Source organism: Protopterus annectens, chromosome 3.part1 (genome assembly GCF_019279795.1).
Source record: "Protopterus annectens isolate FY-2018-M chromosome 3.part1, PAN1.0, whole genome shotgun sequence".
NCBI classification, from domain to species: domain Eukaryota; kingdom Metazoa; phylum Chordata; order Ceratodontiformes; family Protopteridae; genus Protopterus; species Protopterus annectens.
In genome coordinates this window covers 399,733,358-400,021,715 of record NC_056732.1, presented here as the reverse complement: position 1 = coordinate 400,021,715, position 288,358 = coordinate 399,733,358, and the positions used below count along the sequence as shown (strand labels likewise).

Here is a 288,358-nt window from a genome sequence, read left to right as displayed (position 1 = left end):
TCTTAAGTGAAATCAAAATAAAACATTTATTCAGTATGACAAAAAAAAATCTTCAGTACTATAAATTCACAGAATGTAATACAACAAATACACCCACTTTAATTGTTAATAGAGGTGCTGTAACCAGAACTAATCAATTAGGACATAAATCTGCATTAAAGGAAAATTCCCTCATTACCATAGCTAATCTGTCAGCCGCAATATGCAGTCCCCTGTTTAGTGTTCACCCCAGGCCAGTTGAGGGCCACCAAAAGGAGGAAAAACATTCTCAAACCAATCTCACCTCTCACTCTCTCTCTACAAAAAAAAAAAAAAAAAAAAAAAATCATAAGCTGTTGCAAGTTCTTCCTTGCCTCCTTACTACACTCACTTCTACTGAATTTGTAGTAAGGCGCTAGGGATCTCCATGCTATATTTTATAAAACACATTGAATGTCTTTGTCGTTAATCAGTTGAATTCATGATTGATGATTTTGGCTGCTTACATACTTTTACCCTACAGGTAGTACTGCTGCAGGGACAGACCGGAAGCCAACTGGCACTTGCACTAAAATATTTATTCTGCCTCTAACTGCTTGCTCTCGGGCAGCTGCTTTGTTCACCGTGCCCTTGATACAGCTCGGCATTCCCTTCTGTTACATTACAATATTCTCATGCACAGATCTTTTAATAAGTAGCCCATAGCTGTAATCATGAATTATGAACCAACATAATAAAACAAGGCACTTTGTGTATTAAAAAGGGTTTCATAACCCAAACAATGTAAACAGAGTATACTCGTGCCATCTGAATTAAAAATAAAATAAAATTCCGTCTTCAAACAGCAATGCAGTGTTTTCAGGCATAATTCTTAACAGTCCATATCTGCAATAATACAGTGCAGGACAGTAGATGAGTGTCTACAAAATCCGCTTCCTGCATTTGTCATAGATATTAATACAAACTAATAAATGTATCTTTTATTTTTTGATATTCACATTTCTAGTGTTAGGCCCATTCTTTTTTCTCACATATTGCAAAATAGCATGACATGCTTTTTACTAATTCAGTCTCATGGTACAGATGGTAATACAGTTATGTAAATGTAGCCATGTTAAGTACATCTACCACAGTCTTTTATGCTGCAGTGTTCCATAGTATTTAACCATATCTACTTCTTGAATTGTCCACATGTATTCTGGTGGAAATACTCATCCCTTAGAACCATTGTACACATGTCTCTGTACATATAAACATTCTCCCTTTTCCATTTTATTCATACTGTTCCTCCAATTCTTCTTCTATTTCTACTGAACTATCTCATCGGGCCCATGACACAAGTGCATAGATCATTCTCTTAACCATTGTCTCATCTGCAGTTGTAAATATTAACATTACATCAGTCAAAAACACCTCCCATACAGCAGAAAAAGTCAGTCTATATTTCAATCTTCACTTTTTATAGTCCTTAATAGTCTCAGAAAAAAATGCTAGTGTTGTTGAAATATGGCCCCTGAGTAACCATGGTCTACATACACAAGTCATCCAGCTATAGTAATACATTCTTCCAATTGCCATAACTATTGAAAGACTTGTTCATTTTCTTATCACACCAAAATGAACCAGCAAAACTCTTATGTTTCTCATATTTCCTTTCTTTTGTTGTCAATGGTAAATTAACTACTTTCTCAAGACCCAGCAAAGTCTTCATAAAACCTGTTCACTGCACCCTCTTAGCTTTAACAGAGTCCTGTAAATCAGTCCCTTTATATTCTTCCAGTACTCTACTCAGTCTTAATTGTTTTTACAGTTACACAAAGGCAATCTGTCCAACAGTCTCCACTATCTTATCTTGAATTTCTCCAGGCTCATTCCCTCCAGTACAGCACTTAGGGGTTTGTACCTTTGACTCCCAGTCGTTGTGGCTTGAGCCTTTAAAAAATGAAGTTATCACCTTACAGATTTAAAACAATACTCATTCACAGAGGTCAAATATCAATACAATTGTGTTTTTCATCACACATGCTTAGATAAAATATTCTGATACCTTTGTATGTAGCATGGTTTTGGAATTATTAATGCAAGTATGAACAAGCAATATTTGACGCCTATAGGCGCAGTAGGAAGTAACTGTACAAAATGTCTGGAGGTGCACTTGGTTGTAATGAGTTAATTGGTGCCATGATGACTTGTTGATCATGCAAATATTCTATATCTTCAATTTCTGTTGAGATGTATATATGACTGCAGTGGCATTCAGCAAATCATTGTTACGTCAATGTGCTTAATGTCAATCCAATAATTCCCAAAAGTCACTGTGGAGGCAACAATCGACAAAGAAAGCACACTGGTACCACAGTAAATTCCACGATCCACGCTTGATTTAAATAAAAGCACAAGCTCTTTATTTAACAAGCCAAAAACAGTTGTTGAGCGCTTTCGTGTATAAAATACACTTCATCAGAACACCTAGTAAGCCCTAAGGCTCTCTATAAATACCTAAAAAACCGCCAAAAGTTAATTGTTTAAGAGCTACGCCCTCACCATTTCTTAAAACTACAGTACTTACTTTCTCACTGATAATACATATAAAACCTAAAATACAACACTAAATGAAATTGTGTATAAATTTATACACTTAAAACCAACTCTTTGCCAAAGGCAACAACATTGTACTGTATGGTACATATTTAAAAATGGCACAAAGATGCAGTGTCAAACATTGTCACTTATTAGAAATCAGTCTTGACATTTGTCCTAACAAGACAGGATTTGGTAGGTACAAAATTCAACTATTACTAAAACACTACTAATACATGCCATAATATAATGTTGATGTAAAGACAATAAAATTCAGTATCCAGATTTTTGCAAGTTGTATACTTCTGTTAAATTTTTAAATACAATTCTGAAAGTAAAAAGTAATAAAATGAGATGTTATGTGTTCCTAACCAAGGGTTTTGTGGGGATCATGTCATTGAGACCTGGAAGACACGCTGCATTTAATTTCAACTGCCATTTTATTTCTTTCTCTCCCACTGTTCTCTTAATGTCCCCACCCCTCGGATTCTCCCTAACTACTTCCAAAATTGCAAATTTAAACTTGTCACATGTTTTACTTTTAGAAATGTGCCTAAATAAGGCATTGTTCTCGTCCCTCTTCCCTATACAATAAATGTGATCGTAAATTCTGTTTTTAAATAACCTGTCGGTTTTCCCGACATAGTAACATGGACAAGAACAGCACATAGCTAAATAAATCAAATGCTTGGTGTTGCAATTACCATTGGCAAATCTAATTTTATTGTTGTTGATGTTTTCTAAAGTACAACATGCATCCTCACATACAAAGGCACATTGTGAACATCTACCACATTTCCTGGTCCCCCATCTCTGTGTGTTATTACTCCCCCCTTGTCTACTGGCCTTCCATTCAATAAGATTTTTAATATTTGGGCCTGTTTTGTATACAAAGGTGGGCCTGTCACTAACAAAATCTTTGATAGACTCATCACTGGTAATGATGTTCCAATTGGAAGTAATAATTTTTTTGACATCATCTGCGTGTTTCCCATACTTGACTATATAGGATTTCGAATATTGATTTGTATCTTTATTATCATGACATTTCTTACTAGTATCAGGGAGGATTGTTCCCTTCCCCAACAGTGGTGTGTACTTTTTCCCCCATTCCTGTAACACAAAGCTAGTCACATCCTTGATCAAGTAGGGCGGGTACCCTTTGTCCCTAAACATACTCCCTATATGGTTGACAAGTTGTATGAGAAACAATTTACATATGCTGAGAGTAATGGTAGGAAAAGTTTTGATAGGAAATGTAAGAAGTTTTCCAGGGATTTAAAACAATTTGAGAATGGTACTATGTACAAATGGAATAGAAATTTTACTGCTCCCAATGGTACAGTTTACAATGGCCCCAGTAATACTGCCAACTGTGTAGACACTCTAAACGCTGCAGGTGTAGAGGATTTTTTATACCAGGAGACTGGGAGGGGATGGAAATGGCAGGAAGTAGGGAAGAAACAGAGATTGAACAAGTGGGGGCATCAGTACAGGGAACAATAAACTCCAGTGGTATTGGTAATCAGGAAACAGTGGTGAACAGTACTGATAACATTATAAACATTGAAGGGGACATTAAGGTGTATAATTATACTTCCTTTCAAGTCGAAAAGGAACACTTTCGAGTTTTTACCAAGGGAATGAAATATACACCTAGTCAGCCGTTCAACGTGGTCGACACCCTGGTTGAATTCAAATTGTTTTTAAGGAAATTAAACCTAGGAATATTCTTTCGTGACAAACAGGGTGTTAGTGTATCTAAGAACACACTTAGGAAGAAAAGTTCCTTTACACCTCCCACACACAAAACTTTAACATCTTTTGAGAATGTAGTTACCAAAGAAATCTATTCCTTGTGTAAGCAATCGAACAACACATTTTCCCACAGCAGGCATGACCAAGATCTGGGGGACATATTGGACACTCTCAGTGAAAACAACATTAGGGTCATGTCTGCTGATAAAGGGGGTGGTATAGTGTTGTATGATCAGGATGCATACACAGCAAAGATCTTTGATATTCTTCGAAATATCAAACAATATGAGGTAGCTAGTTTAAATCAGGTTAACATTGCTCACAATAGGATCAATTTGTTCTTAGAAGAGTTTTTGTTGGATGAGAGAATTGACGAAGAGCTCTACAAATTCCTTAAGGTTGATTTCCCACAACTAGCTACTATATTCGGAATTCCGAAGGTGCACAAGGATGTGCTGAACCCCCCTTTTAGACCCATCATTGCAGGCACCTACAGCAAAACCTTTCCTTTTGGTAGAATGGTTGACTTTTGGTCAAAACACACTCTTGGAGGGTGTCAGCACATCATCAGAGATTCGTGGGAATTTCTGGGGATCTTCACCAAAGAGTTATGGAGTCCAGGTATGATCTTTGTCACGGTTGACATCAAGGATCTTTTCTCCTGCATTCCTAAGGATGAGGGGTTGGAAAGATTTACAGCCAGTTTGAGGAAACACAGTGGGCTAAGTTGGGAGAAGATTAGGCTCATTTCTGAGTTTACAGAAATTGTACTTGACAATAACTTCATTTTCTTTGAAGGTGAATATTTTCGACAAATCTCTGGTGTGGCCATGGGGGCAGCTTGCGCCCCTATTTACGCCAATCTTGTGCTCTTGGATTGGGAGGAAGAGTTTGTACTACACAGTGAGTGGATGGAACACATATCCTGCTATGTCCGGTATTTGGATGACTTGTTTCTGTTATGGAAGGGGGACACTACTTCATTGTCCAAATTCATTGAATATATTAATCAGACCACCACTTATTTAGAGTTTGTACACCAATACAACATGAGTGGAATCAACTATCTTGATGTGTACATATTCAATGACGGAGGGTCCTTTCAATCCAAGATCTACAGGAAGGACACATTTAGTAATGGTTATTTGGATTTCAGTAGTAGTCACCCCTACTCACAGAAACGTAGTATTATCAAAGGTCAGTGCATACGGGCTGCGAGGATGACAACGCTCCGAGCGGACATGGAGTCGGAAATCAACCATATAGGGAGTATGTTTAGGGACAAAGGGTACCCGCCCTACTTGATCAAGGATGTGACTAGCTTTGTGTTACAGGAATGGGGGAAAAAGTACACACCACTGTTGGGGAAGGGAACAATCCTCCCTGATACTAGTAAGAAATGTCATGATAATAAAGATACAAATCAATATTCGAAATCCTATATAGTCAAGTATGGGAAACACGCAGATGATGTCAAAAAAATTATTACTTCCAATTGGAACATCATTACCAGTGATGAGTCTATCAAAGATTTTGTTAGTGACAGGCCCACCTTTGTATACAAAACAGGCCCAAATATTAAAAATCTTATTGAATGGAAGGCCAATAGACAAGGGGAGTAATAACACACAGAGATGGGGGACCAGGAAATGTGGTAGATGTTCACAATGTGCCTTTGTATGTGAGGATGCATGTTGTACTTTAGAAAACATCAACAACAATAAAATTAGATTTGCCAATGGTAATTGCAACACCAAGCATTTGATTTATTTAGCTATGTGCTGTTCTTGTCCATGTTACTATGTCGGGAAAACCGACAGGTTATTTAAAAACAGAATTTACGATCACATTTATTGTATAGGGAAGAGGGACGAGAACAATGCCTTATTTAGGCACATTTCTAAAAGTAAAACATGTGACAAGTTTAAATTTGCAATTTTGGAAGTAGTTAGGGAGAATCCGAGGGGTGGGGACATTAAGAGAACAGTGGGAGAGAAAGAAATAAAATGGCAGTTGAAATTAAATGCAGCGTGTCTTCCAGGTCTCAATGACATGATCCCCACAAAACCCTTGGTTAGGAACACATAACATCTCATTTTATTACCTTTTACTTTCAGAATTGTATTTAAAAATTTAACAGAAGTATACAACTTGCAAAAATCTGGATACTGAATTTTATTGTCTTTACATCAACATTATATTATGGCATGTATTAGTAGTGTTTTAGTAATAGTTGAATTTTGTACCTACCAAATCCTGTCTTGTTAGGACAAATGTCAAGACTGATTTCTAATAAGTGACAATGTTTGACACTGCATCTTTGTGCCATTTTTAAATATGTACCATACAGTACAATGTTGTTGCCTTTGGCAAAGAGTTGGTTTTTAAGTGTATAAATTTATACACAATTTCATTTAGTGTTGTATTTTAGGTTTTATATGTATTATCAGTGAGAAAGTAAGTACTGTAGTTTTAAGAAATGGTGAGGGCGTAGCTCTTAAACAATTAACTTTTGGCGGTTTTTTAGGTATTTATAGAGAGCCTTAGGGCTTACTAGGTGTTCTGATGAAGTGTATTTTATACATGAAAGCGCTCAACAACTGTTTTTGGCTTGTTAAATAAAGAGCTTGTGCTTTTATTTAAATCAAGCGTGGATCGTGGAATTTACTGTGGTACCAGTGTGCTTTCTTTGTCAATCCAATAATGTCAACATGTGAATGCAGACGTCCATCTGCACATGTGTCGAGTTACTTCTTGGCACATGCAAAACTGTAACAAAAAAAAAAAAAAAAAACTTTTTTGCAGAAGGGCTTACCCCAGCACTCCCTCCTAATTATATACACTAATTCTGTGATTGCACAGTCCCCAGGGAAGGGGTCTATTATCACAAGTATTGATTATCTGCATTACAATACAGAGGTCGGTTTTAGCTCCAATCAACCACTCTCATATAAACCGTATAAGAGAGTAGATATACATATAAACAAACAAGCACTCTGCTGTGATAAAAACAAACTTTTATTCCCTTCTACAGTTGGAAAAGAGAGAGAAACTGGTTTTATTTATACAAGCTTTGTTAGTAGCTAAACAAAGGAAACAAGTACTTCCTTTTATATTACACCACAGATCATGTGATAAATAAACACAAATAGCATGCAAACCATTTAAAAACACACACATAAGCAGTATGCCATAAAAAGTATTGCCAGGTGGTTTTCCATCCAAATGCTAACCAAGCTTGTCTCTGTTTAGCTACCAAATTGAGAAAGGTCAGGCTCAGTCAGTGTAATATGATCATTCATGCTTTCTATTCTTTATACACATTACATATGATCATTCAGACCAGTATCTAAACATGTGGAGTAACCATTTCTTTTTATATGATACCAGAACTCATGCAATAAATAAACACCATGCCGATGGAAACCCATATTGATGGGTTGCCAACTGGCTTACTGACAGAACCCACTCTGTAGAAGTAGCCAACTCCATACCCAGCTCCAGACAAGTGGCAAGTGTAGTACCTCAGGGTTCAGTCCTGAGACTGCTCTTGTTTGGCATCTACTTCTCTGAAGTACAGGCCAACACTAAGAGACTCTGGCTAACAAAGTTCGCAGATGACTGCAAACTGGGAAACATTATTGAATCCCCAAATGATGTGGATATTCTACAGAAGGGCCTTACAGAAACAGAAGCTTGGTGCCAGAGCCATGGGCTCAAGCTCAATGCCAAGAAATGTATAGTTATCTCCTTTGGGGAAAAAACATGTACCCGTGAATTACCACATAGGTGGCAGTACACTAAACACCAAAAGTGTGATAAGAGACTTAGGGACACAGGTGGACAGTTGTCTCACCTTCGATAACCACATCACCACAACAGTCAGGAAATCCTTCTATGTGGCACACCTCATCACTAAGGGCTTTTCATCCAGAAAAAAGGAGGTCATTGTCCCACTGTACTCATCCCTCATTAGACCCATTATAGAATGTAACGCCCCATTTGGTATATACCTCTCAAGACACCTGCAACAACTGGAAAGGCCACAGAAATACCTCACTAAAAGAATCACAGGCCTAAAGCTGATGCCCTATGCTGACCATCTAAAAAAACTCCACCTATACTCTGTCACATATTGTCTACTCAGAGGCGATCTCTGCTTAACATACAAGGCCATGTCAAATCCAGAGCTGTTGGACATGCTATACTTAAAGAAATCCCAATCCCTCAGAGATACATGCTCCAGGGATCTAAACCTTGTCATCACAATGAAAAAAACATGCTGGAGGGATAGGTTCCTGACCCAGAGACTCCCCAGACTCTGGAATAGACTGCCCATACATGTCAAACAGAGCGCCTCTTTGGCCCTCTTCAGAAGGAACCTTGATGATTGGATGGGAGATAGGAAATTCACCCCGGGGAATCATGTCAGTCACCCTGCTAGACAGGGGTCCAGGGAAGTAAATACTGTGGGAAGTAATAGCCAGGGAATTGTTAAGGATAGGCTTGTATAGGCCTAGTATGAACCAGAAACTTGCAAATAATTAAAAAAAAAATACCTAAGCAGGATATCATAAAAAGAAGTATTACCAGGCAGCTTCCCATCTAAATGCTAACCAAGCCCAGCTCTGCTGAGCTTCCACGAACAGGCTAATTCAGGTTAATTAAGGATAATAAGACCATACACTTTTTGTCTCTTTATATAAATTATAGATGTTCCTTGAGACCAGGTGGATAAAGTGCACAGGTGTTAAGTATCCAAAACCTTTCTTTAGAATACAAAAATTGTCTTTTCAGTATTCCTACCTGCACCATCATCTTTTATTTGATCTGTTCCTATGAATACAACCTTAGCTGTAGAGTGAACCTTCTTATGCTTATAGAGTGCATTCCTGTCCCCGGAACAATCAATGTCACTTAAATGGGTGCTCACATATTCTTTAAACATTATTTTGGTTTGTCCACATAAAAAGCACCAGATGTACATTGTATAAGATAAACAATAGATTTACTTTCACATGTTATATGTTGTCTGATATCAAATGTCTTTTTCGAATTATGTGTAGCATGTAATATGTACGTTTCTATTTTCCATATAAAAAGCCATGTAAAGTACAACAAAGGCTTTAATCTAGCAGCACTTAAACAGATCACAGTCAATGGCAGTGACTGGAACAGTGGTGCATATATAGCTTGCATATTTATTGTGATTTATACCCTTAAGGCTGAAAAACTACATTTCTTTGGTATTAGGCTAAATTGTCTCTCTCATTCTTTCTCTCTCACTTGCTCTCCCTCTCTCTCTTACTCTCTCTCTCTCTATGTATGTATGTATATATGTGTGTGTTTATATATATATATATATATATATATATATATATATATATAGAGAGAGAGAGAGACATCCAGCCACCAGTCCAGTTAAATGCCACAGTTCATACCCAATTTATTCTAATAGTCTCAATTTAAGTCAAGGTAAGGTTTTGTACCTCTACCAATTCCTTTAGATTGACTCTGTGCATCTTGCTCCATTGCACTAACCATTTCCTCCTCTAAACTGCTGTTATCAGCATTATCATTCATCTGTTCTGCCATCATTCCTTAGTCGATACTTTCTCAATTCATTTCTTACAAATTCAGCATGAGTTGCCTAGTGTAACCTACAAAAAATTACTTTGTAACTGTGATATATGAAGATATAATATGTTATATGTGATATAAGAGTCCAAGAGAGACAACCAACTTCATGAAGCACTTTGAGGCTTCTATGTGTAACCACCTGCTTGATGTATTAACATGTAATATGGTTACACTGGCACACTAGGTAAATGTTTTAATGCAGGTGGTGAACCACAGTAAATGAATCCCCACCTTACTTAGTTTTTTTTTTCCAGACTTAGGAGTAATTTTTTTTTATCCTTTTTCAAAAATAATGATTTTATCATGGGTGTTTTCTAACCCTGTAAGCTTAATCAAATAGGTCTTCAAAGATATAATTGAGATTGACTATCATGTGGAGGAACATTATGAACATATAAAGCTACATGTGACCTCATTGGGACAGCATGAAGAAGGTGTTGCAAAACAAGAATCAGCAGTGTCTTAGCTGACATAATAAAAGCAAGCATCTGTCACTAGCATCACAGACTAGGAGAATCAAAACCGAAGGAAACATCTATTGATTATGGGGATCCTTGAATTAGTTTAAGAGGCAGATGCTCCTGCTTTCTTGGATCAACACTTTTATCAGTTTACAGGCAGGGCTGCTGGCTGCAACATGGAATATGCACACAGGGTAACTCCATGAATCCCTTTGAAATGGAGGCAGGTGAGATATGTAATATGTGGACTGCTCAAGTCTTAGGATATAATTAACTTTAGTAGAAGCTTGTACTAAAGGTGGATAAACAATGCTTGGGAAACATGTTCATATTGAGCAGCATTATTCCAATCTGTTTTTAAATAAGAGGATAAATATGGTTCAAACTGAAAGGGAGCTCAGGAAAAAAGGCTTTCAAACATAGTTAAGATTTTCATTAGTTCTTGGTGGTATCTAAAAGAGAGGATGCTGTCTATACTTGCCAAGTACAGAAACTTTACATTTTGTTTTCCTGGGAGAGGATTTTTTTTTTTTTTTTTAGGGTTGAGCATGAGTTGTGATTTATAAAACCATGTTTCAGTTGCTGCTAAAGCTTCATGAGTAATTTTTTGGAAGTGTGCACATTGTCAGATGTACAAATGAGTATGGAGTCATCTGCATACTGTACTAGGGAGGTCTGTTGTGTAGATGTGTGGAGGTTGCTGGTGAGAATGTTAAAGAGACTGGGAGGAAAGGAGAGAGGGTGGAGTGCCATTTGACTAATTAATACATATTGGACAGGTAGCTTTTGAACCATAGAAAGGTGCACTGAGAGAAACTTAATACGAACATTTGAAGTAGAAGTTTGCTTTGACAAACTGTGTTGAAAGCTTTAGACAAATCTATAAATAAGGAGAAGACTAGTTTATTGTTGTCCCTAGTTTTATTGATGGTAACTATATAGGTTAGAAGTACAGTGTTAGTACTATGGGAAGGACAGAAGCCATGTTGTGTGGGGGATAGATTGTAGTTCTTCCTGCAGGAGATAATTTAGCAATTGTTTTTGAATACATTTTTCAAGTATTTTGGAGAGGGGGAATAAGGCTGCTATAGGTTTAAAGTTAGTATTGTCTGTTGAATTTCCTCCTTTGTGCAAAGGGATAATGTGTGGCTTTTTCCAAAGAAAGGGAACATGGGATTCCTGGATTGACCTGTTTATAATGATTGACAGATTGAGACAGGGTAGGCAATGCTATCAGCTGCTATTTTAAGGTACTCACTTGGAAGGTTATCAGCTGAAGTAGAGTATGTTTTGAGTTTGTTTAAGAGAAGTTTTATATAGGATGTGGGCACAGATTTGAAGGTGAAAGTGGATGTGATGATACGTGACTGCTGGGCAGGGTTAGGATTAGATGATGTTGGGGAAACCTTGGTTAGAGATGCTATGTTATCTTTCAAGTAAGAGTTTAATTGTATTGCAGTTTCTTGTGCTGAATTATTGGAGAGGGTTTAGGCTTGAATTTATGGCTGGGATGCAAGATTTCCTTCATAGCTGTCCAGAACTTTTTCGGGTTGTGTTTACTATTATTCTGAAAGTTATTATAGTATAGTTTTTGTTTTCACTAATTTGCTTTCAGTACAATTGTGAAGCATTCTGATGTTTTCAAGATATTGTGGTGTTTTATATTTTTTGCCATTCTTTTTCCATGCTTTTTCTCTATCATGCATTAGCATTCTACTCTCTTTGGATATCTAAATTGTTTGGTTTGTTTTTAGTCTCTTCCTTCTATGAGGTGCAAGGCTGTTAGGATATTCAGGATAGTTGTATTCAATTAATTTACAGCATCATCTAAGGGGAGAATTTTTAGGATGTTCCAGTTAGTGGATGATAGGTTAGTAATGAACATTTCTGGCATGAACTTAGAAAGTTTTCATGTTGTTTTATAAACATGCTATTTAAGTGGATGTGTGAGATGTCTGGTTATGTAGATTGGGATATGATCACCGAGACAGTCAGACATTGAAATTGAGATGGTGTATTTGCTAGAATCTGATACTAGGATCCAGTCTAATAGGAATTTTGATGTCTTGCTATAATGTGTGGGGTTATTAATTAGTTGTGTGAAACCAAATGAGCTCACATTAGATGTAGCGGAATTAGAGTTTATTAATAAACTCTCAGTTAGCTTTTATCTGGCTTTTTATTTTATTTCTATAGTTAGTTTGGTTTATACTGATTTTTGTTGAATAAGAGTTTATGTCCAACCAACTGACATTCACATCACATAGTAGTATTATTTATTTTGGAATTGTTATGGATATCTGATGTAGGATATCTTCCAGTACAACTGTATTGTCGCCAAGAGGGATATATAGAACTGTAATAATATAATATAACATGCATATATATATATATATATATATATATATATATATATATGTTTATAAGTGTTTAATTTCAGGAAAGTTATAAAGAAGCACTGCTGAACTGAATTTTGGTATTGGTTTGTTATAAGGAGAAATGTTGTGGTCGGAAAATTTTAAAGTAATACCATCACTTTCCTCTTTATTTGGTCATTATGTATGATATTATAGCCAGGAGGTATAATTTTGGAGTTGTTTATGCTGGGTTTAAGCCAAGTTTCAGTTACAGAGAGAATGCCAAGCTTATGTTGGGTAAACCAAGCATGTAGTTCAGAAATTTTATTTCTTATGCTTCTAACATTTATGGCAGCAAAAGTTTGATTACCGGAGTTGGAGGTTGACTGTTGTAGGGTTAGAGTAGTATGTGGAAGAGAATTGTCTTAATGTTCATTGTGATAGGTGGGGCCAAGATTAGGGTGAATGTCTCCTCCTAGAAAGATTGTAGTATATTGGGGAATTAATGATATTTGTTGTTTGAGAGTATTTTCCGACTAATTTTGTTTTGGATTGAGTTGAAATTAAATTACTCAGTATATTTTGAGTAAAGGTTTGGTGTGATTTGTGGAGAATGTAGAGAAAAAATATGAATAGGTGGTTGGGACAGAGTTGGAGATATTTTGAGACCTATCATAGGGTCATGGTAGAATGAAAGAGGAAAAAAATGAATCCATAAACATTTCCATTTGTACTTTTTCTTGATTTCCACATTTCTCTGCTTTATACAGATTTTCATAAAATTTCCAAAATATTTCTAATACCTGTATAGGATCTGTGGTTATTTTACTTGTTATAGGCTCCCTAAGCTTGTCAACAACCCTTTCTGCTTTCTGTTGCATGAGCATTGTACTGAAAGCTTTTCTGGTCTGGAGTTATTATCAAGAAACAGTTGCTTAACAGCAATCTTTCTAAACTCATACATATAATCCAGGTAGTCTCTTATTTTCTCTTTAGCACTCTGCAATTGCACCTCTTCCTGCCCTGTAAGTTTCCCCCCTATTCTGCAATACTTTAACCTTTGTCAGTTCCTCTGTATAATTCTTGTTACTTCTTAATCATATCTATTTTTCATTTATTTCTACCCTATTTTTATACTCCACTTTCATTTTATCCCACTCCCTAGCTATATTTTCTGAAGAAATTGCTATCTTCCCTAATAACTCCAGAATAATTTCCACTACCCAGTCTTTAAATTCCTCTCTGTTTAACACATAGGTGGGGAAGCACTAGTGTCTCATTTTTATTTTATTACCCTGCTTTTTTATTTTAGTTATTATTGGCATGTGATCTGAAATAGTTATTGGATACATATTAAAACTTTTAAATAAATGCACATGTTCCTGTGAAATATAATTTCTGTCTATCCTAGCAGAGTTTTTATACCTTGGGGGATAATATATAAATTCTGAGCTCCTACTACTGAATTCACATCTTCAGTACCAAACATTTTCATACATTTCTTCAAAATGTACCCTCTTTTGTTGTACTTTCTCTTCTAGCCCACCCAGATACTTCCTCACTGCTGAAAATTAAATTCCAGTCTCCGCCTATAAGTAATATTCTCCATTGAAAGCTGGCTATTTCTCCAAGCATTTTCTTAAGCTCCACTGTAGCAGTTTTAGGTAGACTATAAATACATGCCAGTGTAATCCTCGTCTCTTGCCAGTAGCCTCTTACGACTGCAAATCTACCATTATTAGATTTTGTCCCTCTTCTATCACTACTGGAGATCCTCTAGTAATTAATATAAGTACTCCAGTTTTCCTTTGTCCCGGATATTCTGCTATATAACCATTCTGAATTTTTTTCTTTATCAAATTCACATGTTCATTTCTGTCCAAATGTCTCTCCTGTAGCATAGCTATTTGCACTTTGCATGTCTTAATATAGTTCACTACTCTTTTCTTTTTATATCTACCTGAGAAACCATTCATGTTCAAAGATAATATGGAAAGTGTTGCCATTAAGATAAGACATTATTGTTCCTATCTGTTATGTATAACAGCTTTTTTAAAATGTTTAGTTTCAGCTTTTGTGTTACATGCATACACGTTTGCCAGATTGATCTTTTATACAGTTGTTTCCTGTCATATCCATATGACCCTAACAGGTAACAAGACTTTTTGTTTTAATGAAAACCCTCAAAACACACATACACATCCATAATCTATTAACATAATATAAGCACACAAAACTATTTACATCTTCAAATAAAGTCTAAACCTCCTAAAAGGAACATTTGTCCCAGATTGACAGCTACATTCACAGGCTTTAATTGACCTATAATGAAGGTTATACATGCTAAGATGCATGATACAGCCTGTGCTTCTACTTACACTAAGTGCCATCTGTTTTTTTGTCTTATCTTTATTACTCTCCCAGATGAAGAAAACAGTTTGAATTCTTTCAAAAACCATTTTCTTTTAGCCAGTGAAAGAAAAATGTATTATGTTTTGATTGCTGTCTTGTCAGATTGTCTCCATAGAAACACAAGAACCATATACATAGTTGCCTTCAGCTACAAGCCTCTCATGTTGCACTGTGAACATTTATTTGCTAAAGGAAAACTTTTCATTGCATTCAATGTTCTTTTATTCCTTCTACTTAAAAGTTGTTGTTATATCAGGCCAAGGGCATTAATCCAGTCATTCTCCAATGTTAAAGTAAAAAAAAATCACACCAATTTTACTTGTATCATGCTGTGTATACTTTTACAACCCATCTCTTACCTCAACTACCTAAGATTACAGCCTATTATTGTAAACATGCTGTGCCCAGGCTTTCTTCTCTTTTTATATTGCAGTACATGCATTTCTTAAAACTAAACAAGAAGAAATAAAGAAGAATGAAAAAGGGCACATGTTTACTTTAGTATCCCTATGACACACAAATATAATTGAAAATGCCTTACTGTGTAACATGTAGTATATTTCATGTTTTATAAAAATACTGTTAAGAACAAAAATTGTTTTACTTAGTTACCTATTTCCTCCCTCTTCAACTCTTCTTAATGATTTGGAGTGTACTACAAGTTTAACTCGTCCAACAAGTTTTCTTTTTCTGTCATATTTCACAAATGTGATTAATGCATTATAATACCACATTTAGTCATTCATTTCCAAATTGTTGGTTTTCTTCATGTTGATCTCCATCTCCTAAGTTCATTCTATGGTTCATTTCTATCATACTCCTGGTTCTTCTAGTCAATTGCTGTGTTTTTCTCTCCCTCTCAAGCATTTCCTCTAGAACTTTGGAAATTGTTTCACTGGCCTAGTTTCTCTCTGAGCTTTATTATCAGATGAATAAGAAGCAGAATTCCCTTCTGTTTAATAGCTCACATTTTGTTAGATAAAATTGTGTATTTCCTGCTTAACATGTTCTGCATCAAGAAATGACTTTGATCGTCCAGGATAAAATATTCTGAAGATAGCGGAATACATTTACTCCTCTTCTACCTGGTGCATACTTAGTAATCATTTTCCACAAACACTTTATTGTCACCAAATTTTAGCATTTTCTCCTTCTTCCACATTTTTTTAAACAAGAAACGTTTTTATTAAATTATCACTTATGACATAGGCAATCATCCATTTATATAAATGAAAACAAACCACATTACATTATTTTAGTTGCAAACATTATACATCACGTACAATCTATACAGTCACTGTCAGTCAAACATTACATAGCTCATTCAGATCCTACCTTCTTTTAAACCTCATTCCTCCTCTACATGTATTGTTCCCACAATTCCCATTTTTTCTATATAATTTGCTGTTACCCTTTTCTAAAGATCCTATTTTCAGTTGTTTTATCTCTGTTACTGTATTCACTATTTCTAGTACAGTTTGTTTAGTCTCTGATTTCCATTTTCAAGTAACTTTTTTTGACATCCACCATAATTAGACACAAGGCCTTACTATGTGTAGACAATTCCTATTCTGTATCATAGCTCAAAAAATATTTCCTTAGTTATACCAATTTGCTCACCTAGTATTTCTGATAGAGTAGTCTACAGGGCATTTTTAAAGTGTGCCAACTCATTGCACTCCCAGAAAATATGTTCCCAATTACCTCTTTCTTCCCCATCACACCTCCAGCATTTGCTATCTACCTGTGGAAATAAATCTTTGGAATCTACTTGGGGTATAAAAATAAATCTTCTAGACTTTGTTGCATATTTGAGAGACATATATATAGCCCCCATCGTGTGTCAGTTTCTTATCCAATCTCTCTTCCCAATCGTTTCTATCCTCCGATTGATTCTTATAGTTATTATGCAATATTTTATGTGCTCTAATAATTATTCCTTTTTTAACAGCAGCTTCTGCTCTATATTGTACTAAAAACTCTACCAGTGCTGGTCTTTTGCTCAGGATCCCCCTATTTCTTGTTATTTGCCTATACTCTGATATCAGTCCTTGCTAGGGAAGGTAATCTCTATCCTGCAGTCCAAATAGATTTTTGGCCTCTTCCCATTCTATTACCTTTCCCCTCTTTATTTATTTGCAACAATACCATCCTCCTCTTGCCTATTTTCTGTATCCCTAATTGCAGTCATCCGTATTGTCAGAATCTCCTTTCTCCATTCCCATGCTGGCTTAGTTCTTAGAATACTTTCTGCTACTTTATGAATATAATATTATTTATGGTTATTGTCATTCTCCAATAAATTCCAGTCCCTTCTTGCCTATTGTCTGTACCCCTAATTGCAGTCATCCCTATCATCAGAATTTCCATTCTCCATTCCCGTGTTGGCTTAGTTCTTAGAATACTTTGTTACTTTATGAATATAGTATTATGTATGGTTATTGTCATTCTCTTTAACGATTTGTATCCAAACTTCTAGTCTCTCCTTATTTCTTGAGCCCTCACCCCCGTTTTGTCATCATCCCTTTCCACTTTGAATTATAGGCTTCTGCTTGTGCTATGTATAGAAGCCTTAACTGTGTAGCTCTGAAATACCCCTTCAAATCAAGTAATCCCAAACTACCTTGTTCTATTGGAAGAATCAGCTTATCCCACTTGACTCTTGCCATCTTCCCCTCCCAGATAAAATCCTTCAGCTCTTTATTAATTGCAATCCACAACTTCTCCTCTGGTTGATAAAAAATATACCTAACCTGTGTATAAAACTAAAGGGCTAAAAACATTTTAACTGCTTGTATCTTGCTATCCACATCCATAATAGAACTTCCAATTTCTCAGTTTTTTATTATCTTTTGTTTAGTCTCTTCACATATATCCTTAGCTGCCACACCAGAACCCTTTTTAATCCGTACTCTTAAGTAATTCATTTTATCATGTCCCCATAAATATTGATATTGCTGAACCAATTCACATGTGGGTACATAATTTACAGCCTTTGTTTTTGCTTTATTAATTTTGTATCCCAAAAATATATGAAACTGTCACAAAATGTTCCACAACACTGAAATGTCAATGTATGGCTTTATCAGGTATAAAATAATATCATCTGCAAATAGAGCCAGCTATTCCTGACTACCATACCTATTATATCTATATTATATTGATTTTTGAATCTCTCTTCTGTACAAGTGAAGACCTGTGGCATCCCCTGGTAGTGCACATGCTGTCCCATATTAACCTACTCACTATTCACCTCAGGCAGACTGATCCACATAAGCAATTCATTCTCCTGCTTGAAAAACTGCATCTCCCAGCTACAACACTCCTAGGACCCCCTACACAGAACAGAGCTAAATCCACTATTCACCTCAGGCAGACCAAGGTGCATATGCAATTCCCTCTCCTGCTCAAAAGACTGTATCTCCCAGTTACAACACTCCCAGGACCCCTAAATGGAACAGAGCTAAACCCTCTATTCACTTCAGGCAGACCAAACTGTATAAGCAGTTCCCTCTCCTACTTGAAAGACTGCATCTCCCAGCTACAACACTTCTAGGACCCCCTATGTGTATCAGAGCTAAAGTATGCTTTTCTAAACTTCACACCATACTTGATATATTGTGTTTGAAATGATATCTCAACTGCTCCTCACTCACTAATTAACAAACCTACTTCCTGCCCAGCCATCTCAACCCTCATCACTTACTGTAATCCCAGTTGCTCTCTCCAGAGCTCTGACCAACTTCCTTTAGAAATCTATAAGCCTGAAAGATCCATAGGCCATAGCAGTTATATAGTAGCCCTGGCCTGGAACAAAATTCCTGTAACCATCCGAGTGGTGCCTAATTGTCTGTCTCAAATTTAAAAAAGCAGTAAGAGAAAGAATCCTTAACTCTTGGCTCTGCTCCTGTCTTAATCCTTCCTAACCTTCCACTAATCTTTTCCCATCTCTTCTAAGCCTGCCTAACCAACCACTAAACTTTTCTTCTCTTCCCTCTCCACAACACTGTTCTGACCTCTTTCACTTTCATCCCTCAGCTATATATTCACCCATTACTTTTTCTACACCTTCTATTCTGCCATCCTTCACTAATCTTATACCACATATGTGTCTTATACTACCATCCTTTTTCTTTCCTGAACAGCTTTATCTGTTCTAAATCTGCCTTATTCTTTCACCTAATTATCTATAAATAGGCAATAGCAAGTTCAACTGCAACAGTAATTTTGCTTTTAAGTTCTATGTCCTCAGTGTGTATTGCTTTTGTTTTACAGTTATTTTTTGTATTTTACCCAGCTAACGTATGTTTAAAATGTACTTTGTGCGTTAACTTTATATTCTTGTTAAACTTCTGATTTACATTTTTCTTTCTGTATGGAACTTTTCTCCCTGGACCTCTACTGGAAAAGGGTCCATAACCAATCTAACTTATCCTGGTTAACAAATGTCAAAATAAAACAAAAGAAAAAAAAAATCCTTGAGTTTCTAAGTCCCTTATTTTATTTGCCAGTGGTTCTAAATATAATGCAATTAACCAAGTTGAAAGAGAACACTCCTGCCTGTTTCCCCTGCTCAAACAGAAATTATCAGAGAGGAACCCACCGAATTTAATTTTAGTCTTTGATCCCTCATATAGCCTCCTAATTAATCTTTATAGTTTTATTAGTGAACTCAAATGCTTCCATTGCCCTGCTCATAAACTCCCAGCTTATTCTGTCAAATGCTTTCTCTGCATCAAGACCCACCAACAACTGTGGCATTTTTTTATATTCTGCTTCACTCTGGGTCATCAGTGTTCTGTTAATGTCAAATGTTTGCCTGCCCTCCACAAAATCATATTGATCCATATCTATTAATTTTGGCATCACCTTTGCCAGTCTTTTAGTCATTATAGACATAAACACTTTATAATCATGGTTTAGGATTGCAATGGGCCTGTATGAAGCCGGATCTGATGGGTCATTACCCTCTTTATGTATTTCAGCCACCACTGCTTTCTTCCAGGATGTTGGTGCTTCTCCTCCTCTTAAAATACTATTTAACATAATCTTTCAAATCTTTATTCGTTTTACCCTCCTAGCTTCCAAACTACCACAGGAATGCCATCTATTCCTGGGCACTTTCCTGTGGATTGGTTATTACACCACCATTTCTATTTCATATCCTCTTATCCTAACTGTTAGGAATTAAGCCTCATCTACCTCTACCCTTGGCAGATTTAATTCTTACATAAACATTTTCCATGTGCACCTTTTCCTGATTTCCATATTTCTCTGGTTTAAACAGACCTTCACAAAATTTTCAAAGTATTTCTAGTACCTCTACAGGATCTCTTACTATCTTCCTTGTTATAGGCTTCCTAAGCTTGGTGACAGCCCTTTCTTCTTTCTGTTGCCTGATTCCTTGTGCTAAACATTTTTGTGCTCTGGCGTTATCTTCAAAAACAGCTTCTTAATAGCAATCTTTCTAAACGTATGCATATTATCAAGGTAATCCCTTATTTTCTGCTTAGCATTCTGCAGTTGCACCTCTTCTTGTTCAGTGAGAGTCCCCCTAATCTGCAATACTTTAACCTTTGTAAGCTCCTCTAAATAATTGTTGATACTTCTTAACCATATCTCTTTCTTTTATTTCTATCTTATTTTTAAACTCCATTTTAATTTGATCCCATTCTCTAGCTATATTTTCAGAAGAAATTTCTATCTTCTCTAATAACTCCCGAATAAATTCCAGTATCCATTTCTTAAATTCCTCTCTTTTCAAGGGATAGGTGAGAAAGCGCTGGTGTCTCACATTTATTTCATTACCATGCATTTTTATTTTAGTTATTATTGGTGCATGATCTGAAATACTTATTGGATGCATATCAAAACTTTCAATTAAATGCACAGGTTCCTGTAAAATATAAATTCTGTCTAGCCTAGCCCAGTTTTTGTATCTTGTGGAATAAGTTGTAAATTCACTCCAAACTCCTACTACTGAATTCACATCTTCCATGCCAAATATTTTCATAAATGTCTTCAAAATCTACTCTCCTTTGTTATATATTCCCTTCTGGGCCCCCATATACATCTTCACTGCTGCAAATCAAACTCTAGTTCCCACCCATAAGTAACATTCCCTGCTGAAAGCTAATTAGTTCTCCCAGAATTTTCTTAAGCTCCATTATAGTAGTTTTAGGTAGAATAGAAATGCATGCCAGTGTAATCCTCCTCCCTTGCCAGTAGCCCCTTAGTACTACAAATCTACCATTATTATCTTTTATATCCTCTTCTATCACCATTGGAACTCCTCTTACAATAAACATAAGTACTTCTCTTTTCCTTTGTCCCAGGTATTTTGCATGAATAACTGTCCTGAAAATCTTTCTTTAGCTTTCCTTAATGTGTCTCCTGTAGCATAGCTATTTCTACTCTACATTTTTAATGTAGTTCATTACTCCTTTTTGTATACATATGTGAGACCATTTACATTTAAAGATAATATAGAAAGCATCATTATGTTAAAAAGTTATTATTCCCACCTTTATGTGTAACAACATTTTTGTTATGTGTCAAGTTCCAACTTTAGTGTTACATGCAAACACTGTTCAGCTGGTTAATTTTTATATAGTTGTTTCATGTCATGCCCATATGAGGCTATGTCACATCTTACAAAACTCTTTGTTTTATTGAAAGCACTAAAAAACACACCCAATATACCCCTAAAACCTATTAACTTAATACTAATGTATACAACTATGTACATCTTCAATTATTGAAGTTTTACTCTCCTAACAGGAACAATTGTCCCAGACTGACAGCCACATTCACATATGTGAATTAACCTATATGGAAGGTTATCCATGCTAAGATGCATGGTACAGCCTGTGCTTCTACTAAGTGCTGTCTGGTTTTGTCTTATCTTTATTACCCTCTCAGACTGGGAAAACACTTGAATGCTTTCAGAAAACATTATCTCCTAGCCATTAAATGAAAGAAGTATCCTGTTTTTATTGCCCTTTATCAGTTTGTCCCCATGGAGACATAGAAATCAGGTACAGAATTATCTCTACAAGCACTCATTTATTTGCTTGAGGAAAACATTTCAATCTGATGTTGTCAGTCTTCACCCAATCTTTGACAGTGGGTTTGGTTCCAAACCTTGGAACCAACTCGGCCATATCTTCCAGCTCGCGCTCTCCAAACTGTCGAGCTGGGCACCACACATAATGCTCCCTTGTAAAGTTACCTCAGATCTCATCTGCCACTTTGCAAACCAGATGTGTTAGTTTCTTTCTCTCGAGCATTGGCTATAACAGTGAGTTATTTTTTCAAATTTTTCCAATTTTCTAATTCTTTTGAAATAGTTCTTTATCCCTTTTAAGAAATTCTTGTCAGGTTCCTCTTTCACTATCTGCCCAATCCTCTTTTCTTTAACATAGCTGTTTATTCTGCCTCTTTCCCCCTTCTACCATTGGTAGAACTTAAGTACCATTGCTGGTACTTTCTTTCTATTTATTCGTTACTTATTACCTGTTTAGGTATTTTACCTTTAGTCTTTAATAAAAAAAATCTTTTGCTTCCTTCTCCCTTTCTCTCTTTTTGTGTGACTATTTGACAGTTGCTTACATTATAATGGCTGACCAAGAAAATCAACAACCTTCCCCTGCTAAATCTGTTAAAGGCATCTCAGGCTTTAAAAGGTGCCAGAAATGTGATGGCAAGATACCTCATTCCTTCGTTCACACCTTATGCGTTTATTGCCTGGGAAAGATTAACTTGCAGGAGGACTGTTCAATTTGTCACAGGTTCTCTACGTGAACCCTGACTGAAAGGAAAACCAAATTAATATTGAAGTGACTCCTTAAAACAGGATTTAAAGAGGCCTTATCTGAGTCTAGAGTTGAAGCTAGCACTTATCTTCTTCTTCTGTTTTGAAGAAAAGGCCTTCTTCAGTTCCAAGGTCCTCGGAACCATCTAAGAAAATGCCTAAGTCATCCTCGGTACCAAAGAGTTCCTCGGCACCAGAGGATTTATCTGGTTCCAGACCCAAGCTCCTTTCGGAACCGAAAACATCTTCTTCTGCACCGACAGATTCCTTGGTGCTATAGCTATTACAACTGCCAAGGACTAAATACTCTCCTTCAATTGACTCCTTTAAAGATATGTCACCCAGCCCCTTTGCAGAAGTGAGACTCCCAAAATCTCCCTCCTCATCTTCTATTCATTCTACTAAAAGTCTTTCTGAGGCTGATATATTGAGACTGGTGGATCAGCTTCTGATGGCCAGGGGGTTATCCTCAGTTCCTAGCCATGCTGGCCTTGGAACTAGCTTAGCTATAACTCCTCCATACCCTCTTCCAACTCCTGTTGAGACCTTGGAGCCCTTGGTTCCAACTCCTCCGGGATCAGCTGTCTCAGTTCTGGTAGCATCCTCTTCTCCAGTTCTGAGAGTTGTCTTGAGTTCCTGCAAACCTTCGGCACCAGAGGTCTCCCTGGGTCATGATTCTCTGGTCGGGTCTGAGGGGCTTGGATTGATTTTGCTTCCTTCAGAACCATGCATGTCCCTTGGTACCTCAGCCTTTGTAGTATTGACCCAGGCTTCTGTTGCAGAGGCTGCCTCCTCAGTGTGGGGTGTGACCCCAGTTCCAAAGGAGTCTATTTCGGTTCTGGGCTCCCATCCCTCAACGGGGGGCAGCCTTTAGGATAATGGAGAAGGCATTGTCCATTGGGGACTCTCAGTCTTTGCCATCCCTGTCGAGACAGATTTCTACTTCCTCTTGGCCTGAGTTACCATCAGTTTCATCCCCGAGACAGAGAGCACAAAAATCCCAGGTGACTCCCACTTTCATAGTCTCCTCTTCGGACACTTCCCCAGATCATCCCCCTGAAGAATTCCCTGCAAAGAAGAAGTGCAAAAGGAAGCACCTGGACTCCTCAGAAGAGTCCTTCACTGAAGATACTGATTTTGATTATAGGGAAGGTTCCACCAGATCACCCCCAGATGATGTTTCCTTTGGGGACATCTTAAAAATTCTGAAACAGCGGGGATGGCTAGTCCTTTATTCAACCTTCCTCGGAGGAATCAGTATACCTGAAGGCTTTTCATGCCCAGCCCTCTACTTCTTGGATCTCTCCTCCCACTGACAATCTTATTAAATTGATCACTCAGCAGGCGTAGAAGATACCCGACATTATAGAGCCAATCCCCAAGAGACCTGGCCATATATTACCGGCCCCTAAGGATGAGCCACATTGGTTTAAAGGGATTCCTGTTGATGGCATGGTGATAGCGGCTGCCACCAAAAAGGAACTCGCTGAAGAGAGTCCGACTATCAGTCTTCCTGACAAGGAGTCCTGGATGTTGGTTAGATTTGGGAACCATGTTTATGCTTCAAAGACCTTCACTCTAAGGTTCTTGAATTATATGGCACACTTTACCAAATTACAGAGAGATTTGATTAAAGAGCTTTCAAATACGCTCTCAGGAGTAGTGGCTGAAGGGGGTTCTGACAAAGTTTCCTCTCAGCTTGCATCCCTTGATGCTATCTCTAATTCATTCATGAGGCTCACTGCCCACACAGCTGAAGGGATGACTAGAGCAGTGGGTTCAGGTATAGCCATTAGAAGGCATTCCTGGATGTGCTTGTGTGACTTTGCAGAACCATTTACAGTGTCATTTGTCAATGCTCCTTTTGACGGATCTTCCCTTTTTTGGCCCCAAGGTAAAAGACACCCTAGCCAGATATGAGAAAGATGGCAAGACCCTATCTGCCATAGGCATACATTTCTCCACTCCTCAGAGACCTTATTCTACGATTCAAAGACATGGGAAACTATTGTTTAAAAAATCCAAAGGGCCTTTCCAAGACTCACTGGGTAAAGATTTCCCCCAAGCAGAGGGGGAAACAAAGGAAGATGCCACCCCTTGCAGGTGTAAATATGTGTTGCTGTTCTTTTTTCTCCTTCTTTCTCCCCTCTCTCTTTCTTTTTGTTCAGTTTTAAGAAATGTGGGCACTGCAATGTAAAAAAAAAAAAAACAGAGCTTGACAAAAGAAAAATTAATGTGCATTTTCTCATTCTTGCATGGGGGAATGACTGGATTAAGGACCTTAACTTGATTTAGTAACAAGTTTTAAGAGAAAGCAAGTAAGTGAAAAAAGAATATTGAATATTATGAGCCTTCTTTCTAGCAAATGAATGCATGCTTAGTAGCAATTCTGTATCTGTCCCTCATGTCTCCATGGCAACAATCTGGTAAAGAGAAAATGACTGTCTGGTTCTCATGTCTCCATGGAGACAATCTGATAAAGAGAAACTGGTTACAGTCTGGTGGAGAGTCATTGGCTGGGGGGAAAGAAACTGGCTAGGAGATAATGTTTTCTGAAAGCATTCAGGGAGTTTCCCAGCTGGGAGAGCTATAAAGATAAGACAAACCCAGTTAGCACTTAGTAGAATCACAGGTTGTACCATTCATCTTCACTTGAATAACCTTTCTTTTAGGTTAACTCAAATCTATGAGTGTGGCTGTCAGTTTTGGACATTTGTTCCTATTAGGGGTGGGGGTACAACTTCAGTATTTGAAAATGTACATAATTTTGTGTGCTACTATTAAATTAATATGTTTTGGGGTCTATATTTTTTGAGGGATTTCAATAAAACAAAATGATGTGACATAGGCTCAAATGGATATTATAAGAAACAACTATATAAAAGTTCAACCTGCCAAACAGTGTATGCATGTAACAGAAAAGCTGGAACTAGACATTTAACAAAAAGGTGTTGTATATAAAAGGTGGGAATAATAACTTTTTAATACTATGATGTTTTCTGTAATGTCTTTAAATGTCAGTGGTCTCACAGTTAAATATAAAAAAGAAAGAATAGTGAGCTATATTAAAAAAAGTAGAGTGCAACTAGCTATGTTATAGGAGACACACTTTGAAAGAACTGAACATGTGAATTTGATAAAGAAAGGTTTTCAGGATGGTTATTCAGTGGAATACCTGGACAAAGGAAAACAGAAGTACTTATATTAATTGCAAGAGGAGTTCCAATAATGATAGAAGAGGATAAAAAAGATAATAATGGCAGATTTTTAGTGCTAAGGGGCTACTGGAAAGGTAGGAGGATTACACTGGCATGTGTTTATATTCCACCTAAAACTGCTATAATGGAGTTTAAGAAGTCTGGGAGAAATAATCAGTTTTCAGCAAAGAATACTACTTATAGGTAGGGAGTGGAATTTGATTTGCAATAGTGAAACTGTGTCCGGGGGGCCTGGAAGGGAAAGTATAACAAAGGAAGGCAGATTTTTGAAGGCATTTATGAAAATATTTAGTGGGTGATGTGAATTCAGTAATAGGAGTTTGGAGTGAATTTACATATTATTCCCCAAAATATAAACATTGGGCTAAGTTTGACAGAATTTACATTTCACAGGAACATGTGCATTTAATTGAAGGTCTTGATACGCACCCAATCACTATTTCAGATCACTTGCCAATAATACCTAAAATAAAAACACAGGGTAATGAAATAAAAATGAGACACTGGCACTTTCCCACATATCTGTTGAAAAGAGAGGAATTTAAGGAATGGATAGTGGAGATTATTCAGGAGCTATTAAAGAGGATAGAAATTACTTCTGAAGATAGAGCTAGGGAGTGTGATAAAATTAAGGAGTAATTTAAAAATAGGGTGGAAATAAAAGAAATGAGCTATGGTTAAGAAGTAACAAGAATTATTTAGAGGGACTGACAAATGTTAAAGTGTTGTATAATAGGGGGAATCTCACAAAACAAGAAGAGGATCAACTGCAGAATGCTAAGCAGAAAATAAGACATTACCTCGATAATATACATGATTTAGAAAGACTGCTCTTAAGCAGCTGTTTTTGATAATAACACTAGAGTACAAAAACTTTTAGCACAATGACTCAGGCAACAGAAAGTAGAAAGGGCTGTCCCCAAGCTTAGGGAGCCTATAACAAGGAAGGTAACAAGAGAGCCTATAGAGGTATTACAAATGTTTTGGAAGTTCTATAAAAGTCTGTATAAAGCAGTGAAATATGGAACTCAAGAAAAGATACAAATGGAAATGTGTATGAAGAATTAAATATGACAAGGTTAGAGGTAGACGAGGCTCAATTACTAATGGTTAGGATAGGAGGAGATGAGATAAAAACTGTGATGTATAAGCAATCTACAGGAAAGTCCCCAGGAATTGATGGCATTCCCGTAGAGGTTTGGGAGCTAGGAGGGAAAAAAATACTGATAAAGATCTGGAACATTTTGTTTAGCAGTATTTTAAGAGGAGGAAAAGTACCAACATCCTGGAAGAAAGCAGTGGAAGCTGTAATACCTAATGAGGGTAAAGATCCATCAGATCCAGCTTCATACTGGCCCATTTCAATATGAAACCATGTTTGTGTCTATAGTCGCTAAAAGAATGGCACAAAAGTAATGCTAAAATTGATATATATGGATCAGTATGGATTTGTGGAGGCGCAGCAGATATTTGACAACATTAACAGACCACTGATGATCCAGAGGGAAGTAGAATGTAAGAAAATACCATTGTTGTTGGTGGGTCTTAATGCAGAGAAAGCATTTGACAGAGTAAGCTGGGACTTTATGAGCAGGGCAATAGAAGCATTTGCATTTCCTGAAAAACTTATAATGTTGATTAGGAGGATATATGAGGGATTGGATGCAAACATTAAAGTGGGTGGGCTCCTCTCTGATAAATTCTGCTTGACCAGAGGAACCAGGCAGGGTTGTCCTGTTTCCCCCTTTGTATTTGCATTATATTTAGAACCACTGGCAAAGAAAATAAGGGTCTCAGAAATTCAAGGATATAGTTGGTATGGTAGTCAAGAAAAGCTGGCCCTATTTGCAGATGATATTATTTTATACCCAACAAAACCAGAAAGAGACATTACAGTGTTATGGAACATTTTGAGTCAGTTTCATATCTTTTCAGGATACAAAATTAATGAAGCTAAAACAAAGGCAATAGCTGTACCCAGATATGAGTTGGTTCAGCAATATCCATATTTATGGGGACATGATAAAATGAAATATTTAGGAGTATGGATTAAAATGATTTTGGTGTGGCAGCTAATATGTGGGAAGAGGCTAAGCAAAAGATAATACAAAAACTGAGAAAATGGAAGCTTTGTTATATGGATATGGACAGTAATATACAAGCAGTTAAAATGTGTTTAGCCCCATTAGTCTTGTACACAGGTCAGGCATACTTTTATCAGCCATAGGAGAATTAGTGGATAGGACTTTATCTGGGAGGGGAAGACAGCAAGAGTCAAGTGGGATATGCTGATTCTTCCAGTGGAACAGGGCAGATTGGGATTACCCATATTGAAAGGGTATTTCAGAACTACCAGTTAAGGCTCCTTCCTATACATAGCACACGCAGAAAACTGTAATTCAAAGTCGAAAGGGATGATTATGAAACAGGGGGAAGCTCAAGAAACAAGGAGAGCGTGGGATTTTGGATGCAGGCCTTTAAGGACAAGAACAATAATCATATGGAATATATCTATAAAGTAGCAGACAGTATCCTAAGAAATAAGCCAACAAGGGAGTGGAGAAAGGAGAGAAAGAGGTGTGTATGACTGGAAAGGAGTAGGTTAAGATGAAGAAGATGGAGGGAATGTTGGGATATTGTAGAGTCAGCTTACTGCTGAGCATGAGCATGACAACAATTTAATCAGATGTAGTTTGAGCAGGCTTTTACAGTGTAGTAGTTTGTCGATTAGTTTAATGGGTTCTGAGATGTTGTTCCATATTTTTGAGAAGTGTGAGTTTCCTGCTGGGTTGTAACACTTTGTTGTTTTAATAAGAACTTATCAGCAAAGTGGAGGTCTTTTGACGGGGAGTAAGGCAGTAAGACATTTTTCAATGTGGGCCATTTATCTGGGTAGTAAATATGTTTATATGCAGATACTAATTTTGAATGTTTTAGGATGTTGCTTAGTTTGAGCCAGGTAAGTTGTCTCAACACTTGACAATGGTGGGTTCTATGTGCTGAGTTAGTGGCAAATTTAGCAATTTTATTGCAGCAAGAGCTGAAGCTAGTCTGGATTCAAAACTGATATTTAGGTTAGTTAGGACAGGTGATGCATAAAGGAGAGCTGGGAGTAAGTAGGTTGAGGCTAATTCTTGCCATACTGTGTCTGTAAGATATGTTTGGCTCTACAGATGGAGCCCAGTTTTTGACTGGTCTTTTTTATGGTTTGTAAGATATGGTGGTCAAATTTTGGATTTTCATTAATGACAAGTCATAGGAGTTTACTCTGTGTGACTATTTCTATATTAGTGTTGTTTGCTGATGTAATTAGGAAAGATTACTTTTGGCTGTTTATATTGTTTTAGGGCGAAGAACATTAATTTCATTTTGTTAGGGTTAAGGAGCAGGTATGACTTTTATAGACAGAGTTCTATAGAGGTTAAAAAAGTTTGGGTAAATGTCTGGAGTTTGGACAGAGTTGGGACTGTACATATTAATGTTGAATCGTTGGCGTATTGGACAATGCTTGCACGTTGTGTGGCAGTATGAAGTTTATTTATAAACATGTTAAAAGATGAGTGGTCAGCACTCTAATAAATTTGAATTTGAACTTTGTATTACCCATCTATTCAATACTTTGCAGTTTCCCTCTCCCCATCAGGATAAGTGGAAATCCAGTGAATGGTGGGATGAATGAAACCAGAAGCATCAAGCAGAAACATCAAGGTATAGGGCAAGTCAAATTTTTTTTGTTATATAAATCCTTTTGCTAATGCAGACCAGCTTTTAAAATTATTTTGTATTTTGTTTTATTTGTTTACCAACATGTTACTCACAAAATAAGTCACCAACTAGTTTTAGTGACTGTTTCCAGGCTATGGACAATTTAACTGTTCAGACTACGGCTTTCATTAAATGTTGATTTCTTTCAAACAAATCAACAGCAACTTGCCATAATCATGGAATCTTGTAATTACTGCTAAAAAATATCTAGAGCTGCTATATACCAAGACAGCTGATGCACATAATATTAACAATGATACCATCTAGCACCCCTGTTTGGCAGTCATAGACTTGAGCTATGTGCAGTTAAATTGATTTTTGATATTAAGATGCCACTAACTTCCTCATAAAGAAGAGCTGTCAAACTAATTGCAGTCAGTACACAGTCATAATTGACTGCATTGAGAAGTGTGTCCTGTTGATATTGTACAGAGTTCAGATAAAATTCATTGACAATAAAGGACTATCACAGTAACTAGACAATGATTATATGTTTTATGTAAAAATGGGCATACATTTATGAATTTCTAGCAATGCTAGAGTTATAAATTGCAGTGCTGAATCAGTGGTGTATTAATAATGAAGGAGGTGGTTCAAAAAGCTAACATGGCCTCTAGTATTTCATATTGATTTATGACAATGTGCATAGCTAAGAGTTCTACTCACAGATGTAAACTAGCAATTAAAGTGTTAGTTTGAAAATGAGCTTACACTGCAATCTTTTCCAAATAATGTCAGGGTTTACATGTGGAAGCAGATAATGCAATTCAACAGGCTTAGCAAGTTTAGGGCTTCATTCACTGCACAGTGGTGGGCAAATGTGTGTACACACAACCAATCTAGTTATTGTTTACAAATATATATATGAAACACTGAAATTCTAACAACTTCTCTGCAAAAAAAAAGGGGACAAAAAAGAGTATGGTGCAGAGAGGTCTTGATTATTTGCAGCATACCTTCAAGATTGTGTATAAAAGAGGTTTCTTGCATGTATTCTGCACTACCAAACAGTTAAAATGCACAAAGTAATCAATGCCATGGTCAAGATAAAGCTCAACATATTCAAATGAGAAGGAAATCTCAACATTCTTCTGGATACATGAAAACAGCAATGAGAGATACTGTCTCTTCCCATCATTTGCCACTACATAGGACAGCTGTAATTCCTTTTATCCCACCCATTTTTCTAACTTAGTCCAGAATGACATTCATGTCAGCTGTAGAGATTTTGCAGAATATCCAGATTTTTGTCTCTTATTTTTAGTCTATTCTTCATGAAATTTTTATTTTATTGTCATAATAGTTAATGTACTATTTATTTATTTATTTGCATTTGTTTACCAGGGTAGTCCACTGGGCTGTAAGGAGCCCACTTTCAATGGAGGCCCAGGGAGAAAAGCTCAATGAATAGAAAATACACATGATATATACATAGAGTAAATGCAATGCAACGGGTACAATTCAAGAGTATATACAGAAAAGGTAACATATTTAACAATTAGATATATTACAGATATAATAATAAATTGGCAAAAATAGACATTTCATAGCTGTTTCTGACTGTAGGAACAGTAAGGCTTACACTTGATATTAATACATAGTAAATGTTAAACATCAGTGTTAGTAATCAACAGTGGATGTTAGGTTTTGAGAGGAGGAGACAAGGTGCAGGTACAATTCCAGTTAGAAGATACGTAGTCTCTTAGAGAGGTTTTGAAAGTGGCAGGATTTTGAGTAGTCCTGATACTTAGTGGTAGGATATTCCATATTTTGGCTACTGAGCAGGAGCATAGAAGCCAGCCAGCTGGGAGATTAGTTATTAGGTTTTCATTTCTTTTTAATTTAATTTAATTTCAATTTAATGTCTACCTCAAAGATAGAAGATACAAGCTTTGATTCTGACCTCTGGTTATTGGCTAGGCCTGTAATAGTCTTCAGACTAATATCCTGTAATTTACTTATGAACCTATGAATAACATTCTTTTTTTAAACAAGAAACATCATTATTAAATTATCACTTATGACATACAAGTAGGCAATCATACATTTATATAAATGAAAACAAACCATATTGATATATTTTAGTTGCAAATATTATAAATCACTTATAATCTATTCAGTCATTGTCAGAGAAACATTACATAGCTCATTCAAATCCTGACTTCTTTTAAACCTCATTCCTCCTTCAAAACATTATTCTGCATGCATCATTCCCACAATTCGCATTTTTCAATGCAATTTGTTCCTTCCATTTTGTAAAGATCTCCATTCTAGTTGTTTTATCTCTGTTACTACTTTTAGTACAGTTGGTTTAGACTTTAATTTCCATTTTCTAGGAAAATGTTTTTTTTTGGCAGCCACCATAATTAGACTAAGCAAGGCCTTACCATGTCTAGGCAATTCTGATTCTGTATCATAGCTCAAAAAATAATTTCCTTAGTTATACCAATTTGCTCACCCAATACGTCTGTTAGAGTAATCTGCAGGGAATTTTTAAAGTTTGCCAACTCATTACACTCCCAGAAAATATGTTCCCAGTTACCTGTTTCTTCCCCATCATACCTGCAACATTTGCTGTTTACTTGAGGAAAAATTATTTGGAGTCTACTTTGGGTATAAAATACCTATGTGTAGAACAGAGTGTGAAGCATTTCCAGATATAAGCACATGCATATAAATAGTGAGCACGTGCAGGTAGCAGTGCCATTTTGAGAGAACAGACAGAGTGTTAACATGTATGAGTGTGGCAGTCAGTCTGTTTATGAGATTATTTAAGTTTAAGTTACAAAGCCTCATTTCTGATGTGTTTGTGTACAATAAAGTTGCTTGAACCGAACCCACATCCGTTTGTCTGTTTTATCCTGATCAGATGAGCGATATGTTGTCAGAACCGGGATTGAGAGTGCTACTTCTTCAAGCCATGAGGTGCAGAGTTGAAGGTGAAGATATATTGAGCGGGCTGGTTGATACAGTGCTCAGATGATTAAAACAGGGCCAGAAACAAACTACAGGTAACCAAAACTTGCACGAACGATTTATTTTGCAAAAAAAATGAAATGGAGCATTTGTAAGGCAAAGAAGACATTATTTATCCAACTAGTAGCACAAAATGTATTATTAATCAAATGAAAGGCGCAAAACGCATTATTAATCAAACAAAGTGTTTGAAACCATGATATTTGATAAAACTAGCAGAAGTATTCATATGGGGCTCAAAATTACCTTTGGTTTGCATAATGAGCATGTTTAAAGTAAAATGGGTACAAGAAAATTACAAAGCACATGATAAGAGGTTCAAGGGAATAACAAGTACAATAAAAGGGCAAAATAAGCTTAAAGAGCAAGATGACTGCATGTTTTTTAGTAGAGGACTATGTTTTGAACATAAACTACTATTTCGCATTGGCCGAAGCCATTCAAAGCATAACTAGAGTTGTTCGAAATATTTCATGTTTGCAGAGTGTGTGCTTTATCACAGTGCAATTATTTCAAAGAGTTTGCTGTGTGCAAAGTACAGTTATATTGTAAAGTGCAGTCAAAGTACAGCCATTTTGAAAAAGTTTCTTGTGCTGTGTACATTTATTCGCAGAGTGTCGCCATTTCAAAGTGTTTCTTACACTGTACAGAGTTAGTTCGCAAAGTACACCCATTTTGAAAAGTTTCTTGTGCTGTGTACATTTTATTTGCAAAGTGCATTCATTTTGAAGTGTTTCTTACTCTGAGCTTCTTCTGCTGTGTATAGTTTGTTCGCAAAGTACAGTTATTTCAAAGTATTTCTAAAACTGATAAGGAGTGGTTTTACAAAGTACAGTGATTTTAAAGTATTCTTGTGCTATGGATACTTATTTGGCAAAGGCAGTTGTTTTAAAGAGTCTCATGCTATTGGGCATAATTACAAGTTCTGGCATAAAATTCTGGCATATATTATGTGTGTATGTTCATACGTAACTCCAAGCACCTTCACTACTGTGTGATGATATAGCAGAGGCATTTTGCAGACCTAGTCCACTTGTGTTTGATCATGATCTTCCAGAGAATTGGAGAGTATTTGAGCAGAAATATGATATTTTCATATAAGCAGCTTTTTCTGACAAAGATGCGTGTATGAGGGCATTCATTTTGCTTAACTTAGCTGGGTCAGAGGCCATTGAGAGACACCATTCATTTGTGTATGCACCAGCAGTATATACAGGAGAAGGGGGAAACTGCCATATTGTTGTACCAGCTGAATCAGGGGAAGACCATGAGTGCTTGAAATGCAAATTTAGAGAAATGTGCAATCCCCAGACAAATGTTACATTAGAGAGGCACTTGTTTTATACAAGAGAGGAAAAGCCAGGTGAAACTTTTGCAGATTATATCACTGACTTGCGAAATAAGGCTAAAATGTGCAGATTTGGTGATTTGAAAGATGAGTTAATAAAGGACAGGCTTGTGTGTGGTGTTAATAGTGCTGCAGTGAGAAAGATTTTGCTTCGTGACAGTGATTTAATGTTGAGCAAAGCCACAGAGATTTGTCAAATCCATGAGCTCACAGAAAGGCACACGAGTATGCTTGCAAGTGATAAGAGCTTAGTTTCAGCAGCCTCTAGAGCAAGCATAGACAGCATGCAGGACATGGCAAACAAAAGCAGTCCTAATAATGGGTAACTTCAACTACCCCACCATTAACTGGGAAAACTACTCGTGTACCAACTCCTTAGCTCAACGCTTTCTGGAATTCATAAACTCCAATGCCCTGGATCAACTTATTCACACCCCCACCAAGGGCAACAATATCCTAGACCTAGTCATTACCATAATGAGTGACCAGTGTTCCACACCCGAAGTCAACTCCTCGTTGGTCCGATCCGACCATAAGCTAATCACCCTTGATATCCACATCCCTCCCCCACCCCCATTAAGGAAACCACGGTAAAAAAGTTCTCCAAAGCCAACTTCATGCTTCTTAAGACAGAAGTGGTGAACTTCATGACACCCATGCAGATGGACAATACAGTTACAACTGCTGAATCCTACACAAATGCACTCTATAAGCACTTACACAAGTGCATGGCTCGTGCTATCCCAAACAGAACCAAGATGGTCTCCACCAAAAAAAGGAAGCCGATCTGGTGGTCCCCTGCCATAAACAAACTGTACAACAGAAGATGACACTGTTGCAAAAGAGAGTAAAATCCCATGAGTGGAGGAGCTCCCTGGTCAGCCTCAGTAAGAAGCTGAGATGCCTTATAAGATCCTCCAAAGCTAGTTACGAAAACAAAATCACCACTAATTCTAAGGACAACTACAAAGCATTCTATAGCTATGTCAAGGATCTCGATGGCAACACCCAGATCTGCTCTGAGTTACAGAACAAAAGCATGAAAATTACAGAACCAACTGATATTGCCAACATCCTGGCAGATAGGTTCAGTGCTAACTTTACCCCCCCTCACTCCCTAAAGGGCCCATATCTATACAGGAAGAATGCAGAGTCCCTGTAATCACAACTACGCAGGTAAAAGCTGCACTCTCTAAAGCCAAAAACACAGCATCCATGGGACTGGACAACATCCCAGGCTGCGTTTTACACAAACTTCAAAACAAACTGGCTCCCCACTTAAGCACCATGTTCAATAATAGCCTCGAATCAGGCTTTGTGCCCACTGAATGGTGCACAGCAACAGTTATCCCACTCCACAAAGGGGGAGCCACCACTGATCTCGGGAACTATCGACCTATTAGCCTGATGAGCCTGGTCTGCAAGGCCATGGAACATATCATCATGGAACTCATAAACAAAGGCATTGGTAACCTCCAAACTCTGGATCCCACCCAGTTCAGGTTTGTGAAAGGCAGATCATGCCTCCTGAACCTGATCGACTTCTTTGAGGCAGTCACCAAAGCCGTAGATGAGGGTAAGATGGTTCACACAACCTATCTTGACCTCGCCAAGGCTTTCAACGCCATCCCCCATTTTGGAATTATAAGTAAACTCACTAAACTAGGTATACATCCCTACATCACAAGATGGGTTGCCAACTGGCTCACTGACAGAACCCACACTGTAAAAGTTGCAGACTCCAAATCTGACCTCAACGCAGTGACAAGTGGAGTACCACAGGGTTCCGTCCTGGGACCTCTCCTGTTTGGTATCTACTTCTCTGAAGTACAAGCTAACACAGAAGGCTTCTGGCTAATGAAGTTCGCAGATGACTACAAACTAGGAGCCATAGTCAAGTCCCCAAATGATGTGGACATCCTACAGAAGGGCCTCGCTGAGACAGATGCCTGGTGTCAGAGCCATGGCCTCAAGCTCACTGCCAAAAAGTGCAGTGTCATCCCCTTTGGTAAAAACTCTGTACCCATGAACTACCACATAGGCAGCAATCATCTTAACACCGAATGTGTGATAAGAGACCTTGGGATCGGATCCAGGTGGACAGTAGTCTCTCCTTTGATAGTCACATCGCCACAGTAGTCAGGAAGTCCTTCTACGTGGCACACCTCATCATAAAAGGGTTCTCATCCAGGAAAAAAGAGATCATTGTTCCCTCTACTCAATACTCATTAGACCCATTATAGAGTACAACACCCCTTTTGGAATGTACCTCACAAGACATCTGCAGCAGCTGGAAAGGCCACAGAAGTACCTCACAAAGAGGATTACTGGCCTCAAACAAATGGCCTACTCTGATCACCTCAAAAAACTCCAGCTTTACATCATAGCATATCGCCTACTCCGAGGTGATCTCTGCCTAACATATAAAGCTATGTCAAACCCAGAGCTGTTGGACATGCTACACCTAAAGAAATCCCAATCCCTCCGAGCTACATGCTCTAGGGACCTAAATCTTGTCACCACAATAAACAGGACATGCTGGAGGGATAGATTCCTGTCCCAGAGACTTCCCATACTCTGGAACAGGCTACTCATCTATGTCAAGCAAAGTTCTTCATTAGCACTCTTCAAGAAAAATCTTAATGAGTGGATGGGAAATAGGAAATACACCCCGGGATCACTTCTGTGTCTCTGCTCGACAGTGGCACAGGAAAATAACTTTCTTGGGTGGTGTAAGCCAGGGAACCTTGTTGGCTAGGCTTATGTAGGCCCTTGGGCTGATAGCCTAGTACCTACCTATGAACCTATGAACCTAAGCACATGGCAGCTGCAACCCCTACGGGTTCTCCTGAGAGATGACATAACTTTCTAGCAAGTTCCAAGACTAGCTCAGCAAAACGAACATGCTCAGTGCAGTATAAGGGTGAGTCAGCAAAACCCAAGTCAAGTTTTATTAACTGTCGCAATTGTGGGGCCAGTCATGAGTCTAAAAGAGAGAAGTGCTTAGCATTTGGTCAGCAATGCCACAAGTATAAAAAAATGGATCCACTTTCAAAAGTTTTGTAAATCAAGCAAGCCTCATTCATTTATTAAGAAAGGTCACTCAAAAAAGCAAGTTGATTATATAGAAAGCTACAATGCTACTTTCTATGTAGATGGTGTATCAGGGGTTGGTGAAAAGGTTAATGCAGTAGATTTACTGGCAAAGAATGAAGTATTTTGTACTGTCCTGATCAATGGTAAGCCCAAGGAGCTCAAAGTAGACACTGGTTCAAAGTGTAATATAATGTCAGCAGAAACATTTGCTAGAGTGAGAGCTGATGAGCAACTTAATTTGCCTAGTTGTGCAAAGCTTGTTGCTTATGGAGGTGAAGAGATTCAAACCAAAGGCTCTGTAGTGCTTTTGTGCTATTTGGCAGGGAACAGTTACAGCTTGCAATTTTATGTGGTTAGAAGACCCGTGCAGTCATTATTAGGTCTCAGAGACAGTTTGAGAATTAAACTGCTTTCTTTTACCAAAGAAATACATTATGTAAGCACATGTCCCAGTTCCAGCTTTACTGATGCTATTTTCTCAGAGTATGGTGATGTTTTTGACAACAAGTTAGGCAAACTTCCAGTTGTGTACTTCATGAAGGTAGACCCAGAAGTCAGTCCAGTGGTCAGACCAGCAAGGAGAGTTCCAATAGCTATGCAGGAGAAAGTCAAAGTCCAGTTAGACAAAATGGTGCAGCAAGTTGTGATTTATCCAATCACAGAACCAACTGAGTAGGTGTCTTCATGATAGCTGCTCATAAGAAAGGTTCAGATAAAATCAGAATATGCATTGACCCAAGAGACTTGAGCAAGGCATTAAAGAGACCTCATCATCCTATGCGTACAGTTGAAGAAGTAGCCGTCCTCATGCCAAATGCCACAGTTTTTTCTGTTTTAGATGCAAAGAGTTCATTTTGGCAAGTGATGCTTGATCACAAATCTTCACTACTAACTACATTCCGTACCCCATTTGGTAGATACAGATTCCTCAGAATGCCTTTTGGAATAAATTCTGCCAGTGAAGTCTTTCAGTGTGCAACTGAGCAAATTTTTTTTTGCATTATCCGTGTGCTATAATAGTTGATGATTTACTGGTTGGAGGTAATGGTGAAGCAGAGCCTGGCAGAAACCTCAGGAAAGTTCTGGGCAGAGCACGTGAAGTAAACTTAAAGCTCAGTCCTCTGATATATAAATTCAGACTACCAGAAGTTACTTATGTAGGTAATTTATTTACCTGTACAGGCTTATGAACAGACCCTACTCAACAAGCAGCCATTCTTGAGATGCCAGCCCCAGACAATGTCCAAGCCTTAGTGTTTTCTTGGTATGGTTAACTATTTGGGCAAATGTATCCCTGATTTTAGTGAGTTATCACGCCTTTAAGAGAGCTGACATGCAAAAATGTTGCCTGGTCATGGTTAGAACAACACCAGAGAGCATTTGATAACTTCAAACAGCAAATTGCTAACTCACATACATTGAGATACTATGATGTCCACAAACCAGTAGTTCTTTCCTGGGATGCTTCAAAGTTCAGTCTTGGTGCAGTTATTCTTCCAGAAGGCAGACCTGTTGCCTATGCATCTAGAACCCTTAACTAAACTGAGATGCAGTATGCTGAAATTGAGAAGGAACTTTTGGCAATTGTGTTCGCATGTTCGAAGTTCCATGATTATATCTATGGTCGAACTATCCAAACAGCCAATAGTCACGATTTTAAAGAAGCCTATGTATACCAGTCCAGCAAGACTACAAAGAATGATGCTTACATTATAAAAGTATAATTATAGAATGGTCTGTACAAAAGGCAAACTTCTTTATCTGGCTGATACCATATCCAGATCACCCAGAAATACCACAGAACAGCTTGATGCAGAGAGTTTTGACTTTGCTGGCATGGAAGTGTGTAATAGTTCTGTCACGAGACTTGATGAGCTAAGAGATCATACAAAGAGTGATCCAATTTTGCAAAAGCTCAAGCACTTCATCAATGTTCGATAGCCGTCAAAGCAATCTTGTGTACTGCCTGAAATACAGCCTTATTTTCTATACAGAGATGAGATGCTGATGTAAGATGGTATCATTTTCAAAGGTTACAAAGTTATTGTTCCTACTTCCTTACAACGTGAATACATCCAGATCGTGGCCACCCAGGTTCTGATTCTACCAAAAGAAGGGCCTAGGACTAGTATTTTGGCCTTCTCTATCAAAGGACATTGATAAAGTGCTTTCTTCTTGTTCAGTATGCAACAGTACTAAACCACATTTGCAAAAAGAGCCACTTCAGCTAAGCCACATTCCTGAACTACCTTGGTCAACAGTAGCCACTGACATATTTGAGTGGAACAACCAGCATTACTTAGTGTTGGTAGATTCTTATTTGAACTGGTTTGAGATCAATTTGCTACCTAACCTAACATCCAGTGCTTTTATTACTAAGATGAAATGTCATTTCTCAGTCCATCATAGTCCACACAAAGTTGTTTCAGACAACGGTACCCATTTTACCAGTCAATTGTTTCAGAGATTTGCAAATGAGTGGGACTTTATCCATGTTACTAGTAGTCCGGAATACCCAGAGTCAAGCGGCCTTCCTGAACATGCAGTACAGAGTATAAAGCAAATACTATACCAGTCAAAGCATGACAATACTGATATCTTCTTGAATTTGCTTAATCTCAAAAATATACATAGTCACACCCTTCTTGGCTCGCCTACTCAGAGACTTCTGTCTAGGCAAACCAGAACAGCCTTGCCTATCACTTCTAGTTTGTTGGTGCCTAATGCTAAAAACAACAAAGCAATCAAAGCCCAACTTTTTAAGAAGCATTCCTTTCAAAGTTCAGCTATGATAAAATGAGCAGATTTCTTCATCCATTGAAAGAAGGAGAGACAGTGAGGAGGCAAACGGCGGAAGACTTTGATCAAATTGGTCAAGTGAGAGGTATATGTGCCAAGCCAAGATCCTACTTAATGGAATCTTAGGGTATAGAATACAAGAGAAACCTTAGGCATCTTCTTCCTGTGTCAGAAACGATATTGCAGCATCGTACCTGTGATATAGACTCTAGATCTCAGAGCAACCCTGACAATGTTCATACTGAAGAACATGTCTCAGTATCCATTCCCATTCCTGATGATGTCCCAGTTGTCCCCAGAGTTGAACATTCCTTGAAGACGGTCCCTGTTGCTAAGTCCAGTTTTGACTTTTATGTTACACGATCAGGTCATATTTCTAGACCTAGTGTAAAATACACAGCAACTTGGACATGATTGTTTTATATGTATGTAATTTTGTATGATTGCATGTCAAAAAATTAGTTCTGTATAATTGCATGTCAAAAGATCATTTCTTTAAATTGCATGTCATTGAATATTGTTATTTAGTATATGATCTATTTCTCAAAGAGGGAGGATGTAGAACAGAGCATATGTATGTAACTTTAAGTAGCATTTCCAGATGTGAGCATGTGCAGGCAGCAGTGCCATTTTGAGAAAAGCCAGAGTGTTAACATGTAAGAGTGTGGTAGTCAGTCTGTTTATAAGTTTGTTTAAGTTACAAAGCCTCATTTCTGATGTGTTTGTGTACAATAAAGCTGCTTGAACTGAACCCACATCTGCTTAACTCTTAGTGTCACTTGTCTGATCAGGATAAAACAATGTAAACACTTCCAACCAAAGATCCTAAATCTTCTAGACTTTGTTGCATATTTAGGATACATACATATATCCTCCATTGTTTCTTTGTGAATTGCTTATCCAATCTCTCTTCCCAATCCTTTCTAACCTTCTTTAATTGTTATAGTTATCATGCTATATTTTATATGCTCTACTAATCCCTTTTTTGACAGCAATTTCTATTCTAAGTTGTACTAAAAACTCTACCAGTGGTGGTCTTTTGCTTAGGACCCCCCTGTTTCTTTCCCATTGCCTATACTCTGATATCGGTCCTTGATAAGAAAGACAATCTCTAGCCTGCAGTCCAAAAAAATCTTGGCCTCTTCCCATTCTATTACATTTGTCTCACTAATTATTTTCTCCCAATACATTGGTTCCTTTGCCAGTTTTCTCCAATAAATTCCAGTCCCCACTTGCCAATTGTCTGTATCCCTAATTGCAGTCATCCCTATGGGCCGAATTTCCTTTCTCCATTCCCGTGTTGGCTTAGTTCTTAGAATAATTTCTGTTACTTTATGAATATAATATTCTCTATGTTTACTGTTATTCCCTTCAAGGATCTGCATCCAAAATCCCAGTCTCTTCTTGTTTGTTGAGCTTCTCCCTGTTTCATCATTATCCCTTTCTACACTGAACTAAAGCTTTCTGCTTGTGCTAAGTATAGGAGCCTTAATCGTGAAGCTGTGAAATATCCCTTCAAATCAGGTAATCCCAAACCATCTTGTTCTACTGAAAGAATCAGCTTATCCCACTTGACTATTGCCGTTTTCCCCTCCCAGATAAAATCCTTCAGCTTTTTATTAATTGCTATCCACAACTTCTCCCCTGGTTCATAAAAAATATGCCTGGCCTGTGTATAAAACTAAATGGACTAAAAACATTTTAACTGCTTGTATCTTGCTATCCATATCCAAAACTCCTTTTTAATCCATACTCTTAAGTAATTAATTTTATCATGTCTTGATAAATATGGATATTATTGAACTAATTAAATATTCCACAACACTGAGATGTCCAGCTTACACTGTTAAATGCTTGCTCTGCATCAAGACCCACAAGAACAGTGGTATTTTCTTATATTCTGCTTCCCTCTGGATCATCTGTTACAAAAACCACACTGATCCATATCTATCAATTTTGGCATCATCTTTGTAATTTTCTTTAGCTGTTATAGACATAAACACTTTATAATCATGGTTTAGAATTGAAATGGGCCTATGTGAAGCTGGATCTGATGGGTCTTTAGCCTATTTGGGTATTATAGCAACCACCACTTTCTTCCAGGATGTTGGTCCTTCTCTTCATCTTAAAATACCATTAAATAAAATCTTCCACATCTTATTCAGTTTTTCCCTCCTAGCTTCCAAACTTCCACAAGAATACCATCTATTCCTGAGGAATTTCCTGTAGAAGGGTTGTACTTTACCATTTTTATCTCCTATCTCTCCTATCTCTTTTTAGTAATTACCTCCTCTCTATCTCTTTTCTTCTTTAAATTATTTATTTTTCAAACTGTATCTAGGACTACAAATCTTCCATTATTATTCTTTTTATCCACTTCTAGCACTATTAAAGCTCATTTTGCAACTATTACTCCCCTTTTCCTATGTCCTAGATATTTCGCTGAATAACCATCCTAAAAACCTTTCTTAATCAAATTCACTTGCTCAATTCTTCCCAAATGTGTGTCCTGACTATAGAAATCTATAACATTCTGCCATACAGAATGAGTCTATGTCTACAGAACCAACTGATATTGCCAACATCCTGGCAGATAGGTTCAGTGCTAACTTTAACCCCCCCTCACCCCCTAAAGGGCCCATATCTATACAGGAAGAATGCAGAGTCCCTGTAATCACAACTACGCAGGTAAAAGCTGCACTGTCTAAATCCCAAAACACAACATCCATGGGACCGGACAACATCCCAGGCTGCATTTTACATGAACTTAAGAACGAACTGGCTCCCCACTTAAGCACCGTGTTCAATAATAGCCTCGCATCAGGCTTTGTGCCCACTGAATGGCGCACAGCAACAGTTATCCCTCTCCACAAAGGGGGAGCCACCACTGATCCCGGGAACTATCGACCTGTTAGCCTGATGAGCCTGGTCTGCAAGGCCATGGAACGTATCATCATGGAAATCATAAACAAAGGCATTGGTAACCTCTAAACTCTGGATCCCACACAGTTCGGGTTTGTGAAAGGCAGATCATGCCTCCTGAACCTGATTGACTTCTTTGAGGCAGTCGCCAAAGCCGTAGATGAGGGTAAGGTGGATCACACAGCCTATCGTGACCTCGCCAAGGCTTTTGACACCATCCCCCATTCTGGAATTATAGCTAAACTCACTAAACTAGATATAAATCCCTACGTCACAATATGGGTTGCCAACTGGCTCAGTGATAGAACCCACACTGTGAAAGTTGCAGACTCCAAATCTGACCTCATAGCAGTGACAAGTGGAGTACCACAGGGTTCCGTCCTTGGACCTCTCCTGTTTGGTATCTACGTCTCTGAAGTACAGGCTAACACAGAAGGACTCTGGCTAATGAAGTTCACAGATGACTGCAAACTAGGAGCCATAGTTAAGTCCCCAAATGATGTGGATATCCTACAAATGATGTGGGCCTTGTTGAGACAGATACCTGGTGTCAGAGTCATGGCTTCAAACTCAATGCCAAAAAGTGCAGTGTCATCCCCTTTGGTAAAAACTCTGTACCCATGAATTACCACATAGGCAGCAATCTACTTAACACCGAATGTGTGATAAGAGACCTTGGGACCCAGGTGGGCAGTAGTCTCTCCATTGATAGTCACATCGGCACAGTAGTCAGGAAGTCCTTCTATGTGGCACACCTCATCATAAAAGGGTTCTCATCCAGGAAAAAGAGGTCATTGTTCCCCTCTACTCGACACTCATTAGACCCATTATAGAGTACAACGCCCCTTTTGGAATGTACCTCACAAGACATCTGCAGCAGCTGGAAAGGCCACAGAAGTACCTCACAAAGAGGATTACTGGCCTCAAACAAATGCCCTACACTGACCGCCTCAAAAAACTCTAGCTTTACTCTGTAGCATATTGCCTACTCCGAGGTGATCTCTGCCTAACATATAAAGCTATGTCAAACTCAGAGCTGTTGGTCATGCTACACCTAAAGAAATCCCAATCCCTCCGAGTTACACGGTCTAGGGACCTAAACCTTGTCACCACAATAAACAGGACATGCTGGAGGGATAGATTCCTGTCCCAGAGACTTCCCGTACTCTGTAACAAGCTACCAATCTATGTCAAGCAAAGTTCTTCATTAGCACTCTGCAAAAAAAATCTTAATGAGTGGATGGGAAATAAGAAATACACCCTGGGGAATCATGTCTGTGTCTCTGCTCAACAGTGGCACAGGAAAATAACTTTCTTGGGTGGCGTAAGCCAGGGAACCTTGTTGGCTAGGCTTACGTAAGCCCTTGGGACGATAGCCTAGTACCTACCTATGAACCAATGAGTGCTGTAAACTACTGCTCACAAAAAATAGCCCATTATGTATAAACCCTATTTGAATGCGGCGAGTGAAGCAGCTTTTGTGTGTTAAAATCTGAAACTTTTCCATTTTGTGTAGTAGTAGCAATCCTTACAGACAGAATTGGATTTTGTTAAGCTCGAAGTCAGCACAAAACATTTTACTTATCGATGCATTAACACTATGGAAGACCGAACGGCCAGACCACATCTAAACACTAAAAGGTGGGATTAAAAAGTAAGTGCAAGTGGACAGAGTATGGCACATTGGTACTTGATCAACGTTGAGCCTGTAGAGCCAAACACAACTAAATCAACTAGTCATGCTCTAAATATTTGCAGCTTGCATAATATCGCAAAAAAATATCTATATGTATATGTTTAAATGTCATTGGTTGGTGTGAAAAAATCCTCCTCCTTTTGTGTAGGATGTGTGACACCTAAAGGAGGGTATGTGTGATTGTACGCCAATTATAAGGTTATTTGTTGCAACTTTACGGGTTGGGCGCACCTAGGGGGGGCGGGGATGCCCGTGCTAAATTCCAGTTTTTCTTGTTTATACAGCTTGATTATTTAGTTTTTTTTTTTTTTAAAGAGCGTCAAACGGAGACGCGGGGTTAGACGAGAGAATTTAGGAATACATCTCAGCGATTTAGTCCGCAAAATAGCACTCTTCAGCAAGTGATTGCCAAAGAACTGCACTTCTCTGGGATTCATCTGTTACTGCAAGTAATCACTAACTCGGCATCACCCACCACCCGCTCGATTTAAGGGTTGTTGCCAAGGCCACACGAAGAGGCGCAGCGCGGTGCTCCAATTCCCTTCCTGTTTCGGGGGCGAAACAGATGGCGATTTGATTGGCTACAGTATAATCTCAAAGTGCTAGTGTGACGTAAGGATGAGGTGTTTGGATGTCAATTACCTGCAGTTTCTCGTGCGAAGTTTTTGTTTGGTGAAGGTGTGTAAAGTATAGCCATTTTACCGAACAAATGCATCGACAATAAGTAAATCCACTTGGCTTTAAACGTTAAGATTAAACATGATGAATACCTGTTTTAACGGATTTAGCGAAGATTAATATTTTTACCCACTTAGTGACATTGTTTTGTTTACAATTTTAGGAGTATAAAGAACCGTGTCCTGTACCCGCAATAAACATGGGAAAAGGATGCAGAGTTATTGTTTGTGGATTGTCCTCTGTTGGTAAAACAGCAATTTTGGAGCAACTTCTTTATGGCAACCATATGATTGGTAAGCATGCTTTTAATACCAGCCACGTAGCAGCCTGTAAAAAAAAGTTATTTATTTGTTGGGGGAGGGGGCATGATGTATTGCGTGTAATAATAATACTGAAATAGGCGCAGTATATTCTCTGCACAGAAAAGCACCTCCGCAAATGTTTGCTTTATTTTAGTACCCAGACTGTAAATTATCTGTATAAAGTGTGATATGTTGTAGAGGTTCGGTCCACTCATGCCCTACAGAAATGTCTTGCTTTCGGTGTATTAAATCTCAAGAGTTATGGAATTATACTTTTATCTAAAGTATCATAGTTTTCTTTAGCGTAAATTTAAGAAAATAAACTGCATTAAAACATCAAAACGGTTATCATCTTTCATGCAGAATATTTTTCCTACAATAGAAATGCGGAAATCAGAGAAACTCTGGCAAGGTGGTAGGCTTGTGAGCCACTGTGTGTTGTAGCATAATAAGACACTGTTGCTCGACTTCCAGTGCTTTGCAGAGCTAATCAGAATCCTACTGCTTTACCTCACTTCCTTTGTATTCTCATCTTCCTTTCTGCAGGCAAACTACTGGGTCTGTGTTAATGGTCCACTTACATCCGATAGGCTTTCGAGATCTGTTTATGTTGTTTCCTCGGGAACATTTCCTTAAAGTACAGATCTCAAGCTGTAGTGCACACAGGGAGTTATAGTTTTGGAAAAAGCAAAAAAGAGGATTGAAAAGAATACTGCCTTTTGATGAGCAAGTGGGCGCACCTTACCACTACTGTTTGCAATGGCAGAAAATGTCAATATCATTGTTTGGTGATTGGGAGGTCCAGCTGCTCCGAGCCTATTTTCAGTGGGCACACTAGAAGAAAAACTCCAAATAGAAAGAATACATCACCATAAATCAACAAACATGACGTTAAAATATAATGGCAAAAATAATGCAATACTAAAAGGATGCCAATGTGTATGAAATTAGCTTTTAGTTACAGAATATACAAAAAGCTCTTAAATTGTAAATTTTCTGAAATGATGCAACAATTAAGCAAATATATTAATGAATAGTACAAGGCAAAAGTTTTTAAAGGTCTTTCATTATTAAAAGTTAACCACTTTAATAGCTGACATTACTGATAGATACATGGCTGAAAAAGTAATGGATGGCATTTTTCCTGCCTAAACATAGCATTCTTAAATCCAACTAATTCAAGCAATGCACCTTGAAAACTGTATTGTTATAAAAAAAATGCTGACAAAAAAGAGAAACACAAATGCTTTTGTGCTAAAACAAAGTCTTTAGTGCTTAATGACGACCTCAGAGATTGTGTGTGTGTGTGTGTGTGTGTGTGTGTGGGGGGGGCAGAATAGGGAAGAATGGAAAACTTGCCACTGCATAAAATAGTGAACAAATGTCCATTCACATACTCTGGGTGAAATCTTCAATAATTTTGGATGATATAACATAGTATTTCAATTTTCATCAGAACCGTGCCAGTTTGTAAAAATGTTTGTTTAAGCAGACTTGTGTTAAAAATGGATGCAAGCCCATTCTAGCAACTATGTTTAAACTTATTTTATCATAGTGGGCTGCATCCCTTGCTTTCATAAAGGGAATTGCACTCTCTACAACCAAGCACTTATAATCAATACCTAGGATTGGTATACCTAAACTAAACTGTTGGAAGAAATATTTGTCGCATAAGGATATCAGATTTAAGCAGTTATTTTTCTGCTTTTGGAATTGTGTTTTCTTGATAGGTAGCCATACCTGTCACCCTCTTAACACAAGAAATCTGGACAAAGCCTTTAATAATAGGGAGGTAGAGGCTCAAAAATAGGGACACGTTTTAAGTATTCTCTTTTATAAGCATACAAAGTTGCTAGAATAGCAGGAATTATGTTGGCATGCATGTTCTGAAGGATCTGAAGTATGAAATTCAAATGTATGTCATTATTTAGAAACTTCAATTGTCAGTGATTTCCCAGAATAAAACACAAATTTTATGAGGAACAGACAAAAAAATATGAGGCAAAAATCTGGACAGTTGAGAGGTGTGTTGGTAGCATATAGGGCAAGTTGATTGCGATAGGCTAGGTGACATGGTTATGAAAATCACATTTATTGTTTTTATTTTATTTTGTGATTGGTTGGGTACATGTTTTGGAGTGTATGGGTCATGAACTTGTAATTTTTAAGTTGATTTTTCTACAGTAAATGATGTTTGTCTGATGGGTTCAATTAAGTGATTTCATTTCTCTATTCGTGGAGTGATTTTTAAGTTATGGGAAGTTTTTTTTTTAATGTTGGAAAGCTGGTAGCAGTAGATTTAGCTTGTGTGTAGGATTAATGTTTGAGGGATTGTTGATTGGCTTATGTAGCAGTCTTTGTTAGTTTTTTCATCTGGGTTTTGCTAGACATTTGTGGTTGTTTTTTTGGCTAATTAGTTGGCCAGACAGCTTCAAGAAAGATGATTTCTGGAAGAAATTGTAGGTCATCTTTGATGCAAGCTGTGCTGCTCCTAATAGGTTAATGTTCTTTTTTATACTTTGTGGAATATTGTATTGAATTTCTGAAGTTATCAGCAGGTAAAGATATATAAATGTAGTAGCACTGAATTGCACTGTATTCTAGCCACTGCCTTAACCCATTGTTTCACTAGTAATTCGGTGCTTGATGGTATAGACTAATGTGCAGGTTAACTACTGGCTTGTTTTCAGTGTCATTGTCTTAAAAAACATAGGATGATGACCTTAGAAATCTTGTACACAAAGGAGTATTGGTCTGTATCATGACAGCTTAACAGTTATCCATTTCATTAAGTGCCTTTCTGTAAAACTTTTTAACTACGGACTGTAGTTCAAACAAATTTCATGTACCTCTTTTTCTAGGACTTCTAAAATTATAGTGTAGTGAGAAAAGTATGAGTTAAAAAGTTTTCTTAATGTTACAGCCACAGAGATCATATGTGAAAAAAATGTATGGAAATAAAGCAGTGATAGCAAATGTTGTGGGTGCAGGACCAGCAGGACATACACTTGCTGCTCACTTTCACGCAACCAGTTACTTTCTTCCCAGCCTACATTGCCGTCTTTTCTTTCCCATCAAGAAGAATGTTATTTTGTCAAGAATTATTGTAGTTTTAATCGGTAATAGAATTCTAATTTACATCATATCCTACTCTCTTCCTTCTGTGTGGTATTTTAATGAGTTTAAAAGTCTTTATTGTTTTCCTCAGACTGATGAGGTTCATCAGGAGTGTTTCATCTTTTGGAACTTTCACAGTTTTTTGCAAATGTTTTAGAAAAGTGCCCCTGTAGAAAATAAATATCTTAAATTGTTGATTTGCATCTTGCATATATTGTTTGTCTCAGCCTTTCCCTTGACACCTGCTGGTGCCAAAGGGATTCAGTGAGATGATTATGTGTAGGTGCAATAAGGCAATAGAAAATGCCATTATGGCAAGAGTAGGTAGCTTATAGCACTTCATATTTCAGTTGTTTACGGGCCAAGTCTCTTTACCCCAGGTACTCTTATGACCTGATCATTGTGCACGTAGGAGTGATCAACTTGACGTGGATTTCCTTGAATCATGTCCAGAGGGACAAGTTGGAGCTTTCAGAGTATGCATCTGAACTGGGTGTGAAATTGGTACTGAGCAGTATCCTACCATTGCCAAGAATGATGCCTTAATATAAACAAAATGTGTTTGACTTCAATTATTGGCATAGCCACTGGTGTCGTCATTTTAAGGGAGCATATCAGCCTGGGAGGAGATGATTGAAAACCCCAGCTTGCATCTTTTTCTTCATGGCTTCTTCTCAGTGTTGCCAAAACTTACTGACTTTTTAGGCAAGATCAATCAAAATCAAAACAATGTTAAGGTGACCTTGTTCAATGATGGATGCCTTAACAAAAAGTTGCAATCCTTACAGGTATCCCAGTCCATGGAAAATATAGATGAAACATGATTTTCAGAACAGTGATAGCACCTCTGGAGTACAGGAATTCAATGCCTAACACTCTCTCTCTCTTTTTTATATGCAATGGCAAATTGGAAAGTGTAGCTTCAGGTGGAGTACCTGTGTTCCTAAGAAACCATTTGACCTTCAGACTTGTAACACAAGACAATGACCTTGAACTCCTCCACATTCATGTCATGGTAAGCAAAACCAAGTACCACACTGTTGCCAGCTACAGTACCCCTTCCATGACCCTGGCAAACCATGTGGCCTATCTAAACAAACTGACATTACTTAATATAGAGAGCTCAACACTATCCTTCATAAATTGAATGGGCGTACCTTCGTTGAAGGTTGTGCGTCAGAGCTGGCAACTCGACACGTAAAAAAAAAAAATCTACTGCCAATCATTAGCGGACTGGAGTTCCGCTGTGGCGACCCCTAACCGAGAAAAGCCGAAAGACACAACAACTACAACTAATTGGTATGCACAAAGGTCTGTGGACCTCATTAATGCCAACTCCTTAGACCAACTAGTTCAAACCCCAATGAGTGGCTCAAAAATATTGGATCAGATTTTCACCAACCTAGGCTGCCTCTGCTTGGCACCTGTGTTTACCAAATCAGTGGTCAGATCTGGCCTTTATGCAATGACACTTACCTTAAGTGCAAGATCCAAGTTGCCCTACAATGCCTCCATCTTCAGATACTTCTCCAAGGCAAATCTTTTCCAACTAACTAACCTCCTGATGAAATTCAAATCCTCTCTTCACCCTGATGATCCCAGAGTATACATGGCTGTATGCACAGATAAGTTCTATGCCCACATCCAGGCTTTCATTGAGGCCTTGCTTCCAGTGCCCACTTCCAGGCTTGCACTGGGGTTCCCATACATTTTAATTTCATTGCTAACTTTAACAGTAAACCCATTTGGTGGAACCCCAGTATTAACAAACTCTATAATAAGAGGAAGACCATAAAAGCAAAATTATACCCCATTAGCTAGAGAAGAATTCAGAACGATTAACAAAGAACTTAGAATTAAAATCAAATCCTCCAAAAACAAGTATGAACTGAGAATTGCCTCCTATGCTAAGGATAGCCACGAAGCCTTCTTTAACTATGCTAGGAATCTCAGAAGTAATATCCAACTAAGTTCTAAATTGATACAGAGTAACACTGCATACTTATCTCCCGAGGATATGCCCAACATATTCAGCTCGGACTTTACTTCCCTTTTTATAAACAAGAAACTTATTTATTAAATTATTACATATGATATGGGAAATCTTACATTTCTATAAATGAAAACAAACCATACTGACACAATTTCATTTGGAAACTTTATACATTACAAACCATGTTGACACATGTAATTGCAAAACATTATACATCACTTATAATCTATCCAGTCAAACATTGCATAGCTCATTCAAATCCTGACTTCTTTTAAACCTTGTTCCGCCTCTGCATGCATTGTTCCCACAATTCCCATTTTTCCTATATAATTTGCTTCTACTCTTCTTCTTCTTTTTGGTTAGGGGTCACCACAGCAGATCACCTATCCGCTCATGATTGGCAGTGGAGGTTTACTGTGTTGAGTTGCCAGCCCGGCGCCCAACCTTCCGCAGAAGGTATGCACATGCACGCACTCATGCCTAGGGCCAATTTAGTGTCCAATCCACCCACAGCATATCTTTGGGATGTGGGAGGAAACCGGAGCACCCGGAGGAAACCCACGCGACCACAGGGAGGACATGCAGACTCCGGAGGAAACCCACGTGACCACAGGAAGGACATGCAGACTCTGCACAGAAGGCACCCCAGCCAAGGATCGAACTGGAAAACCTCTTGCTGTGAGGCGGCAACGCTAACCGCTGCACCACTGCGGCCACCCTTCTTTTTTTTTTTTTCTTTTTTCTTTTTTCTAAAGATACCAATTCCAGTTGTTTGATCTCTTGTTACTATATTCTCTGCTTCTAGTAAAGCTGGTTTAGAATTTTGATTTCCAGTTTCTAGTAATTTTTTTGGTAGCCACCGTAATTAGACTCAGCAAGGCCTTACCATGTCTAGACAATTCATAGCTCAAAAAAATCATTTTTTTTATTTACACAAATTTGTTCACCCAGTATCTCTGACAGAGCAGTCTGCATAGAAACTTTAAAGTCTGCGAACTCATTAAACTCCTGGAAAATATGTTCCTAGTTACCTGTTTCTTCCCCAACACACCTCCACCATTTGCTGTCTACCTGAATAAGATTTCTTTGGAGTCTTCTTGGGGGAGTAAAAACATCTGTGCAAATACTTCCAAGCAAAAATCCTAAATCTTCCAGACTTTGTTGCATATTTGGAAGGTATACATACACCCCCCGCATTGTTTCTTTCTGAATTGCTTATCCAATCCTTTTTAACTTCCTCTGATTCTTGTAGTTATCTTGCAGTATTTTATGTGCTCTACTAATTATCCTTTTCTTAATGGCAGCTTGTGTTCTAGATACTACTAAAAACTCTACCAGTGCTGGTCTTTCGTTTAGTACCCCCCTATTTCTTTCTCATTGCCTATACTCTTATCTGCAGCTCATTAGTGTGCCTTTGCCAACCCCTGCTCATTTCTGAGCAAGTCCTAAGTGGTCACTCCAAGATTAAAACGGTACTAGTTCCATGGGCCAGGATAATGTGACTGACTGTCTTCTTGCCAGCACCAAACATTGTCTGGCTGATTTGTTATCGTCTATTCAGTCTTAGTCTGTACATTGCAGTCATACCAGAGGTATGGAGAACTGCTGTAGTCTTCCCACTTCACAAAGGGGCCAGCTACTGATCTGGGAAACTATAGATCCATAAGCCTCACGGCCTTATTATGGGACTCGTTAACAAAGGCATAGCCAATGTGGGTTTATTAAAGGCAGGACTTTTTTGAACAAGTCACTGAGACACTGGATTTGGGTAAATCACTTCATACTGCATACCTGGACTTGGCCAAAGCCTTTTGGTACCGTTCCACAGTCTGGTATCACTGATAGGAATGTTACCTACTGGATAGCAAACGGTGTCACTGACAGAACTGGTCTATTAGTGTTGTAGGCCCACTCTCAGCAAAAAGAGTTGTTACTAGCAGTGTACCCCAGGGATCTGTAATGGGACCACTCCTTTTTGGTGTTTATTTCTCAGATGTCAAGGCCGACACCAAGGGCCTGTGGCTGAAGTTTTTATGATTGCAAACTGGGAACTGTCATAAACACCCTAATTGACCACTGGACTCTCCAGGAGGGCCTAATGCGCACTTAACAAGTAGTGCTTAGACCGTGGCCTCAGCCTCAATGCCAAGAAATCCATCATTGTGTCCTTTGGCAAACCCAGGTACCCATGCTTCTAACACATAGGCAATACCCCCCTCAAAAACAGACTCTGTCATTAGAGACTTGGGCCCTTTCATTGACAGTGAAATATCTTTTGACCACCACATTACCATTGTTTGGAAGTACTATTTATATTGATAGGCTGTTCATTGGGGGTATATCTTCTACATCCATAGAAGTCATTATCTCCCTCTATGTTAGGAATTAATTTTTGTATAGATAGACTGATCATCGGGGTACATCTTCTAGATCCAAGGAAGTCATGATCTCCCTCTACTCCTCTAACAACATTGTTAAATCTCAGCCTACATACAGGTTTTCTGCCAAGTGAATAGCAAACAGCTACAGTCATTCCCCTGCATAAATGAGGACCTTCCACGGACCTAGTAATTACAGACCCGTAAGTCTTAGCCTAGTACCTACCTATGAACCTATCTGCCCTAGGGCATTTATAAGCCTAGCCAGAATGTGTTGGCTTTCGCCTCCCTTTTAGATTAGATTCCTGAGCTTCTATTCAGCAGGGCCATAGAGGTGATCCCAGGTGTAAATTTACGATTTCCCATCCACTCATCAAGATTTCTTTTGAAGAGGGTCAGTGAGGGGCTCTGCCTAACATTGATTGGGATTCTATTCCAGAGCGAGGGAAGGCTGTTGTGTTGAGGTTTAAATGCCTGGAGGTGGAGCATGTCCATTAATTCCGGGTTAGACATGGCCTTGTACGTCAGGCAGAGATCGCCTCTGAGTAGGTGGTAAGCAACTGAGTAGAGCTGGAATTTCTTTAGTCGAGCTGCATAGGGCATCTGTTTGAGGCCCACAATCCTCTTGGTGAGGTACTTTTGGGGTCTCTCTCTAGCTGTTGCAGGTGTCGGTAAGGTACATCCCAAATGGGGCATTGTACTCAATTATGGGCCTGATGAGTAGAGGGGTACAATGACCTCTGTTGATCTAGATGTGAACCCTTTCATGATTAGGTGGGCTATATAGAAGGTTTTTCTAACCACTTTGGCAATGTGATTATCAAAATAGAGGTTACTATCTACTTGGGTCCCTAGATCCCTAATTACATCTTCCGTAGTTAGCGGATTACCACCTATGTGGTAGTTTGTGGGCACATTGTTTTTCCCAAAGGGGGTGACTATGCACTTTTTGGCATTTAGCTTGGCCATGGTTCTGACACCGGGTATCAGTCTCCGTAAGACCCTTCTGGAGGATGCTTGTGTCAGCTGGAGAGTTGATTATGGCTCCCAGTTTGCAATCATCTGCGAACTTGGTCAGCCACAGTCCTCCTGTGCTTGCCTGTACCTCAAAGAAGTATATACCGAACAGGAGAGGTCCCATGACTGAGCCCTGTGGGACACCACTTGTAACTGGTTTGGAGTCGGACTCTTGCCAGGCTCCTCTGCACAGCCAATGAAAGAACTTGTCATGGAGCCAATCAGTTAGGGTATAGGGAACCTCCAAAGACTTGACCTGTTTTCAGTTTGGATTTGTCATGGGTTGGTCATTCTTACTCGACCTGGTGGACATTTTTGAAAAGGTCACCAAAACAATAGATGAAGGCAAAATGGTATACACCACATACCTTGACCTAGCCAAGTCTTTTGACATGGTTCCCCACTCAGGCATAGAAGAAAAGCTAAACAAACTAGGAATAAACCCCAGTGTCACCCGCTGGATTGCCATCTGGCTAACGGAAAGAATGCAGGAAATCAAAATGGGGAGGTTACCTCAACAAACAGGCCAGCCACTAGTGGAGTACCTGAGTGTTCTATGCTCAGACCTCTTCTGTTTGGCATCTACTTTTCTGAAATTAAAGGCAATACCAAAGGGCTCTGGCTGACCAATTTTGCAGATGACTACATGGTGGGAGCAGTCCTTGAATTCCCAGGTGACTTAGCCATCCTTCAGGAAGGCTTGTGCCTAATAAAGAACTAGTGCCAAAATCATGGGCTGAAAATAAATGCCAAAAATGCATTATTGTATTCTCAGGGAAGTCCTCTACCCCAGGAAACTACCACATTGACAACACACCTGTAAGAGTTGACCCAGTTGTTTGGGATTTGTGAACTTATGTAGACAGTGGCCTAACTTTTGACCAGCATGTGTCCATTGTAAGAAAGTTATTCTGTACTGCACAGCTTATAAACAGAGATTGTGTCTAGATCTAGGGATGTCATTCTCCCCCTTTACTCAGCCATCATTAGGCCAGTCACTGAGTATAATGCCCCCTTTGGCATGTATCTGTTCAGAACACGGAACAACTGGAATGACCACAGAGATACCGTACCAAAAGGATACAAAGCCCAAACAACATATCCTACATGGACCAACTCAAAGTCCTGTCACTGTTTGTTTGTGTCTTTCGGCTTTTCCCGGTTAGGGGTCGCCACAGCGAAACTCCGGTCCGCTAATGATTGGCAGTAGATTTTTACATACTGGCTTGCTGGGCCTAACACACAACACTGTATTCCGTATAATACAGACTCTTAAGAGCTTACCTATGTCTGGCATACAAGGCATCATCTGACCAAATACTGATGGATTTACTACACATTAGAAAGTCAGATGTCATCAGAAATACTCACCCTAGGGATATAAACCTCTTCTTCCAAACCATTGTGCTGATGTTGCAGGACAGGTATATCTTGCAGAGGATACCTCTGCTCTGGGACAGACTGCCCATCCACGTAGAACAAAACTCATTCCTGCCGATATTCAAACTCACCTAAGATCTGTGGATGAAAAACAGTTTACCCCAGGACTGCCCCCTGCACTACTCATGGTCCAAGGCAGCTCCTAAATACTTTATCCCTTGCATAGGTTCCCTCAAATTATCTATGGTATGAGCCTTTTTACTATCATTAGGTGTAAAATGTAATTATCAACTATGAGATGAGCAAGGCTCATCTCTTAACAAAATGGGATAGGTTAATTTGAGCATAAAAAAGGAAATAGGCTGGGCTTAAAATGGCCCACAAGGGCAGCTGGCCTAGTACTTGCCTATGAAGGTATGCAGTCACAGCAGATATGATTAATATGTTAGGTATGTTAGGAAAAGTGGCTGTTGAGCATAGTCATCATGGTAAGGAGCGAGAGGCATATCACAGATGACTGGGAATAAGCATTCTAGTACCATTATACAAGAATAAGGAGGATAGTCACAACAGCAGGCAGTACAGAGATGGCACACCCATGTCATATTGCATGGAAATGCCAGTCAGGTTGATTGATACATACGTAGACTAGTAGAAAGTAAGATGGGAGATGAGCAGTTTGGATTCAGATCAGGGTGTAGTACAACAGACCCAGTGTTTGCAGTGAGACATATAATAGCGAAGAAGCTGGAGATGAGAAAAGAGTTAAACTGGGCATTCCTATGCTTGGGCAAAGCATATAACATGCCAAGAAAGTTGAGTTGGGCAGTTGATGGGTTGAAGTTTTCTAAACACTGTTAGAATTACCACAGGTAACATAAAAGGGCTCTGTGGCACAAGTATGAAAACTCTTTGGAGTCTGAGAGGAGAGGTTACCAGTAAGAGTGGGGTGCATTAGGGTTTAGTTGTGAGCCCACTTAATACTGTTGGTGGACTACTTCAGTAAGTAGGTTGGTGGGGACAGATCATCAAAGCTTCTCGGTGCGTACAGTGTGGCAGTACAAGCAGACTCTGAACAGGAACTTCAGCAAATGGTAGTGGACTGGAATAAAAAAACTGAAGGTACATAGGATGAAACTGAGTACAAACAAGGCAGTGATCATGGCAGCAAATGTGGGAAATCAGAAGAATTTGAAAAATAAGCTGGAAGGGAAATAGAACAAGTTAACAGCTTTGTTTATTACTGGGAGGCATGGTTGAGGAGAAGCAAAGTCTAAATGAAGAGGTCAGAGCTAAAATCAGAGATGCTGCAGCCAAGTGGCACAAGGTTTCGGGGCGGGGGGGTAGTGTGCGATAGTATAATGTGCCAAAGAAGCTGAAAATTAGTCTGTGCATAACACAGAAACCTGGGCAGTGAAGGCATGGCAGCTGTGGGAGTTTGAGGTGATGGCAATGAAGTGCATTAGATGGGTAGTAGGATGCAAACTGTGAGACAGATGAAGAATCGAAGACATCAGAACAAAGTTTTTTCCACTTATTGGACTGGGTGTGGGGGTTAATATCCTAGAAAGTGAAAATTAATGTACAGTATAATCAAGCATTTACACACACATTTTCGGCTAGTGGAAGAAATTATTAAAAAATACTGGCCTTTACTTAAAGTCAATAATGAGACAGGGAAATATATTCCTGACCAATCTTCCTTTATTAGGAGAAGAGGAATGAATTTAAAGGACATATTTGATAGGAATGACTTTCAACAGTGTGACAACGTTAGTTCCAAAAGGGATACCTTTAAATGTGGTGTGTGTCGTCAGTGTGAATTTATTTTACAACAGCAGGATAATCAGATCCCTTCTAGAGGTATTAGGTTTACAGCATTGAAATGTTATAATTGTGGTACAAGAGGAATTGTATATATTGGTATATGTTTAAGCTGTAATAGTTTTTAAATAGGGAAAACCACACGTATCCTTAGAAAAATAATTTACGAACATTTTTATGAAATTAGTAAAGAAAAAGAATTCAATGCCTTTTATAAACACTCATTAGTTTGTAATAATATGAAAATAAAATTTGCCGTGTTAGAACAAGTAGGTAGTGACCCCTGGGGAGGTAGTTGGGAGTCTAGGGTCGAGTTTCGAGAATTATTTTGGCAATTAAAAACTGATGCCAGTAGACCCCCTGGCTTGAATGATAATATTAGTATAAGCAGTGTATTAAAGTTACAACAGGCTAAGTTATGATATGCCAACATTGGATTTACTTGAGGTGTTTATAGGCATTTATATATATTTTTTTTCTCTTGGGTGATCCAGCATGTTTATTCAAGTTTTTATGTTCTAGATGTATCCTGTGTATGTTTTTGTTATATTCAGGCTGTCTTTTATATTTATTTTGGTTATGAGGAGTGCATTAGTTTAGTTAAGTTACTCAACAGCATTTCATTCATTCATGTTTATTATTCCATTTACTAGTGTTTCAACTGTTTTAATTGGGTATTTACCTGTATTAATATTTATTATTATGTTTCAATAGATTATATTTTTTTATTTATTTATAATGTCTATTTTTACTATAAGTTCAGAACAACATGTGTAGTTTTTAACATTTATTACACTAATGGATGTGTGTATTGTTGCGCTGACTGTTGACTGTTTTTAATATTTCATAGCATGGCTATATATATGTATATATATATATATATATATATATATATATATATATATATATATATATATATATATATATATATATATATATATATGTGTGTTATAAGGACTGTCATTTTAAGAAACTTCAATCTTCTAAGAAAATTAAATAATTATTCAATTATACTACAACATAGTATATTTAAGCACCTTAGTTTTACAAGATTATTGTTCTGATGAAGCTTTGTATTTGGCAAAGTGAAAGCGCGCTTAACGTTATTGGAGTGGATTTTGTCTGCTTTTATTTGTTTGACTATTTCTGGGATTAAACAAAGGTTTTCAGTATCCAGTTGCCTGATTCTGTTCATCACCGCCTTGTTTGTGTTTTTTATTGGCTTGTGGTTCGTTTTTTGGGTTTCCTGACATCAGAACAATAGCCAGAGTAGACCTGATTGCAGAGAAGATCGGAGAGAACAGATTGCAGTGTTTCATGAAAGCAGATGATGATTTGATAAAGCAGATTTGTAGGAAAAAGGCAAGATGGGGCAAGGATATCCAGCCAGCAGATAGAGGGATTGCATGAGAGAAGACCTGCAACAGTTTGGCATGACTGTCAAAGAAGGTAGGAGAGAGGCTGTGAACCCAGAGAGCAATACCCAGATCATTGAAGAAATCGACTGATGATTATTACGATTATCCATTTCATTTTTAGTTGTTTTCACTGAAAGGGATTTGTTCATAATGAAATGGTTGTCTTTTTGTCTGCTATGGTTTAACCAAAAAGACTGGGCTGGCATGTATTTTGGTGCAAACATTCGGTTTTAAGTATGTCACAATTTGTCTGTACATATGGCTATGAATTAAATGCACTTCCAAGGGAAGGTTTGACTTTAGATGATCATATGTAGCATACACTGGAGCCATTAATTTTGCTGCTTAGACAAAGCTCTGTTTTCTTTGTGAATCCGTTTCCTGATCAAGGTCTGTAGCTAATCCATTTGCCATTTTAATTAATGAGAATGTGCAGGGAGAGGGACACTGAACATGTTTTCTTAATTCAGTTGTACAACTTTTTTAAACTTGGTCCAGTTCCACCCCTTTTGTTTGAGTAATTTGGAATTTGTGCATTTAGTTGCCATGGCTCTTATTTGTGCAATTTATGTGATGGTTGAGGGAGTTCTCAACTCTTTATGGATTTAATGCACTCTAAATACCCATGTACTCCACCTATGACTTGCCACTCACTAATTTATTACCTCCAGCTTGTTTACTGTCTGAAATGTATCCATTTTACTTTTTAGTTGCAAATTCACTTGTTTGTTTTTATTTCATTTTTATTACACAGTTTATTGGTATGGCTTTTATATTCATTGTTTTTGCTTACTTGTTATACCATACTTGTATACAAGCACTTTAGTATAAACCTGAAATTGGATTCTTTTCACTGTGATACTGCTTATATTTTTGTGTGAACTATCTGGTGAATCATGTACATTTAACCCTGAATGGTACAGTAAAGGACATGTTTGTTGGCTGAATTAAACATTGAAGTTGGACTTTTAATTTCCCAAACCAAACATGTCTCTTCAGGCACATCCACTCCTAATTTATAGAACTGTGCTCATGTTCACTCTTTTATAATACATTTTATTCATCCACCCCTCCCATTACTTACTTGAACTAATCAAACTACTTGGCACCACCTTGCACTTGAAAAGGTCCCATCCAAAATAGTAAAACAAATAGCGTGCAAGTTCCCACTTAAACCGATTCAAATAATCCATACCAATTTATCCTGCAACTTACCAACACCCTGGCTAAAACACTCAATTTACAAAGCCCTTCACTTCATCATTAAAATAAATACTCTTACTTTAAATACTTCTCCTACACAGCTACATAGAATTTTGGTCCGTACATATTCAGTAATACAAGCTGAACATAATATTGCCGAATGCTTATAACATGCTTAAACTAAAGCCACCTACATTCTCTAATCTCAACCAAAAACTTGGACATCTTGGCTAAAACATGGAACACCCTGCATAAAACACCATTTCCTCATTATCCTCAATGCCAGACCAGGTACTAGAAATGGTGATGGCACAGTCTTCCTAATTAAAGACAATTTTCAAATACTCAAACAAAATAAAACTATTTACTAATGATCCTGATCACAACCATATCTTTACAGCTATTCGGCCATTCTCCTTTCATCCTAGCTGTAGCATACCTACAACACCTTCCACCAATCTACAAAAATTCAAAACCTTAATGAACAATATCCTGGATCAGATTAGTCCCTTCAAAAAAAACATCTTGCGTGTCTTCAACATCAAGCTCCTCCACCCTAAAATCATTGACATATATGACTTCTTTTGCAGTCATGGACTAACTGAGACAATTTAAAGACTATGCCAGACCAAACGTCAACAAAGGGAAACACTCCCTATTCGACTTTGTGATCACAAATAAACCCTCCCTTAGTAGTAAACATTCCATCCTTTGCCCTGCATCAATGACCAATGCCCTAGAACATTCACCATGCAGCCACCAATAACTGACAGCCAGCCCACCTTACTACCTTCTGACCCAAAACCCAAATTCAAATAAACTGAAACAACACATCTCAAACACTCCATGGCAAGAACATCTGACCAATAACTCCTCTTAAATTGCCACTTATCGCCAGTCGGGTGGCATAAAGGTAGGTGATGAAGGTTTGATTTATAGGTTCATAGCCTGTACTAGGCTAACAAAACACGGGAGCCATTTTAAGCCTAGCCATGCATCTGTAACATATCTGGCAAGTTTAGTACCCAAAGATTTTTCTAAGGGGTATATGTAGGTGGGGGCTTGGTGGTCAAACATTTACAGGCTACCTCTGTCCATTAGCACAACCGTAACCTCTCTCCCACTATTTAAAACTAACCTAAAACTTTTCTTCTCCAACCACTGGTTATGTTCTTGTACTAACCCTGCCTAGCTACCTCTGTCCATTACCACAACCATAACCTCTCTCCCACTATTTAAAACTAACCTAAAACTTTTCTTCTCCAACCATTGGTTATGTTCTTGTACTAACCCTGCCTAGCTGTTATTCTCTAATCTATCTGCTACCCACATAACCTAATTTTTTCTACCTTAAATCTTTATGTACCCAATCTATACTCGAATCTTCACTCTTAATTCCTATCTCAGTCACTACTTAGTACTACTTACCATGCTCAAAACCTACCAGATACTGTACTTACATTTCTTTTTGTATACTATGTTAAACTGAAGATGACTTACTCTATATTAATGCCATCTCCTAATCATTACCGTCAGATGTTTATATATTTTTAAGTATATTTTTGTTTTTATATGTATTTTGTGTGTTACTTTTAGTATATTTTTTAGTATGTTTTTGTTTTGGAGCTTTTCTCCCAGGGCCTCCACTGAAAATGGACACGTATCCAATTGGACTAGCCGGTCAACAAATGTAAAATAAAATAAAATAAAAGTTAGGGACATAGGTGCCAGACCAAGGGTGAATTTCCATTTTTCCCCATCCACTTGTCCAAATTTCACTTGACTACAGTTAGGGAAGCACTCCGCTTTACATGGATGGGAAGCCTGTTCCAGAAAAGTGGTGTACTCGAAGACAAATACCTGTCCCTCCATCCTAGCTGTTTATGTTGCAAGCAAGGTTTAAATCCTTAGATCAGGTAACTCTGATGGTGTTTGTTTTGACTTTATGCAGAAAGTCCATCAGAGCAGGATCCAGGGATGCCAGGCATAGATCATCCCTCAGTCTGTAGGACAGTGAGTGATGTGATAGGGCATTTTAGGTAATTTACTTGGGGCATGTTTTTATGCCCTGTATCCTTTTTGTAAGGAACTCTGTGCAGCTGTTACAGTTGTTGCATGTGCCTCGTCGGGTACAATACCACAGAGGGAATTGTACTTCACAATCCGTCTAATGAGGGCTATTTACAGTGGAATGATGACTCCCTTGGATGTAGATAGTATACAAGTTGCACAGTGTAGAATGATTAGTGCTTCAAGCAATTGACAGAGTGGCAGGGAGGGATGGGCTTCACCATCACTTGATGGGTTAGTGGTCCTTTGGGTTTCTCCTGAGACCATCCCTGGTGGTGTCTGGGGATGGTGCTTTTGGGAGGTGTGGCTCAAAGCAGGGGATGGGGATAGTGTGGGGACATGGCTAAGTAGCTGCAGAGGTGGGGGTGAAACTGTGCATGCTTTCATTCCATGCTCAGCCCTTGGACATGACCACTGGAGCCAGGAATGAGGGGAGAATAACATGTTAGGTCTAATGCAGAAATCCCCAAGTGGATGCTGATTGCCAGACCCCCAGGATGCCCTTAAGATCTGTACCGGCCCCAGCCCTATCGGAGTACGTCTGCAGAGTTCCTAAGTGACTGGTAGACCTAGCACTCAATGTGGAGCACTGGGTAGGCACCATAGGATGAAGCAGAGAAGAGAAAAAGCACCCCACCCCTTTACTAACTAACCTGCTTTTTTTCTCTGTCCAGGATTCCTTCTTCTCCAAAGTCTCAGTTATTTAAACAAAATTGCTTTTAGTTGTTTGGTTAGTTATCTATAAGCTCAGGGATGATGCATGAAAGGTATGGAAAAAGAATCCCACCCTGACCAACTGGAAGCACTTTATCCTCTTAAGCAACCTAAAAAACACACTAGATGTTCTAAAACAAACTCCTTAAACCCCAGCACAGAACACAGTAATCTACAACCAAAGGAAATTCTGGAAGCTAGTAAGTCTCAACATCAGTGTCAAATACCGTTCCTTGACTGCTCCCACGGGATCCACCATTAAAAAAAAAATTCAGCGGCTGAGTAGCCTGAAATTTATCTTAAAATGTTGATCACACACTAATACAACAAATCTGCCTCATTTTCAACTTTGAAAGCTTCTCCATCTTTCACTCCAGATTCTCCTCCCTTCTACTTTAAGGATACCTACCAAAGACGTTGCTACACTCCTAGAAAAAATCCCAACAGACTCCCGTCCTGGTTCTGACAGTATCAGTTTGCAAAGATCACCTGCCACTCCAACTAAAGATCACCTGCATCTCCAAAAGCATAATGTGCACATATGGAAAATAGCCAGAGTCAGACCGATTTATGAAATGACTTTAGACCCATCTCAGTCCTTCACACCCTGGGAAAAATACTGAAAGCCTCATCTACACCAGTCTAACTTCTGACCTAAAAACACACAGATAATTAGACCATAACATCACAGGTTCTGGAGTGATCATAGCACTGTGACTGCCTTGTATACTCTCTTACTGATGACATTCTTGTGAGCAGGGAAAGACTTTCTAAAAGATACAGTTTTTAAAGATCTCTCCAGAGTCTTTGGCACAGTCAACCACACTCTACTCCCGAAATCTCTTCACTCAGCCATAACTCCTGAACTCTTTTCATGCAGCCAGCATAAGCCCTGATTGTAGATCCTCCAAGGTGCAGATTGGCTTTATTGGTTGGATTTATCATATGGCCTGATGTCATGTGCTATTTAATGGTGTTAATTATCATTATCACTGATGAAGTCTTTATTCAAGATGAAGGTACTTGACTGTTTTACTTTAGATTTTGGAATAAAGTGGTCCTTGTGTGCTGTTGGCCTGCCTTCCTTCCTTTGGTTCTGGCTTGTCCCCTTCTCCCACTGCAACTGTTTCCCAAATTGTGCCACAAGGATCCATCCTATCCCCATTTTCTTTGCCCTCTTTGTAAATGCAGTGTCTCTTGATATCCTCCGATTTCAAATAATTCATAGGTTAGGTTAGTACTAAGCTAACTGTCCTTGTGAGCCATTTTAAGCTTAGCCAATTTTCCCCTAGTGAGACTCAAACCCTGCACCTTGTGTTTGTAAGGCAAACACTGTAACCATTAGGCCACTCTACCAATAATGGTATACATATACATAATATGTTGTTTTAGAGGCCTACCCTCTCTCCACTCGCCATCAAACTTCAACTAGATGAAAGACCTGAATGCTCTAAAGAATGGTCTAGGCTCTCGCATCCTAGCCCCTCAGTTGTCTTAGAACAAAGGCAGTGCACTTTGGCATACCTCAGAGACTCTCCAGATTTACCGGAGTATGGGTTATCTGTCTCTACCAGAACACCACCCTCAGGACATTGCCCCACTACAGACACTTAGGCATCTGGGTAGCCCTAACCTTTAACTTCCAGCATCACGTTCTGCTAATCAAGACAAAAGTGAACAAACTGCTATTCTGGGCATGGAAAATATCCTGTTTTTTCAGCCCAGCTGCCAACAATTTGGAAAGGAATTCTTCTTCCACTACTGGAATACAGACTCTTTCCAACTCTGCTTCACTGTTACAAACTCTCTTTGCCAGCCTAAAAAGCATAAAACACACATCTTTGCTGCCTACTCCAAAAAATATGGGAGTCAGTTCTAGAAAACCAGGTCTATCTCTTCACTCATCAATTAAAAAAAAAAAAAAAAAAAAAAGAGTTCAGACTTTATAAACCAAACTCACTGCAAATGCTTCCACACTAGTCCCTTCACCTAATTCTACACATCACCAGGTCCAGAACTTTCTGTAATCTCTCCCATCACTGTTTCTCTTTCACAATATCTCCCTGCTGCACTTTTTTCCTGTCCTTCAACTCAACACACAAGGTGTGAACAAGCTCAACACCCAAGACCTCTTCCTATGTTGATAATCTACAATCCAGTTACTTGTTTGAAAATTATTGTAATTGCTTGTGTAAATGCTGTACAGATGCTTGTAATAATAAATGTGTTTTTATATTTTGGTTGTGTACACTGGACTGTCTGAAAGTGGTCCAATGAATGAGTGAATGAGTTAAACTGAGAGGGTTAACTTTGGCCTAAGTTCTGCAGTTGATGTATTACAAGTGATTTATTGGTAAATTTAGGATAAGCTGTTACAGAATGTGTTTACCTAACTCATTTACAAACTGCTGTACATTAAAGGTCGTGTTTAAAGGTGCAAAATTACCTTTGTTTTTTGCATAAAAAAGTGCATGAATCTTTCTTTTTTTATGCAAAAAAACAAGGTTGTTTTGCATAATTTTATAAATAAAATAATTAAAATTGCTTCTGAATGCAGAAAACTAAACCTACAAAGCCATATTTACAGCATTAATATTAATGGACAGGAGGCACTTTAATCACTTTGGGTTCCAGCTCTAATTATGCTAAAGTAGCATGGGTAAAAGTCCTTGTGTATTAGTTATGCAATTGCCAAACTGTAAAATTAACAGTTTGACAAAAAAAAAAAATGGTTAGTTTTTGGCCAAAGTGTTAATTTAACAGTTTGACAATTACTATAATACTCCATTTCTTACCCATTCTAATCCAACGTAATTAGAGCTGAAACTCAGTGATTTAAGTGCCTCCTCCCTGCCATTTAATATTAATGCAGTATACATTGCTTTGTATGTTTAGTCTTCAACATTTGGAAGCAAACTTTAAATATATGTATATTTTTTTAAATGATGCAAAATGAATGTTTGTTTTCACACAAAAATGTGTTCACATGCATAAAGATGCATGCAAGCACTTTTATGTGTAAAAAGTTTATTTTGCGCAAATAAACATGTTCTTGATATGATCATGATTTACACTTCTTGTTTACAAAAGGTTGACAAACTCTAGGTTTCTTTAATTACTGGTACAGTTTTGCATATGTGCATTTATTTAATTTAGCAGCATTAAAAGAACCTGTGGGTAATGACAGCAGTATTATACTTGAAGGGCCCCTTACTGTTGATTTGCCTGTGAGCTGACTCAGAATTAGACTCCTACTCCATTAGTAAGCACTACCAAATATTAAATTGTAGGTGTGTACTAGATTGCCTACAACAGGGAAGGGGTGGATTATTTGCATTCACTACAGTCTTGTAATTCAGTGAAGTCACAGGCTGTAAGAAATTACTAGCTCTGGTCATGCTGGATCATATGGCCTCTTCCAGTGTTATGGAAAACAGCTGACAGATTTGCAGTGTGCCAATTCCTGGCCAGTGTCCTAAGGACAACTTGTTGATAAGCTTGCAGCTGCACATTAAAAGGAACATACTGAGGCCTGTGGTTTGTAGACTGCCAGTAATGTGGCTTTGAGAAGGTCGTGTAACTACAACAACACTGTGCTCACCACAGGTAATGTATACAGATGAGAGAATGAAGGCAAGCTGACCGATACAGTCGTTTACCTTAATAGATTTTTGAGTAGCCATTGCACAGAGTTGATCCTACATTAGTTAGGAAGGTCTAGGGTACAAAACTTCCTTTATTCATGACTGGTGTCATATTTCTGTAAGACTTGGGAACACTAACATTTCTGTATATGCAGATGGCATGATCATTTGAACTTGACAAATGTCTCCATCTGTGATGAACTCTGCTCGTAACATTTGGCAGCATGGTAACCTTTATATTGAGAGTATTTGTTTGTATTAAAGGTCACATCCATAAGTTTCATCTTTGATGTAATCCAAATAATATTAATAATTGAAAATTCATTTTCTTAAGCTACTAATGGTTACATAGTTTGCCTGGCGATAAAAATTGTTCTAAAACGTAATCTGTAACATTTGGAGGTTTCAGCAAAGTAGATTTCAAACAAATCATTTTATTACCACTTATAAGTTTAAGGTTGTCAGTTGAAAAAATTCTCTCTTAACAACTAAGACCAATATATAGTTTATTTCAAAACGTCATCTGTAGAAATTAGGTTTATTACTTTTGTGGCAAACTGGACCACAGGGCCGGTGTTAGCATTTTGGAGCCCCCAGCAAATGAGAAGGTGGGGGGGGGCCTTAGTATATTCCAGTCTAAGTATCATGTTGTCACTGCCAGCCCTGCTAAACAGCCTTTTAGTTCATGGTGCAAATTTTTAGGAGTAGTACACACAGACTGAACTGTAGCTACAACGATCTTACAGCAGGCCTGTGTATCTCACTGTGTTGGCCCATCTCACAAAGTGGCATTCACAGCTACTGGCATTTAGTTGCAACAATGTTACATTGCAACAACACTATGTACAGGTCTGTACTTAAATGAAATGGCACCCTAGGCAATGCCTGCTGTTTCAGCCCCCCCCCCCCCACACACACACACACACACACACCCTCCAGTCTTCCACTCATATGGGCCTCACCATACCATGCACATTACTTTTGTCTTCCTTTTCTTACATGTTGCCTTACTCTTCAGCTTATTATAGAGACCATAACTTTCTGTATGCTCTGAGGAGCATTTTACACTTTTTTTTTTTTTCCTTTTACACAACCAAAGATGGTTTGAACAGAAATTGTAATTAAGGAAAGAAATTCAGTGCTGTTGTTCAGCTTTAGTTTTCCTTGCATTCTTTCAATACACCTTTTCTGATGAAAATAACACAGTAGTAGCCATTTAGAAAATAACTTAATTAAGCTGCTGCTACCTGGAAGCCATAGGGGATATAACTCGGGGATACATTTTGGAGCATTTCCCAATCTTTTGATCCAGTGGTGGCCTACCCAAAAATTATGGGTATGAAAAGAATTTCTTTTTTTTTTTTCTTCCAAGCCTTGATGTTCAAAACTGGCAAGATATTAGTGCACAATAAACTAACAAGCCAATTGCTGTAAGGATACACTGGTCTTATCTGGTAATACTGCCTACCTTCCTAATCCTCAATAAAAGACCACCACTGCCTATGCATCCCTCTGGTGTTAGATTGGGATGAAAGGAGAGGTTCAAATGACCACAGTTTTGCATTTCAAGTGACTGTTGACATACACATACATAGCATTACTCCTCACCCCTAACCCTCAAAGGCAGCTACCTGTGTACATGCCTGATGTGCGATTTGTGAGGAAAGTGAAAAAAAGGCATGATTACAGTAATCTACTTTGCTCTTCCCAGACAGTACAAGCTATAGTAACCTTCTATGTACACCTCTGAGGTTTGTGAGAAAAGTAAAATAAACTGTGACCACACTGTCCTCAGAACAAACACAAGCTATAATGACCTCCTGCTCACACCACTAAGGTTTGACTGTGATGAAAATTAAAGTAATAACCACACAATCCCCTGCACCCCCCCCCACGTAACCTACAACAGCTTTCTGTACACACACAATCTATGCAGGGCTGGTTTTAGAATGGATGCAGCTGAAAGCAGAGGCCATTATCAGCTTTATCCTAATAGGGCCATGTCACAGCCTTGCTCTAGTTAAACAGCATAATCAGAAAATGAATGCATTTTTTCACTTCATTATTCCCCAACCAGCTAAAGCTTTTGTGAGGCCCCCACACTGTCATGGATGATTAAAGGAGCCCCCCATATCTATTTATACAGTCTGGGGACTGGGAACCACCAGACTCATAGAAGATCTAAGTATCTGAATGTCCTGTGATATATTTTGTGCATTACATTTGAATTACAATTAATTGTTAGCTGCACTTTTTACTGAAACCCAGAAGAATACTAGTCTTGTACTTATTTCAGCAAATTGCAATACGTTGTGCAACACTGGATCTGCCATACCATATCAATGACTGCTGTTTGGCAGTCGTCAAGCAGCAGCAGGGGTAAGTTCACTGAGGAGTAATGCACACCTGTCACTGTCCTTGATTTCACAGACCTTCCCTGATTTTGCTCATAGTTTTGCTCTATCCTTTGTAAAGTTTGGTTTTATGGTAAATCACTCAGGACTACAGACAGTCAAGAAATCCAGACATCCGTTTTATACTTCTTATTGCCCAAAAACATGCATGTTGATGCAAATGTGTTGTTCAATTAACTTTTTAAGTGAATTAGAGTAATATTTAAAACATGTTCCTTATTGTGAGCCTTTATTCTGCTATTATATTTGGCACTGTGCTGAATTCTTCACCAAAGAAGTTGAGATTTATATTGTCTGGTGTTCTGCCAGTATTTATAAAACTCACTGAAACAGAAAACCATCCCTGATGATTCAAAATGTTGTACCTTCTTAAAATCCAAGGTTTACACCAAGATCATTCACTCTGGACTGAGCTCTCTAATCCTTACCTTGCTCATGTTCATTACCAGCTTTATCATAAAAGGGTCATACCACAGGCCCATTCACGTTAAAGAACATAGTAAGGAAATTAGTACATGTTTCTCCTCATTTTTCCCCAACCAGCAGCAGCTTTTGTGGGGGGCCCTCTTAAAGGTCTACCTTGCAGTCACGAATAGTGCAGATATCTGAAGATGGCTCTGTTGTTAGTTTTAGTGGACAGAATGTCCACCAGCAGGGTTTAACTAAGTCAGAGGCACTACGTCAATGGTAAAACTCTCTCAGAATAGCTCAACTCAGTATCCGTAGCATTAACAACAAACTGAGCCAATTGCATGCCCTTTTGCAAGTGCATGCATTTGAAATACTTTGCCTTACAGAAACTTGGTTAAAACCCCCTACTCATGACCTAGAAGATACAACATCCTTAGATGTGACCGCACTTCCAAAAAGGGTGGTGGGGTAGCCATCTTGTATAAATCTGAACTTCAAGTTTCATCCTATAATGTGCTACTACCCTCTAATACCAATGCAGAAACCCTTACCATCAAACTCCAACTTAACAAATCTAAATCTATTTATATAATTTGTACCTACATTCCTCCCGGAAATAATATTAACACTCTTGAAAACATTCTTAGTAGCCTTTCCACCCTGCTACCTCAAGAAACAATTGTACTAGGTGATTTCAACATTGACTGGACTACCTGTAGCTCCCCCAATCCCAACACTCACATTAATCTTTATGGTTTCACCCAAATAATAAACACCCCCACAAGAATCCACAAACCTAGTAATAAAGAAGCCACCCTCGACTGGATTCTTGTAAATAGTCATCCTGAAACCTATATACCAGGAACGCTTCCAGATGACATTAGCGACCATGTTCTAACCTATATAACAAAGCAAAAGACTCATAGTCCTACCAATAACACTTTTATAACCTTTTGTTCAAAAAAACACTTTCAAGCAGAAAACTTTCAAAATGAACTAAAGGCCTGTAACTGGTCACCTCTGAAGCAACTCAATCTGGATGAAGCAGTTTCCTACTTTAATACTAAATCCTAGATCTCCATGCCCCCCCTTTGCTCCTCCCGACCTAGGACCAAAACAGCTCCATGGCTCACACAACAAACCAAGTAAAAAATGTTCCAACGAAACAAAATATGGGCCAAATGGAGAGCCTCTAAGAGCTCTGCAGACCAGCTATTGTTTAAACAGTTAAGAAATGCAACCAAAAAGGACATTATCTTAGACAAAAAAAACTATTATTTCAACCTTCAACAATCTCATGCTAATAACCCTCAAAGGTTCTGCTCAGGCATTAACAAACTTCTCCAACCAGGTCATACCAAAACTCCTGCCCCATCTTCAATTCCTCATAATACTCCCTTGCAAATAGCTGATGCCTTCAACAATTACTTCACTGAAACTATTCAAGCCCTTGCAAAGACAATACCTCCCATCTCCCTTACAAAACACATGCAGTCCTGTGCCCTCCTTCCACATACAACCTGTACCAACAACTTATATCTGCAAACTCCTTCAAAAACTCAAACCATGTACCCCTTCTGCTGACCGCCTGCCAGCAGAATACCTTCAAATAGCTTCCAAAGTCGTAGCTTATCCCATATCCATCCTTATAAACCGAACAATCATAGAAGGTAACATCCCATCCATATGGAAAGTCTCCCACATTATCCCCTTACATAAAGGAGACAAATCCACTGATGTGTCCAATTTCTGACCAATTGCTTTACTCCCCCACTAGCTAAAATAATGGAAAAATGTATTCACCATCAACTACTTCAACACCTGCTCCACAATAACTTACTAGCCAACTGCCAACACAGCTTTAAGCCCTTTCATAGTACAACTACCGCCCTGCTAACTTTTACTGACTGCATAAACAGGAATCGAAATAACAACTCTCTATCTTCCGCATTATTCATTGACTTATCAAAAGCCTTTGACATGGTTAACCACAATTTACTGACCAGTGCACTAAAAGCACAATCTCTTGACCCACAAGCAATACTTTGGTTTACATCCTATCTAGAAAACGGACAACAAGCAGTGCTCTGGGACAACAACCTCTCCACACCCCTCCCCGTAAACACTGGAGTCTCTCAAGGCTCTATCCTAGGCCTCTTTTATTTTCCATTTTTATTAATGATCTCAATACTATTTTTCCTCAGGCCACCTGCATACAATATGCCAATGACGCTACTTTAATCTGTACTTCTCCTCCTAAACCCCCAAAAAACAAAATTGTTGCTTTTTGCTCCCACCCAAAAGTCTCCAGTGATCCACTTCACAATCACCTTTAACAAACAACTCTCTGGTAACTCTCAAACAGCGTGTCAGACTTGTTTTGTATAATCAATATTGCATTGCATATAGATACATGTGGTAGCCTTTACATTTCTAACAACTACATTTGAACGAGCCTATTGCTTATGAGTTCCTAACACTGCTCATATGTAGCTGGGGTATACATGCACTACGCTTTGTGCACGTGGAACACATCTAGGGACATAAGAATCACATATGCCTAGTACTACTAATTACACACTCTCTACAGATGAAACTGTTTCTACCACTGTTTATTCTTTATCTCTGCATTTTGCATAACTGTTGAGTCACAAATGTACCTGTTTTTGTAATGTACTTACTAAGTTATTTGAACAGTGTTGATTTTTACTGATGTATTGTTGCATATGCAACTAATTTGTGCCTGAAAAACCTTCTCTGCTTTATTATCCCTGTTTTAATGTTTGGCTCACTACCTCCTCTCTTTTCCTACTTTCTTTAGTCTAGTGAACTAGTACATCCCTGTACTGAATAACCTGCATATTCCCTCCTGGAAGCATTGGAAACTTGACTGAACTTGGATTCCACCTACCAGTCTCAGTGAAAACAACCCTTCTAAGACTGATAAAGTACGTGTATATCCAGCTACCTGTACTTTATACCACCATTTAAGATTTAATGGTTCTGTCTCGCTAGGCCAGCTTCCCACCCAGAATAGCCAGCAGCCAACTTGCCCCTATTTTTCCCTTCTTGTTCTCTTTAGCTAACCCTTTATCCAGCCTATTCTCTCTCTGTGATACTTCCTTACTCACTATCTCCTCAGACTGTTACCCTGTATGAGAACACTTAGCTGTAGCTAAGCGACCATCCTCTAGGTGGTGCTCTATCTTCACCTTACTGCCCCAACCCTGCTTCTGTCACCTCTCCCACCCAATTCCCAGGGTATCTTTACCACACTCTAACTCTTTACTTCCCTACTTTTCTCTCTCTAGCCTCATTACATACTTCCACATACTTACCCTCTGACATACTTGCTTACATTTCCTGCTCTACACATTGTCTTCCTCGAAAGCTCTCTCTCTTGTCTCTACCCGCTCCATTCGCCCTGCGGCCTCACTCTGCTCCCCTACCCTGCCCCTAATTCCCACCCGCCCCCAGTGGTCCTACCTTTATACTACTAGTAGACACACCCTATCCTTTCCATACCAATCAGACACCTAATATCACAAACCAACTCAAATCTCTCCTTGAACACCACACCCACTAATTATCTAAACCTCCTCCCCTATCTACTCTCCTTTACAACTACCTCTCAACATACCTCAAACTATATCTTAACTCTTTCGTAACCTCTATTCACACAAAAATGGGTATATCAATCACCCCTCCACAGCTTAAACAGCTCTTCTGCTTATCACTTATATCTTCTCTTATAATTACTTACATCCTAACCTCTTATGAATACCCATTGAACTCTTCTTATTCATTCCCCTCTAAGTACACCAGTACATATACATCACCTCTCTCTCCTTCCCTCTCCAACCTTACCACACAACCCAACTATCTACATGCCAAATACCATAGACTAGCTCACTTCAAGTTAAGTAAACCTAAACCCAGGAAAATATCTGACATCTTTTACTTATTCCATCAATCAAAATACCTTAAACTCCTCCACCTTTTGTTAGATGGAGACATTCATCCTAATCCAGGCCCACAACATAATAAAACAAAAACACACAAAGTACTAGATAAAACTACATCTCTCTCACTTTCCATACCCAACAATTCTCTCTCTATTTCTCATCTCAATATACAAAGTATTTGTAACAAAATCAGAGACTATCCATGTGCAACTAACAGTGGGTAAAACTGCCTTCCAGTTTATAGCCTGCTACAGACCACCCTCCCAAACCCAGGAACCCCACTCGGCCTTTCTGAGACACTGGAAAATATGAAGGTCTCTCCAAACACCATTATATTGGGCGACTTCAACTACCCAAACATAGACTGGGAGCATTACTCTAGCTCCAACACCCTAGCCCAGAGGTTCCTAGAATTTATAAACTCAAATGCTATGGAACAACTTGTTACCACTCCCACAAGAGGGGAATACATACTGGACCTGATCATCACCAACATGGGGACTCTATGCTCCAGACCAGAAGTGTATCCCTCACTGGTAAGATCAGACCATAAACTAATCTCACTGGATATTCACATCCCGACCCCACCCCCTGCCCAGAAAACCACAGTGAAAAACTTCTCTAAAGCAAATTTCACACTCCTCAAAACCGAGGTGGAATCCTTCAAAGCCCCCGGGCCTGTGGAAAATATGACCCAGACCGCAGAATCCTTTATAAACGCATTCTATGAACACCTTCAGGAATGCATGGATCATGCGATCCCAAATAAAACCAAGACCCAATCCTCCAAAGGCAGACGTCCTGTCTGGTGGACCCCAGCCATAAACAAAGTATACAATAGAAGGAGGAAGCTACTAAATGATAGAGCAAAATCCCAAAAAGGGAAGGCATCACTGATCAGTATTAGCAAAAAACTATGGGCACTCATAAAATTGTCTAAGGCCAGCTTCGAGAGAAAAATTGCACAGGACACTAAGGATAATCACAAGGCTTTCTTTAGTTATGTTAGGAACCTGGGTGGTAATTCCCAGATATGCTCAGAATTAGTCCAAAATGACAAAAATACACTGAACCCACAGACATTGCCAACATCCTAGCTGACAGGTTCAGCGCAAACTTCCCACCAAAAGGGCAAATATCTATCCCAGAGTGCTGCCCCCCTGACATCTCAGATGCTCAGGTAAGAGCCGCCCTCTCCAAAGCAAAAAACACAGCATCAATGGGACCAGACGGTGTCCCAGGCTGCGTCCTACATGAACTCCAAGAAGAGCTAAACCCAAACATAAAACTACTGTTCAATCTCAGCCTTTACTACAGGATATGTGCCCAAAGAGTGGCGTACAGCAACAGTGGTCCCTCTCCATAAAGGTGGTGCTTCAACGGATCCTGGAAACTATCGCCCCATAAGCCAGACTAGCTTGGTCTGCAAAGCTATGGAAAGGATCATCATGGACCTCATAAATAAAGATATTGGGGACCTACAGACACTGGATCCTACCCAGTTCGGCTTTAAGGACAGATCCAGCCTCTTAAACCTGGTTGATTTGTTTGAAACAGTCACCAAGGCCATTGACGAGGGGAAGGTGGTCCACACAGCCTATCTGGACCTCGCAAAAGCCTTCGATACAATACCCCACTCGGGCATTATAGATAAGCTCACCAGCTTAAATATAAACCCCTATGTCACTAGATGGATTGCAAACTGGCTCAAGGACAGAACCCACATGGTTAGAATTGCTGGAGCCATGTCAGACTCCAAACCAGTTACAAGTGGTGTCCCACAAGGCTCAGTCCTGGGACCTCTCTTGTTCGGTATATATTTCTCGGAGGTACAGGCCAACACGGAAGGACTGTGGCTGACCAAGTTCGCAGATGACTGCAAACTGGGCCATAACCGACTCTCCAGCCGACACAAGCATCCTCCAAAAGGGCCTCATAGAAACAGACAACTGGTGCCAGAGCCATGGCCTCAAGCTAAATGCCAAAAGTGTATAGTCATCCCCTTTGGCAAAAACAAAGTGCCCACAAATTACCACATAGGTGGTAATCCATTAAGTACAGAAGAAGTAATTAGGGACCTGGGGACCTAAGTTGATAGCAATCTCTCATTTGACAACCATGTGGCCAAAGTGGTTAGAAAAACATTTTATATAGCCCACCTAATCATGAAGGGATTCACATCTAGATCAGGGCGTCATCGCCTCTTTACTCATCCCTCATCAGGCCCATAATTGAGTACAATGCCCCTTTTGGGATGTACCTTACCAGACACCTGCAGCAACTGGAAAGACCCCAAAAGTACCTCACCAAGAGGATCAAAGGGCTCAAACAGATGCCATATGCTGCCCGGTTAAAGAAACTCCAGCTCTACTCAGTGGCATACCGCCTGTTCAGAGGCGATCTGTGCCTGACGTATAAAGCCATGTCCAACCCGGAATTAATGGACATGCTGCACCTCAGAAAATCCAAATCCCATCGAGCTACGCCGAGAGACTTGAACCTCAGCACTGAAATAAATAGGACATGCTGGAGGGACAGATTCATAACCCAGAGGCTCCCTTCACTCTGGAATAAAATCCCAGTCCAGGTTAGGCAGAGTCCCTCATTGACTCTCTTCAAGAGGAATCTTGATGAGTGGATGGGAGATCGTAGGTTTATCCCGGGTATCACTTCTGTGTCACTGTTAGACAGAGGCACAGTATACTAACCTCGAAAAAGGGCATAGCAAAATAAATTTAAAATGGGTGGCAAAAGCCAAACACATTCTGGCTAGGCTTATAAATGCCCTAGGGCAGATAGCCTAGTATGAACCTATGAACCTATAAATCCGTGCCCTCCTTGAAACCCATCAATTTGATATGTTATGCTTAACTGAAACATGGCTAAAGCCATCAATCAAAGACAATGAAATCACCCCACCTGGTTATAATAATCATTAGACATGATCTCACTACCAAAAAAGGGGGAGGAGTAGCAATTCTCTACAAAACACAACTCCAAATTAGTACTTTAAATCTGACTTTTAACCTTGACAATAATGCTGAAATAATTAGCTCCAAACTCCAAGTCAGTACTACTAAAGCCATAAATATCATATGTGCATATCTTCCTCCTGGAAACAATATCGACACTCTCGAACATATCCTCAATTTTCTCTCTACCAACCTCCCTCAAGAAACACTAGTCTTAGGCGATTTTAACATCAGTTGGTACTCCTGTAACAGTACTAACCCCACCTCCCATATAAACCTATATGGCTTTAAACAACTCATTAGTAGTCCTACAAGAACTAATTAAACCAACAATAAGGAAACCATCTTAGACTGGATTCTTACTAATATTCCTCAACAAACCTATCAATTAGGCACCCTTCCAGATGATCTAAGTGACCACTCACTAACTTATATCATTAGACACAAATCAAACCTAGCCTTACCTACCACCTACAAAACACTACGATCAAAAAAACAATTCAACTCTGATCAGTTTCTTGCTGAACTAAGACAAAGTAATTGGTCCCGACTAAAATACCTTCCACTTAATGATGCTGTTGAATACTTTAATTCTACATTCCTATCCATACTAGATCACCATGTCCCAAGTCGCACTATTAGAACCAAAGCTAAAACAGCACCCTGGCTAACCAACAATACTAAGCAAAAAATCTTTCTCGGAAATAAATCTTGGGATAAATGGCATTCCACTAAGAACCTAGCTGACCACCACAACTTCAGAGAGCTTAGAAATAGTACAAAAAAAGCCATCCTGGCAGATAAAAAGAACTATTACTTTCAACTACAACAAACCACCAAAAAAGAACCCAAAGAATTTTGGGCTAGTATTAATAATCTTCTATCCCCAGGCCAGTCATTCACACCAACCCCCCAGGACTCTAATCCAAACAATCCTACACAAATAGCTAATGACTTCAACTCTTTCTTCACCAATACTATCCAAACTCTAGCAAATCACCTACCTCCTGACACCTCTAAATTACCCACACCTACTTTACATACTTCTCTTCTCCTTTACCTTCAACCTGCATCTACCTCATTTATCTCATCCCTACTCCATAAACTTAAACCCACCACCCCCTCTGCAGACAAACTTCCTGCAGAATTTCTGCAGATAGGAGCTAAAGCCATTTCCTATCCCATCTCAATCCTGATAAATAGATCTATAAAGGAAGGAATTTTCCCTTCCATTTGGAAGAGATCTCACATCATCCCACTACACAAAGGGGGCAATTCTAATGACTTCTCTAATTTTCGTCCCATAGCATTGCTATCACCTATAGCCAAAATCATGAAAAAATGTATCCATAAACAACTCCTTAACCACCTTCTCCATAACAACCTACTTGCTAACAGTCAACATGGATTTAGACCTTCTCACAGTACCACTACTGCATTACCCTCCTTTACTAACGCTATCAACCATAACCGTAACAACACTAATCTATCATCTTCTATCTTCATAGATATTTCAAAAGCTGTCGACATGGTTAATCATAAACTTCTTCTGCACATACTAAAATCTCTTTCAATTCATCCTTCGTCCTTATCCTGGTTTACATCTTACCTAGAAAGCCGTCAGCAGGCAGTACTTTGGGAAAACTCATTATCTAAACTCATTATCTAATCTCCTTCCTATCGCTTTAGGTGTACCTCAAGGGTCTATCCTTGGCCCACTCCTATTTTCTATCTTTATTAACGACCTCCAGTCAGCTATTCCAAACACTGCTTGCATACAATATGCAGATGATTCCACTATAATCTGCACTGCTTCCTCTCAGACTGAACTCATGTCACTTACCCAAGAAGCTTTTTCCACTGTTGAACACTGGTTCTCTGACCGTTGCCTACTCCTCAACCCTAAGAAAACAAAGTTGCTATTGTTCTCACCTACCCACAAATCAACCTTTCTTAACTTCTCTATTACTTCCTCTGATAACACTCTGATTTCTCCTGATTCTACTACAAAACTACTAGGAATAACTATTGACAACAGTCTCAATTTTGATTCTCATATAAACAACACAATAAGAGTAATAAACAAAAAGATTGGTTCCCTTTATAGAATCAAACCATTCCTTACACCTGAAGCTTGGACCACCTTAGCTAGTTCTCACCTTATCTCTACCCTTCTATATGCTTCCCCTATTTATACCAATCTCTCTAAAAATAACCTCAAGAAACTTGCTACATCTTACCATAATATTGCTTGATTTGCCACAGGATTCCTCTTCAGAACTCATCACTGTCTTAACCTAAAACAACTAGGCTGGCTTGAACTTTCTAACAGGCTCATTTATCAACATCTCTTAACTGCTCACAAAATTCTATATCACCCTTCTAAAACACCAATTCTCTCTAACCTCATTACGCCTTATAATAACTTGAAACACCTACGCTCTTCAAACAAACTACTGGTTAATATTACCAAACCCAATAACTCTGCAGGTGATAGCCTTTTTTCTAACTCTGTCGGAAAAATGTGGAACAAACTGCCATCTGATATCTCATCTTTGTCTAGTCTTCCACTCTTTAAAAGACAGCTGAAAACACATCTCAATAAACACTGGCTTTGGTCCTGTAACAACCCAGATTAACCTTCCTTTTTCCTTTCCTCCTTAATTCCTCCTCACACAACATCCTATAGACATATGTAAAAAAAAATATATATATTTTTTAAATATTTTTATTATTTTCTTTTTCACCTTTTTCCATATTATATACTTATATTTTTAGAATTGGTATAACAAATATCTACTAAACTTTGTTTATGTAATTTCCTGCTATGACTATGCCTGTCTGCATGTGTTTCTCATGTTCTGACTCAAATGTGTTTATAATTTGTACCTTGTATTGCCTGTTTCTGTGAATTACTTGTAATACCGTTGGAGCTTTTCTCCCCGGGCCTCCACTGAAAATGGACATATATCCAGCTTTACTAGCCCGGTCAACAAATGTAAAATAAAATAAATAAATAAATAAAACAATGGAACTACTATTTCCCCTGATACTACCACACGTCTCCTGGGCATCACTATAGATAATAACCTCAGCTATGATGATCATATCAACAATATAATACAAACTGTCACTAAAAAAACTAGGCTCCCTGTATAGAATCAAACCTACCTCACACCTCTAGCCAGAACCACCATGGCCCAGACTCACCTCACTTCTACCCTATTCTATGCTTCCGCTATATGCACCAATCTATCAAAACACAATCTAGGCAAGCTTGAAACTAGTTATAACAATATAGCAAGATTTGCCACTGGTACCCCTTTTAGAACCCACCAATGTCACAACCTTAAACAACTCTGATGGTCTGAACTACATAACCATCTGCTGTATAATAAACTGGTGATCTTACAAAAAATTCTTTATCACCCAAACAATACCCCAATTCTCTCCAGCCTGATCTCCCCATATAAAAATCTTGCAAGACTTCAGTCCGCAAATAAGTTACTAATTTCCAATATCAAATCTAATAATAAAGCTGGGGACTCACTTTTTACTAACGTTGTAGGCAAAATCTGGAGCAAGCTTCCTACGACGCTCACATCTCTCTCATATCTCTCTCATCTACATCTCTCAAGAAACACCTCAAAGAACATCTAAAAACTCATTGGCTTTGTCCCTGTTCTAAACCTGACTGAACCATACTTTTCCCCTTATTTTCTCTTCCTGTTGTACTCCTTTTTTCTTGACAATGTCCCCTCTACAGCATTAATCTAGAACTAACTTTTTTTTTCTAGCCCTTGTGCATTTCTTTTACTACCTTTTTCACTTTTCTCCCTCTCTGACTTTCTAATGACAACATTTGAACCTTAAGTGTACCTGCCACTTTGTAACTTAAACCTATGCAAATACTCTATGCTACCATTCTTCCTCTTAGACACTATTTTTATCTTGTTTTACAAACATTATTATTTCCTTTATGCAGTTGAACTTTAGTTCATTTTAAGTGTTGTATCTTGTAATTTTACTGTGTTGGAGCCTATCTCCCTGTGAACTTAGTCATGTTTTAAACATTGTATTTTGTAATTTTTACTATGTTTGGAGCTTAACTCCCTGGGCCTCTACTGAAAATGGACATGTATCCAGCTAGACTAGCCCAGTCAACAAATGTAAAATAAAATAAAATAAATAAATTGAATTGTGAAGCCTGTTACTTGATAAAACAATGATACTATAATCACAGATATCTTTGAATTTTAAAGGAGATAAATAACCGTTATTATCCACCTAGTTCATTACGTATATAAGATTGGTGTACTAGATTTGTTGGTTTGGCAGACATGTTGCAAAATATGAAGATAAGATAACTTGCTGTGGTTGGGGGCCCCCAAGAACAGGGGGGCCCCCAGCAACCACAGGGTTTGTTGGTGCCTAAAGCCGGCTATACTGGACCATGATTTATGATGAAAGAGTACAATTAAGTCAGTTGAAGCTGCAATCTCTATCCTTTAAAAAATACAGCACTGCATTTGTGATTTACTTGTATGCTTACTCAGTTTCAGCTTAAACAGCTTCATTTTATCATAATTTTGTAACTTTTCACTCTGTTTGTTGAAATACAGATGCTGATTTCCTTCACATTTTTGACATTTCCCACCAGTCTTAAGATTTATGGAATTTCATTATAATGCAGGAGTCAAAACATTTAATTTGAATAACAGCAATTTGACTTTGCAGAAAAATATCCTGGGCTTTTGTAGATTTGAGGGTGGTACAGTTGTGGAACAGCTAGTGCCGTCTGTTCACAGCAAAAGGTTCTCCAGTTTGATTCTCTGATGGGTACATTCTCTGCATGTCCTCCCTGTGTTTGCGTGGGTTTCCTCCAGGTGCTTTAGTCCCCCCACACATTCCAAAGACATGCACTAGGTTAATTGGACTTGGGTGGAGTGTGCATGTGTACATGTGGTAGGGAAGAATAACAGTAACATGACTAGGCACCTGGCAGTGTGAACATTGCTCTGATTGTCATTGTGAAAGTGACTCCCTGTTTAAAAATTAGAAAAAAGGATCTGTGGATGTATGTATGAATGGACAGAAGTAATCAAATATTCTATTTTAGTTTTTTTTTTTTTTTTTTTTTTTATATCAACCCACCTGTTAAAATATTCTTTTTAGCTTTCTTAAAGTATTTGACAGCCTATAAATGTACTTTAAAATTTAGAGAGCATCTTGCAGATTTGTAGGGAAGTACTAGGCTGGCTGCCCTTGCTGGTCATTTTTAAGTCTATCCAATTTCCCTTTTAGTGCTTGAAATAAACCTATCCCATTTGATTATAGATTCGCTTTACCCATCTCATGGTTGATAATTATACCTCACCCCTAATGAGAGTAACTGGGATCGTGCCGTAGATAATTTGAGGGAAGCCATGCATGAGGTAAAGCATTTAATTGCTGCCTCTGTCCATTAGTAGTGCAGGGGCCAGTCCTGGGGTAAATTTTCTGTTTCCCATCGAAAGATCTATGTTGCACTTTAAAATGGGCAGGGGTGAACTTTGTTTTATGTGGATGTGGAGTCTGTTCCATAGCATTGGTATCCTGTGTGACATATACCTGTCCCTCTAAATCATTCTGTTGATGTTGCAGAAGAGGTTTGTAGCCATAGACTGGGTATTTCATATGCCATTTGACTTGCAGATGTGCACTAAATCCATCAGTAATGGGTCGGAGGATGCTTTTATGCCAGACACAGATTTGGTCCATGTAGGACATGTTTAGGCCTTGTATCCTTTTAGTAAGATATCTCTGTGGACATTCCAGTTGTTGCATGTGTCTGGACACTAAGTACATGCCAAAGAGGGCATTATATTCAATGCGCTACCTAATGAGGGCGGCTTTATTTATTAGAAGCTTCCTGGAAGTTGTTACATCAGATTTTAATGGTCTAATTTTATATTATTGTAGATTTAATCTCTGGTTATCATTTTTTTTGTCTTGCTGTAAATACATTTTGTTTCTGAAAGAGTTGTACCTCCATCCACTTTGTGTCTGTTTTGTTTTGGTTTTGTAACTTTTTTAATTTTGTTCTTTATTACCATTGCTTATCGTTTTGTGCCTTTTGTATTTTTGTCATCTTATAAATTCTGCAGTAGTTTCTGTATGTTAATAAAAAAAAGTCCCCCCCCCCCACATTAAAAAAGGCTATCCTGCTGGGTCTTTTGGGCTTCTAGTTAAAGTGGGTAAAATCACATAAATGTTTCTAGGAAGCAAACAGCAGTAAAGTGTTTACAAACAAAAGCAGATTATCCCTATTCCCGTTGGAAAGCTTTTGGTAAATATGGAATCCTGCAGGAAGCCATCTGTGCCATTTTTTGATGACATGCACAGGGCTGTTAGCGAAGTATCGAACCTTCTCTCCCTTTGCCACAGAATTAATAGCTCTAGAAGATGCATTGTCTGCTATTTCATTTGCCTCTGCCTGTAATCTACAAAGACCACAGAATATACAAAACAAAATCTAAAGGTTTGTAACTGTCGCTGTCGGAGGCAACAGTATTGTCATACAATTAGTCACTCCCCTAATCAGTGCTGTACATTATATGCTTTTAAATATGGACTTTTTGCAGGTCCTTGCATCTTAGTCTCACTATGAAGCACATCTAAAATGCTGACCAATAGAATGTACTGCCAGTGACTTTTATTGCTGGATCAAAGGCTTGTGATTCCCATCCAACTAAAATTAGACTGTTACCTGCACTTTGTAGCCCACATATTTAAAAAAAAATAATTTGGCAGGAAGATAAATTTTACTGTAATGACATATTTTGAACTAGTCTAATGTTCACAGACCTGTACTTTTTTAAATTCAAGATTGTATCTTTAGTTACTTTATATTTAGTAATATTTTAGGTATGAAAATAGTGAGTTTAAATTGAGCTAATACTTTTACTATACGTCTGCTTACTTAGGGTCTGACTCTTTCCATCAAGGTTGTTACTGAAAAAAGGGCCAAAGTGGTTCAGTTTACTTGTGTAAATAATAATAAACTCGTCTGCTTACTTAGGGTCTGACTCTTTCCATCAAGGTTGTTACTGAAAAAAGGGCCAAAGTGGTTCAGTTTACTTGTGTAAATAATAATAAACTATGAGATGTTTGTTTTTTCATGTTTAAGTGGGGAATATAGGCTGTTTGTTTATTTGTAGCATTTATTGACATGCCTATTTGAGAAATCCCATTTTCAATAGAATCCCAGGAAGAAATTCTCCAGACATAACATGCAGTGATAATACAAATTTACAATGTGAACAATAAGTGAGAACTTCATATGGGAACAGGACATATGGGAACAAGACATATGATTAGACACTTGATGAAGGCGAACATTTTGCTGGGCCTAACCTATCAAATGGCCCTCTGCTTGAGCGATGCTGTTACAAGTCCAAGAGGAGCTCTTACCTGAACATTTGATTGTCGATTTTGAGATTGTACAAGTACAGATTAGAGAAAGTAGTTAATACTTATTAACTACCAGTATCCTTTTATCGAGTTTGTGCAATATCATAAGTAGTACACGTGTATAGCAGGGGGTATGGTTGCTTATTTCTTTTTTGTATTAGATTTTGGGAATATGTGTGGCCATGTAGTGAGCAGTTGTTTCAGTGTGTATAACCTTGTGTGTGTGCGAATCTGTTTGTGTGTATGTGGGTCTGTTTTTGTGTCTATGTGCCTGAGCCTGAGGTCTTTCAGTATTCTGGCTGTGATATTTGGCCCCTGACGGCTTGTCCTGTGGTGAGATGTCTGGATCCCATAATATACAGTTTGTTCTTCTTTCGGCTTTTCCCAGTTAGGGGTTGCCACAGCGGAACTCCAGTCCGCTAATGATTGGCAGTAGATTTTTACGGTGCCGGCTCGATGCCCAACCTTCAACGAAGGCACGCCCATTTCACGCATGTCTTTCGAACGCCACTCGACCATGGGGAGGACATGCAGACTCCACACAGATGGCATTCCAGCCGACGCTCCAGCCGAGAATCGAACGGGTGAACCTCTTGCAGTGAGGCGACAACGCTACCCACTCACCACCAGCAAAATACAGACCGTAATAATAAGACCGCATAATATACAGTTTCAAATCTAATTATAATGGAGGCAAAAGCGAGAAGACTGTAAGCTGTACAGTTACAATCAGCCCAAATAAATAGCACTTAACCATCCAGTTCTTTTCAGTTGCACTGAATTTAGTCCAAAAGGAATTTAAATAAACTTTAGAGTAAATGCTCTTTTTTTCATTGTAACAGTTGCTTACTGTTTATACCTCATTGTGACATAGAAAAGTATTATAGTATCTGTTAAAATGGAAAGCCAGTTACACTTTACTTTATATATTTCTTTTAACGTGTGTATTTTGATCCTTTCCCTACAAACTTTTGCCAGAATGCCAAGGTAATATATGTCTAGCTCTGAAGTCTGTTATTTCACCACTTTTAGACTTTGCCATTAGATGTGGAGATATGCGTGAAGCCATCAGATACCCTTAAGACCTAAGTAAGGCATGTAGGAGAACATGGGACTTGGCATAAGACTGAGAAGTAGACAGTGGCATGACTAAAAGTTGACAGGATTAGAGGAATCAGAGAGGAGGTTTCTAACAGTGGTGATTAGCACAAATGTACAGGGTTAGATAATGGGCTCATTAGATTTTTGTGGTTCTGGTGACCCGATTTGGAGAGCAGACTTGGGTCAATGAAATATTTTGTCAGGAAGAAGACACTAGTTTCTACAACAGCTCCTCTTCCATGAGAGCATGGCTGAAGTACAAAACAAACACTAGTCCTTTTATAGACACACTGCAGTGAAGACTTTATTTTTTTGAGCACTTTTGTCATGAGATTGAATTCATCAGAACTAAAATATGTTTCTCAGCACACTATTAAAAGTCGCATGTTGTTATAAGGTCAAATGACATGTACCATAAGCTACACAACAATTATTTACACTTTACAATTGAGCTAGCTTTAAAGAAAATGTGATATTATCTCACTTAAGCTGGTCATCTTATCTTGTAAAAGTAGCCACCACTTAGCTCGTTTCATTTCAAGCTTATTTAAAAAGCAATCTTTTTTTCATATAATTGGGTTTATGATCTAATAGAATCTAAGAAATGTTATTTTTTTCCTAAGTACAATCAGTAGTGCGCTTATAAAATTCTTTGCTGCTATTTCTGGTTTTACTGGAAGAAATGCTTTCTGCATTTCTTTGTGACAGCATTCTGGATGCCATACCTACGTAGAATGAGTCACAAGCTGAAACGTAACTGTAGAAATTGCCCCTTGGGAATTTCAAGTATAATGTGCTCTGGATGTCACATTTAGAAGCTTAGAACAAGGATGCATGGTCAGATAGAGAAGGTAGGAGAAATAAAGCATAGAAAATCTAAATAAAACAGTATGCATAAAACTATGATTGTGAAGTTTAGTATGCCTGTGCCAAGCAATCAAATAAGATAGCACTGTTTTTACAGGTGGCTGATATAAAAAAAAAAAAAAAATAAATTAAAATAAATTTGTAGTGCATGTCTTTGATTCCCCATGCAGTAAAACGTGAAACTGTATGTAATGTGGAGCTATGAGTGCACCAAGGAGCTCAATGAAAGAGTATTGTGTACCTTTCTTGCTTTATCGCTTAAATACTGACAATATTTACAAGCATTAGATTTCTTTAACTTAGAAATAATTGAAAAGTAGCCAAAAACGATAAAATGAAGAACCCCTTTCTTAGTCTTGTTCGTGTATTATCAGTTGAGGGTTTGACTTTTTTTTTTTTTTTTTTTTGCAAAATTCTAGGTTCAGAGGCTAACGAAACATTAGAAGATGTGTATATAGCTTCTGTAGAAACTGATCGTGGTGTGAAGGAACAGCTACGCTTTTATGACACCAGGGGCCTGCGAGAAGGCATGGAGTTACCCAAACACTATTACTCATTTGCCGATGGATTTGTGCTTGTGTACAGTGTGGATAGTCTCGAATCCTTCAGACGCATAGAAATATTGAAAAGAGAGATTGACAAGGCCAGAGATAAAAAGGAGGTATCAAAGGCCTGCATACTTATTTATTTAGTACTCCCTGAATTGCTGTCATAACCTCTGAAGTAAATGGCTAATTGAAGTGTCCTGGAGAATGATGGAGAACTCAAATAGATCTAGCTTTGAAGCTTCAGTAATCCAGTTGCCTAATATATAAATAATGGTCTGATTTCATTTAATTCAGGGTTGTCCAACTGTTTTTTGCTCAGGGGCCACTTATTGTACTTGGCAGGGTTTGGGGACCACGTTAACATGGCCAACATCATGTATCTATCAATTCGAAACAGTTGTTTTGCAGGACATACAGAGAGCCAGATAAAATCCTTTGAGGGGCTGGATTGTGGCCCTAGGGCCATCTGTTGCACACCCCTGCATTAATCCTTTATTAGAATGTGACATCATTTGCCATTTGATTGAACTATATATGCTTATAGTTCTTACAGTTTCCTTCTTCCAAGATTTAGAAATAGAAGCTGGTTTCATACTCATTATTGACCTCAGAATTGTATATTTCAAGAGAAAAGTACAGTTTCCTCATCTTTCTGTATAATCTGTTTCTACAGTCTTCACATGTTTTTAGGTAACTGATTTACCAGTCAATTTTGGCTGCCTTGGAAGGAATTCATTCTTAGTAAACTGACACTCTGTTGATTATAATGCAACAGCTAAATGGTGCTAAAAATGAGTGCATGTAATCTTGTAGCCTTTTTACTGTCGGAGCCTCTGATCAGTGCATGTCTCAGTCAGTAAGCAGAGGTTAATAGCATTTAGTTGTAAAGTGCTTTTCTTGCTGCAGAGTTTCAAGCAGTTCTTTTTCTGAGGATTGTACTCCCAGTAGACTCGTATATGCACATCATTACAACTCCCATCATGTTTCTTTTATGAAAAAATAGGGAGGGCCCCTTCTCAGCATTTCTGGCAAATATTAAAAGTCCCTCCCACAAGAAAAGTTAATCTTGGCATGCTGTTTTGATGTTTAAGACTGAAAAGGGAAACCCTTTTTTGTTTTTTCCTTGTAATTTTAGCTTCTGATTATTGGCATTAATATTAACATTAACACTGTTTTCCTGTAACTGACATTGCAGAAGTAGAATCAGTCTATCATATCAGTGTTCTTTTTGAACCATATGATCACAATGATTGCACTTCTCTAGATCTTACCCAATTCTAAGCATGACTTTCAGAAGTATTAATGCAATTGAGACTGTTGCCAGATTCATTTCTGTATCTCCAAAAACAGGTTCTCCTAGGGGATTATCCGAGTACAGTTGTATCATGATTCTAATGGCAGAGTTCCATTAATTTCGGAGAACTGGTACACCATGTATGTATGTATATATGTACGTATGTGTGTGTGTATGTGTATCTATCTGTATATATATTTAAGGGATTGCGGTATTCTTCTCCACTATTTACCATCATCAGAGTAAGAAAATCCCTCCTACAATGAATTGACTTATCATTACATGCTATTTTCTGCCCTAACCAAATATGTTTTCTTTAAGTTCTCCTTAAATAATTTTTCATTTTTGACCATAAAAGTATTTTGTTATCAAAAGTTGATTACCGTTGTTGCCTGTGCAGAAAAAAAATTCTCACATGCATTAATTTTGTACTTGCTACTTATACCAAGATCACAGGAGCTCCAGTCCAGACTTCAAAGACCTTCTACAGTTGGAAACGTTTGGGCTTCCTCTTGTGATATCAGAAAACTGGAAAAATTGAGAATTTTTTCTAGCTCTGCCAATCAGGGAATCAGTGTCCTCCAGCCACTGCATGTTTTGTTTCATGCACTTGATTGAGGGTGCCTCCAGTCTCTTGCATTCTATAGTCCTTTTTCAAGTACTCACACTATTCAGATATCTTTCCTAGACTCCCATGTCTGGCGCCTAAACTAAGACCTTCACACTGTTCTTGTAGCTGTCCTATCACTAAGGGAACCTGCACTAGCACTGCCTGTATTGCATGGGAAAAGAGCATGAATTAAAGAATTCCTCAACTGCTAGCCTTTCATCCTGTACACTCACATGAAATGCAGAGAGAGGCTTGAGACTAACATCAGATCTGAAGTAGTTTATTTCATTTGGTCTTCAGCCTGTGAGGATATGGATCCGTATCGGATCCGAGCCGGCAACTTTACTAGCATCTGCACCAAGCTCCTCCCCTTACCCATAATACACCTCCATTACCTTCCAACCCCAGATCTCATTTGCCGCGAATAGTTTATGCATCGTGATCTCTTGAGCTCCAGGTTTTCAAGTGGGTACAAAACTTTAAAAATATCTCTTTTCTTTAAAAATCTTTAGATAGTAATAGAACAGGTCCTCTTTCTCCTCCCCTCGTGTGGTGCGTCGAGTTATAGTTTTTTAGGGTAGTTAGGTTAATTTGAATAGTTGTGTGGATTTTTTGCTTCCCCTCCCCCCCTCAGTGTATGTGTGTGTGAGTGTGGTGAGTAGGTGTTCTCAGAAATAAAGAAAATAACATTTTCTCTTAAAAATGCTTTCTTTTGACAGTATGGCTGACAAGCATATTTTCAAAAGATGCACTGAGTGTGGCCATAAATTATCCCCTGCGGATGGCCTGTGTGTTATGTGCTTGGGCATGGCCTATCTGAGTTTAGACTGCGCTATATGTGCGTGGTTCAACCCTCGCGCCATTAAAAATAGGAAGGCCAAGTTGGCCCCTTGAGAGACTGTTGCCTCATCTCTGGCTTCTGTCACAGCAGCTGGTGTGGCTGCCTCTCCTTCTTCTCTTCCCCTGGCTTCTCCTCCCTCCAAGGCTGGGACACAACCTCCTGTAAAAAAGCCTGTGGAAGCGGAGTGGAAAAGGGGCGGAGAGAAGGAGAGAGAGTCGAAGGTGAGGGAAAAGCAAAAGAGGTCTCTGGACCTCCCTTCATCTGTAAAAACATTACGGATCTGTGACTCCCCTCGGCTACGATCTCTGAGGTTCTCCCCGGAGCTGGAGGTGACACTCTCAGCTTCTAGGGCCTCAGTGGCCTGACCCGCAAGGTCCGAGTCCGTGACCTCGTCGAGGTCCACCCGGTCTTTATCTGAGGTCGATATGGATAAAATGATGAGGAGGTTCATCTGTACTCCGATCCAGATGGGGATCTTGCCAGCCCCCTCTCCCTCAGGAGGGGGGAGCTTGCTTCCTTTTCTCCAGCCGATATCTCCTTCTCTGATCCGTCCATTGGGTTCTGAGTATTCGGATCTGAGGATGGCTTTAGTCAGGGGGTCGGCGCCGATGGTACCTGCTTCCTCAACACTAACAGCTGCCTAGAGTGTGTCGGATCTGAGCCTCTCTCGGAGCCAGAGCTTGGGTGTTGGATCCGAGGGAGTGGAACTTTTTTCATCGACTCGCCTTTGTCAGGCCAAGTTCCCTCCCTTGGAGCTCTGTCCACTTCGGCCCTGCTCAGATTCTCTCGTTGGACCTGGGGAGACTGGCCTCTTTGTTGGTTTCTCAGGATGTTCGCTCTCCTTTTGCATTCAACGAGGTAGAAAGGGTTCTGTCCACTGGATCGAGACCCCTGACTGCCCCCTTGGACTCCACCCAGACCCCCTTGGCTCTTGCTACGGTCCCCATCATTTTACCAGAGGGACAGCCCGTGCTAGAGGAGCCCCAGACTGTTCCCCCCTGGAGAGGTGCCTCGCAAACATACGTGCAAGAGGAGGCACTTGGACTCTCCCGAGTCCCTCACTGAGGATACGGACTTGGATGATGGAGAAGGTTCCCCTAGGTCACCTCCTGAGGATGTCTCCTTTGGAGACATCATGGAAATCCTGCACCAGCGGGGAGTTTGGTCTGCCCCCAAACCTTCTGACAAGTCCATATTCCTGGAGGCTTTCGGTACAGGCCCATCTACTTTCTGGGTATCTACTTTCTGGGTGTCTCCTCCCACGGATCCTTTGGTGGATCTGGTCACCTCACGAGCATGGAAGGAGCCGGACACCATGGAACCAATTTCAAAAAGACCCGGCAAAATCTTAAGTCCCTCCATAGATGCTATGGTGGTGGTAGCAGCAGCCACAAATAAGAAACTTGCACAGGAGAGTTCCTCGGTTCATCCTCCTGACCGAGAGTCTCGGATGATGGACTGCCTAGGGAAGCAGGTTTACACTTAAGCTACCTTTTTAATTAGGGCACTGAACTACCTGGCCCATGTCACCAGACTCCAACGCGACCTGGTAAAAGAGCTGGAGGAGTCGTCCCCCCCCCCCCCCCAAGTCCATGTTGCAGGAGGACAGGGCTTCATTCTCTGTGAGGATGGCCACTTTAAAAGCAGTCTCCAACATGTCCATGCGACTCCTTTCACATGCTATGGAAGGAGCGGCTAGGTCCGGAGTGTCCATGAGGTGCAACGCGTGGCTCAGATTGTCAATTTTCAGAACCCTTCAAGGCGTCCTTTGCCAATGCCCCTTATGACGGCTCTACTCTCTTTGGTAAGACCGTCAAAGAGACATTAGTCCAGAGTGAGAAGGACGGGAAGACGCTGTCTGCCGTCGGGATCTGCTTCTCGAACCCTCAAAGGTCCTTTTCCCGGAACCAGAGAGGGCAAAAGAAGATGTGGTTCCAGAAGTCACAGTATTCCTGGGACACGCTAGGCTCTTCTTCCCCCAGAGGCAGAGGGGGACAGAATGGATGCTGGCCCAGAGGCAGAGAGGGGTTCTGTGGAATTTTGGGTCTTGAGAACCTTTCTCGAACAGACCCGGGCAGCAACTCTGAGGGGTGGCCCGACTGCTCTACTCCTGGAGGCAGTCCGGGTACGATTGTTCTTGCACCTAGCGGTATGGGAGTCCATAACATCAGACTGCTGGGTACTTCAGATCATATCCGGAGGAGACTCTATCCCCTTTTTGGGTCCCCCAAATCTCCCAGACACCTCCCGGACATACCACCCATGCAAAAAGAGACAGCTCCACAGGAAATTTCCAAGCTGCTAGAAAAACGAGCCATCAACCCCCCCCCCCAAATCAGTCCAGATCAGGCGTCTACTCTGGGTTCTTTTTGGTGCCAAAGAAAACGGGGGACTTAAGGCCCATTCTGGACCTTTCTACCCTGAACCTGTCAGTTGCCAATGAGAAGTTCTGGATGGTCGCATTACAGTCCATTATGCCATACCTGCAAGAGAGCGACTAAATGGGCATCGTTAGACCTCCAGGATGCTTACTATCACATAACAATGCACAGAAGCTCCAGGAGGTTCCTCCGCTTCTTGTTAGAAGTCAATCATTACCAATTTCGAGCTCTACCCTTTGGTCTCACCACAGCCCCCAGGGTGTTTACCAAAGTGATGGCTGTGGTAGCGGCTCACCTGAGGCGTCAGGGGATTCAGGTTTATCCGTACCTGGACAATTGGCTCCTCACTGCTCCCACCAGGCATCTACTCTCCCAAACCAGGAATTATTTCCCGACTCTTGCCCTGCGTTTGGGGATCACAATCAACGCATCCAAATCACTCCTAGATCCTGTACAGGTGATAGACTAATATTGGTGCCAGGATAGATGCTCTTCAGTGCAAAATCTTCGTGACCTCGGAGAGAGTACAAAACCTGAGGGTGCATGTCTCCCTGATCTACCACTCTCCTCTCCCTATGGTGGAATCAGTGTTGAGGGCCTTAGGCTTGATGGCAGCGACCATAACTCTTCTCCCCTGTGCCCGGTTACACATGAGAATTCTACAGTGGACTCTAGCTGTACAATGGTCCCTGTTCGAACTGCCATTGGCATATCCAATTCAACTTTGTCGAGTCTTGTCTGGCGTCTCTCATATAGGGAGGGGGGATTGTTCGGGCAGGACAGCCCAAGGCCTGTGGTCCCCTGTAGAGACCAGCTTGCACATAAATGCCCTAGAGATGAGTGCGGTCCTTGTAGCCTTGCAGACCCTTCATGCCTTTCTTCCTTTGGGAATGATTGCAATTCAGTCAGACAACATGTCAGTGGTCTGGTATATCAACAAACAGGGAGGGACCAGATCTTACCCCCCTTTGTTGCGAGGCCATGACAGTGTGGGAATGTGCGATCTCCACCGGTCATTGCAATGCACATTCCAGGATGGTCCAACATCCTAGCAGACAGGCTAAGTCAGACCATTCTGATGCCTTACAAGTGGTCTCTGACTCTGTTAGTAGCAGAACAGATCTTCCACGAGTGGGGTCAACCTTGCTGTGATCTCTTCGCATCTTTCCAACTTGAAGTGCAGTGAGTTTTTTTGCTTTGAACCCCCTGCCGGGGGAGTCCCCCAGAGGCGCGCTAGTTCATGCTTGGCCTCCCAGTCTTCTGTATGCTTACCTGCCAGTACCTCTTATTCTGAGGTTTCTACAGAAAGCTCGTCGACTGGGGAGCAAAGTGATCCTCATTGCCCTGTTTTGGCCTTGCTAGGTATGGTTTCCCTTCCTTTGGTCTCACCTTCTGGCTCCGCCTTGGATCCTGGATCCCATTCAGGATCTAATTTCACACCCCTCGGGGGTGCCTCATCCAAATCTGGACAGTTTGAAGCTCACAGCTTGGCTGCTTCAGTTCTCGTGATTACTAGGACTCCTGGACTATCCTCCTCAGTTCTATTTTGGTGGCTGCTCATAAGTCTTCGACAAGGAAGATTTATCGCAGCGATTTTTCGCAGCAAGTGGAAACTTTTTTGGGCCTCTCAAAGGAGTTTAGACCATTTCACAGCTCCTATTTCCATTATTCTTGATTTTTCTAGCTGATATTTTTCAACTCTGAGCTAGTTCTTCTACTGTCAAGGTTCAGTTGGCTGCCATCTCTCATTTTCATGTGGGCGAGAATTCTGCCTCTTTAGCCTCTTCCAGACTGTGTAAAGCGGTTTATTAAAGGCACCTTTTTGTTACGCCCCCCCCCCCCCCCGTCAAAGTTCCTGTTCCCCCATGGGACCTTACTATGGTTCTTCAAGCTTTGGTCGCTCCACCTTTCGAGCCTGCTGCAACAGCAGTTCTGAAATATTTATCTTGGAAAACGGCTTTTCTGGTGGCTATTACCTCTGCCAAAAGGGTTTCAGAATTACAGGCCTTGTCCATCAAAGTTCCTTACATGATTTTTCACAAAGATAGGGTTTCCCTTTGAACCAATCCATCCTTTCTTCCTAAGGTGGCATCAGCAGTCAGTATCAATTAGACCATCAATTTGCCTGTGTTTTTTCCTAATTTTTCTAACAAGATGGACTACAAACTCCACCTGTTGGATGTTCATAGACAGTTACTGTTCTATTTACACAGGGATAAAATTTCTGTAAATCTGATCAATTGTTTGTATCTTTCTATAAATCCGTTTTGGGGAATCCTTTTTGGGGGACCTATCTCCAAGGTTACTATTGCTAGATGGATTTCTTCATGCATCCTTCAGGTCTATAAGGACAGAGGTATATCTCCTCCAGGTCAGGTGAAAGCTCATTCCACTAGGTCCATGGCTAAGTCTGTGGCCTTTTGGTCTAGAGTGTCTTTGGATGATATTTGTTCTGCAGCTACTACTTGGTCCTCATCTCATACATTTATTTCTCATTACAAATTGGATTTGACTTCCAAAAGGAGAGCATCCTTTGGTTCCGCTGTGCTCCAGAATATCCTTCCATGAGGGCCTCCCAGGAGTTTAGTGGCTGGGAACTCTGTCCCACAGGTTGAAGACCAAATGAAGTAAACTACTTCAGATAAAGAAGTTAGTACTCACCATAACGTTTCATATGAGTCGTTCTACTTCATTTGTTTTCAACCATCCCTCCCTCCTTCCCCCAGACCTTGGCATATGAACAGCCTACGGGCACATAAGTTATAGGTCACAAGTATTTTTTCAGGTTGGATTATCAGTATAAGGTTCAGCAAACTCAATCTGGGGTTGAAAGGTAGTGGAGGTGTTTTATGGGTAAGGGGAGGAGCTTGGGAGCCCGGAGCAGATGCTGGTAAAGTTGTCGGCTCGGATCTGATATGGATCAGTATCCCCACAGGTTGAAGACAAATGAAGTAGAACTACTCAGATGGAACTTTATGGTGAGTACATAACTTCTTTTTCTTTGACGATGGCAGCTGTGGAGGGTCCTTCACATAATGCTATGTCAGTGCGAGACTTATGGGAGAAAGTAAGTTGATCAGACAAAAGGCACTGAGTTGAGCTTCCTCCTGCAGTGTCTTTTTAAGAGGTGGTGTTTTATTCCTTGCAAGTCACTGGCTCCCCTTCAGCTTGCACCCCTTTCATTAGTTATAGATGGGAGGAGTAGAGCATATATGCCCTTAACAACTGCCTAGGGAGTGCACTCGTGTGTGTTCATAGACTGTTCAAAATTCAAGCATCCAGAGCATGACTCCATATAGCAGTCTCTTAAGTTCCCCAGTGAAAGCTCAGTGGCATACCTTAGTATTGGGAAGTTTACTTCACCAGTGGGTAGGGCTGAGGAGATTTTTGTAAGTTCCACTAAGCTGGTTATGTCCACTGGGATGGCCCAGACTTTTGATATGCACAAACTGTTTTACATCAAGTGGGACTAATCCTTGTAGATGTGGGAGTGTACTCTGAGGGGCAATGGTTTGATGCCTATGCCAGGACCCAGAATACCCTTGTTGTCAAGACAAAGTGCTATCTCCTGTTCCTGTAGCTCCTCTCCTATTAACCTCCTCTTTGGAGAGACTGTCAAGAGTCCTGAAGTATGCTGAGGACTTCTGTTGCTCCTCTGTCTCCACAGGTACACCTTAATAGGCATCCAGGCAGGAAAGTTGAGAAACTCTTAGCCTTCCTCCTTAAGGACCTAGTCTTGAAAGTTACCATAGTTGGCCATGTAGAGTCATCTACTTTCTATGTTTATAAGAATGGAGATGCATTCTTTGAGTCATCCACAGAGTAGAATGACAACCTGGTTAAGTATCCCTGGGCAGAATCCTTTGTGAGCTTTTTAGTTCCACATAGATCCTGGAGACCACATCACTTTACCATCATACTGCCTGATAAGGAGTTTAAGGCATTGGACTGGGTGAGCAAGAATATTTTCTTCTTGGCCAGCTTTGGAAGGAGGTCTTTTAATTTTCTACCTCCCCTGTCTTCGTTTCAGTCCTTTGTTTTGAACCAGTTTCTGGAAAATTTTGCAGATCTTAATTAATCTGAAATAAAGAATATTCCACAAAGACTACTGCCATAATTTATGCAGTGGGCTTTTATGTAATAGGTGTAACCATAACTGTGTTGACACTTTGAGCTGAATGTGCCTGCACCAGATGAGGTGACTTAGGCTTTCCTTTTATAAAGATGAAGCTAGGCAGGCCATACTGGATACCACCTTCCTGGATTATATTCTTTTTGGGCAGGCCTCCCAGGATTTACTTGAGATATAAAAAAGAAACCTATTCATCATCCTGGAGAGTTTCTCTGATGCCCCTGTTTCATCGCTATGTAGACCATCTTAGTTTTTGCAAAGAAGAGATGCCCAACCAGTAGAATGAGGTGAGGCCCAGGCATTAGACAGTTTTGCCTCCTCATCTAAGTCTCAGAGAATGACTCCACTGATGATAGCCATTACCAATGATCACTTTTATGTAAGACTGCCATTGGGAGACCAGTTTTCCAGCCTGAAGAGCCATAACTGTAGCCCCCATGCCTTTTTGATATCACCCATCTTAGAATTGTCAGGTCTTCACTAAGAAGAAAAAAAAAAGACTTTATCATAGGTCGCATAGCCTTTGAAAAAAATGCTTTGAACCGACTTATGTTGTATTTCTTAAAGGAGATGTGAATCCTGTTCTTTTTTGAGAAAGGCAAAGTGTTCTTCTTCCCACTATTTTCTTGTTTTGAAGAGGATGGGTGACTCCTGCCCCATTGTGGACCTTAGCAACTTTATGCACACACTCCTCAACAAGTACTGGATTGTGATTGCCCAGGACATCATGCTTGTGCTGTCGCAGGGCATGTGGGTGGTGATGCTGGAAGTGATGAATATCTTTTACATGGCAGTGTCTTGGGTCTCTACAGTAGGTTCTTTTAGTTTATTTTGGATGTAATTTATTTCCAGTACAAGGTGCTGCTGTGTTGCATCTCCTGTTCATCTGTAGTGTTTATCAAGGTACTGGCTAGGCTTATGCTGGCTGTGAAAGAAGAACTTCATTTGCTTCTCTACGAGGATAACTTGCTCATGGTGGCCTCACTGTGGAACTTCTGATCACATCCTGAGCTTGACTGCTTCCATGTTTGAAGGCCATAGGGTGTTGACATATTAGAAGTCCTCTCTAGCCTTAGCTCAGAGGACTACATTCATCATAACGTGATGAACACTATTTAATGAACTTTGCTCCCACCTTGGAAACCTAGGTAAGAACATGGAGAAAGATTTAAGCTTGAAGCTTCCTGAACCCATTGGGCCTTATGGTAGTCACAATCTTCATGGTACCATCTCCACACCTGAGGTTGTGGGTTTTTATAGTGGAGTATACATGGCCATCACACTTTCACTGACCTTCTTTTGATGTCAGACCCTTATCAGCAAGCTTCAGAAAAGTGGACTATCTCCACCAATCAAGTGTGGGCTTTCTGTTTTTGTAGCAGAATCCCCCACAGGTCCTGATGAAGAATATTTCACTAGCATTCTGGGTAGTTCTGCTGAGTTATATTGTATCCAGGTAATGTAGATTCCTAGCTCTTAAAGGGGTGTCCACATAAACCATTTGGAACTTCAAGCAGTACTCCTAAACCTAAAAGTATCTGAAAGGAAAACTAAGAGTAGATCCCCTCATGCAGCTGTCAGACAACCAGGTGGTAATGTGGTACATGAACAAACAGGGCATTTATATGCTCTTACCATCTCAGTAGAGAGGCAGTTTCTATCTGGCAGTAGCGCATAAACTGATGCATCACTGACAGCCACTAATACAATGTCAAATGTAGCTCTATATGCACTTTGTTGTTGACAGTATTTAACAACTTTTTTTAATTAAAATTACTCTGTCAGCAGACTGAATTAAAAGATAAAAATGTCTTGTATGTATTTCCAGTAAGCTGGCTTGTTGCTCTAGCATTTTCTTCAGAAAGTACAGTCATGTAAATGTTGTGTAAAATCTTGCCATAACAGTAGATGTCCTTCTCTTCACTGTTACAGTATTCTTTACAATAGGGGTCCCCTGCCTAGGGCAGCGCAACATCCGGCCAGTATACCAAAGCCTTTAGGTTATAATGGATACACCATATATCACACACATGCTCCATGCACACTGCATAGGCCATAAGGATGACATCTGGATATAGACATCCTCAGAACTGATAGCCCCAGTAGAAGTAACAGCCTAAGGATATAAATAGGTAATAGGCGCATCCACAAGGAAAAAGGACCAGGGGGAGGAGGGAGGGAGGGAGCAAATGCAGTAGTGAAGAGAAGGACACTTACTGTTATGGTAAGATTTTACACAACTGTATTATGTCCTTCCATTTCACTGTTGCAGTATTCTTTACAATAGAGAGAGTACAAAAGCTCAGGAAGAAGATTAGAAGGAGAAAAGGCCAGCAGAGCCTTCTAGAAAGCCATGGAAAATGGCCTTGGCAAAACCAACTCTAGCCGTAGAAATCACATCCAGTGCTTGGTAAAGGTATATATAGAAGTCCAGGTAGCTGCCTCAAGAATAGAATTGGAACCATTGAAAAAAGCACCAGAAGAAGCCACAGCCCTAGTAGAATGAGCCTTAACAGAAGAAGGAAGAGTCTTCTCAAGAAAGCAGTAGCAAAAAGTCATAAGATCATAGCAGATTACTAGGCTAATGGCTCTGGGGCCCTTACAAGTCTAGCCAAGAGTTTATCCCCAAATAAGAAACCACAATTGGCACCTGTCGCCCCTGTCATTGAGGGACACAGGTGGAATCCCTGGGACAAATTTGTGGTTGCCCATCCACTCATCAAGGTTGCTCTTGAAGAGGGTCAGCGACGTACTTTGTTTGACGTGTATGGAGAGTCTATTCCAGAGACAGAGCAGCCTCTGGGAGAGAAACCTGTCTCTCCAGCAGGTTTTGTTAATGTCACATATTAGATTTAAGCCTTTCAGTCTGGTACAACGCGAGGAGTTAGACTTACAGATGTGGAGCATCTGTAGTAAAGCAGAGTCTGAGATTGCCTTGTAAGTGAGACACAGATCGCCTCTGAGCAGTCTGTATGATACAGAGTAGAGTGATAGTGATTTTTATGCCTGTCCACAGAGGACAGGTGTTGGAGACCATGGATTTTCTTTGTGAGGTATTTCTTTGGCCTTTCTGGTTGGTGCAGGTGTTTGGAGAGGTACATACCAAGCGGGGCATTGTACTCTATTATTAATCTAATGAGGGAGGAGTACAGAGAGGTAATAACCTCCTTTTTTCTGGATGCAATACCTTTACTTATGAGATGAACCAGGTAAAAGGCTTTTCTGACAACTGCAGCTACATGATGGTCAAATTGAGACTGTTGTCAACTTGTGTACCCAGGTCTCTCACCACAGGTTGCGTGCTTAGGGGGTTGCCGCTAATGTGTTGATCAGTAGGGGATGTGTTTTTGCTGAATGGTGTGATAATGCATTTTTTTGCATTTAACTAAGGCCATGACTTTGGCACCAGTCGTGTTGCTGTGAGACCCTCTTTTAAGTATGTTAATATCATTTGGGGAGTCGGTGGCAGCACCCAACTTACAGTTGTCCACAAACATGGTCAGCCACAGGCCTTTTGTCTTTGCCTGGATCTCTGAGAAGTAGATAACAAACAATAGAGGGGTCCCAGGACAGAGCCCTGGGGGACACCATTAGTGACAGGTCTGCTATCGGAGGTAGTGGCACCTATTTTGACTTTGTGGGTCCTATCAGTGAGCCAGTTGGCCACCCACCTGATGAGATAGGGATTTACGCCAAGTTCTGTTAGCTTTTTGATGATGCCCGAGTGGGGGATTGTGTCAAAGGCTTTGGCCAAGTCAAGGTAAACTGTGTGTACTGACTTTCCCTCATCCAGTGCCTTAGTGATAGTCTCAAAAAAACTTGGTGGGATCAAGTGCTTGGAGATTCTTGACTTTAGATATTCAAGAAGAAGTGGTTTGCTTGGAAACAGCCAAACCCAACGACTTTGAAAGAAACAAAAAGCTGTTCAGATTTATGAAAAACTTTAGTTTTATCCAAATAATATCTGAGTTGTCTATGCAAATCCAGGGTGGACAAAACCTTCTTACTAGTAGATTGTGGAGGAGGGAAAAATGGGCAAATGAACAGACTGATTAAGAGACAACTCATTAACCACCTTGGGCATAAAAGAAGGATTAGTAAGAAGAAGGGACATGTCCTTATGAAAAACTAAAAAGGGAGGAACAGTCATAAGGGCTTGCAGCTCAGACATCCATCTACCAAGAACAGTGCTGTAAGGAAGCTGTAAGGAAGCTGAAACAGCAGGCTCAAAAGGAGCTTGAGTCAATCTTTCAAAAAAGAAAAAAAAATAAGATTCCAGGAAAGTGAGAGAGGCTTTCTGGGAGGCCTAATGTGAAGGATGCCTTTAAGAAACTGGCCTCAAATCTAGAAGCCAAAGGGGGGGTCAAAGGCAGACGACAAGTGGACCTTAACAGAAGAATATGCCAACCCAGTATTGAGCAAATCACACAAATAAAAGAACAAAAGGAACAGTAAGTGGATCCAGTTTACGAGAAAGATCTCTTCCATTTGGACAAATAATATTTTATAATAGTAGATTTCCTGGCCTCCGGCAGAACCTGAAGCATGTCCTCTGAAAACAGGTATCTGAAGGGAATCAAAACCCTGTCACCCGCAATGTCCGTTGAAGAGTGGACAGGTGGGGATGGATGAGAGATCCCTTGCCTTATGTGAGTATGTCCACCCTGTGAGGTAACTTGTGTTGATTGCCATTGGCTAAATGCAGAAGAAGAGGGAACCAGTGCTGTCTTGGCCAAAAGGCGGTCACCAGCAAGATTTGGGAGCGTCCTGTTTTATCTTGAATAGGACCTTTGGAATGAGAGGGGGGGAGGGAAGGCTTAAAGAAACATCCCCTTCTAAGAAAAAGAGAGAGGATCCACCTTCCAGGCCAGAGGACATGGGACTCTGGTGCAAAAGATAGGAAGTTATCTGTTCAGATGGGAGGCAAAAGATCTGCTTGAAGAGTACCCCACTGGTAGACCATGTCCAGAAACACATTCCTGTGAAGCATCCACTCATGGGATTGCGTTATGGAGCTGCTCAGAGAATCTGCCACTATATTCTGATCTGAGGGAATGTAAACTGCCTGAAGGCTCCCTTTTGATACTGGATAGCTAGATCCCAAACCTGGAGAGCTAATCTGCACAGGAGATAAGACCTTGTTTTCCCTTGCTTGTTGATGTACCACATCACCGTGGTGTTGTCTGTGAGAATTTTGAGGGGCCCTGTTAGGAAAAAGAATGAAAAGCCTGAAGAGCCAAAAGAGAGTTCTCATCTCTTTGACATTGATGTGGCCTTTCTTTTGTCACACATCCAAGGCATTTTTAACCATTCCTGAGAGGGGATTGGAGGTTGAAAAGGAAGACGTGGGTTGAGAGACAACTGATGTCTTCACCATTGAAGTTCCAGCTTGAGGCATGAAAGAAGGAGTAGAAAATCTAAAGGATAAGAATGTTGAAGCCAAACTTGACTTTAGAAACCACTAGATCTTTTTCATATGCGCTTGGCCACCGGAAGCATAGGAATGGTGGAAGCCATATAACCCAGAGCCTTCAGAAATGCCCTGGCTGTAACTGAAGGCAGAGGAAGAAAGGATTGAAAGAAAGCAATCAGAGTTAAAGCCTTGGGAGGAGGCAGGGAATTTCTCCTTGAGCCAACAGACCCTGAAGCACCTCTGGAGAAAGGGCACTTGTTCCTGAGGAGGCTGAGGAATGTCCAAAAAGGGGGGGGGGTTCTAAACAATGTAATACCCCCTGGCAAATTATAGAAAGAACCCAGTAGTCTTGAGTGACCTTGAACCAAATAGGAAGGGACAGGGAAAGATGCAGAGAAAGGGGAATGTGACTGAGAAAAACAGGACATTGATAGATAGCACCTGGTTTGTAAGGAAAAGGGGGGGCTTCTTAGAAGAACGACTTTGGGTAGGTGTAGAAGGAGCCCTTTAACACCCTTTTTATATTTGGGGGAGGACTAGTCTATTTATGAACAAAGGCAGGCTTATTGGGGTAATTCCTTTGAAATTTAGGAACAGGATATGCTTCAAATCCTGTTAAGCTTTACCCTATTCTTGCAGGAAATTAAACAAGTTTGCAGCAGCACCAAAGAAATGCTTATTATCCAGGGGAGCATCTATCAGTTTAGCTTGGATATCCTCGGGCAAAGGCTGAAGTCTAAGCCAGGAATAACTCCTCAAAACCGATCTAAAAGCAGTAGCCTTAGATGAAGCATCAGCTGCATCATAGCTGCATTTAACGGAATGGCGAGCAACTTGCGAAGATGGCTGTAGCAAGGAAAGAGCATAGGCCATCCCATCAGAGTCAGGAAGATCTGAAATAGCCTGACAGGCCTGAGAGAGAAGAGCCAAAACATATCTGGTCATATATGTTTGATAGTTCACAGCTGTAAAGGTCAGGGTAGCAGATGTATACACTTTCTCACCTACCTCTCCATGGTTCTGCTGCCCTTGTCAGAGGGAAACAACTTTGTAGAAGGCAACAATTTGGAGGGTTTATCAGAGGCAATTGATACCACAGAAGGGTCTGCCGAGGGGCACTTGTAAAGAAACTTGCAGTCATCAGACACTTTAAAAAAAAAACGATCGGGTTTCTTGAGAGCAGGTGGATGGGAATTAGGAGCTCAAGAAGCAGTAGAAAATGCATCCAGCAAGGCAGTAAGAACAGGAGGAACAGCAGAGGGCCTAGGAGACTCCATTTGCAGAAGCTTGTATTACCTCTTCTAAGCATCAGACACCTGAGAAGAGTCCCTTTTGAAAATCTCCATCATTCTAGAAATAGTGTCACCTAAAGAAGTCTCCTCAAAAGGAATGTCAGGACTGATGGATTCTTCTTTCTCAGAACCATAATCTAAGGGAGAAGAAATCTGAGAAGAATAAGTCAAGGATTATTCATCAGAATCTGCATCATCTTCAGAGGAATCCTGCTCCCTAGGCCTCTTAAGAGGAGTAGAAGTCCAAGCAGGAGCAGAAATCTCCTATGAAGGCTTCAGAGCCATAACGGCATTAAACAGGCTTTGGGTGAAGTTTTGCCAATCATTCTCAGGATCTTTCAGAGCAGGAGAAGTGTATTTAATTTTCTGCTTCATTTTGAGAGGGGCGTCAGCCTTAAGCACCTTAGGAGGCTAATGTCGCTCATCTGGTTAGAATAAAACAGTCCAACAGTTGTGAGTTCGGTTCAAGCAGCTTTATTATATACAAACACATCAGGATTGAGGCTTAGCAACTTAAACTTAAATAAAATTATAAACAGACTGACTAAAAATAAATAAAAAAAGAAAAAACTTACCTGACTGTTGTAAGCAGGGGGCAAGATCCCATGCACCCCCACACCCCCCACTCTTTAAATAAATATATCAACTCCAAGATCGCACTACAGTGTAGTCAAGGAAAATTTTCCCTTTCCGCACTGTATTGCATTGTAGTGCGGTCTCGGAATTGGTATATTTAAAGAGCTGGGGGTGTGGGGTGCATGTAGGCTTGTCCCCCCTGCTTACAACCATCAGGTAAGTTGTTTTCTTCTTTTTATTATTATTTTTTATGTATTCGAACTTTTACAAGTTCGAACATATGGGTTCGACCAGATGGCGTTTGAACTTGTAAAAGTTCGATAACGTAATAGGTATCCAAAATTACAACACATGCTCTGTTCTACATCCTCCCTTTTTTAATTTCTGCAAGTCTTTTGGGTTTCTAATACCATGACGGGAAAGGACCCCATTCCCAAGTCAAAGTATGATTAAAGTTGTAAAACATGCTGTGTTCTACATCCTCTCTCTTTGAGAAATAAGTCATGCACAGAAAAAAATGGCAACATTCATTGGCATGCATTTGTACAGAAATAATTCTTTGACATGCAGTTATACAGAATTAATTACAAATGAAACAATCATGTCCAGGTTGCTTTGCATTTTACACTAGGTCTAGAAATACAACCTGATCATGTGACATAAATATTAGGACTGGATTTAGCAACAGGGACTGTCTTTAATGAATGTTCAACTTCAGGGACATCTGGGACATAATCAGGAATGGGAATAGGTACTGAGACATGTCCATCAACAGCAACATCGTCTGGGCTGCTCTGAGCTCTAGAGTCTGTATCACAGGTACGATGTTGCAGTATTGATTCAGACACTGGAAGAAGACGCCTGCAATTTTTTCAGTATTCTATACCCTTTGATTCTACTAAGTAAGATCTTGGCTCAGCACATACCTCTCATTTGACCAATTCGATCAAAACCGTTCGCTGTTTGCATCCTCTCTATATCTCCTTGAATCTGGATGAAGAAATTTGCTCATTTTATCATAGTTGGATTTCTGAAATGAACACTTTTGAAATAGTTTGGCTCTGATTACTCTGGGTTTTTTAGCATTAGACACCAATGTACTGGAACTGATAGGCAAGGTTGTTCTGGTTTGCCTAGATGGTCTTTGAGCAGGTGAGCCAAGTAAATGGTCACTGGGTATGTTTTTGGGATTAAGCAAGTTCAAGAAAACATTGGTATTGTCATGCTTTGACCTTTTTTAGTAATTGCTTTGTACTTTGTACTGCACACTTAGGTTGACCATTTGACTGTGGGTACTTAGGACTACTGGTAATATGGATAAAGTCTCCTTCTTTTGCAAATTTCTAAAATAACTAACTGGTAAACTGGGCACCATTGTCAAAAATAACTTTGTGTGCACTACCATGGACTGAGAACTGGTGTTTCAACTTGGTAATGACAGTACTACACATTAGGTTAGGTAGCAGATCAACCTCAAACCAGTTCGAATAAGAGTCTACCAACACATAAGTAATTTTGACCATTCCAGTCGAAGATGTCAGTGGCTATTGTTGACCAAGGTAGTTCAGGAATTTCGCTCAGCTGAAGTGGTTCTTTTTGCAAATGCGGTTTAGTACTATTGTATACTGAACAAGATGAAGTAATTTATCAATGTCTTTTGATAGAGAAGGCCAAAATACTAGTCCTCTCACCCTTCTTTTGGCAGCTTTGGAACCTGGGTGGCTTGGGTTTTGCTGACTTACCCTTGTGCTGCACTGAGCATGTCTGTTTTACTGAACTAGTCTTAGAACTTGCTGGAAAGTTACGGTCTCTCCCTGGTAATCATGCAGGGTCTGCAGCTGCCATGTGCTTAGGCCTCCTTCTGTTAGCTATGTGCTGGATGACGCTAGAAGCTGCTGAAACCATGCTCTTATCACTTGCAAGTGTATTTGTGTGACTTTCTGTGACCTTGTGTGTTTGACAAATTTCTGTATCTTTGCTCAATGTTAAATCATTGCCTCAAAGCAAAATCTTTCTCACTGCAGCATTATTAACATCACACACAAGCCTGTCCTTTATCAACGCATATTTCAAATCACCAAATCTGTACATTTTAGCCTTATTTCTCAAGTATGTAATATACTCTTTAAAAGTTTCTCTTGACTTTTGGTCTCTTGTATAAATTCTGTCTCTGCAATGTAACATTTGTCTGGGGGTTACACATTTTTCACGTTTCAAGTACTCCGGGTCCTCCCTTGATTCAGCTTGTACCACAATGTGACTGTTTTCTCCCTCTCCTGCATATACTGCTGGTGCATACACAAATGAACGCTCTCTTTCAGTGACTTCTGATCCCTCTAGATTAAGCAGAATAAATGCCCTCGTATGTGCATCTTTATCAGAAAAAGCTGCTTGTATGAAAATATCATATTCCTGCTCAAATACTCTCCAATTCTCTGCAATATTATGATCAAACACAAGTGGACCAGGTGTGCGAAATGTCTCTGCCGTGCCAACACACAATAATAAAGACCCTTGGAATGACATATGAAAATACACGTCTGAAATTTATGTCAGAAACTTGTAATTATGCTCAATAGCACAAAAGACTCTTCGAAATAACTGTACTTTGTGAAATGTCTCCATAGCATAAGAACACTGAAATCACTGTACTTTGTGAAGCCACCTTTATCAGTGTAAGAAACAGTTTGAAATAGTGCACTTTGTAAATAAACTGTACACCACACAAGAAACCTCTTGAAATGACTGTACTTGGCGAAATGACTCTGCACAGTGTAAGAAACACTTTGAAATGACTGCACATTGTGAAATACATGTACTCTGTACACAGTAAACTTTTTGAAATAATTACACTGTAATAAAGCACACACTGCAAACACTTTACACACTCTGAGATACTTCGAACAACTCTAGTTATACTTTGAATAGCTTTGGTTAATGTGAAATAGTAGCTCATATAAAAAAACATGGTCGTTTACTAAAAAAAAAAAAACATGCAGTTGCTTTGCTTTTCATGCTCATTTTGCCCTTTTATCATGCTCATTATACTTGTGCTTGTTCTTTCTTGTGCTCATACTTTTAACATGCTAGTTATGCAAATCAGAAGTAAATATGAATGTTCTCATAAGTATTTTGAATAATTCTATCAAATATTGTGGTTTCAAACATTTTGTTTAATAATCAGTAATGCATTTTGTGCTTTGCAAATGCTTCATATCATTTTCTTTACGAAATAAATCATTTATTCGAGTTTTAATTACCTGAAGTTCATTTCTGACCTTTTTTCTTTTTAATCATTTGAGCAGGTTTTGACGAGTCATTACTCAATATGCCTCTATTCTAACTGTGCACCTCATGGCTTGACTTCTGACTTCTTTCTAGCTTCTCATCTAACACCATGTTGTTTAGTCACGCTGCTTCTAACACTACGTCATTCAGGAATCCCACTTCTGACACCATGTCGCTTGTCCGATCAGGATAAAATAGACTAACAATTGTGGGTTTGGTTCAAGCAGCTTTATTGTATACAAACACGTCAGAATTGAGGCTTAGCAAGTTAAACTTGAACTTATAAACAAAACTGACTATTGCACTACATGTTAACACTCTGGCTGTTCTCTCCAAATGGCACTGTTACCTGCACATGCTTTCTGTTAATATGCACATGCTCTCACTTTGAAATGCTTCTTAAAGTTACAACACATGCTCTGTTCTACAGCTCTAACCCCCTGATGATATTCTATAACTGTAGTCTGAATCTCTTTCCTTAATAATATCTGCGGAAAACCCCCTAGACCCTTTGGTAATGATCAGCAGTGGTTCCCCCTGTACATCCAAGATGGACATCTGTAAGGCCTCCATGGACGTGCATGAAGTCTGATCCATGCCGGCCTCTGAAGTGGATGCTGCAGGGGAATCCAACAAGGAAGCTGGATGATCCTCTGGGCTTTCACTTTCCTCGAGAGAGACTTCTGGTGGAAGTGGTACAGCTGAAGATTGACTGAGCTTTCTTTGTCTTCTTCACAGACTGCTAACCCTTTGGCCAGGAACATCCTTCCATAGGATCTTTAGCCAACAGCTTAAGTCATTGGTTTTCTAAATAAATAGCTAGGGAAGAAAGCCGACTATGCATCATCTTGGGGACGGAAGTTTGACAAATCACACAAGGTGTATGGTTGTGGGAAGCACCTAAACAAAACAAACACTGCTCATGAAGATCTTTATGGGGAATTTGTCTCTTACACTGGCATTTCCCCTTTCTGAATTATATGAAACAACAACCAGAACAAGGCAAAAGAAAGATAAGAAAATCAAAAAAAGCCAAACAGGGCACTTATCTGAAAGCGGTTTGGTAACTATCAGATGAACGAGCTTTCAGACTGATGATTGAAGATGGCATTTGGACTGGCAGCAAAGAAGTTCTGAGGATGCTACATCTGGACATCACCTTTATGCCGTGCATGGGGAGCATACGTGTGATGTATGGCATACCCATCACAACCTAAAGGCTTTGGTATACTGGCTGGACATCAGGCTGCCCTAGGCAGGGTATCCGTATTGTAAAGAATACTACAACAGTGATATAGAAGGACATTTGCTTATACCTCCAATTCTTAATTGGAACCGTGTGGAAACTGCAGTATAAGAAATGATTTTTGCAAATACTGACTTTTGCACTCTCCTAGAAAGCTTTAGGTAGAAGTGCTAGAAAAGAATAAACTGTTTTTTCCATCGGCCTTTATTTTGTTTGTGTATTCCATGTTGCATCAGTAGGTGACTTTGCAGGTAATCTAGTCCTTTTCTATACACCTACACAAGATGTGTCACTTGTTCCATAGTTATTGTCCAAGGCTCAAGCATTTTTGCTCATCATGACTATGGGGGAGGGGAAGGAATGTGCCACCATGCTTGTTGCTTATGCAGTTTGTTAAATGGGTTCTTCATCCTTGCCTTCATCTGTAAAAAATACGCTACTCCGTAGAACCTTAATTTTGTGACTCTGTGGCTGGCAAGTTCTTCACAGCCACCATACTAGCAAGTTTGAATGAAGTTCATCTATTGGAAATATTTCTTGCTGGCCATCATCTCTGCATACAGAATGTCTAAATTGCAAGTATTTTATCTGTAGCTAACATTATTTAACATTTTACAGTGATTGGTTGTTTCTTAGAACTATCCTATGTTTCTTCCCAAAGGAGTTTTAGAATTGCTCCTTAATCAGTCCATTTATTTCCCTGTTGTCTTCACGGGTAGAATCCTGGACAGAGCAGGCTCTTCATATCTTGGAGGATGGGATGTGCAGTGCCACCTCAAGTTTTACCTAAGATGATGTGTGTTCAAGAAGACAGATGGGTTTTGTCTTAGTTGCTGTAGATGGAAAGAGAGATTTGCATTAGACCAGAAGATCATGTGAGTATCACTAGCAGTGCAAGGCAATCCCGATCAGTAGGTTAGAGATACAAAGTGCTGGACAGCAAGGCAGTAGCATAGCTCCTGAGTTTGATACACCAAGTGCTGTGTATTGGAACTTGGCACCAGAACCTGCAGGTGCCTTTTGAGTTAATTTCCATGGTCAAATATATCACAGAGAGTGAGGGTACCCAGTATAATATCACTATGTGGTTGAACACAACAGCCAAGTATTATATCCATGTACAGAATAAAGTAATTTACTCCAAGACCACCAGTTATTGGAGAACCCACATTCTGCCTTGCAGCAGTCATCTTGAGTTTAGTGCTTCTACTTTGCTCCTAGTGGAGAAGGAGCACAGGGGCATTTATTTCCTGGAGACTGCTAATCACCGGAAAGCTTAATAATTGCTTTATTGGTGCCAGCTTGGAATTTGTGCTTATACTTGTCTCCTGGTGAGAGAAGGAGCAGAGTGCATTGATTCCTGTTTCGTGCTGGGCACTGAGTATCTGTGCTTCACATTCCTGATTGGTCTGGTTGCTATTCAAGGCATCTACCAGGAAAAGGCTATGACAAACCTAAAGACCCTTGCATCATCTGGGACAAGACTATGTATGGATCACCACCTGCTTCTCATCTTGAGATAGGTGCTAATGTTTTGCTTCTGGTATGAGCTTTGTATCCCAGCAGAGTGAAGCTGTGGTGAGACTAGCTGCACCAGTAGTAGCCAGGCAGTAGCCATTTACGCGACTCCCCTCTTATCATTCTTGACAAGCTGTTTTTTTTTTTCTTTTCAGTAAGTACTGCTTGATTTATTTCCAACTTCAGAATATGTACTTAAGTACTTCATCTTTAAATTTTTTAGGGTCTACTTATTAGGTTAACTAAGTGACAATCAAAATTTCACCAATACCTAGTTGCACACAAGACTAGTTTGCAGTGACGAGCACTGACCCCAGAGTTGCAAACTAGATAGTCCTGACATTGCTTTGTAGTCTCACTACAACTGACTAATCAATAAAAAAAAGGGTTGTTGCCATGGAAATGAACTTACCCACTATCTCCGTTACCAGCTTGGTGGCTATGAGCATGCTGAGACAATGTAGAAAATACCTCATGTTTACTGACAACCAGTTCATTTTCAAACTGATAAGGTATGTGAGAGATGTGTTTACACAATGCCACTAGAGGCAAAGCTCTCACATAAAAGTACTCCTAATGCCAATAAGAGTGCCAGTAATACACATGCTGCACCCATCACACACAATTCAAAGCAGACACATAGACCCATGTTTGCTGAGGCACTTAAATGTAACCTTTCTAAACCCCAAAGACGACCTAGAAGTACACATAACAAAATTACCCTCAGCAGCCCCAAATGCACTCTTTCAAAACAACACACATCTCAACACAAACTGCCACATCTCATGGAGCTTCTACTTCTAAGCTCAAAAGACAAATCATTACACAGTCCAACATTCTGGTCATTGGATACTTCACTGCTCGACACATTGATGTCCCTCTCTCACCGGACTGAGTAAGGAGAAAGTCAGTCAGTTGCTTATCAGGGTCTAGGATCCACCACATTACACACCACTCAGGTCATGGAGCTGTAAATGATCTGAAACGTTCCTCACTAGACTGTATGAAGAGACATCATGGAGCTCTCGGAATATGTGTCCCAGACTGGTATGAGCCTAAGATTGAGTAGCATTTTACCTTTACCAACACAACACAAACAAAAGATGACTGACTTTAATAATTGGCTTAATTTGTGGTGTCATTCTCAGGGGGTGCAATATTTGTCAGCATGGAAGGAGATGGTCACACTGCTTTGCCAGGGATGGTCTGTGTGGAAAAACTGAAGGGCTGCCAGCACAGCCAGATAGAAGTTTGTAAATAATTCTATGTCAATGGAAGAAAGCTGATATGTAAAAGAATTGTACAACTGAGTGTGATCTCAAGCTCGGAGATGGTACGTCTGAGCCAGGAAATTCTATCTATTGTGCTACAACAGAGATAATTACTAGGTTTCACGTGTAGAGAGTCTTTTATTGCTGTGGCTTCTTGGCAGGTGCAGATCAAAAAGAAATGTTAAATTTTGAGTACTGTTAGCGTGGGAACTTAATCAGAGAAGTGTCAAGATTTATGCAATTTGAAATGACTTAGCACTAATGTGTGTTATCAATTTAAAACTTTCTCAGAGAGAAAAATTTGGCATTTTGTATTTGTGTCTGAACCTGAACACATCAGGTCACCAGCACTTGCTTTGTTCTGTAAGTAGGAACTTGGATCTTAGTATTTCTGTTAGAGATAGATTGGAATATAGCCAGATTAGTCTAGCTGTTTTTTATATTTATGTCAGACTTTCCTACAATATTGTTTTAAAGTATTTTCCTGTGACTTCTGAACTCTGTCATTGTGTTGAATTAATGAGTATTGTCTTGTGATTTTATTATTTATTATTAAATATTTTTAAACCTTTGAACTGTGGCTGTTTTATGTAGAGATAATTTAAGCTCTTAGCGTAGTTGCATGTATTTGGTGATACTGTATAAGCCACTCTAATAGCCTTGCTGTTCGTCATACTTCCTGTTTGGATAATAACATTGTACGGTAGAACTGGATACCCTTTGGTAAAGGCCTTTTATAATAGCCGATAAGAGAAGTTGGTGGCTGTGATTACTACCTTATAGCCTGGGCAGAAGGGGGCATAGTTAGTGAACCTGTGCCAGCCTTCCCCAGGCGTGTCTGTGTTTGCATACAAGTCATATCTCAAAATGTGTGTGTCAGTTACTTGTGCAGGGACACAAAGCACTGGTTTGACAGAGGGTGCTGGAGGTTTTGGCTTGACTACTCTGCTGAGATATGAACCCTATAGATGTGCCAGTGGGGAGTCTTATTGTGGATTTGGAGAGAAGGGGAAAAACCACCCCAGAATGACTGTGGTCTCTCTGTGCTTTTAAGGGAAATTGTACTTTACTGTGTGTGTACTTGTTATCCTCCCAATGTGGGTGCCCCTCACTGGTGCTAGTGGTGAGGATTGAGGCTCCTTGATTACTGGGCCAGTGCATGGGCATCACATATTAATTGTTTGGCAGTGGTAGGATATCCACATCAAATATTAATTGTTTGATAGTGGTGAGTTAGCCACATCACATATTAATTGGCTTGTAGTGGTGTGGACATTGAATTCCTGTATCTTGTGTACAGTGATCACTGAAGGTGTTTTTGTATTCTAAATCAGCCACGCTATGAACATTCAGAGTTCAGATCACAATTGTTTAATTCTTTTGTTAGCTTAGTTAGTCGGGGAGAGCAGGCAAGCCATGTCAGCAGAAGAGTATGGCAAGTTGACAAGGAGCCGGTTGGCTGAGATGTGCCAGGCTAAAGGACTGGTGCATGGAAACCTGACTAAGGCAGACATGATTGGTCACAGTTGCATCAGAGAATAGCAACCAGGAGGATGATCAGACTGGCCATGGAGATGTACAACACTCAGAGAATGGACAGCTCAACCTTTCTACAGAAGACTTAAAAATCCATCTGGAGCTAAAGAGACTTGAGTTGAGGCCAAGCGTTTGGAGATAGAAGCAGCAGAGAGACTGGAGCATCTAGAGAGTGAGGAAAATGAGTAACTGCTATGCCTGGAACCTGAGGAGAAGGAAGAGACAGAGGCAACATGAAAAGGAGATGCTGACTCTTCACCAGAGTCATGGAGGTAATGGGGAAGGGAGTAACTGGACTCCAGAAACACAAAAGGTCAGTAAATTCTTCCACAATTTTACAGAGGAGGATAATTTTGATAGTTCCTGTCATATGTTTGAGAGGGTATATAAACAGTATGATGTTGACCAAAGGCTCTGGTTCCTGACCCCCTTACTCCATGGTAAAGCTGTAAATGCACTTTCCAAACTGTCTGATGTTGACTTTTTAAATTATAATGTTGTAAAGAACTGTTTGATAGAATTTTTTAAGCTAACACCTGAAGCTTATAGGAAAAAGTTTCATGAGCATAGACACAAGGCAGATGAAAGTGTGTGTGAATATGTTGCTGCACTGAACACTTATTTTTATAGGTGGGTGAGTGGATGTCAGGTCACCACTTTTGAAGGACTTTCAGACCTTTTGGTGAGGGAACAAGCCCTTAGCACTTTGCCTGAGGACACGAGGATCTGGTTAGCTGATAGACAATGTGCTACTTCAGATGAGTTGGGGAAGAAGGGAGATCTACACCTAGCAAGCAGGGCATCTCTGCACAGGAAAGAGGCACCCAGTGCTGCTCATGGGTCTAAGGAAATCCATAGTGGGCAGCCCAGACTGCCACAACAGAGTCTGCCAGTAGCAGGGGAAGCCACAAGTCCAGGTATGCATTCAGGACCTAGGGTTAAATGTTTTGAACGCAACCAGTGGGGCCATGTAGCATATAGGTGTCCACGGAGGCAAGGTGAGGGAACCAGTAAGTGGGAACAATAAAATGCCAACAGTAGGTTGTCTTAAGACAATAGGGGTACCAAGTTACCATCTTGCAGATGTCCTAATAGGGAAGGATTTTGATGAGGCAGTACCATGTGTTTATGCAGTTACACGTAGTCAGGATTGGAGACAAGCATGTGGGTCTGGTAGCCTGGGCGAGACCCAGACAGACCACACACTTGCAGCCGGGACTGGTGAGGTGGTTACTTCAGGGAGGGAAATACCCTGTAGCAGTGAGACTGAAGAGGAGCCACAGCTGCTTGTGGGTACTGATGTTCCCTGGGACAGAATGACTGTAAGGACAGAGGTGAGTAGTAGTACCCAGGCTGACAGTGAGGCACCACTGTTGCAGGATGCCAGACTTCCTGTGGAAGGGGAGCTGGGAAGGGTTGCAAAGAGAGAGATGAGACAGGCTCACCTCCCGGACCCTACATTACAAGGCCTAAGGCAGGTAGCTAATGAGGCACCTGATTCTCAGTGGATGGGGGGATCTGTATACTTGGACAAAGGGTTACTGTACAGAGAGTGGACCCCCGAGGGAGGGCTAGAAGGTGAGCGAATACAGCAGTTGGTAGTACCTAGAGCCTACCGTCTGGCACTTCTAGCCATAGCCCATGGTATTCCCTTTGCAGGTCATATGGGCATAAAACGTACAAAGAGATGTATTATGCAGACCTTCTATTGGCCTGGACTCTCCAGAGATGGAACCGGGTACTGCAGGACCTGTGAGCAGTACCAAAAGGTAGGCAAGGCAGGAGACAAGGCGAAAGCTCCTTTTATGCCTTTGCCTGTGATTGAGGAGCCATTTCAGGGGGTAGCAATGGATATTGTGGGGCTTTTGAGTACCCCAATTTCCACAGGGAAAAAGTATATCATAGTGGTAGTAATTATGTTACAAAATACCCTAAGGCAGTGGCTTTGTCCTCCATTGAGGCAGAAAAGGTGGCAAATGCTTTGATAGAGATTTTCAGCAGGGTAGATTTCCCAAAAGTAATACTGACTGACAGAGGTGCCAGTTTCATGTGAAACCTGCTGGCTTGTCTGTGGAAGTACTGTGGGGTGAAGTACCTAAAGATTACCCCCTAGCATTCCCGGACTAATGGTCTTGTTGAGAGGTTAAACTCTACACTCACGTTCATGCTACAGGCATTTATAGACAAGTTTAAGAAGGAGTGGGACAAATATTTGCCCCATCTGTTGTTTGCATACAGAGAGGTTCCCCAGGGATCCACAGGTTTTTCACCCTTTGAGTTGTTGTATGGGCATAGGGTGAGGGGGCCTCTAGACATAATTTGAGAGGAGTGGGAGGGTGAGTGTGAATCTCACAAGGAGTCTGTTGTGGGATATGTCCTAAACCTCAGGACAAGCCTCAGGGAACTCATGGGCTTGACCTAGGAGAATCTAGCAGAAGCCCAACAGCAGGAAAAGGTCTGGTATGACAGGAATGCTCGAGTTAGAGTATGCTATAGGGCAGCAGGTAATGGTTCTCATTTCTGTCGGACACTACAAGCTGCAGGCAGCCTGGGAGGGACCCTACAAGGTGGTAAGGAAGGTCAGTGATGTTAACTACATGGTGGAACTGCTAGGCAGGGGCAAAAACTACCATGTTAACATGATGAAACCTTATCATGATAGGGAGGCCCTTGTGCTGAGTATTTGTAGTGGATTGCAGGAAGAGTCTGAGGGAGATCTGGTGACTGATCTTCTCAGCGAAGCTTGGACTGACACCTCACTGGAAGGGGTAGCAACTATCTCCTACCCAGCTTCAAGAAATCCGAACAGTGTTGCAGGAGTTTGGGGACATGTTCACTGGGAAACCAGGGTGCACCCACCTGGTGCAGCACCAGGTGGATACAGGACCCCAAAGCCCTATTAGGCAGGTCCCTTAGAGGGTGCCTGAGAGTCAAACAGACTCTGAGAGAGGAGATGCAGGAAATGTTGGAACTAGGGGTAATTCAAGAGTCCAGCAGTCCCTGGGCCTTTCCAGTGGTGCTGGTACCAAAGGACGGCAGCACCAGGTTTTATGTGAACTGCAGGAAATTAAATAGTCACACAGAGTCAGATGCTTACCCATGCCTAGGACAGATGAAGCCCTAGAGCAGCTGGGTGGGGCTAAGTGTCTTACCACCATTGATCTTACCAAGGGTTACTGGCAGATGCCCTTGACGTTCAGTGCTAGAGAGAGCCCAGCCTTTGTGACTCCTTTTGGCTTGTATGAGTTCACAAAGATGCCCTTTGGGATGAAAAATGCCCCAGTGACTTTCCAGAGGCTGGTAGATCATATACTAGCAGGAGCAGGAGATTTTGCCCTTGCTTACCTAGATGATATTGCCATCTACAGCCATTCCTGGCAAGAGCACCTTCAGCATGTCAGGGAGGTGCTTGGCAGAGTACAGAAGGCAGGGTTGACCATTAAGCCCAGCAAATGTCAGGTGGGTATGGCAGAGGTCTCCTACCTGGAACATAGTGGGGAGTGGTAAGGATCAGGCCAGAACCTGCCAAAGTAGAAGCCATTTAGGCATGGCCTGCACCTCTTACCAAAAAGCAGGTGAGGGCATTCTTAGGGGACTGCAGGGTCCTAGAGAAAGTTCGTCCCCAGTTATAGTACCATAGCTGCTCCCCTCACATACCTGACAAGGAAAAACAGGCCAGATAAGATAGTGTGGACCCCAGCATAAAAAAGCTTTGGGAGGACCCCCTGTGTTAGCCAGTCCAGAAAAGAATTTGTTGTGCAGGTGGATGCTTCGAACCATGAGGTGGGGGCTGTACTTGGCCAGATTTCTTCAGAGGGAGAAGAGCACCCATTGGTTTATCTCCATTGTAGGCTCCAACCCAGGGAGCAATGCTATGCAGCTGTAGAAAAGGAATGTCTAGCCATAGTGTGGGCACTGCAGAAACTTGGTCTCATCTGTATTGAAGGAAATTCACTGCAGTTACAGATCACAGTCCCCTAACATTGTTACATCAAGCCAGCCAGCAAAATGCCAAGTTGCTAAGATGGAGCCTAGGGTTGCAAGCATATGATATCAGTGCAGCACCGCAGTGGGATTAGCAATGCCAACGCATATGGCCTCTCAAGACAGGGAATGGGGTAAAGTATACCCAGATAGACTCGACCCTCTCAAGCAATGTTTCTTAAGAGGCACCTGAAAAACTAGCTTGAGTTCTCGGGGTGGGGGGAAATGTGAAAAACTGAGGGGCTGCCAGCCCAGCCAGATAGAATAATTTACAAAACTCTATGTTGTTGTAAATATTAATATGATCCACAGGCTGGTTTCACAAATTTAAGAAAACTGTGTTATGTGCTAAGCTTCAAAAATGTAACCACAGTGCACCCTCCTGGAAGAAAGCTGATAAAGAATTTTACAACTGTGTGTGATCTCAAGCTTGGAGATAGGATGTCTGGGCCAGGAAATTCTTTCTATTGTCCTTCTTTCTATTGTCCTAAGACAGAGATAATTACTAGGTTTCACATGTAAAGTGTCTTTTATTCCTGTGGCTTTGTGGCAGGTGCAGCACAAAAAGAAATGTTAAATTTTGAGTAATGTTAGCCTGGGAACTAAATCAGATAAGTGTCAAGAATGATGTAATATGAAATGACTCTGCAGTAATGTGTATTATCAATTTAAGACTTTCTCAAAGAGAAAGATTTGGCATTTTGTATTTGTCTCTGAACCTGAACACATCAGCTCACCAGCACTTGCTTTGCTCTGTAAGCAGGAACTTAGATCTTAGTATTTCTCTTAGAGAGAGATAGAAATATAGCCAGATTAGTCTACCTATTTTCGATATTTATGTCAGACTGCCCTACAATATTGTTTTATAGTATTTTCCTGTGATTTCTGAATTCTCTAATATCATTGTGTTGAATTAGAGTATTGTCTTGTGATTTTATTATTTATTATTAAATATTTTTAAACCTTTGAACTATGGCTGTTTTACGTAGAGATAATTTAAGCTCTTAGAGTAGTTGCATGTATTTGGTGATACTGTATAAGCCACTCATAGCCTTGCTGTTCGTCATACTTACTATTTGGATAATACATTGCACAGTAGAATTGGACACCCTTTGGTAAGGGCCTTTTATAGTAGCTGTTGAGTAGTTGGTGGCGGTGATTACTACCTTATAGCCTGGGCAGAAGGGAGCATAGCTAGGAAACCAGTGCCAGCCTTCCCTGGGAGTGTCTGTGTGTTTGAATATAAATCATATCTGTGTGTGTGTGTGTGTGTTTGAATATAAATCATATCTGTGTGTGTGTGTGTGTGTGTGTGTGTGTGTGTGTGTGTGTGTGTGTGTGTGTGTCAGCAACTTGGGCAGGGACACGAAGCACTGGTTGGACAGAGAGGGTGCTGGAGGTTTTGGCTTGACTACTTTGCTGAGGTCTGCACCCTATAGCTGTGCCAGTGGGGAGTCTTATTGGGGATCGGGAGAGAAAGGGAGAAACCAGCCCCAGACTGACTGATCAGTGTGCTACCCAGCAACAGCCCCTAAGGCAAGACAACGTACCTAACACTTTAATCATAGGTGAGACTATAGTCAGGCACACTGATGTCCCACTCACCAGGCTGAACAAGGAAACAATTACAGTGAGCTGCCTGTCTGGTGCCAGGATCCGCCACATAACTCATGCACTCAAGTCACTCCACAACAAGTGCAAATATGACTTTGTCATTGTCCATGTTGGAGTGAATGACTTGAGACGTATCTCCCTGGACTACATGAAAAGAGACATGGAAGAGCTCTCGGATCATGTGGCCCAGGCAGGTATGGCCCTAGCCCTGAGTAGCATCCTGCCTTCGCCCAGAATGATACCACAATATAAGGACAAAATGATTGACTTCAACAATTGGCTAAGCTTCTGGTGTCATTCAAAGGGGATCCAGTATCTGTCTGCCTGGGACGACATGATCAACGGACCACGATGCTTTGCCAGAGATGGTCTGCACCTGTCACCCCTGGGATTCTGGTTACTGGCTAAGGCTCTTGCCACTCCTATAGTGCCTCTTTTAGGCAAAGTTCAAAGGACAAAACCACCACCATAACTGGTACAAGCATGCAAAATCTGAAGGTAATGCTACTCAATGCTAGAAGTCTAAACCTCCAAATGCACTCTCTCTCGAGGTACTCCTAAAAATGGAGAACATAGATATCTGTGCAGTAACTGAGACCTGGTTGGCTGCAGAGAGCACCCCTGCAATACCAGGCTACAGTTGTTACCACACTTTTCGGCTACCAAGCCAGGATCGAAACACTAAAGATGGAGGAGTGTCCATATTCACACCACCAGGTTAGTTGCCCAACACAATGTGTCTGAAATTCTCCAGGTGCAACTAACACTAGGTAAGACTGCAATCCAAATTGTAGCTTGCTACAGATCCCCCACCATGCCCCAAGATTCTCACTGCACTTTTCTAAACATACTGGAAAATATTAATATATAACCAAACACCCTAATACTGGGTGATTTCAACTACTCTGCCATTAACAGGGAAAACTACTGGTGCACCAACACCTTTGCCCAACATTTCTTGGAATTCATAAATTCCAATGCCCTGGATCAACTAATCCATAGTCCCACCAGGGGCTCCAATATACTAGACCTGGTCATTACCAACATGGGAAATCGATACTCCACACCTATGGTCACCCCCTCGTTGGTCAGGTCAGACCATTAGCTAATCACCCTTAACATCCACATCCCACCCCCATCCCCAGTAAGGAAACCTCCATAAAAAACTTCTCCAAGGCCAACTTCATAGTACTCAAGTCAGAAGTTACAAACTTCATGACACCCATGCAGAAGGGAACTGAGTTCGACTGCTGAGTCCTACACTAAGGCACTGTACAAGCACATCCAGTCATGCATGAATCGTGCCATCCCAAATAGAACCAAGATGCTTTCCTCCAAAAAAAGGAAGCCAATCTGGTGGTCCCCTGCCATAAACTTTACAACAAAAGGAAAAAACTGTTGCAGAAAAGTGGAAAATCCCAGGATGAAAAAAAACTCCCTTACCAGCCTCAGTAAGAAGCTGAGATACCTCATAAAATCCTCCAAAGCTAGTTATGAAAATAAAATTGCCAAAGATTCCAAAGACAACCACAAGGCATTCTAGAACTATGTCAAAAATCTAAATGGCAATGCTCAGATCTGCTCTGAGCTTCAACAGAATGGCATTAAATATACTGATCCCAAGGATATTGCCAGTATCCTGGAAGATCGATTTTAGTGCCAACGTCACCCCCCCTCTCACCTTCTAAATGGCCCATCACAGTACTGGAAGACTGCCAAATTCCGGTAATAATGGCCACTCAGGTAAAAAACGCACTCTCCAAAGCTAAGAATACAGCATCCATGGGACCAGATGATATCCCGGGCTGTGTACTACATGAACTACAAAATGAACTGGCACCTCACCTAAGTGTCATGTTTAATCATACCCTCACCTCAGGCTTCGTGCCCACTTGAGTGGTGCACAGCTACAGTTATCCCACTCCACAAGGGGGGATCCACCTTGGATCCCGGGAACTACCGCCCCATCAGTCTGATGAGCCTGATCTGCAAGGCCATGGAACGTATTATCATGGATCTGATAAACAAAGATATTGGCAACCTTAAAACACTGGATCTCACCCAGTTTGGATTTGTGAAGGTCCGATCCTGTCTCCTGAACCTTATTAACTTCTTTGAATCAGTCTTCAGAGCCGTGGACGAGGGTAAGGCAGTCCACACATCCTATCTGGACCTCGCCAAGGCCTTTGACACCATCCCCCACTCTGGAATCATAGATAAACTTACTAAGCTGAGCATTAATCCCTACGTCACTCGATGGGTTGCCAGCTGGCTTACTGACAGAACCCACACTGTAAAAGTAGCTGACTCCAAATCCAGCTCCAAACAAGTGACAAGTGGAGTACCTCAGGGTTCAGTCCTGGGACCTCTCTTGTTTGGCATCTACGTCTCTGAAGTACAGGCCAACACTAAGGGACTCTGGCTAACAAATTTCACAGATGACTGCAAACTGGGAGCCATTATTGTATCCCCAAATGATGTGGATACTCTACAAAAAGGCCTTACAGAAACAGATGCTTGGTGCCAGAGCCATGGGCTCAAGCTGAATGCCAAGAAATGTATAGTTATCCCCTTTGGGAAAAAACATGTACCCATGAATTATCACATAGGTGGCAGTACACTAAACACCGAAAGTGTGATAAGAGACTTAGGGACACAGGTGGACAGTGGTCTCACCTTCAATAACCACATTGCCACAACAGTCAGGAAATCTTATGTGGCACACCTCATCATTAAGGGCTTTTCATCCAGGAAAAAGGAGGTCATTGTCCTACTGTACTCATCCCTCATTAGACCCATTATAGAATACAAAGCCCCATTTGGTATGTACCTCTCAAGACATCTGCAACAACTGGAAAGGCCGCAAAAATACCTCACTAAAAGAATCACAGGCCTAAAGCAGATGCCCTATGCTGACCACCTTATAAAACTCCAGCTGTACTCTGTCGCATATCGTCTACTCTGAGGCGATCTCTGCTTAACGTACAAGGCCATGTCAAACCCAGAGCTGTTGGACATGCTACACTTAAAGAAATCCCAATCCCTCAGAGCCACACGCTCCAGGGATCTAAATCTTGTCATCACACTAAACAAAACATGCTGGAGGGATAGTTTCCTGACCCAGAGACTCCCCAGACTCTGAAATAGACTGCTAATACATGTCAAACAGAGCGCCTCTTTGGCCCTCTTCAAAAGGAACCTTGATGATTGGATGGGAGAAAGGACATTCATCCCGGGGATCACGTCAGTCGCCCTGCTAGACAGGGGTCCAGGGAAGTAAATAGTGTGGGAAGAAATAGCCAGGGAATTGCTATGGCTAGGCTTGTATAGGCCCTAGGGCTGATAGCCTAGTACCAACCTATGAGCTGTGTGTGCTCTTAAGGGTAATCGTACTTTACTGTGTGTGTACTTGTTATCTTCCCCAATGTGGATGCCCCTCACTGGTGCTAGTGGTGAGGATTGGGGCTCCTTGATTATTGGGCCAGTGCATGGGCGTCACACTCTGCACCTCTTCCTTCTAGGCTTTCGAATATTCAGACATTGTCTTCCCCCATAGTGCCTTTTTTAGGCAATGCTAAACTGAAAGTACTTCCAACATAATTCAAAACCAAGAAAATCTTAAGGTATTACTACTGAAAGCTAGGAGTCTAAACAAACTCCACTCTCTAGAAGCTTTCTTCACCCTAAAGAATGCGGACGTATGTGCGGTTGCTGAGATGTGGTTTAAAGCCACTGACAGTGCAAGGTTATAATGCCTTCCACACATTTAGACCTGCTACTACACAGACTGGGACTAAAGCCGGAGGCGTCTCAGTTTACATCAAAAACAAATGCATCTCAAGGCTGGTCAAACAGGAAGATGCACTTGAGCTTCTCCATGTTCAAATCACCACAGGCAAAATCCAATACCACTTCTTTGCAAGCTATAGGTCCCCGTCTATGAACCAGGAAAGCCATACCATGTATTTAAATTTACTGGAAACACTCGCTGTCCAACCCAATACCATATATATGGGTGACTTTATTTACCTCACTATTAACCGGGAATCCTGTACAACACTAAATGTACAGGCACAGAGATTCCTGGATTTTGTAAACACATACTCCCTGGACCACATTGTCAGTAAACCACCAGGGATGCAACTATACTGGATCTGGTCTTCACTAATATGGGAGAGTGCTGCACACCCCCTAATGTAATGTCTTCTGTGGTAGGGTTGGACCACAAAATGGTCTCCTTTGAAATAAAAATAAAACCTGGAACCCCAGCTAACCCTGCAGTATTCAGGAACTACTGTAAGGCTAACTTCCTGCTGTTAAATGATACCCTGGCAAATGTTCAAGCCCCCATAAACCCTGAGAGCACTGTTACCTATGTAGAACTTTACACAGAAACCCTATACAAACATGTTAATAGCTTCATAGAGGCATCTGTACCCACCTGGAAGAAGTACAAAAAGAAACTAAAAAACAAGCCACCCTGGTGGAATCACAAGGAAAAAAAAATATGGCAAATATTAGGAGGTGCAGCACCCAGCAGGTTAAAAGCACTCTCATCAAACTAAATAAACAACTCAGAGGACAAATTAAGTCAAATTTTGCCTCCCAGGCCAAGAACAACCACGAGACCTTCTTTAGCTATGTCTACAGCCTCAAAGGCAGTACACAATTGTGTGCAGAGCTCATTGTAAATGGCGCCACCTATACTGAATCAGAATGGGGTCCAAATGGAGAGATAAGCCAGCAAGCAAAGGAGAGCAGTATTGCTGGAATTGAATTAATCTTCAAGTCTTTGTGAGTACCTTAACAAGGGAGACCCTGTTTTTCACAAAGTCTCACCAAGACAACACTGGTATATAGACTGTATTTTTTATAGTATATGTCATGGACAAAAGTAGGTTAAAAAATAAAAGTAAGATAGCTGGTGCAGATAAAAGTGCCCAATCCTGGTAGGTGCACTAGTACCAGGACTGGAAAAAGTGAGTGTAGAATCCTCAAGACACTGAAACATTCCTACAATAGGGCTAGGCCAGGCCCCGGGAGGATGGGCCCCCCCTTGTAGAAGGAAGTAGCAGTCCACAGAGATCACAAAAACTGATAGGCCAACAGAGATCCATAAAAATAATGGTGGACTATTGAGGATAAGAAAGAAATTATGTATTGTTACTATTATGCAAGAAGCTCAAAATTTCTAGACAAAAGATATACAAAAAGGTCAACAGAGGAATTAGAGGAAAGAAAAATGCTTCCACAAGAAAAAGCTTCAAATAAAAAAAAAGTGTTCATTAATACAACAGATGAAAAACATTGTATAAACTAAGAAACCTTGAACCATTTGGAAAAAACAACTGAGGAAGTGTGAAAATATAAAAAAAATCTAGAGACTTTTGAAAGGTATAAAAGAAGAAATATGGACATGGGAAAGAAAGACATCTGATATGGTACAATATTTATGCAAAGGAGCAAGCCAAATTCATCAACACAAAAAAAGCAGTCACAAAGATATTTGAAGAGAAATACAGGCAGAGACATCCAGATATGGAGTATTTCACACAAAAAAATATCACAAATAGGGAATGTAAAACAGAAGATTAGTAAAGTGGAAGTAAAAAAAATTTGAAGTTATGGAATACTTGCGAAGTGAAGGATTTAGTATGGAAAGTCTAACACAGGTTATATCACAGCATGATAGAATAACAGTCCCCAAAGTAAGGAGAAACAGGAGGAGCAGGGGACATCTGAAGAAGAAATATGGACATGCGAAAGAAAATGATTTAATATGGTGCAATATCTATGCAAAGGGAAAAGCAAAACTAATTATTACAAAAAAGAGCAACACTAAAGTTATTTGAAGAGAAATACAGGCAATGGCATCCAGACATGGAACATTTTACAATACAAAAATAAGAAAACAAAGAGAAAAAGTAGAAAAGATTAGTAATGGAAAACTTAAAGAAATATAAATTGATTTTGTGGATCACCTGTGAAGTGAAGTATTTAATGTAGAAAATCTAGCTCTGATAACCTCACAGCAGGATAGAGCAATGGATCCATGGGCATCTGCAGGATTTTTTTGCAGGGGGTGCAAACCCAGAAGCCAGAGCTGTAGGTTACATCTGTTTGTGTGTGGATAACCAAGAACTCTTGCTGTATTCCACACTTTAGTACAGAAACCGATGGCATCTCAATGAATTTATAGTGTTATAAAATAAGACCTCAATCAAACTATAATATTGAACTCGTTCATGTAAAAATTATAAAGTTTCTGAATAACTGTAATTTTTAAAAACAAAAACTGAATGTACTATATTGTTGCAAGTTTAGGCCTGTGACTCCCATGGCCAGTATCTGTTTCTGCACATACAGCTTGTGGGGTCTCTGTCTGCTCTACAAACACAGCAGTGATGGTGCCTTTTCAGTATCTAGTTAACATTTTAATAAAGCTACAATCTGATCATTGATGTCCACCCCTAGCAGCAGAGCCAGACCAAGGTTAAATGGGGCCCTAGGCAAAGTAATAGATCGGGGACCCCAGAGCAGCCCCTCCTGTAGCAATCCCCTACCCCCCAAAGCAGGTGCCTCCCCAGCCATTTCAGTGTTCCGTTACTTGGCTGTTTCTCCCTAGTTACCATAAACACTGTTCAAACCTGTCAGTTTGAATATTGCTTTCTTATTTACTTCTACAATAATTACAGATGTAGGATCATAGGAGATTACTAGGCTATCGACTTGGAGGTCATTTTAAGCCTAGCCGTTTTATCCCAATGTAATACCATAGAAATGCTAGTGAGAGCACAAGATTGCATTTAGTGATGACTGCCCATGTCCATGAGGGTTATGGGCTCTATCCCCAGTAAGAATTTACGGTGCCCCATACACTTGCCCAGGTTCCACTTGAACAGTGTCATAGAGGTGCTCTGTTTCACATGAATTGGTAACCTGTTCCAAAGACATGGCAGTCATTGGGAGATGAATAGGACATGCTGGAGGGGCAGATTTAAGTCGCAGGCCATATTTAGGTTCCTGGAACTGGTATCTCTAGTCCTGTTTAATTTACTGACATGTAGCAAGTTCATTAGGTTTGGGTCTTGGATTGCTTTGCAGGCCATACATAAGTTTCCCCTAAGAAGTCTATATGATATGGTGTACAGTGACAAGGGACTTTAGTCAGTCACATGCTGGAGCCCCTTGATTTTCTTTCTTAGAAACCTCTGAGATCTCTCTAATTGCTGCAGGTGTTTACTATGGTACATGCCAAACAGGCTGTTGTACTCCATTACGAACTGGTTAAGTGCCGAGTATAAGGGGGTTATAACTTCTTTTGATCTTGAGGCAATGCCTTTACTAATCAAATGTACGTAGAAATCTTTCCTTACTACAGTAGACACATTGTCGAAAAGTTAAACATGTATTGAAATAAAATAGCACAAAACACCTATAGCCATTTGCTAAACAAACAGTACAGTCCCACAATGAAAATAGACTTGGCATGAGCAGTAAACAACTCTGCCTTTGAAACTCACGTTCTTTGAAATGGCATTTAAATTCACATTCAAAGAGAATGCATCTGGCCAGTGGAGGATTAAGTTTACCTTTGGGCTGTTTTCAAACCATAGGCCCCTTGCACACATTTTTAGGGCCCATGCATACATGCATGTATTCTTTGATTCATCTTCCTGATTGTATTAAATTATATTCCTTGTATAATACAGCACCACTTGTTAGAATGTGTTTTAAATTTGTAGTTTTGAACATTCTTTCAGTATGCAATGAAACAAAATGTATGAACCAATAATGACAGAACTACCCATTTCAGAAAATTTCAACCATAAAAGGCCATGCAGACATCCGTCATTACAATCCACCAATATCGGTCAGTAAGCACAATCGCTGCAGAAGTAAAAGTCAGCTGAATAATTCCACATTATAGAGAAGTGTAACTAATGAAGAGGTTGTTACTGGCAAACAACTTTACATTTTAGTGTTTCATCTATAAATCCAGTGCCTACTGACCTTGAATTAAATGGCCGATGTTACATTAAAAGAAAAATTGGTAAGCAGGTAATATTGCAATAGGGAATGCCTGACAAACCGACAAGTTTGTAGTTAATAGGCCTCTAATACAAAGAAGGGCACACTCAGGAGTGGAGAACCCCTATCTTCCCTTAAAATGCACCAAATAATCAGCAATCGAAAGGGGACTGCAATACCAGCACTCAGTCTGCATGGTGTGGGAGTGGAATCTACAACCTTCTGCACCAAGGCAATTTGGCTACTAACACTGCTTTCAAATTCTAAAGTGCAAACAGTGACTACCATTTGCTAAACAAAACAGTTGTACATTGAAAACAGACTTGGCATGAGCAGCACTACAGTTCTCTTCCCTTGAAACTCATAAATCCATGAAAATGCACAGAAACTTGTAATTCTCTGAAAATGTACTGAAACTCAAACTCACAGTTCCATCAGCAGTCTGATAGTTAGTGTGGAGAATTCAAGTTCTTGTCTCCACCAAAGCTCACAATTCCTTCTGCACTCTGATACTTGGTGTAGAGGATTCAGGCTGTGTAACCAAGTTTCAGGGTCAAGCCTGATCAAGTTAATTGACTAACCTGCCCCCCCCCCCCCCCAACTGGGGCATTACATACCATACCTCCATCTCTCAACCTCTTAGCATACGAAATCTGAACAAAGCCTAAAATAACCGGGGAACAAAGGCCCCAAAAATAGGAACAGATTTTAAATATTGCTCCTACAAGTTTAGAAAGTTGCTAGAATAACAGGATTTGTGCTAACATGCATTTTTTGGAGGATATGAAGTTTGAAACTCCTATATATATGTCATTATTTAGTGACTTCAGTCCACTGTGAATTGCCAGAAAACCACACATTTATGAGAAATAGGCCAAAAATATGAAACAAAAATCTGGGCAGTTGAGAGGTATGCATACCTTTGAACCTGTTGGTGCAGGAAATCTGGACAAAACCTAAAATAATGGGGATACAATTACCCAAAAATAGGGATAGATTTTAAATATTGCTCATTTTAACTTAGTTGCTAGAATAACAAAATTTGTGTTAGCATGCATTTTCTGAAGGATATGAAGTCAAACTCCTATACATGTCATTATTTAATAACTTCAATCCTCCGCGAATTGCCAGAAAACCACAAATTTTATGATAAACAGACCATATCTATGAGGCTAAATCTGAACAATTAAGAGGTATTTTAAAAACATGCATACCTGCACACACCCCTACCTTCTGTCACACAGCACATCAACACAGACACACACACACACAATTACATACACTCATGTACATTTACACGTATCTACATATTCTCTCTCATTCAGAAAAGAACGGAACTACTAGTTTAAATTTTACACACACACACACACACACACACACACACACACACACACACACACACACACACACACACACACACACACCTTATCTTCTCTCTTGCCAGAACGGCTCTTTTAAATTCCACGAGCAAGTGCTGCTCTGCAGTGGCGTTCATGCATGCAACACATGCATGATCCTTCTTAAAGGAGAAGATGCCACCACTGTGTTGTTAAGAAGTTGTGTGTTATTTTATTTTTTTTTAATTAATTAGTATTTAAGCCTCCTGGCCAGAGTGCCACCCCCCCCGTCCCCCTGCAGCCACGGGGCCCTAGGCACCTGCCTATGTCACAGAGTGCTGGATCTGGCTTTGCCTAGCAACACAAATGTCTATTCCCTGACATGGTATTTAAAACTAAGCAGCTCGCTTGCATTTATGTGTATGCTCCTATGATCCAGATTTTAACCAATCATCATCCTACTTTCAACGTAAGCAAGTTAGTTCCCAGAAGTCTAAATTCAAAAACATGTTGACTATCAGTTTCCGGTCCATTTTTAAGAATATAAAATGTTTTGTACATTTTATGTTGGCTTGGTTAGCTTGTTAGTAATTTATAATAAGTCATTTATTGCTTCTGTTCTTCTCTCTGTATTAAGCATTTAGAATTGAGTTGGATATACTATGTCATCAGAGTGTCATTTGCTGAGTAAATGGCAGATTGTTTCAAAATGGAGAGCTTGGAGTTCTCTAGTTTAAATACTGAAAGCACCGAATAGCAACATTGCAAATATTTTTTTGAAGTCAAAATCCAGGGGGGTGCAAGTGCACCCCCTTGCACTTACCTGCGGGCACCCATGAATGGATCCCCGAATTAAGGAGAAACCAGTGGAGTGAGAAACATCTGATTCATTGCCATGTGAAGATACTTTGGAGCCTTATATAGGAAACCAGTACAAATGTTCAGTTCGAGTTGCACAGCAAAGGAAGGAACAGAAAGTGGTAGCAACTCAGACACAGTCGGTTTGGAGTGATGGGCAAGTGAGTTCCCACATGGAAGAGCAACGGATGACTGAGGATGAAACTGAAGAGAACATGGCAGTAGAATGCCTGCAGGAAATGGAGAACAAAGAATGTGCCCGGAGTTTAGAACAAAATGATCTAAGCGAAGAAGAGCTGCTTGATTATAGAGATAGACAGACAAGATCAATGGAAAAAATAGACTATAGAAAGTCAGTAAAACCCCAGAAAGTTAGAAGTTTGATAGAACAAATGAACACAGTAATTAGGACTGTCCATAGAGATTCATGTGATATAACAAAAGTAAACAGGATATATTACTGTGCAGCTAAATTACTAACAGATAGTCTTACCACAGAAACACAGGGTAGTAAGGGAAAGGAAGGGGAGAAATCAAATGCCATCATGGAAGTATCAAATAGAAGAGTACAGAAGAGGGAAAAGATGAACAAAAATGCTCAAAAATAGACTTGATAAAAGCATTGTGCAGTATCAGAACACATCAGGATGTCATAAACAGCATAGTAACATTAATAATTCTCAGAAGTTATTTGACTGCATATGGTCTTCTGTGTTTTCCCAGATGAATTAAAGACTGAATTGTGTGTAAGAGTCTACTAAAATCCAGACATTGACACATCAAGATGAAGTCCATTTTCAGAAGTTTTTTTTTTTCAGTGACTGTAAACTTGACATATGCAAGAGAGATGTTTTCAAACTAATGAACACAGAATGCCTGGACTGATAATGTATTCCCCTATGCTTTCAGTCAGTGTCAGTGACACACTTCTGACCTTCAAGCAAAGAGATGTCTGTTTCACAGAGAGAAACACAAATTTAAATGTTACTTTTTGATGTTTGCTTTTGAGAAAAGTAAATGTGACAAATTAATACAGTCATGCTATAACATTTTAATAACCTTATTTTACCATAACAAATTCCAAATGAGTTGCTATGCATGTTGGATGAGTTATGAATTCTAACCTGACATTTTAATGTTTTAGCAATGCTTTATATATGAGTGCAAATCCAGGATTCTGTGCTTATTGCATTTTGCAAGAAAAATAACTTATTAGCCATGCTTCTTTGTTTTAAAATGTCCAGTTTAATTCCTTCCTTGCGCCAGTTGTGCGGACTTTTATAGACTTCCAAGTTATATACAGTTATTTTTGTTTAATGCAAAAACAAAAAAAAAAAAAAGGGAGCAATGGTCAGTGTTGATGTGCAGTTCAGTACTGATATTTTGTTAATGCAGACATTACACTGCTTGTAGCATGCACATTGAATATTTTCTGCATGATTTTCTTAACAGAACTTTTATAGGGTATTTGGGTATACCATGCACCCCCTCCCCACACAGCGACAGGCTCAAATGATTTGCAAATGTTTATATCCCTTTTGTGGGATATGAACATAAGAGTTTAATTGCAAGGTTGTAATTCCATAGGACTATTGAGGTCATCTTCAAAATGTAACCAGAAATCAGGTACATTCAGGGTACAGATTTTTGGGAATGTTGTGCAGCTACAGTATGTAAAAAAATATATAGTATTTCTGAGTATTAAACACCAAATCAAAACATTCCATCTATCTGTCTTGGGGAATGCACTAAAGAAAAGTGTTATTTTTATGTTATCCAAAGGGCCCTGGCTATTACAAATCGCACCTTATTTTAGAATTCATTTATTGCATATCAAATAATGACAAAGTGGAGAGTATTTTTATTTCTTAGTGAGATGTAATTTTTAAATACTGCATTTGCCGAGTCAAAAGAAAAATAATTAGTATGTGGATTATATGTTGCACACTAAGGTTTTAGTGGAACATTCTAAATGAAACATAAGTAGGACATCTACCATAAAGCCAGATGAAAGAGTTGTTAATCTGAAGATATAAGTACAGAAAACATTACCATTAAATTTGCTGAGTGATATAGTCATAGACAAGATTTTTAAAATAGTATTTTTGTCAAGAGGGGAAGAAAACATGCAAGTATAAATTCCTAAGTTTAAAAGATTTTCTATTAACAACCTCAGCATATCTCCCTCTTATCTTCAACATGATCTCCATACATCAAACTTTATACACTCCTCATCGAGTTATCATAAGAACTTAACTAAACTGTTAGAATGCATAACCAATGTAGTTGCAAAACTATCCCTCTGTGGTGACATACACCTAAACCCTGGACCAACTAATTCACTTACCATTATACCCCACCAATTACTGTCCAGACACTCATTTAATAAACCATCCCAAAAACACAACTGACCTACTCCTGTTAAACGTCAGAAACATTACAAATAAAATCCAAGACCTCCATACTTTCTGTTTATACACCACAAATAGAGGTAGCAATAACGGAGACCTGTCTTAAACCAGAAACTAGGGACGATGAAGTTCTTCCACCAGGATATAATATTCTGAGGGCAGACAGAGCAAAAGAGGAGGTGGTATAGCCATACTATTTAGAAACAACCTTATTATACAACCCATGAGTCTTAATTCCCCTGACAATTCTGAAATGCTTTATACAAAGCTAAAAATAAACTCTTTGGATCCTTTATGCCACCTGGAAACAACCTCCCCACTGTGGAAAATGTACTACATTTGGCCTCAAAAAAAAAAAAAAAAAAAAAAAACTGCCACAGGAAACACTCATCATGGAGATTTTAACATAGACTGGTCAAGTTGTAACACTCAAAGTCCATTTAATCATATTAACATGCATGTTTTTTCCCATACTATTCAAACATCTACCAGAAATGACAAGTCCTCTAACAAACAATCCATCCTTGACTGGATACTAACGAATAGGCCATCATTCTCCTTTCAATCAAGATACCAGCGACCATCTTCCAACCTTTATACTCTGACAGTGTATCAATCCAACAAAACTTCCCTTTCTACAAACAAATAGGGAGAAAGAAAAACTTCACCCCCCAGGGCTTTACCTCCTCCCTTAAATTGTGCAACTGGTCTTCACTCAAATACCTACCCCTACATAAAGCCATGAAATATTTTAATTCTACCCTCATTAATGTCTTGAACATCCACGCACCATCCAGAATATAAGAATTAATTCCAACCATGCTCATTGGCTAACTAAAGAAACTAGGGCACTACTGATTGCAAGAGACAAAGCCTGGGCACAATACCAAAATTAAAAAGAATGAAGCTTCTAAACAGACTTACCATGAACTCAGAAATAAGGCAAAAAGACAAATCAAACTAGATAAAACTAACTACTGTCACAGCATCCAAACTGTGTACCACAAAAAGCCCCAAAAGTTCTGGTCTGTTATCAATACGATCTGCCTATCAGGGAATGCCAGCACCCCACCACCACCACTACCTCCAACACTGATGACATAGCCACCCAGTTTAATAAATACAGCTAAATTTGTTTTCGTAAAGTATCAAATAACTGTAGCACCACTCACTCTTCAACCCTATCTACATTGAATAATAAGAATAAGAACGCCCTCTTCTTTCAACCCATCTCAGCGGATGCAATAAAAAAAAATTGCTTAAAAGACTTAAACCTACTACCCTAGCAGCCAATAAGTTACCTGCAGAGTACCTTAGAGTCACTGCAGACGTAATCGCCTACCCTATATCCATTCTTAACAGAAAAATATTGAATGCTAAATTCCTGCTATATGGAAAACTTCCCATTTTATCCCCTTACATAAAGGAGGTACATCAACAAAATTGCCCAGTAGCCATACTTTCTTCCCTATCAAAAATTCTCAAAAGAGGTGTACATACACAGATCATGCAGTGTCTACTAACACTCAACATGGCTTCCGACCTTGCCATAGCACTGCCACAGCTCTGTTATCCTTCACTAATACTGTCAATGTTCATAGACACAATAGGAAATTTGTCTCCTTGATATTTCTGGACCTTTCAAAGGCTTTTGATGTGGTCTGGCATAACTGATTAATGCATTAACTGAACTAAATCTAAGTCCAGCTATCATTGCATAGTTCCAAGACTGCCTAACTAAGCATCAGCAAACCATGCAATGGCAGCAAGATCTCTCCTTTTATGCCTGTTACAATAGGAGTACCTCAAGGATCAATCCTGAGTCTTCTACTGTTTTCTCTATTTACTAACAAACACACTGCAACACAGCATGCTTATGTCATACAGTATGCTGACGATTCTACATTGATATGCACAGTATCATCTCCTCAACAACTGCAAATAATAACACAAGATGTTTTTTTCAAAGGTGGAGACATGGCTATCTAATTCCCAACTAATCCTAAACATGATTTTTCAAAATACAAGGCACACTTTGTCAGTCGCTAATTTCAATATTCTATCCTTAAAACATTACTATCATCTCACCAGTGACCCACACTAAATTACTGGGAGTAGTCATCGATAGTAACTTAAGATTCGATATTCATATTGCACAACCAATAATAAATGTAATATAAGAAATGGAAGCGAGGTCGAACTACAACTTTGAAAACTGAAATAAATGAGCTGGACAAACAGATTAAGCATAGTGTTAGATAAGATCAAGAAAAATTTGAAGAAAATTTATATAAAGATATTGAGCATAATAGGAAACCTTTTTATAGATACATAAGATGCGGAAGGAGTAAAGATACACAAATTGATAAACTGTGTGAAGATTCTAAAATTTATTCTCAGACACAACAGATGATAGATATATTTACAAAAGCTTATGCAAAACTGTTTGGCTCCACAAAAGGGGTGGTAAGTTGTCCTAGTGACATGCAGGTAACCCCAGATACTGGAATCAAATTAGATTATATTGAAAAAGAACTGTGCAAACTGGATCCAAACAAAGCGTAGGGAGGAGATGGAATAAGTAACAATGACCTGAGAACACTTAAGCAAGAACTTACACTGCCATTACGTCTATTATTCACTAGGTCATATAAATATGGGGAGATTCCTCAAGATTGGAGACATACACTTATTAAACCCGTCTTTAAGGGAAAGGGGAGTTGGACAAACCCAGAATCATATAGACCCTTAAGTCTACTTTCATGTTGTGGAAAAATAATGGAGAAGGTAACACTGGATAAGTTATTGTCAGAACTGGATAGGTTGGGACTTGAAACCATATATCAGCATGCATATGTTGAAAATATATCTATTACCACCTGTAACATAATGATGTTATGTAGTCCAATCTCGCCTACATTCTTACCCGTGGGTTCGACTCTGCCATACTTTAGCTCGAAGTCTTTCAATTGGCTGGGCTAAGATGGTATCCCATGCTGCACTGCTCTCTATCCCCAGATCTCGTTTGCCTCTCATGTAGCTTGGACGTGGTCTTGCTCTTGGCTGTGGCTAAGTACTTTTTTCTTCTTTATAGCAGAGAAGTTTTTTGCAAAAAAAGCTATTTTCATAGCTATTTGTGTGTGTATTTTGAACTGTGTTGTGGAAAAGTTGTTTTTCTGTTTTAGCGTGTTCTTGTGGTATCCCACTAGCTGTTTCCAGCGGGCTAGGCCCGTTTCAGTTTGAGGACCTAGTCTGTCCCCTTGCTTACCTTGTGTGCTAACTTTTTTCCCTTTGGGCTAAAACCGTTTAAATTAGAGGAATTAGTCCTCCCACTTGTACTTGTGTTTTAGGACCGTTTTAGTTAGAGGTCTTTGTGGTGTACTGTTTGTTCTGTTCCCGTGCTTGTGGCTGATTGACCGTTGGTCTGGTTGTTGAGTTTGTGGTAACTATGTCTAAAGATACTAAGGGGCACAAGCCCTCGGGCTTTAAGAAGTGCACCAAGTGTAGTTATAAGATGTCCATCACTGATGGACACTCTGTTTGTGTGTACTGTCTGGGAGCGATTCACCTCCAGGAATCGTGTAGTTTTTGTCATGCTTTTAGCCCACGTGTTCTTCAGGAAAGGAAGAGCAAATTGATTTTGAAGGGTTTCTGAAACCCTCCTTCGAAGAGGGTTTGGAGAGTGCTTCCAGCTTTAAGTCTTCACCATCAAAAGCTAAATCTTCCAAGGCTAAAAAGTGATCCCAACTCCATCAGTATCCTCAGAACCGCATGAGAAAACAGCTAAATCTTCAATGACATCCTTGGCTCCATTGTCCTCAGGGCCGCAGGAAGTGTCAATGTCTATGGAACCTGCTTCGGCTCCTATTTTCTCAGAGCCTGTTCGGAGCCGGTCGCCTAGCATTAGGCCGGTATCTCCTCCTCGCAGGTCTCCTTCAGAGAGGAGGTCTCGATCTCCTTCCCTATCCTCCAAATCCTCCAGGACCTTATTGGATGTGGACGTTGATAGAGTGGTGCAGAGACTTCTTCAGTCACTGGTACTGGCTAAATTGTTTTCAGCTCCGATCCAGTTGGCTCCGGAGCCGATCCTTCTACCTACATCAATACTTTCTCCTCTGAGCACATCTCAGCTTTCGGAGCTGGAGTGCTCGGCTCCGTTTGATGTCCCTAGGTCGGTTCCGACAGCCCCTCCTTGCTCATCAGTTCTGACCCCATCGGTGCCATCCATGGGGGGTCAGGACTCAGGATTCCTCGGTCGGACCCGAGGGAGAGGCTTCGGGACATCTCTCAGCTCCTAGTCTCCCTCTCGGTGCTTCGGTGCTGGGAAGCCTGACTCCTGTCTCGGCTTTGGACCTGGTCCCTTCTGATCCAAGGTCTTCATGGCTGGCCAATCTTCGGACCCGGGAGGACCAGCTTTCGAGGCCATGCGGAGCGTGCTGGTCAGGTCGTCAGCGGCATCATACGGTTCGGTCACTCTGTCCCCTACAGCACCGGTGCAGGTCTCTGATCGCCCTCTATCTCTTGACAGCAGAGCCCCAAGGCCTCAGGGTACCCCCACGAGTGGTCCCCATATTTGAGATCCCCTCAGAGTTTTTGCCTGAGGAGCCACCCAGAAAGAGAACGTGCAAGAGGAAGCAAATAGATTCCCAAGATGAGTCTCTCACGTCAGACACTGACCTCGAGGAATTGGAGGGGTCCCCTATGTCATCCTCTGAGGATGTTTCTTTCTCTGACATCCTAGAGATTTTGAAGCAAAGAGGTGACTGGCCATCCAAAGCCCCCTCCGAAGAGGAGTCTGTGTTCCTGAAGGCCTTTGGTGCTCAGCCCTCTGCCTCCTGGGTGTCTCCACCCTTCGACGAGCTTCTGGATCTGGTTTGTCGAAGGGTGTGGGAAACCCCTGACTCTGTGGAACCAGCCCCCAGGAGACCCAGTAAATTTTGTCTGCCCCTTCTGATAAGGAATTTCTATCCAAGGGAGTCCCTGTGGATGCCATGGTGGTGGCAGCGGCCACTAAGAAGGAATTGGCTGAGACTTCTTCCACCGTCCATCCCCCTAACAAGGAGTCTAGGACTATGGACCGGTATGGGAAGCGTACATTTTCTTCAGCGGCCTTTACTTTGCGGTCACTGAATTACTTATCACACTTTACACGGCTCCAGAGAGATCTCCTAAAGGAGCTTGGAGATTCTCTTAACTGGTAACGTTTCTGAGGCGGTGGCTCAGAAAGTCAACGCTCAGATGTCTACCCTCAATTTTATTGCGAACTCCTCCATGAGGCTGATCTCTCACGCAGCCAAGGGAACGAGTAGGGCAGCAAGTTCAGGAGTCGCTCTTAGGAGACATGCCTGGATGCGCCTTTGTCATTTCGTGGAGGCCTTCAAGTCTACATTCACCGACGCCCCATTTGATGGTTCCTTTTTGTTAGGAACCAAGGCGAAAGACACTCTCACTAGGTGCGAGCAAGAGGGAAAAGCTCTGTCTGCCATTTTTCCCTTCCCTCTAGGTCTTATCCCAAGGTCCAGAGGGGTGGGAAGATGTGGTTCAAGAAGTCTCAGAGGTTTTTTTCCCAATGCATATGGTGAGTCTCCCTCCAGAGGCATGGAAGGGGTTGGTTATTCAGGTAGTCGCTGCCCTAGGGGCAGAGGAGGCCCTCGTAACTCGGGAGACCGCGATTCCTTTCGTGGTTCTCCCTAATGCCGCTCATGATGGGAGGCCTGACTGTGTGTTTCCTGAGCCAGTCGGGGGTCGAATCTCACTATACCCGGAGGCCTGGCAAGGTATCACCCAGGACCAATGTGTTCTACGAATAATTTCTGGAGGATATATCATTCCCTTCTCGTCAACTCCCCCACCAATCAAGAAAATTCGGGATGTTTCACCCAGTCAAAGGGATTCCGCAGCTTCAGAGGTTTCAAAGCTGCTAGAAAAAGGAGCCATCCAACATGTCCCCTCAGACCAGATCGGATTAGGGACTTACTTCAGATTCTTTTTGCTGCCGAAAAGGACAGGGGACCTGAGACCCATTTTAGATCTCAGCCGATTGAACACCCACGTGCAAAAGTCCAAGTTCCGAATGGTCACGTTGCAATCTATTCTTCCATTGTTGGGAAAAGAAGTGTGGATGTGCTTCATCGACCTCAAGGATGCTTACTACCACATAAAGATGGACAGGGAATCCAGAAGTCACCTACGCTTCTGGCTGGGAGCCAGTCACTTTCAGTTTCGAGCTCTGCCCTTTGGTCTCACCACAGCCCCCAGGGTGTTTACCAAATGCATGGCAGTGGTGACTGCTCACTTGAGACGTCACGGATTCCAAGTGTTTCTATACCTGGACAACTGGCTCTTTACTGCCACTACCAGGCATCTGCTACTTCAGACCAGAGACGCTACTATCAGCCTGTGTCAACAGTTTGGCATCACCTTGAACTGGGAAAAATCTGACTTGTTGCCCTCGCAGCGTGTCACCTTTATAGGTGCCGAATTAGACACCGTCCTCCTGCGGGCGTTTCTACCACAGGAAAGAATCAGTCGTACAACAGATTTATGCCTTCCCCCCACTAAGAAGGGTGAAGACAAGATTGTTCCTCCAATTCTTGGGGACGATGGCTGCTACGATTATGTTAGTCCCCCTGGCAAGGTTACATATGAGGCTCCTTCAGTGGCTACTCTTCACCCAGTGGGTCTCTTCAACGTCTTCCACTTTCTCACCCTATTCTACTCACAGACAGGTGCACCCAAACAGGATCTCAGTTGGTGGCTTCACACCGACAACCTCAATGTGGGAAGACCCTTCGTTCCTTCGCCTCCCGTTGCCGCTGTGACCACGGATGCCTCCCAGATGGGGGGGGGGGTGCATTATCTAGGCAGGACAGTCCAAGGCACGTGGCAAGAGCATGAGATGCATCTGCATATCAATGTCCTGGAGATGAGAGCAGTGCTACTAGTGTTGCAAGCACTTCAGAGCTTTCTTCCTCTCAGAACTATTGCAATCCACTCCGACAATATGTCGGTGGTATGGTATCTGAACAAACCGGGAGGAACCAAGTCGTATCCCCTTTGCAGAGAGGCCATGCGAGTGTGGCAGTGGGCAGTGTCTTCCCAACGTTTTCTGGTAGCAACGCACATTCCGGTGAAGTCCAGTATGATCGCAGACAGGCTAAGCAGAGCTATTTTGATGCCTCACGAGTGGTCCCTGAACTGTCAAGTTGCAGAGCAGATTTTCCGCAGGTGGGTTCAACCTTGCTGCGACCTTTTTGCCAGCCCCCTCAATGCCAAATGCAGCAGCTACTTCACCCTTATCCCCCCTCAGGGGGAGTCACCCAGGGACGCTCTAGTCCATGATTGGCCCTCCGGTCTACTTATATGCCATCCCTCCGGTTCCTTTGCTGTCAAAGGTTATTCAGAAAGCGCAATCCTTGGGAAGCAAAATGATTCCGATTGCTCCACACTGGCCTCGTCAAATTTGTTTCCCCTTTCTCCATCCCTATCTCTTGGACGCTCCTTGGATTCTGGACCCACAACCAGACTTACTGACTCACATGTCAGGGCAGCTCCATCCCTCCCCTCTCTTCGGACCCTCCGGTTGACAGCTTGGCTACTCCACTTTCGTCATTAGTTAAGCTTCACCATTTTTCGCTGGAGGTGGTTCATATTCTGTCTTCCTCTCATAAACTTTCGACCAGGAAGATTTATTACAGCAAATGGAAGAGATTTTTCCATTTGGGCACATGCCAAACAGATTGACCCTTACACAGCTCCAATCTCGTCAGTATTGGAGTTATTTTCTATGCTTTTCAACCAGGGATTAGCTGCCACAACCATTAAAGTCCAGTTGGTGGCAATTTCTACCTTTCACGTCGCAGACGAACCTAGTCTAATGGCACATAGACTCTGTAAGGCTTTCCTGAAAGGCACTTTGTTGCTTCGTCCTCCTGTCTCTGAACCTGTTATGCCTTGGGACTTGAACTTTATTCTACAGGGTCTTACTTCACCCCCCTTTGAGCCTGCAGCCACTTGTGATTTAAAATTCTTAACTTGGAAGACTGTCTTTTTGGTAGCCATCACATCAGCCAGACGTGTTTCGGAGCTTCAAGCTTTATCAATTAAACCACCTTATTTGATTTTTCATAAGGACAGGGTTTCTCTCAGACCGAATCCTTCCTTTCTTCCCAAAGTAGCGTCAGTTAGTAACCTTAACCAATCCATTGAATTACCAGTGTTTTTCCTCAGTTCTCGAACAAGGCAGAATTCAAATTTCATCAGTTGGATGTGCACAGACAATTACGATTTTATTTGCACAGAATGAAGGACCTCAGAAAATCTGATCAGTTTTGTTTCATTTTCGGAAAACAGAATTGGGTCTCCTGTTTCCAAAGTCACGTTGTCCAGGTGGATTTCCAGTTGTATTTCTTTCATTTATACTTCAGGGGGAAGAGATTTACCATTCCGAGTGAAGGCTCACTCTACCCGGTCTGTATCTACATCTACAGCTTTTCAGGCCAGATTGTCTATGGATGATATTTGTGCTGCAGCTACTTGGGCATCTCCTCACACCTTTACTACAAGTTAGATGTGGTATCTAGAGGCAGGTCTTCCTTTGGTTCCACAGTGCTCAGGAGTATTTTCCACTGAGCCTCCCAGGATTTAGGTGCTGGGGAAGCTGTCCCACGGGTGAGAATGTAGGCGAGATTGGACTACATAACATCAAGAAGTTATGTACTCACCATAACATTCGATGTATGTAGTCCATCTCGCCTCACATTCTTACTTACCCCCTCCCCACCTTCCCCCATCCTGGAGGATCTGGAGGTAGGCCTGGTTTCAGAGTTCCCTTCATTCTTTGTTTGTTCTTCCTTCCTTAGGTGTTATGCATGGAGAGTGAGTGCTGGTGCTCGCAGCAAACTAGATCTGGGGATAGAGAGCAGTGCAGCATGGGATACCATCTTAGCCCAGCCAATTGAAAGACTTCGAGCTAAAGTATGGCCGAGTCGGAGCCGACATTCGGCTCCGAACCCACGGGTAAGAATGTGAGGCGAGATGGACTACATACATCGAATGTTATGGTGAGTACATAACTTCTTGTTCTATAACAATATAATAATAGCTATGAATGAAAAATTGTGCTGTGATGTGGTTTATATAGATTTAACTTCAACATTTGACAGGGTCATGCACAAAACACTGATCAATAAATTAGTATAACTAGGTATTGATGTACTGTTGATAAGATGATAGCTGCATGGCTTACAAATAGGACATGACAAGTATCACATACCAACTGGACAGGTGAAATCCTTAGTTACAGTCAGGGTATCCCACAGGGCTCTGTACCAGGCCCTTACTTGTTTAGATTGTATCTTTCAGACCTTACTTTTTCATCTGAAGTGTTCTACAGTCTATATGGTGACTACCTGAAATTGGGTAAACTGATTACAAGTGTTACAGATAAGGCATGTCTGCAAAATAATTTGACTAAATTGAACATTTGGGCACAGGAGAATAATATGTTGATAAATACATCAAAAACTAAGCATATGAGATTTGGGAGACATAAACTGAAAGGTGAATATTTAATACAGCACACACTGATTGAAACTGTAGACTCATTTAAGGACCTGGGTGTATGGGTAGATTCAGCTATGAGTTTTCTAATCATATCAACCAATTCGCTAATGATAGTTATAGAACTATAGGTTGTATAAAAAGATTTATAAAGTCTATGAAATCAAACCTAATGAATTCTATGTTTGTTAGTTACATTAGACTCAAACCTGAGTATAGAATAACGATATGGAAACCGTATGGGAAAACAAGCATGAATAAACTGGAAAGAGTACAGCGGAAATATACTAAGGGCATCCATGGATGTGAAAATGTAAGTTATTATGAAAGACTAAAATATCTGAACTTGTACAGTGTCTCTTACAGATATTTAGAGGAGATCTTATTCAGGTATATAGGGCATTTAAGGACAACTACCTCTGGGAATGTTTGAGGTTATGAAAAAGTACTAGAGAATCGTCAGATAAACTATATAGAAGATTCTATAGGAATGAGAAGTGTACTAATTGGTTCTCTGACAGAGTAGCTGATGCTTGGAACAGACTACCAAATTACATTAAAGCAAGTACTAGTTTAGATATTTTTAAGAACAGCCTGGACATTTATTATGGGAACAAGTGTTTTGGCATATTGGGAAGCTAGAAGGGCTTTAATGCCCGAGCTTGAAACATTTGTATGTATGTATAAAGTGCACAAAAAACTGGCACCCTTTACAGAAACAAAAAAATATCTCACTAAAAATATAAAAGGAACTAAAGCTATGGAGAGGATCATCATGGAACTCCTAAACAAAGACATTGGGGACCTACAGACACTGGATTCTACCCAATTCGGCTTTGTTAAGGGCAGATCCTGCCGCGTGAACCTGGTTGACTTCTTTGAAATAGTCACCAAGGCCACTGATGAAGGGAAGGTAGTCCACACAGCCTACCTGGACCTCGCAAAAGCCTTCGACACAATACCCCACTCAGGCATCATAGATGAGCTCTCCAGCTTAAATATAAACCCCTATGTCATAAGATGGGTTGCAAACTGGCTCAAAGACAGAACCCACATGGTCAGAATTGCTGGAGCCATGTCAGACTCGAAACCAGTTAAAAGTGGCGTCCCACAAGGCTCAGTCCTGGGACCTTTCTTGTTCGGTATATATTTTTTTGAGGTACAGGCTAACACGGTAGGACTGTGGCTGACCAAGTTCGCAGACGACTGCAAACTGGGCACCATAATGGACTCTCCAGCTGACACAAACATCCTCCAAAAGGGTCTCACAGAGACGGATAACTGGTGCCAGAGCCATGGCCTAAAGCTAAACCCCAAAAAGTGTATAGTCATACCCTTTGGCAAAAACAAAGTGCCCACAAATTACCACATAGGTGGTAATCCATTAAGTATGGAAGAAGTAATTAGGGACCTGGGGACCCAAGTTGATAGTAATCTCTCCTTTGACAACCACATTGCCAAAGTGGTTAGAAAGACCTTCTATATAGCCTACCTTATCATGAAAGGATTCACATCTAGACCAAGGGAGGTCATAGTGCCCCTTTATTCATCCCTCATCAGGCCCATAATAGAATACAATGCCCCATTTGGGATATACCTTACCCGACACCTGCAGCAACTAGAAAGACCCCAAAAGTACCTCACAAAGAGGATCAAGGGACTCAAACAGATGCCATATGCTGCGCGGTTAAAGAAACTCCAGCTCTACTCAGTAGCATACCGCCTACTTAGAGACGATCTATACCTGACGTATAAAGCTATGTCAAACCAGGATTTAATGGACATGCTCCACCTCAGAAAATCCAAATCCTTTATAGCTACGCACTCGAGGGACTTGAACCTCAGCACAGAAATAAATAGGACATGCTGGAGGGGCAGATTCATAACCCAGAGGCACCCTTCGCTCTGGAATAGAATCCCAGTCCATGTTAGGCAGAGCCCCTCACTGACTCTCTTCAAGAGGAATCTTGACGAGTGGATGGGAGATCGTAGGTTTACCCCGGGGATTACTTGTGTGTCACCAAAAAAAGGGCACAGTAAACTCAATTCAAAGGGTGGCAACAGCCAAACACACTCTGGCTAGGCTTGTAAATGCCCTAGGGCAGATAGCCTAGTATGAACGTATGAAACACATCACATGTTACCTCTGCTCTATGCCTCCACCAATTCTCACTAACCTAAAGAAAACTGACTTAGCTCAACTGCAGTCATGTTATAATAAAATTGCCTGGTTTGCTACAGACTTAACATTTAGAACACACCACTGCACAGCACTCAAGAAACTTAACTGGCTAGAACTTCCCCAACTTTTACTCTACAACCAACTCTCCACAGTCCATACAATTCTAAACCGCACAGATAAGAATCCTTCCCTCCAAAATATCCTACTCCCTTACTCCTCTGACTGAGATCTGCATTCAAAAAATAAAACCCTATTGACTACAGTTAAAGCCAATACTTTTGCTGGTGACGTCCTCTATTCTAACTGTATAGCCAAATATGGAATAAACTCCTTTCTGACATAACTAACACTACCAACCCACTCCATTTTAAAAAGATACTCAAAGCACATCTATTTAAATCTTGGCTGTGCTCATGCAGTACCCCTGGATAAACAACTTTCCCCCAAAACAAAAGTATTTCCTTTCTCTGTTTCCTGGGTTACAAAAATGAATATCAATATATGTACATTGCTCACCAATGATCGAACCTCTACAGTTTGTCATCTGAATGTAATTGGAATGTAACTTCATGTATTGTATCTGTGTACTCATGATCTATATTAATACTGGTCAATAATTGTGAACATTGCTATTGCTGTCTAGTATTATTTATGTAAATATTTGTTTTCTATGCTTTTTTATGTGAATGTTATGACTTTTTGTTGTAAATATTTTGACTTTTCATTTACCTGGGACTTTTCTCCCCTGGCCTCTGCTGAAAAAGGATGTGTCCAGTCCGGATCTTCCAGGTTAACAAATATAAAATAAATATAATATCTTCATATTAGTTTGTATCTTTAATTATCCTTAACCATTTCCTGGAAATCTATCCATGCTTCAGTCACACCCCTCCCCATGCTCTTACATGCAGACATCTACCACACTCCCCCATTCCAATCTAACACAACAACCCATGTTCTAAAATGCAAAACAGAATAAACACATTACCCCAACTTTCTTTGTTAAACTTCCACCAACTGTAATCCACAAACAAATAAAAGGTCCATAACATGCCCGTGGAAGTTTAAATTTCCAAAGTTTTAAATTGACACCCATTCTTTATTTTTTTCTCTACAGAGCAACATAGAACCCAATCCCAGCCAGTCCTTCTAACCTAAGGCTTCCTCAAAAAGCAACATTTCTATCAAACAAGAATACCAGGCCTTCAATCTGTTAGCTAAGGACCAGCAGCATATGTATAAAAAACAAATACTGCAACTAAACACCTTAATCAAAAGTAACCAGTCAGACATATTAGGTATCACTGAAAACTGTATAAAGGCTAGCACTCCTTACCTAAAATGACACTTATCTGGTTACATTTATGTCTGCACTGAATCACCCATGTTTTAGTGCCTAGTACAAGACCCTGCCATCTTACCACCCTAAATGAAGCAATCCATCTTGTCCCTCCAGCAAAAGCTTGGTGATCGCACTTGGAATCAAGGCGTCTACTTCACAAACTTTCCATCAGGTCATATGTCAGCTGCTGATTAGTGTGGTCATTGTTTCTGCAGGTCCTTCTGCACCATTTGGCCCCTTTGGACTGGGGCTGTATGCATTTTGTGAGACTTGTAGTATCTTTAGGGAATGCTGGTCAGCAGTATCACCAGGCCTTATGCCGTCCTCTTAAAGCTGTGCATCTGCCCTACCATCAGTGTCCCTCTGCCCAACACTTGGTGTTTACCTGTTGTTGTCCTATTGTATGGACTGGGTGACCCTAGACTGTCTTATCCTGGTGCTAAGGGTAGGGAATAGACACCTTCTTTTTCAGTTTCTGATAGAGAAGACTAGGGAGCCAGACGTCCTTGACTATAAAATGACAAGGGTAATGAGACCTGTCCTCCATCTCTTCTCCCCACACCTCTCATTGAAATCACTTCATTTGGAGAGCTGCTCAGACTTATGAAGACCACTACTGACCTGTGCCACTTCTACCTCATTAGATGTGCCTCAACCAACTAATGGGAAGGAAGAATGAGGAAATTTGGCTTGTGCGCTGCATAGATCCTGTCTTAAAGGATGCTATATTTGGAGCAGGAAGACATTTTAATTCAGGGCCTTGTCTTCCAAAAGGGTGAATGCCCATACAAGCCCCTGAAAGAATGTACCAATGCCCTTAGTAAGCATTCCACTGCAGACACTTAGGTGACCTTTTAGGTCCAGTTTAGGTACAGGGACCACAACACTATATTTCTGCCTAATTAGTCACATACTTTTGTTTGGTTCTGTGTAGGCAAGGTAGTTTTTTTTTCTGCCAGTTGAGAGTCAGATTAATTATTTATTGCTACTATTCAGAATTCAGTCCTTTGCAGTGGATCTGGCTCTAGAAAAGTTGAGACCTCTCCAAGTCTGAAATCAGTGAGGCTATGGAAATGACTCTTGGCATGTTTGCAGTAGGTGTTCATATAACCAGCAGTAATGTTGACTATAATGGTATTGTGGTAGGGGCAGTCAGTTCAGAAATGTGCCTGCAGAAAATTAAATTGCTTAGATTCTTCTTATTGGATGAGCTGAAGCAAACTGTCTTGGATGCTGCATTCTGAGGTGATGCCCTCTTTAGGTTGGTTGAAGACTTGCATAAGAGGAAACAAATGCTGGCCACTAGGGAGGATCTCTCGGATAGCCTCTACTTTCATCTTTTTGCAAGCCACAATTTTGTAGGAAGGCCCCTTCTAGAAAGGGGGAGGCACGATACACTAAACAGCGTTTCCTTCGCAATTTATTCCAGTTCTATATGGAGGATGATTCTGCCAAGTCAGAAATCTCAGTCTTGCCTATCCAGTACGACTGCCATTGGAAGGCCATTTCTCTTGTTTGCTTTGTCTTGGAGAGCTATCAGCATCAAACAATGAGTTTTAAAGTAATTGTGAATGAAGACATCTTTGCAATTTTAGATCATCCAAAAGAAAGAACTCAACTAAAGGAGCATCGGTCTCTGCATAGTTCTTAGAATGACTTCAGACTGTGGTCCACAATGATAGTAGAACCTGTTTATCATTTAGAAAAAAAAACACAAACAAATGCCTTATGGTGCCTTTGGGAAACTGCCTCCCAAGCTAATTACTCCATCAATAAGACATCCCTAAGAGATGACCCAGTAGTCGAGGATCTGACCGTAATCTGGCCTTTGACCAACATGTGGCCAAGGTAGTAAGAAAATCATTCTATTTTGCCCAGCTTTTATAAGTAAGGGCATGGCATCCAGGTCTAAGAAAGTCATAGTCCCACTTATTCAGCCCTTATCAGACCCATCATTGAGCATAATGCCCCCTTCGGCAGGTACCATACCAGACGTATGCAACAACTGGAACATCCACAGAAGTTCCTTAGCAGGAGAATCCAGGGTGTAAACACATTATCCTCTATGGTTTGCCTTAAAGCCCTGTCTCCATACTCTGTCTCCTGCAGGTTACTGAGAGGCAATCTATGCCTGTCATACAAAGCATCCTCAGATCCATCTCTGATGGACCTCTTGCACAGCCACAAAATGAACAGCATCAGAACCACTAGATCAAGGATTTAAATTTTGCTTGTGACATGTTGGTGAGACAGATATTTGTCTCTGAGGATCCCCATTTCCTGGAACTGGTTCTCCAGCCATATGAAATCCATTCCTAACCCTATCTAAGTGTAACTTTGACCAATGGATGGGGAAATTGGAAATTCAGCCGGGGTCTGATCCCCATGTCTCTGATAGTTTGGGCATTACTGCCCATCTCTGTCTACCATATCTCCCCACCATATAACCTCTAGAAACTTCCTAATTCCCATACCCCTTCTACTAAATGTCCACGGTACACAGGGACACAACTTGGTTGGATTGTACAGCTAGGCTTATAAAGGCTCTGATGGTCATTAGCCTAGTATATGTCTATGAACCTATAAAGGATTTTATTCCCAACTATTCCTTGTTTCTAAGGTGGTCAGGAGACTTTCTTCCCATTCTGAGACTTATCGTCCTTGGTGAATATGCTGTGTGCTTCAAGTTCCAAATGGTGACTCTCCTGGGAGTCGAGCCCCTACTGCTTCTGGGAGATTGATTGTTAGTAGATCTGATGGACCATTTTCAGCACATAACTGCGAGATCCTCACAGGAGGCTATCTTAGTTCATTGTGGGAATCACTTCTAGTATGTGATGCTGCCATTTGATATTTTTTGTGTGCTCAAAGTGTTTGCCATGGAGCTAGCCATGGTGTCAAAGACTTTACAGGAGAAGAATGCTACATGTTTCCTGCATGAATGTCTGGCTTCTGCTAGCCTTTCAATGAACTGTGTACCAGCATCCATAGCTTGGATTAGTTCATGGTTACAAGCCATGGGGTCTTCATAAACATGGAGAAGTTTTATGTGATCCAGACACAAGGGATTGCCTTCATAAAAGTAGAATTGGTCACTCCAGTATTGGTCATTTCTGTCTGTGGAGAAGATTCAGGAAGTCAGAGGAAGTCGTGACCTTTGCATGTTTTGTTTGGATACAGTGGAGAGACCAAACTCATACCTATGCTTTCTGGGTCTTATGGTAGCCATGCTCATGATTCCTTTTGTACACCATAAGATGTGAGTTTTGCAGTGCTCTATATAATTAAAGTGGCTAGAAAGCCACCACAGTATCCCAGACCTTCCTTTAGTGTTAGAATTTATTGCTGTTGGACTGTAAGGGGTTGACTGTTCCCATCATTTTCTATGTGGACCATGATTTTCTGCAGCAGACTGTTATGGGTCTTGTTGATGGATGCTTTATTAGCCAGTTGTGAAGCCTACATGGGCTTTTTTATTATTATGGGAAAGTCAGTCTTTTAGGATCAGGAACTTCACATAAACCTGCTGTGCTGAAGTGACAGGTCAAATCCTCTGGCCTTAGATTCTGGACCAATGTGCTACTTGCTGTAGTCAGATAACCAATTTGTGTGTTGTAGCAAGTGAACAGACACCACAGAAGGGGTACATTTTCCCCTGTGTAGAGACAATGCAGGTCTGGTAATTGGCCACAGACTGTGGCATTACCCTGCCAGTCATTCAGATACTGGGGTGATGTTTGCACTGTTGGGACTCTCTCTGCCATACCTCCAGTACACTACTAGTGCTGAGGATTTGGGAATCTTGGCTAGTCAGGTCTTCCAAAGAGTGGGATAGGCCTGAGATTGGCCTGTATGCCAAATGGAAGAATAGGGTTGTTCCCTTTTTCTGTTCTTGGATTCAAAGGTAAATACTAGGTTATCAGTCTACAAACTATTATAAGGCTAGCCAATGACCAGAGGTCAGAATCAAACCCCGTACTTCATATCTGTGAGGCAAAGACCTTAACCATTATGCCCCACCCCCTGTGGGTTCATCAGGACAAGGGAGAAGTTGATACTGAATGCATTCTGTCTTCCTTGGCAGAAAGATTACTCTGCTCCTTTCCAGTCTTCCACTGATTTTACACCTGATCACAAAATTCATGGCAGTAAGACCTGTACTCCCCTTTGTTGAGAAATTCCTCAAGCGTCAGTATTTTGCAGAAAATTTAGCAAACAGCATAAGGCTGAATGATTTTCTCCATGGGAGATCATTGCTGGTGTGATTTCTAAATGTGTGCTGGCAGTGATTCACTTTCTAAATAGATTCTCCCTTCTTCAAGTTAGTGCAATCTCAGGGTTGGTATATTTAAGTTTGAAGGTGTGGGGAGCTTGTCCCCTACATTGTAGGGTGTGTCTGTGTGTGTGTGTGGGGGGGACTTGCTTCCCTGCAAAAAAAACAAGAAAAAAGGAGTTTTTCACCCTCTTAGTTTTGGGATATGTTTTCATTCTGTTGAAGCTTCGGCATTCAGAAATTGGCATTTCATAGTGGAACCATTGGACCCCTGTTTTTACCATAAGCTATCCCATTACGAGCCAAGAAAGTCCCATTTGTTTGGGGCATTGTCACACTCGGCTTTCCATTTAGACTCCCTTGTTCCTGCCAGACCTTCAAGAGAAATTTTCAGAGGTTATTAATTATTAAGGGTGTTTGGAGCCTTCCACTGACATGTATATTCTGTTAAATGGATGTGGTTTTCTCTTACAGTTGAGAGCTAATTATGCTGCTAGAGCTAGTGAGCTTGTAAGGTAATTCTGGCACACCTCCAGCACTTTTATAACTTAGGTGCCAATTATTCCTCAAGGATCACGTTTCGGGTAACTCTGTAAATCACAGTCTTGCAGAGGACGAAATTGTTAGCCCAATGTATCTGGATAAGTAGCTCCTGAAAGGAGTTCTGGATTTTTATCTGCCTTTGAAGAAGTTCATAGGTTCATAGGTTCATACTAGGCTATCTGCCCTAGGGCATTTATAAGCCTAGCCAGAGTGTGTGTGGCTTTCGCCACCCCTTGGGATGAGAATACTACGCCCATTTAGGGTTTAGTTTACTGTGCCTCTGTCTAGTAGTGACACAGAGATGACCCCCGGGGTAAACCTACGATCTCCCATCCACTCGTCAAGATTTCTCTTGAAGAGAGTTAGTGAGGGGCTCTGCCTAACATGGACTGGGATTCTGTTCCAGAGTGTAGGGAGCCTCTGGGTTATGAATCTGTCCCTCCAGCACGTCCTATTTATTTTTGTGTTGAGGTTCAAATCTCTTGCTCTCGTGGCTCTGATGGATTTGGATTTTCTGAGGTGGAGCATGTCCATTAATTCCGGATTGGACATGGCCTTGTACGTCAGGCATAGATCACCTCTAAGTAGGCAGTATGCGACTGAATAGAGCTGGAGTTTCTTCAGCCGGGCAGCATATGACATATGTTTGAGACCCTTTATCCTCTTGGTGAGGAACTTTTGGGGTCTTTCTAACTGCTGCAGGTGTCTGGTAAGATGCATCCCAAATGGGGCATTGTACTCAATCATGGGCCTGATAAGAGAAGAGTACAGGGGCACAATGACCTCTCTTGATCTAGATGTGAATCCCTTCATGATAAGGTGGGCAATATAAAAGGTCTTCCTAACCACTTTGGCAATGTGAGTGTCATATGAGAGGTTACTGTTGACTTGGGTCCCTGATTACCTCTTCCGTACTTAATGGATTACCACCTATGTGGTAATTTGTGGGTACCTTGTTTTTCCCAAAGGGTGTGACTATACATTTTTTGGCGTTCAGTTTAAGGCGATGGCTGTGGCACCAATTGTCCATTTCTATGAGACCTTTCTGAAGGATGCTTGTGTCCGCTGGAGTATCAATTATGGCGCCCAGTTTGCAGTCATCTGCGAACTTTGTCAGCCACAATCCTCCTATGTTTGCTTGCACCTCGGAAAAATAAATGCCGAACAAGAGGGGTCCCAGGACTGAGCCCTGTGGGACACCGCTTGTGACTGGCTTAGAGTCTGACATGGCTCCAGCAATTCTGACCATGTGGGTTCTGTCCTTAAGTTTGCAACCCATCTTGTGACATATGGGTTTACGTTTAAGCTGGTGAGTTTGTCAATGATGCCCGAGTGGGGTATTGTGTCAAAGGCTTTTGCAAGGTCAAGGTAGGCTGTGTGAACTGCCTTACCCTCATCAATGGCCTTAGTGACTGTTTCAAAAAAGTCGACTAGGTTCAAAAGGCAGGATCTACCTTTGACAAAGCCGAACTGGGTAGGATCCAATGTTTGTAGGTCCCCAATGTCTTTGTTTATGAGTTCCATAATGATCCTTTCCATAGCTTTGCAGATCAGGCTCGTCAAGCTTATGGGGCGGTAATTTCCAGGGTCCGTAGAAGCACCTCCTTTGTGGAGTGGGACCACTGTTGCTGTACGCCACTCTTTGGGTACGTATCCTGTAGTAAGGCTAAGATTAAACAGCAGCCTTATGTGCAGGTTTAGTTCCTCTTGGAGTTCATGTAGCACGCAGCCCAGGACACCGTCCGGTCCCATTGATGCTGTGTTTTTAGCTTTGGAGAGGGCGGCTCTCACCTGGGCATCTGAGATGTTAGGGAGGCTACACTCTGTTGGGATAGATATTTCTCCATTTGGGGGGGAGGGGGCGGAGAAATTTGCACTGAACCTGTCTGCCAGAATGTTGGCAATATCTGTGGGTTCAGTGTATTTTGTGTCATTTTGGACTAACTCTGAGTATATCTGGGAGTTTCCACCCAGGTTTCTAACATAGCTAAAAAAGGCCTTGTGATTGTCTTTTGTGTCTTTTGCGATTTTTTCTCTCAAAGTTGGCCTTGGATGATTTTATGAGTGATCGAAGTTTTTTGCTAGTACTGATCAGAGATGCCTTCCCTTTTGGGGATTTTGCTCTGTCATGTAGTAGCTTCCTCCTCCTGTTATAAAGTTTGTTAATGGCTGGGGTCCACCAGACAGGACGCCTGCCTTTGTGAGAATGGGTCTTGGTTTTATTAGGGATTGCATGATCCATGCATTCTTGAAGGTGTCCGTAGAAGGCATTTATAAATGATTCAGCGGTGTGGGTTGTGGTTTCCACTGGCCCAGGGGCCTTGAAAGATACCACTTCATTCTTAAGAAGTGTGAAGTCGGCTTTTGAGAAATTCTTCACTGTGGTCTTCTGTGCAGGGGATGGGGGTGGGATGTAGATTTCCAGTGAGATTAATTTATGGTCTGATCTCACCAATGAGGGGTATACTTCCGGTGTGCCACCACTTTGAACGACTTTTCTCTATTCTCCTTCTTGGGACTTTCTTGCCTGAAAGTTTTACATTTCTCCATTTGAGTCTCCTAGATTTGCAGCCTTGAACTGCTTCTCCAGGAAGACTCTGTCTTCTTGAAGGTCGTTATGTATGTTTGTAACATCTCTGAGCTGCAGGTCTTTATCTGCCCAGAACCTTATTAAGGCTTTTACAAGGATAGTGTATCCTTTAAGAGTAGCATTTTTGTTTTCTCCTGGAAGCAGATTCAGAACTGTTGTTAATCTAGTCCATTCATCTCCCTACTTTCTTTGAGAAGTTGCTGAGTACTGGGTAGATACTGCCCCTTACCTTTATTCCTTACACATGCATAACTCTATCTAACTTGAGTTCAGGAAGACAGGGCAGTTGTGCATGTGTTGCCTTTGCTTCATGTAGAGGCGAGGCTTACAGTAGCTAAAAAAGTCGTTCAAAGTGGTGGCACACTGCTCACTTTGAGACTACCAGGGGAATGGCTGCTTCCTGTTCTTCATTTAGAAATATTTTCTCTCACAAAAATTTATGCAGAAGCTACTTTGTCGTCACTTCACACCCTTAGCAAGCATTATTGCTTTGATTTTGACTTTATAAGTTGACTCTCCTGTGACACCTTGATAATACATGTCTATTCATTCAGTGGCGTTACCTTTACACCTTCTTCCAGCTGCTGCCTCCCAGGGAGGCTTAAAATTTTAATGTTTAGGATTCTTCTCTGCAAGTTACCTACTTTGTAAAGCCAGCAAAGTCAGACATAACAGATGTGAGTCACTGTAACTGTTGCCCAATAACAAAGCTTTTCTGCATTGTGTTTTTTATACCCCCCCCCCCCCATCTTTTTTGTCTGGCCAGTATCTCCATCACGTTTCTGTGGTTTTATTTTTTTCCATGCCAGGCAAGTGTATTTGTGTTTTGCTGTTCTTACTCATCAGATGGGGCTTGAGTTAAGTAGCACAGGGTCTGAAAGCACCTTCCCTGACCTTGTATGATGTCATTGCACACTTGCTGAAATGAAAAAAAGTTTAGAACTGTGTGAAGATGCAGTTGAGGAGAGAAGGAGACATTTGCTATGCAGGAGAGTGCCCTTTTGCCCTTTCATTAGTTAATATAGTAAGCACATGTTATTTCTAGGCACTGTACTGCTGTTAGAGCTTACAGTCAGAAGGTGGCAGTGTAGATCATTTTTGGTTTGTCTGTGAACCTGAAAGTAATATTTTTCAGCTTTTCCCAGTTAGGGGTTGCCACAGCGGAACTCTGGTCCGCTAATGATTGGCAGTGGATTTTTATGGTGCCGAGTTGCCAGCCCGACGCTCAACCATCAAAGAAGGCACACCCATTCACGCACACACCTACCTGCATGTCCTTAAACATCACTCGACCGTGGGGAGGACATGCAGACTCCACACAAAGTGTTGACAGAAAACCTTTCATGCTCTTCTGAAACTTGTTCAAGCTTACTGATTTTATGATGTATCTCTCTCCAATAATTAAGAAAGGCAAGTTAAAATACAAGAAATAGCTTCTGGTATGTGATATGTCTGAAAATGAAACAGTTTTTTTTAAAAAATATTTTAGATGTGGAATGAGTCTGTTATTTCAGGTCAAATGTCATTTTAGAGTATATTCAAGATGTGGCAGTCTCTGTTCTCACAGAAAATGATTAAAGACATTATAGTACTTTTAAAATTATAGTTTGGAGCAGAGAAGTGCTACTTCTGAAATAGAGATTTGTAAAATTACTGAAATGTTTTAAGAATGAAGTCAGTTTTGTTACTGACTTTAAATAACCTGCTTGGAGAAAGAAAAGGATATTTGTCTTCCCCAACCTAGCAGCTAATTTTGAAGGCAGTGAAAGTAAATGTTTTGTAGGAGTCGGGGGTAGTCATTAGGGGCAAAGATGGAGAAGAGAAGATAGCCCCATGATGACCCTAATTTTTGTGTTTGCATGAAATGAATGACCAACAACTTTTTTGTTAGAGAGAAAAGTATTCCCCTTCTGTTTTTTTTTTTTCTTTTTGTTTTACAACAGCATTCCTTCTCCCTTTCATCAGATATTTTGAAGTATATAGAGAGAAACTACTGTACAAGAGCCTGATGTCACTCCTGAGAATTTATATCTTTATCAAACAGTCATAACCACCAGTTCATAGGTGTGTACTAGGCTAATGGCCCTGGAGCCTTTACAAGCCTAGCCCTTGGGATTACCCTGGCATCATATCACCCGACCTTAGTTCCCAGTCCCTGTCGAGTAGTGCCACTTGAGTGATCCCCGGAGGGAATTTTCTATTTCCTATCCACTTGTCAAGATTTCTCTTGAAGAGGTCCAGTGAGGTGCTCTGTTTGACATGCATGGGAAGTCTGTTCCGTAGCATGGGCAGTCTCTGGGTTATAAACCAGTCCCTCCAGCATGTTCTGTTGATAGTGGTAATGAGGGTGAGGTCTCTGGAGTGTGTGGTGCAGAGGGATTGGGATTTCTTTAGATGTAGCATTTCTAACAGAACTGGGTCAGATGTGGCTTTGTAAGTCAAGCAGAGATTGCCTCTAAGTAGGCGATATGAGACAGAGAATAGTTTGGAGTTTTTTTTAGTCTGTCCATATAGGACAAGTGTTTTAGGCCTAGGATCCTCTTTGTCAGGTACTTCTGCAGCCTCTCTAGTTGTTGCAGGTATCTAGTGAGGTACATGCCAAGTGGGGCATTATACTCGATTGGCCTAATGAGGGAAGAATAGAGGGAGACAATGACCTCTTTCTTCCTGGATGCAAAACCCTTAGTAATGAGATGTGCCACATAGAAGGACTTTCTGACCACAGTGGTAATGTGGTGGTCAAAAGAGAGGTTGCTGTTAACCTGTGTTTCCAGATCTGTTATAACGCCTTCTGTGTTCGGTGGACTAACAGCGATGTGGTAATTCATGGGAACTGGGTTTTTCCCAAAGGGGATGACAACATTTTTTTAGGTATTGGCCATGATTCTGACACCAGTCGTTGGTCTCGGTGAGGCCTTTCTGTAGGATGTCAACATTCACTTGGGGAGTTAATAATAGGTCCCAAAGTGCAATTGTCTGCTTACTTTGTCAGCCCCTTCATGTTGGCCTGGACTTCAGAGGAGTAGATACCAAACAGGAGAGGACCCATGACCGAACCCTGTGGGACTCCACTTGTGACTGGTCGGCAGTCTGACTTGAAGTCAGCTACTTTCACACTGTGGGTTCTATCTGTGAGCCAGTTTGCAACCCACCTAGTGATGTAGGGGTTGATGCCTAGCTTAGTGAGGTTTTCTATGATTCCTGAGTGGGGAATGGTATCGAAGGCCTTGACCAGATCAAGGTAGGCTGTATGAACCACCTTCCCTTCATCCACAGCTCTGGTGACTGACTCAAAGAAGTCGACCAGTTTGAGCAGGCATGATCTACCCTTCATAAAACCAAACTGTGTGGGATCCAGAATTTGGAGATTCCCTATATCCTTGTTTATTAGGTCCATGATAATCCGTTCCATAGCTTTGCATATCAGACTCATCAGGCTAATGGGCGATAGCTCCCAGGGTCTGTAGCCCCTCCTCCTTTGTGGAGGGGGATGACTGTAGCAATGCGCCATTCAGTAGGGACAAAGCCTGAGGTGAGGCTGTGATTGAACAGGGCACACAGGCGAGGCGCCAGTTCACTCTGTAGTTCATGTAGAACACAGCCAGGGATATTGTCAGTTCCCATAGAAGCTGTATTCTTGGCCTTGGACAGTGCTATTTTAACCTGTGCAGCAGTAATACTGGGTGCCTGGCAATCTAATGGTTTTATGCTTGGTCTTTGGGGGGGCTAAAGTTGGCACTGAATCTGTCGGCCAGTATATTGGCAATATCTGTTGGCTTGGGTATAGGAGGTACCGTTGTGCAGTAACTCGGAACAAATCTAGGTATTGCCGTAGAGATTCTTTACATAACCATAGAAGGCCTTGTGGTTGTCTTTACTATTTGCTGCAATTCGATTTGATGAGGGATCTCAACTTTTTGTTGAGGCTGATAAGGGAGTTTTTCCAGTGTTGGAACTTCACCTTAATCCACATCAGTTCCCACCTTCTGTTGTAGAGTTTGTTTATGGCAGGGGACCACCAGATTGGCTTACTTTTTTGGAGGAGAGTGTCTTGGTTCTATTGGGTATGGCAAGATCCACGGATTTGTCTGTGTTCGTACAGTGCATTGGTGTATAATTCGGCGGTCATGCAACTATTCTCCAATTGCATGGGTGCCGTGAATTTATCCACCTCTGTTTTTAGGAGCCAAAAGCTAGCTTTGGAGAAGTTTTTCATGGTGGTTACCTTTGGGGGTGGGGATTTCCAAGGTGATTATTTTGTGGTCGGATCTAACCAGGGGAGTAGTTGACTATTGGTGTAGAGCAACAGTCGCCCATATTAGTAATGACCAGGTCAAGGATGTTGCTACCTCTAGTGGGGGTAAGAACGAGCTGGTCCAAGGCATTGGAATTAATGAATTCCAGGAAACGAGCAAATGTATTGGTACAGGAGTAGTTTTCCCAGTTAATGGAGGGGTAGTTGAAGTTGCCCAGTATGAGAGTGTTAGGTTGGGCCCTAATGTTCTCCAGGGCGCTTAGGAGCATGGAGTCTTGGGACATGGTTGGGGACCTATAGCAGGCTACAACTTTAATCGCTGTCTTGCCCAATGTTGTCTGCACCTGAAGTATCTCTGATGCTTTATGTTGGACTACCAGTCTGGAAGTGTGTGCATCCTTTATGAATATGGAAACACCACCACCTTTGGAGTTTCGGTCCAAGTTCTGGGGCCGAAAGATGTGGAATGAGTTATAGCCTGGTAGTGCAGGGGGTGCTTTCTGTTGCCTTAACCAGGTGTCTGTTACAGCACAAATGTCGATGTTCTCCATTTTAAGGAGTGCTTAGAGCGAGTGCATTTTGAGATTTAGACTTCTAGCGTTGAGCAGCATGACACTCAGATTGCATTTGTTTGTAGCTGTTATGATGGTAATTTGGTCTTTGGAACACAGCCTGAAAAAGGCATTGTAGGGGTGGCAAGAGCCTTGGCCAGTATCCAGAAGCCCAGGGGTGACGGATGCAGGCCATCTCTGGCAAAGCATCAAGGTCTGTCAGTCATGTCATCCCAGGCAGATACTGGATTCCCTTAGAATGACACTAGAAACTTAGTCAGTTGTTGAAATCAATCATTTTCTCCTTGTACTGTGGTATCATTCTGGGTGATGGTAGAATGCTGCTCAGGACTAGGGCCATACCCGCCTGGGCTACATAATCCAAGAGCTCCTCCATGTCTCTTTCATGTAGTCCAGGGAGGTACGTCTCGGGTCATTCACACTCACATGTACAATGGCAAAATCATATTTGTACCTGTTTTTGAGGGGCCTGAATGCGTGCGTTATGTGGTGGATCCTGACACCTGACAGGCAGCTGCTGTTGCTTTCTCCTTATTCAACCTAGTGAGTGGGACATCCAGTGTGCCTCACTATCGAGTCACCTATGACTAGTGTGTTGGGTATGCTGTTTTGCCTTAGGGGCTTTGGTTGAGTAGCACACTGTTTAGGAGAGTTATATGTCTCGTGATTAGTGTTGTGTTGTGGTAGTCTAGTGCGTTTCTGCATTGGAGGTCTCTGCTGTTTGGGTAGATTTTTATTGAGAGCCTCCGTGAAGGTGGGTGTGTGGTTTGTGTTTTTATGTGAAGGCAGTGCTGGTGTGTGTTCTGGGGGGCTATGTGTTCCATGTGGTGTGGTGCAAGTGTTGACATTCTCCTCGTGACCAGCTATTCAGGCTTGGCTGGATAGCGCGTGGCTTCCAATTTGGATATATAAGTGCATCTCTCGCAAGTCTGAGTGTTGGGAGGTAAGAGGAGAGGGTTGTCAGTGTACATGAGGCAGTTGCTACATTGCCTCAGGATGCCCAAGTTCACCAGGTTAATAGGAGAAAGCACAGGGAACTGACCTTTAGACATGCCTGGAGGGGTTAAAATCCCATTTCTCCTAGTTTAGAACAGATTGAATTGGCCTCTGTAAGCTTTGGAGGGGGGTGTATGGTTAATAGTGCTGCATCTGTTAAAAAAGGCAAATCTAGGATATTTGATCTGTTAGAAAAAAGAAAGTGCATTCTGCCTGCTTTTTGGAAGTTAGGGCCTTGAAACTGTTTTTGGTCAGGGCTCTGTGCTTAAGTGCCATGGTTCACCAACCTACTGTATTGCTGGAGAACATTTTTCAGGATATTAAATGTTTTAAGTACAATGTATAACTCTCTCCATCTGTCATATAATTTGTAACACTTAAAGGGCAGGCCTACAATGATGGTATTAGCAGAAGGTTTAGAAATCTTTCTGTTGCCTTGGATTTTTTTTCCTTGAGTGGAAGTAGGTGCTTTCTTAAGTGAAAGTCTAGAGGCAAGATTAAGGAAACTTTAATCCCATTTTTTCCCCTGAACCGTCTTCCTCTGGATCAAAGCTGTGTTTGCTCTACTAAATGAGTTGTGGAAGACAATTTCACTTTCACAACTAACAAGAAGCCATGCACTTACCACTGTTCTTTAGACACAGACCAGTTATTTTGAGACTGGCCCTTTGTTAGGGCCAGAAACGCACTGATTTTGAGGCACTTCATCAGACTGATACTAGTAAATGACTCCATGGGTTTCCCTATTCTGGGCATATGAATAGCTTCCTCTTCCTCTGAGCTTTTTTTTCTCCGTATAAATAAAGTAAAAGTGGTTGGCAGGAAAAAAAACATCTTTCAGGCACATCAGCAGATATGTGGTTAGAAATGATGCTGAGAGATAGAGGAGCAAGAATTATAGGTCAGGGTTTTCATTCAAGCCTCTTCTGTGCCATCAAAGTACCTCTTTTCAAGGGATGTGGCCTTTTTGAAATTTTAAATAAAGGAGTCATAGAGAGGGTCTTGTCTCCATTCAAAGAAAAAAAATCTGTTATTCCAAACTGTGATGTGTGCTTGGGAAAGGAGATTTGTGGAAACTAAATACAGAGCTCTTCAGCCTCAGCAGGTGCTAAAGGTCAAATGGTAAGGACGATAACACTTCAGTCTTTGTTTCCCCTTCTTTCCATGGGTAAATGGATGACCTCCCTCGATTTTGAAATATACCATAATGGGGCATCCTAGTTTTCAAACCCCACAGGAGTTTTTTTCAGTTTCAAATGGGAGAACAACATTTCTGGTTTGATCTGGTAATGTGTGGCAGACCTCAAGTTGACGGGTATCCTATATTTGTCCTTATCTGGGTAACTTTCTTATTTATGCAGAGTCATAGAAGTAGCTGCTAACTTGTTTGCAGTTTATTATTCAGTTCCTTGCTGCCGCAAACTTGCCATTCAGGTTTGACTAGTCCAATCTCTGTCGTTGCCAAACAAAATATACTTGTGGGAGGCCTGGTGGTTTTGGTGAAGGAGGGGGGTGTTTTTCAGATCAGGTTAAAGGAATGTTGATCTCATTGCAATGGGCAGTGGCACGGGTATTGTTAATTGTGTGAACTTTCCTCAATATCCTGAGCACATGACTGCAAACATACTGATGGTCCAGAATACCAGAGTGCGTATGAGAATGGTTCAGCATTGTTTGAGACATTTTTGGTGCCATTTACAGAACCCTTTGAACATGAGTTTTCCCTTGATACATGCCTTGGTTAAGTATTTCCAGCAGTGGATGTGAGCAAGTCATTTAAATGTGTGCATATCCTTTATATTGCTTTTTCCTGCACAAGCTTGAAATGCGGGATATTTCAAACATAGGGTGAGGCACGTACCTGGAGTACTTGGTAATCCAGGGAGTCTGTTTGCTATTGGCTGTTGTGCTCCATAGCAAAATGGAGATGTTGGTGATTGGTTTTGCCTTTAGAGATTACAGTTAAACAAGAAAGAATGTACTTTGCATGAACTGGCTCTGGCCTTCAGTTTTTAGCTAATGGTACTGCATCTTGCAAGGAACCAAAATATTCTAACCGCCTTTTTAAGCTAAGAAATTGTTCTACGTTATGAATGGCAGTTAATTCTAGAGGTGTTTGCTCTTCTGACATTGCTGTTCAGGGTCCCAGAAGGGATTTGTGCATATTCCACTGCAATGCCTAACTTGAAATTTTGGGCAAGAGCAGATACTGTCACAAGACTTTGGAAAGAGAACTTGTTTTGTGCATTCCTTCCCACTCATTCAAAGGATATGCTTTTAAAGACAATAAAGTACAAGGTTAAACCTATCCTGATGGCCATGTGTTTGCCAGAATAGCCAAGGTTATCCTTTATGGCAGAGTGCTCAGTCTGGTTTCTGTGACCCCTCAGGACCTGCTACTACTACAATATGGCAAGGGTCCTGTACCCATTTAATTACCATCTTTTTCTAAGCTTAGCTGCTGACGTTACTAACAAACAATAAATTGCTTTCATCTTACTTGCTGTTCTCAGTAAGACAATGAACACAGTAAAATAGCCCCGTAGAATTGGGCCAGGCAGAGAGAGAGAGCTGTGCAGATGGTCTTCAGCAGAGATGAACAGGCTCTGCACACACCTCAGTTAGTTCTTCTGCCTAGGCCAGGGGCAGTTAAAGTAACAACATCTTCCCAGTTCTTTAGATTCTATAATTGTGTTTATTACATTAATAGTTTGCTTATTCTTGATTGTTGTAACCATGTGTTTTCATCGCTGGTAATCTGAAGAAGCTTTCTCCTTGGAAACAAAAGCATGGTTAGGACTTGGAAATTACTTTCATTTCTTCCCTAGAACATATTCGGTTTCTGGATAGTGGAGTTGCAACAGATCTGGACGTTTTCTTCCTCAAATCCCTCAGCTACAATGACAGTTGACCAAAAAATAATGTCTTGATGCCAACTGAGGACAGATAGCTTTTTGCTTTACTCTGTTATCTCCACATATATAAACAATTTAGTATTTAATGTGTTTTTCTGTTTATAAATAAAATGTTCCCTGAAAAGGGGACCAAGCAGTACAACAACCAAAGTAATCAGTCTCCATATTTTAATAAGGAGGTTTCTTATCTTCCACTGTGAAGCACATTTTTCTAACCAATCAGATTTCCCATCTCATCAACAAGTTATGCCTGGAAGCCTGCTTCACTCCCCCTTTTTCAAGAGGATTTAAACCATCACAGACTATTATTATCCAATGAAGTCTTTTTACAAAGAAAGTGCTCATAAAGATTTAAACCTATAGAAGGGTCTCCATGATTTAGTTTTGGTTATTTTTTTTATTTACTAACAGTGTTCAGGAATACCTTGGTATTTTAATTTGAAGCTGTGAAGATTGGGTGAAGATAGACGAAGGCTGCCAGCGTAGCCAGATGGGAGATAATTCTGTCTGTCTAAATACTAATGTAAACCACAGGCTTGTTGTCTTAAATGGTAAAAATGGTGTTACATGTGGAACTGGAAAAAAAATGTAACAACGGTGCACTCTGCTGGCAGAAAGTGACCAAGTAAAGCATATTGTGACCCTGTGATCTAAACATGGTGCCAAAATGTCTAAATGAAGACATTCTTTCTATTGTTTTAACCAAGAGTTAAATTGCTAGATTTAAACATGCAAATGTATTTTTATTGCTCTGCTTCCTAACCAGCTGCAATATAACAAAAGGAGATGTTAAGAATGTAAATGTAGTTTCTGTTAGCCTGGGAAATCAGGGAAGTGTGAAGAATGATGTAACGTGAACCAGGAATGTGATTTTAAAAACAGAGAGAATCGGAGAGCATTAAGCATTTTTGTCTTGACCATCCAACTCATCAGCACTCTGCCTTTGCTCTATATGTAAGTTTATCTTAGACTTGTGTTTTCTCTTAGAAATAGCTAGAAACTAGAAAGAAGATTAGACTGTTTTTTTTTGTGATATCAGAACTGTACTACTGAATTATTTTAAGTATTTCTCTGTGATCTCTGAACTTTTGACTAGCACTGTGTAGTAAGAAGTATTGTCTTGTGTTTTTATTATTTATTATTAAATATTTTTAAACCCTTTCAACTGTGGCTGCTTTTTGTAGAGATAATTTAAGCTCTTTAGAGTACTTGTATTCCTTTGGTAAAATTGTACAAAGCCACTCTGATAGCTTTAGCCTTGGGCTATACTACCAATTGGGTAATAATATTGCACAGTAATAATTGGACACCCTTTTAAGGGCCTTTTAGTAGCTGATAAATATTAGTTGGGTGGTGGCAGTGATTTCTACCGTATAGTCTGGGCAAAAGGGGCATAGCTGGAGAGCCTGTGCCAGCCTTCGTAGGAGTGTCTGTGTGGTTGTATAAACTCTTCTCAAAGTGTGTGTGTGTGTGTTTGTGTGTGTGTCAGCTACTTGGGCAGGGACACGAAGCACTGGTTGTACAGAGAGGGTGCTGGAGGTTTTAGCTTGCCCACTAGGCTGAGATCTGGACCCTATAGCTGTGCCAGTGGGGAGTCTTATTGGGGACCTAGAGAGCAAGGGAGCAACCAGCCAGGACTGAATGTGATCTCTGTGTGCTCTTAAGGGAAATTGCACTTTACTGTGTGTATTTGTTATCCTTTCCTCCTATATGAGACGCCCTCTCTGGTGTTAGTGGTGAGGATTGAGGCTCCTTGATTTCTGGGCCAGGGCACGGACGTCGCATATTAATTGTTTGGCAGTGGTGGGATATCCACACCACATATTAATTGGTTGGCAAATACTAATTGGCTTGTAGTGGTGTGGGTAGAGGGAAATCCTGTAGCTTGTGTACAGTGAGCTCTGAAGGTGTTTTGTACTCTTATCAGCCACGCAGTGAAAACTCAAGAGTTCAGATCACAATTGTTTTATTTCTTTTGTTAGTTTAGTTAGGGTAAGCAGGCAGCATGTCAGCAGAGGAGTATGGAAAGCTGAGAAGGAGCCAGCTGGCTGAGATGTGCCAGGCTAGGGGACTGGTGCATGGAAACCTGACTAAGGCAGACCTGATTGCAGCCTTGGTTACAGCTGCATCAGAAAACAGCAACCAGGAAGACAATCAGACTGGCAGTGGAGATATAATACCCTCGGAGAATGGACAGCTCAACCTTTCTGCAGAGGACTTAAAAATCCTTCTGGAGCTAAAGAGACTTGAGTTGGAGGCCAGGTGTTTGGAGATAGAAGCCGAGGAAAAGGAGTGGCAGAGGAGGGATAAAAGGGAAATGCTGACTCTTCTCCTGAGTCATGGAGGTAATGGGGAAGGGAGTAACTGGACCCCAGAAGCAAAAAAGGTCAGTAAATTTCTTCCGCAATTTAAAGAGGGGGATAATTTTGATAGTTTCATTCATATGTTTGCGAGGGTATGCAAACAGTATGGTGTTGACCAAAGGCTCTGGGTACGGTTCCTGACCCCCTTACTCCATGGTAAAGCTGTAACTGTTTTGTCAAAAATGTCTGATGTTGCATGTTTTGATTATACTGCTATTAAAAGTCACTTGTTAGAATTGTTTAAGCTAACACCTGAAATGTATAGGAAAAGATTTTGTGAGCATAGACGCAAGACAGATGAAAGTGTGTGTGAATATGTTGCTGAACTGAGCACTTTTTGCCATAGGTGGGTGAGTGGATGTCAGGTCACCACTTTTGAAGGGCTGGCAGACCTTTTGGTGAGGGAACAAGCCCTTAGCACTTTGCCTGAGGACATGAGGATCTGGTTAGCTGATAGACAACGTACTACTTCAGAGGAGATGGGGAAGAAGGGAGACCTATACCTGGCAAGCGGAGCAGCCCTGCACAGGAAAGGGACCCCCAGTACTGCTCATGGGTCCAAAGGAACCCATGGTGGGCAGCACAGACTGCCCCAACAGAATCTGCCAGTAGCAGGAGAATCCACTAGTCCAGGAGCTAGGGTTAAATGTTTTGAATGCAACCAATGGGGCCATGTGGCATACAGGTGTCCATGGAGGCAAGGTGGGGAACAAAAGGTGAGGGAGCCAGTAAGTGGGAAAGACCAAATGCCAATAGTAGGTTGTCTTGAGACAACAAAGGGTACCAAACTACCATCCTGCAGATGTCCTGCTAGGGAAGGATTTGGATGAGGTAGTACCAGTTACACGCAGTCAGACTAAGAAACAAGCATGTAGGTCTGGTAGCCTGGGGGAGACCCAGACAGACTGCATACGTGCAGCCAGGACTGGTGAGGTGGTTACTTCAGGGAGGGAGCTACCATGTAGCAGTGAGACTGAAGGTGAGCCACAGCTGCTTGGGGGTACTGATGGTCCCTTGGACAGAGTGACTGCAAAGGTAGAGTTGAGTAGTAGTACGCAGGCTGACAGTGAGGCACCACTATGAGAGGATGCCAGACTTCCTGTGGAAGGGGAGCTGGGAAAGGTTACAAGGAGAGAGTTGAGTAAGGCTCAGCTCTCGGACCCTACATTGCAAGGCCTGTGGCAGGTAGCTAGGGAGGCACCTGATTCTCAAGGAAAGAGGGAATCTGTATACGGGGACAAAGGGTTACTCCTGAGGGAGGGCTAGAAGGTGAGAGAGTACAGCAGTTGGTAGTGCCTAGAGCCTACCGTCTGGCACTTCTAGCCATAGCCCATGATATTTCCTTTGCAGGTCATATGGGCATAAAACGTGCAAAGAGGCATATTATGCAGAACTTCTATTGGCTTGGAATTTCCAGAGATGTAACAGGGTACTGCAGGACCTGTGAACAGTGCCAAAAGGTAGGCAAGGCAGGAGACAAGGTGAGAGCTCCTTTGATGACTTTGCCTGTGATTGAGGAGCCATTTCAGAGGGTAGCTATGGATATTGTGGGTCCTCCGAGTACCCAAAGTTCCACAGGGAAAAAGTATATCCTTTTGGTAGTGGACTATGCTACACGAAACCCCGAGGCAGTGGCTTTGTCCTCCATTGAGGTAGAGAAGGTGGCAAATGCATTGTTAGAGATTTTCAGCAGGGTAGGTTTCCCAAAAGAAATACTGACAGAGGTGCTAATTTCATGTCAGACCTGCTGGCTTGTCTGTAGAAGTCCTGTGGGGTGAAGCACATGAAGACCACCCCCTACCATCCCCAGACTAATAGTCTTGTTGAGAGTTTAAACTCTACAATCAAGTCTATGCTACAGGCATTTGCAGATCAGTTTAAGAGGGAGTGGGACAAATATTTGCCCCATCTGTTTGCTTACAGAGAGGTTCCCCAGGAATCCACAGGTTTTTCACCCTTTGAGTTGCTGTATGGGCATAGGGTGAGGGGACCTCTAGATTTAACTCGAGATGAGTGGGAAGGTGAGTGCGAGTCTCACAAGGGTGTCTGTTGTAGCATACGTCCTAAACCTCAGGACAAGGCTGAGGGAACTCATGGGCTTGGCCCAGGAGAACCTAGCAGAAGTCCAACAACAGAAAGAAGTGTGGTATGACAGGAAGGCTTGAGCTAGAGAGTATGCTGTGGAGCAACAGGTAATGGTTTTTATTCCTGTCAGGCACAACAAGTTGCAAGCAGCTTGGGAGGGACCCTACAAGGTGGTAAGAAAGGTAAGTGATGTTAACTACATGGTGGAACTGCTAGGCAGAAGGCAGGGGCACAAATTGTGCCATGTTAACATGATGAAACCTTACCATGATAGGGAGGCCCTTGTGCTGAGCATTTGCAGTAGATTGCAGGAGGAGTCTGAGGGAGATCTGGGGACTGATCTCCTCAGTGAGGCTTCGGCTGACACCTCGGTGGAAGGGGTAGTAATGTCCCAGCAGCTGTCTCCTACCCAGGTTCGAAAAATCCGAGCAGTGTTGCAGGAATTTGGGGCTGTGTTAACTGGGAAACCAGGGTGCACCCACCTGGGGCAGCAACAGAGGTGGATACAGGACCCCAAAGTCCTATTAGGCAGGCCCCTTATAGAGTGCCTGAGAGAGTCAAACAGATCTGAGGGAGGAGGTACAGGAGATGTTGGAACTAGGGGTGATTCAAGAGTCCAACAGTCCCTGGGCCTCCCCAGTGGTGCTGGTGCCAAAGAAGGGTGGCAGCACCAGGTTCTGTGTGGACTACAGGAAATTAAATAGTCACACAGAGTCAGATGCTTACCCCATGCCTAGGACAAATGAGGCCCTAGAGCAGCTGTGTGGGGCTAAGTATCTTACAACCATTGATCTTACCAAGGGTTACTGGTAGGTGCCCTTCACTCCCAGTGCTAGAGAGAGGTCAACCTTTGTGACTCCTTTTGGCTTGTATGAGTTCACAAAGATGCCCTTTGGGATGAAGAATGCTGCAGCAACTTTCCAGAGGCTGGTAGATCATATCCTAGCAGGAGCAGGAGGGTTTGTCCCTGCTTACCTAGATGATATTGCCATCTATGGCCATTCCTGGCCAGAGCACCTTCAGCATGTCCGGGAGGGCAGGGTTGACCATTAAGCCGAGCAAATGTCAGGTGGGTATGGCAGAGGTCTACTACCTAGGACATAGTGGGGAGTGGTAAGATGCGGCCAGAACCTGCCAAAGTGGAAGCCATTCATGCATGGTCTGCACCTGTTACTAAAAACAGGTTGAGGACATTTTTAGGGACAGCAGGGTACTACAGAAAGTTCGTCCCCAGTTATAGTACCATAGCTGCTCCCCATACAGACCTGACAAGGAAGAACAGGCCAGATAAGGTAGCGTGGACCCAAGCATGTGAGCAGGCATTCCAGAAGCTTAAAGAAGCTTTGGGAGGACCCCCTGTGTTAGCCAGTCAGATTACAGCAAAGAATTTGTTGTGCAGGTGGATGCTTCGAACCATGGGGTGGGGGCTGTACTTCACCATATTTCTTCAGAGGGGAAGAGCATCCAGTGGTTTATCTCAGTCGTAGGCTTCAACCCAGGGAGGAATGCTATGCAGCTGTAGAAAAGGAATGTCTAGCCGTAGTGTGGTCACTGCAGAAACTTCAGCCTTATCTGTATAGAAGGAAATTCACTATTATGACAGATCACAACCCCCTAACATGGTTAAACAGTGCCAGCCAGCAAAATGCCAAGTTGCTAAGATGGAGTCTGGGGTTGCAAGCATATATGTCCATGCAGCACCGCAGTGGGGTTAGCAATGCCAATGCAGATGGGCTCTCAAGACAGGGAATGGGATAAGGTATACTCTGATAAACCTAACTCCCTCAAGCAGCATTTCTCAAGGGTCACTTGAAAAACTAGCTTGAGTTCTCCGTGGGGGGGGGGGGGATATGTGAAGATTGGGTTAATATAGATGAAGGCTACCAGCCTACCCAGATAGAATTTTGGAGATAATTCTGTCATCTGTAAATACTAATGTAAACCACAGGCTTGTTGTCTTAAATGGTAAAAATAGTGTTCCATGTGGAACAGTGTACTCTGCTGGTAGAAAGCTGACCAAGTAAAGCATGTTGTGACCCTTTGATCTAAACACTGTGCCGAAATGGAAATGTCTAAATGAAGAAATTTTTTTCTATTGTTTTAACCAAAAATTAAATTGCTAGATTTAAACATGCAAATGTATTTTTATTGCTCTGCTTCCTGACCAGCTGCAAGATAAAAGGAGATGTTAAAGAATGTAAATGTAGTTTCTGTTAGCCTGGGAACCGAGGGAAGTGTGAAGAATGATGTAATGTGAACCGGGAATGTGATTTTAAAAAACGAGAGAATCCGAGAGCATTAAGCATTTATGTCTTGACCATCCAACTCATCAGCACTCTGCCTTTGCTCTATATGTAAATTTATCTTAGACTTGTGTTTTCTCTTAGAAATAGCTAGAAACTAGAAAGATTAGACTGTGTTTTTCTGTGATATCAGAACTGTACTACTGAATTATTTTAAATATTTCTCTGTAATCTCTGAACTCTTAGCACTGTGTAGTAAGAAGTATTGTCTTGTGTTTTTATTATTTATTATTAAATATGTTTAAACCCTTTTAACTGTGGTTGCTTTTTCTAGAGATAATTTAAGCTCTTTGGAGTACTTGTATGCCTTTTGGGAAAATTGTACAAAGCCACTCCAGTAGCTTTAGCCATGAGCTATACTACCAATTGGATAATAATATTGCACAGTAATAATTGGCCACCCTTTTAAGGACCTTTTAGTAGCTGATAAATATTAGCTGGGTGGCAGTGATTTCTACCGTATAGCGTGGGACAAAGGGGCACAGTTGGAGAGCCTGTGCCAGCCTTCCCCAGGAGTGTCTGTGTGGTTGTATAAATTCTTCTCAAAGTGTGTGTGTGTGTCAGCTACTTGGGCAGGGACACGAAGCACTGGTTGGACAGAGAGGGTGCTGGAGGTTTTAGCTTGCCCACTAGGCTGAGATCTGGACCCTATAATTGTGCCAGTGGGGGAGTCTTATTGGGGACCTGGAGAACAAGGGAGTGACCAGCCCCAGACTGACTGTGATCTCTCTGTGCTCTTAAGGGAAATTGCACTTTACTGTGTACATTTGTTATCCTTTCCTCCTATATGAGACACCCTCTCTCGTGTTAGTGGTGAGGATTGAGGCTCCTTGATTGGTGGGACAGGGCACAGGCGTCACAGAAGCTAAAAGTATAACTTATCTGACAATTGGATTATAGTTGCATACCACTGATGGCACCACCAAGGATCACAGAACCTTACAGGCTCACCTTTCTTTTCTTTGTCCCAACAAAAACAAACTCCTTGTGTGGGTTTGGGGAGCCTAACAAGAACACCACTCTGCTACAGGTGACCCACTTGCATTTTTTCATCGGAGATGATTCATGTTGTTCAGAAAGCCAGAAAACCTACTGCCAGGAAATCCTACTTATTTAATTGAAAGTAGTTTTCTGTGTGGTGCCAGCAGAAAAGTTTCAATCCCTTGAAAGTGAGCCCATCTTCTGTAGCTAACCGCATTGCCCAATTTTATTCAAGATTTTATTAATTATCCTTTCAACCTGTGTGCTTCCTTGTCAATTTGTTTTTTTCTTAAACCCTCATTGACATCAAAAGCTGTAGCTAAGCTCTTTCATAATGATGTCATATTTTTGGTCCATTTTTTATAAAATTGTGGTTTCCTGGCAAATTAGTGGCGAATTATTAAAGACTGAAGATAGAATATGACAGACATTTGAGTTTCAGACTTCCTACCATTCAGAAAATTCATGCTAATGCAAAACCTGTTATTCTATCAACTTTCTAAGTGTGTAAGAGCTATATTTAAAAACTGTCCCTATTTTTGGGCCTTTGTACCACTTTTATTTATGGCTTTGTCCAGATTTCTTGCTCTAAGAGGTTGAGAGATATGTCTCTGACTCTATTAAATATATTGTTATTGCAACTTATCCAAATTATCTTAAGTGACCACCTGCCAGCCTACACACACAGAATTACCACCCATCAAGCTCACCAACTCAAACTAACCTGAAAACTTACTTAATTTAATGAAGACCATCACTACATTTGGTGCTATATTCCTAAATGCTCTAAATAGCCTTGCTTCTTCATAGCTTCATAGGAGATTACTAGGCTAACAGCTCAAAAGCCTGTATAAGCCTAGAAGTTATTACCCAGATTTACAGTACCTAAGGGCTAGCAGTTGGCTTAGTTTTGTGCCAGTGCCTTTGAGTATTTTACACAATGTTCCTGTCCATAAGAGACATGGACACCACCCCAGGTGTGAACTTACAATTTCCCAGCCATTGATCCAAATTGTGTTTGAAGAGGCACAGGGAGGAGTTGTGCTTCACATGAATAGGTAGCCTGTTCCAGAAAAGGGATAATCTTTGAGACACACATCTGTTCCTCCAACATGTTTTGTTCATGCCACAGGCCAGATTTAGAGCCTTGGATTGGTTTTCCTCGTGCTGTTTATTTTGTGAACATGTAACTGTTCCATCAGGATCAGATTTGAGAATGTCTTGTAGATTAGGGAAGAGCAGATGGTTTAATGGTTAAGGTCTTCGCCTCCTATGCACAAGGTGCAAGGTTTGATCCTGACCTTTGACCAATGCCTGTTTGAGTTTGCATGTTCTCCCTGTGTCTCCGTGGATTTCTCCCATGTCTGAAAAACATGCTGAGTGTTTCCATCTCACACTCGCCAATGAATGGAGCTGTGGGCAGCAGCACAGACTCTACATGGTGCCCTATAGGGGGAAGAGTTGTACAGACCAACTGCTTTGGGCATCTGCTGTGGTGCGCAGTATTCTCAAAATATGAGAACATAGATCACAGACTGCACTGCCACTCTGTGTAAAATATGGCTCTAGGTGATTCATTCATGTTGACTGTCACCAAAAATGGGCATGGGTAGTTACTGACGATAAGTGGGTTGAGGACCTGGCCTACTCTGACCCATGCCAGGGACCCTTGCTAATGGGAGAACTATATGTGCCCTTGTTGGCCAGTGTGTACCTGCCATAAAGCCCAGCAGCCGTGGGTTAATAAGCTACTGGCTGGCCGGTGTCTAGTTGCCCAGCCTGGGTTAACTGGGATAGCTCTGTTGAGCGAAAGCTGGACGTAAAACCAACCAATCTGCCAAACATGAACTGAGAATTGCTATGCTTAATGTCGGTTCACTGACAGGACGCAGCTTGGAAGTGGATGACATGATGATACGGAGGAGGCTGGAACATCCTATGTATCCAAGAGACTAGATGGAAAGGCAGTGCACTAAAGCCACTTGGATTGGGATCTAGACTCTACTACTCAGGTGGAGGGCAGGCTAGAAATGGTGTAGGAATTGTGGTGAGAGAGAGGCTTCAGAAGGCAGTAAGGGGTATGATCAGAATTAATGACAGACTCATGACAGTCAGACTCCATTGTAATGATAGGGCAGTATTCATAATCTCAGCCTGTGCCCCACAGCAGGGTTGTGATGGTGAGGAAAAGAATGCATTCAGACAGCAGTTGCAGGGCCTACTAGATAAAGCAGGAAAGCATGAATTGGTGTTTATAATGGGTGACTTGAATGCACATATCGGGACAGACAGAACAGGATATGAGGATTGCGTGGGTCCACATAGGTTGGGAAACAGGAATAAAGGAGAAGCCATTCTAGACTTCTGTCTGGCAAATAGCTTGATAGTAGCCAACACATGGTTTAGAAAGAGAGACAGTCACAGGTTCACTTACAAGAGTAGTCAACCTGCATCTCAGGTAGACTTCCTCCTAGTAAGAAAAGGCACTGGGGTAGAATCCATGATTGCAAAATCATCGCCACTGAAACAGTCTCTCCACAGCATAAACGACTAGTTGCCAGAGTCAGCTGAAAGCAGTGGTCAGAGAAGGCTCTAAGGTCAACAGAGACCAGGCTGAAGACCTGGAAGTTGATTGGAGAGAAAGTACAACAGTTCAAGGAATTACTCGGGGCTCTAGAACACCAAGAAGAGGAGGAAATAGGTGGAGTTGAAGAATGGCAGCGCCTAAAAAAACAGCATGTGTTAGAACTACAGAGGATATGTGGCCAAGCCAGGTATGGAAATAAGGTACATAAGGAAAGCTGGTGGTAGAATGCAGAAGTCCAGGAAGTCATCAAAGGAAAGAAGGAGTGCAAGAAGTGGGAGATGGAAAAGGCTGACCAGGCTAGGAGGGACTACTGGGTGGCTAACAAAGAATCTAAGAAAGAAGTTGCAATAGCAAGAATAGGGCATCAGAAGCACTGTACCAACTTCTGGAAAGTGACTCAGTAAGGGGCACAAAGAAGCTTTATCAGGTTGCAAGGCAAAGACAGAAAGATAAAGAAGATAGACACCCTTCATAAGGGATGCCAGCAGTAACCTGTTCACCAGTCCAGAGGGCATCAGAGGCAGATGGAAGGAGTATTTCCAGCAGCTTCTGAATGAAGAAAACCCCACAGAAGCTTTACTGCCCAGAAACAGCCTATGATGAGAGAAGAAGAGGAGCCCACCCTAGAAGAGGTAAGAACAGTACTAAGGAAGATGAAGTCAGGGAGAGCAGCAGGCTCAGATGAGGTCACAGCAGATATGATAAAAATGTTGGGTGAGATAGGGGAAAAATGGCTCCTGAGGGTACTAATAGCAGTGTGGAGAGAAAGGAGTATCCCAGATGACTGGAAAATAAGAATACTCGTGCCAGTGTACAAGAACAAAGGGGATATCCACAACTGTGGGCAGTACAGAGGCATCAAACTGCTATCACATTGCATGAAAGTTCTGGAGAGGGTGATTGATAAATGGATACGCAGAGTAGTAGAATGTAAGATGGGAGATGAGCAGTTTAGATTCAGATCCGGATGCAGCACAATTGACCCGATGGTTGCATTGAGACAGATACTTGAGAAGAAGCTAGAGATGAGGAGAGAGTCCAACTGGGCATTCTTAGACTTGGAGAAAGCATATGACAAGGTCCCAAGAAAGCTGATCTGGGCAGTACTGTGGTGGTTTGAAGTCCCAGAAACATTGGTGGAATTAGTGCAGGGTATGTACAAGGACCCAATGCCTCAAGTGTAAACAGTGTTCAACATCACAGTGGGGTTCCCAGTGAGAGTGGGTGTACAACAAGGTTCAGCTCTGAGCCCACTGTTATTTATACTGGTGATGGACTACATTAGCAAACACGTTGAAGGGGACAGATCAACAAAACTGCTGTATCCAGACGATGTGGCACTACAGGCAGACTCTGAGCTAGAACTTTAGCAAAGGATAGGAGAATGGAATGCAAATCCGAAGGCACATGAGATGAAACTAAGCACAAGTAAGACAGTGGTAATGGCAGCAAATTGGGGAAATCAGAAGAAGCTGAGAATAGAGAGAGAAGGAAAGATAATGGAACAGGTAAGCAGCTTCAATTATCTGGGAGGGGTAGTTGAGGAGAAGGGTAGTCTGAATGAAGAGATCAAAGCTAGAATCAGAGGGGCTGCAGCCAACTGGCGTAGAATATTAGGTGTAGTTTATGACAGAAGAATGCCAAAGAAGCTGAAAAGTAAGGTGTACAAGACAGTGGTGCGACCAGTACTACTTTAGGGTACAGAAACCTGGGCAGTAAAGGCACAACAGTTGAAGGAAAAAGTGATGGAAATGAAGTATCTTGAAAAGGTGGTAGGATGCACACTGTGGGGCAGACGAAGAAATGAGGACATAAGAGCAGAAGCCAAAGTAGCTCTAATTGCAGAAAAGATCAAAGAGAACAGATTACGGTGGTTTGGGCACATGTGTAGAAAAGCAGAAGGCAATCTGGTGAGGAAGATTTGGGACAAACAAGAAGAAGGTAAGAGGAAGTGAGGAAGTCCAGTATAGAGGTGGATTGTGTGAAAGAAGATCTGTGACAGTTAGGCATGAGTGTTGAAGAAGGCAGGAGTGTGGCACTGAATCGAGAGAGGTGGCGACAGTTAACGCAATACCCCGACCCCATGTAAAAAATGGGAAAAAGGGGAATGATGATGATGATTGTAGATTAGGCATAGATCACCCCTTAATAGTCGGTAGGAGACAGAGTAAAGGGATAGAGGTTTTAGGCAATCCACAGAGGACATGTTTACATCCCATATTCTTTTTAAGAAATCTCTGAGGCCATTCAGGTTATTGCAGGTGGCTGTTCAGATACATGCCGAAATGTGTATTCTCATTTATTGGTCTGATGCAGAAAAATGTGGTAAAATCAAATCACTCCAGTTGGTTGTCTACTCTGAGAAAAACTATAATGCATTTTAGAGATAAGGTTTGGAACCCCCTAAGAAAAACTTTCAACATTACAGGGAACTTTGTGACCAAGCTAAAAACAAGTAAACAATGACAAACAATATTATAACTAATTACAAATAAACCATAAACTACTTGACCTTTTTTTATTCAAAGAAACTTTATTTTCATGACAAAATAATAAATATTTGGCTACTGTGGTAATATAGCAGTAATGATAAATAATAAAGACACAAAAGAACAAACATATTCAAACCATGTACGATATGTACAAAGACCTGTGTTGAGTGGATGACAATGTTAAAGTTCCAAAAAAAAAAAAAAAGTAAAATTCTTCTTTTTCCTTCCCTTTCAAATGTCAGAAGTGGGAATCTGTTGAAAAGGGTCAGTAAGAGATATCACTTTTGTCCAAGGATTGTGAAATAGTTTTGGATGAATTCTATTTTTTTTAATTTAAAGCAGTTTCTTTTAAGAAAGACAGAAGTCTTCAAAAGGTAGAGGTGAAATTTATTGTCCATAGTAGGATGAGATTATTTTTTTTAAATTCATGGCCATCATTCACATTAAAGTTAGAGCCTTGGATAATGAAAATGTGTTGGAGAATAAAGCTTTAAAAAAAATCATCAATATTTCCCCAGCAGTGACTTAGAGAAGGACAACTAAAACAAAAACACGTATCCAGTTAGGTCTATGTCAGAAGACTGAAAGCTCAAAAGACTGAAAATCAAAATATCTAAAACTCAAAATATCGAAAACATTTTTAATGGCAGGGGCAAGCCCTCCTGTACCCCTCGTTAGGGGATCATCCCCTGCTAATTATATATACCAACTCTTGAGATCGAGCAACAGTGGAGAAGGGACAAATTCCATTTTCAATATTTTGATTTTCAGTCTTTTAAACTTTTGATCTTCTGTAAACTTTTGATCTTCTGAATGGACCCATCCAGTCAGCATTACATGCTGTGAACATCTCCAACAGTGTATATAATTATTATTTTATTGATTTTTATCTATTTTATTTGGTGTTAAAATGTTCTGTGAAGAACTTTCCAAGTAAATGTATGCCAATAATGAGACGAAGAGTTGTATTTAATGGATAATAATTGAGATCTCTTCTCTGAGGTTAAAGAAGAGGAATGACCTAGTGTGATATGCTTCAAAATTTTAATATTTAAATTTATATTATATATGATTCCAAAATTTAATATTTACGTTTATATTATATTTTATAAAGTTTTGAAAGTAAATTTTCAATATTTGTATGTAATTTCATAAAAGAAATGTACTCATTTCGGAATTTCTTTAAATCTTGAGTGGGTTAGAGATAAACATAGTTCTTGTGCTTGTGTTTTCACACTTTGTAATAATAACCAGTCATGGGGGGAGGGTAAGTCATATTCTGTAATAAGTTGTTGGATGCTCTAACTTTCAAATCTTTGAAACAATGTTCCCGACAAACAAAATTCTTGGTTTTTCAAATAGTGAATATGTAATGTCAAGAAATTAACAATCAAACCATATTTTAACATCTATGCATGCTAAAGAGAATAATATTTTTAAAGGTCTTGAGTACAAGAGCTAAATAAGAAGAGTTAGGAGGAAAGTTGTATCATATAAAATTGCAAAGATAACGCCAAAAGAAGTTGTTTTGATTATTTAAGCTAAAATTACTTACTATTATTATTTTTAAGAAGAGTTAAATGTAGTGTTTTCCAGTTAGGATTTGTCTACCCAGTTTAAATTAATAAAAAAAGATCCTCTAATATAAGTGACATTATCTGGGAAATTAATTCCTCCAATAGACCATGGTCTGATATGATGAGATTAATGCTATTCTGGCTTTAAGAAACCAAAGGAATTTTAATAATAGTTTATCTTATTAATATGTTGTTTGCCTGCAAAAAGAGACAAGCTTGAATTATATAGAGAGCTTTAGGTAAAAGAACCATGAAGTCTGTCTTCAAAAGAAATAAGCTTTTTCCATTTAGAAATATATAATTTTCTGAAGTATTTATGATATTGTCATAATTGAAACTTAATTCATCCAAAAATTTCAATAAAGTAATGCCTAGATATTCAAGGGATGTGACTTGTTTTCCAATAATGTGATTCTTATGCGTTTGAATTTTTATCTTTTTATTTAGTATTATGAATTTGAATTTAATTGATTGGAGTGAAGACCAGGACAGACTGAAATAATTTTATTGTGGATTGTAGTTCTAAAAGAGTCGGTCTTGAATTGGCAAGAGGTAATAATACATCATCTGCTAACAACATAAGTTTAAGAGTAATGATTAAATATATCTATACAAGTGATATTTGAATTTGTTCAAATTAAAATAGCAAAGATTTCAATGGCTAAAGCAAATAGAATTGGAGATAATGAACAACCCCGTTTAGTACTTTTGGTTAGATGAATATATTCAGAAGTAAAAGGGCCAATTTTTAACATACACAGTGTTGTTTTTGTAAATATTTTTAAGAGTGAAATAAAACCTGTAGGAAAATCAAAACAAATTTAGAATTCAGAATAAATAGTTTCAATTCAGGGAATCAAATGCTTATTCAATGTTTAAACTAATCAAAAGAGTTTCTTTATTTCTCCCATTTACATCTGTGAGGGAAAGTATGTACCTAATATTATTATGAGTTTGCCTTTGATGAATAAAACCTGTTTGATTAAAATTGATTATATGAGCTATATGTTCTTTTATTCTATCAGTGATTATATAGAGAGATCTTATTTATTTAGAAGCAAGATAAGTCTATAAGGGGAACAAAGATGTGAATTTTTGTTCTGTAATATAGGAGCAATTAATGAATGTTTTCAGGAAGGAGGAATCACTTTTTGAGATTGTACTTCCATTAATTTTTTTATGAAAAAAGGAAATAATAGAAGGAGAAAATAGTTCATAAATGTATGTTGTTCCATCCATACCTGGAGCTTTATTAGATTATAGTTTTTTATTTTATCCATGTCTACTTTAGGAGATATTTGTTTTTGTAAGTGAGTTATTAATTCTGATGGATGTTTTTAATATTAAGGGAGTCAAAATTTATTATTGAGCGTGAATCAGAATTAAGGTCCTGATTTTGAGGTTTATAATGGGATATAAAACATCAAACATATCTCCAATATCAGCATTTTTTTATTTCCTTTGTCTGACTACTACAATATTTATTTTTTATTGCATTTTTACAATTTTTGATAAATTATGCATATGTTTAGATGATGAGTAAGAAGTAATTTTTAATCTTTCTAGAGCCAAATTTGATTTATGAGGTAAAATATTGAAATATTATTTATTTAATGTTTCTATTTCTGTTTGATTTATTTCTATTAAATTTAAACTTGGCCACTGAGGGTTGTGATTGAATGTTTTGTAGTTTTGAATCCCATTCCTTAATTTTATTTTTATACCGGGTAAGAATTTGCCATAGTTGTAAGCTTTTAATGAATTCCAAACCATTACTGTATTAATGTCAGAAGTTATTAGATTTCAGAAAAAAAACTTCAGGTGTTCTATCTTGAGAAGTTAGAATTTTGTCTATTCTGGTCTGTGTGGCATATTTATAATCCTGATGAGAAAAGAGTAAAGATGTGGGGGTCTTTCATCTTAAATGTATCACTCATGTTAAGAGATTCTACCCAATTTTTAATTGATTTCACAATGGGGGCCAACCTTTGTTTTCTCTTATTATTGGTGTCAGAGTCATCCAGTATACAATTAAAATCCCCACCTATAGTTAGGTTACCTTTTATAGCTATCAAGAGTGAAGTCTAAGTGTTTCTTAACAAGACTTTGTTCCATGCCAGGAAACTAGTAGAGGTTCACTATACTTTAACACTAAGGGTAAGAAGACCTTCTTGGTCTTCATATGTGTAAGTAATTTGTGGAAGACCTGTATTATTTTCTGAAGTATCATGACTCCCCTTCTCTTACTTTTAAAACAGGATTGAGCAATAACTATAAAGTTGCTATGTTTCCAATTGGGTTTTTACATCTGTTTGATACGAGTTTTTTGTAAGAATATCACTTGTGTGTTATTAATATTTAAGTAATTAATCAGATTTGATTTTTTTCCCTTGGATTATTTAAACCATTAATATTTTAAAAATAATAGTGATACATCTATTTAAATAATATGATGATTATCTTTTATTTCTTCTCCTCCCATCTTTGCCCCTCTCTTTAATAGGGAAGGAGAGGAAAAGACGAAAGAAAAAAACTTCAAAATATAATTTTGCAACATAAAAATTAATAATTCAGGCCAAAAGACAAAAGAAAAAGAAAAAAGTATAATGTTTATATTGTGAGTAATACATATTGATTGCAAATATGGAATTATCAAAATTCCTAGTCCAGTAGATATTTTTTTAATCAGACTATCCATCATTACCTAACCAAATCTTAGCCTAAAATGGTAATATCTGTCAGAACTCATCAGTAAAGTTTTATCTAATAAAGACCATATAAAATGTTGTAGGTACATGAAGAAACCTGATATTCAGTATTACAAATGTTAAAATACAGAGATGCATAATAAGAAGTTATGTGTAATAAAGAAAAGAATCATGCCACCCTTTAGCCTTTTTCTTTTTTTTCATTTTCACTCCATTTAACAGCAATAAATTAAAAAAAACTAATACTTTGCCCCAAGTATGTTGATTAAAATCAAACATGTTATAAGCACGTGCACAGTCCATTCATTTTAGAGTAGGAATACAATTCTGTATTTATCCAACCGGAGTTAAACATCTAGTGGTTTCAGTATATTTTCTTTAATGTATTATATTAATTATTAACAATATTCTGTCTTTGTCAGCTAGCCACAAGGGAATACAATTTGTAGCATATTAATTTATTTGCTATTAGTAAAATGTGCTTATAGTAGCTTGAAAGTAATTATTGTTGCAATCTATATTCACTAATAAGTAGAAATAACAGTAATATTTAGTTCAAATTAAGCTCATTTCCATTTAATTATGGCAGTATTTAATTAACTATTCAGATATCAAGCTATTAAATATAATAATCACTCAGTGCCAGCATTAAAGTATATAACTGAGTGTGTGAGGAAAGATGCATAAACTAACCAATATCCTCCCAGCTTTCTTCCCCACATTGTTATTGATGCATACAAAACAAAACCGGAACTAATATATGTTTATGCAATAAGAATTGAGATAAAAAAATGATATAATGTAATTAAAAATCTCATTTTTATAAATGCTGCTTTCTTAAATAATCATGACTTTGTATAGTATTCATTCATAGAATGAAAGTGTCGTATGACATTCATTTATTTGAAAGATAAAGCAGGAGACACTAAAAAACATACTTCACCAAGAAGACATACCGACCTCCATTCCAGAAAAGAGTCAGTGAATCAATCAATGATTAAAAGTGGAAGAGTTTAATCACAACAGCAATTAAAAATTATTTGTGATTTGAAGCCATTCTGTTTGAGATTTCACAAGCGGCCAGCAACTTTTCCGCAATCCCTGATTTTAGTTGAATAGTCATTATCAAATCTGATTGAATGCTGTTTATATTTTAAAGGGGCTTTTCTCCAAGCAGTTTTAAGCACTGGTTCTTTATCGATATGTGATAAAAAAAATTTATGACTACAGATCTCAGTGGAGAAGAAGGGGAGATAGGAATATGTTTACCTATGGCTCTGTGGACTGTTTCAGTACCATAGGAAAGACACTGCTGTACATTTAATATTTTTGGTATCCAAGTATTTAAAAATGAAATTAAATCCTCACCTTTATTTTTTCTAGAAGATCAAAAATCCTTATGTTACATTTCCTTTCTGTATTTTCTAAGTAATCTATTTTGTTTAGAAGCCATGTATTTTGTTTAGTAGAAATTCCATTCTTCTTCTTTTAACCTTCCGTCTGTGTCACTTAGGGCATTCTCCATGTCAGATATTTTGGTTTATTGTTGTAATAGTTCTTTAAAAACATCAGTTTAAGACAGTTCTCCCTTGAGGTTTTCTAAATTCATGTGGAAGCCATCCATTGTCGGGGATAATTCTTGGAGATTAGAAGTCACTAGTTGTATATCTTTCTTCAGAGAAACATCAGTATGGGAGTGCTTAGAATTAATCTTCATTTAATAGTTTTGTCTCTCAGTAAAATTGACAGGGATACTTTTATATAATTCCACAAAAATCAATATCTGGTCAAAACTGCTATCAGTAAGATAATAGTAAATGTTAAGTTGTCAGTCTCGCCTTCATTCTTGCTGGATGGGTTTGGAGCCGATCCTCGGCTCTGACTCGGCACTTGCTTTAGCTCGAGAACTCCGTTTACCAGCTCGAGGCAACCCTATATCCCATGATGCAAGGCGGAACTACCTCAGATCTCGTTTGCCGCTTAGCGAAAGAGGTCTCCTTTGCCAGCTGAGGTAAGTAGTTTTTGTCAAAAAGCTTAGTTAGGGAATTATTTCTTCCTTTTTCCCCCTTTCATAGTGTGTAGTATTTCTACAGCCCACCCTATTCCCCTTATAGCTAAAAACTTTTAAATTCTTTACATAGTTGTAAAACGGTTTTAAGTTAGGCCTAGACCCCATTGGTTAATCCCTACCTGTGTGTCTGTGTGTTTGGGGATTAATTGTGTGTTTGTTGGGGTGTGTGTGTGACTTTCTTCCTCTAGGACTATGTCAAAGGAAGGCAAGGTCTCAGGCTTCAAGAAGTGTGACTCGTGCTGTCAGAAAATGTCTCTGACAGACGGTCACACTTCTTGTGTTTACTGCCTGGGGCCTTTGCACCTGCAGGACTCCTGTGCTTTGTGTCACTCTTTTAGCCAGAGAGTCCTGCAGGAAAGGAGGAATAAATTGATCCTCCGTGGCTTACTTAAGCCAGAAGGTTCTCCCTCTAAAACAGGGTCTAGTAAACCTTTTAAGCCACCGAAGGTTCAGGCTACAGTATCTAAGCCTCCTCCGGTGGCTCCGGCTCCGTCGGAGCCGAGATCAGCTCCGTCTGGAGCCGATCTTTCTGCTTCCAAGTTAGTGGGTTCGGCACCGATTGGTTCCGACACCCGGTCTACTGTGGCCTTGTCGGCTCCGGCTGGAGCCGACACCTTATCCAGCATCGGAGCCGAGAAACCTTCGGCTCCATCTGGAATTCAGGGGACTTCGGCTCCGATGATTTCGTCCCGAAAGAGATCTCGGTCCCCTTCGTTGGAGAGTATCCACTCTGCTCCGGGGTCGTCTCTTTTGTCGGAGCGGAGCCATCGGAGCCGATCTTCGAGATCTTCCAGGCTGTCTGACCACGACTTAGAGAGGGTGGTAAGCAGACTGTTGAAGTCGCAGGCACTGGCCCAAATGCTCCATAGCCCGTCTCAACAGACTTCGGCTATTGCTTCACCCCTTGAACTTCCTCCTCCGACTCCCCGCCAGAGTTCGGAGCCGGAGCTTCTCGGGACAGCGACTGTTTCAGCACCGGAGCCAATACATCCTTCGGCTCCGTCGTCTTCGGCTCCGATCTCCTCCTTGAGACCTTCCTTGGAGGGATCCGGTCGTCGAGTTTCCCTTGTCGGCTCTGAGGGGGCTAGTGGCATCGGACCCTTGTCCGACCCCACTCTCCCTCTCGGGGCTTCGGCCTTGGTAAGCTCGGCACCGACATCGGCCTCGGAGCCTTCCCTCCCAGTGGAGCCGGGAATTCCTGTGTCCTCGGAACGGGGATATTCCGGTCTCCCGGGAGGGGAGCCTTTGAGGTGATGAGGAGTGTCCTGGCTCCTGAGCCAGGTCAACGGTCCATCCCTCTAGCTCCTCCCTCTTCGGTGCCTGTAGACACCTCTTGCCAGCCTCTTGCTCTCAGGCCCAGGGATCCATCGCCCCAGGTTTCCCCATTGGGAATTTCCTCCTCTTCCGAAGTTTCTCCTGATCCTGCAGGTGAACCCCCTCGGAAGAGGACGTGTAAGAGGAAACACACAGACTCCCCTGAGTCTACTACATCTGATACCGACTTAGATGAGTCGGAGGGTTCCCCACGATCCCCCTCTGAGGATGTCTCCTTTTCAGACATCCTTGAGCTCCTCAAACAGAGGGGGAATTGGCCATCCATTGATCCCTCTGAGGATGAGTCGGTATACCTGGAGGCTTTTGGATCCCGACCCTCCACCTCCTGGGTGTCTCCGCCTTTCGACCCACTTATGCAGGTAGTGGCTCGGAAGGCGTGGGCAGCTCCAGATTCTGTGGAACCTGTCCCCAGGAGACCATCCAAGTTTATTACGGCCCCTACGGACAAACAGTTTCTTTCAAAGGGCATCTCTGTGGATGCTATGGTGGTGGCGGCCACTAAGAAGGAACTGGCGGATCCTTCAGTACCTGTCCATCCTCCTAACAAGGATTCTAGGACCATGGACAGGTATGGAAAGCGGATGTTTTCTTCAGCGACCTTTGCTATGCGTTCGCTGAACTACCTTTGTCACTTCACCAGGCTTCAAAGAGATATTCTCAAGGAACTGGGTGAAGTGGTCCAGGATCCTTCTGCTGCTGGGGCTCAAGAAAAGATTGCCTCACAGCTAGCAATCCTGAATTCCTTATCCAACTCCTCCATGCGGCTCATATCCTATGCGGCCGATGGAGCGAGCAGGGCTGCAGGCACAGGTGTGGCTCTTAGACGCCAAGCCTGGATGCGGCTTTGTAATTTTGCGGACCCCTTTAAGGCATCCTTCACCAATACCCCCTTTGATGGTTCGGCTTTGTTCGGACCTCAGGTGAAGGATACCTTGACCAGGTGTGAGCAGGACGGTAAAACTCTTTCTGCCGTTGGAGTCCATTTTTCCACCCCTTCTAGACCATATCCCAAGGGTCAGAAGGGAGGGAAGATGTGGTTCCACAAAGCCCAAGGAGCGACACCGGACACACGTGGTCAGTTTACCCCCAGAGGCAGAGGGGGTAACAATAATAGACGCCGCCCTAGAGGCAGGGGGGGTCCTCAGAACCAGGGCAACAGGGAGTCTCTTCCTGAGAAGCCCTTTCAGCACCCCTGAGGTGTTGCCCGACTGTCCACCCTTGGAGGCAGTCGGGGGAAGGATTTCGCTGTACCCAGTAGCCTGGCATTCCCTCTCACAAGATATGTGGGTACAGTCGATCATATCCGAGGGTTACAAAATCCCCTTAGAAAGGTATCCCGTACCTCAACAATCCCTTCCAGACATCTCACCCGGTCAAAGGGATTTGGCAGAACAGGAGGTTTCAAAGCTCCTAGGAAAAAGAGCCGTCCAGACTGTTCCGGCAGACCAAGTAGGATCCGGCGTCTACTCGAGATTCTTTTTGGTCCCCAAAAGGACGGGAGATTGGAGACCAATATTAGACCTGAGCAGTCTAAACAGATTTGTCAAAAAGGCAAGATTCCGGATGGTCACGCTTCAGTCCATTCTGCCCTTTCTGGGCAAGGACAACTGGATGTGCTCTATAGACCTTCAGGACGCGTACTATCACATAAAGATTCACAGGTGCTCCAGAAGGTTTCTCCGCTTTCAGCTAGGGACCAGTCATTACCAATTCAGAGCCCTGCCCTTTGGCCTCACTTCAGCCCCCAGAGTGTTTAGCAAATGCATGGCAGTGGTCACAGCTCATCTGAGACGTCAAGGATTCCAGGTGTTTCCGTATTTGGACGACTGGCTCCTCTCCGCCACCACCAGGTGTCAACTTCTTCAGACCAGAGACTACACTCTGCAGCTTTGCAAGAGTTTGGGGATTTCGGTAAATTTCGAAAAATCTTCTCTGCGGCCTTGCCAATCTATCACCTTTATAGGCGCAGAATTAAACACTGTCAAAATGTTAGCCAGACTAACAGATCAAAGAATTCGGGACATCCAAAAATTGCTCAATTCTATTGCAGAGCAGCAAGGTCAAAGCCAGATTGATACTAAAGGTTCTAGGTCTTATGGCTGCGGCCATTGTTCTTCTACCACTGGCTCGCTTCCACATGCGTCTTCTGCAGTGGATGTTATTCACTCAGTGGTCGTACCACAGTCTTCCGATGAGACACGAAATCTTAGTCACACAATCATGCAGAACTCATCTGAGCTGGTGGATATCTTCCCCTCTTCTTCATCAGGGCTGACCCTTTGTTCTCCCTCCTCCAGTTGCCACAGTTACTACGGATGCCTCTCTGATCGGGTGGGGGGGCATTATCAGGGCAGGATGGTCCACGGGACGTGGCAACCCATAGAATACCATCTGCACATCAATGTCCTGGAGATGAGAGTGGTGCTTTTAACGTTGCAAGCCCTCAACGACTTTCTTCCCACGGGGACTCTTGCAGTACAAACGGACAACATGTCCGGGGTCTGGTACATCAACAAGCAGGGTGGGACCAGGTCCTATCCGTTGTGTCGAGAAGCTCTCAGACTTTGGCAATGGGCAATCTCCTCTCATCGGTTTCTGATAGCAACGCACATCCCCGGCAGGTCCAACCTCTTGGCGGACAGGCTGAGCAGATCCATTCTGATGCCTCACGAGTGGTCTCTCAATCAATCTGTAGTGGATCAGATTTTTCTGAAGTGGGGCACACCTTGTTGCGATCTTTTTGCTACACCTCAAAACAACAAGTGCCCCGATTTTTTCACCCTTTTTCCCCTACCAGGCCAACCCCTGAGAGACTCTCTAACCCAGGATTGGCCCCGGGGACTTCTGTACGCTTTTCCTCCCTTTCCCTTGATTCCACAAGTCATTCAGAAAGCCACCGTGTTGAGGGCCAAGTTGATTCTCATTGCCCCTTACTGGCCTCGACAAATTTGGTTTCCGTCTCTGCATCATCACCTCCTGGTGCAGCCCTGGCATCTGGACCCAGTTCCGGATCTCGATCCACCAGTCGGGTCAGCAGCACCGGGCCATTCATTCTCTCAACCTCACTGCTTGGTTGCTCCACTTCCTTCCCTAGCCAGGCTTCCGATGATCTCTGATTCAGTCAGAGACATCTTAGTGTCTTCTTTAAAGTCGTCCACCAGAACTGTTTATGCTAGCAAGTGGCGACGTTTTTCTATTTGGGCAAATTCCAGGAATATTGATCCCTTTACTGCTCCTGTGCATTCTGTTTTAGATTTCCTGGCTGAAGTTTTTCATTCAGGATCTTCTTCATCTACAGGTAAAGTTCAACTGGCTGCTATTTCCAAGTATCATGTTGGCTTGCATGATAATAACATTATGTCTCATAGATTATGCAAGGCCTTTCTGAGAGGAGTTTTTCTCCTAAAGCCGCCGATAAAGCATCCTCCTCCACAATGGGATCTAAATTTAATGTTGGCATCCTTGATGCTACCTCCCTTCGAACCGTCTGCTTCATGTTCTTTGAAATTATTGACCTGGAAAACTATATTCTTACTGGCTGTCACTTCAGCAAGAAGGGTTTCCGAGATTCAAGCTCTCTGCATTCGTTCCCCTTACTTGGTTTTTCATAAGGACGGGGTATCCTTAAGAACGAACCCGTCCTTTCTCCCCAAGGTTGTGTCTCAAACCAACATTAACCAATCCGTAGACCTACCAGTCTTTTTCCCATACTATTCTGACAGAGCTGAACAAAAGCTTCATTTTTTGGATGTCCATCGTCAGCTCAGGTACTATTTGCATAGAACGAAACAATTCAGGAAATCGGACCAATTATTTGTCTCCTATGCAGAAAACAGGATGGGTCTTCCAGTTTCTAAAGTGACCTTATCCAGATGGTTGTCTTCCACCATTTCCTATGTGTACTCTCTCAGAGGCAAGCAACTACCTTCTAAACTGAAAGCACATTCAACCAGGAGTCTATCCACTTCTGCAGCCTTTCAGGATAGACTTTCCATTGATACCATTTGTGCAGCAGCTACTTGGGCCACTCCTCATACCTTTGTCTCTCATTACAAGTTAGACTTGGCCTCCAGAGACAGGGCCAGTTTTGGTTCCACAGTTCTCAAGAGTCTGTTCCATTGAGCCACCCGGGATACAGGTGCTAGGGACGCGGTCCCATCCAGCAAGAATGAAGGCGAGATTGACAACTTAACATTTAGAAGTTATGTACCTACCATAACGTTCCATGTTAGTTGTCTTCTCTCGCCTTCTTTCTTGCGTCCCTCCCTCCTTCCCCCTGGCCTGGACAGATCTTGAAGAGTTCCTATCAGGTTGTTTCCTCCTGAGCCTTCATTTGAGGACTCTTATTATGAACTTGGGTTTCCTAATTATGTTAGGTTAGTCCTTAGCAGGGTAGGTTAGCTACCAAACGAGATCTGAGGTAGTTCCGCCTTGCATCATGGGATATAGGGTTGCCTCGAGCTGGTAAAAGGAGTTCTCGAGCTAGAGCAAGTGCCGAGTCGGAGCCGAGGATCGGCTCCGAACCCATCCAGCAAGAAAGAAGGCGAGAGAAGACAACTAACATGGAACGTTATGGTAGGTACATAACTTCTAATTATTTTGAAGTAAAATAGATATTTCCTATATTTAAGTCTAATTCTGCAGAGCTCTAAAAAGTTGCTTTATTCACTTAGCCATCTTGGCTCCGCCACTAAAAACTACTTAATCTTGGATCAAAAAAAAGACCCTTGCCCCTCCCAAAACTTCTTTCCCCTTGAAATCGCAACTAAATTTAATACCCGCTTCATAGAAAATATCGCTGGCCTCACAAAAAACACACCTCTCCCATCCATACAGTTGACTCCCATCCTACCCCATCCCACCCAGTCCAGCAATGCCAGTCAGCACCTGTCTGTTCCCTGGCACATATTTCCAACTACTTCCCTGAGTGTTCCTTTAACTCCTGTCAAACAGTCCAAGCAATCCTCAACCACAAACATTAATAACTTTTCCCTACAATCTGTAGCCAGTAGCCAGTATCCACCATAAAAAAATTCTACTCAAGCTCAAACCATGCACAACAGCTGCCAGTAATCTTCTTCCTGAATATTTCAAAATGGCAGCAAAAGCCATAGCCTACCCAGTAAGTATCCTAATCAACAGACATATAGTTGGATCTTGTGTACCAACCATATAGAGAAAGTCGTACATCATACTACTTCACAAAGGACGAAACTCCATAGAAGTATCTAATTTTCGACCCATTGCAGTTTTGTTCCCTCTCTTAAGTCTTGGAAAGATGCATACATAAACAAGTTTTTGATTACGTCCTAAAAGATGGACGTAGACTTAATTGAACTTTCTAATACATAGGATGTTATTACTGCTAAAAATAACTAAATAAAGGCCACAGTTTTTGACTTGAAAGATAAATTGCTTATCTTGGACTGAAGGTTATGAAAATGATTAATGTACCAGGGCAGTTATATGTCAACAATCAGCTGACAGATTCATTCTTCCCATTGGGAAGGGAAATAGGAAGTAAGAGACAGCATATTTTGGGTATAGAGCCCGCTATTGTATATAGAGTGGGGTCTCCCAAAGCCAACTACAACCGCTATCTGTTTTTGTTTCAAGATTAAATGAGATCAGTAACACTACCAAAAGAAGAAATCTGTTAAAGTTTTTGAAATGTTGTGGATTTGATGTTTCCTGTTTACAAGAAACATATTTAGTACATCATAATGTAAATGTACTGAATGAAAAAAAAAAAGGATGACGACTTGTTAATTCAGTCGAAAATAATTCAGGAGGGGTGGCAAATTTATTACAGTCAGATGCCTTGCAGGTAATGGTAATGGATCAGTATATGGACAGCAATGCAAGGATTCATTATGGATTTCACCCAACCCACAATACAGCTATTGCTGTACTATCTTTTATGGAAAAATTAAACGATTTCAGAGACTCTGGTAAATGTATCTCTTACCTATTCCTTTATCTGTCTAAAGCCTTCAAAACTAACTCTCACAGCAAACTCCTGCAACAAATGTCCGAACTTTACTGCACTACATTGGTTTAAAGTTATCTATTTGACAAGATTACAGTCTGTAGCATGGAAGTATAACTTCTGTTAATACCTGCGATCACCACTGGTGTACCCCAAGCCTCAATTCTTTGTCCACTTCTCTTCAACAGCTTTATTAGTGATCTTTACCCCCTCTTCTTGACAGGCATCCCTCATACAATATATTGATGGTTCCACACTACTGTCTTCATCTAATAATTAGGTATATCTCCTCCAGATTATGCAAGAAGCGTACACCTCTGTTGAAAACTGATTCCATAATACCCAACTATTGCTCAACCCCAGCAAACCTCCTCTTATTCCTCTTCCCTAAAGCTCATCTGAAAGACATAACTGGTTTCAAAGTCTGCTCACTGAACAATACAGAAGCAGAAGTAGTCTCCCATCCAAAACTGCTTGGAGTTTCAATTGACAAGAACCTCAAATTCAAACTCCATTTTCAAAACAATAATAATAAAAAAATAAAATTACCAGTAACTTGGAATGCTCTATAGACCCAAAAGCGTTCTTAACAAGTCTACCAACTCCACCCTAGGAACTACTTACTTCCCTCACTCTTATGGTGCTCCTATCCTTACCAACCAGCAGGCTTTGGTTAAAGCTAAACTTGAAGCATGTTGCAACAAAGTTGCCACTAATAAACAATATTGTAGGCATAACTGCTCAGCCCACAAAGCATTTAACTGGCTTGAATTACTTCACCATTTGGGTTTCATACAACTTATTTCCCACAATATCATATATAGACCTGATGCTAGCCATGTAGTAAACTCTATTCTAGCTACCTAGCACCCAAACAGACACTCTATTTACTTGATAAGCAATTCCTTAATATCTGTAAACCATGACAATCCATTGGAAACTGTCTCTACCATTGCTCAGTTGCCACAAAATGGAATTCATTTCCACAGTCTGTTAGATTTCTAACTAAACTTCTTACCTTTAAACACTTTCTAAATGAGCACCTGTCAAACTTATATATATCGCCAAGTTTTTAGATGGTCAACTGAAGAATGTATTAGAGGACTGCCCGTGGATTATCAAGGATTTCTGGGATTTTTTAAGCAAAATTAACAATGTTATACAGTATAATGACCAACTTTTCTTTGTTACCATTGCTATCAGAGACCTATTTTCTGTAATACCCCATGATATAGGTATTGAATGGTTTTACTCATATCTTTGCCAACATACACAAGTTAGACATGATCATATTTTAACAATCCGAACTCTTATGGAATTAGTACTTGATACCAATATTATTGTATTTGAAGAACAGCCCTTTAAACTATGTAAGGGGGTAGCAATGGGTGCTATTTGTGCCCCAATATTTGGCAACATTGTTTTGGCTTTCTAGGAAAGGGAATTTGTTTTCAATAGTACCTTTACGAAATGTTGGAAGTACTATGGTCGTTATTTGGATGACATTATTATTTTATGGAATGGCGATGAAGAGGAATTGAGGGCCTTCCTGTGTTTTATTAAGGAAAGTACGGACTTCAAATTTACCCATACAATAAGATATGAGGCAATGAATTACTTGGACATCACCATTAGTAAAGATAAAGATATAAAAGGTTTTAGAACAACAATTTTTAGAAAACCTACCTACTCTAAACACCCTTTTACATTACAATAGTTGTCACCCTTTACATCAGAAGAAATCCCTGGTTAAGGGGCAGGGGGTTTGGCTTGCAAGGGTGGTATCTGAGTGGGAGTAATTTTTACAACAAACTAACATTTTGAAGGCTATGTTAGTAAAAAGAGGTTACCCCCAGACCTTCGTTGACAATACCTTACAAGAAGTGGTTAAAAAAAGATGGATGGGATTTTTCCCCCACTGCTTGGTAAAGGATGTGGTATGCAAGAAAAAACAAGAAGGACAGAGAGTACTAGTTTCAGAAAATCTGCCATTTTTAGCTATATCAAGCAATTTCAAGATATTAGTGAAATACTACAACATAACTGGAACTTGTTTGGCACTAGCCAAGATTACTTGGAGGTGGTAGGGCCATACCCTAGAATTGCCTACAAAAAGGGTATCACCTTTAAAAATATGTTAGAGAGATCAACAAAGGACAATTGTGAAATGGGAGGAATGACGAAGTGTGGTTTCTGCCTATAATGTAAATACATGATTGAGGTCAAAGAGGTAGATATACCAAATTATGAAAAGTATGTGCTTAAAAAGAAATTTTCCGGCAGTAGTATGTCTTGCTTTGTGCTCAGTGTCAGGTTTTTATATATGGAAGACCATTAATGCTCTTAGAAGCAGGGTCTTTCAACACTACTATGACATAAGTAGATGATACAAAAAATGCCTTGGCAGCACATATTCTTATTAATGAAGGTCACGATTTTAAATTTATTATCCTAGAGCAGGTGGTATTGGGGGATAGAGGAGGTCCACTTAATGATTTTTCGGAATTAAGAGAATTAAGATGGCAAATTAGATCAAATGCCACAGAACCTCCAGGTTTGAACAGTACCATCTCTATAAGCTCTATTTTAAGGCTAAAAGCTGAAGGTTTCATGTAAATGGAAATGTTTTTTCTGTTTTTAACTGAATAATGTTCTAGTTGAATAATATTGGATAGTTTCAAATGTAGATATATATGCATATAGTTTTATTAGGACATGTACCTAATGTTATTAAGTAGTTTCATTGTAATGTACTGTTTTGTAGTGTAATTTCTGGGAAATGGTTTCTCTTTAAGGAAAGAATGATGCAAGTAATTACAGATTGACTGAGGGATATAAGTTGGGTTGGTTTTACTTGAATTTTATTCTGATGAAGTTTCCAGTGTGAGACGAAGCGCTCAATAAATTTATTTGTGTCTTCCAGGCGTGACTCCTTCATATTTTTCTTCACTGGTTTGATATTTGGTCTGTATTTTGAGTTTGGAGTGATATCTATATAATCTAATTCATTCATTAACACTATGTCTCCCGTTTTGTCAGATGGTCTAATAACAGTGTCTTGGTTCTCTTTCTTCTTTGCTTAAGTTGCGGAAATTATGCCGTGGCCTGTGCAGCTGTTGTGAAATCTCTGATTCATAAGCTTGTATAAAAGTATCTAAGCCAGATGTATTCTGTGGTGTAAATGTACCCAGCTTTTTCAAAATAATTGGAACAATTAAGTTATCATGTTGATGTAAAGCTTTCAGCATGACATTACGTCCAAATAATTTCAGGCTTAATACTGTCACTCAACTGGGATGGTTTAGCAGGAATAAAACTTAAACCTCTGTTAAGCAGGGTGAATTGCTGTGAAGTCAACTCTTGACCGCTCCAATATGTTACATATATGTGTAATTAGTGAGTTTAGGTTTGGTAGCAGAACAGTTGATACTTTTGCATGTACCAACTGTAAGCAATGTTAGTTCCATCACTTTTGAACATACTGAGTTTGTTTTTGAGGCCAAAAAGAGTTTTAATTGCCACAGTAGTGGTATTATGTGGCTAGATGTGACATGTTTCCATTTCTGTGTAGGCAGAAGTGTTAGGAATTTGCAGTACAGAATAAGGGAATATGTCCTAGCCATTAAGACTAAAGATTTTTCCAATGCTCTGGCCAAGCACAGTGTAAAATGTTCAGGATTTTAAAAAGTTTCATTTCACTGTGCTTGAACAAATGATGGAGAAATTTGTATTTAGCTGTAATAATGTGCTAGAAGTAAGAGAATACAAATGCAAGTGTTTTTGAGGGCTGACCAAGCACCAATGTTAAATGGAAATTTGAATCTGAAATGTTTGTTGAAACTTAGTTACATGATTGTCTTAAATATGACAAAACATTATTGGCAAATATATTTTTATTATCATTTTTGTATTGAATTGTTTGATGCATTTTTATTTTTATTTGTGTGTGTTCGTTTTTCATTATGGGAGATATGGTATGTGATTTTAAGGACTTTTAACAGGCATAGCATGTTTCTTTAAAAGGAAGTGATGGCACAAAAGTTACAGAAGGAAGTGATGTTTTAAAGGAGGTGATGTAACACTTTGGAGGGCAATTTAAAGAGGATTTCGTGTTTGTTTTTTTCTGAAGAAGTTCCACTTTATTAAATATAAAGGAACAAAAGCGCTAAAACAGGAGGTTCTTTACCGGGTATTTGAGCCATTGTGCAAAGTTTTTTGTTCAAAGTTACACATAGACGTGTTTGTGTGTGTATATATATATATATATACATATATATATATATGTGTGTGTGTATAGATATATATACATACATACATACATACATACATGTGTGTGTGTATATATACACATACATGTGTGTGTTTGTGCTTGTGTATATATGTGTGCATACATATGTGTGTGTGTGTGTGTATATATATATATATATATGTATATATATATATATATATATATATATACACACACACACACACATATATATATATATATATATATATATATATATATATATATATATATATGTGTGTGTGCATATAAAATAAATAAATATATATGTTATAAATAAAATACACCCACACAATATTTAAGCAGTAGCCCATGACTATGAGTAGGTGGACTGAAAGAAAGCACTTGTAGTAGGCTTCTTAGTGTTACATTACAGAAATCTGCCAAAGTTCTGTTTCATCTGCCCACATAAGTTGGGATCTGCTCTGTGCTTTAAACAGGTTTATATTCGCTTGACTGTCATTCTGATTGTGTTTATGTGTTGCCCATATGTGTGTGAGGAAGGGAGCAGCTTAAATGGCCTTTTTTTCCCCAGGGGAACCTCAGCTGATATTTGTGAAACAGAGTCCTAATCATCCACGAACATCAGACATTACCACCCGAACTGCCTGTCTAAAGTTCAAAGTTTTGCTGCAGCAGTTTTCCCAACAAAGTTACTGAGGGTCTTCATTACAGCTTGTTATTCTATCTAGATGTTAGATCTGCAGGCAATTAAGTAAAGAAAACAATGCAGCAAAGTTGTGTGAGGAACTCACTGCAGCATTAGGCATTTCACTACACTTTGTCTCTGTAGTTGTAGTTTTCTCGTCTGTTTTTGTGTTTTGGTTTACTGTAGTTAGAGCAGGATATATGTTGTTTTGTCCTAGTGTTTTTTTTAATTTAACTTGGGAAGATGAGTGTAGATTGTGAAGCCTGAGATGATGAACTGCCTCTCAATTCTGTGTATATTGATTGCTGTGATTCAGAAGGAGCAGGCAAGTGTACATGTGGTGATGGCATCTGTGTCTTGATCCTATGGGTATTGTAGGCCTTATCTAGTTTGTCTGGTACACCAGGCAGGTCCGCAGGTTGGTGCCTCCTGTGCTAAAGTTGAGGAGAAAAGAAGGCCTTTTAGAAATGTAGCAACTGCAACGTGCACTTTTCTACAGTTAATGCCACTTGTAATTGTTCTAACTGCAACTGTACATCTGTATTAAAGCTACAATATCCTCATGTCTTTGTAAGTGAATTCCAATACTGCAGTCATGCCCCTTTGGCATCTGGTGATCATGCTGCATAACAGCTTTTGTCCTGGGCAGCCACCTCCTCCACCCTACCCTAGTTATAGTTATGGCCACAAAATATTAGGATCAGGGCCAGTTGTGCACGTGGTGATGGCAGCTGTTTCTGGATGCTGTGGATATTGAGGGCCATGAGATGGAAAGACCGGGACCAGTCTAGTTGTGATGACTGCAGCTGCATCTACGTTCTATGGATAGTCAGGACCATGTAGTACAAAGACAAAAGACAGTGTGCATGCACTAAGAAGGAATCTTTTGCACATGCTGTCAGTGGTGCTGGCAAATTCTTTCCCCTAACTGCATGTATTACTGTGATCTAGTTTAGAAGGGGATACTATTTCTGTATAGTAAAATTTACTGTTGTCCAAGATTTGGAGGTATTCGTCTCGACCTTTAGTGCAAGAAGTCTGCACAAAGCCAAAAATAATGGGCGGACAAAGGCCCAAAAAAGGGACAGATTTTAAATGTTGCTCTTACCAACTTAGAAAGTTGGTAGAATAATAGGCTTTGTGTTACCATCATTTTCTGAAGGATATGAAGTCTAAAACTCAGAATTCTGTCATTTTTAGTGACATCCTCAGTAATTTGCCAGGAAAACACAAATTTTATGAGGCACAAATCTGAACAGTTGAGTGCCATGTTTGTGGGTGAGCAGTTGTCTCTGAAAATCTAAGTTTGGACTGTTCCCCGCAGCCTCTAGTCAGTCACAGGGTCATGTGACTGGTAATTTGGGCAGTTAGCAGCTGGTATGGGCTGGAATGTAGCTAGAAATTTACATTTTGTACTCCAACCTAATATTCTTGCACCGCTTCCCACCTATCATTTTAAAAATGTACTGAACCATCAAAATGCTACCCCCAGACATATAGGAAGGGGCCATATTATTTTCAACTGTTCCCATTTATACATGTAGTAAGCTGTTTAAGATGTGCATTCCTTTCACAAAAGCATTCCTTATATACCTCTATACTGTAAATATTTGTTTACACAGTTCTAAACATTCTGTTCTTTTTGAGTGTTGAAGTTCCAAGAGATGCTCAAAAATGTACCAATTTGAATACACAGAGTGTGCCTATCTACACCCTTGGGTATGGGGCTGTGATGACAACAGCTGTGAAATTTCTGATGCCATCTGGTAGTCCCTTGGAATGGCTTAGTACCCAGATATAGAGACTTCAGAAACAGCCAAATATGTATAGTTGTAATGAGCTCCTGAAAAAACTGTACTGTTTCATTTCCAGCAGCAGTTGTGGGTGTATTGGATGGTAGGACGAGCTTAACCCCTTTCCTTAAGCTCAGAAACCTAAGTATTGGTTGATATAAATCGAATAGAGCTAGTAGAATGTAAGGCAGCTTTGTGGCATGGAAGGATGCAGCCCTGATTAATACCCACACAGCCCAGGTTTGATTACTAACCTGGGGAATTGGAGTAGCTGGGAGGGTAAGGAAAGGAATGGGAGGATAAGCCTCTTGCCTGTCTCAGGAGAAAGGGTGGGGGTTGTACATCCTGGAATACACTCTGCCTCTAAGTCTTTAGTGGAGACCATACAGTGGATATAAAAAGTTTACACACCCCTGTTAAAATGCCAGGTTTTTGTGATATAAAAAAATAAGACCACAATAAATCATTTCAAAACTTTTCCCACCTTTAATGTGACCTATAACCATACAATTCAGTTGAAAAACAAACAAATCTGTTAGGGGAAAAAATATAAAAAATAAAAAAAATGTACAATACGCTGGTTGTATAAGTGTGTGCACCCTTAAACTAATACTTTGTTGAAGCACCTTTTGATTTAATTGCACCATTCAGTCTTCTTGGGTTGGAATCTATCAGCATGGCACATCTTGAGTTGGCAATATTTGCCCACTCTTCCTTGCAAAAGCGCTCCACATCTGACAGATTGTGAGGGCATCTCTTGTGCACATCCCTCTTCAGGTCACCCCACAGATTTTCTATTGGATTTAGGTCTGGGCCATTCCAAAACTTATTCTGTTGTTGATTTGGATATATGCTTGGGGGTCATTGTCATGTTGACAGGTGAAATTCCTCTTCATCTTCAGCTGTCTAGCAGACGCCTGAAAGTTTTGGGCCAAAAGTGACTGGTATTTGGAACTGTTCATAATTCTGTTCACCTTGACTAAAGCCCCAGTTCCAGCTGAAGAAAAGCAACCCCAAAGCATGATATTGCCACCACCATGCTTCACTGTGGGGATGGTGGTCTTTTCGTGATGTGAAGTGTTGTTTTTGTGCTGAATGTACCTTTTGGAATTGTGTCCAAAAAGTTCAATCTTGGTCTCATCAGCCCATAACACATTTTCCCACATGCTTTTGGGAGACTTGATGTATTGTTTTGCAAATTTTTAGCTGGGCCTGGGTGTTTTTCTGTGTAAGAAAAGGCTTCCATCTTGCAACCTACCCCATAGTCCAGACATATGGCGAATACGGGAGATTGTTGTCACATGTAGTACACAACCAGTACTTGCCAGAAATTCCTGCAGCTCCTTCAGTGTTGCTGTAGGTCTCTTGGCAGCCTCCCTGACCAGTTTTCATCTTGTCTTTTCTTCAATTTTGGAGGGGCGTCCAGTTCTTTGCAGTGTCACTGTCCCATATTTTCTTCACTGTGTTCCATGGTCTATCCAGTGCTGTGGAAATCTTTTTGTACTCTTCTCCTGACTGATACCTTTCAACAATGAGATCCCTTTGATGCTTTGTAAGCTTTCTGCAAACCATGGCATCTGAAGTAGTTAACTTCATTTGATCAGCGACCTGTGGGTTTCGGATCCGATACGGATCCGAGCCGGCAGCATACCAAGAAAAAGATCCGAGCTCCAAGCTCCTCCCCCCCTACCCATACTACACTGCAACCTCCTTCCAATCCTCAGATCTTGTTTGCCGCGGCTTCGCCAGCATGGAATTATTGAGCTCCAGGCAAGTTGTCAGGGTTTTTCAAAATTTTTGGTCTGTGTGTGCCCCTTTTGATATTTTTAGTAATAATTATTAGTTTACCCCTCACTACGAGTTTCCCTCATCGCTAGTTATTGCTTTTTTGTAGTTTGAAAGTTAAATTTCTGTTAGTGTAAGCCCCCCTTCCCGCCCATAGTGTGTGTGTGTGTGTGTGTTCCCTTAATATGTCAGAAAGTCAGAAAGTGAATTTCTCTAAGTGCACAGAGTGTGGCGACAAGCTGTCACCAGCCGATGATCACACTGTGTGTGTAGTTTGCTTGGGGGTGTCGCATTTGTCATCCGGCTGCAAAATCTGTGCAACCTTCAACTCCTGAGCCCTGCGGGATCGCAGGAACAAGTTAATTCTGGCGGGTCTTCTACCCGCAGAATCAACTTCTGCCTCTTCTGCTGCTTCTTCACCAGCCACGGCTGTGGCTGTCCAGCCTTCAGGCCCTCCTCCCCTGCCCAGGACTCACCCTCCCACCTTACCACAGGGAGAGAGAGAGGCCAAGAAAGAGGGAATAAAAGAGAAACACAGGGAGACAGAGAGACATTCAGAGAAAGAAAAAGATAAAGCTAGAGAGAAGGGCCACAAGCGGCAGGCCGAGTTGGATCCAACGGCCCCTCCCACTAAGGTGATTTTGTTTCCTGTGAAAGTTACCAGGCCATCCTCTCCTCGGCTCCGTTCACCACGTTTTTCTCCAGAGCCGGAGGAGGAGGCTAGACCACCCTCGAGGTGGTCTTCACGTCGGCTCTCCCGGCCGGCGTCGGTAGCATCCTCTAGATCGACTCGGAGCATCTCTGAAGCAGACATAGATCGGATGACGCAAAGGTTTCTACAAACTCAATTGCAGATGGAGGTGTTGCTGCCCCCCCTTTCCGGTGCGGGGAGCTCGGCTCCATTTTCCGCCCCGATAGCTCCTTCTCCGATCCACCATTGGATATCGAAGTCTATGGATCCGAGGAGCCCTGGAGTCAGGGGGTCAGCGCTGATTGGTACCTTCGGCCTCAAAGCCGGCCATGCCCTCTAGTCTGTCGGATCCGCTTTCGGACCCGAGCTCTTGGAGCCGAGAGTTGTGCGTCGGATCCGAGGGGATGAGTGTGTCATCGGTTCCGTTGTGGTCGGGGCATAATGTCCCTTTGGGTCTGGCCGTTCCAACTTCGGCTCCAATCCCTTCATCGGATCTGAGGGTCTCGGCTACTAGTTTAAGGGAGGCCGATTCTCCCTCGGCAGTCGACGTTGTGGTGAGGGTTCTCGCTGAAGGATCAAGACCCCTCACTCTGTCCCTGGGGTCCATCCCTGCCCCCTCGCAGCTGGGCTTGTCTTCCATCATCCAGTCGCCCCAGGGACAGCCTGTGTCTATTTCGCCCCAGCCAGTTCCCTTGGAGGAACACAAAACCATTTGTGAGCCCTCCTCGGAGAGTCCACCCGAGGAGGTCCCTCACAAACGCCAGTGTAAAAGGAAGCACTTGGATTCCCCCGAGTCCCTCACTGAGGATACCGACTTGGAGGAAGGGGAAGGTTCCCCCAAATCACCCCCTGAAGACGTCTCCTTTGGAGACATTATGGAAATCCTTCGCCAGAGGGGGGGGGGTCCGCCCAAAAACCTGACGAGTCTGTATACCTGGAGGCGTTCGACACAGGCCCATCTACCTTTTGGGTTCTCCCCCTGCCGACCCTCTGGTGGACCTTACCACCAGAGCTTGGAAGGAACCGGACACTGTGGAGGCAATACCCAAAAGACCAGACAAAATATTGAGCCCACTGGCATATAGAGTTTCTTGGAACAAAGGTTCCCTGGTTGATGCCATGGTGGTGGCAGCAGCCACCAAAAAGGAACTCGCCCAAGAAAGTTCCTCGGTCCACCCCCCAGACAAGGAGTCCAGGGCTATGGACTGTCTTGGAAAGCGGACTTTTGCTTCAGCTACCTTTACTATAAGGCTGCTGAATTACTTGGCCCATGTAATTCGACTGCAGTGGGACCTCGTGAAAGAGTACACCGAGTCTCCCCCGGAGTCCATGTTGGCAGAAGATAAACAGAGCTTCTCTGCTCGTATGGCCACTCTCAAGTCTGTGTCCAATACGTCCATGCATTTACTCTCTCATGCCACCAAAGGAGCCGCTAGGGATAGCGGGTCCAGCATCGCCTTAAGGCGTCACTCATGGCTCCGTCTTTATGATTTCTTGGAACCCTTCAAGGCGTCCTTTGCTAACGCACCCTTTGACGGTTCAACCCTGTTCGCGAAGACTGTATGCTATACGCTTGTCCAGAGCAAGAAAGACAGGAAAACGCTGTCAGCCATCGGGATCCGCTTCTCTAACCCTCTAAGGTCCTTTTCCAGGAACCAGCGAGGGCAAAAGAAGCTGTGGTTCCGGAAAACTCAGCAGTCCCGGAGAGCTCAGGACTCTTTCTCCCCCAGAGGCAGAGGGGGACAAGGCAGACGCCGGCCCAGAGGCAGAGGGGGGCCGAAGAACTTTGGGTCACGGGAACCTTTTCAGATCAACGCGTGCAGCAACCCTGAGGGGTTGCCAGACTGCTCCTCTGTGGAGGCAGTCCGGGGGCGTTTTTCGATGCACCTAGCCCAATGGGAGTCCATCACGACAGATCACTGGGTGCTTCGAATAGTGCCTCCCGGATGTCCCACCCGCTCAGAGGGAGGCCGCGGCCTTGGAAATACAAAAGCTGCTAGAAAAAAGAGCCATCTTGCAGGTGCCCCCCAGACCAGTCCGGATCAGGCATCTATTCCAGGTTCTTTTTGGTGCCAAAAAAGACGGGGGACCTAAGGCCGATTCTCAGCCTATCAACAATGAACCTGTTTGTTGCCAAAGAAATGTTCCAGATGGTCACGCTTCAATCCATCCTGCCCTTCCTGCAGGAGGAAGACTGGTTGTGTTCGATAGACCTCAAGGTTGCGTACTACCACATTCTGATGGAGAGGCGATCCAGGAGGTTCTTCTGCTTTCGGCTAGGGGCCAGTCATTATCAATTCCGGGTCCTACCCTTCGGTCTCACCACAGCCCCCAGGGTGTTCACTAAGGTCATGGCAGTTGTAGCGGCCCACCTGAGTCTTCAGGGCATTCAGGTCTTCCCTTACCTGGACGACTGGCTCCTCACTGCCCCCACCAGGCATCTACTGTTACTAGCCAGAGATTTTTTTCTCCGGATATCACCTCAGCTAGGGATTACCATAAATCTTAGAAAGTCTTCCCTTCAACCTGTTCAAGTGTTAGACTTCATAGGGGCGAGAATAGATTCTCTTCAGGCCAGGGTATTCTTAACCCCAGACAGACTACACAGCCTGGCACTTCATATGTTAGCGCTCCTGCAGTCCCCTGCACCCCCTGCAGAATTAGTCCTGAGAGCCTTAGAGTCCATGGCAGCAGCTATCAACCTGATCCCTTGTGCTCGTCTGCATATGAAAATTCTACAGTGGACGTTGCAAGTTCAGTGGTCGATTCTTCATCAACCTCTAGATTTTCTGATCCCTCTGAGCAGAGTGTGCAGAAATTCTCTCATGTGGTGGCTCCAATCCCGAAATTTGCAGGAGGGACGTCCTTTATTGCACCCCAACCACAAGCGATGGTGACCACGGACGCCCTAGGGTGGGGGGGCACTGTTCGGGCAGGACTGTTCGAGGCACGTGGACTCAAAGCGAGACCATTTGCATATAAATGTTCTAGAGATGAGAGCGGTCCTTTTAGCATTGCAGGCCCTTTATGCTTATCTTCCTCTGGGAACTATTGCGATCCAGTCGGACAATATGTCAGTGGTCTGGTATATCAACAAACGGGGGAACCAAGTCTTATCCCCTTTGTCGAGAAGCCATGAGAGTCTGGGAATGGGCGATCTCCACCAACCGCTTTCTGATAGCAACGCACATTCCGGGTCGGTCCAACATCTTGGCGGACAAATTGAGCAGAACTGTCCTTTCTCCCTACGAGTGGTCTCTGAACCCTTGTGTAGCAGAACAGATCTTTCTCAAGTGGGGTCAGCCTTGCTGCAATCTCTTTGCATCGCCATCCAATGCGAAGTGCAGCGAGTTTTTCGCTCTAATCCCCACCGACGGGTGAAGCCCCCAGAGATGCTCTTGTTCATGATTGGCCACCTGGTCTTCTTTATGCGTATCCCCTGCTCCTGCTCATGATAAAATTCTTACAGAAAGCTCGCCGGTTGGGAGCAGATTGATCCTCATAGCCCCATTCTGGCCTCGTCAAGTCTGGTTCCCCTGCCTACAGTCTCATCTCATAGCTCCACCTTTGATCTTGAATCCCATTCCAGATCTGATTCGTCATCTCTCGGGATGCTTCCTCCGAATCTGGACAGCCTGAAGCTCACAGCTTGGCTGCTCCAGTTCCACTAGTTGCTAGGACTCCCGGTATCTCTTCTCCTGTTAAATCTATCTTGGTTGCGGCACATAAATCCTCTACCAGGAAAATTTATTGTAGCAAATGGAGACGCTTCTCCATTTGGGCTTCACAGAGAAATCTAGATCCTTTTACCTTTCAGATCCCAGTGGTATTAGACTTTTTGTCTCATCTTCCAGCAAGGAGCCAGCTCGTCCACAGTCAAGGTCCAGCTGGTGGCTATTTCTCATTTCCATGTAGGGGACAATTTAGGCTCTCTCGCTGCTGCCAAAATTTGTAAGACTTTTTTGAAAAGCACTTTTCTTCTGAGACCTCCTATTAAGAATCCGTCCCCGCCGTGGGATCTGACTGCGGTTCTTCAGGCCTTAGTTGCGCCTCCTTTCGAGCCCTCTGCATCAGTTGACTTAAAATTCTTGTCATGGAAGACTGCTTTTCTGGTAGCTATAACTTCAGCCAGGAGAGTGTCGTAGCTTCAGGCTCTTCGTATGAAACCCCCATATCTTGTTTCATAAGGACAGGGTGTCTCTCAGGATTAATCCGTCTTTTCTCCCTAAAGTTGCTTCTGAGACAAACATTAATCAATCAATTAATTTGCCTGTCTTTTTCCCTAATTTTCAGAACAAAGGGGAATACAAACTTCATTTGCTGGATGTTCACAGGTAGTTATGTTTTTATTTGCACAGGACAGCGATCTTTCGTAAATCTGATCAACTTTTTGTTTCCTTTGCTAAGCCTTTTTTAGGGAAACCAGTCTCAAAAGTGACTCTTGCTAGGTGGATTTCCCTTTGTATCCTACAAGCATACAGAGAGCTTGGCTTACCAGAACCAGTAGGAGTTCATGCTCATTTTACACGTTCTATGGCAATGTCTGCAGCATTTTGGTCTAGAGTTTCCCTGGATGACATTTGCTCAGTGGCTACCTGGGCTTCCTCTCACCGCTTTATTACTCATTATAAACTGGATTTGGTGTCTAGAGGAAGGGCTGCCTTTGGCTCTGCAGTGCTCCGGAATATCCTTCCTTAAGGGCCTCCCAAGATTTCGGGTAGCTGGGGACTCTGTCCCACAGGCTGCTGATCAAATGAAGTTAACTACTTCAGATAAAGAAGTTATGTACTCACTATAACATTCCATCTGAGTAGGTAAGCTTCATTTGTCACAACCGTCCCTCCCTCCTACCCCCTTACCACGGCGTTTATTTTTGCTGAGCTCGATGTTCGGAGTTCACGAGCTGGAGGTTTGTCCATGGTTCAGGGGTCTCAGGTTAGTTTGTTGGTGTCACGTGTGGAGTGGCAAACTCGATCTGAGGATTGGAAGGAGGTTGCAGTGTAGTATGGGTAGGGGGGAGGAGCTTGGAGCTCGGATCTTTTGCTTGGTATGCTGCTGGCTCTGATCTGTATCAGATCCGAAACCCACAGGTTGCTGACAAATGTAGTTTACCTACTCAGATGGAACGTTATGGTGAGTACATAACTTCTTTTTTTGCTGTAGCAGGCAACTGAGTAAATGTCATGAAAATCCAACTAGTACAGCTGAACTTTATTTGGAGTTAGTCTCTTTAATTGATGGCTGGTGTGTACCCAAGAAGACTGAATGTTGTAATTAAATCAAAAGGTGCTTCAACAAAGTATTAATTTAAAGGTGTGCACACACAACAAAGTATTAGTTGAAGGGTGTGCACACTTATGCAACCAGTGTATTGTGCATTTTTCATTTATTTATATTTTTCCCCGAACAGATTTGTTTTTCAATTGAATTGTACAGGTTATAGGTCGCATTAAAGGTGGGAAAACGATTTACTGTGGTCTCATTTTTTATATCACAAAAACTGTACTTTTGTACTGTGTAACCTTGTTATATCCACTGTAGATGAGATGGAGGTGTCTGCCTACAAGGGGGGAGTGGAGCTTTTGGGGGGGTCAATATCACTGCTTATTTATAACTCACTTGGTTTCTCAACTATAAAATTGGCACCTGAAACAACTAAATATGTTATAAACTTACAACTTTTCAAAGCAAAAGTAAGTTTGGCTGTAAGCAAGGAGAAGTTCGTTTATAATACCTTGGAGTCCATATTCCTTGTTGACTTTAGGATCCAAACACTGCTTTGTGAAAGGAGATGGCAGTGCCCATGTACCACCCCACTGCATATCATCCACCCCTTGGTTTGTTTCAGGATTATACAGGGGAATGGCAGGATTTAAGAAAATCTCTGATTGCCTAATGTTCGAGTGGACAAAAAGTGCATGACTTGTATGTTTTATATATCAAGACTTTTATGAACTTTGCAGAAATTAATATAACGTTGTGTACTTTTACTATAATTAAGATCGTTTTGGTTTAAGGTTAGCTACATTTAGTTTGTGTATTCTTTGGTTTAAGGTGAGTTACATTTAGTTTGTGTGTGCTTGTATCACCTGACTACACATCTTAACTATTGATTTTTCATCTAATGCCCTGTAGGTAACGATCATTGTCCTGGGTAACAAGACAGATCTCCATGACCAAAGGCAAGTGGATATGGAAGCTGCTCAGCAGTGGGCAAAGACTGAGAAGATTAAACTGTGGGAGGTCACTGTGACTGACCGCCGGACTTTGGTTGAACCTGTGACAGTATTGGCTAGCAAACTGACACAGCCTCAGAGCAAATCAGCATTCCCCTTGCCTGGCAGGAAAAGCAAAGGCACTGCCAACTCTGATAGTTAATAGCCAGTAACGGAAATGTTTTATAGGATTTGTTGCCTCTGTTAAGTAAGCCATGCACACATTAGGGAGAAAGAGCCATTTCCTTCTGATGTTTCATTATTTAGAATATATTCCATAGATACCTGCCTGAAATGTTGATATTTGAAGCATCGGTGTGCTTGTGTTTCTTTTTAATGCAGAACTCCTGCTGCAGCTCAAGAACTGCTTGTTATTATGCATTTAGAAGTGCTGACATTTTTGGTCTTATGTTGCACATGGTGTGCCCAGGACCTGGCTGTTCTCTTCAGTCATGTGATTATTACTCGTATGTCAGGACACATTTGCTCCTGCTGATGGCAAAAGATTCGGGCCTCTTGAAGATGTTCTTCATGTTTCACTGTTGCAGTCATTACATTTGGGTAATCTGCTGGCAGGTTGCCCTCAGTCAGCCTGAATATCAAAGTCTTGGGTCTTGCGTCGGTTGCTGTCTCCTCGTCCATGACGTCAGGGGTATAAAACCTGCAGCCGACGCCATTTTATTCAGTCTTTCTTGCCGTGCGGTGCCCGAAGCAGTTCGCAAGTGCCGGTCGGCCGACTCCAGAAATTTTCGCATTCGAGTTTCAGAACCGAAGTCTTCAATTAAAGCTAAGTACCCCGTTGGGGAAACTTTTTCTTGCTCCTTACCGATGTCTAACCCGGACTGCAACAGTGAATACACTTGAACAGCTACATTTATGGTAAGTGTACACAACTGTACTATATTCTTCGTGTTTCACTGTTGCAGTCATTAGGTTTGGATTTTCATTTGTACTGTATTCCTTGCCTAGGCCCAGATCATAACATGCCTTGCTGTCGGTTTTGTGCTAGATTTAACCAATGCACTATTAAACGTCGGTATATCTTTGCTTCATAATATTTTGGATCCAGATTTAATTACCCTGAAATGTCATCGGATAGCAATCCAACTACCGGAGTTCACAAAAAACGCAAAGAAAAGGACAGAGACAGACCGTCAAGGTCCAAAACCGACGACGAAGCTTCTCCTAAGCCAGTTGCCGGTTCGCCGGTACTCAGTGAGGCGCTTTCGCAGCCCCTGATAACCGCTACTTTTGAGTCGCAGGCCTCTACCAAGACCCATGCGGAGTCCAGTATGCCACGAGATTCTCAGAGTATTGTACCCGCAGATGTCTCTCCCTCGGATGGGTCCGGAGCCGCTGAGCAGGCACCGGTTTCTGAGGGTGTTTTCAGGCCTCAAGATTTCTATATAAAACAGACACCAGCTTCAAAAACAACTTCTAAGTCTAAAAAACCGACGCAGGAGCCATGGGGCTCAGGCCCCTATGCCTAAAAAACAGATTATCAAAATGGCTGAGGACTTAATTACCTTGATCAGGGGTTCCCAACCCCCCCCTGCTAAGAGGCCTAGGCAAGACACTGATTATGAATCTTCACATCAGGTTTCTATTTCTTCTGATTTCTCTTCTGATCAGGAATTTTCTGTACCACCCTATGAGGATTCAGATGCAGAACAATCCATCCCATCTGCATCTCCTCATGAGGATTATTCTTCTGGAGAAACCTTGCATAATTTAAGGGAACATTTTCATTGGGAAGAGTCAGGATTTCTCTGAATCAGAAAAAAGAGGCTTAGGGATTTCCTTCTTCTTCCTCAGCATAGGCCTTTGCCTATACCTCCTGTATTAGACATTGTTGATGATGTGTTTTTGGAATCAAGCATGGCTCCTGATTCCCTACCTCCGGCTCCTAGTAAGCCAGACAAATATTACAGGGTTCCTGACTCCCACAAATTTTTATTCAAAAACCCTGCTGCTGATCCTGAAACTATCTCACAGGGTCCCAAAGGTGTAAAGGCTTCTACAGCCAAGAATCCTGCCCCCTCTGATAGAGATTCCAGGGCGCTGGATAAATGGGGAAAGAAGGTTTATATGTCTGCAACCTTGGCAATTAGGGCCTTAAACTGCCAGTTTCATATGCTTAAATATCAACAGCATGTTATGAGATTATTGAAACAGAAAATTATGTTGATTTCTGATTGTGTGGAAAATAAAGAATTACAGGAATTATTGCATGCAGCAGAACAGGTTGGGAAGCATACTTTGCAATGTGGTTTTGATTCCTTGGAGGCCTCTTGCAGGGCCACAGTTACTGGATCTGTGATTAGAAGGCATGCCTGGCTCAAGGAGCAAAATCTGCCTGATCATGTTAAAGCTAAATTGTTGGATGCACCTTTACAGCATGATACTCTGTTTGGTAATAAGGCAGAAGAGGTTTTAAAGAAAATGGAAGACAAAGCTAAATCTATGCAAACTGTAAAAGATTTCTTACAAGTGCAGCCACCCAGATTCAGTAGACACTGGCCTACTAAAAATTGGTCCTTTCCTGTGTCCAACAGAGCCTCACAAGGCAAATCCAGGTGCTCAAAAGGCCCTAGATGCCAATCACAGGGTTCTTACAGGTCAAAGCAATGGGGTGCCTCTACCTCCAAATCTGGAGGAAACAAAGCACAACCCTACAGTAAGCAGTCTCAGTGACTTCCCACTACCATCACCAAGCACTTATCTTTTGGCAGCCCCCTTGGGGGGAAAATTAGCACTTCATGCTCAGAATTGGCAGTTAATAACCCAGGACAAGTGGGTATTAAACACAGTATCCCAGGGGTACAGATTTCATTTCCATACTTTGCCAATTCCAAATGGTTGGCCAGATCTGCCACAAAATCAATGGGCAGAGGCTCAGAAACAAGTTACGTCCCTCATGGCTATGGGGGCTATTCAACCAGTACCAGAACAGGAAAAAGGACAAGGTTTTTATTCAAGACTTTTCCTGGTACCCATAAAAGACCATGCCTGGCGTCCAATACTGGACTTATCGATGTTGAACACGTTCCTTGACATTCCAAAATTCAAAATGCTGACTTTACAACAGCTACTGCCCATGCTGGGCAAGAACGCTTGGTTAGTGACTCTAGACTTAAAAAGGCATACCTGCATATCCCAATAAGGGAATCATGCAGAAGATGCCTCCACTTCAAGCCAGGTTTTATGCATTACCAATTATCTGCACTGCCCTTTGGCTTATCTACTGCATCCAGGGTCTTTACAAAGTGCCTGGCACCAGTAATTTTATTTTGCAGACAAAGGAGCATACAAATCTATCCTTACTTGGACGACTGTCTCATTCAAGCAGAAAACAAGGACATTCTTCAACATCTGGCATTTGTAAAAAGGCTTCTAACATGCCTAGGGTACACAATAAACGAAAAGAAATCACAACTGGTACTCTCTCAAAAAATTACATTCCTGGGTGCAAGCTTGAATACAACTGCCCAGATGGCATACCTTACGCCAGACAAACAAAGGCAACTGACTATTTACTTCAAACAGATGGCAACAAAAACCCAGTTATCTGCAAGACAAATTCTGCAGGCTTTGGGGTTCATGGCATCCTGCATTCTACTAATTCCTTATGCAAGACTGCATATGAGGAAACTACAGTGGTATCTAAAAAGTTTATGGAGTCAACATTGTCACAGTCTGGAAACAGTGATTCCTCTCATTCCCTGCCTACAACAGGAGTTTCTTTGGTGGGCAGAGACATGTCACCAGAACAAGGGACGGTCTTTCACTCTCCTCCCTGCCACCTAAACCCTAACTACAGATGCATCAGACTATGCTTGGGGGGGCCCACCTGGCGGGGAGATGCATTCAGGGCAAATGGAGCCCAAAACAAATGCATCTGCATATCAACCAAAAAGAGATGTTAGCTTTTCAAAATGCCCTGACAGCCTTCAAGGACAAGGACTTTCTTCATCCAGGATAACTACTGATAAAGACGGACAACACCACGGTTTTGTGGTACATAAACAAGCAGGGCGGTACACATTCCTACCCCCTTTGCAGACTAGCCATGGCATTGTGGGGGACAGCCTTGACTTACCAAGTACATCTTCAAGCTCAATTCCTGCCAGAAAAACAACGTACTCTGGCAGACGACCTAAGCAGATATCTTATGGACCCTCATGAGTGGAAACTGGATCCACAAGTCTTCAGCATAACAGAGAAATGGGGGAGCCCAGACATAGATCTGTTTGCCTCTCCCCAAAATTATCAACTGGACAAATTCTGCACAAGGACTTATCACAGACAAGCATGGAAAGTGGGTGCCCTATCCTTCAGTTGGAAAAACCTATCAGTCTACACCTTCCCTCCTCTGCTTCTTCTCCCCAAGGTCTTACTAAAGGTCAGACCGGAAAAAACAAAAATGATCCTAATTGCCCCGGACTGGCCTCGCCAGCACTGGTACCCAATTCTAAGGAATATGTCTCAACTCCCTCCTTGGTACTTGTCTCAAATACCTCATCTACTGTCTCAGCAGAGCAATCAAATTCTGCACACTCAGCTCCAAATTCTGAACCTGGCAGCATGGCTGATCATGTAATTATTCAAACACCTCTCAGTAAATCTGTGATGGATGCTATTTTGAAAGCCAGAAGGCCTAGTACTAGAAAATCTTATGCTGATAAATGGAAGAGATTCTGTGCTTGGAACCAAGCACAAGGAACGGACAAAGCAAAGCCAAATATTCCTCAGATTTTACAATACTTGACTGAGATGCTTGACAAGGGCCTATCTTTTTCTTCAGTAAAATTCCATGCCTCTGCCATCTCTGCTCATTACAGCACAGAGCCTCCCATCTTTTCTCATCCTCTGCTAAAACAGTATCTTAGAGGGGCCAAGAATTTAAGGCCTCCCAGAAGATCACCAACTCCTGCATGGGACCTCCAATTTTGTGCTGAAAAAGCTCACCCTGCCTCCTTTTGAACCAGCAGCTACTGCGGATATAAAGTTTTTATCTTGGAAAACAGCTTTCCTTCTGGCAATCACTTCAGCAAGAAGGGTTTCAGAACTACAGGCCCTCATGGCTGTGGAGCCTTTTATTACATTTTACCTGGACAGGGTGTCCCTCAGGACCAATCCTTCCTTTATGCCTAAGGTGGTATCCAGTGTGGCTCTTAACCAAACTATTCACCTGCCAACATTTTACCCAAATCCGCAGAACAAGGGGGAGCGGATTCTGCATTCCTTGGACGTACACAGACAACTAAGATTCTACTTAAACAGGACCAAATCTCTAAGAAAGTCTGAGCAACTACTGGTGGCATTTGCTACAGGATCAGAGGGGAAGGCTATATAAAAGCAGACTATTTCAAAGTGTATAAGCCACTGCATTCGTTAAACCGGTGCCCAAGGGAATCGGGTCACATTCCACCAAGGCTGCATCTACCACAGCAGCCTTTCTCAGTGGAGTTCCAACCAAAGACATTCTAGAAGCTGCTGCTTGGAGCTCTGTTCATACCTTTACAAAGCATTATCATGTGCCTCTCTTCTATAAGTCCAGGGCAGGCTTTGCCACTGCAGTTCTGCACAGCCTTATAGCCGCTCCTAATGCTATTTAGTTCCAGCCTCCTATCCATAGCTTTGGGATTCTACCCAAATGTAATGACTGCAACAGTGAAACACGAAGAACATAGTACAGTTGTGTACACTTACCATAAATGTAGATGTTAGAGTGTATTCACTGTTGCAGTCCGGGTTACCCACCCGCCATCCCCCTTTTTTCTAGAACTTCTCTTTTCCTCACTATATTTTAAAGCCTTTGTGGTTTATTTGCTTTTAGATGAAGGTAAAGTTTATGCTGCTACAATTGCATTTACATATATATTGCTGTTTATATATTTTTATGTATGTATATATATATATATATATATATATTTTTTTTTTTTCTCCCCATTTGGGGGGCACCTGACATCTGGGGCAAGAAAAACTGAATAAAATGGCGTCGGCTGCATGTTTTATACCCCTGACGACCTGATGTCATGGTAGAGGAAACAGCAACTGACGCAAGACCCAAGACTTTGATATTCAGGCAGACTGAGGGCAACCTGCCAGCAGATTACCCAAATGTAATGACTGCAACAGTGAATACACTCGAACATCTACATTTATGGTAAGTGAACACAACTGTACTGTCTCTCACATGTACGCTAACATTGCTGGCTAGTACAGAGGCCAAAGACCAGCCCACTGTAGTTTTTCTTGTACTCGTTTAGGTGGTACGTAGTACTATGTTCTACATAGTAAGAAAAAGAAGGGAAATAAGTTACTCCCTTTTTGTAGGCTTTCCCTTTTTTCTTTAGCAAGTATTTTCAAAGCATGTTTATCCAAGTTTTATGGTAAAGCTTTTTCAGTATGTGCTAAATATTTTATTTTAGATATTTTTAATGTTTTTTGTTAAAAAAAAAATGGCTACCACATTCTTCATATGACTGGATTACAAACCTTGCAGTGATTTCTATTTATTTAGTTATTTGTCAACTGGGTAGACTGATCAACTTGCCCTTTTTTTAGACATGACTTGAGCTCAGAGATGAGCAGAATTTATAGAGCAAACAGCAGTGTATATGCATATATACAGAGAGTTTGTATACAATACATGCAATACTATATGGTTCAAGTTTGCATCACAATGCTTAGAAAGCATGTGAATAAATGTAAACCACAGTACCTTAACACTTTTATGATAAACCCATTAATTATTTGTAAGTTATTACAAGAGATTTACAATTCAAGTATTGTTCATCAGTTGGATTGTCTAGCCAGCACCACTCTTATTTCTGAGGAAGTATGGTGTAGCCCCAAACACTCCTTTCATGTGTAAATGTGGGCACTGTTGTACCTGAAGGCATGAAGTAATGTTAGAAGTAAATTGGTGCCCTGCTCTTTTCCATAGGTGAACAACTACTTACTTTTGTACGGTTCTATGTCTGAAGCCTAAAACATTTTTCCAAAAACCTTGTCAGTCAAAAGTAATGTAATCGTGGTTTCAGACACTGAGTTTTTTCTTTGTGTGGTGGGCAAGCTGCCACATCCTTCATGTAAGGGAGGCTTCATCATTGGCAGTTACATTTAATAAGGTGAACTTCAAGTTCACTAAATCTTGATGTGGTGACAAACTCCAACCACACTAACTTTATTCAGCCAAAGCTAACTGCAACCATGTGCAAATTTTAGAACGGTTGTCCACCATACTACTGTTGGCATATCACTGTTACACTGCGCAGTACTCACATGATAACCGCACTTGAAATGTTTGTACAAAGGATGCCAGTAAATCATTATCCGCAAAAGATTTTCTTAAATTGTTTAAAGTCTGTACCTTTTAATATTACTGGAACTGTTTCACTTTCAGTGATGCAGATATACTGGATTCAGACCTACAGCGTACATGGACTTTGAACCTTAATTTATAGAGTCACTGGCCTTGCTTCCCTTTTATAATCTATCTGTTCATTCACTGCTTTGATGAGGAGTAAACAGGATTACAGTCCATAGGGTTGTTGCCTAACGGCACTCGATTCTCCACTTTGGTTCATACTTGTGGTACCTACTTTGCGTAATTTGCACATGGCATTTCCCTTCTGTGTTTGCATAGGTTTGCCCCAGTGTCTCTGGTCTCCTCCACATCCAAAGGACAAGCTGATAGGTGAAATGAATTCATCCAAATTGCCCGTAGGTGTGTGTGCATGTGAATGTATGTCCATCCTGTGATGGATTGGCGTCCTATCCAGGATTGTTTCCATGCCTTATGCCTGTTGCGTGCAGGGAAGGGCTTTACTGCTCCCATGACCCTGAATAGGACAAAATAGTTAATGGAATATGAATGAATGTCTCTCGAGATGCAATGCAGTAAGTAATGATTTTTTTTGGATTGATAATTTTGAGGATTTAAAGTTTGCAGTAGCTGTCACTGACTGTGGAGGTCTGCCCTTTTATTTCAGAGTAGTTTCGTGTAGGTGCTTAGACTAGTAATCTCCAAAATTTAAGTCCAATGGGTGAAGACAAGAGAGTAATGCACTTTGGTGAAAAAATACTAAATATATTTATAGATCAGGTACCTTGGTAAGATAGCCATAGCCCTTAAAGTAAATCATATTGACAGCTGTATATGTTAACAGCTTGCTTTAACTGAAGTAGGTTTTTGACCCCTGTTTCAGGATTAAACTTTTTATCTGGGATAAATAAAAAGACAACTTCCAAAACTAGCTATGTTTCTTTTTTTCTGTATCACTGGTAAGGTCCATTATAAAATGCTCATTTATTTGGCCTCTGTATAAAGCCATTTTTTAAAAGAATATAAAGGCTCCACAAGTCATTTCTATGTGGGTGCAAGTTTAACGTTTAAAAAGGCTTTAAGTATTTCTGGAGATTAGACAAGGTTACAGTTATGGTCTCTGAAGTACAGGAAATGAGGAGATGCCAAAAGAGGGTTGTCTGCATGCTGCAGCTAATTTCTTCCAGCTTCCCTCAAATCCTGGTGTCTCTGCTGCAGCCATCCCACACTCCTAAAGCAATATTTTGCCTTGTACTTTGTCGTTTGATATTTCTGTGTATTTGTTTTGAATTGAATCCCCTTTATGTGACACACATCCCTTTTGCTATTTTTGGTAGTATTTTTTTGCCCTTTACTGCAGCTTTTTCACTTTTCTTTTGATGATAGGAGCTAGTTCATCTGTCAAATGCAGTTAGTGTTAATGCTGTTCACATGACTACATTAAAAAATATTTATTTTTTGCTGAAATGATTTTCTGTGATTTTTATTCATATGTATAACATTTGCATTTGCCAGATTGACATATTTCTCTGATGGTCTATACTTGATATATTGATGAATGTACCCAAAGTCCTTTTCCTCCTCTGTGGTTCACAGAACCACCCAGTCCATGCTATACGTTGCCTTTAAATTGTTATATCCAAACCATGTGACGTTTTAGTTGCATGCATAGTAAATGATTTGCCACCCATTCTGATGCTCTGTTTTAGTCTTTTTCAAGATTTTGTCCACTGCAGCCCAAGGGTGGTGTCATTATTACACTGTTTAATGTTAGATTTTGTTTCTGTTTTGGTGATAACTGCAACAACTGTAATAAATGGTGACTCTTTTTTTTCCCACTTTTCCACCTCTTTTCTGCTTATCAGCTACCACCAGCTCCTACCATGTCCACTTTAACCTCCACGCAGCACAACCTGACCTGTGTCTAGGGCTTGAGGACACTGGTGCAGTATTGCACTGCTGCTAGGCAGTGTGCCCTAAGCTGTACCACCCTGCAGTAGCCTTGCAAGCTCTATAGTGACTGCTGTCAGCAGGTGCATGCCCACATGTGCAACCTCAAATCAAGTGGTATACTGCTTGCAGCATAGAACTTGCCAGGTTCTTAATGCTGCCCTTGCAACAAACCTAGGCAGCCTCCCTCACCCTAGAATGGGCAATACGGTCAGTCGGTCACTCCCATCCTACTTCACCCAGTCACTCCAGCATCCATGCAGCTAGCTGAATATGGGTTGTCTGAGTATTAAACAGTAATTATTGTCACTTGTCATTTCTTTCTCTGACTCCAACCACCTTACAGCTGCCCTTTGTTTTTCCTTTGACAGCCATATTTGAATTCAAATTTCAATTCTGTGGTCTACTACTTTCTCTGTATGGAGCCATACCTAAAACCATTATTAATTTATAGACGTAGATGAAGTTATAATCTGCAAACCATGTACCCATTCTGGTATTCATTCTGCAGCCTTTCCCCTGAGCATTCTTTCCATTAGCTTCTGTAAGATTGATAAGGGGTTTAGAGGGCGTGTAACTCCTTGGGTCATGTTTGACAACTTGACTTACATAGTGGTTTCACTGAAGCTGTCTAGCAGTTTAGTTGGTCCTTTCCAGACTCCAAGAATAAGTTCTGCAGGACGGGCAGGGGAGCCCATAGCATACTTACCAGCTCTTTCAACACTGTGTTTGAAAACTTCTGTAGCACTGGGTTCTTCTCCCCTTTCATCTCTTCTGTCTTCCTTTTGCATCTCCTCGGTTGTCCAGTTCCCATCCTTTTGTCCCTGCCTAGTCCCAGGTTATATCCCTATTCAGGATTCAGCCCATTTTCTTTTTTTTTTTGATAAATACTTCAGTAGCTTGCTCTTCTCTGCTTGACTCTCCAGCCTTTCCTTTCTCCTTCTGTTAACTGTCTAGACCTGCCTTACTCTTTCTTGTCTTGCTTATATATCCAAAATGTCGTTGTTAGTCTGTTTTCTTTCCACTTCAATTTATTCTTCTTTACAGTATTACTTTTCCTTGTTTCTTCATGCCTTCGTTTTCCTTTGCCTTCCACACACCCACCTCATCTGCTTTAAAATATACTTATTTCTAAATTTAGATTATTCATGAATATGTGTTGGCTTCCACCCTATCTATGCTTATTTCTAAAAATTTAGATAGCTCACAAGTACTTGTTGGTATCCTGCTCTTCCCTGCTTTTTAATTCTTAGATAGTTCACACGTACTTTTTGGTATCCTGCTCTTCCCTGCTTTTTAATTCTTCATATGTCCTTTCATGCTTTTTTGTGTTATTTATGTTCTGTAAATCCATAATTCCTGTACTGAGCCCTTGTCCATCTGCTGTTTTTGCTGATCTTTTCAGCTATTTTTTTGTTATCTACTTTTTCCACTATAGAGTCTCTTCCCTTTGTCACTGTGTGCCTGTTGCAGGGCATTTGCTGGTGACTCATCTTAGCTTTATGTCTTTCCCTTCCAGCCAGGGTTACATCCAATATGACATGACTTTCCTAATAAGTAATGCTAATATTGTCTAATAAATACTTGGTAAAATAAAAATCTGTTTTCTTTATGTCCTGTCCTCCGATTCTTTCCCTTAGTTAATTTTCACTGATTTTAGCATCCAGTGACCTAAACATTACGTTGTTCCATCATGGCCTAGTCTTACAGAAGACATTGCATTTTTTCAATGCCTTTCTCTGGGGGTAGTCTGATCTAAAGTATGACCATATCCCATTCCATGTTGGTATCATATATGTTTTCCAGCACTGTTGCAGTATTCAGTTTATCCTCACTTCTCATGGCATCATTTAAAGCTTATTCATTTTTTTCTTTGGGTTGCTAGCACTGCATAGAATAATCCTGTAATTTTCCTACTTCCATTCCATGCCAGTTTTTGTTCCTTTTGAGTCTCTTCTCTGCTGTCGTGTTGCTGTGTGTAATTCTGGCTTTTATAACTCTTCCTCCCATTTTAGTTCCCTCTACTTTGTATTCCTTCACTGTGTTGGTGTCTCCTATTGTACTATGTATTCGTATTATAAAATAATTAGTTGTGCCCCAAAATGCCTCTCACTGGCTTCTCTCTCTTTTTTTTTTTTTTTTTTTTTTTTTTTTAAATCTTGCCCTTCCCCTCCCATCACTTTCTTTCTTCTTATCTGCTGACCTTCCTCTGCTCCATCACGTTTTCCTTCTCCTGTTCTGCTTCCCCCCCTTTTGTTTTTCACTGCCTTAAGTTCCAAGGTATAATCTTGTCAGTCTTCTCATTTTCTCTATCTTCTTCCTAGTTCCCCACCCAATATCGCAATATAGTTTATTATTGCCTTAAGGCAATGTAGTTCCTTCTTCAGTGCCCCAGTTCATAGGAACATTGTGTACTGCTGCCCTCCACATAACCCCATAGATATATAGCCGAGCTACACCCAGTCTATATTATGCATTTCTCACTTTTTTCTCCATACCATCCATCCCATCCCATTTCCTGTAGGTTTGCTTTACCTGTTTTGGCCACTGTTATCCTTGCACTGACTGACTTGACTGGTGTAATTGTTGCTATACTAGCCTTATTGTGTTAGCTTAGTGGGTAGTTTTTTTTTTTTTTTTTTTTAATTTCCACTTTCTTCTCTGCCCTTGCTGTCACTGTAGGGGAAGACTCTGCTTTCTAATGTATATTCTTTCTCCTCTGTCTCCAACTGCTGGCTGTCAGACTTGCCACTAGCCTGTCCTCACTCGTTTCTTCCATGTACAGATATTGGTCTTTGTATGCTTGTCCCAATCTTTTCCCTGCTGACCGTACAGCCCTGAGTTTAGACCTGCTACTGTCGGTTTCCCATCCCTCAGTATCAGTTTTACTTCTTTTCCTCAGGTATCATTTATCGCCACATCCAGACCTTCTTACGGTTTTCACTCCTTGACAATTAACAGTTGTCCGTCCACCAGACCCTTTCAGTTGGCACTGTTTTAATGGATGTTTTTTCTTCATCCATTGACCATTTGGACATAATTTCATGCTCTTTTAAACATTTTGTCAGTTTACTTTTTAGCCACAGGTCCAGACTCTGTTTCAGTTCTCTGTTTTAACAGTTATGCTTTCATTACCACTCAAAAATGTGCACTTTTTATCATTTTACAAGGGTATATTAAAGCAAGGACTAATGCTGACATCATATATATCTGTTTAGCAAAAAAAGGCATTAAAGTGCAAGTTTCGTTTTTATGATCATCTGTGAAGATGCCAGTAAAACTGTTGAGCCAAATGTATGGGTGAGTTACTCTACTGCACATGCTTCTTATGCAATAAAGGTTTGTTTTTTTCAAGTCATGCTTTAAAGTTGTGGTTAAGGGAATCCTCCTTCCCTCACATGTGTGTTTCCTGAATATTTGTGCCATGCTTTGTTATCAGACAGCAGCAAGTAGATCTCTGTATGTATTGTTAAACAGTGCACAACAGCGCTATGACCTGTTGTACTGCCCGAGTGAAAAGTGATGATATGTTGCAATAAAAGTTTTGCCAAAACCTAGATGTAATTTTGTGATGCGTTCTTTCTTATTCCACCTTTAGTTTTTCTTAAAAGGATTGCCTACTTTTAAACATAGAGACCACAATAATCAGTGGCACTGCATAGCTGAGCTCCGTCATAGAGTTAGATATAAGGTATCAAATTCACATTTTCAGTTTTATGAGGGAAGAAGTTTTAATTAAGGAGGTGGATGCTAATGAAGCTAGGATACAGAAGATGGCCTGCAAAGTCTATAGAACAGAAATTCTATCTCTAAATCATTTATTTCCATAGTTTAATACTCCAAGGCACTCAAATGTAGGCTTTCTGTAGGTTGAGGTCATTCAGATTCTGTGTTTCCAAATCTTCACCTGGAGAACCATTTACTAATTAGCTGTGGCCGAAGACTTTTAAGTTAGTCAAAAATGACTCCATTGGAAAGTGTTCTCTGGGGAGTTCTTGTAGACCCAAAATTGTAAATGTATGTTGAATAACTGCTTCATTGTGCTATAGAAAAACAAAACTACATAGTCAATAACCCAAACAGTTAACTTGAACATAAAAAAACAGGCATTTTTGAAGGGAGATGTCTCGATGCATCACCTGTAACCCCACAGCTGTGTTTATAGTACTTTGAGGTTACTCAGCCTTGGGGCTAAGGGGAAACATTTCCTTGCCCCAAAGTTCAGTGACCTTGCACTCTGTGGCCAACAAATGTGACACCAAGTGTTCCAAATCAGACAATACAGGACTTGAACATATTTTTAGCAACAGAACATAAGGATCCAGTAGTCACTGGTGGATATTGACTCTCCTCTCTCTTAGTAATGGTGTTATTTGTAACGAGGAGCATGAGAAATAACAGTTGTAGTTTGCATCTTTTCCAACCTTTAAGGTCTACAAATAAGAACATAATAGGATCCGTAGTTAGGGTACCATACTAGGCCAGAGATGAACCAAGAGTTCCTGCAGTGAAAATAGAAAGCTTTTCAGTTATGGATGTGAACAAAGCATATATGTGTTCCCATATACCCTCAGTCCACTACTCAAAGTGCCAAAACGTGGGGTCAAGACTGGTGTAGCCTCTCAATAATCTAAGTGGAAGATAATGTACACTTACTGATACATTTCCAGCTGAAGAAGTGCTATTCAGAAATTCTGGTGGCCTTATGTAAATTGTGGGTCCAAAAAAGGTGTTAGTTATTTATGGCCAGCTGCAAGGTTACCCAGTCCTCCTAGACTGGGGAATGTGGATTCACCTTTGATGACTTTACAGTTTGAAAAATGTTGCTGTGATTAAGTGTTTACATTTACCTCCCCCCCTCACATGATTATGGTTCAGTCCACAAAGGACATAAGAACAGATAGGGTGCTTCCTCCTTAGATGTCATTATGTAGAACAAAGTAAAAGACCCTCATCCTGATGTATTTTGAGAAATTGTGAGTGGATAGCATCTCCTTAGATTTGGTTACTCAGAAATTTCCAATTCCCTTCCTCAAGAAGGTAAGATGTTTTTAATTACTTGATACTTTCTTGCAGCTCTGATCTTCCATCCTGTTGCAAAGGACTTAAACTTGGCATCTGATAGATTCATGAAGGGTAGCTAGCATGCCACTTTTATACACATGAGGGGAGGAGTTAAGTTTTGTATGATTATTGATATTACTGATGTGGGGGGTGTAGAAGGTCTATAAGTAGCCAATGTACCCCCTCCACAGACAGACCATGTAGGATGTTCATCGTAATGATCACTGCTGCAGTAGCCTCGGCTGTATGGGTTATATCCTGCCAAGGATATAATAACCTGCCAACTTCCAAAGCTTCAGGGTACCTTCCATACACCCAAACTGTTAAGCAGCACAAGCTGACCCCACTAAAAGACAAGTTTGGGCTCAGAGGCCTTCAGAGCTTTACTGTCAGTGAAGAGTATGCTTCTCTAAGGCATTCAAGGATCAATGGTTGGCTTATGCTTTCCTTTGCTGGACAGATAAGTTCCCTTTCAGAAAGAAACCCTTCAATGTTTGTAACTTTGTTGATGTTTTATTGTTTTCCTCTTCAGCAAAGTTATTTTAAAGCTAGGAGGTTTTTTTTTGTTTTAACAGACTGTCTCGAGACTGTAATGTATTTTTAAATGGAGCACTCTTGTTTTTTTTCCATGTCAGTTTAAAAGTAGTGTAAAGTAATTGAAATCATATTTTCTGTAGAGAATTTGTGTTTTTCGTTTTTGGGGGCTGACATAGTGTTTTTAATTTTTTTTTTCTGTCAAAAAATAACTTTTGTGGACTGGTAGTGTTTACCGGCAATTGCTGCTTGTCTTCCATGGGAAAGAGGCACCGTTTTTGGCTTGATCACTGAACAGACTACTAGTCCCAAGGTCTGTCCTCCTTCCGGACACAAAAAGAAAAAAATTAAGCAAACAGCCTTTGCCACCACAGTAGGCTAGGAATTTGCTTCAGTTGCAGGTGGGCGACTCTGCTGTGGCCATTTTGTTACACCCCAGGCAGTCATCTTTTACCCTGGATCCCTGTGGTGTAGCACTTACAGCCACTATGGACCAGGGGTTAGCACATTGTCTGTGATTGTTGGGGTCCCCTCGGTGGTGAAAGGGAAAGCCACTTTTGTTGGTCCTGGGAGAGGCAACAGGGAAGGTTTTCAGGTTGTGTCAGAATGCTATGCCCATCCCCGGAGAAGCAGCTGCTGCCACTAGTAACATGGTTGACCCCATTTTTCCTGTCAAAAAGAAATGGAAAACTAAGTGTGTATCTACTCCTCAGATTTCTTTGGATAAGAGTAGTTTACTTGTTCAGGCTAAGGATTTAATTCAGGCTACTGATCCTTTCGTAAAGTAGATGTTCTTCGTGTTTCACTGTTGCAGTCATTACATTTGGGTAATCTGCTGGCAAGTTGCCCTCATTCGGCCTGAAATCCAAAGTCTTGGGTCCTGCGTCGGTTGCTGTCTTCTCTTCCATGACGTCAGGTCATCAGGGGTATAAAACATGCAGCCGACGCCATTTTCTTTAGTCTTTCTTGCTGTGCGGTGCCCGAAGCAGAAGCATTTCGCAAGTGCCAGTCGGCAGACTACTGAAATATTCGCATTTGGGTTTCAGAACCGAAGTCTTCACTAAAGCTAAGTACCCCGTTGGGGAAACTTTTTTCTTGATTTTTACCGATGTCAGAAAAAGTTAATAATTGTATTACTTGTGGGATGCAAATACCTCATAAGGATTTCCATTTATACTGTATTCCTTGCCTAGGCCCTGATCACAATGTGCCTGGCTGTCGGTTTTGTGCTAGATTTAACCAACGCACTATTAAGCGTCGGTATATTTTTGCATCTAAGTATTTTGGAAACCGATTTAACTACCCAGAAATGTCAGATAGCAATCCAACTACCAAAGTACATAAAAAACGCAAAGAAAAGGACAGAGAAAGGCAGTCGAGATCCAAAACTGACGACGAAGCTTCTCCTAAGCCAGTCGCCGGTACTCAGTGAGGCGCTTTTGCCCTGATACCTGCTACCTTCGAGTCGCAGGCCTCTACCGACACCCATGTGGAGTCTGGCATGCCGCAAGATACTCAAGGTATTGGACCGTCGGATGGGTCCGGAGCCACTGGGCAGGCACCGGCTTCTGAGGGTGTATTCAGACCTCAACATTTTTATATCAAACTGATGAAAGCTGCAAAACCAAAGATACCCTCTAAAACTAAAAAAAATGATGCCTGAGCCATGTGCACAGGCCTTTATGCCTAAAAAACAGATGATCAAAATGGCTGAAGACCTTATTACCTTGATCAGGGGTACCCATCCCCCTCCAGATAAGAGGCCTAGGCAAGACACTGACTATGAATCTTCGGATCAGGTTTCTGTTTCTTCTGATCAGGAATTATCTTTACCTCCCTATGAGGCTTCTGATGCTGAGGAGTCTGTTCCATCTGCATCTCCTCCTGAGGATTATTCATTTGGAGAAACCTTGCATACTTTGAGGGAGCATTTTCACTGGGGGAGTCCAGACTTCTCAGAATCAAAAAAGAGGCTCCGGGATTTCCTTCTTCTCCCTCAGCACAAGCCTTTAGCCATTCCCCCTGTTTTAAACATTGTGGATGATGTGTTTTCGGAGTCAAGCCTGACCCCTGACTCCTTACCTCCGGCTCCCAGTAAGCCTGACCGGTATTACAGTGTCCCTGACTCTCATAAATGTTTATTTAGAAACCCTGCTACTGATCCTGAAACCATTTCACAGGGTCCAAAGGGAATTAAGGCCTCAACAGCAAAAAACCCTACCCGCTCCAACAGAGATGCAAGGGCACTGGACAAATGGGGAAAAAATGTTTATACATCTGCAACCTTGGCAATCAGGGCCTTAAACTGTCAATTTATTATTTATTTAACAAATTGAGGATGCCACTAACGTTTGCTAGTAATATTAATATAGTACCAACAACATGTTATGGGATTGCTGAAACAGAAAATGATGATTTCAGAATGTGCAGAAAATAAGGAATTGCAGGAATTATTGCATTCAGCTGAACAAGTTGAAAAGCATACTTTGCAATGTGGTTTTGAATCTTTAGAGGCCTCCTGCAGGGCCGCAGTTACTGGATCTGTGATTAGGAGGCATGCCTGGTTAAAGGAACAAAATTTGCCTGATCATGTTAAAGCTAAACTGCTAGATGCACCTTTACAGCATGATTCTCTGTTTGGTATTAAGGCAGAAGAGGTTTTAAAGAAAATGGAAGACAAAGCTAAGTCTATGCAAACTGTTAAAGATTTCTTACAAGTGCAGCCACCTAGATTCAGTAGACACTGTCCTACAAAAAATTGGTCCTTTTTCTGTGTCAGAGCTCAAAGGGGCAAATCCAGATGCCCTAAGGATTCCCGGTACCAGGCTCAAGACTCATACAGGTCAAAGCAATGGGGCGCATCCACCTCCAAATCTGGAGGAGATAAAGTGCAAACCTACAAAGACGGTTCTTGGTACCCAGAAAGGACCAGGCCTGGTGGCCAATACTGGATTTATCGATTTTGAATACATACCTGGACATTCCAAAATTTAAAATGCTCACTTTGCAACAGCTTCTGCCCATGCTGGGCAAGAATGCTTGGCTGGTGACTTTAGACCTAAAAGAGGCATACCTGCATGTTCCCAGTAAGACAGTTGTGCAGAAGATACCTCAGATTCAAGGCTGGCTTAATGCATTACCAATTCTCTGCACTGCCCTTTGGCTTATCTACTGCACCCAGGGTCTTTACAAAGTGCCTGGCACCAGTAATTGCATTCTGCAGACAGAGGAATACAAATTTATCCTTACTTGGACGACTGTCTATTTCAAGCAGAGAACAAAGACATTCTTCTACAGTATCTGGCGTTTGTGCAAAGACTTCTAACATTCCTAAGGTACACAGTCAACAAAAAGAAATCAAAACTAGTACTAGTGGGATCTGTTGATGCTACTGAAGCTGGAACCACATGAGCATCGAATTATGAAGACAATAACAAATTGAGGATGCCACTAACGTTTGCTAGTAATATTAATATAGTATGTGATGTCATCAATAGGAATTGGGGCATTCTGTCAAGTGTTGATGGGCTGAAGGATGTGTTAGATAGTAGACCAAATTTTACTTTTCGTAATAATAGATCACTCAAGAGTCATTTATGCTACAGGTCCACTAATTTAAAGCATTTGAGTAGATCTGATAGAATAGGTATTTATGCCTGTAGAAGCTGTATGACTTGTTCACGTATCTGTATAGGTAGTAACTTTACACATTCCCAGCTAGGGTTTAAAATAAATTGCTCCCACTATGCAGATTGTAAGACATCTAATGTTGTTTATTTTGCCTATTGTGTGTTGTGTTTTTCATATTATATTGGCAAGACTAATAGACGTCTTAAGGATAGAATATTGGAGCATTACCGTGACATTAAAAATAGTAAAGAAAGCAGTGCTCTAGCCATGCATATTAAAAGTGAAGGATCTGAGCATATTTTTAAATTCTTAGTTTTAGAGATTTTAATCCATAATAAGAGGGGGGTGACCTTAAAAATCACACTGAAGCGGCTGAACAGAAATGGATAATGTTATTCTGTGCAGATAAACCCCCAGGTTTGAATAATAATGTTTTCCAAACGACAAAACCAGTACATTTTCTTTTATTAAAAGCACAAATAAACCTCTCTAGTGCCTCAGCAAAAAAGCCTTCCAGGAGATAATACAAACTAAGAAAAAACTTTTCTTATAAAGATACATCAATTACTATAAATCAACCGATAAAACAATTAGCTAATTCTATTAGCACTTTACAATAAAAATTTCCAATTACATTCCTGGTTTAGTCCACCAGGAGTCAAAGTATTATACTTTAAAATGAAGACTGCTTCTTTGTACAATAACTTATTCTTTAAACAATGTACATTTGTTGCTGTAACCTGTTCTAAAATACAGCCTTTTAAATCTACATAAGCCCCCCCCCCATGCATTTCATTAAAATGGGAAGCTACTGGACTTTCTAATTTTTTATTTTTAATATCACAAATATGCTCTTACAATCTAACCTTGAAAGACCTCTTACTTTCTCCAATATAGAATAAATTGCATGGACGTTTAAGAGCATAAATAATGCCCACTGCATTACAAGTATACTCTGTTATTGGTTTATATTTTATGCCATTGATTTTATCAAAATATTTAACTACATATGGACAAACTGCTAAATTTAGATTTATAGATTATTTAATTTTTTTATGTAAGGGAGGTAAGGAGTTTATAACAGATTTTGTTAATTTGTTAAATTCTAACCAGTTAGGTTTAGTATTTGAAGGTTTACAAAGTGGAAATTCAGTTGTTTTTTAGATTTAATATTGAAAGGCAGTAATGAGGAAAGAAAAATTCAAACAAGTATACATAGAAAATTTGATAATGGACATAGTTGTCATCCAATGCATATTTTGAATTCTTTACCCTATGGGGAATTACAAAGAGTTAGTAGGTTGTGCAGTGAGTCTGATACTTTAGAGAGAGAAATTCTTAATTCTTGTCAGATGTTAGTGAGTCTGATACTTTAGAGAGAGAAATTCTTAATTCTTGTCAGATGTTTAGAAATAGGGGATATACTTTTGAAGCTATTGGAGAAGCCCTAGAAAAATTATGTTCTTCTGAAGGTAATTTAAGAAATAAGAATAAAAATAGAAATAGTTCTTTACAAAAAATAATAAATCCAACAGGAAATAAGATCTATTTTGTTACTTCATATAATGTACTTTCTGATGATAGCATGATAAAATATTATTGGTCCTTCTTGACAAAAGGAAGATATAAATTAAATAATGTGTGGAATTCTCCTTTGATTTCATTTAAGAGGGGTCGTAATTTAAAAGCTATGTTAGTTCATGCAAGTTTTTCTCCACCAAGTATCAATATGAGCTATGAAATCACAAGGGTAGGTACGTGGGCATGCACGGAAATTGCTCAGTTTGTCCATATGTAGTTAAACATTTTGATAAAATCAATGGTTTAAAATATAAACCAATAACAGAGTATACTTGTAATGCAGTGGGCATTATTTATGCTCTTAAATGTCCATGCAATTTATTCTATATTGGAGAAAGTAAGAGGTCTTTCAAGGTTGGATTGCAAGAGCATATTCGTGATATTAAAAATAAAAAATTAGAAAGTACAGTAGCTTCCCATTTTAATGAAAAGCATGGGGGGGGGGGCTTATGTAGATTTAAAAGGCTGTATTTTAGAACAGGTTACAGCAACAAATGTACATTGTTTAAAAAATAAGTCATTGTACAAAGAAGCAGTTTTCATTTTAAAGTATAATACTTTGACTCCTGGTGGACTAAACCAGGAATGTAATTGGAAATGTTTATTGTAAAGTGCTAATAGAATTAGCTAATTGTTTTATTGGTTGATTTATAGTAATTGATGTATCTTTATAAGAAAAGTTTTTTCTTAGTTTGTATCATCTCCTGGAAGGCTTTTTTGCTGAGGCGCTAGAGAGGTTTATTTGTGCTTTTAATAAAAGAAAATTTACTGGTTTTGTCGTTTGGAATATTTTGTTCTACAATTGTGGTTTGAATAATAAGGTTTTCCTTAAGCCCTTTTTAAAGACTAGACCCCTTAAACATTAATCATATTTTATTATTTCATTTTATTAACATTCTAGGTATGATTACACTTTTATAGCCTTTGTATATAATAAGAATTTAATAAGAATCTATGTAATTCGGGATGTAATTTTGGACATTGTGTTTTTAAATGCTTATTGTTTCTTAATTGATTGTATTTAAGTTTCTGTGTGATTCTGTGTTTTAAGTCTGATGAAGAGGTTGATCCTTGAAAGCGCTTACTATTAAATCTGGCTGCCGTGGTACTGCTGGTGTATTTTTTGTCTACTTTTGTCCTATTTTATTCACCAGACATTCTATTCGTTCGAGACATCTACTTGTTTTTCAGAATACGTCAGGAAATTGCAGTCTCAGACGTAATATATGAAAGTCCATATATTTGGCTATTCAGTCTCAGCATTACTGGGCTTGCTATAGTGCATCCAAACACTTTGAACTGTTAACCCTATGGTATATTTGACTTCTCATTTTTTTGCCAGTAATAAAGCCATATTAATCAACTTTGATCAAACTTGGGAAGAGCTGGTATATTTTTGCTGCTAATGTTATAGCAGTTGGTTTGCCATCTACACTGAGAAAGTACAGTTGTGTAAAACCTTACCATAACAATAGATGTCCCTCTCTTATCTGTTGCAGTATTCCTTACAGTAGGGATCCCTTGCCTAGGGGAGCTCAGCGTCCAGCCAGTATACCAAAGCCTTAGGTTGTAATAGGGACATTGTACATCACACACATGCTTCCCGAACACAGTGTAGGGCAGAAAGGTGACATATGGACATACAGCCTCTGAATAGAAAAGCCCCAGGAGGAACAAAAAGCCAAGGAGAAAAGAGGAACATCAGCATCCAGAAGGAAAAAGAGATGGGGAGGAGAGAGGGAGTGAATACTGCAGCAGTGAAGAAAAGGACAGTTTACTGTTATGGTAGATTTTCTACAACTGTACTATGTCCTTCTATATCACTGTTGCAGTATTCCTTACGGTAGTGAGAGTACAAAGTCTCAGGAGGAAAAGTGGGAGGAGGAAGGGTCAGCAGATCCTTCAGGAAACCAATGCTGACTAGCCCTGGGAAATTCAGCTTTAGCTCTGGAAACCACATCCAACTTATAGTGCTTGGTAAACGTATGCACAAAAGTCCAAGTAGCTGCCTCAAGGATGGATTCGGTATCCAGTCCTTTGAAAAAAGCACCAGAAGAAGCCACAGCCCATGTAGAATTTCCCTTAATAGAAGAAGAAAGGTTTTTCCTGTGAAAAGAGTAACAAAAGGAAATGGCCTTAGATATCCACAAAGAAACAGTTTGCTTAGAAACAGTCAAGCTCAAAAACCTAGGATGTAAGAAAACAAAAAGTTGCTCAGATTTATGAATGGCTTTAGTTTTATCCAAATAATATCCGAGTTGTCTATGCAAATTCAAAGTGTCAAGAACCTTCTCACTAGCAGATTGCAGAGAAGGGAAAAAGTGGGCAAATTAATAGGCTGATTAAGAGACAACTCATTAACCACCTTGGGCATAAAAGGAGGATTAGTACAAAGAGACATGCTGTACTTATGAAAAACTTAAAAAAAAGAGGAACAGCCATAAAGGCCTGCAGCTCAGACACCCATCTGCCTGAGGTAAGTCCAAAAGAAGAACAGTCTTCCAAGAACAATGCAGTAAAGAAACAATAGCCGCAGGCTCAAAATTAGCCAGAGTCGGTTTTTTCCAAGACACAAAATTAAGGTCCCAGGAAGGAGGAAAAGGATTCCCTGGGGGGGCTAATATGAAAGACACTTTTAAGGAATTGTTTGACCTGACATATAGAAGCCAAAGGATGAGTCAAAGGCAGACAAGCAGAAATGGCTGACAAGTGGGCTTTAACAGAAGAGTATACATTCCCAGCCTTGAGCAACTCACACAAATAAGAAAGAACCAAAGGAACTACTACAGAAAGTGATCCATGTTATGAGCAAGACACCAAACAGAAAATCTCTTTCATTTGGACAAATAAGATTTCCTAGTAGTGGGCTTCCTGGCCTCCTGAGGAACCCGAAGCACGTCCTCAGAAAAAAGGTGTCTAAAAGGAATCAAAACCCTATCACAACGTCAGTTGAACAGTGGACAAGTTTGGATGGATGAGATATCCCTTGTCCTATGTGAGTAGGTTCACCCTCTGAGGCAACTTGTGATTGCCTTTGGCTAAATGCAGAAGAGGGAACCAATGTTATCTGGGACAAAAGGAGGTCAGCAGAAAATTTTGGGAGAGTGTCCCATCTTGAACAAGATCCTTGACTTGAGAGGAAGGAAAGGGAAGGCATAAAGAAACATCCCCTTCCAGGAAAAAGCTAGGGCATCCACCTTCCAAGCCAGAGGACATGGAACTCTGATGCAGAAAACAGGGAGTTGTCTTTTCAGAGAGGAGGCAAATATATCTACTTGAGGTGTACCCCACTGGTGGACAGTGTCCAGAAATACAGCTCTGTGAAGCATCCACTCATGAGTCTGTGTCACGGACCTGCTCAGAGAGTCTGCCACAATGTTCTGATCTGAAGGAATATAAACAGCCTGAAGAATCACCTGATTCTGGACAGCTATATTCCAAACCTGAAGAGCTAATCTGCATAACAGGTAAGACCAAGTTCCTCCTTGATTGTTGATGTGCCATATCACAGTGGTATTGTGAAGATTTTGAGACGCTGGAAAGAAAAGATAATGGAAGGCCTGAAGAGCCAGGAGAAGAGCTCACATTTCTTTGATACTGATATGGCCTTTCCTTTGATGAAGAGACTAAAGGCCCTGAACCTTCAGAAGGAAGCTCCCCACCCCATGTCTGAGGCATCTGAAAAAGAGTTCCTGAGCAGAGACTGGAGGCTGAAAAGGAAGCCCTGGGTTGAGGGGCAGCTGAATCTACCACTGGAGCTCTAATATGAGACATGAGAAAAGAGGAATTGGAAAGTCTAAAGGATGAGAATGTTGAAGCCAGAGTGACTTTAGGAACCACTGAATCTTTTTAAAATGAAGTCTGGCCAGAGGATGCATAGGAATGCTGTAGGCCATGTATCCCAGAGCCGTTAGGACTTCTCTGGCTGTAATGAAGACCAGTGGAAGAAGGGATTGAAAGAATGCAGTCAGTCAATGCCTTGGGAGAATGCAGGGATGCCAACATTGGAACTATATGGAGCCTGCACTTGAGAAGGCGTCAGGAAGAATTTTTGAAAGTTCACTGTAAACCCTAGGCTTTGCAGAAGGCAAATAGTATAGTGAAGATGCTGAAGCAAAATCTCTGGAGAGGAAGCTGGAATAAGCAGGTCATCCAGATAAGGAAATATCTGAATTGCTCTCATCCTGCAGAAAGCAATCACAGGAATGTGGAGGCATTTGGTGAATACCTTTGGGGCAGTAGAGAGGCCAAAGGGCAAAGCAGAGAACTAAAAATGCAACAAAGCAACAGAGAGCTCTAAAACAAAAATCCTAAAAAGGGGATGAATAGGAATATGGAGATAGGCATCCTTGACATCCAGACAGACTAGGAAAGCCTAAAGAAGAAGAACAGGAAACAGGGTTTGAAGGGATAGTGTTCAACAGGAAGGAACCTTTAGAAAGATGTTGAGGTAGGACAGATCCAGAATGGGTCTCCAGGTGCCTTTTTTCCTGGGAACTAGAAACCTTCTGGAAAAAAAATCCCTTTCTCTTTTGAGAAGTCAAAACTGCTTGGATGGTTCCTTGAGACAAAAGGCTCTGAAGAACATTCAGAAAAAAAGGGCAGCTGTTCCTGAAAGAGGTTGAGGTATGCCCCAAAAGGGGAAAAAGATTTCCAAGCCATGTAATACCCCTGACAAATGATGAAAAGAATCCAAGAGTCCTGAGCGATCTGTAACCAATTTGGAAGGGACAGGCAAAGACAAAAAGGTGAACTTGGCTGAGGAGGGAGGGAAGAAGATAGAAAGAACCTGGCTTGTGAGGAGCTATAGGAGTCTGAGTAGACTTAGCAGGAGGAGCCCTTCTAGTACCCTTTTTACCTTTGGGAGGAGGACAAGACTGTCTGTGGACAATGGCAGACTTGGTAGAGTAATTTCTATGAAATTTGAGAACAGGGAAAAAAATATGTTTCAATTCCTGCATAGCCTTACCCTTTTCGCAGAACCAAAGAGATTTTTATTTGTCAGTAGGAGCATCCATCAGCTTGGTCTTGATATCATCAAACAGAGGCTGAAGATGAAGCCAGGAGTACCTCCTCAACACAGAACCAAAGGCAGCAGCTCTAGATAAGGCATCAGTCACATCATAACTACATTCTGAAGCCTACCCCTCAGAATCAGGAAGATCTGAAAAGCCTGAGAAAAGAGCCAGAATATCAGTGGACATATGGGTCTGATAATTGACGCCCTGAAGGCCAGAGTAGCAGCAGTATACATTTTCTTATCCAACCTCTCCATAGCTCTGCTGTTCTTGTCAGAGGGGAGCAGTGTAGTAGAAGACAAAAGCCTAGAGGGTTTATCTGAAGAGACAGAAATAACAGAAGAGTCAACTGAGGGAGATTTGTAAAGAAATTTGCAATCATCAGGCAGCTTATAAAACCTACAATTTTTTAGGAGCATGTGGCTGAGAATTAGGAGCCTGAGAAGCTGCAGAAAAAGTACTTAACAAAGCAGAAAGAACAACAAAGTGCTTGGGAGACTCTGTTTGAAGGAGTTCATAACACCACCTTTGAACATCAGAAACGTGGGCACAATCCCACTTAAAAAAAACTCCATCTCTTCAAAAAAAATTATCTGGACTAATAGAATCCTCTTTCTCTGAACCATAATCCAAGGGAGAGAGAATCAGTGAGGAATAGACCAAAGATTTCTCATCAGAAGAAAACTGCTACTTGGTCTCTTGAGAGGAGTAGAAGACCAAGGGGGAGCAGGAACAGAAAACCCCTAAAGAGACCTGAAAGCCATAAGGGCATTGAAGAAACCCTGCCATTCATGCTGAGGACCGTAAGGAGGAAGAGAAATATCCTTAGTCTTTTGCTTCTTTTTTTAAAGGGATATCAGCCCTATTTTAGCTGGCTCAAGTCTCTGCCTACACTCAATAAGCTTAGTGGAACTCTCCTCCCTAACAAGGATTTGCAGAACACCCAGCCGCGGTTCCCCCCTGAACATCCAAAACAGATGTCTGTGGAGCCTCCGGGGATGTGCGAGAAGCAAGTCCATGTAGGCCTCCAAAGTGGTCATGGCAGAGGAATCTGGCTGAAGAACTGGGCGGTTCTCTGTGCTTTCACCAGCTTTGACAGAGATCTCTAGTGGAGGAGGTACAGCAGAAAAATCCTCCTGAACCTTCTTGGTCTTCTACACAGATGGCTGACCTTCAGGTCAGGACATTTCTGCCTTGGTACCCTGAGCCAACAAATTTAGACATTGGTTCTCCAGGTAAATAGCCAAAGAGGAGAGCTGACTACACAAAATTTTCAGTACAAGCACCTGACAAATAGCACAATATGTATGGTCGTGAGAAGCACCTAAGCAAAACAAACACTGCTCATGATGGTCCTTATTGGGAATCTGTCTCCCACACTGGCATTTCCACTTTCTGGATGACAAGTAAACAAACAACCAGCAAAAAGTAAAAAAAGAAGAAAATCCCCAACTGGGCACTTTATCTGAACAGTCTAGGTATTAGTCTTTTTGGCAACCAGCAGACAAAAGAGAGTTCAGACCGATGATCAAAGATGGTGTTTGGACTGCTGGCAAAGAAGTTCTGAAGATGGTATGTCTGTACATCACCTTTATGTCCTATTCCATTTGTGGGGAGCATACATGTGCTGTACGCCATCCCTTTTACAACCTAAGGCTTTGCTATACTGGTCAGACATTGGGCTGCCCTAGGCAACCTATATGAGTTGTGGAGTTCCGTTTTAATCTTTTCCTAGGTCTGTGGTGGCCCCCATCCTTGCAGGACATTGTCCATGTCCCCTTGCAGGACTGCTAGAAAAACCTTCATATAATTAAATACTGCTTCTATGATTTAATTATAGAACATAGGAATTATGATTTCCTTTACCTGGCTGAGGTGAAAAGATCAGTCAGCCAGAGCATTTGACTGCAGATCAAGAGGTCCCTGGTTCAAATCCGGGTGCCCTCTGCAAGGGTAGATTTTGGGAGGGTGGCCTAATGGTTAAGGTGTTTGCCTTACAAACACAAGGTGCAGGGTTTGAGTCTCACAAGGGATAATTGGCTAAGCTTAAAATGGCTCGCAAGGGCAGTTAGCGTAGTACTAACCTATGAACCAAAAAAAAGTTTTCCTATCTTATAGCTAAGTCAGAAAGAGTTTCATATTTATTTCTTATTTATAACATTTGAAAGTGGACTGAAAAAAAAAACAGTCTGAAGGATTCAAGACTACCATAGCTTCATGCAGGCCATTTTAAGGCTAGCTAATTTCACTTTTGGTGCTTGAATTGACCAATGAAATTTGGTTTTAGATTGATCTCATCCATCCCATGGTCGATAATTATACATTACCGCTAATAAGAATAATTGGGATCATACCAAAAGATCACAGGAAGTTACTAGGCTATTGGCCCTGAGGCCCTTACAAGCCTAGCCATGAATTTAGCCCATGTTCCAACAAGTCAGCACCCAATGCCACTGTCCAGCAGGGACACAGGTGGAATCCCAAGGGTGTATTTTCTATTCCCTATCCAGTTATCCAGGTTGCACTTAAAAAGAATTAATGAGGTACTCTGCTTGACATGGAGAGGGAGTCTATTCCAGAAAAGGAGGAGCTTCTGGGACACAAATCTGTCCTGCCAACAAGTCCTATTCATGTCACAAACCAGGTTGAGGTCGCTCATGCGGGTTACTCAAGTACAGCTTGATTTGCAGATATGCAGCAGTTCCATCAAGCCGGGGACTGAGATTGCTTTGTATGCCAGACAGAGGTCACCTCTGAGGAGTCTGCATGAGACTGAGTAGAGGGGCAGGACCTTTAGCCTGTCTGTGTAGAGTAGTTATTTGAGGCCCTGGATTCTCCTGGTGAGGAACCTCTGTGGTCTCTTCAGCTGCTGCATGTGCTTTGCGAGGTACATGCTGAAAGGGGCAGTGTACTCAATAATGGGACTTATAAGGGAGGAATACAGAGATGTTATGACCCCCTTCTGCCTGGATGAGATACCCTTACTAATGAGGTGGGCCATGTAGAAAGCTTTCCATACAGTGGATACAGTATGGTGGTCAAAAGTCAGTTTACTATCAACCTGGGTGCCCAAGTCCCTCACAACTGATTGCATGCTTAGGACCTTGTTATTAATGTGATAATATGTGGGAGTGTCACTGTCCCCAAAGGGGATGATGATGCATTTTTTGGCATTCAGTTTGAGGCCATGTTTCTGGCACCAGTCATGTGTTTGGGTGAGACCCTCTTGGAGGATGTCCACATCACTAGGGGAATTGATGACAGCACCCAGCTTGCAGTCATCTGCAAACTTGGTCAGCCATAGCCCACTGGTTTTGGCCTGTACCTCAGAAAAGTATATCCCAAACAACAGAGGCCCAAAGACCAATCCCTGGGGTAAACCATTCATTACGGGTCTACTGCTTGAGGTGGCTCCCCCTGTTTTGACTAGGTGGGGGTCTATCAGTGAACCAGTTTGCTACCCATCTGGTAGCATACAGATTGATGCTAGTTGAGAGAGTTTATCTATTATACCTGAGTGGGGAATAGTATTGAAGGCTTTGGCCAAGTCAAGGAAGGCAGTGTGCACAGTGTTCCCCTCGTCTATGGCTTTGGTGACTGTCTCAAAGAATTTGATCAAATTTAACAGGCATGACCTCCCCTTGACGAAATCAAACTGTGTAGGATCAAGTGTTTGAAGGTTTCCAATATCCTTGTTAATGAGGTCCATGATAATGTGCTACATGGCCTTGCAGATCAGGCTACTTAGGATGATTGGTCTTTAATTTCCTGGATTGGTGGATGCTCCATCTTTGTGCAAAGGGATGACAGTGGCTGTCCTCCAATTGGCTGGGACAAAGCCAGTACTTAGACCATACTTAATTTGAAGGGATCCATGAATAGGATAAAGCATTTAGGAGTTGCCTCTGTCCATTAGTAGTACAGGGAGCAGTCCTGACGTACATTTTCTATTACCTATGCATAGATCCAAGTTGTGCTTGAATACAGACTTGGATGAACATTGTTTTACATGGATGAGAAGTCTGTTCCAGAGCAGTGGTATCCTCTCTGAGATATACCTGTCCCCTCCCATCCATTTTGTTGATGTTGCAGAAGAGGTATAATCCCTGGAACAAGTACTTCTGATGCAGTTTGACTTACCAATATGCAGTAGGTCCATCAGTATTGGGTTGGAGGATGCCTTGTATGCCAGACACAAGAAACCTCTTAGTATTCTGTAGGATATCAAGTATAGTGATAAGGCTTTGAGTTGGTCCATGTAGGACATATTGCTTAGGCCTTGTATCCTTTTAGTAAGGTATATCTGCAGGTATTCCAGTTGTTGCATGTGTCTGGACAGATACATGCCTAAGGGGGCATTACACTCAGTGACTGGCCTAATGAGGGCTGAGTAAAGGAGAACAATGGTATCACTAGATCTAAACACAATCCCTTTGCTTATAAGCTGCTCAATGTAGAAGACATTTTTTACAGTAATGGACACAATCAAATGCTGACACTGCCCACATATATTACCAAATGCCACACAAATGGTTCAACTCTTGGGGTGTATTGTCAGTGTGGTAGTGCCCTGGGGTAGACGACTTCCCAAAAGATACAATAATGCATATTTTGGCATTTAGTCTCCATCCATGATTCTGACAACAGTTATTTGTTTAGGACAAACTTTTCTGCAGGATGGTTAAGTCACTAGGGGATTCAGTGACTGCTCCCAGCATCCAGTTATCCACAAATTTCGACAGCCAGAGCCCTTTGGTATTGGCTTTTACTTCTAAGAAGCAGATGGCAAACAGGAGAGGTCTTAGCCCTGAACCCTTGGGGTCTCCACTGGTGACTTGTCTCTTTGTGGAGGTAGCTTATCCTATTTTGATCTCCTGCATCCTGTCTGTGAGACAGATGATGTAGGGGGTTATTCCCAGTTTATTTAGCTTTTTTGCCATGCCTGAGTGGAAGATTGTGCCAAAAACATTTGGGCAGGTTGAGCTAGGTGGTGTGTACTTTTATCTTTGTCCAATGACTTGTTGACCTTTTCAAAAAAAAGTCCTCCAGGTTGAGAAGTTTTACCTGTCCTTGATGAATCCAAACTGAGACAGGTCCAGTGTTTGGCAGTTCCCTATATCCTTATCAATTAGTACCAATAATAAGCCATCCCATGGCTTTGCATATGCGATTGGTCAGACTTATGGGTCTGAGAAAGCTTTTTCCTTATGCAGGGGACTGACTTTAGCTGTTCTCCATTCACTTGGTACAAAGCCTGTATGAAGGATGAGGTTGCATAGTGTACCGGGGGGGGGGGGGTGTAAATCATGCTTCATGGTATTTAAGATGCATCCAGGGATTTTTAGCTTTTGCAAGTGCTTTTAGGACTTAGACTTCTATGATAGCTGGAGATGAGTCAGTTTCAGGTATATCTTGTGGGATTGACAGAGGAGAGATAGGGGTAAAGCTTGAGTTGAATTTATTGGCCAGTAGATTCACCATATTTTCTGCCTATGTAGGTAACATCTTTCACAATCCAGTCAGTGCAATGCTGCATTATGCTTTTGAGATTACAAACATAACTAAAAAAGGCCTTGTGATTGCCTTTGGCTTAGTGGCTATTTTTAGTCTCAGACTTGGCCTTGGAATATTTCATTAAACTCCTGAGTTGCTTGTTTATTTCAATGATATGAGCTCTATCAGTCTGGGAATTACTCTTCTTACTTCTGGTCATATTTCTATTCCTTTTATTGTAAGCTTGTTGACATGATTTTATCATGGGAGGTTTGCCCTGCACTTGTTTCTACAGGGTAAAGCTGCATCTATTATATGCTGTAAAGTGTGGTGGTGTATTCATTCACATATTCAGTGGAGTTTGCTGAGGATTTGAAGTGTGCCAATGTTTCACTTAAGAGTAGGTAGTTTGTCTTAGAGAAATTTCTGAAGATATCCTGTGTGGAAGAGGTCTCCGGTTTCAGTTTTATTTCAAAGGAAACTGCTTTATGGTCAGACTTATCAAGTAATGAAGATATGCAAGGAATGGTGCAAGATGCCCCCATATCGGTAAGGACAAAATCCAAAATATTCTTCCTGGGTGTTTTTATTGACAAAGTCCACGAATTTCTGTGCTTGGGCTCTAGTGGTGGTGTGGGTTTCCCAGTTTATAGATGGATAATTTAGATCACCTAGGAAAATGGTATTGGGTTTAATACTGAATGAATCCAGTTCATGTAGATAAACATAGTGGCTTTTCTGGATCATAGAGGGAGTTCTATAGCCAGCTAATATATGGTATGGGAACTTTCTGATGTTATTTGGACAAGAAGAAGCTCTAGTGCTTCATGTTGTTTTACCAGCCTTGATTTTTCTTCTGGATAAAGATTGAAACACATCCACCTTTTTCCCCTCTTGCACATTAGTTGGTTTAAACTTTTGCATGGCGTTATAGCCTTGCACAGCTAGAGTGCTGTCTGACAATTTAGTAAATGTCTCGGTCATTGTACATACATTTGTTTCCTTCAGGATGGCAAGGGAATGTAGGGAGTGGAGTTTCTCGTTTAGGCTCCTAGCATTGATCAGTAACACTTTCATATTTTTCTTTGCTTGCTTTGTTATGGTGGTAAGTTTATCAGGTTGTTATTGCTTATATAAAGATACTATAAGGGTGGACAAGGTCTTTGCCAATAATGGAAATCCTAGAGGGGCAGATGCAGGTTATCCCTGGTTAAACAACAGCATAGTCTGTCAAGCATATCCTCCCAGGCTAAGTATTAAACCCCTTTGAATGACGAGAGATAAACCAGTTTTTGAAGTAAAGTATTTGCTCATTTTGTGGCATCACAGTCTAAGATCTCCATCATGTCTCTCTTATGTAGTCCAGTGAGGTACATCTTAAGTCATTAACATCCACATTTACTGTGACAGTCGTACCAGTATTTGTTGTTCAAGGACTTGAGTGGATGTGTTATCTGATGAATCCTGGCATTGGATAAGCAACTAATCATCACTTTTCTTATTCAGCCTGGTAAGAGGTACATCTGTATGTCTTGCAATGGATTCACCTATAACAGGAACGTTTGGCTGGCTAGATGCCTGCCTTGTGGGCTCAGCATCTGTGACTGTGGGACTCCTTTTGCTATGTGAGGAAATAGGCTTGTCTTGCTTAGAGTGCTTTGTGCCCGTATTGTGTTTTGGAGGTCTTTGAGGTTTAGGCAAGTTAATCTTCATAACCTCAGCCAATGATGGATTACCTGTAATTTGATGGCCTTGGAGAGGTGCGATGTGTGGTGTATTGCTGACTATTTTGGTTTCTGAGTTTACTGTGTGTGAGGTTTTTCCCTACAAGGGCATTATATATCAGCATCTATCACACACTGTAATATGCTGTTTGAGTAACAAATTGTCAGCATAAGACAATTCTTACACTGTCTCAAAATACCCATTTCAATCAGGCTGGCTACAGAAGTTGTAGGAAGGTGCTCTTCCATGGTTTTGACAGGAATGACTCAGAGCAGTGGTGACTATAACTACTTGGAGTTTGGTTTGTTTAGGATAATGTTTGTGTGGACTTACTACTAAGGTGTGGAGAAATGCCTAGTTATCTGTTCAGGGATGTACTGCAGCTGAAGGTGTGCTTATTTGCATTTGGTACGGGTTATTTGCACATCAGACCTGGATTTCTAAGGTTGCAGAGATTTTGCATGTGTCTTATAGGGGAAAAAGCTCTTGTGCAGACAACCCACTTACAGAGCAGGTCAAATAGCAGTGGTGCACTGAGTACAGCTCAGAAGAGCTTTTTTCCTCCTTTTTGGTGAAAAGCTCATTTTTCATGGTCCAGGGCTTTCTGCTTATCAGTTTTGAATAAAAGACCCTAGGTCGGTGCAGCCTTCTGCATGTTATGGCAGATGAGCAAGAGAGGGACCCAATCAAATGACAGTAGTGGAGCTCTGTGACATTCAGATCCTGTAGCATATCACATTTCTTTGTCCTGCAACTCTGAGCTACAGGTCAATGACCCCAGGCACTTTTGAATTTTAGAAACTAGATTGTACAGTGGAGCATGGGGAAAACACTGTAATTAGTATGAAAACAATAACAGAACATTACTTAATGTATCAGCAGAGGCTGTGAGGGCTTTAATCACATAGCAGACATAAGAACATGGAAAGCTTTAGCAAGTGTAACAAATTGGACTGCAACTTTAAGGAGGCAAATGATATAAGACTCTAGCAGCAGAGCTGGAATGTAAACAGCTGTAGAAGCACCGATCCTGCAGCAAAAAAAAAAAAAAAATACAATACTCCCACTATTTCAATCCAAACTACAGTCTACAGGCACCAGACCAGGTAGAGATTTACCAGTAACACTGCTTAAGGAAAAAAAAAATTCAATAAGTGGTTAAATGAGGCTCGGATCCTGCAGTAGTTCATAATTTTGCTGAAATTGTGAATAAAACTACAAGATTAAACTTCCAGGATGACTTAAATACAAACAGTTAACTTTTACAAGTATTTCTACTTATGGACATAAAAGTGGAGTATAATGTAAAACCTATGCTCAGATCTTGCAGTATTTAACAATTCTCCCACAACTGCAAATAAAGCTACAAGACTAAGGTCCCAGAACAAATTACTTTTGATACAAAATTAGACAAGTGGTAGAAATAAATGAAATCAAATGACTGTGACTGTAAGTACATTGTAAATATTGTAATCAGAGCAAAATAATGCATTAAACAGAAGCTAACTTAAAAAGAAGTTATAGTGACAACGAAGCAGCCAAGTATCACTAGGACGTTAAAATTCATAAAACATTTATTGTAAAAACCAACACAGTAAGCGCTTTCGCTAAAGAGCTTCTTCAGACTGACAAACATTGATATCAAATTCAAGTCCTTATATAAGAATTCAAAAAACTAGGACCAATCACAAAGAAATACCAATTAAAAAGTTAACAATTTTTTAAAGGTAGTTGTGTACCTATAACAAATGGGTATATTTGTATACCCTGTGTTCTGCAGTGAGCAATGAAGGATGCTAGACACTTTATGAACACTCGAGGAGCAGTTGAGAGTCCAAAGGGCAAGGCAGAGAATTGAAAATGCCAAGAACCTATTGCAAAGCAGAGGAATTTCCTGTACCTTGGGTGTACAGGAATGTGCAAGTAGGTGAGCAATGAAGGGCACTAGACACTTTGTGAACACTCGAGGAGCAGTTGAGAGTCCAAAGAGCAAGGCAGAGAATTGAAAATGCCAAGAACCTATTGCAAAGCAGAGGAATTTCCTGTACCTTGGGTGTATAGGAATGTGCAAGTAGGCATCCTTCAAATCCAGGGCTACCATGAAAGCCTGAGTGGGTATGAGTGGTAAGAGCAAGGGTAAGGTAATCATTTTGAAGCTGGGTACCTTGAGAAAGAGGATTAGGAAAGATAAGTCTAGAACTGGCCTCCATGGGCCATCTTTCCTTGGTACCAGAAACATTCTGGAGTAGAAGCTTATGTTTCTTTGTGGGTAGGGTGCCTGTTCTATGGTGCCCTGAGCTAGTAGTTGTTGAATGATGGGTGGGAAAAGGTGAGCTTCGTTTACAAGTTTTGAGGAATACCCTGGAAGGGGGGTAACATCCACCAAGTCATGAAATATCCCGTCTGAATGAAGGAGAGGTCCCATTGTTCTGATGTAATTATCCACCAGGAGGGTAGGGAGAGGGTGAGATGAAGGGATGGGGGGTTGGTCTAAGGGTGGTAAGTCACAGTGGAGGTGGTCTGGTTTGATCAGACTGACTCCGAAAGGGGGCAGTGGAAGAGTTTGTGGGATATCCGAGAGTAGAGCTTTTCCTTGCCTGTCTACATCCCTTCAACTGAGGAGCTGGATGTGAAGACTGTCTTCTAACAAAAGAAGGTTTTTGTGGGTAGTTCCTGTGGTACCTCGGTATAGGGGATACCAGTAAATGTTTTAGGTTTTGAAGTTCTTTTCCCTTTTCTTGAAGGGATTTGAGAAGCTCTGCTGAGGCTTGGCCAACAGGGCCTTATTGTCCAGTGGTGCGTCAAACAATTTTATTTGAACATCCATAGGAATTGGTTGTAGTCTCACCCAGGAATATCATCTCAAAACAGAGCTTGATGCAGCAAATTTTGATGAGGATTCCACAGGATCATAACTACACTTGATGGAGTGCCTAGTAACTTGGGATGCTGTGGAAAGCAGGGTGTTAATTTGAGCTTTAATGGGAGAGACAGGAGCTTCAGCAAGGAGGGTAGAAGCTTTGGTGATGGGGTCCAGGACATACCTAGCCATATGTGTTTGGTAGTTGAGAGCTCTTATAGCCAGAGTAGAGGAGGTATACACATTCTTCCCTGGTCTGTCCATGAATTTGCTGTCTTTATCCATCGGGCAGAGAGCAGTAGAAGGCAATTGTCTGGATGTTTTGTCAGCAGAGACTGCAATAACTGCTGGAAGATTTTTAAAAAGTAACTGGATGTCCTGAGGGACCTTATAGAAATGGTCCAGATGTTTTGAGGCTAGTGGCTGAGAGTCTGGGGACTGAGAAGCAGCTAAGAAGGCATCCTGGAAAAAAGGTAACAAAGGGGGTACAGCAGAAGGAGATGGTTGCTCCATTTGAAGTAGGTCAAAGTACCTTTTCTTGGTGTCAGATACCTGCCACATGAAATGTTCCCTCATGAGGGAGATTGTGTCTTCAAAGGTGAATTCTTCCCCTGATGATTCTGGAGTAATGGAGTCCTCCTCCTCTAGGGTAATGAAATCCTTGAGGGAGTCTATTTGTGATTCATAAGTAATAGATTCCTCTGGAGGAGTAGTCTTCCTCTGATACCCCTAAAGGGGGCCAAGGAGAGGGAGCAGGTGGTAATTGTTGTGTCTGCAGGGCCTGGAATGCCTTAAAAAGGCTTTGTGAAAATACTTCCCATCCAGGAACTGGTTGAGGCTCAGGATACTTTAATTTTTGTTTTCTCTTCAAAGGAGTAGCCAGTGGTGAAAGAATTGGAGTTGATGTCTGTTTGGGTGAAGTGTAGGAGCAGGGCCCTCTGACTGAATGAGCAGTGGTTCCCCTCTGCCATCAGGATCAGATGGCTGATTAGCCTCAGCGGACATACGTTTCTGCCGTCCAAGCTTCCACTGAGGTTCCTGGGCCTGGTTTGGAAACGGAGGTCTGAGAAGATCCCAGGCTTTCATCAACCTCAAGAATCTGCTTGGACGCCTGAGGCACAGTGTGGGATTCTGGCCTGATTTTCTTAGCCTTCTTCCTCAGTGGTTTTTCAGACGGGCCTCCTCCACCTTCCATACTGAGCGCAAGATGTAATCTCTGATTTTCCAAATACAGTTTTAACATGACCAGACAGCTGCAAAGTGTTTTTGGGACAAAAGATTTGCAGATGGGGCAGGATGTATGGTCGTGGGCCTCGCCTAAGCAAAATACGCACTTTTCATGTGTGCCCCTGTGAGAAATTTTTTACCTGCTTGTTGGACATAATGAAGTTCAGCTTGTATTCCTGTCCAGCTGATGTTCATATGACATTACAGAAATGCTGTAAGCATCGTCAGTCTTCAGTTTTGTCCTAGGTGCCAGATAGCCTTAATTCCACTAGGTTGGCAGTGTTTCAGAGAACATCGGTTATAATCTCTGGACTTTTGAAAAAATGTTCCACAGTGGGGAATCCTGAGGTTCAGTTGGTATAGTGGCATAAAGCTCTATGGATTTCCACTGCATCTGAATATGCAGAAGCAGTCAAACATTTTGTCTGCTGCTGAAACTCTGGAAAGTGCATTCATCTGGCAAGCCCTCTACTCTGAATATGCTACTACACAATGTGTGTGTGAACAGAAACCAGCACCCCTTTGCTGAGGAAAATGGGGTAAATGTCATCACATTAACGACAGCATAGTCAAAGTCTCACAGTATATAAGCTGGCCAAGGCTGCTGTATCTGTCATCTGTATTTTGCAGCTTGCTGAGTAGCACTAAATGGGCCTCCTTACAGTTGCTGGACACCAGGGTATATGTTAGTGGAACAGTACAGCCATTAGAAGTCATTATGCTCCTTGCATATATTGTATACAGTTGCATGCATATATTTGCACATAGCAGGAATGTGCCATCATTAAGCACATAGGTGACCTGTCCATCTGTAGGTTCCCTCATGTCATGAGTAGTAGGGTGTTGTCCTCTGGTGAAATGTTTCTAGTCAGTCAAAATAACACTTCAGGACTCATGATCTTTCTCAATGAAACTGTCCTTTGATAATAAAGTATCAGTTACAGTAAGAAAATACTTTCACTGCCCACTTAAAGAATATACTCAAGAACCAAAGAGGCCTTAGTTCCCCTAGATTCCTCCTTTATTAGGTTGATCAATGAATATAATGTTCTGACTGGTATATGTTTCACTAAACATAAATCCCAGCTTGAAAGGCATCATATTGAGAAGAGAGTTTCTAAGTTGATCACTAAAGGAAATTATGCTTTGGGAAGATCGAAATATTTTTGCAGGTATGTAATACATCTGACTTATCAGAGTAGTCAATTGTTTGGATTTATAATAACCAAGTTAGTACATTCATTTTAGTACTAAAAATAGCAATGGCAGATTAAGTCATCTTAACTTAGGGAGAATTTGAAATGTTTCATGACAGATGCAATGAGTCAGAATAAAGTCATGGATTTAGAAGCAAGAATTGTAGGAGAAAACTTTAGTGACAGAAATAGACCTTTAGTATTACCAGGAGTTAAATGTCATCATAAGTACAGGAGTAATAGAAGGGTTGGTGGAGTTTCAATGTGTGTAGAGAACCACCTAACATTACAAAATATTACTGGGAATTGTGACGGAGAACTCAATAGTTACCAACACTAAAAGTTGAAAAAAAATAGAACTTAAACTTTTTATAATTCTCCCCCCCAAATCAACATTGCAAAACATCCAAAGACGTTTTGGGACACACTTAAGGGTGCTTCAATAAAATGTCTACTGTGATAGCAGGGGGGCATTAATGCTTTAGGTGTGAACTGGAATGGACCAAAGACTTTACATGTCCATTGATTCTTGAAAGAATATATGGTATACTTGAGGCTAGTACAGAAAAAAGAATTACACACTGTTAGTGAGTGATTCCCAACCAGAGAAAAGACAATGTTCTTGGTATTATATGGGTGCAAGATAAATATATATTATCAAAAGCTGTAAAATAGAACCAGAATTAAATACTTCATATTGGATGTCTACAGTATGGGATGTTGACACATTCTCTCAATCTAATTTTACAGCTGTTAACTAGGCAATGGAAGACTGGAATTAAAAGATAGGTCTGTCAAGACAAGTGTGTGGAATACAGTTTGAAAACATTCTACAGTAATATTAAGCAACTTACACATTTATACCTACTAACATAATTGTAAAATGGAGTGATATTCTAATTTGACAGACAAAATGTTTTAACAGCATGTAATAAAAATAAATATCTCTGGTGGTTATATAAAAGGCAACCAAGTGTGAGTATTAAATATTACTAAAAATCCAAAATTGAACTCAAATTAAAAACAAGAGGCATTTCAGGTATAGAGACATACTTACACAGCTGTTGCTGAAGTAACTCCCTTCTATGTTTCTGAGGAGTGACCTGATTCTTATCTGTCGTCAGGATAGTGACATAGTAGCACTAAGTGGACTGAATTCTTACATCAGTATTCGAGCTGGAATCAATGTTCAGCATAAATTACTGCTACAGCAGTCTTTAGCTACATGGATTATATCCTGCCAAGGATAGAACAGCTAACAAGTCTTTCAAAGAACTTTGTCTTCTTCCACACATGCACCCAGGCTGTTGTTAGCTTGAGATCCCGAGGGAGAAAACAGAAGCCTGAGTGCCAAATTACTTTAGTACTTTCTTGGCACCCTTGTGAGCACTCCTGGGCTTCACAGGATTGACAACCAGCTCTTCTATTCATTGCTGGGTACATAAGTCCCTGTTTGGGAATACCCTCCACACATTTTTAACTCTTTCTATATTATTTTAATATGATAAAAAGGTTTCATGTCTATTTAAGATTACCAGCATTTTTTGCCTTCTATTTTAAATCCTGAATGCTCTACTTAATTGGGTCGCTTTTTATGAGGAAAAGTGTGTATTTAACTAGTGCTTGTGTGTAATTATTAGTGCTTTGATGTCGGGGAGTGTAAGTGTGTGTACTGTTGGTAAACGCTTCCTTTGACAACTTACATGTTCATTGATTCTTGAAAGAAGAAAAAAAAACAGGGATCAGGTATCATTTTCGCAGAACCATGACACAACTTTCCTTTGGTTCTACATTCTCCAAGAAAAAACAAAACAAAAAAAAAACATAAACCTGAAAGGAGCCCTTGCCAACACTGTGGGCACAGCTAATGTCGCAGACATTGGTGGGTGACTGTGCAATGGCCACTACTGGTTCCTCAGACCATTCACTTCTAGCTTTAGAGCTCTGTTGTAGTCCCTTCTCTCACCATGGACCAGGGGATTAGCCATGTCCTCTGCGTCTGTTCAGGTGCACTCTGCACACATGGCAGAACCACTTTCTTTGCTCATTGGAGAGTCAGTTGGTCCCCTTCTAGGGATTTCCAAAGAAATAAGAAACACAGCATTAAAAATGTATCTTCCTCAGACTTTTTTTGTTGGTAAGGAAGAGTTTATTAATTTGGCTAAAGGTTTATTTTAGGTTTTAAAACATTTTGAAAAAGACTGGAAATTCTGTGGAGAAAAATAGGCCTGTCTCTGCAGTTTCTGAGGATTCCCTGACAGATGAAGATGACAGGGACATAAATAGGGTGCCTTACTTTTTTTTCCTGCCTAGAGTCCAGATTCTGATTCAGCTGAAAGTGTTTCCTCAGAATCTCCCATAAGGGAATTTTCTCTTTTTTTCTGAAACCAGGTCTAGGCTGAACAGTAAGTTTCAGTGGAAGCAAACTTTTCTCTAAGAAATATTGTGTATTTACAGGTACATTTATCACAACCAACTCCCATTCCTTCTCTTGCCAACATTGGAAGACATTTTTTTATGTAGCCTGCAATATGCCTGATAGTCAAGCTGCAACCCTTAAAAAGGGAAAACTCAAGATGTTCTTTGTGTTTCACTGTTGCAGTCATTATATTTGGGTAATCTGCTGGCAGTTTGCCCTCAGTTGGCCTGATTAACAAAGTCTTGGTTCCTGCGTCGGTTGCTGTCCCTTCTTCCATGATGTCAGGTCGTCAGGGGTATAAAACATGCAGCCAACACCATTACATCAGTCTTTCTTGCTGTGCAGTGCCCGAAGCAGAAGCAGTTCACAAGTGCCGGTTGGCCGACTCCTGAAATTTTCATTTTCGAGTTTCAGAACCAAAGTTTTCAACTTAAAGCTAAGTACCCCTTTGGGGAAACTTTTTCTTACTCCTTACCGATGTCAGTAAAAGTTAATAATTGCATTACTTGTGGAAAGCAAATACCTCATAAAGATTTTCATCTGTACTGTATTCCTTGCCTAGACCTGACCACGATGTACCTTGCTGTCGGTTTTGTGCTTTATTTAATCAGCGCACTATCCATCGTCAGTACATTTTTCCTTCTAAATATTTTGGTTCTTGGTTTAATTATCCAGAAATGACATTGGTTAGCCATCCGACTACCGGAATTCTGAAAAAACGCAAAGAAAAAGACAGAGACAGGCCGTTGAGGTCCAAAACTGCCGACGACACTTCTCCCAAGCCAGTTGCCAGTTCGCCGGTACTCAGTGAGGTGCTTTCGCAGCCCCTGATACCCGCTACTTCTGACTCGCAGGCCTCTACTGAGACCCATTTGGAGTCTGGTATGCCGCGAGATGCTTCACCTATGGAACCCGCAGATGTCTCTACCTTGGATGGGTCCGGAGCCGCTGTGCAGGCATTGGCTTCTGAGGGTGTATTCAGGCCTACAGACTTGCATATTAAACCAACTCCACCTTCTATTCTAAGGCCTAAATCTCGATCTATGTCTAAAAAAATGACGCCCAAGCCACATGTTCAGGCCCCTATACCTAAAAAAACAAATGATCAAAATGGCTGAAGATCTTATTACTCTTATCAGGGGTAGTCAATCCCCCACTTCTAAGAGGCCTAGGACTGAGCTTGACTATGAATCTTCTGATCAGGACTTTGTTTCTTTTAATTCTTCCAATGACCTAGATTTGTCCATACCTACTTATGAGGATTCTGATGCAGAGGATCCATTCCCTCTGCTTCCCCCCCTGAGGACTTTTCTTTTGGGGAAACTTTACATACCTTAAGGGGGCATTTCCACTGGGAAAGTCAGGAATTTTCTGAATCTAAAAAGAGGTTTAGGGATTTCCTCCTACCTCAGCATAGGCCTTTGGCTATATCTCCTGTATTAGACATTGTTGATGATGTATTTTTGGAATCCAGTATGGCCCCTGATTCCCTGCCTCCGGTTCCCAGTAAACCTAACATATACTACAGGGTTCCTGAGTCCCACAAGTTCCTTTTCAAAAATCATGTTGCAGATCCAGAAACCATTTCTCAGGGGCCCAAGGGCATTTAGGCTTCTACTGCTAAAAATCCTACCCCTTCTGATAGAGACGCCAGGGCACTGGATAGATGGGGTAAAAAGGTTTATATTTCTTCAACCTTGGTACTCAGGGCTTTAAACTGCCAATGTCATATGCCAAAATATCAACAGCATATCATGGGACTGCTCAAAAAGAAAATGATGTTGATTTCTGACTACGTGGAAAATAAAGATTTACAGGATGTTCATCGTGCATACAGCTGCAGTCATAACAGATGGGTTCTCCTGCCGTCAGGCGGGTCCTCGGTCGGGCGAATTCCAAAGTCTAGGTCCGGCGTCGGTTGTCGTTGCTTCTTCCCTGACGTCAGTGCGACAGGGGTATAAAAGAACCAGCCGACGCCATTTTCTTTAGTCTTTCTTGCCGCGCGGTGCCCGAAGCAGAAGCAGTTCGCAAGTGCCGGTCGGCCATCTCCTGAAATTACGAAAATTTTGCAACCAAAGTCTTCTTGAAAGCTAAGTACCCCGTTGGGGAAACTTTTCTTGCCTCAGACCGATGTCAGACAAAGTTAATAATTGTATTTCTTGTGGGAAGCAAATACCGCATAAGGATTTTCATTCCTTGCTTAGGCCCAGACCACGACATCTCGGTCTGTCGTTTTTGTGCTACATTCAACAAACGCACCATTAAGCGTCGGGCGGAGTTCGCCCAGCACTATTTTGGCAAAAAATGTAACTATATTATGTCGTCGGATACTCCGACTCCAGTTTTGTCTAAAAGACGCAAAGATAAGGACCGACACACGAGGTCCGCGGCCTCTACCGACACCACGCCAAAGCCGACTACAGGTGGTCCGGTTCTCAGTGAGGCGCCTACGCAGCCCCTGCCTACTGATGACACTTCATTGGCGGTGTCTTCTGTGCCCGAGGTCGCAGGCTCCTCGGCCCACACCCCGACTACAGTTACCGAAGCCACTATTGGTGGTGAATCTCAAAATGTACACAGGTCTGCCTCCTCTCAGGGTGTCTTCAGACCTTCCTCTTCTTTTTCCATGAAGGCTTTCACTAAGTCTAAAGCAGCCATGCATTCTAATAGACAAGCTACACAGGGCCCTTCTCCAGGCCCCATGCCTAAAAAACAGATGCTTAAAATGGCTGAGGATTTAATTACTCTTATCAGGGGTTCCCAACCCCCGGACAAAGGCCCAGAGTGGAGGAAGAATCCCCCTCCTCTGACCAGGCCTCCATTATTTCAGAGCACTCTGATGAACAGGAACATTCTTACTCCCCTTTTGAAGATTCTGATGCAGAGGAGTCCATTCCCTCTGTCTCCCCCCCAGAGGATTACTCATTTGGGGAAACCTTGCATACCTTAAGGGAACACTTCCACTGGGAAGGCCAAGAGTACTCAGATTCCAAGAAAAGGCTTAGGGATTTTCTCTTGCTACCTCAGAACAGGCCTCTGGCTATACCTCCTGTCTTAGACATATTAGATGATGTGTACTCGGAGGCCTGCCTTAACCTGGATTCTTTACCTCCAGCCCCAGTCAAGCCTAACAGGTACTACAGGGTTCCTGACTCACACCAATTTTTATACAAAAGCCATGCGGCTGACCCAGAAACTATCTCACAGGGCCCCAAGGGAATTAAGGCCTCCACTGCTAAAAATCCATTACCTTCCGAGAGAGATTCCAGATCCTTAGAAAGGTGGGGAAAAAAGGTATACACCTCGGCCACCTTAACCATGAGGACATTAAACTGCCAGTTCCATATGCTAAAGTACCAACAGTTTCTGTTATCACAGTTGAGAAGCAAAATGTCACAACCTGAACAACCAGACTTGAAGGAGTTGCAGGATTTGATGCATAGTGCAGAACAAGTGGGTAAACATACCTTGCAATGTGGTTTTGATGCTCTAGAGGCCTCATGTAGAGCTGCTGTTACAGGATCAGTCATACGTAGACATGCCTGGCTCAAGGAGCAAACCTTACCAGATCATGTCAAAGCTAAATTACTAGACGCCCCTCTGCAAAAGGATGTATTATTTGGTGTTAAAGCTGAGGAGGTATTAAAGAAAATGGAGGAAAAGGCTAAATCAATGCAAACAGTGAAAGATTTTCTACAGGTACAACCTCCACATTTCAGTAGAAATTGGCCTTCCAAAAATTGGTCCTTTCCAGCCACGGACAGACCCCAAAGAGGTAGATACAGGCGCCCGAGGGGCAGAGGGCAATCTCAAGGATCGTTTAGAGGCAGACAATGGCAAGCTCCTACACAAAGAGGTGGTGAGGATAGTTCGCAGCCATTCAGAAAGCAAGCCCAATGACTTTCCCCTTTGCATGCCAACCAAGGCTCAAATGGCAGCACCCTTAGGTGGAAAACTGGCATTATTTTCAAAAAATTGGCATACTGTCACAAAAGACAAATGGATCCTGGATATTATAAACAGAGGCTACAGATTCCATTTTCACACCCTTCCAAAAATGAGAGGCCTGCCACACAATCAAAGGGCAGAGGCGCAAAGACAAATTTCAGATCTCATGGACATGAAAGCTATTCAAGAGGTACCTACTCACGAACAAGGTCAAGGTTTTTATTCCAGACTATTCCTGGTACCAAGGAAGGGAAAAGATTGGAGACCTATTTTGGACCTATCCATCCTAAACACATTTTTACTCGTACCAAAATTCAAGATGCTCACATTACAGCAGCTTCTTCCCATGCTGGGCAAGGAGTCTTGGCTGGTAACACTGGACCTCAAGGAGGCATACCTGCATGTCCCAATCAGACAAAATTGCAGAAGATACCTCAGATTTCTTGCAGGTTCAACCCATTATCAATTCTCTGCATTGCCCTTTGGCTTATCTACTGCGCCCAGAGTATTCACGAAATGCCTGGCATCAGTAATTGCCTACTGCAGACTTCAAGGGATACAAATATACCCATATTTGGACGACTGCCTGATCCAAGCGGACAGCAAGTACATACTTCTGAAACATCTGGCTTTTGTAATAATGTTGTTGAATTCTCTGGGATACACAGTCAACAAAAAGAAATCAAGGCTAATACCCTCTCAGAAAATAATTTTCCTGGGTGCCAACTTGGACACAAACACCCAGATGGCCTACCTCACGCTAGAGAAGCAGGGGCAACTAACTCAATACTTCAGAAAACTAGCAAATTTCACCAGGCTGACTGCAAGGAAAATCCTGCAGGCTCTGGGATTCATGGCATCTTGCATCCTACTAATCCCATGTGCAAAGCTGCATATGAGGAAACTTCAATGGTACCTGAAAAACCTATGGTCTCAACACAGTCACAGTTTGGAAACAATAATACCACTAATTCCATGTCTTCAAAAGGAATTTCTGTGGTGGGCTCAAGCATGCCAAACAAACACAGGTCTCCCATTCTGCAAGCCTCAAGCAAATCAAGTCATCACAACAGACGCCTCGGACTACGCCTGGGGCGACATGACAGATCGGTGCATTCAGGGCAAATGGTCCCAAAAAGAAAAGCACCTTCACATCAATCAAAAGGAAATGCTAGCAGTAATAAATGCTATTATAGCTTTCAAAGACCTTCTGCATCCAGGCCAACTATTGATAAGGACAGACAACACCACAGTAATGTGGTACATAAACAAACAGGGAGGAACCCATTCATACCACTATGCAGGCTGGCCATGTCTCTTTGGAACATGGCTCTGGAATTACAAATTGAACTTCAAGCACAGTACTTGCCAGGCAAGGAAAACACGCTGGCAGACAACCTAAGCAGAAATATGACAGATCCACACGAATGGAAGTTGCATCCTCAAGTTTTTACAGAGATAATTCAAGCATGGGGAAGGCCAGACATAGATCTCTTTGCCTCCCACAAAAATCACCAATTGACAAAATTCTGCTCAAGGACTTTTCATCCACAGGCCTGGAGAGTGGACACTCTCTTTCAGTTGGACAACAATGACAGTTTATGCCTTTCCACCTCTTTCTCTGCTGCCCAAAGTTCTATTAAAAACCAGAGCAGACAGACCAAAGATGATTCTCATTGCTCCAGACTGGCCAAGACAGCACTGGCACCCACTCCTGAGGAGCCTGACGCATTCCCCTCCATGGACCCTACCTCTAATGCCTCTTCTTCTGACTCAGCACAGCTTCAAAACTCTTCACAGTCAGCTGAAAACACTCAATCTGGCCGCATGGAAGATTCCTTAACATCACAACAGACCCTACTCTCCAAAGAGGTGCAGGATGTCATTTTGGAGGCCAGAAGGCCGTCTACTAGAAAAGCTTACTCCGCAAAATGGAAACGGTTTTGTGCCTGGAATGAGAAAAAGGGCCAGAATCCTGGAAAACTGAATTTACCTCAAATATTACAGTATCTAGCTGAGCTGCTAAGCAATGGACTTTCATTCTCCTCCATCAAAATCCATGCCTCAGCCATTTCTGCAGAATACAACACTGATCCACCTTTATTCTCTCACCCCCTCTTAAGACAGTTCCTCAGAGGGGCTAAGAATATAAAGCCCCCAAGGAAACAACCAATACCTGCTTGGGATCTCAATTTCATTCTAGAAAAGCTGACCTTGCCTCCTTTTGAGCCAGCTGCCTCAACAGATTTGCAATATTTGTCCTGGAAAACAGCTTTCCTTCTGGCTATCACCTCAGCTCGTAGGGTATCGGAACTACACGCCCTCATGGCTGTGCAGCCTTTTATCATCTTCCATCAGGACAGAGGTTCCTTACGAACCAACCTGTCCTTTATTCCAAAGGTGGTATCCAGGGTAGCTTTGAATCAGGCTATACACTTACCTACCTTTTACCCTAATCCTCAAAACAAAGGGGAGAGACTACTACATTCCTTGGACATCCACAGACAGCTGCGTTATTATTTGGACAGAACAAAGCCCTTCAGAAAATCAGAACAGCTCTTTGTGTCCTATGCTACAGGAGCTCAAGAGAAGCCAATTTCCAAACAGACAATCTCAAAATGGATAACCCACTGCATACGTTTTTGTTACTCTTTTCATGGTAAAACTGTACCTGCAGGCATCAGATCTCACTCCACAAGGGCCACAGCTACCTCTGCAGCTTTCCTCAGAGGAGTTCCTACCAAAGATATTTTGGAAGCAGCCACTTGGAGTTCTGTGCATACCTTCTCCAAGCACTACCACCTACCATTATACTCCAAAACTAGAGGAGGCTTTGCCACTGCAGTCTTGCAGGGCATCCTGGCTCCTCGTAGTTCCACCTAGTACCTACCACCCCTCTCTTAGCTTTGGGATTCTACCCATCTGTTATGACTGCAGCTGTATGCACAATGAACATAGTACAGTTTTGTACCTACCATAAATGTAGATGTTCGAGTGCTACTACAGCTGCAGTCCAGGTTTCCCTCCCTCCTTCCCCTCTTGGCACAGGCCTATTGGCTAACACCTCCTCATACAACCTGATTGGGGTATTCTTTTATGGTGTATTTGCTTGCAACTACTGTATTTTGATTATATTGCATTGCTTTGTTACACAAATGTATGTATTGCCTTCCTTCTGGGGGCACCTGACATCTGGGGCAAGAAAAACTGAAGAAAATGGTGTCGGCTGGTTCTTTTATACCCCTGTCGCACTGACGTCAGGGAAGAAGCGACGACAACCAACGCCGGACCTAGACTTTGGAATTCGGCCGACAGAGGACCCGCCTGACGGCAGGAGAACCCATCTGTTATGACTGCAGCTGTATTAGCACTCGAACATCTACATTTATGGTAGGTACAAAACTGTACTATTTATTGCATTCTGCTGAACAAGTTGGAAAACATACTTTGCAATGTGGTTTTGATTCTTTAGAGGCCTCTTGCAGGGCTGCTGTTACTGGGTCTGTGCTTAGAAGGCATGCTTGGCTTAAGGAGAAATCTCTGCCTGATCATGTCAAAGCAAAATTGTTGGATGCTCCTTTAAATCAGGACCGCCTGTTTGGCAGTAAGGCTGAAGAAGTTCTAAAAAAGATGGAAGATAAAGCTAAATATATGCAAACTGTAAAAGATTTCTTACAAGCGCAACCTCCAAGATTTAGTAGGCACTGGCCTACTAGGAATTGGTCCTTTCCAGCTCCTTCCAGATCCACTCGAGCCAAACCTAGACACACCAAAAGCACCAGGTTTCAGTCCCAAGGGACTCTCAGAACTAAGCAATGGGGGGCCTCCACTTCCAAATCTGGAAATTACAAGACACCCCAGTATGGTAAACAGCCTCAATGACTTTCCTTTAAAATTACCAAACACTTACATTTTAGCTGCCCCTTTGGGGGGAAAGATTGCTCTTCATGCAAGAAACTGGTAACTCATAACCCAGGACAAATGGGTTTTAAATATAGTGTCCCAGGGATACAGATTTCATTTCCACACTTTGCCAACACCAAACGGGTGGCCAGACCTGCCCCCAAATCAGTGGGCAGAGGCTCAAAAACAAGTACTTTCCCCTCCTAAACATGGGGGCAATTCAATTAGTACCAGAAGAGGAAAAGGGCAAGGTTTCTATTCCAGGCTTTTCCTGGTACCCAGAAAAGACAAATCATGGCATCCAATTCTGGACCTGTCTACTCTAAACACCTTTCTGGACATTCCAAAATTCAAGATGCTGACTCTTCAGTTACTTCCTATGCTAGGCAAAGATGCCTGGTTGGCAACTCTAGATTTAAAAGAAGATTACCTGCATATCCCAATCAGAATCTTGCAGAAGATACCTATGCTTCAAAGCAGGCTACTTGCATTATCAGTTCTCTGCACTGCCCTTTGGCTTGTCTACTGCGCCCAGGGTATTCACAAAGTGCCTGGCTCCAGTAATTGCATTTTGCAGACAAAGAAATATTCAAATATATCCATACTTGGACGATTGTCTAATTCAGGGAGAAAACCAGGCCATACTTATAAATCATCTGGCGTTTGTAAAAAGTGTTCTAACTTGTCTAGGGTACACCATAAATTAAAAGAAATCACAATTGGTACCCTCTCAACAGATTACTTTCCTGGATGCAAGCTTGAATACAACTGCCCAGATGGCTTTCCTCATACCAGAAAAGCAAATTCATTTGGTAGCTTACTTCAAACAAGTGGCCACAAAAACCCTTCTATCTGCAAGACAAATGCTGCAAGCCTTGGGGTTCATGGCCTCCTGCATTCTTCTAATTCCATATGCAAGACTGCATATGAGGAAACTTCAGTGGTACTTAAAAAGTCTATGGAGTCAACATTGTCACAGCCTGGAAACGATTCCTACCATACCTTGCCTACACCTGGAGTTCCTATGGTGGGCAGAGGCCTGCCACCAAAACAAGGGATTGCCATTCACACTACCCCCTGCCACCCAAACCCTAACTACTGATGCATCAGACTATGCATGGGGGGCTCACCTGGCAGGGAAGTGCATTCAGGGCCATTGGAACCCAAATCAAATGCACCTACATATCAATCAAAAAGAAATGTTAGCTGTACAGAATGCTCTGACAGCCTTCAAGGACTACATTCATCCAGGACAACTAATGGTAAAGACGGACAACACCACGGTTATGTGGTACATAAACAAGCAGGGGGGTACACATTCCTACCCCCTCTGAAGACTAGCCATGGCATTGTGGAACACAGTCTTGAGCTACCAAGTGCAACTACAATCTCAATTCCTGCCAGGAAAACTGAATACACTGGTAGATGGACTAAGCAGAAATCTCATGGACTCACATGAGTAGAAACCGGAACCACGGATTTTCAACATGTTGACAAACAAATGGGGGAGCCCAGACATAGATCTATTTGCCTCCCCCCAGAACTACCAGTTGTACAAATTGTACACAAGGACTCCTCACAAAAAAGCCTGGAAAGTGGATACTCTGTCCTTCAAGTGGAAAAACCTATCAGTCTACGCCTTCCCCCCTCTGCCTCTGCTCTCCAAAGTTCTGCTAAAAGTCAAACAGGACAAACCAAAAATGATTTTCATTGCTCCAGACTGGCCACGCCAGCACTGGTACCCACTCCTGGGCAGTGTGTCACAAATATCTCCATGGCACCTGCCTCAGACACATTCCTTACGGTCTCAGCAGGAGAACCAAATTCTGCACCCTCAGCTCCCAACATTAAACCTTGCAGCTTGGCTAATCACTTAAATTCACCCTTAGCATCCCGCAGCAAACCTGTGATGGATGTCATCTTGGAGACGAGAAGATCTAGTACTAGAAAATCTTATGCTGACAAATGGAAAAGATTCTGTGCCTGGAACCAATTTTTAGGGATGAGCACAGCAGCGCCCAGTTTGCCTCAGATTTTGCAATACTTAACTGAGATGCTTCACAAGGGCCTGTTGTTTTCCTCTATTAAAATCCACGCTTCAGCTATTTCAGCTCACTATAACACAGGACCACCCCTCTTTTCTCATCCCCTGCTCAAACAGTATCTCAGAGGGGCAAATAACTTGAGACCACCCAGGAGAGCTCCTACCCCTGCCTGGGACCTTAACTTTGTTTTGGAAAAGCTCACTTTACCTCCTTTCGAGCCAGCTGCTACTGCAGACTTAAAATTTCTTTCTTGAAAAACAACCTTCCTCTTAGCAATCACTTCAGCTAGAAGGATATCTGAATTACAGGCCCTTATGGCAGTGGAGCCTTTCATCATCTTTCATGTGGACAGGGTATCTCTGAGGACCAATCCATCCTTCCTGCCCAAGGTGGTTTCCAGTGTGGCTCTTAACCAGTCCATTCACTTGCCAACCTTCTATCTCAATCCACAAAACAAAGGGGAACGGATTCTGGATTCCTTGGACGTGCACAGACAACTTAGATTCTACTTGGATAGAACTAAATTTCGAAGGAAATCTGAACAATTGCTAGTGGCATTTGCTGCTGGGGCACAGAGGACGGCTATTTCCAAACAAACCATTTCTAAATGGATAAGCCATTGCATTCATTTCTACTATAAGCACCATGGAAAACCTATCCCCCAGGGGATCAGATCTCATTCCACCAGGGCTACATCTACTTCTGCAGCCTTTCTCAGAGGTGTTCCTACCAGGGATATTCTAGAAGCTGCTACCTGGAGTTCAGTACATACTTTCACCAAGCATTATCATTTACCAATTTTCTCTAAATCCAGAGCTAGCTTTGCCACTGCAGTCTTGCAGGGCCTTATAGCTGTTCCCAATGCTGTATAAATCCATCCTCCCAACCATAGCTTTGGGAATCTACTCAAATGTAATGACTGCAACAGTGAAACACGAAGAACATAGTACAGTTGTGTACACTTACCATAAATGTAGATGTTCGAGTGTATTCACTGTTGCAGGCCTGGTTACCCTCCCTTCAGCCCCCTGTTTTTCTCTTACTATACCTCTACTTTCTTTTACTATGCTTAAAAGCCTTTTTGGTGTATTTGCTTTTGGTTGGAGGTATATTTTTGTGTTTTTAATTTTATTTTCTCCCCATTTGGGGGGCACCTGACATCTGGGGCAAGAAAAACTGATGTAATGATATCAGCTGCATGTTTTATACCCCTGACGACCTGACATCATGGAAGAAGGGACAGCAACTGACGCAGGACCCAAGACTTTGTTAATCAGGCCGACTGAGGGCAACCTGCCAGCAGATTACCCAAATGTAATGACTGCAACAGTGAATACACTCAAACATCTACATTTATGGTAAGTGTACATAACTGTACTTCCTTCAGTCTTAGAGATATTTGTCTTCTCATCTCAGGTCAGATCCAGCAACAACAAAAAAATCTGGACCATGCTAATCTTTCACATTCTGACAAAGATGGATATGCTTTGGACAGATTTGGGAAGACAATTTATTCCTGTACTACTATAGCTTAAAGAAGTTTGAATTATCAGGTTCATTTGTTGAAATATTTGTTGGCTTCTTTTGACAATACTGCAGCATTTCTGCTAGTTTGCCTGCTTCGGTAAAGTAGGTCCTCTCTGAATTCTGTTATTGCTGCTGTTTCTCATGTAACTAGATATCTCTGTACTGTGCTGATGATCATGCTGACTTTGTATCACGAGCACAGCTTCTGTTACTGTAATGACACATTTTACTTGGGTTCAAAATAAGAAGTTTGCTGAGGATATTAAATCAAATTTTTAAATTCTCCTTTGAATAAGGAGATTTTGTTTGGTGTATCTGCTACACAAGTACTCGGTTTGATGAAATGAAAGATGTAAATCAGTTGAAGGGGTTATTCAGATTTTTCAGCCCCACAAAACTGCTAAAACCTCAGTTTTCTTTTTCAAGAAATGCAACAAGCAATTTCAACAGCCTTCTAATAAGCAGAACTTTAAGAAAAAGTGGCAAGGGTCCAAAAAGAAAAAGGGACAGCTATATAATTCAGAATGACTGCTGCAACATCCCCTATTTCCTTCTCTGCCACTCCTTTAAATCTGACCAATGTCTGGCTCTCAACCTTCCCCTTTGGCATTCAATTGTCTCAGACAAATGAGTTTCAAACTGTTAAAATGGCAGTGGGAAAGTGTACCACCATTTTGAGGTATCCCCCACATCCTCAAGATCAGTCTTTCCTGATCCCTCTAGTCAGCAACCAAACATTTTCCTTTGGGTTCATAGAATGAGTACCAACAAATTGGCAGGGAAAGAGTTTTTATTCAAGAATTTTTCTGATGCCAAAGGAGGACACCAGATCTTGAGAGATTTCCTTTCTCAAGCTGTTTGTGAAAGTATCAAAGTCACAACGTTGAAATGACAGACTCTGTTAATCTCTCATTCCTTCTCAGCGTTTTTTGGTAACACTAAACTTGAAAGATCTGTGTCTAGATTGCATTGTTAGTTCTCTACATTAGTCTTTTGATTATCTACTGTTCCAGGGGTCCTCACAAATCATCTTGCTCCTGTGATGGCACACTGAAGATCGCATGGCGTTTACATTTTTTCCTTATTTAGATGACTTACTTATCTTTGCAGAATATTTCTCCAAGTGTTAGAAGTCCCTTACATGGGTAAGCAATCACCTTATCAATCCAGGATTCTGGATCAGCATTCAAAAATTCTCTTTGATTTCTTCTCTCAGGATTATATTCCTGTGACATCTAGAGCCCTCCATGCAAAAGGTATTTCCTCCATAGGAGAAAGTGGGTCTGTGTCTGGTAATTTTCATAAGCTTCTCCAATCAGGCTAAAGCTTCAGGCAGTGAGTTTCTCATAATATTAGGTTTCATACCATTTATGATTATCATGATTCTTCTTACAAGGTAGCACATGAGAAAAATTCAATGTTTTTTTTTAGACTGGACCCAAGATTCACACCCATTGACCTTTCAGATCCAAGTGTAGGGCTTATTGGGCTTCCAAGATGGCTGCACATTGAGTAACAACTTAACTCTAGCTCTTCCAGTGTGAAAACAGAGAAGGCCAGTAGACTTTTGTGTTTATGGGTGAATTTCAGTAACTGGCTAGTAAGTGTACTGCCTGGATGCCAGGGAAAAAAAAATACAGAGCATATGGAAAAAATCAGCTACAAAAACTGAGGAGGAAACACTGACTGGGGAATGTTCTGCAGCTGTTCAGCAAAAAGCAATGAAACCTCCAGACATGACTTCCAGTAACCTACAGGAAGATGCAAGTCAACTGCACACAGACCTGGTTAAAATAAACAAAACATTGATGGAGTATATCAACATAAACAACAAAATGTTGGAAGAAGCTTTAAACAGATATTCAAAGGAGGTGATAAAGCTGCAAAAATCACAGGTTGAAATGAAAAAAAAAAGGCTGGCTGAATATGAGACTGCTCAGTAAGAGATGTTTAAAAAAATAATAAAATTAGAGGATAGAGTAAGTAGGAAAAACCTGAGATTTTCAGCAATACCAGAGTAGATGGAAGGAATAGACTGCATTAATTTTATGAAAGCACAGATAAGCAACCAGAGTTGCTAGTTGAAAGGGCACATCGTATGTAAGCTCCAAACCTGGATATGAGAAAGCAACCTAGACTTTTAATAGTAAAGATAGAATCCTACCAGCAGGAGGAGTTGATTCTGACAAAACTGTGGCAGAAGGACAATCTACTGAAAGTGGGAGATGGTAGAGTGTTTGTGGAGAATGATTACTTATTGTATACCAAACAGGAGTAAAATCATTCCACTATTCATGGAATGTTGAGACGCAAATGTGAGATTCAAATTGCTATACCCAGTTATCTTCAATGTATTCTTCCCTGGAGAGACAAAATCATTTTGGATGAAGTACATGCTAAGGAGAAAATACAAAAAATTGTCCAACAAAAAGTGAACTTCAAAACAATAGGATATTATGTTTCTTATTCCTCCGGTAATAAAGACCACAGACAGACTGTACCTGTAAAATCCTTTCCACGGTTTCAACATAAATGTTGGATTGAGGGAAGGAAGCATGACAGCTGACTAGAAGAATTGAGAGTACATTGGAAATGAAGCAGAGGCAGCATATGGGAGATGGAAATGAACAGTATTACAGTGCAATAATTATATTTGTGAAATATGGCAGAACAAGCAAATTTGGAATTATTGGACTTTTTCAGCATTTGTTGGACTTCTGTGGGACTCATTATCCCCTACTTCATGTCATTAATGTTCGGAAAAATGCTTTGGGAAGTGGAAGAGAGAGGAGAAACTTAACCATAAGTAAAGAAAACATTTTTTCTTAATAGTACTATTTTTGTGGTGTATGGTTTTCTTTGCATACTATAAAGTAGTTTCCCCAGTTATTTTTAAGTGTAATGGGGATTGTAAATAGGTGCTGATTTTCTTTTGCCTCTCTCTCCCTTTTCTCTTTCCTCTTGTTCAGTAATGTAGGCTCTGCGTTGTGTAAAAAAAAAGCCTGGTTAAAAGAGCATGAAAAAAGAAAAATTTATGTGCTTTTTCTCATTCTTGCATGGAGGAATGACTGGATTAAGGATGTTAGATTGAATCAAACAAAAAGCAAGTAAATGAAAAAAAATGTTAATATTATGAGGCTTTTTTCTAGCAAATGAATGTACGCATAGTAGCAAGTTTGTATTTAGTCCAATCTGATAAAGAGAAACTGGTTACAGTCTGGTAGTGAGTGACTGGCTGGGGATAAAAAGAAAAGAGAAACTGGTTAGGAGATAATGTTCTCTGAATGCATTCAGGGTTTTTTCCAGCTGGGAGAGCTAGACAGATAAGACAAAACCAGTTAGCACTTAGTAAACGTGCAGGCTGCACCATGCGTCTTAGCATAGATAACCTTTCTTTTAGGTTAACTCAAGTCTGTACGTGTGGCTGTCAGTTTGGGACATATGTTACTATTAGGAGCGTAAAAGTTCAATATTTGAGGATGTACATTGTTTTGCGTGTTAGTATTAAATTAATAGGTTTTAGAGTACGGTTGCCACCCGTCCTGTTGTCAGAGGGACACTCACGGGTTGAGCTTTCTCATCCCGTTTCCTGCATTCACAGATAGTGGGACTTTAAAAGTCCCGTTTTCCCCTTTTCGCGCTCTCGAATTGCTGTTGCCGTGGAAAAGCCAAAAATACTTCTGTTTTTTCCATAGCAATGCGGCTACGTCACCAACCTGGGCCTGCAGTTAGGGGATTCCCTGCTAGGCCTGGGTGGTGTAATTCAAGCAGCAATTGGCTGCAGGGATTGGAGGGGGCGGAGATTCACCTCGAAGAGCCCAATAAAGATCACAGCTGTAGAGAAGTTTTGTCTTAGTGCTCTACAGCTGTGAAGGAAATACTTAAGGTCTGAAATTTCTAATCCTTGCCAGCCTGCTAGCCAGCAAGGGAGCCTGCAGCCAGCCCAGCCACTTGAGCAGACAGAGCCAGTCATCCATCTAGCCATTCCAGCAGGAAGGAAGGAAGGAAGCAAGCAAGCTAGCCCAGCAAAAACTGTGATAGTGGTAAGTACATAACATAGTATTTTGTGGCTTTAGTTATTTAAAATGGGAATATTGTGCTTTATTTAAGTTTTTAATGTTTAGAGGTAGATGGGGATGTAGTATGCAGTATGTAAATCTGTGCAGTGGTTATTTTGAGATTTTTGAGTAGTAGTTTTTAACGTTATAAAACCTGCATGTATATGTAATTGTTATTGTTCTTGGGGGGTATGATTTGGAAACATTACTTTTAAAAGGATGAACTATGTGTATAGAAGTTTTGTTTATTTCTGGTGGGGGGCAGTGAAATATAAATTTAGTGTGATGTATTTCTATTGTCGTAGCTTTTTCTGGGTATTTTCTGTTTGCAGATAGAAAATGTTCAAGCATAGTTTGCACTTTTTTGTGTGGAAATGTTTGCAATTTAATGCTGTTTTCAGGAAGTTAAGATATACTGTTTGGGTAATTTTTCCTGTTAGTTCTTGCAAGTCAGTATGTATGTGGTACAAGTCTACCTTTTGAGGGGGAATGTTAACAGTTAATGTAGTGCATTTATTATTCTAGTAGGTACCTGTTGCCAACTTGCCGAAGCTGTTTCAAGATTGTTTTCATTTATACTTGTAAATGTGTGCATTTAGGTTTTTATGCAATTTTAATAAGGTTAAAATGTCCTACTTTGCTTGTAATGTGAATATGGGTGTGCTGCTTTTACTTGGGCCTGTTTATTGCATCACTGTGCTGGGTAAATTACTCTTAATTGCTATGTTTTGAGGTAAAAGGAGCCCATGGAGTCTGCTGTACATTGTAGTTTATTTTACTTCTCTTGCAAGAAGTATTTTTAAAAAGTAAAATGTTTATAGACTTTTTTCCTGTTTATTTATTTTGTGTGTGGATGCATGCTCAGAAGTTAATGCAGTGTATTTGAGATTGTGCTAAACCATGTCATTGTTACAGGGTAGTTTGCTTTTATAAGTAGCAAAGTTTGTATTTTGTGTTTTAGTGATGTCTTCAATAAACTTACAATGTACTGTTTTCATTATAATCCGATTACGACCAGTGCTGCTGTTGGGCATCTTCATTAATGGATCATTGCACAGTGTAAATTAGTGCCATACATTTCTTTTAACTGCTGTGGTCAAAAGCTAAATCAGGTCTATGGTATCCACTGTGCATTCTCATTCATTTTAGTGTTTTTTTGGTTCAGTGAATGTGGTTAACTTTTTTTTCTTGAGGGGTGAGGTGGGGAGCATGCTGGTTATAAAAATAATGCATTTCATTTTCTATGAGCTGTATTAATGTTAGTTTTCAATGGCCAAAATTCCCCCTACATTACCTCATTTACTATTTACCTTTTTAAAACTGTAATAACTCTTTTCTGCTCCATTCCTCAGTTCTTTTGCATGCCAATGTTTTTCGAGCCAGTTCTTTTGAGTGCCAATGTTTCTCAAGACAGTTTTTTCAAGTGCCACTGTTTTTCAAGCCAGTTTTTCTGAGTGCTACTGTTTTTCAAGCCATTTGTTTTGAGTGCCACTGATTTTCAAGCCAGTTCTTTCGCATGCCAATGTTTTTCAAGCCAGTTCTTTTGCGTGCCAGTATTTTTTGAGCCAGTTCTTTTGCGTGCCAATGTTTTTTGCGCCAGTTCTTTTGCGTGCCAATGTTTTTCGAGCCAGTTCTTTTGCGTGCCAGTGTTTTTTGAGCCAGTTCATTTGTGCTGTGCACCAGTATGTTACTGCACCCTACTAACACAGTTCTGGTAAATATGTTGCATATCAGGTAAGTACAGATTCAAGCATGAAGAGAGCAGCAGCTTCATTAGTCAACCAGCAACAAGAGAATGTGCAAGTGGCAGGATGTTTGGAAAACAGAATTCGACTGGATTGAGAGATACAGTGATGTCAAAGCATTCTGCAAGTACTGCAAGAGAGAATTTCTAGTGACCCACGGTGGAAGAAACAATGTCACATGACATGAGGCAACTGAACAACATGACTGCTATTCTTCAAGCTAAATCCAGTCACCTGATGACAAAGTGGGCAAGGAATGCAAACCTTGAGGGGCCAGAACTTAGGATCATTGCAGCAAAAGCCTCTGAGGTGTTCCATGCTGTTAAGCACAATATTTCCTATAACAGCTTTGACTGTGCAGTAAAGTCGGCCAGCCAGTTGTACAGTGACTCGAACACTGCAAAGAAACTATCTTGTGAAAGAACCAAGGCTGAAGCCATAGTCGAAAATGTTTTGGGACTGCACTCATTGGAATGCCTCCTGCATTACCTTCAAAAACCAGGCATTTCATTTACAATTTCATCAGATGCTTCCAACAAGGGGAACATAAAATTATTTCCACTTGTGAGGTATTTTTCTAAAGAAGAAGGGGTGGCGAATGGCCTTTTGGACTTCTATGAAGACCCTGATGAATCTGCACAGATTATTTCACAGCAAATTTCCAACACTATGGAAAGGCACTCCTTGCCCTGGAACAGCATTTCAGCTTATGGGGCTGATAATGCCAGTGTGAACTATGGGAAGAAATCTGGTGTATATACCAGATTAAAAGAAAAGTGCCCATCACTCCAGAAGGCTAACTGTGTTGTCCACATTCACAATGCAGCCAAAAAAGCTGCAGCACAACTACCGTACGACGTGGAAGTATTTGTAATGAAACTTTTCAGCCACTTCTCAGGTTCTACCACAAGGACCAGAGACTTGAAAGACTTCTTTGAGTTTTGTGGCATGGAATTTGAGAGTCTAAGATATGTGCCAACAAGGTGGCTGACACTACTCCCTGCCATTGAAAGACTAGTGAAAAATCTCCTAGTGCTCCAGTCCTATTTCCTCTCCCAGGGAGAAGAGGAGATCCCCTGGCAGATATGGCAGTACTTTTCAGCTAATGAGCATGGTGAGAATGAATTGCCTACGCTGCCCCAGTACTATTTGCACTTTCTCTGTGCTGTTTTTGTTGATTTTGATGAACATATAAGTACATTAGAAAAATCAGCACTTACTGCCATGGAAACTTTTTGTGTAATTGTCTCTCTGAAGCAAAAACTGCAAGCAAGAGCTGAAGGTGCTTTCTTTGGAGGGAAACTTAGGGCACGTATGAGCACATTAGATAGCACTTCTGCTAACAAACTGAAAAGAGACTTCATTGTGTTCTTGGAGACAGCAGCGAAATAACTGGAACAGTGGTTTGATTATACTGAAAGCAACTACTTGTTTACACTGTCTAAATTATCTCTAAATGAGCCCTTTGCTTTCAGTGACTTACTTAATGTGACCACTGCCCTGAGTCTGCAGGATGTAGATGAAGACTATCTTTTTAGGGACTACTTGGCAATTAGGCCCTTTCTCGAACAGTTGTCTAACACAAGCTTGACCCCAGGAGAGAAGTGGCTGAAGCTTTTCAAAGAAGGGCCTGAACTGACTACACTATATCCGGTAATCTATACCGATCTCAAATGCATTTGCAGAAAGAGTTTTTTCTTTGGTGAAAGGTAAATGGACAAATGTGCGAAACCGATGTAGTGTGGAGTTGTTAAAAGCCGAACTAATGATGACTGTAAATTACCGGATGAAATGTTGTGACTTTTACTCAAATATGGTTTCAAATAGGGCCCTTCTTCAAGCCATAAAATCAAATTCAAAATACACTTTAAAAAAAAAAAAAAAAAGTGATTTAGTGTACTAGTGTGCAGTATAAAGTACTAGGGTGCAGTTTGTAATTTTGTGTTTTTCTTTGCTTTAGTGTTAATTTGCCAGTGTGCAGTACTAGGGTATGTAGTTTTGTGTTTTTTTCTTTGCTTTAGCTTTAATTGTCAATAAAAAGTCTTAATTTTATACTTGGCTTGTATATGGTATGTAGATTTTTTTAAGTTTTCTTTCTGAGTAGTCATGGTTGGTTTATGAATTTTTTAACTTTTTAAATAAACAAGTGTCTGTTTAATGAGTAGTGTGTTTTTATTCCTTTAAAGTTTATTTACTGTTACAACTGAGTAATGTGTTTTTTGCAGTAATAGTTCACTTCATTTAAATGGTTTGAGTTTTCAGTATGCTGTAATGTCACAATGTTGTATCCATAATTGTAATACTGCATCTTCTTTAACACCTCTGGTGATGTCATGGTGGGGTGTGTGGCCAGTGTCCTATTGGCCACACCTTCATGTCCCACTTTGGCCTTGTTAAAAGGTGGCAACTCTATTTTAGAGTTTTTTTTTTTGTTTGAGGGCTTTAAATAAAACAAAAAGTTTTGTAAAATGTGACATAGGCTCAAATGGATAAGACTATATAAAAGTTCAACCCGCCAAACAGTGTATGCATGTAACTCAAAAGCTGAAACTAGACATTTACCAAAAAAGGCATTATACATAAAAGGTGGGAATAACATTTTAATACAATGATGTTTTCTGTAATGTCTGTACATGTCAATGGTCTTACAGACGAACAGTGAACTATATTAAAAAATGTAGCATGCATATAGATATGTAACAGGAGACACACTTAGAAAGAACTAAACATGTGAATTTGATAAAGAAAGGTTTTCAGGATAGTTATTTAGTCGAATATCTGGGACAAAGGAAAAGAACAGTACTTATATTAATTGCAAGAGGAGCTCCAATAGTGATAGAAGAGGATAAAAATTATAATGAGAGATTTGTAGTGCCAAGGGAGGAAGATTACACTGGCATGTATTTATATTCCACCTATAACTGCTATAATGGAGCTTAAGAAATTTTTGGGAGATGTAATCAGTTTTCAGCAAGGAATATTGGGAGTGGAATGTGATTTGCAACAGTGAAGATGTGTCTTGGGGGGCTCAGAAGGGAAAGAATACTAAAGAAGGGTAGATTTTTGAAGAAATATATGAAAAAATCTGGCATGGAAGATGTGAATTTGGTAACAGGAGTTAGGAATGAATTTACATATTCCCCAAGATATAAAAACTGGGATAGTCTAGACAGAATTTATACTTCACAGGAACATGCATTTAATTGAAGGTCTTGATATGCACCCAATAACTATTTCAGATCATGTGCCGATAATAATTAAAATAAAAATGCATGCTAATGAAATAAAAATGAGACACTGGCATTTTCCTACCTATCCTAGAGGAGTTTCAGGAATGGGTAGTGGTGATTATTCAGGAACTATTAGAGAAGACAGAATTTTTTTCTGAAAATACAGTTAGGGAGTGGGATAAAATTAAGATGGAGTTTAAAAAGAGGGTGGGAATAAAAGAAAGGGAGCTATGTTAAGAAGTAACAAGAATTATTTAGAGGGATTGACAAATGTTAAAGTATTGCAGAATAGGGGGAATCTCACAGAACAATATGATGATCAACTGCAGAATGCAAAGCAGAAAATAAGGGATTACCTCGATAATATGCACAAGTTTATAAAGATTGCTGTTAAGCAACTGTTTTTTGATAACAGTAGACCACAAAAACTTTTAGCACAATGACTCCGACAACAGAAAGTAGAAAGGGCTGTCATCAAGCTTAGGGAGCCTACAACAAGGAAGGTAACAAGATATCCTGTAGCTGTATTAGAAATATTGTGGAAATTCTATGAAAGTCTGTATAAATCAGAAAAATATGGAACTCAAGAAAAGGTACAAATGGAAATGTTTATGGAAGAATTAAATATGCCAAGGTTAAAGGTAGATGAGGCTCAATTACTAATAGTTAAGATAGGAGGAGAGGAGATAAAAATTGTGATGTATAACCAATCTAAAGAAAGTTCCCAGCAATAGATGGTATTCCCGAGAAAGTCTGGAAGCTAGGAAGGAAAACGCTGATAAAGATCTGGAAGGTTTTAACAGTATTTTAAGAGGAGACGTACCAACATTCTGGAAGAAAGCAGTGGTAACCTAGTGGATACCTAGAGAGGGTAAAGATCCATCAGACCCAGCTTCATACAGGCCCATTCTAATACTAAACCATGATTATAAAGTATTCATGTCTATAATGGATAAAAATGACAAAAGTAATGCCAAAATGGATAGATATGGATCAATGTGATTTTGTGGAGGGGAGGCAAACATTTGACAATATTAACAGAACACTGATCCAGAGGGAAGCAGAATGTAAGATAGTACCATTGTTGTTGGTGGGTCTTGATGTAGAGAAAGCATTTGGAGTAAACTGGGACTTTATCAGCAGGGCAATGGAAGCATTTGCATTTCCTGAAAAAAAATACAAGTTTGATTAGGATGATATATGAGGGATTGGAGGTGAAAACTAAATGGGTGGGGTCCTCTCTAGAGTCTGCTTGAGCAGAGGAACCAGACAGGAGTGTCCTCTTTTCCCTTTATTTGCATTATATTTAGAACCACTGGCAAAGAAAATAAGGGACTTAAATTCAAGGATATAACTGGTATGGTAGTCAAGAAAAGCTCTCTCTATTTGCAGATGATACTATTTTATACCCGAGAAAAACAGACACACATTACATGGAACATTTTGAGACGGTTTAAATTTTTTTGGGATACAAAATTAATGATGCTAAAACAAAGACAATGGGGTAAATTATGTACCCACACACAAATTGGTTCAGCACTATCCATATTTATGGGGACATGATAACATGAAGTGTGTAGGAGTATGGATTACAAAATTATACTGGTGTGGCAGATAAGGATATGTTGGAAGAGACTAAACAAAAGATAATACAAAAACTGAGAAAATGGAAGCTTTGCTATATGGATAGTAAGATACAAGCAGTCAAAATGTTTTTAGTCCCTTTAGTTTTATACACAGGTCTGGCATATTTTTATCAACCAGAGGAAAAGTTGTGGATAACAATTAATAAAAGCTGAAGGACTATATCTGGGAGGGTAAGATGGCAAAAGTGGGATAAGATGATTCTTCCAGTAGAAATAGGGTGAATTGGGATTACCTAATTTGAAGGGGTATTTCAGAGCTACACAGTTAAGGCTCCTCTACATAGCACAAGCAGAAACCTAATTGCAAATATATGATGTTGAAACAGAGGGGGAAGCTCAAGAAACAAGGAGAGACTGGGTGTTTTGGATGCAGGCATTTAAAGAGAATAACAATAATCATACAGAATATTGTATCCATAAAGTAGTAGAAAGTATTCAACACGGGAATGGAGAAAGGAGATTCTGCCGATAGGAATGACTGCAATTAGGGATATAGACAATAGGGGGCTGGAATTTATTGGAGAAAACTGGCAAAGGAACCAAGGTATTGTGAGCAAATAACTAGAGAGGTAAGGGAAATAGAATGTGAACTGACCAAGAATGTATTTGGACTGCCTTCCCCATCAAAGACTGATATCAGAGTATAGGCAAAGAGTAAGAAATATTTTTTTTTTTTGGGGGGGGGGGTCCTAAACAAAATACCAGAACTGGTAGAGTTTTTAGTAGAATCTAAAACAGAAGCTGCCATTAAAAATGGAATAATTAGTACAGCATATAAAATCTTGCATGATCACTATAAAAATCTATCAGAGGAGGTTAGAAAGGATTGGGAAGAGACTGGATAAGCAACTGATAAAGAAACAATGGGAATATATATGTATGTCACCCAAATATGCAACAAAATCTAGAATATTTAGGATTTTTATTTGGAAATGTTTGCATAGATATTTATATACTTTAAGTATTCTCCAGAGAATTTTTCCTCAGGTAGATAGCAAATGCTGGAGGCATGATGGGAAAGAAAGAGGTACTTGGGAACATATTTTCTGGGAATGCAGTGGGATGGCAGACTTTAAGGATTCCCTGTGGGATCCACTATTGGAGATACTGGGTGTGCAGACTGGTGTAATGAGGGAGATGATTTTTCTGAGCTATGATGCAGAATATGAATTGCCTAGGCATGGTAAGGCCTTGCTGTGTCTTACTTATGGCTGCCAAAAAAGCAATTACTAGAAAATGGAAATCAAAACCTTAACCAACTATATTAGAAGTAGTGAATATAGCAACAGAGATAAAACAACTGGAACTGAGATCTTTAGAAAAAGGTAGGAGCAAACTACATAGGAAAAAATGGGAATTGGAACAATACATGCAGGGGAGGAATGAAGCTTAAAAGCAGGCAGAACTTAAATGAGCTATGTAATGTTTGACTGAAAATGACTGGGTGGATAAGTGATGTATAATGTTTGCAACTGTGAGTGTATCAGTATGATTTGTGATGCACAATGCTTGCAACTAGGATTGTGTCAGTTGTGGTTTGTTTTCATTTACATAAATGTATGATTGCTTTTGTCATAAGTGATGGTTTAATAAGTTTCTTGTTTAAAAAATGGGGCAGTAATTGAATAATTTATGTAATGTTGCTTAGGCTTTATGGTATAAAGCAATATATGTGAAGTATGTTTGTTAATGTTAATTTGATAGCTTGATTACTTTTGTATACTGTAAATTTGCCAGTCACAAGTGGTAAATCAAAGGTGTTTAAAAAAAATGAAATGAACTAATTCAAAGTACTGACAGGGTGGGGGCTGGGATAATTTTCTTCTATAAAGAGAATCCTGATAGATGAAGTAGACTGAACAAAGGCCTTAAATGATGAGAAGTCATTATACAAGTTAAACTTTAGGGGTTTAAGATGATTATTATTTGTGTAAGTGCTGATATAGGTTAAGCATTTAATGCATCCAAAGAAATCCCAGTTTGGCCAAAAAGCTTTATATATATATATATAGTTGTGTGTAGAGAGTTGCCATCTTGGGCATTTGATATAAAACTTCTAAAGAGCTTTGAAACAGGAAGATACTAGAATACTTAACACACAGAAGATAATACTTGCAATCACAATCTCCTTCCAAAAACCCAAAAAATAAGATTCTTTGTTGCAAGTTATACCATACTACAGGGTAGAATTTCACACTGACTCTCCGGGCTCAGTTACAGAAATTAGGATAAACTCCCAGATCCAACTATATTTCTCATCATAAAGGAAAAATATACTTTGCAAGGTTTTAAATTGATGAACAGCAGAACAATGGCACCTACATGGGACTGAACTTACTGAACAATTATGCAATAAAAATGCTGAAAAATTTCTTTCCAAGTCAGGCTAAGTATATGGCCACTAAAGGCATAGCATTGCCTCTAATTGAACAAACAACCAGTCGGACCTCTCTGGACACCTAAAATATTCAGTTTATTAGTTTAAGTTGGAGTAAGTCATGTAATCTGGATTTGATTCCAGGTTTACTGAATACCTTGCTATTGCCTTTACTGCTTTACAATTTACCTGGGGCTCTAAAGCTGTTGAGAAAATAACATTGTGTGGCAATATAACAGGACAGACGAGCACTAAAAACATTCCTGTCAGAAATAAGTCATATTATCATCCCAAAGGGAAAAAAATAAAGCATCAGTCTAAAAACACAATGTGGCAATGTAAAGGGACCACTGTAGGAGTTGAACTTTAACAGCTGGGACAAAAAAAAAAAAAAAAAAGAGTATGGCATGACCATTGTTATACAGAGGAAACTGCCGACATGGGTTGCAGAGTAACAGGGAGATAAAAAGCAGGATGATTAATTCTTACAAACTATACCTGCTACAAAAAATCCACTCAGAAGACCTCTCAATTCAAAACCTTGAGGCTGTATGAACGATTTTAAAAAATGTGCCACTGCCAGAACCACTGTATGTGCATTACTTTCCTTAGCATCTTTCCCAGAATATAAACAGAGATGTGCTACAGTGGTAAGCACATGGGCTGCTTGCTCCATGCAATCTTCCCATTTACCAACTTTTCTTGGATAATTCAAAATTACATCACATTATGGCTGGTAGAACGAATTATTGGAAACAATTCATCTGTCCATTGTACTCAGCTACTGCCCCCCAAGTGCTTCACTCTACCTTTCCAGATGATGCCCTATACACCACTGAAAGCCTGAAATACCATACTGTTTCCAAACACTCAAAGTTACGCTCCTTCTGGGCTAAAACCAAAACTAGTTCCATTTTAGCTGATGACAGCATATCAAACACCCCTCTTGAGCTTTTAAAATCCAGTCTATTATACTCATGGTAACGATTTTATATGGTCCGTGTCCCTCCTTGTGCTTCAACAAATTTAATTCAACTCTCCTTCCAGCTTCTGCCTTCCATCATCCTTATCACCCTCCGTGATGATGTGAGGTAGTGACAGCTATACCAGACACAGTAGTGCAGTGCATGTGTAACATATCCCAGCACAGCTAGCTGGGGTTTTGTGCATCAAACTGATTAGTACAGATGCTTATGTTACTGTATCAACAGTGGGTCCTGCTGGACAGAAAAGAAATATACATTTATATCAGACTGTACTGTTGTAACTCAGGAAATGTATATATGTTAACAGATTATGCTGGAAGGGAAGGAGTTAAGTTCAGCCCAGCTTACCTTATGAAAAATAGCTTGAAATTAAATGACTTGGTTTAGGCCATAACAATTCATAGGTTCATACTAGGCTATCTGCCCTAGGGCATTTATAAGCCTAGCCAGAGTGTGTTTGGCTTTCGCCACCCATTTTAAATTAATTTTGCTATGCCCTTTTTCGAGGTTAGTATACTGTGCCTCTGTCTAACAGTGAGACAGAAGTGATACCCGGGGTAAACCTACGATCTCCCATCCACTCGTCAAGATTCCTCTTGAAGAGAGTCAATGAGGGACTCTGCCTAACCTGGACTGGGATTTTATTCCAGAGTGAAGGGAGGCTCTGAGTTATGAATCTGTCCCTCCAGCATGTCCTATTTATTTCAGTGCTGAGGTTCAAGTCTCTCGAGCACGTAGCTTGATGGGATTTGGATTTTCTGAGGTGCAGCATGTCCATTAATTCCAGGTTGGACATGGCTTTATACGTCAGGCACAGATCGCCACTGAGCAGGCGGTATGCCACTAGTAGAGCTGGAGTTTCTTTAACTGGGCAGCATATGGCATCTGTTTGAGCCCTTTGATCCTCTTGGTGAGGTACTTTTGGGGTCTTTCCAGTTGCTGCAGGTGTCTGGTAAGGTAAATCCCAAAAGGGGCATTGTACTCAATTATGGGCCCGATGAGGGATGAGTAGAGGCACGATGACCTCCCCTGATCTAGATGTGAATCCCTTCATGATTAGGTGGGCTATATACAATGTTTTTCTAACCACTTTGGCCACGTGGTTGTCAAATGAGAGACTGCTATCAACTTGGGTCACCAGGTCCCTAATTACTTCTTCTGTACTTAATGGATTACCACCTATGTGGTAATTTGTGGGCCCTTTGTTTTTGCCAAAGGGGAAGACTATACACTTTTTGGCGTTTAGCTTGAGGCCATGGCTCTGGCACCAGTTGTCTGTTTCTATGAGGCCCTTTTGGAGGATGCTTGTGTCGGATGGAGAGTCGATTATGGCGCCCAGTTTGCAGTCATCTGCGAACTTGGTCAGCCACAGTCCTTCCGTGTTGGCCTGTACCTCCGAGAAATATATACCGAACAAGAGAGGTCCCAGGACTGAGCCTTGTGGGACGCCACTTGTAACTGGTTTGGAGTCTGACATGGCTCCAGCAATTCTAACCATGTGGGTTCTGTCCTTGAGCCAGTTTGCAACCCATCTAGTGACATAGGGGTTTATATTTAAGCTGGTGAGCTTATCTATAATGCCCGAGTGGGGTATTGTACCGAAGGCTTTTGCGAGGTCCAGGTAGGCTGTGTGGACCACCTTCCCCTCGTCAATAGCCTTGGTGACTGTTTCAAAGAAATCGACCAGGTTTAAGAGGCAGGATCTGCCCTTAAAGCCAAACTGGGTAGGATCCAGTGTCTGTAGGTCCCCAATATCTTTATTTATGAGGTCCATGATGATCCTTTCCATAGCTTTGCAGACCAAGCTAGTCAGGCTTATGGGGCGATAGTTTCCAGGATCCATTGAGGCACCACCTTTATGGAGAGGGACTACTGTTGCTGTACGCCACTCTTTGGGTACATATCCTGTAGTAAGGCTGAGATTGAACAGTAGTTTTATGTTTGGGTTTAGCTCTTCTGGAAGTTCATGTAGGACGCAGCCTGGGACACCATCTGGTCTCATTGGTGCTGTGTTTTTTGCTTTGGAGAGGGCGGCTCTTACCTGAGCATCTGAGATGTCAGGGGGACAGCACTCTGCTGGGATAGATATTTGCCCTTTTGGTGGGGAGGGGGGGAGAAGTTTGCACTGAACCTGTCAGCTAGGATGTTGGCAATGTCTGTGGGTTTGGTGTATTTTTTTGTCATTTTGGACTAATTCTGAGTATATCTGGGAATTCCCACCCAGGTTCCTAACAGAACTAAAGAAAGCCTTGTGATTATCCTTAGTGTCCTGTGCAATTTTTCTCTCGAAGCTGGCCTTAGACGATTTTATGAATGCCCGTAGTTTTTTGCTAATACTGATCAGAGATGCCTTCCCTTTTTGGGATTTTGCTCTATCATGCAGTAGCTTCCTCCTTCTATTGTATAGTTTGTTTATGGCTGGGGTCCACCAGACAGGACTTCTGCCTTTGGAGGATTGGGTCTTGGTTTTATTTGGGATTGCATGATCCATGCATTCCTGAAGGTGTTCATAGAATGCGTTTATAAAGGATTCTGCGGTCTGGGCCATATTTTCCACAGGCCCAGGGGCTTTGAAGGATTCTACCTCGGTTTTGAGGAGTGTGAAATTTGCTTTAGAGAAGTTTTTCACTGTAGTTTTCTGGGCAGGGGGTGGGGTCAGGATGTGAATATCCAGTGAGATTAGTTTATGGTCTGATCTTACCAGTGAGGGATACACTTCTGGTCTGGAGCATAGAGTCCCCAATGTTGGTGATGATCAGGTCCAGTATGTTTTCCCCTCTTGTGGGAGTGGTAACAAGTTGTTCCATAGCGTTTGAGTTTATAAATTCTAGGAACCTTTGGGCTAGGGTGTTGGAGCTAGAGTAATGCTCCCAGTCTATGTTTGGGTAGTTGAAGTCACCGAATATAATGGTGTTTGGAGAGACCTTCATATTTTCCAGTGTTCTCAGGAAGGCCGAGTGGGGTTCCTGGGTTTGGGAGGGTGGTCTGTAGCAGGCTATAAACTGGAAGGCAGTTTAACCCACTGTTAGTTGCACATGGATAGTCTCTGATGCTTCGTGCTGTGTCACCAACCTGGAGGTGTGGGTATCTTTGACGAATATTGATACTCCCCCTCCTTTTGTGGTTCGGTCCAAGTTTTGGGGCCGAAAAGCATGGTATGAGGTATAACCTGGTAGTGCTGGGGTGCTCTCGGAAGCCTTGAACCAGGTTTCTGTTACTGCACAGATATCGATGTTCTCCATGCTAAGGAGAGTTTCGAAAAGTGCATCTTGAGGTTTAGACTTCTGGCGTTGAGTAGCATTACTCTTAGTTTCTTATCCCTTGTGATACCTATGGAGGTGGGTTTGTCTTCTGAGCCTTGCCTAAAAAAGGCACTATGGGGGTAGCAAGACCCTTTGCCAATATCCGCAAGCCGTCCCTAGCGAAGCATCGTGGCTGGTCAAGCATGTCATCCCAGGCTGACAGGCATTGGATCCCCTTTGAATGACACCCAATACTTAAGCCAATTGTTGAAGTTGATTATCTTGTCTTCATATTGTGGCATCATTCTTGGTGAGGGTAAGATGCTACTCAAGGTCAGGGTCATACCGGCCTGGGCTACATGCTCAGTGAGCTCCTCTATGTCTCTTTTCATGTAGTCCAGGGAGGTACGTCTCAGGTCATTCACACCAGCATGGACAATGACGGAGTCATATTTGTACTTGCCTTGGTGTGACCTGAGTGCTTGTGTTATGTGGCGGATCCTAGCACCCGACAAGCAGCTCACCGTGACCTTCTCCTTGTTCAGCCTGGTGAGCGGGACGTCAGCGTGCCTGACGATAGAGTCACCTATTACAAGTGTATCAAGTGTGTTGTTTAGCCTTAAGGGTTGTGACTGTTCAGCACACTGGCTTTGTGAGCTATGTGTTGCACGTGTTTTTTTTTGGGGTAGCGGTTGCTTGGGTGTCTGCTTTGGAGGTCTCTGCTGCTTAGGCAGATTTTTATTTAGAGCCTCCGAGTATGTTTTTATGTGTTTGGTTTGCTGTTGTGGTAGGTCTATGTGAGACTGGAATTGTAGTGAGTGTGGTTTCCTTCTCCTCCTGACTGGTTACGCCAGTACTGAGTTGAGAGAGCTTAGCCTCCAGTTTGGCTATATGGTTGCATCTCTCACATGTGTTGGAATTTGTTGGGAGGAGGAGAGGGTTGTCTGTGTACATGAGGCAGTTGTAACATTGCTTCAAGATTCCCAGATTCACCAGCTGGACCGGAGAGGAGATTGACAACTGACCTTTGGACATGCTAGAATAGTATTGGGAATTCCTTTATAATTGAAAAAAGGGCCAATGGGGAACAAGGTACTCAAGGGGAGTTTGTGAGGGTGTAGTGCTTTTAATTTTTAGTGCTGACTTATATAATTGCTTTAGTGAGCAAGTGCCAGGTAACTTAAATGCAATGTGTTACAGGTAACTTAAATGCAAAAATGACAAACAGTAACTTTCTTTCAAGTGAAACAAGGAAATAAGTACAGTAAGCAATGCAGATATCACTAGGGATCCACAGAAGCGCTGAAAAGCCGCGTTTTAGGTGGAATTAGCGTTTCAGGGAAATAAGCAAACAAACAACAAGCATACAAACAAAGCTAGATTCAGCAGGCCTGGATCTAGTCTATGCTACAGCAAACAAGGTGTACCAATTTCAGTAAGAAGCAGTTCAAATATGCAGGCACTATAAGCCTTTAACCAGAAATTCCCAGCTCAGAAGGGCAGAATCCAGCCTCTCCTCCCACAAGTGTGCAGACTACGAACCCTCCTAATGTAAAATAACTGGCCTGAAGCCCAAGTGCTTAAACTTAAACCAGAATTAATGCACTTTTAGAATAACAGACACTGAGCCCTCAATCAGCAGTTCCCAACTTAGAAGGATGTAAGATACCTGTTCTGCCACTACAGTGCAGACCACAAACCTTCTTAATGTAAAACAACTGGTCTGAAGCCCAAGTGCTTAAACTAAAAGGCTTAGAATGAGTTACACCAACCAGTAATAAATACACTTGAGTACTTTAAAGATGACGCAAAAGCAAAATAAAGTAGGAAGAAACACAAATACAGTAAAAGCAGATACATTTTTTTTTTTGGGTGAGCAAATGAGATGGGCCCAGGAGTTACAGGACAGAAACAAGTGCAAATGCAGGCCTTCAAATTAGAAAGTTGAGAGAGATGGAAGACCGTCCAAACGGCCAATAACTACAAATTCTGGGCCAGAACCACTCCCTATGTGGTAGACAGGTTACCTAATGCTTACCACTCCCCACTGATAAGCTAGAAGGCTTCCCTCCAACACAGAAAGGCTTGGGGGGGCTCAGAAGCTTACAAACAGTCCTGGATACAGCAAATCTGTATATGGAACACTAATTACAGGAAAGGTAGGAAACTGGCTTACAATTTTTTTTTTCAGAAAAGTAGCAAAAACAGTAGTAAAAAACAATTCACATGCAGTGCAAGCTGGCACACACGAGTATGTAGCAATATTTTATCTCAAAGGCCTGAATGCAGCAGAGATACAATGTCTGGGCTGGAGTACTACTCTTATTGTCCTTAGTGGTGAATGAACTGCTACCCTGGGGTGCCACAGAATGGCTGGTTAGTCTCTGCAGAAAGATGAAAGTATTGGAATCATTTTACAGTCTCCAGATGGCTTAGCAAAATTCTAGGTGTGTACTGTACCACATCTGTGCTAGATCCTAGCTCAGCTTCTAGTCAAGGGGGTAGTGTGGGAACCAAAGAATCAGGTGACCAGATGTGATGTCATTCTATAACCAGCACTGAAATTATTTTAGTCAATGATCTGACAGAACAGTCATCACTCTGTCTTGGACCTGACAAAAAGACCACTCATCCACTTCATCTTGCCTTGCTCTAGCAGGCAACTGTAATTCTTCAGTTAAGAAAATATAGTGAGGCTAGTATACTAGTTACATATTGTTTTTCTGTATCTGTCCAGTTACTTTATAGTCTGGGCACAGGGGGCATAGCTGATAAATCTGTGTCAGCCTTTCCCAGGTGTGTGTGTGTGTGTATAAGAAAATCAAATCTCAAAGTGTGTGTGTGTGTGTGGATCAGCTACTTAGAACAGGGACACAGAGCACTGGTTTCTGCAGAGAAAAAGGGGGGGGGGAGACTTACTTGGAGTCTGGAAAGGAAGTCTACCCTCAGACTTGGAGTGCACTCCCTGTGTACTCCTAAGGGGAAATTGTTCTTGGTGCAGAGGGCTGCATCTGAAAACAGTGTGTGTACCAATTTTTGTTCTACATGAATGTTCCCTGCCCATGTCAGTGGTGAGGACTGAGGCTCCTTGATTACTGGCCCAGAGGAAAGACACCACACATTGATGAGCAGTGGTGGGATATTAACTGAATTTCTGTACCGTGTAAGCAGTAGTCACCAAGTGTGTGCATATTCTCAGCAGCCACAAGGTAACAGAATTTCATTTTTCACAACAGTTTTATTTTTGTTAGTTTAGTCAGGGAAAGCAGGCAAAGATGTCAGAGGATTATGGCAAGCTACAGTGAACTGAGGTGGTGTGCAAAGCCAAATGAATTAATGGAAACCTGTCTAAAGTGTAAATGATTTCAGCCTTAATCGCAGCTGCAGCACACCCAGGAAGACAACCAGGCTGGCAATGAGGATGTGCAGCCCTCAGAACAGTACAGTTCACCTTTTCCTCAGAGAATTTAGAACCTGTCAAGAGTTTTTGATCTGGAGGCCAAACATTTAGAATTAGAATTGGCAGACAGACTGCAGCATCTGGAGGCCAAAGAAAATAAGAGACTGGTATTTGGAGGCTGAAGAAAATGAGAAGCAGCACGAACATGAGGGGGACCTGTTGACTCTGACATGAACATGGAGGTAATGGGGAAGGGAATAACCGAATCCCAGAATCAACAATGGTCAGTAAATTTCTTCCACAGTATAAAGAAGGTGGTAATGTTGATAGTTTTATTCATATATTTCAGAGTGTGCGTAGACAATATGATGTTGACTGAGGACTCTGGGTATGGGTCCTGACCCCCTCCATAGTAAAGCAGTAACAAATGTTCATAACTCTTTAACCATAAGAGCTAGACTAAAAATGTAAATGCGAAAGTTGTTCAGCAGACACTGAACTTTCCAACAGTGTAAATGTTGATAGTGTGTATGCAAGTCGTTATTAAATATTTGCCAAGGAATGTTGATATTGTGCATATTTTGTTACCTTTTTGGTACAACAAATCACAATATCTTGGTGAATGTATCATGTAGACCCATACAACTTGTAATTAATTTGTATGAATGTTAGCTTTAAAATGATACCTTAACCATCACTATGTGATGCTCCATTACAGAGATATGATTAATATATTTCTCATAATTGATAAATAAACAAAGCATACTATCTCATCACCTGTAACAGACAAAGACTACATAAAGTGTACAAGTTGTGTGGCTCAATGTCAGTTTCAAAACGATGGCTCATTTGTGTTGTCACCATGCTCCCTTGCAAAGATATGGGCTAATGAGAAATATTGCAAATATATAATTTTCATATTCCCACAAGACTAAACAAAATGTGATACCTGTGCATGTGTTCAGCATACACACACACAGTTCTTTTACCAATTTGTAAGGAGTAATACTGTCTTCAAAATGATGCATCACTTGTGACACTGACATGTTCCCTTGCAGTTATTTACCAAAATATGTAAAAAAAAAAAAATAAATTTCCATAAACCAAGTCCTAAACAAACTTTGATATCTGTACATGTGTACAGCATACACATACAGTTATTTTACCATGTTGTAACTATTAATACTGTCTTCAAAATGAGGTATTACTTAGCACATTGGCATGCTCCCTTGGAAAATTTACCAAAATATGAAAAAAAAAATCATAATTTTCATAACCTTATTCCTAAACAAACTTTTCATATCTGTATACATGTAAAGCATACACACACAGTTATTTTATCATGTAAGGAGTAACACTGTCTTCAAAATGAGGCATCACTTGGCACAGTTACATGCTCCCTGGCAAAGTTATTTACCAAAATATTTAAAAAAAAATCATAACTTCCATAACCTAAATCCTAAATAGTGTGTGATATCTGTGCATGTGTACAGAATACAGACAGTTCTTGTATCATATTGTAAGGACTAACAATCTTCAAAATGAGGTATAACTTGGCACAAATCTCCCTAGCAAACTGATTTATCAAAATATGAAAAAAAATCATTATTTCCATAACCAAAGTCCTAAACAAATTATGATAGCTGTACAGTTGTCCTGTTTACAGACACACCGTTTCCATCCTGCAACCACTAATACTGCCTTCAAATGAGGTATTACTTATCCTCATGACATGTTTGAACATACATGTATAATAAAGTTATTTAGCAAAATATGTAAAAATATCAATTCTCATAACCATGGTCCCAAACAAACTGTGATATCTGGACATGTGTACAGCGTACAGATATAGTTCTTTTTATATCTTGCAAGTACTAATACTGTCTTCAAAATGAACTACTACTTAGCATGCTGACATGTTCCCTGACAAAGTTATTCACCAAATGTGAAACAATATCATAATTCTCATAATCGAAGTCCTAAACATAATGTGACATCTGTATATTTGTCCAGCATACAGGCAGTTTTTTCCATCCTGTAACTAATACTGCCTTCAAAATGAGATATCACTTACCCTGATGACATGTTCCCGGACAAAAGTTATTTAGCACAATAGGAAAAGAAATCATAACTCTCATAATCAAACTGTGATATGTGTGCAGGATAGTAACTGACATTCTCTTGTATGCGGTACTCTCCTCAAACAGTTGTTCTTACTCAGCATGTTCACCATCTCCCTACCACAGTTATTTGACAAAATAAGAAAAACTTACATAACACAATTCATAATCAAACTGTTATCTGTACCTGCACACAGCATATAGATGGTTCTCTGACCATCTGAAAATGAAGTGTTACTCAGCATGTATACAAGTTCCCTAGCAGTTCCTTTCCTGTGTCGTCGGTAGTGACAACGGTGTTCATAAAGTATAACAGTTTCTTGCCATACTGGCCCTACTTGGTCACGGATGTTGTCCATTCGTTCTCACTAGCTGCAAGTTACCAATATAGCGTGCATAGCAGTCATCACGCCATTGTGGAGGTCAGTCAAGAACAACACACTGCTATCCTCAGGTGAACGCCATCGCTTCTGAAAAGGTGAACATCTTCTGTGATGATGGTGTTATGGCAGACTGTTGATCCACTGACCCTGTGCATCAAGCCATGCATGAATCCATTCTGTAAACGTCTGGCCTTGTGGACTGTCTGTTGACTGTTTTCCATATCTGGTGAGGAATTATGTCAGACCACACAAATGACAGCATAGCCACCATGACTGCAGGTGTTTAAAAATTGTTCTGATTTCAAACCATAGCCTTCCAAGTGGGTGAGTGATGACATCATTACCTCCAATGTGCACCACAAGAATGTCAGGCTCAGGGTAGATCGAACATTTCTCTTCCAGCAACTGCAGGAGTCTGCTCCAATGCATACCTCATCTTGCAATCCAGTATACCTTCACACTAGATGTGGGGAAGCTAAAGTTGTAATGGTTTTCACTTCTGGAGGCATGGCTGGCAGCCCAGTGAATGTATGAATGGCCACACACCAACACTTTCACTTGTTCTTTTGCTCATGGAGCCATGTCACTGTCACATAGTGAGAACACGTGCACAGGAAAGAAATGCAAACAAGTTACTACTGATGTCTGAGAGATGTATTGGAAGACTACACATATATGTATATCAATAGCATTACCTGGTTAGCTCATCCAAATCTTCACTTCTATCCACAGTGTTATTATTCTTTTGATAAGGTGCATAACTGGTGATGACAATGCAGAGGTACATACCTACCACCCATTGTAAAAATGACAGAAAGAAACTGGTGGGGGGGGGGTGGCTTGAAATGACTCCACATAGACAAAACCCCAAATCTGGCTTGTGCATTCATCAGTGTGATAACGACCTCTACTTATGTGAATGACAGTGACAGCTGCTGAGAGTTTTACTTGAAAAGTGACAATGACTCAGTGCTACATTGTAACTGCAGTCATTGCTAATGTGATAATGACCTGCATTTCATTACTGCAAAGTTATGCTTGCTCACACACAGGTGATGATTGCTGCACATAACCTGTTGAGTAGGCATTATATTACCTTGTGCAACTGTTATGTAACACAGATTCATGATCATCTGTTAGGTGCAGACCTGATTAAATCAGAATAAAATAGTATAACATATATATTACTGAGTCATTCTTCCCACCTAAATTGTACAGAGGACTGACAAGGCCAGGAATATTGCCCAAAATACATATCTCACCTAACCATACCTGTGGTTACAATAAGACACAGAAGTAAAAAAGGCAAAATATCTGGTTGAGCAATGCCAGCAATCAGCAATAAAATACTAAGCCTCTCATACCACCCAGACATCGTTCAGTAGAAAGAAAGACTAAATCAGAATATATGTTCAGAACGTTTGGATATATTTATCAGCACTACTCCTGTTATCCATCATTGCAACATTATTTCCTTCTATTTGAAATGCATTACTTCATGCATAATTATTAAACTCGGTCTCTAAGCTCAAGAAGTAAATATTACACCATGAATCTAGAACTCCATGACACAGTTTCTTTACAAGGATACAAATAAAATGAAACATTAAAAGTAGTATTTCAAACATTCACGACAAATACACACCAGTCACTGTAGTATGTAGCTACTATGTTTTTCAGCTTATTACATTAACAGGGATAAAGGGATTAATGGAGAAACAGATTACATTCAGCATTAGATGCATAACTTGCACATCCCCAATGTCCACAAGAGTATTTTATAGCTCTTAGTAAAGTGCCCCAAAGGAATCTTACAAAAGTTAATATTGACAGCACTACACAGACGAGAACACCCACTTTGGTTTACAAAGGCGATTGAACATGTGAGAGAAACAGACAACTGTAGCTTTGTAAAACAGAATTGGAGACGGTCACACACTGCTGGGTATAATATACTAATGGTAGAAGAACTGTATACTGGAAGGAATACTAATGTGGCAAGACTGTTGCACTGTGGAATTGTGCAAACATTCTAAGAAAGTATCTGAAAAAAAATCACTGGGAAAGTGAGCCAATTCAAATGACCGTGCACCTTCTGTATGGTCTCTTCAAAAAGCCCACTTGAAGTCTAACACAGGGAGACAAATGACTGGTGCCAGAAACATGGCCTCAAGCCAAATACTAAAAAAATCCATCATCCCCTTTGGGGAGAGTGATATCCCCACAAATTATTACATTAATAACGCCCTAAGCATGCAATCAGTCATGCGGGATTTGGGCATCCTGGTTGATAGCAACCCAACTGGATTGGTCTTTTTGGCATGGTGTGACATTCCTCCAGAAGCCCACAATACCCTGCTGCCTCAGTCAATGGATGTCACTTTTGTTAGTCAGTCACATGAAGTGAAAAGATTAGGAAGCTGCCATGACTGCACTTGCAAGTTAGTAGCTTACCTGGTGTTGACTGTGTCTCCTTCTTTGTGATGTCACATTTGAAGTGGAACTGTGCAACAAGATATTGTTTCTGGGTGCAACTCGGTCCTTAATGTAAAATACAACTCAACTCCAAATTGTTGCTTTTCTGCTCTGGTCTCTGCCAGAGCTAGAATGATCAACTTAGCCCTCTCGCCCTGCAAAAGGATGATTACAGTCCGCCTTCTCATTCCTTTTATTCCAATGCTTAGATCTAACAGACTACTTCTAGAACTTAGGTTACTTGGGACATAAACAAGGCATTATCCTGCTAAAGTAACAGATCAGTACCTTCCCCTTAAAAAATCTCATAGAACTGGGACACACAGCAATTTAAGTTTGGCAAATGCAAATCATGTCTATTCAATTTAGTAAACGTTTTTGAGAAGGTTGCAGAGGTAGTGGACAGTCAGTCCGCACAGCATACATGGATCTGGGCAAGGCCTTCATCACTGTTCCCCAAGACAGCATTACAAATAAGATAGAACTAAAGGACCCTTATATGATAAGATGAATTGCAAACTGTCTGAAGAATACATCTCACACAATTAAGGCAGAAGATGACACTTCATAAAATAAGAAAATAACCAGTGGAGTACCACAGGGCTCAGAATTATGCCTGCCCTCTGCTTTTACGTATACAAATTTCTGACTTCTATACCACAAAATCTAACCTATGGCTAATCATGTTTGCCAATTACCTCAAGACGGGCATAATCATCTAGTCTCCCATGAATAAAGAAGCACTTCAACAAGAACTACTCCTTATAAACAAATGGTGTATGGAGAAATAACTCAAACTAAATGTAAAAATGTAAAACTAGATAGAAAGCACTCCACCAAATCCACACAAATGAACAACTAAATAAGAAACCAATGTGAGGCTGGAAACAAATCACTGACTGCCACACCAAATGTTTAGTTAAGCGCTTTCATTCGATTTATTCTACCGGACTTCTCCAGAACCACATGACAATCCCAAAAACAATTCTTAATATAGTGACATCAATTAACAATGTCCAATGAAATGGATGGTCATCAAATCACTGAAAATTACATATTTAAACAACTAGTGTTCAAATAAAATACTAATAAATATATAAAGAAAATATATAAATAAAACAATGCACACAATTTTAAACAAATAATATACAGATTAATAATGGCACCTATTATTCAAAAGACATTTAATGTTCAGGGGTATTATTTAACCCAGGAGCTCTTTCAGCATTTAAAAAAAAAAACTGACATCTTAGCTCTTTGATTTCCAAAGCATTGTTAAACTCTGTTACATAAGGTGCCATATTGATGTAATCTAAAACAAAAAATGTGAATTTCATAAAATTGGTGCATTCCAAGGCGTGCTTGGCCAGAGCGTTGTTGATGTCTTTATGCTTACTTGCTAAACAGTGTTCGTATATCCTTCTATGTAATGCCCTGATGGTTTTACCAACATAAAAATTATGACAAAAGTACAAGAAGCTAAATAAATATACCACTTTTGCAGTTAAATCTACCCTTGCTAATTACTGCTTTTTGAATGTGTGCAAAATATATACTTTTGGAAGAATCTATATATCGGCACTGTTTACAGTTATAACATGGGTAAGTACCTGCTGGGCCATTATATATATTGGGAGACTTGTATTCACCCACTTCCAAAATAGATTTTACACTAGCTACTTTCTTAAAGATGAAAGTGGGATGGTCGCCCAATACCCTGGCCAGATCCCGGCTACCCCCAAATCACTTTCCAATTATCCAACATAACTCGTTTAATATCATGAGAATCTATACAAATAGGAACAGGAAAGGCACAATCCATTTTATGATCATTAATATCAGTAACTTTAGGAGTGAACCCACTGGTTAAGATCGGCGGAAATTTGTCCCTTCTGGCCAAAATGATCTCTTCCTTAATACCGCTCAGCCTCTCATACAGATAACCTCTCTGAATAAACATGGAAAGCAATTTGTCTGTTTCAGAAATAAAGGTATCCAAATCTGAAATCAATCTGCTTAGGAAATTATTTGTCCAAGTACCAGATTAAATTTCATAAAAATCAGGTGTTCACTCTGAAAATGAAAATTGTTGGTATAGGTGTTCTTCCTATACACCGAACTGATGAACCTCTTCTCATCTGTCTTCATAGTAATATGCAAATCCAAAAAATGAACAGCAGTGCCAAAACTGCTAAGTATGAACTTCAGTCCATATGCATGGCTCTTGATATCCTCCAGGAACATGTACAAGTCCTCAGCAGACCCATTCCAAATAAAAAACAGTCTATGTTATATTCTGTATAAGGAGACGTACTTAAATCCATTCAATTTGGTCAAAGAGCACAATTTCCACCAACTTAAAACCAGATTACAGAGGCTGGTGCTACGTTTGCACCCATGGCAATCCCATATGTTTGACAATACATTTTACCATCAAACATAAAAAAAATTGTTTAATACCAATTCTAACGAAACACAAATGGACTGAACCATAACATCTCCAAAAGTGGTAAGTTTACTAAGAAAATTCCTAACAAATTCTATACCTGTAGTCTGTTCAATAGAGGTGTATAAAGAAACAATATCAACAGTAACTGAAAATGTCTCTATTCCTTTAAATACATAGTTCCTTAATAGGTCCAAAAATTGCCACAAATCTTTCAAAAAATATAATGTTTTGGGCACTAATGGATTTAACAAATAGTCCAAATAATGAGATATGGTAACGTTTTTTCTTGTTTAGCTGAAATTATAGGCCTAAAGGGTGGATTGGTTAGGTTTTTATGGATCTTGGGTATCCCTAACTTCGGTTCTTCCATAAACAAAAATTCATAAGTAGCCAAATTAACATAATTTCTATTAAGTAGGTCCATCAACTGATTATCAGTGTTGGAAAAATGTTTTCTGACCATGTCTTTATCAACTACTTGGCAGCTGTTTTTGTCTCCCAATAACGTCTTCATAGAAATTTGGTAATCTAAGATATTCATAATTATCAACCCATTCCCTTTATCAGCTTTCATAAATCTATATTTATGTTTGTCCCTAAGCATTCTCAAAGATTCCAGTTCTCTCTCGTCATAGTAAACTTTCCTATACTTATATTTTTTCTGTTGCTACAAATGAGTCTGAATTCAGACTCACACAGTTCATTGAAAACATTAAATGTAGGAATCAGTTTAGAATTTATGTTACTAGGTTTTCTACAGCCAGATGTAGGATTAGGCTCGATCCTGTCAAAAACATAATGCAAATTCAATTTTCTGACATACAATTTAAAATCCAAAATTGTGTCTACAAGTGGGGCCTTAACACGGGGAACAAAAGAAAAAAAAAACTTTTTCTAACGCCTGCTGTTGTAAGTCACTAGTGTTAAATCACTTAAATTATAAATTTGACAAATGGGGACTACCTCTTGCAGTATTTCTCCTTTTTGTTTCCTACATTGCCTTTCCCCTTAGTGGTCGAGTGATTGTTCACTCCCTCTGGTGAAAAGAATCATTAAAATTTTGAACATTGTTAACAGTGCCATCATTATTAGCTTCGTGAATGTTATCCGGTACTACTGTATTAGTACGAGTAGCCAGGATAGATTTGTCTGTTGGCTGGTTGTTATTAACTGCTGCCTTCTTCTTCTTAAAAACTTTAGAGTCCAATATATATGCTAAATTATTTGCATAAGCCAAAGAATAACGTGCTAGTTTGTTACGCTTCTTATAAATCAAACTAGCAACGTGTCTTTGTAGTTTAGCCTGAATGCCATCATACAGTGCCTTAAAACCACCAAAAATAACACTGAGTTCACATATTTTATGGTTTAACAAATTAATATTGGTAGAATTATTTTTAACTAAAATCCTCAAAGCTTCAATGCCAGTGTTATTGTACAAGTTAACTAGCTCTGTGAAAATACTGTCAGAAGGTCCGATTCAGTTTGGAAATCGGTAGCACCTTAAACCAAACGGTACCGGTCTTCATTCTATACAGGTTTCTAAATAAAAGTAGTCATACTCTAAAGAACGGAGTTTGAACAGTTTCTTCTCCAATAAAAAGATGTTGGACTTGCAATTAGAGGTCTTAGACAAATGTCCCGTGTTTATATTAGAAGCAGATAGCTGGTTGACAGCACTTTCAAATGAAGCAAAGGGATTCAAGGAGTCTTTATTAATAAAATTGCTACCATAGTTTGTTTCGGCTCCTGCTATCATGGTAGAATCACTACAGGAACTTCCAGTAGACGACTTCCTGTCATGTAAAACAAACTCCGCTCCAACGTCCAAAACAGCAGAAGCATTAGTAAATGCATTATTATTTAGTGACTGCTGTACCTTTTGCATGGTCACAGTCAAATTGTAACACAGCTAAGATAGTCAGAAAAGCTGTGAATACCAACACTGAGATTGTTGTCGAAATCACAAATAGGTGAACCCCACAGTTCGCAGTAGTAGCAGCCATGAGCATCCCAAAGGCAGAAAAACACAACTAGATAAAAAGAACTCCCATCAAATCCACACAAATGAACTAAATAAGAAACCAATGAGAGGCTGGAAACAAATCACTGACTGCCACACCAAATGTTTAGTTAAGCGCTTTCATTCGATTTATTCTACCGAACTTCTTCAGAACCACAACAATCCCAAAAACAATCCTTAATGTAGTGACATCAATTAACAATGTTCAATGAAATGGATTAAGTTATCAAATCACTGAAAATTACATATTTAAACTAGTGTTCAAATAAAATACTAAAAAAATGTATAAATAAACATACCACTTTTGGAGAGGTTATGGTTCAGTCCATTTGTGTTTTGTTAGAATTGGTATTAAAAAAACAATTTTTATGTTTGAAAGTAAAAATATATAGTCAAACTTGTGGGATTGCCATATGTGCAAAAGTAGCACCAACCTTTGCTAATCTGATTTTAAGTTGGTGGGAATTGTCCTCTTTGACCAAACTGAATGGATTTAAATATGTCTCCTTATATACACGATACATAGACAATCTGATTTTTAATTGAAATGAGTCTGCTGAGGACTTGTACATTTTCCTGGAGGATATCAACAGCCATGCATATGGGTTGAAGTTCATACTTGGCAGTTTTGGCACTGCTGTTCATTTTTTGGATTTGCATATTACTATGAAGTCAGATGAGAAGGGATTCATCAGTTCGGTGTAATAGAACTCCCATACCAACAATTTTCATTTTCAGAGCAAACACCACACTTTTATGAAATTTAATCTGGTACGTGGACAAATAATTCGCCAAAGCAAATTGATTTCAAATTTGGATACCTTTATTTCTGAAACAAATTGCTTTCCAAGTTTGTTCAGAGAGGTTATCCATATGAGAGGCGGAGACATCATTTTGGCCAGAAGGGACAAATTTCCGCCGATCTTAACCAGTGGGTTCACTCCTAAAGTTACTGCTATTAATGATCATAAAATGGACTGTGCCTTTCCTGTTCCTATTGGTATACATTCTCATGATATTAAACGAGTTATGTTGGATAATTGGAAAGTGATTTTGGGTAACAGGGATCTGGCCAGGGTATTGGGCGACCATCCCACTTTCATCTATAAGAAAGTAGCTAGTGTAAAATCTATTTTGGAAGTAGGAGAATACAAGTCCCCCAATATATATAATGGCCCAGCAGGTACTTACCCACATTATAAAACTGTAAACAATGCAGATATATAGATTCTTCCAAAAGTATATATTTTGTACATATTCCAAAAAAGAAAACAGTAATTAGTAAGGGTAGATTTAACTGCAATAGTGGTAGTATAATTTAGCTTGTACTTCTTGTCATAATTTTTATGTTGGTAAAACCATTAGGGCATTACATAAAAGGATATACAAACACTGTTTAGCAATTAAGTATAAAGACATCAACAACTCTCTGGCCAAGCACGCCTTGGAATGCACCAATTTTAAGAAATTCACATTTTTTGTTTTATATTACATCAATATGGCACCTTATATAACAGAGTTTAACAATGCTTTGGAAATCAAAGAGCTAAGATGTCAGGTTTTTTTAAATGCTGAAAGAGCTCCTGGGTTAAATGGTACCCTGAACATTAAATGCCTTTTGAATAATAGGTACCATTAATTAATATATATTTGTATAAAGTTGTGTGCATTGTTTTATTTATATATATATATATTTTTAGTATTTTATTTGAACACTAGTTTAAATATGTAACTTTTAGTGATTTTATGACAATCCACTTCATTGGACATTGTTTTTGGTATTGTCATGTGGTTCTGAAGAAGTTTGGTAGAATAAATCGAATGAAAGCGCTTAACTAAACATTTGGTGTGGCAGTCAGTTTTGTTTCTAGCCTCACATTAGTTTCTTATTTAAATGTAAAAAAGTGCAGCATTATTGCCCTTGGGAAATATCCTTCAGCTTATAGCATAGTCAGTACCCCAATCTACACAAACATGGTAGTCAGGATTTTAGCACCTGGATCAGTAATTTCCTCACGATTGAAATCCTTCTGTCTAGCACAACCAATTTCGAAAAGTACATTATCTAGGTTAAAAGATGCTATTTCCCTTTCTACTCTGCCCTATACAGGCCAATTATTGAGTACAATGCCCCTTATGGCAGACACCTAAGCCTGATATATCATGTAGCTAAAAAGGCCCCAAAGGTTCTTGATGAAAATAATCATGATTTTAAAAACTTCCAATATCAAGATAGGCTAAAAGCTACTCTGTTTTACAGACTCCTGTATGGATATCTATGGCTGGCATTCTGTGCCATCAAAGAATGGACCACTTATACCATAAAGGATGAACAGCTACTCAAACATTCAACTTAGAGATTGGATTCCACTAAAGTACAGTTTTGTACCTACCATAAATGTAGATGTTTGAAGATCCACACTGCTGCAGTCCTTACACTTGGGTAGTCCGCTGTCCTCGGTCGGCCCGAATATCAAAGTATTAGGCTGACGTCGGTCAAGGCGCTTAAGACTGACATCAGGACGTCAGGGTACAAATGCGCATGACCGACGTCATATCCTCAGTCTTTTCTTGCCCCAGATGTCAGAAGACCCTAAAAAGAAAGGTCAAAACCAAAAGACAGCAAAACCAACCAACCACCCTTGCACTAATTATATGTACAATATATACAATATACACAATATTAACAACCCAACCCACACAACCGCCTCTAACTACAGAGGGGAAGGAGGGAGGGTAAATTGGACTGCAGCAATGTGGATCTTCGAACATCTACATTTATGGTAGGTACAAAACTGTACTATGTTCTTCATCTCACATTGCTGCAGTCCTTACACTTGGGTAGAATCCCAAAGCAGAGGTAAGGGAGGATGGCCAAACTATAAAGCAGTAGGAGCTGCCAAAATGCCCTGTAAAATTGCAGTGGCAAAACCAGCCCTAGATTTAGAGTAAAGTGGAAGGTGATAATGCTTAGAGAAAGTATGCACTGAACTCCAAGTAGCTGCCCCCAAAATATCTTTAGTTGCCACCCCTAAAAAAGCTGTAGAAGTGGCAGTAGCCCTAGTGGAATGAGGCCTAATCCCAGCTGGAATCTCCTTACCATGATGGGAATAACAGAAAGCAATACAAAACCCAATCCATTTAGAAATAGTTTGTTTTGACACAGGCTTGCCCTGAGAACCCAAAGCAAAAGAAACAAATAACTGCTGAGACTGCCTGAACCCTTTAGTTCTGCTCAAATAATATCGCAACTGCCTGTGTACATCCAAAGTGTGCAAAATCTTTTCCCCTTTATTTTGGGGTTTGCATAAAAAGTAGGCAAATGAATAGTTTGGTTTAAAGCCACACTAGAAACCACTTTAGGCATAAAGGAAGGATTAGTACGCAAAGATACCCTATCCTTATGGAAAATTAAGAAAGGCTCAACCGCCATAAGGGCCTGTAATTCAGAAACCCTTCTTGCAGAGGTAATGGCCAACAAAAAAGCAGTCTTCCATGATAAATATTTCAACTCGGCAGTAGCTGAAGGCTCAAAAGGTTGTAGAGTGAGTTTCTCCAACACAAAATTGAGATCCCAAGCAGGAGTAGGAGCTCTACGTGGGGGTCTTATATTCTTTGCCCCTCTAAGGAATTGCTTAAACAAAGGATGAGAAAACAAAGGTGGGTCACAGTCATAGTGAGCAGAAATTGCTGCAGCATGAACCTTGATAGAAGAGAAGGACAAACCTTTGTCCAGTAACTCAGTAACGTATTGAAGAGCCACACTTAAATTAGGCTCAGAAACATCAAATTCCTTTGCTGTACTCCAAAATAAAAATCTCTTCCATTTATCTGCGTACACTTTCCTTGTACTAGGCCTTCTGGCCTCCAAAATAACATTCAAAACTTGCTGTGGAAGCTGAGACCCTCCAGGGTTCAAAACAGAATATGCCAGGCTGTTAGGTGAAGAGAGTGAAGTTTGACATTGAGTAAATGACTGTTCTCCTGAGACAGCAGGTGTGGAATCGAAGGCAAAGGCCATGGAGGCTCCCGTACCAGACTTCTCAGTAATGGGTACCAGTGCTGTCGAGGCCAATCTGGAGCTATTAAAATCATCTTTGGCTTGTCCTGTCTGACCTTTAGGAGTACCTTTGGGAGGAGAGGCAGAGGTGGAAAGGCATACACATGAAGATTGCTCCAATTGAAAAAAAGAGCATCCACTTTCCAGGCTGTGGGATGAAACCTTTTTGTGCAAAACTTTGGCAGCTGGTAGTTTAGTGGAGAAGCTAACAGATCTATGTCTGGAGTTCCCCATGACACTGTCAATTTCTGAAATACATGAGGATCCAATTTCCACTCGTGGGGATCCATAATTCGTCTGCCCAACACATCTGCTAAGGAGTTCTGTGCTCCCGGCAGAAACCTTGCCTGAAGAGTTAGCTGTAAACTGAGAGCAGTCTCCCACAAAATCATTGCTTGCCTGCATAGAGGATAAGAATGTGTTCCCCCTTGCTTGTTGATGTACCACATGACAGTTGTGTTGTCTGTTAGAATCAACACCTGCCCTGGAAGAAGTAAATCCTTGAAAGCTATTAATGCATAAGTTGATATGTAGATGTTGTAGTCTGGCAGGCCACGTGTCTTGTATCCACTTTCCATTTAGATGAGCACCCCAAGCTTTGTCTGAGGCATCTGTCGTTAGAATTTGACTCGCCTCTGGCCGGGTCACAGAGAGTCCCTTGTTTAGCTGACATTCCTGAGCCCACCACAAAAATTCCTTTTGAATGCAAGGTATTATCTGAATGACAGTGTCCATATCCTGGCAGTGCTGTGTCCATACATTTTTGAGATACCATTGTAGCTTCCTCATATGCAGTTTGGCATTGGGAAGCACCAGAATACAAGATGCCATGAACCCCAAGGCTTGAAGGACTGTCCTTGCAGTCAGCCTGGACTGATGAGACAATTGATGGAAGTAAAGGGAAAGATTCTTTTGTTTGTCCGGGGGCAAAAGGCCATCTGGGATGCTGTATTCAGTCTCACACCCAGAAAGCACATGTCCTGAGAGGGTACTAGACTGGACTTTATTTCGTTCACAGAATACCCCAGGCATCTTAGCACTGCTATCACATATTGCAGATGATGAAGAAGTTCGTCCCTTCCTTGAGCCAGAATCAGGCAATCGTCCAAATAAGGATAGATCTGTATTCCTTTTAGCCTGAAGAAAGCTATCACTGGAGCCAGAACTTTCGTGAACACTCTGGGCGCAGTAGATAAGCCAAAGGGCAATGCAGAGAACTGATAAATGAGAAGTCCCAGCCCGAAAACGCAGATACTTCCTGCAACTTAGCCTGATAGGAACATGAAGGTAAGCCTCCTTGAGATCCAGAGTCACCATCCAGTGATCTTTGCCCAGCAGAGGTAAAAGCTGTTGTAACGTCAACATTTTGAACTTGGGAATGTCCAGATAAGTGTTGAGGATAGATAAATCCAAAATTGGTCTCCACATGTTCCCCTTCTTTGGTACTAGGAACAGGCGAGAATAAAATCCTAGGCCCACTTCTGGCAGAGGGACCAGCTGTATGGCCCCTATTTGAAGCAGCAGAGAAATTTGTTTGTGAGCCTCTATTCTTTGCTGAGGAGGAATGTCTGGCATGCCTTTGAAAGGAGGCAAGGTATGGAAATAAAACTTGTAACCTTGGTGTATGATATCCAATACCCATCTGTCTTGGG

At 40.8% G+C, this 288,358-nt stretch overlaps 1 protein-coding gene across 1 annotated transcript; it reads left to right on the top strand.

The window, feature by feature from the left end:
* The first annotated feature begins 45,044 nt into the window (after nt 1-45,044).
* Nucleotides 45,045-201,638, top strand: NKIRAS1 (NFKB inhibitor interacting Ras like 1). The gene is made up of 4 exons (XM_044066871.1): nt 45,045-45,498; nt 45,662-45,791; nt 86,160-86,401; nt 200,980-201,638. The coding sequence occupies exons 1-4, from the start codon at nt 45,439-45,441 to the stop codon at nt 201,220-201,222; spliced, it is 675 nt and encodes a 224-aa protein (XP_043922806.1). The 5' UTR covers nt 45,045-45,438; the 3' UTR covers nt 201,223-201,638.
* Nucleotides 201,639-288,358: the final 86,720 nt, after the last annotated feature.

Coding starts and splice junctions, on each gene's coding strand:
- NKIRAS1 (XM_044066871.1), top strand. CDS start 45,439: ATGAGGTGTTTGGATGTCAATTACCTGCAGTTTCTCGTGCGAAGTTTT. Junction 45,792..86,159: donor TTATGGCAACCATATGATTG/GTAAGCATGCTT, acceptor GCAAAATTCTAG/GTTCAGAGGCTAACGAAACA. Junction 86,402..200,979: donor AGGCCAGAGATAAAAAGGAG/GTATCAAAGGCC, acceptor AATGCCCTGTAG/GTAACGATCATTGTCCTGGG.